Source organism: Acomys minous (assembly GCF_964271855.1).
Source record: "Acomys minous genome assembly, chromosome: 8".
NCBI classification, from domain to species: domain Eukaryota; kingdom Metazoa; phylum Chordata; class Mammalia; order Rodentia; family Muridae; genus Acomys; species Acomys minous.
The window spans coordinates 15,870,914-16,136,361 of record NC_140489.1 but is presented as its reverse complement, the minus strand read 5'-3'; the positions used below and the strand labels follow the sequence as shown (position 1 = coordinate 16,136,361).

The 265,448-nt window shown below is 45.4% G+C and overlaps 6 protein-coding genes, 1 long non-coding RNA gene and 1 pseudogene across 16 annotated transcripts; 3 read left to right on the top strand and 5 right to left on the bottom strand.

Moving 5' to 3' along the window:
* Nucleotides 1-27,272: 27,272 nt before the first annotated feature.
* Nucleotides 27,273-45,027, top strand: OTUB2 (OTU deubiquitinase, ubiquitin aldehyde binding 2). Of its 2 annotated transcripts, XM_084791565.1 has the most exons (7): nt 27,273-27,766; nt 31,721-32,035; nt 38,781-38,876; nt 39,529-39,647; nt 41,280-41,364; nt 41,747-41,941; nt 42,702-45,027. In XM_084791565.1, the coding sequence occupies exons 1-7, from the start codon at nt 27,764-27,766 to the stop codon at nt 42,906-42,908; spliced, it is 1,020 nt and encodes a 339-aa protein (XP_084647691.1). In that variant the 5' UTR covers nt 27,273-27,763; the 3' UTR covers nt 42,909-45,027. The 2 variants fall into 2 exon arrangements, with proteins under 2 accessions (XP_084647691.1, XP_084647692.1); XM_084791566.1 differs by lacking the exon at nt 31,721-32,035 and having other exon boundaries at nt 27,343-27,766.
* Nucleotides 45,028-46,438: 1,411 nt separating this feature from the next.
* Nucleotides 46,439-64,017, bottom strand: DDX24 (DEAD-box helicase 24). Of its 2 annotated transcripts, none has more exons than XM_084791563.1 (9): nt 63,890-64,017; nt 61,710-62,441; nt 57,262-57,762; nt 56,740-56,893; nt 55,931-56,446; nt 55,228-55,303; nt 49,868-50,056; nt 48,667-48,796; nt 46,439-47,148 (listed from the first exon to the last, which is right to left on the bottom strand). In XM_084791563.1, exons 2-9 carry the CDS (start codon nt 62,434-62,436, stop codon nt 46,883-46,885), a joined length of 2,559 nt encoding a protein of 852 aa, XP_084647689.1. In that variant the 5' UTR covers nt 62,437-62,441; nt 63,890-64,017; the 3' UTR covers nt 46,439-46,882. The 2 variants fall into 2 exon arrangements, with proteins under 2 accessions (XP_084647689.1, XP_084647690.1); XM_084791564.1 differs by having other exon boundaries at nt 63,903-64,010.
* Nucleotides 64,018-64,148: 131 nt separating this feature from the next.
* Nucleotides 64,149-75,705, top strand: IFI27L1 (interferon alpha inducible protein 27 like 1). Of its 5 annotated transcripts, none has more exons than XM_084791567.1 (6): nt 64,149-64,334; nt 70,908-71,059; nt 72,018-72,149; nt 74,333-74,362; nt 74,953-75,114; nt 75,466-75,705. In XM_084791567.1, exons 2-6 carry the CDS (start codon nt 70,942-70,944, stop codon nt 75,546-75,548), a joined length of 525 nt encoding a protein of 174 aa, XP_084647693.1. In that variant the 5' UTR covers nt 64,149-64,334; nt 70,908-70,941; the 3' UTR covers nt 75,549-75,705. The 5 variants fall into 5 exon arrangements, with proteins under 5 accessions (XP_084647693.1, XP_084647697.1, XP_084647694.1 ...); XM_084791568.1 differs by lacking the exon at nt 64,149-64,334 and adding an exon at nt 70,320-70,452; XM_084791570.1 differs by lacking the exon at nt 64,149-64,334 and adding an exon at nt 70,427-70,508.
* A 39,704-nt stretch (nt 75,706-115,409) lies between these two features.
* LOC311603974 lies at nt 115,410-130,356 on the bottom strand. The gene is made up of 3 exons (XR_014781350.1): nt 130,014-130,356; nt 118,271-118,384; nt 115,410-117,976 (listed from the first exon to the last, which is right to left on the bottom strand). It is a non-coding gene; the product is annotated as an uncharacterized lncRNA (long non-coding RNA).
* On the top strand, nt 129,749-220,290 carry PPP4R4 (protein phosphatase 4 regulatory subunit 4). Of its 3 annotated transcripts, none has more exons than XM_084793336.1 (25): nt 129,749-130,047; nt 131,391-131,464; nt 160,176-160,278; nt 181,792-181,939; nt 182,355-182,428; nt 184,516-184,622; nt 187,439-187,546; nt 190,860-190,981; nt 192,878-193,000; nt 194,197-194,366; nt 194,728-194,847; nt 198,019-198,096; nt 198,724-198,807; nt 199,719-199,901; nt 203,157-203,262; nt 204,839-204,986; nt 207,498-207,642; nt 208,512-208,553; nt 208,650-208,724; nt 210,267-210,336; nt 211,173-211,259; nt 212,111-212,204; nt 213,844-213,914; nt 216,964-217,111; nt 219,240-220,290. In XM_084793336.1, exons 1-25 carry the CDS (start codon nt 129,925-129,927, stop codon nt 219,262-219,264), a joined length of 2,628 nt encoding a protein of 875 aa, XP_084649462.1. In that variant the 5' UTR covers nt 129,749-129,924; the 3' UTR covers nt 219,265-220,290. The 3 variants fall into 3 exon arrangements, with proteins under 3 accessions (XP_084649462.1, XP_084649461.1, XP_084649463.1); XM_084793335.1 differs by having other exon boundaries at nt 211,161-211,259; XM_084793337.1 differs by lacking the exons at nt 129,749-130,047; nt 160,176-160,278 and having other exon boundaries at nt 131,406-131,464; nt 211,161-211,259.
* Nucleotides 220,291-223,147: 2,857 nt separating this feature from the next.
* SERPINA10 (serpin family A member 10) lies at nt 223,148-231,905 on the bottom strand. The gene is made up of 5 exons (XM_084791545.1): nt 231,827-231,905; nt 228,606-229,361; nt 227,050-227,323; nt 224,700-224,850; nt 223,148-223,519 (listed from the first exon to the last, which is right to left on the bottom strand). The coding sequence occupies exons 2-5, from the start codon at nt 229,327-229,329 to the stop codon at nt 223,328-223,330; spliced, it is 1,341 nt and encodes a 446-aa protein (XP_084647671.1). The 5' UTR covers nt 229,330-229,361; nt 231,827-231,905; the 3' UTR covers nt 223,148-223,327.
* Nucleotides 231,906-235,057: 3,152 nt separating this feature from the next.
* On the bottom strand, nt 235,058-235,510 carry LOC311602777 (large ribosomal subunit protein uL23-like; annotated as a pseudogene). Its single transcript has one exon. The product of its transcript is annotated as a large ribosomal subunit protein uL23-like (transcript).
* An 8,762-nt stretch (nt 235,511-244,272) lies between these two features.
* On the bottom strand, nt 244,273-256,519 carry SERPINA6 (serpin family A member 6). The gene is made up of 5 exons (XM_084792565.1): nt 256,379-256,519; nt 252,484-253,100; nt 250,436-250,706; nt 246,356-246,485; nt 244,273-244,666 (listed from the first exon to the last, which is right to left on the bottom strand). Coding segments are annotated over exons 1-5 (1,209 nt in total). The 5' UTR covers nt 256,381-256,519; the 3' UTR covers nt 244,273-244,477.
* Between the last annotated feature and the right edge of the window lie 8,929 nt (nt 256,520-265,448).

Below are 265,448 nucleotides of genomic sequence, written 5' to 3'. Positions count from 1 at the left end.
AAATTAAGCACCCTGTAGCCCGATGTCCTGGCCTGGGCCCTCACTACCTCGATAGAAATTTATTTTGGTTTTATATAACCGAGATGAAGAAAAACAACAAGAGCCCATGCCGGGCTCTAGAAGCATTTAAGAAGGGAGAGCAGGAAAGAGCAGACTCAGTCCCGGGAGGGAGGAGGGGGCATGGTGAAAGGGTTGAAGGAGGGAGCACTAGGGTCCTCAGACTGTCAAGGAGAGCTCTCCATTGACAGGCTGCCAAAGTAACTGCTCAGGGGTGTACTAGGGGAGCCTTACACAGACAGGACCACCCTGCTGCAGAAAATGTCCACAGCGTTCCCAGTTTCCAACACGGGCCCTGTAGACAGATAACCCCAGCCCACTCTTAGCTTGGGGACCCCTCTGCAGCCTTTGTCTTCTGAGAGTAGAGGGTGAGGTGATCCCCCTTGGTTGTGTGGGGGAGTCAGCAGGAAGGACCTCAGAGCTCAAGTTGCCCCAGGTTCTGAGCAGGCAATGGTCTGAGCACATTGTTTTCTTCCCAGGGCCACCTGCAGAAGAGGCGTTGTCTCCCCACTGCTCAGAGATCAGAGGGCGGAGGCAGTCTGGGAGCTTGGGACTGAGTTACTCCAGGGGCCGCTAGTCCTTTCAGCTGGCCAAGTCACTTGCCCCCCCCCCCCGAGGTTGCTCTCATGATGCCTGAGGTACCCTGGGGAACTCAGGGACAAAATTAAACCCGGTGCAGCCCAAAGGCCTGAGATAGCTGCTGGGAACAGGTTTCCCACAAACACAAATACATTCATTTAGGATCACCAGCTGGAGGGAGGGCGCCCCCCCCCCCAGCAAGAGCAGAATGTGCAGACCCAGCTCCCTCCCTTGGGACTAGCTGGGCTTGTGGGACCCTACTCATCCCACTGGACACAGCAGCTCCTGCCATTTCCGCTTAGCTGTATCAGAGCGTCCTCTGACCCTCCTGTAGAACTCAGCTGGGGGAAGGCAGCAAGGCAGAGAGATCAGGCCACAGTGGAGGCACGCTTGCAGGGAAGCAAGCTCTGGGCATGCAGCTGCCACCCATTCAGCACCTCTGCAGGGACAGTCAGCTTTAGGGCAGCTGCTGCAGGCTTCAGCTTTCATCCTCAGTCTTGCTCCCCAGGGAGCCTAAAGGGCCAGAGATACAGCGCCCACTGATGTGCCAAACAGATATGGCCTTTCCGTGGACAGCCTGGGCTTGCTGGGCTGTGCTTGCTGGGTCACGGTGCTTTGGACATAAGGATGTCTCAAACATGGGTTATATCCTTTTCTTTGCACATGGAAAGGGATAGAAGAGCAAGAAGCTTCCACTTTAGATCCCCTTCCGGTGCTATGAGGGCAATGCTGTCATCTTAACGTCACAGGAGGGAACTCAGGCTCTCTGAGGACCTTCCAGATTCAGGCATGGCGAGCCTCAGGCATGTAGCCTGTTCAGAGGAAGAGAAACTGTAAAATCAGAGGAACAGTCAGCTCTGGTTGCCAGCCTCCGCTGCGGTCCTCTGCAGGGTTCTCGGCTGCGGTCCTCTGTGGGGTGCTCCCTAAAACTCTTAGGTAACCCCACTGAGCTGCAGACTCTGAGACCTGAGTGGGGCAAATGGGCAGGACCCTCACCACAAAGCAAGGCTAAGAGACAAGTTAGACCCCACCACACCTGCGAGGTTGGGAGGTGCCCTCCCGTGTGACCTGGGGTAGAGGTAGGGAGTAGGGTCCAGGTTAAGGATAAAAGTGGGGGCACAAGCCCACAAGAGCCACTTTCAAGTCCAAGCAACCTGAGTGTCGATGTTACTGTGCCTTGTTTACCACACAGACTCCCGTCAGTGGTGGGACCACTCCAGGCACAGAATCGTTCGTAAGGTGATGGTTGTTGGTATCCCCGTGAATCCCAGTGTCTCAGAGCTGCAGGCCTGCAGGTATCTGCCAAATACAGCTTTCTCGCTGTGTGACCTTGAACAACTCACTTGACTTCTCTGAGCCTTGGTTTCCTGATCTACACAAAAGGGGGGGATGATAGTACCCACAGCTTATGGGAAGATTGCAAGGTTTAAAACTTACATATATATCATAATGTCCTAAGCATCCTCTATATAGTTACACATATATAGTCATATGTACACATATCGAGTGTGTACATATATTAAATGCACATGATATTATGTTGCATATTTTATATATGTGTACAATATAGGTGTGTCACACTTACCCCTTGGAATAAAAACAAATATAAGAGCTCGAACTAGCTTAAGCTTTCTCACTGTGATTGGAAGGCATGGCCAGTGATAGAGACTGAGAACACTTTCCCAGAGAGGACATTCGACATTCCTGAAGCCATCTTGGTAGCCACAGGGCGTGGGGGGGGGGGGGGGTAGTAGATGGCACAGGTGTGCCTTCAGTAAGCAGAAGCAGGCATTGCTGCCAAAGCCCCTTCATTGCAGGGCACAGGAGGGGTGTGCTCTGGAAGGAAGCCCAGGGCAGGAGGGGAGGGGCCTCTGCTGGGGCAGGGGGTTGGGTGCTTACACTTTCCAAGTCCTGTGACTGTTACATAACTGGGCGGCTCATAGAAAAGGCTTGTGAACTAGCTCTGAAGGTCACAGTCGCATGAGAGCAACCAGCCAAACAGCAGTGATCATGATAACAGTGTGTGTGTGTTGGGGGAGGGGTGGTTTTCTTGGAACATGAGCAGGATTCAAATAGGTCTCAGTCTTGCTGGGTTCAGACCCCACCAGACACACGCCCTGAGGGCTGAGCAAGCCTGGCTGACATACCTCAAGCACAGACTTTTCATTCTTCAAGAGAAAACAAAAGGACAGCCGGAGCCTCTAGTCCACAGGAGATGGGGTGAAGGCCTGTGAAATAGAAAGCCTCTGGCCAAGTCCCTTGGTTTCTAAAATGATCAGTTTCCCATCTCTCTCCTGGTGCAGGTGTGTGGCGGGGTTGCATGGGTGACCTCCTGCTTGCCGACGTGGGATGTGCAAACTTACTTGGCAACACATTATGTGAGGCACCTGACACATGAGAAAAGGCTGTGGCCTAGCCCAAGTGCCAGGTTTAGGCCTTCAGGAAAGTCCTGTGTGGCTCGCTTCAGACCTTCCCCCACTGGGAGTCCTAAGGGTTGAAAGAAGGTCCACTCTCTGCTGTCCAGAATGCAAACTATGTGGGTTATGGTGGTGCCCGTAAGTAGACAAATGCTTCAGAGAATGAGGCAGGTGGATTGTGAGTTCAAAGCTAGCCTGGGCTATATCTTTCAGGAGTAAACATGTGACTGGGTAGTAGAGTGCTTGCCTACCATATTCAGCCCCCACAGAACAAAACCAGAACCGGTCCTGAACTCAGGGCCTCAGAGAACAGCCAAGCAGCCGCCTGCTGCTATGCCCTGCACTCAAAACAATCAGCATTCTTCTTCTTCTTCTTCTTCTTCTTCTTCTTCTTCTTCTTCTTCTTCTTCTTCTTCTTCTTCTTCTTCTTCCTCTTCTTTTTTAAAGATTTGTTTATTTATTATGTATACAGTGTTCTGCCTGCACGTACACCTGTGAACCAGGAGAGGGGCATCAGATCACATTATAGGTAGTTGTGAGCCACTATGTGGTTGCTGGGAATTGAACTCAGGACCTTTGGAAAAGCAGCAAGTGCACTTAACCTCTGAGCCATCTCTCCAGCCCACAATCAACATTCTAAGTATAAACCAGTAGATATTGGAATCAAGGCTTTCTAACCATTTGGAAACTAGAAACTAAAAGTCACGGTAAGTGTTTTAGAATATGTCATTTGAATGCTGGGGTCACAGGTTGTTGCTCCTCCTTCCATAGCAGCCTGTTGCTGAGCGAGGCTCGGGTTGCCTTGTATGCGCCACATACCTCTTCATTCTCACTCTCCTGCCTACTCTTGCACATGTGGCCTTGCTCATGACCCAGTTAAAGTTCAGGGACCTGTGGTTGGAAAGAGGACTTGTGCTGCTTCCCCTGTGCCCAGGGCAGAGGTGACAAATACACTTCACAACCTAGGCTCAGGTGGTACAGAGGCTCTGCTTCCATGCCTATCCCCAACTCAACCAGCTAACGGCAGGGTCAGGATGCTGCAGATGCCTTTTTTTTTTCTCCTCCTCCGTGCCCTCCTCTCCCTAGCACTTTTCTTGATGCTACAGAAGGCCCGATGTCCCCGCCAAACTGCACTGTCATCTTTCCTGGCCTGGCTCTGCAGAGCGTGTGACTGGGCGCGCAGGTCCTGGCCTGCTGACAGCTGGGGCATATGTACTTAAGAGGATGTCAGTCCTGATATACAAGAGAGCTGTCAGACAGGCTCCAGAGACCAGAGCCGACTCTGGCTTGATGTAGGGCCTGTTCTGGGACCTTCCTGTTTGGCCAGCTGGCTGCTGGTTCTATGCCCTGCCCTCAGGCCCCTGGCCCTATATTTAGTGTCACTCCTGGCCCAGCAGGATCAACTGTCTGTTGTGCCACATGCCCCGGATCATGTCTCATCCACAGTGTCCAGTGGCCTGGTTTCTGACCCAGGCAGGCAGGCTGGGTCAGGCACAGACAAAGGCTGCTCCCAGAAGCAGGTTCCAACTGGTTGCCAGGGCCTTGGAGGCCTCTGGGTCGATGGAATGACTTCCTCTGAGCCTCCACCCTTGCTCCACCCACCTGCCCCTTCTTGCCCATGGCCCCAGTGAGGACATCCAGGTCGATGAGTATTTGAGGCTAGCACCCAATGAATGTAGCTATTATTATTTTTATCCTCAAAGCACCATTCAAATGTCACAAGCCCTACAGGGAGCCAGGAGCAGTGTCAGCTGCTGGGCTATTGCCCCTACACAGCCCTGCATAGAGCAGGGGCAATTGGGAGGAGGTACGGGGGACAAAGAGATGGAGAGGGAGGAGAGGGGTCAATAAGAATGGTGAAGGGGACTGTGGAGGACCAGGCAGAAGGGATGGGGGAGGTGAGGAAGATGGAGAGGGTGGGTATGGAAGGACCAGGGAAAGGCTGAACGGGCTTGGAAAGGAGACTAGGTTTCTCAGAGGATGCCCTATCTTGGCAGGCAGTTCTTGATACGAGTATGCTAGCCCAGGTTGTAGGCTTTTCTCCGTGCTGCCCCATGGAGTCCTTGGGTGTCTCTCAGGGCTGGGTGTAGCCAGAAGGCAAGGAAAAGGGAGGTAAATGTAGACTGTAGAAGTCTGGGCCGTGTGGACACTGCAATGAAGCCTGGGCTTGGGTTGTGTGGTGGGGACAGTCTGCGTGGAGGCAACAGCTGGAGTAGGGGGCTTGAGTAGAAGAAGACGGGCCCTAGGGGATGTTAGGAATTTAGGAGAAACTTTGGGGTCAGCTGATCAGCTTTAGGTGACGGAAGCAAAACCTGGGAGGGACTGGAGGGCCTCTGGCCGCTGGCCACATCGGCATCTGGTAATATCTATGGGCCTTGACTCTGGGCCTCTCGATGGGCAGAAGCATGTGGGGATGTATGTGGCATCTGAGATGGTCCTCGCTCATTTGCTCACTGCATCTGGCCTGGCAGGGTCAGTCCTCTGTAAGTATGAAGGGACAGAACCCAAGAAGGATGAAGCAAGATGGCTTCCTCTTCTAGATTGTGCTGGTCCCTTGGAGTTGCCAGGCCCAGGCTCCGCCTCTCCTAAGACTGCCCATGGCATCCTTAGGCTTCTAGCTCTCTCACCAACAGGTGGCGCTGGTGAGGGTGATGAGGCCAGGTCAGGCTATTTCTCTCCAGTTCCTCTTTGACCTCTGTTAGTGGACCCGTCTATCCTGGCTGCAACTCCAGCTGGGCAGATTGTCAGTAGGATTTCCCCCTCTACCACTCTGGTCCTGGGGTGGTTTCCCTCTCTCTCAGTACCCTTGACCCTGCTCATGCCTGTCTTTCCAGTGTAGCTTCTCTTCTGTTGTTTGTGCCTCCTGAGTCTCAAGGACATATTTCATCCCCCAAAATTCCCTGGGACCATAAAAGTCGGGCCCAGAAGCAGGTCCTGGCTGGTGGCAGTGGTATGGCACACTAGGAACCTAGAGGGGGTGAGTTGGGAAGCCCAGTAGTGCTTTTCTAAATTTAGCTAGGCATTCTGTATGTTCGTTGGGGGTCCTGCAGGAAGACCTGGAGCCTTTCTGTGGGCAGTAAGCTGCCTTTGGAGTCGCCTCCTGGTCATGTGACTCTAGGCCGCCGTTTCTCACCTGTACAGTGCTCAGCCTACTGCTGGCACTCAGAGAGTGAGTGAGTGGTAGAGGCAGATAGAGCCAAAGGCGCAGCTTCTGAACTCATCAAGATTGGCTGCTGGGACAAAGAAGTGGCATGATACATCATGGTGCAAAGCACCACGGAAGGTTTAACTCTTCACACACTGGCTCTCCTTCCATGGGTTCAAATCCCAGGCTGCTCTGGTGGATGCTGTGTAGGTACCCCTCACCTTTAAGATGGAAGAGTCAAGAGTGGAGGGGGCGTTATGGGGTCATTTTCTCGTGGACCCTCACATCACATAGGCCACGTCAGACAGGCTGGGAATGGCTTTCTACTCCTTTCCGAGGAAGAAAGGACAACAGCAGGATGGCAGCCTAGGGCCTCACCCACACTCCTGTGCCATCTCTAGCACTACCCAATGGCACGTGGAGGAGGCCTGAGCAGAAGAGTCCTCCTCAGTCCCCTAAATGAGGCCATGACGGAGAGACATCAGGCAGCATCTTACTGCTCTCCCAGAAACAGACCCTGGGACAAGGGCCCTGTGTGTGGGAAGAGAGGTCTGTATTGCTCTGCTTTCCATTGCTACACTGCTTGGTAAAGAGATTTACTTAACTCACATGGCTGTCAGCTGATTGTCCCAGACTGGGTAGCCCCATAGGCTAGCCTTTAGTGAGGACACTCAGTCGGGTCTCTTCATGGTAGATGGCATCATCGTTGGGGGAGGGGGGAGTGCATGCCAGAGGGAGAGATTATGTGGTGAGATGGACAGTCAGAAAGGGCAGCACATCAAGGGTTAAGTTCATTCTTTTCCAACAGCTCACTTTCAAAAAGAGGGATCAGCATCCCTCTTAAAGGGCACACTACCTCACTATTACTGTTACCACAGGGCTCTGACACATGAGAAGCCATGTCCACACCACAGCAAGATCTCACAAAAGATGAGGCAGGGAAAGTCAACCAAGGGCCTGGCCTTGATATGTCCCCATAGGTCCAGCACCTTAGGTGTGTCATTAAAGAAGGGGCATCTGCCATTGGCGTTGTAGCTTGGGGCTGAGAGCTGAGTCTTGGGCCCATGTCTTCTCTCTGGTATTTGAGGCAGGCAAGGACTATCAGGTGGGATGGCTGGAAGTGTGTACCCAGTGGTCAAGGTGAGGGGACAAGGACAGGGCACCTAATATCTGCTGTGCTCACCAGATGTACAGAAGACACTCAACTCCCTTTTCAGGATTGGTCCATGAGGACACAGAGCAAGGATCAGTTCTCAACCCGTGGCCGGTTTATCACCCGTGTCTTTGAGCTCATGGCTTCTTCGTGTCCATGGGCTTTGATACATGTCTGTAGCTTATCCCAGTTCATAGGGAGTGTGGGGGTGGGCTGAGGGTAAGCCCTGTAAATTGCCTACTGTGTGCAGAGCCCAGCTCCTCCATCCTCTGCCAGCCAGAGCGCTAGCAGCTGCTACTCGGATTCCAGGGAGTCAGATAGAATGTTCTCTGAAGAGCGAGGCCCAGCACCTTGTTCCCAGGTCAGGGATACACACAGGATGCTTCGTACCTGCAGACTGTGAGCTGATGAGCAATGCAAGCAGCCAAAGGTTTCAGTCTCAGGCTCCTAGGGTGAATGCCATTCAAGGAGTGAAGGGCCTAAGCACACAGCCTCCAGGGCCTTGTGTGCTCAGCTAGGCATGTGGGTGGCCCTCCTGTCCCCCACCTCCCCCAAGAAGCCTCAGGATTTTAGCTAGATCTGAGTGTTCTCCTGGCTCTGGGATGTTTGGAATTGAGACAGATTAGGTAGTAGCCCTGAAAACTCACCTTGACCTTGCTTCTTATGCAACAACTGGGCCCCGGGATACCCAAAGTTCTAGCCCTTGAACTCTTAGTGGACCTCATGAGGTTCTTCTTAGGCCAGCTCAAGTGTCCAAAGTCTGGGAGGGCTTGATGCTGTCTGCTTCTCAGGGCCTCGTAAGGCCAAGGTCACGGCTGGACTCCTATTTAGAGGTTCTAGGGAGACAGTGTCCAAAACTCACCAGCATGTTGACAGAGCTCTGGTCCTTTGTCCTCCTGCCCACCGTTGGCAGGGGCCACTCTCAGCTGCTGTGGCTGCAGTAGTCTTTGCCCACCACCGTCTCAGCAGGAGAACCCCATTCTCCACCCTCCCTGGTCCCCCTCAGTCTCTCAGGCAAGCTCTTGGAAGCCAGCCAGGAAAAAAGGGGTTCCGCTGTTGAAGTGTCCAAAGTACGCAGGTAAACCCAGGAAGACTTCCCTGCCTCAGATTGACCACTCTGTGGTGTTCATCACACTTGAGGAATTCCTGGTCCCTCCAGGAGCACCCACTGGTGTCCGCGGCCTCGGGACTTTAGGAGTGATGATAAAAAGTTAGAAACTGATATCCCTTCTTGGCTTTCTCCCTCCTTGGCTCTCAGAATGCCCTGCTCTCCCTCCCTCTTCACCATGGCTCCCACTTGACCTCCTAGCTGTCTCTCCCCACAATTAGGATTTTAGAGGACACTGGGAACCCTAAAAGCGATAATTAAAAAAGAAAAGACACCTAGGCCTGGACCACCCAGGGAGTTGGTAAAAGCCACCCAGGTCATGATGCTCAGCCCAGCTCCACGCAGCACATTTCCCAGGCTTAGGCAGATGCTTCCCAGCTCGGAGGAAGGCTTGGCCGCCCTGGTCCTAGCCTGTGTCTCCGCCAGGGGTCTCGGAAAGCATGCAGGCGCCCTCTTGTGGATTCTTTGGGGTCCGCTGCTAATGGAAGCGGTAAAAGTGGGCAGATGCAGCCAAACAGCCCTGGCTTTTCTTCTCCAGGGTGGCTGGAAAGCTTGTAGGCAGAGTCCAATTTACCACCAGGGAGCCACCGTAGTGGCAGACGTGGGTGTGTGCCCGCATCAGCCGGTCATTTTTAGCATGGATCTCCAGGTTTCCAAAGTGTTTTAATCTTGCTGGGCCGGATAATGGTGACTGATGTCAGGGCTTTGTGTATATGGGCCAGTATAATGTCCATAATAACAGTGAAAGGAAGGTACCCCCACCCTATGGTTTCAGCCAGTCCTGATCATCAATGCCCAAATGTGTTAAATGGGAAACCTTAGAGGTACACAATTCACAGTTTAAGTATACATCCCTGTTCTAGGTCATGTGATTCAAATCCTCCCTTTGTTCAATATGTCTGTGTGGTGTGCATCACCCACCCAGCATGAAGAGGGTGTCGCTCATCAGACTGACTGGGTGGTACTGCACACAGTGCTGTGCTCAGTGATCCTCCTCTTACCTAGGACCCAAGGCAAGAGTAGTGATGTCATCAGTTCTATTGCATTTCATTTTGTTAAACCATAGGGTGGACCTGTGGCACCCTATTTTGGGCTACTCCCCTTAGTTCCCTCTGACTGCTTCTCGAGGGGCCTGCCCTTGACACCCGTGGTCTCTCAGCTGGCTTGTTAGCTCGATGGCTTCTCTGCCTCCCTTTGCCCCTTCCCTTTCATCTCTCTGTTCCTACAGCTGTCTGGTCCTTTTCTGCGGCTGCGGATGCCCCCAGCTCCTGCCCCCAGCTTCTCCAGCTCCACCCCCCCTCCCCACTGACCGAGGCTCTCATGAGCTGTGCAGGCTGTCCCATGCCTCTGAGCCTGTGGCCCAAATGAATGCCCCTCTTACCCCGACTTCTTGCTCGATCCTGTCCTCTGGGAAAACCCTCAGGTCCGGCAGTGCTGGCGCCTCTGCTGCCACTCCACACGGCTCCACACAGGCCAGCACTGACTCACCTCCAGGCGGCCCTAGGCCTTGGCGGCGGGGTCTCTGCTTCCACTGGCCTTCCCTGCGTACAGATCCACAAGGCCGGAACAGCTCTTCCCCCACCATGTCCAGTCCAGGGGCTCTAGAACCACGGAAACGGTTCCTGTTCTCCATACCTGCTTGGGGTCATCTGGGCTGGCAGGGCCAACGAATGGTGTTGAGATAGTGAAGCAAGGGAAATGGGTGTGACCTCAGGAATCAGAGAGAACTCAAGCCCTCAGCCCAGTGCCTCCACCATCAACCACTGGCCAGTTCCCCCATCCTCCCTACCCCCACCCCTAACACCCCCAATCCCTACAACTACCTGAACTCCTGCTTCTACTCCCCTGGCCTGGCCCAAGCTCTTGCCTTCCCTTGGCCTGCCTGCCTTCCCTGAGCCATGGCGTCCTGCAGAGACTGTGATGTTCACACATGGGGGGGGGGGGAGGGGAGGGCTTCCTGGGAGAGCCCAGATCATGCGGCCTCACAGCTTCTGTGGCTTCAACAGCAGCCCAACTGCTGCCCACCCCACCCCCACCCCCCACCTCATCCTGGACTGCACTGCAGCCTGGGGCTAGGTGCTGTTGGGAGATGACCAAGCTGTGGCCACTGAAAGCCCGGTGTGAGGAGTGGTTGAGAGAGCCACTTGGCAAGCCACGGGGATTTGGGGAGTCGCTGCAGGCTGAGTATTAGAGTCACCCTCCCCATGACTGCATGACACCCAGTGCCCAGCCTCCTCCCTCCCTTCTTCCCTTCTCCTGGGAGTTGAAACAAAGGGTGAGCGAGGAAGGCTGGAAGACTGTTGATAATCTCGTTTCCACTGCTGGGTACCCTTCATGGTACCTCCAGTATTATGATGTCACAACCCAGAGTTATCTGGGCCACTCCCTCCTCCTGGCGGAGGAGCTGAGCAGCACACTCTTCACCTTCCCTTTCTGCCACTCTTGTTGCACAGGGTGGCCTAATAGATGGTCAAGACAGCTCACACTGCATAGTGGGGGTGGGGGGCGGCACATCACAGGGCCTGTGGCCAAGACACCATTAACAGGACTGTGCGGGAACTGTCTGGAATGCACTGTCTCCCAGGCTTGCCTGTGAGCTGGCTCTAGGTGGCTTTGTTCTGATCTCTCCCAGGGTTCCCTCTGCCTGAGCTCACAGGGCAGTGGTTGAGCGGGTGGAGGGCCAAGGGCAGAGATAATGGTGCCTGGCTGATCTCTGAACAAGTTTGCTCCCGACTTCAGATTCTTTTCTGAATCTTCTTGGGCGCCAACACCTGTTGGAGGATCTGTGGGTGCCCTGGTGCTACAGCTGGGTTTGATGGGCCCAGTGGGGCAGGGAGAGCAGTAGCGCATCTCAGAGTGGCACTCCCGGCCAGTCCTGAGCTGGGGTGCACCTCAAAGGACCTGGACTTAGATTTAGTGAGGCCTGAATCCAGACTCAGCCCTGCTGTGTGACCTCGGGCTGGTCACTGCCCATCTCTGAGCTTCTGTTCGCCCTTCTGTGAAAGGGAAATGCTAACCCAGGCCTCCCAAGGACAGGACCCATCAAGGAAATGGCCACCATCATTGGTCCATGTACATCTATATGGCTTCTGCTTGGCTTCAGCTCTGCCAAGGGTGGTGAGGCACATGGCTGATGGCCACATACGCAGCCCAGGGAGCTGGCCTCCGTGGTCCTAACGATGAGGAGGTGGACCTATAGGGGCTGTGGCAGGAGCTTAGCTGGCTACAAGCCAGATACGAGCTGCCCTGACCTGCCCCCCTGCCCCTGACCTCCCCTTAGCCTGCCTCTGCCCTGTCCCTGCCCTACCCCTGACCTGACCTGACCTGTCTCTGCCCCTGTCTTGTCTCTGTCCTTGTCCTGCCCTACCCCTGCCCTGTCCCACCCTGCCCTGCCCTAGCCCTGCCCCTTCCCTACCTCTGTCCCTGTCCCTGCCCCTGCCCTACTCCTGCCCTGCCCTTGCCCCTGACTCTGTCCCTGCCCTGCCCTGCCCCTACCCCTGCCCTGCACATGTCTCAACCCTGGCCCTTCTGCCCTGGTTCTGGTCCCGTCTTGTCCTGTTCTGTCCTGTCCTGTCCTGACCAAGCCCTTCCCTAGTGCCACTGACAAGGCAAAGGATGTTAAGGCCAAGGAAGACACCGAGTCCAAAGGTAACTCAAGATGTGGAGGAGTCGAAGGGAGAAACAAGGGCACAGCCCTTCTTCCTCAGCCCTGCTTTGGCCACAGAACTCAGACCAGCTGCAAGCCCTGGGGGCTGAGTACCCCCATCATTGGGCTGTCGGCAAGCCCCACCCTGTGAAATGGGAACACTGGGGCCTCACCCTCCCGAGGTCACAAGTGACAGTCTCCCTATGAACACCGCTTTGCCTGGCCTCCCTCTTTCCCTCCTCTTTCTTTCTTACTGAGACACGATAGCTCAAGCTGGTCCCACCTCACTGTGTAGTTAGCCCAGGCTAGCCTTGAACTCATACTGTTACCCTGCCTCATCCTCTCAAGTGCCAGGATTTAGGTGGGAGCCACCACATCCTAGCTGTGAGCAACTTTCCAAAACAAAGACCCATCCCTGTCACCCGCAGCTCTGAGGGCTTGGGATTCCCAGAGGGGTGGCTTGGGGACCCCACTGTGGGGTTTTCCCTCCTTGGGTTCATGTGAATAAGAAAGCAGAGACCACAGTGGCTCATCTGGGGTGCTTAGGGGGTCCACTCAGCTCCATAGAGATGGTTTGCCAGCTGGCATCCACCTAGCCCACTTGGCTCCGTCTCCACGGGTTGCAGAGATCGGGAGGGATCCCAGGCAGCCCTGATGGACACCATGGTGGAGCACTATGACAAGCTCTTCACAGCCATCCAGGATGCCCAGAAGCACCAGGAGCAATTCTCTCAGATGAAACAGGTCATCCTCCGGAACATGGGGTCCCTGGTAGAGGGTCACGTACCCGTTGTGCCTTGTAAGTGATATGCGAAGCCTGGACCACTTCCCTTGGACCAGAGAACTGGAGACCCTCTTCTCTGTGCCTGGGGGGAATCTGGGTGAGGCTGTCTCCCTAGATCCTTGCAGATTTCAGTACAAGCCTAGTCTCTGAGCCTCTCTGAGCCTCAGTTTCCTTGTGTGTCAAATGGGGGCAACACACACTAGGAATGAGGGATCTTGGGAGACGCCAAACAACAACAGCCTCCAAAGAGTTTTTTTTTTTAATTGCTTCTTGTTGCCCCTATCTAGTTATCTCATAGTAAGGAAAATTGTTGTTAGAGTGAGGAGGGGCCAGGTGGGAGAAGCTACCCGGTCACACTGCCACCAAGAACCAGAAGGAAAGTTGGGAGGTTAGCTGGCTCAAGACCAGGACAGCAGTGCGATATTTGCAGAGCCTCTGCCCCCTAGTGGCAGTGATCTGAAACTGCCACCTGGTAGGTTTTCTTTGGAGAGCATCCTTGTCCACGCTGGGCACTTCCCATAGTACTCAGGGCTGTATTTGTTTGTCTTTACCTAAAACCTGATTGTTTAGCTTCTTATAGCTCCTCCCCACTCCAGACTGGTGAGTTAAGAACATTGCATGAAAGTATGACTTGTTACCATGCTATTCTCATTTGCAAGTTAACATCTGGAAAGAGCCCACTTTGCCTGTCCTGTGATATCCTAATTCACATCCTGGGGTCTGTTTTCCTAGCATAGCCCCATACCTGAGCCTCAGCCAAATGTGAGGCTGTAACTCTGACTCTGTCCTGCATCTCCTGGGGCATTGAATGTGCACCCACTCAGACCACAGTGGATAGAGCTCCTCTGGCCAGGATCAGGCTGGGTGGATGTCCTAGAGTCTGTTGAGACAAGATGACACCTCCCCTCTAACCCCAGAGCCTGAAGATCTGACTGTGACAACTGCAGAAAAGATGTTATGGTGAGAGGTGGCAGAGACAGCTATTGGAGGCCAGTGTCTCTTTCTAGAAGGGAAATCCAGCTTTGATATTTGATACATACCCATATGCTGGAAGCAACGTGAGTCCAGTCAGCTGGCAATGAGCATCATTCCAATATACCATCAGGCAGGTAGGCAGGCAGACAGACATACACACACGCACACACACACACACAGAGAGAGAGAGAGAGAGAGAGAGAGAGAGAGAGAGAGAGAGAGAGAGAGAGAGAGAGAATCTGTACATCCTTTTCACCCCTTCTTGTTGGCCACCTGCTTTCACAGGAATCCTTTGGGATGTCCAGATGTTAGTCTTCAGATGGGTAAACTGAGGCCAGCTCTGCTAATACCTATAGCTGGGACCTGCTTATCCCATCCTAAAGCCTGGTTTTTCATTAGGTCTTCACTCAAACCTATGCAACATTTGTGGTGGGCATGGAAGTTTTGTGCTGTCCCTGTGCTCTACAGGGCCTGGCTGTGCTCAGCTCAGGGATGAAAATCCAGGGCTTGGAATTTTGGCATTGCAAGGCCCCTCCAGGCCTGAGAAATGTACTGTGGCTGCCCCCTGGAGCTGGAGTTCCTCATCCAAGATCCACAGAGCCCGCCCCCTTCCTCGCCCCCCATGACAATCTCTGCCATTCAGCTCCAAAGTCAGCCAGAAGAGTTTGTGGAACCACAGCACAGGGCTCTGTCTACACTAAGATGCAGCCCTTGGGCAAAGGCAGGCCATTTCCAAGCCAAGGCTGGCATTGACCTTGAGGATCTGGGCTTAAAAGACACTAGGGTTGAATTCTAGTCTGGAGGCCTGATTTCCTAACGAGGAAAGAGGAACTAGGCACCAAGAGAGACCCCCTGCCTGGCCTCCCCATTCTGTCTTTTAAGACAGGCTCTTAGTATGTATCCCAGGCTGACCTTGGATTCACAAACCTGCCTTGCTGACTGAGTCCTGGGCTGACAGACATGCACCATTAACAGCTGTACATCCTTCTCTCAAAGCTGAGAGGCAAAGCTGTTGCAGCTGGCCATGACCTTGGAGGGCTGGAGTTCCAGACCCAAGTGTGCCAGGATGAGGTCCATTGACTTTCTCGAACTCATCCAGCCCTGCACCCATCACCACCCAGGGAAAATCTGATGACTCCAGCCAAGACACCTATCTGAGAGGGTTCGCCCAGGCCCTTTTGAGGGGCTGCTTGGGTCATGCAGTGCAGAAGACCTCCCATAAGCTCTCAGAGTGGAGGACTGATGTGGAGATGGTCCCAGGCCCAGGACACTCTGGCCAGAGTGATATGGGTCATGGCGGGGGGTGTGGGAGAATGGTTGAGCCTTGTCTTCCCACAGAACCTGCTGCTTGGCTACACACCGCTGCCCATCAACAACATGGCCCAGTAGTGTTGCTCCTCAGCTGACGGCCTGCATGACAGTGTGGGCCTCTTCTCTATGCTTGATCTAATCAGGCAAGGCTAACAGATGCCCACACAGCACACCTTCCCATGTGGGTACCGGGGCAGCAGAATCTAGGGTCTCTGCTGGCTAGTTTTATGGCACCCTGACATAGGCTGGGGTTATCTGAGAATAGGGGACCCCAAACTGAGAAAATGCCTAAGATTGAGCTGTAGGCAAGCTTGTAGGACATTTTCTTAATTAGTGATTGATGGGGGAGGGCCCAGCCCATTGTGGGTGGAGCCATCCCTGGCCTAGTAGTCCTGGGTTCCATAAGAAAGAAGGTTGGGCAAGCCACGGGGAGCAAGCCAGTAAGCAGCATCCCTCCATGGCCTCTGCATCAGCTCCTGCCTCCAGGTTCCTGCCCTGCTTGAGTTCCTGCCCTTATTGTTTTCGATGATGAACTGTTATATGAAACTGAGCAAAATAAACCGCTTCTTCCCCAACTTACCTCTGGTCATAATGTTTCATCAGAGCAGTAGCAACCCTAACAAAGACAGTCTCTGTTATAATAGTCTCTCAACAAACCCAAGCACCACATAAGTGAAGAGGATTGGAAAAGGGTACAGAGATGTGTTTCTGCCTTTGTTGGTGTTTATATGGAGACCACCCTGGCCGACATCACAACTCTCATGGACATCCCCAATGCATGCGAGGCCCTACACATACCTGCAGATGAGCACACAGCATCACCTTGCACACAGAACACACAGGTGTACACATGTGAATGCACCAGAGTTTGGTAGGCTAGCAACTACAGGAAACTCGACTCCTTCCTCTGGGATTCAACAAAATACTCTGGGCTGCCCCGCCACTGAGATACTGTCACTACAGCAGTGAAAAATGTTGTCAAATTGGCTTCAACCAATGGCAGAGCTTGACTTTATTTTTTTTTTTTAAGATTTTTGAGATATAATTCACATATCTTTAAAATGTAGCCCCCTTAAAGATACCCTTTCTCTTCTTTTCCTATCTCTCTTTTTTTGTTGTTGTTTTGTTTTGTTGTTTTTGTTTTTGTTTTTTTGAGGCAAGGTTTCTCTGTGTAGCCTTGGCTGTCCTGGACTTTGTAGACCAGGATGGCCTTGAACTCACCCTGATCTGCCTGCCTCTGCCTCCCGAGTGCTGGGATTAAAGGCGTGCACCACCACCGCCCGGCCTCCTTAAGGATACCCTTAAGGCTGCCAGTGTAGTCAAAATTGTGTCTGTTAACCCAGTCTTTGGTTGATGTTTCCCTGAGCTGTTTTGACTTTCCTAGCACCAAAGCCACACCGTCTTAACGGCCATAACCCTGCAGTGAATTAGAGGCTGGGCTTGGCTCCTCTCTCAGGACAAGTCTATGTCAAGAGTGAGTCTTTGGTGCAGCGTGACCCAGTGCTCAGCAGCACTCCGATGAACCCTTTTTGTCTACCTTCCTTAGGACAGGCTAACCCAGTTAGTGCATGCCCAATAGCAGCCTTTTAGCCCAGAGTCCCAAGCCATCTTCGCACAGGGGATGGTGCCATCTTGAGTGCCCAGTAGCAACAGCAGCAGTGAGCAAGACTTGCCTGGCATAGAAGGTCTTCACACAGGCTGCTCTGTGGCTCGGCTCAGAGGCACCCGCTCCTGCTGAGGTGGCCCTAGGATTTTACAACTTCACATTATAGCCAAATTGTTGTCATTTCTGAGTAAGACGCACATGTCTCGGTGGCTGCTGTGTGTTCATTTCACCATCCTTCTGGCATAAGGGAAGAAATAGCACGGTGGAGTTACGGAGTCTCGAGCATCTCCCAGAATGCCTCACCAAGCCTGCAGGCCTCCGTCAGTCATGAAACCAATACCAATCCATCAGTCACCCAAATGCACCCAGCGTTGTGCTAGGCGTAGCTGGAGATGGGAGAGATACAAGTGGCCCCTGAGAGAAGGCAGCTCAGCGAGGTCAGGCTTGGCTTTTCAAAGGAAGCAGTAGGAAGAAGAAACAGTCACATTCAGGAGCCCACACGAGAACCCAGATTCCTGCTCATCTCCTTCCGCCACTAGCAGGCTGGGCAACTTCTGATAAAACACTCGCCCCCTCCGAGCCTCTGTCTGCTGCCTTGCCTGGGGTTCTGATGCCCTGGCTATTGCAGATCCACCTTTTGTTGCTGCCGTGGCCCCTGGGATAGGAGTCAGGGCCGAAGCACTGGCCGGTGAGAGATTTATTATCTATCCTTCCCAGGAATTTCTATTGGACAAAATGGAGACCGTGAGAATGAGCCTGCTACCCGTGAAGCCCAAGGATGCTGTCAGGGCACAGCCTCGAAGACCTGGGGTTCCAGCAATAGACCATACCCTTGAGGGCATTCCCAAGGCAACAAGGCGTGAGCTCCCATGTGCGCTGGCCTAGGTCCCAGGCATCATGTTAAGTCCCCTCACTCCGCTCCCTTTTCTCTCCGTTGCTCCTCTGAGGAGAAGAGGAGGGGACGAGGATAAGAATGACATCATATCAAGCTTTTGGGGAGTAGAGCAGGGTCTAGAGCCTGCTGGGTGTGAGACACTGTTACACACACTGGGGGAGGGGGAAATGTTGGGAGTGCCTGAGGTAGGCTGAGAGAGAATCAGTGGCAGTTGGTGGCATCAGCAAGGCCTGTTACCTCTGGGCCTCAGCACTACCTTTTTTTTCTCCTGATGCAACGTGCTTCTGACAGTGTGTCTATTCGGAATATCGGAGTCACGAGGAATGTGAAGGAGCCGCCATGTCAAATTCGTGGGGGCGTGCTTGAGCCACAGCAGCCAGGGAGCTAACAGGGGACTAGATTTGTAGGTGCTCTGATCATAGGTCCCCAGAAGCTGCCCACCCTGAGTGTCCCTCCCACCGCTTGGAATATGTCAGCCCTCAGAGGATCTGGCAGAATGGGGCCCCTCTCTGAACTGGTTTTCCTATCCTAACGTTGGGCGGGAAGATGAGTCACCCACAGACACTCAGAGCCTGAAACTCCTCCTTCAGAGTAGGAGACTTGTGTCTCCAGGAAGCGACAGGGGCAGTGAGTACTTCAGCTGCGCTGCGGTGTTCACTCCACAGGCCTGCTGGTGGGTGAGGGTGGTGAGGAACAGCTGGTGAGCTAGCTGCCAGCCATGGAGAGCCGTGCGCGGTGGTGGGTGGTGAACAGTGGTGGGCAGTCACCCGTGGGTGGCAGGCTCCCACCCACCCCCGGAAGAACAGGAGGGAGTTCTGTGGCAAGTGAGGCTGGGAAGGCAGAGAGAGAGGAAGGCAGTGAGCATCAGCCAGCCAGGAAGGAAACAGCGGAGGGGGCTGAGCTGTTAAGCAAGGAGGTGGCCATCCTCTTGAGTGAATTTCAGAAGGAAGGAGTTGAGGGGAGGAGCGGAAGAACACCAGGGCAGATACTTTGGAGGGAGGGGTGGGGTGGGAGCAGCTAAAGAGCCAAGACAAACATGGCTGCCTGAGGAAGGGGCAAATTGCTATCAAGAACCCTAATTCCAGCCTAAGGGCAAGGTTTAGACTTGGGGCCCAAGGCTGTGGTGAGCTATTAGTTATTTTTCTTGTTTCTTGACAAAATACTAACCAGAGCAGCTTATGGAGATGGGTCTGTGAGGGATCACTGCGGGCTACAGGCCATCAGGGAAGAAGTGTAGGGCAGCCGGTCACGGTGTGTCTGCTGTCAGGCAGCACTGAGAGGTGGGTGCTGGTGCTTGGCTAACGCTCTCCTTTTCATTTTTCTTTCAGTCCAGGACACCAAACTCACAAAAATAGATACAATAAAACTGGCATGGATGGCTCACAGTCAGGCAAATCATAAAAATGATTAAGAATGGCCATAAACATGCCAAACGTTTCAACCATATAATTTTTGCCCATCAAAAAAAATAGAAATGAAACCACTGTGCGAATGCTTCTGAGATGAGCTCTCTGACCCCGTGGCTCTATTTACATAAATTCTCTGGAATGCAGTGTGATATGGGGTCCTGGAGCTATGTAGCTAGTCAGATATCAGCAGACTCCAAGGTCACTGAGTATGGCCCCCTCCCTCAGCAGCTTGGAAAGCCAGGAGTTGAAGTTGTGGGGTCAGGGGAACCAGCAGGACAGCTCAGCAGGTTAAAGGCACTGTGATGGCTAGTCTCACTTGTCAACTGACACAGCTAGGAAATAGGGACCCTCAAATGAAGACCTGCCTCTCTCAGACTGGCCTGTGGGCCTGTGGGGGCATTTTCTTGGTTAACTGATGTAGGGAGAAGTATCATCCTTACGCAGATGGCTCAGGGCTGTATAAGAAAAGCAGCTGGATTTGAGCCTGGGAGAAAGCTGGGGAGCTGTGGTGCTCTGTTAGTCTCTGCTTCAGTTCCTGCGCTGACTTCCCTCAGCAGTGTAAGCCAAAGAAACCATTTCCTCCCCAGGTCGCCTTAGGTCACGGTGCTTATTGTAGCATCAGGAAGCAAACTAGATCAGGTACTTGCTGTTAAGCTTGATGGCCTGAGTTCTCTCACGTGGCCCCACATGGTGGCTGAAGGGAACTGACTCTTGTATGCTGTCCTCTGACCTCACGTGTGTGCCATGGTACACACACATGCTCCCACCTAAACAAAGAGTCATAATAAAAATAAAAATAAAAAGAATGGAGCTTGAGTGGTATCTTTAACTCTGGATGGAGACAGCCTTCTAAGCAGTCTGTAAAAGCCATAAGATTGCTGTCTACCCAGAGAGAGGCGTTCTGATAAAAAGACAGCTGTCCCCTCCCCCTTTCAAAGTTCATCCAAATGGTCCTGTCAATCACCCGGGCATGAAACCTCCTTTCAGGAAGCTGTGTGCTCCACAGAGTTTAGAAACTGGCTTGTGGCACCTGCTTAAACATTCAGGTTGGCACAATGCTCTCCGGCCTTTGCCCCCTCTTACTCTTGAAGGTGCCCGCTTCAGTTTGTAATAAACCCATCTCTCTTCTACCTGTTATCTTGGGCTAAGCGTTTTCCAAAATGTGTCTGCCATCTTTCTTCATTCTATTATGACCTCAGATCGAGCATGCGCAGGAATGAGCTCCTTAGGGGCCCGCCTTCCCCAGGGTCTTCTGTTTGAGAATGGCATTGCTTCAGAAACAACTCCTGCGCTCTGCGAGCCTGCTACAGGCAATGCATCTTTCTGTATGCTGTTAGTTCTTGGCCCACTTTTCACTTTGCCTGCACCCATATGCAAGCCCCTTGTTATAATTAAACCCACCTCACATGATAGATTGAATTATTGGCCCCATGCTGCCATTCTGCTGAGGCCTTATGTAAATCCATGCTTTGGCTAGAGCTCCCTGGTAGACAATCTGTATTTCCAACTCAAAATTTGGGTTGACAATGTGACTTCTTTTGTCCAGTAAGATGTTAGTGGGTTTTGACTCTAGCAGAGCGTTAATACATGATTGCGTAAGCACCCATGAGCATGACCATGGCGAGAATATGCCTCTGGAAGACCCCTGGTCCCAGGAGGATGAGGCACAAAACAACCTAACATTTTCATTCACCTAAACCATTTGGTCCTCAGCCAACCCACATGCCCACACATGCTCAATAAATGGTTAGAGGATAAGCCAATGAGTGTATGTGAGTGTTTATGTGTGGCTGCTTGTTATACAGCAATAGCTGACTGATACACCAAACCAAGAGTCACCTTCATGGGGAGCCAGTCTCCCTGATGCTTATGAATTATGTCTTCAAGGAAATAAAGCATGTTTTAAAATTGGAGCGCAGTTGGGCAGGAGAGATGGATCAGTGGGTCAGAGCACTTACTGCTCTTGCAGGGTACCCTGGTTCAATTCCCAGCACACTCCTAGCAGCTCACAATCATCTGTGACTCCAATTCCAGAGGACCCAATGCCATCTTATGAATTCTGTGGGCTCCTTATGCAAGTGATGCAGATGTGCACAGTGAGATGCAAATACACACACACACACACACACACACACACACACACACACACACACACTTCTATCTCTGAGAGATGGAGAGATGGTGAAGAGTGCTTGCTGCTCAGTCATAAGGACCAGAGTTCTGATCCTAGCGCACACATCAGATGGTTCCTGGAAATCTGTAACCCCAGCTTTTAAGGGGTCTGATACTCTCTCCTGGCCTCCATGGGAATTCACACACACACACACACACACACACACACACACACACACACACACACCACTGTGTGTATATGCTCACTCAGATATATATAAGTATACACATAAATAAAATAAAAATTAAAAGTTGGAGAGGATTATGTCTTACCTTGGAAAAAGATGGTATGACTGATTATTGTTTCATCTTTTGTTCTGTGTACTTTTATTATATCTTGTCCAAAGTGTCTGCAATATGAGCATGTTTGCCTTTTATAATCAGAAAAAGAAAACTCACTTAGAAACTAGAAGCAAATTCTTCTTGATATGTTCTTGATCCTAACTCTTTGTGTCCCCAATAAGGGAAATGCCACACCCTCCAGTGGCATCTGGGAAGCCAGTTCCCAAAATGGAGTGAAGAAATCAAAAGCTTAATTCTGTGGCCGAAAAGCAAGGAAACAAGAGCTCAGCTTGACAATTTCTCAGCCACTGGGCTTTGGTGGGTACCGAGCAGATTGACACAAGAACACAACTCTCACCTCAAAGGGAGGAAGAGAGTGTTAATTTTGGAGTCACAGTTGAGTGAACATGGCCTAGGAACACATATTCAAGGTTACCACCCGAGTACCATGTTCCCATATGGCAATAGGTTCCTGAAGTTGTTATGCTAACAGAACAGAGAAAATCATAAGATAATTTTCAAATACATTGGTAGACACGGCTGGTAGGCAGCCACAGGAACTTTTGCTATAGGCTAAAGATGCTGCCTGGTGCTGATATTGAGCCTTTGGGTTGGTAGAAGCCAGGGCCTGTTTGCAAATTCCAAAAAGATTTACCTAATACTTACAAAGACATTTAGGTGAGACACAGGGTAGGCAATATGGAGGCTAAGGAGAGGCCTGGATAATTTGGCTTCCTGACCTATAACATTCCACCCTCCAGGACACAGAAGTTCCAACCATCCCACCATCAACAGCCTTGGAGAATGCTCAATACAGGTGTGGATTTTCTTTTTCTGGAAAATTCAGTTCACAGGAAGCAGAGATAAAAAGGGGAGAGTCACCAGGCTCCCTGGGAATCTGCATCACTCACTTTCTTTTCTTACATGGTCTTTACTGGTTATGAAGCTGGTGGGTGTGCCATTTAGAGGAAAGTAGATGATAATGATGTCGGAAGTCTGTTGGCAGTCCTCTGGGCAGCCATCTTGGATCCAGTTGCTTTTAGCAATTGCCTCAAGGAACCTCCAGACACTGTCTTTACATATGAACATATCTGGAGGTGTGGGCAAAGCAGGTGGGCAATACAGTATGTGCAAGGTAGCACTGGGCACTAGCTGTACTCCCAGGTCAGGCCAAGTGGCCAGGCCACCCTTAGAGAGGATCCTGCTAGGGGTGTGACTATGGAAAGAGCACTGGGGGAGGGAAGGGTTAAAGGCTAACCAGCCCTCCCTAAGCTCCACCCAGGATATGGTTTTGCTTCCTTCAGAATCTAGGCTCTCAGGCTCCACACAGAGAATGGATGGAGTTGGAGCAGGCAGCTTTCTCCGAGCACAAGTCTCCCATTGGCCTCAGCTTTCTAGAGACTTCAGATGTTCCTCTTGCATAGATGCTGTCCCTGCCCAGCCCAGGAGACCAAGCTAGGTATGACACTACTGGAATTCAAGAAATGCTGCTTTGTAGAAGACTGTTACTTCAGAAATAGCTGTTCTAGCAAGAGATCACATCCAAAGATGATCTAGGTCCATGTGATCTGACTGGAATACAAACATGCCTTTTAGTCCAGGAGGCAGAGGCAAACAGAATCTGAGTTCAAGGCCAGCCTGGTATAGAGTAAGTATCAGGTAAAGAAAAGTTTAGATCCAGGTGTGGTGATACATGCCTTTAATCCCAAACAAAGGTAAAGTTAGTCTGTAGAAGAAGGAAGTCCCCATGTTTGAAAGTGATGTCTAATTGAGTGACAGAAAAGGTGAGGAATCAGAGAAGATTTGACAGACTAGGGTACACCCAACTCCCAAGAGAAGAGAGAGGAAAGGGAAACTAGTTAAGAGGCAGTTTTTCAGAGAGAGGAGGCAGTTTACCAGGACAGTAATAGAGAGATGAGTTGCAGAGAGAGAGAACTCAGGTGACGATGGAACATGCCAGAAAATGAGAAGAAGCCAGAAGATTAGAGCAGACTGCTGAGTTTGAGGCCAAGCAAAGCAATCCCAGGATGAGAGAGAAAGAAGCCAGATTGAATAAGTCAGCTGGGAGAAGAGTCTGAGCCAAAACAGCTGAGTTGAACCAGCCAGCCCAGAGCTCAGTTAAGAACAAGTCAGGATGAGCTTATTAAGCAGTAAGTCTCAGAGGCTGAAAACATTCTAGGTCTAGCTTAGATTGTCCGGAATCTAGAAGCTTCTAGGACTAGGCCTAGGTGCACACTAGGAGGAGTTCATATATTTCTTGTTAGTTTTGCCTCATCCCCCACCCCCACCCCCACCCCATGTTTATTCTGAGAGATGCCAGCAGCCTTATTCAGGCACACCACACAGACCTCTTTGGGGTGTCGCTGCCATGGGTTGATTGCTGTGTCTGGTGGAGGCCAGCATGTGTCAGGCCCCACTGTCTACTATATTCTGTTTATGCACACTGGGATGAGTAAGACTGTGGCCCTGGGGGCTACATGCCAAGCCCACACTTCCGAAATGCTCTCACAACGCAGCCACTTAGAGCCGAGAAACCAGGCCCAGAGAGGTCTGACCTGTTCAGGCATTAATGCCTAGGGAATGGTGTCACGAGTGTGCCTGATGCCACTGCCTACTTGCATAATCACCAACCATGTCCTCCTGCCCCTCCAATCACAGCAGCAGGACATGTCACCATAGGAGAAAGTCAGGTCCCTGACCTGGAAATTCAGAGGACCTTGTTACCCACTATTATAATCCAGGAAGGCTTCGTGGAGCAGCCAGACTGTGCAGGATGGTAGCATTGGATAGTGGAGCCTGTAGGAAAGTGCTTGGGGTGGGCAAGTGAGGTGGGGGGTCCTGGAAGAGCAGCCTTGACTAGCCTAAGAAAGAGCAGGTGGAGACCCACCATCTTGGCAACACAGCCTGGCCTCACAGACTACACCCAGAGGTCCAGGGTCCTCAATGAGGTCTCCCTCTTCTCTCACCCTGTGAGGCCATAGCTGCCCACAGCTGCCATCTCTGGCTTCCCCCATGGAGTCACCTGAAGTCCAAGTGGGTGATGCAGGAAGAGAGGACCATTTACGTAAGCACAGAGGCCGCCCCTAAAGGACTGTCCAAACAGCTTTTGAGCTGAGTGGAGGTTCCCACAGCCTTTTCTTCACTAATCATCTTCCCAGAGCTTAGTTAAGGAGTCTGAGAAATACAGAGGGAAGGCCTCCAATCCCTGCCCCAGTGTGTAGACTATCTGCCCCTCCCCCACAAGCCATTTCTCTGGGAGGAATTGTTTTCAACACACACACACACACACACACACACACACACACACACCTTTTCCTTTTGAGACAGGCCCTCATGATTCCCAGGCTGGCCTTAAACTGAGCCAAGGATAACCTTCAATTCCTGGTCTTTCTTTCACCTCTGCAGTGCTGGGTTTACACTTGTCCTATGTGGTGTCGGGGACCGAACCCAGGACTTCATGAGCTAGGCAAGAACCTCATCGCCTGAGCTAAATCCTCAACCTCGTAAAAGGTTCTCTTAACTGCTCAGATTATCATGCCTCTAACTGGGTGAGGTATGAAGGGACCAGAGAAGACCCAGGAGTTGCCTGAGGGCTCACAGTGGTGAATGTCAGAGCCCAGAGCCCAGAGCCAAGGAGCCAGGGTTCCTTTGGGACTTCAGCCCACTGCTCCTTCCTTAGACCAAGGCTGGCTTTGTTTGCAGTTGCTGAGGTTAGGGGATGGTGTGCAGCCCAGCTCAAGGGTTTCTAGAAGCCTCAGCTGGCTGAGCGCCCTCACCATGCCCCACACCACACCCATGGGACCACACCTGGCTCAGTCATTCTTCCACCAAGAGATGCAAAGCTCGGCCTGGACCAAGCACAGAATGAGTTGGAAAGTCCAGGATGCTGGTTGGGCACGGCGAGGTACACTTGTCACCTCAGCAGTCAATCGGGTACAGCCAGCAGGGGTTAAGAACACTTACTGCTCTTCCTGAGAATTCGAGTTCCATTCCCAGCACCCACGTCAGGCAGCTTCTCAACTGTCTATAACTCAAGCTCCAGGGCATCCGACACATCCTCTGGCCTCCGCAGGTACCTGCACTCACACGCACCTACCCACGCACAGACACACCCACTCACACATATGTTGCTAACATTTCTTCCCAGGGATTAGACGTAAGCAGTGTCTCCCCCTCCTCCTGAGGTGTCGGTGACAAATGAGGGCCCAATTCCACAAAAAGGTTTACTCTGGGGAACCAGTGAGTTTATTGGGCTTCCTTACAGAGCATAGATGAGGGATAATTACAGGAATGTGGGCGCCCCTCCCCCAACTGGCACCTGAAAAGCCCGGTAGTAGTGAAGGCTTCCCTGTAGTCACAAAGATGGAAGGAGAACACACACACACACACACACACACACACACACACACTCACACACACACTCACTCCAGGCTTCCCCAGCCTAAATACACTCTAGTCCCAGGCCATGTGCTGTGTTTAGAGACGGTAGGGGCAGCTAGATACTCAGTTGAGGGTCTCCTGCCCTACTCTACCCCTCTATTTGGGGATGTAAACAATCAACAAATATACTTGGGATAATCTTTTGCAAAAGAGAGACACAGCTGAACTCCTCAAGATGGCGGTTGCTTGGTTTAGAAGCCATTCAACGATGATAGCACAATAATTGGTTTTTGAGACAGGGTTTCTCTGTATAGTCCCAACTGTGCTGGAGCTCACTCTATAGACCAGGCTGGCCTCAAACTCAGAGGTCAGCCTCCCTCTGCCTCCCAAGTGCTAGGATTAAAGGCCTTGTGCTACCATACCCAGCTAATAAAAAATAAACCTTAAAAAAAAATAGTAAGGTGGAAAGAAATAGTGGAAGACACTTAAGTTTACCTCTGGCTTCAACATATACAACACAGACACGCATGCGCGCGCGCGCGCACACACACACACACACACACACACACACACACACACACACACTGCACCACAGCACATTGGGGTTTGTCTATTGTTTCCTTTGGTGGGGGTGTCTGGAGCTGCCACTCAATTTGGCCGTCCACTATTCTGAGGACGTGAGACCCACCTGCCATTAGCTCAGGAAAAGACCAAAACAGTTTTTAATCCAACATTATCACATCTACACCACGATGAAGTAGAACCATGTAAGTACTAGAACCTATTAAAATAGTTCTGTGTCGGGGCTGGAGAGATGGCTCAGCGGTTAAGAGCACTGGCTGCTCTTCCAGAGGTCCTGAGTTCAATTCCCAGCACCCACATGGTGGCTCACAACCATCTGTGATGTGATCTGATGCCCTCTTCTGGCCTGCAGGTGCACATGCAGGCAGAGCGTTGTATACATAATAATAAGTAAATCTTAAAAAAAAAAAAGTTATGTGCCGCGTATAGGAGCCCCCTTCTCCATACAACATCCACAGAGGTCCTCCGGGGGTCAAGGGCTGGCAAACAAACCTTCAAATAATAAGTATTTCTTGTTTTATGTCCAGTAATAATGAGCTTGTACACAGGGTGAGTCATCTCCACCTGGTTCAGTATTGCGTTTTCTACAAAGTCCTAGATCCCCAGAGCCACACTCAACCATCCTGAGCATTCGTTCATTCAAAAAATATTACCTGGATGCTCGTCAAGCCACTGATTCATGAATTAGAAAGAGGTAAAATATTATTTGGTAGCTAGACAGAAGCAGGCATATAACTTAATGTCACCAGACGCGTGCCTCCTAAGCTCCTGTCCTCTGATCTTGAGAGAACTATACTTATGTGAACTCGCTGATTAATTAACGAGGGCCATCTAATCTTCCAGACGACTTCAATGTGCAGTTTTAGTTAAAAGTCCTGTCTTCGCAAACAGGACCGGTTTTTCGGATTGGGCTAACTCCTTTGCTAGTTAAAGGCACTCTGTGTCTTTAAAGGGGGGCAGCCTCCTGTCAAATGGGCCCCAAAGCATAGGCTGAAGGAGCGTGGAGTTCCACCCACTTTCTGTGACGTCCAGCGTCCTGGCTTCTGATTGCCGCCTTCCGACGTCAATCGCCAGGCGTGCGTCTTGCTGGGACACAGTGGAGGTCTCCGCTCTAGTCTGAGGGGCGGTCGGGTGTATTCTGCGCTCGCCCCACACCCGCGAGGCCCGCGCCGCCCGACCCAACGGTGGAGCTGCCCAGCGCCTCCCCTGGCACCCGCTCACTCCTTGCTGGAGCGGGACGTGGCCCGACGGCTCCAGTCACTATGGTCAGTGGTAGCGGGACGGGGAGGGGGCGCCGCCAGGGCGCATGTACGCGCGCGCGGTCGGGCGCGATGCTTAGCCCTTTCCATCCTCGGGATGTTGAGCCGCGGGGTGCTCCTTCAGGGACCTGCAGCCAGGAGATCCAGCTGAGATCCAGCCCTGCTGCCCTGAGTCCACTCTAGATGGCCCCCAGACGCCTCCTCGAAGTCTCGAGGCATGTGCTTAGCCAGGGCGGGATGGGGGACCTCTGGGGTTGTGGTCTCCGCTCTTTGTTAAGTAGCACTTCTTTATAAGGCTTGCAGACGATCCATCGCGGATTTAGCCTGCAGAGACCTACTCTGCCCCCAGCCAACTATCCCTAGGGACAAGCGATCTGGCCACCCAGGCAAGCCTTAGGGCCACTTCGACATAAGCTCAGTCTCCTGATGGCAACAGGTCTGTGGAGTCAGGACACGTGAAGAGGCGGCCCCTAGGTGTGAGGAATGAGTTAGGAGTCCAGGCAGAGATCTAGAAGAACTTCCCAGCTGAGCAGATCAGGCCCAGGAAACCTTGGGCCGGTCAAACCTGGTCAAACCCAGGGCTGGGCAGGTGGGGAAACAGAGGCCAGACAGGGAGAAAACTGGTAGGGATTGTGATCGTATGACAACTAGAACTTGAAACCAAGCCTCTGGTCCAGACTTCTGTGTTGCATCAGCCCACCCTCCAGGTTGCCATGGGGTCAGGCAACAGGGGATGGCGATTGGTGGCTGCCCTATATTTTTCAGTGTCCAGCAAAGGGCGGCAGGGCTTGACCATCGTTAGTACCATTAATCTACGTGTGATTCCTTAGCTCCGGGCTCACCTGCCCTTTCTGTTTTGTTTGCTGATGCTGGATTTTGAACCCTGGTCTTCATGTATGGTGGATAAGGCTCAACTTCTGAACTACTCCTAGTCCCTCACTGGCAGTCAGAGCTGTCTTGGAGGAGACAGGAAGAGAGTCAGAGCGAGGGGGTGGGGTGGGGGTGGGAGAGACAGAGACAGAGAGAGAATACTTAAAAGGACATCTGTCTGGGAGTCATGAGGGCAGAATTAGAGACTGTTTACGTGGCATTTATTAAACACCTTGTTTTAAGTCCTGGGGTCCATGGCTGATTTACTTGACTGGTTTTAAATATTGGTTGAGGCCACACGGCGGTGGATAGAGACTGTCTTGGGAATGACAGTATCTATTTCCATGTCATTGTCACTGGTTTGAGCTTGAAGGTGGAGGGACATGAAGTCCTCAGGAGTCAGGGGCTCGCCCTAACTATGAGTGCTTTTGCTCTTGAGGGTAAGAGCATAGGCAGTCAAAGCACACAGTCCTGCCTGCATTAGATGCGTTAAACAAACCAACGCTGGCATCTTCAGCCTGCGTTGGGGCAGTGGTAAGAAAGATTTGACACCTGCCCTCTCGGAGTTCATGCCTGTGGGCCCAGTCACAGCCACCGAATCACTGACATGGCCTAAGAGTTCAACAGCGGCCTTGGGAGCATGGCACATTCCACAAATGGGAAAAGGCCACGTGCTGCAGGTTGTCCAGGAACATTCAGGAAGAACATCCCAGGTAGTAGGGAGATTGCCTTAGGATGTGGTCAAGAGTGGGCATTCTGGAAGGAGATAGACAGACGATGTAGGCTGGAGGAACCCAGGGTGGTGAATCTGGGAAATTGGGTGTCCTGTGCATGCTGGGCTGTGGCGCTTGGGCAGTCTGCACATGAGGGAACTGTAACATTTTCGATGACCATGAAATGGTTGCTGGCTCTCTCTGATGCTGGGCCGTGAGCGGCCAGCTGGAGAGGCAGGCTTGCTCACTCAGCATGTTTGCCAGAGCTACTGCCTCAAAGCCCTTCCGTGGGATAGATCCATAGGGACTTGTTTTCTGATGACTCTGGAGAGGCTGGAGTCCCAGGTGAAGGTGCAGGGAGGGGCACCCTGCCCCTGAATGTGTTTGGGAATGTTCTGTCCCCAGCTTCCCCAAGCTTCCAGCAGGAGCTTGACTTGTGACATTGGAAGTCATCTGCAGGTGGCTCTGTCCCATTGTGTGTGTCTATACGCCTCTTAACGAGGAAACCAGTCATGGATGGAGTCATGGGCCTGGCTGACCCACCCAGCTCCATTGTGACGTCATCTTACCTAATTATATCAATGATGACCCTATCCCACAATAAAGTTGCATCCTAAGGCCTGGAGCTCAGCCTTCAGCAGTTCAGTTCGGAACACTAGGGATACGTTTTTAGAATACGTTCCAACAGGCCTGGAAGTGTCGGTCCAGCAGTGACAGATGACAAGCCCTACCCTTGTGGCGTTGGCACTTGGTGCCAGAGGGTGACTGCACAAGTCAGCCAGTGAACCCACCTGTCAGATCCTGTCCTGAACAAGCAAGCTAAGGTGGAAGGATGGTGGGGGAAGGGCAGGGTGGCGTCTCTGCTGAGGTGGCATCTCCTAGATCCTGTAAAGAGGCAGAAAAGCATCGAGATAGAAGAAACAGAAGGTGAAAGCCCCTGAAGTAAAGTGTGTTTCCTGTTGGAGAGACAAGGCAACCACTGAGACTGGAGCTCCAGGGTGTACATGGGCCAGGTGAGAGGTGGTTGTCAAAGACTGAGGAAACAAGCAAGCCTATGGAGGGCTGATGAGGATTCCTGCTGCCACAGCAATGTCAGAGACTGGGTGACTTATAATGAGCAGATATTTATTGGCTTCTGGTTCTGCAGGTGCTGGCCTCTGGTGAGGGCCTACATATCTTCTCGCTGAGGCAGGAGGGCAGAGTGGACTAAACCCCTTCCTTTCTTGAGAAGCAAGACCCCAGACCTAGTGACCTCTGAAACACTGTCACATTGGCAGCTAAACTACACGTCAGTTAAGAGGACAGACAGTCACATTTGCTTTCTACTCACACCCCCTACACACACACACACACACACACACCACACACACACACACACACACACCCTCCTGCTGTTTTCACATGAAAGATGCATACCTTCTGTCCCCAGCACTTACCTTATTATAGCCCTAATTCTAATGTCCAAAGGGCAGGACGGTGGCAGAGGTGAGACCCAGGCCAGTCTCCTGACGGACCCTGCCAGCTGAGAGCCTGTGAGTTCCGCAAATTACCTCTCACCCAAATGTGATGGTGGGCATGCCTGAGGCAGACCTTTCTGTCCCCAGAGTGGGAAGCAATAAGAAGTCATCCTCTGAGAGTCCAACACCCAATTCAGCAAACCCTATTCTAGAATAATCTTTCACTCTGTGCTGCCTCTCTACCACACTGCGGGTGGCTATTGCAACTGCCCACCTGGAATTCACTGGGCTCAGCCTAGGCAGCAGCTCACATGGCCCTCTCTGTCTGTGGGCATCATCCTAGTGGAGACTGCCTGGTTACTCTGGGTGCCGCCCCCCCACACACCTACTGTGCATCCCACCCTACAGCTTTGGTCATTTTGTGGGCCTCAGGGCCAGCCCATGTGGACTATCCACCAAGGCCACAGTGCTGGTCACTAGAACAGCAGTCTTTCCGGTGCTCTGTCACAGCTGGTCACCAGGGAGTGTGGGGGCACTTGAGAGGCTCCCTGGAAATGTGCCCTCTTAGGCATAGCCAGCCTCCAAGATCTCTGCCATGTTTGGGAGGTGTGTGTGTGTGTGTGTCTCCCTGAGTGACACCTAGCTCCCTTCTGTGCTGTTATCTTCAGCATATGGCTAGTCACTGAGCCACAACCTTGGTGCGCAGATGCCACTTCATTCTCTCACACAGTCAGTTTGTGAGTTTCCCAAGACTTTCATTCTCTTTGCTTATAAATTCCATCTTTACATCATTTTTCTCCTCTCACATGTTATTGTAGATGAAGTTACAGGAAGCCACCAGAGCCCGAATGACGTCACCTTGGACTTCTGTCTTCCCGTGTCCTTTGTAGTCCATTGTTAAGTTCTGTTTTCCCATTTAGCTCTGGGGCCAGGACTCCCCACAGCCAAGTTCTCTGCCACCTGAGGCCCTTCCCTCCAGAAGTCTCCATTACTTCATTCCTCATTTCCATCTGAGGCTGCATCCTCACGGCCTTTGCTGGGCCTGGTCCCGCCAGCGTTCTCACACAAAATCCCCTGGGAAGACCCGCATCTTACCTTCCGCTCTCCGCTTTGTCTTACCCGCACCAAAATCGCCCGCCAAGGTCTGTTCACAGCTGCGAAGGATTCTCCAGCATTCGCCTGGGCTGTGTCCTAGCTGCACCCCATCCCCCGCCCTGAAACCTCCATGTCTTCAGGTATTTGTTATGGCAACTCCTGCCCCTGGCTCCTGGCTGTGCCTTAGCCTGGTTTTGTTGCTGTAATGGGTGTTCACTGGGTGAGTGCTCTCAGGCCAGACCCAGGAACTAGTGGGGCGGGGCGAGACAGTAGAAGAGGGCTCCTGGATTTGGGGGTACGCTATACTCTGGCTGGTGAAGAGGTATCCTAGGGAGAGGTGAGGCAGGACCTAAGAGCAGGTGGCCACTGAAATGTTACATACATTCAGCTTATCAGAGGGAGACGGAGCCCAGCTGCAGGAGCTCAGAAAACAGCCAGCAGCTAAGATAAGAGCTCGGGGGCCTACAGAGAAGGGTCAGGGTGGAAGCTGAGCACTTGTCAACAGAGACCAGCATCCCCCGTTCTCCAGTAGCTATGGATCTAGTACCAGGACAAGGCTCAGTGTAGGGGCTGCAGTGGGAGATGACCCTTAGTTATCAAGGAAGGTGCAGTGAGGCCCGCCAGGGTCCTTACAAGAGGGAGGAGGTGAAGGAAAGGGCACTATGGAAAGAAAAGCTATACGGTGAGAGAAAGGAGCCATATCCATCGTGGAAGCCGGGCGGCCTTTAACATGTACTTATTGGGGTCGGGAGGTCAGAGGGCAACTTGCAGGAGTCAGTTCTGTCCTTCCACCACATAGATCTGAAGGTTGGAACTCAGGTAGCTCCCCCAGGCAGCCGTGAGGAACTGAGGAAAGCTGTCTGCAGAGCAACGGAGTCCAGAAACCCCCACAAAGCACAGCCTATCCACAGCTTGACTTTAGACGGAGGAGACCAGACGTCTGACCTCCAGTGGCAAAAAAAAAAAAAAAAAAAGTCAAGTGGTGATGTTCTGTGACACCACAGTCATCCGGATTTACATGTTGGAGCAGGAATGGGTCCTTCAGGGAGACAGGTCTCCCTGTACCTGTGGCTTTAGCTGTCTTTGGCTTAACTCATCTCATCAATAATGGACTTTGGACACTCCACATATTTATTCATATATATTTATATTTATATATGTGAATATCCACAATATAAATATATAAATATTTATATATATATACACAAATGCATATATACATATATATACATACATAATGTATACATGTATGTATATTCATATGTATAATGTACACACACATACACACACACACATATATATATATATAACTACCAGCCTGTGCACACCTGAGTGGATGCCAGAGATCAACATCAGGTGCCTTTAGCTATTGCTTTCCTTTTATTTATTTTTTTAACTGTGCATGTGTGTGTAGTGTGCATATGAACCTGCTTCACAAGTGTGTGGGCACACAAGTGTGTGGATTGGCATGCACATGGGTGCTCTCACAAAAGGATGCTGGACATTGACATAGGGTGTTTTCCTCAGTTGCTGTTTATTTGGGCAGGGTCTATCGCTGATCCTGGAGTTGGTCAGTTCCGGCTAGTCTAGCCAGCCAGCTTGCTCCAGGGATGGCATCCCTGCCTACTGAGTGCAGAGATAACAGGTAGCTGCCACGCTGCCCAGATTTTTAGGGGGGAGTGTGCTGGGGACCTGAACTCCAGTCTTCCCTCGTGGGTAACAAGGCCCTTGGTTCACTGAGCCCTCTCCCCAAACTCTGTAGTTTTTTGAGAGAGGGTCTCTTCACTGCTGGCTAGATTGGCCAGTCATCGAGCTCCAGCTGTCTCTGCCTCCCCTCCGGATGCTGAGGTGCATGACTCTTTACCTGGGCGCTGCTTTACAAAACTGTCCTTATGCTTAAGCAGCCAATTCAATTACCATTCAGCCACCGTCCCAGTCCCCAAGTAAACATTTAAAAGAACACTTCTCCTAGTGACTGTGGTTAGGTTAGCAGGTAGGGCCAGGGCCAAGCCCGGGTGGCCTCTGGCAAGGACTTGAACCTTCCTAGAGGGGAGGTTGAAGCCCTGAACCTGCAGCTGCCAGGTGAGGCTGGAGTTTGCAGCTCTCCCGGGTGCCTTGAGGTCAGGCTGTGTGGTGAGTGGTAGCTGTAAGCTCCGGTTGGTAGTGAGTCAACCCTGCCCAACAGAGGAAGATGACCTGGGCTGGGCCTGTTGGGTGCTGCTGAGCCTGGGATGTGGGCATGCTCAGATGCACAGGCAGAGTGGCTGGCAGGCGATTTGTAGGTGAGCTGAGGCCTCACCATCACTGCTAACACTGTTGCCAAGCCCAGCTTAACTACTTAGCATCTATTTGCAAACCAGCAATTAAAGAGCCAGTGTCTTTCCTGTGGCCTGGTTAGGCCTGACAGGACTGTCAGGAGCAACCTGTCTGTTTTCCTTTTCTCTTTAGTCTTGGGGGAGGGGGGAAGGGTTAAAAGCAAACACCAATTAACATCAGCCAAAGTCAAGATTCCTGGAGCTTGAGGCTGGTCTCACCCAGGAATGCCAGTGGGTTTGGGTGGGGACTTGAAGTGCCAGGGTGGAAAACTGCTTGTCACTAGGGTGCTCACGTATACACTTGGTGACACTAGATGCCAACCCAAGGCCTATCTACCTACCTACCTTCCTTCCTTCCTTCCTTCTTTCCTTCTTTCCTTCCTTCCTTCCTTCTTTCCTTCCTTCCTTCCTTCCTTCCTTCTTTCCTTCTTTCCTTCCTTCCTTCCTTCCTTCCTTCCTTCTTTCCTTCTTTCCCTCCCTCCCCCCCTCTTCCCTTGAGACAGTCTTGCAGCTTAGCCTATGCTAGCCCAATTTTACCATCCCCATGCCTCAGTCTCCTGGATGCTAGGATTACAGGCATTTGTTACCATACTCAACCTGGGCTGATTCTTAAATGGCATCCAGTAAAGTGAAAAGGCCTACCGTAATATCTGTACTATAATATATATGTAAATTTAAAATATACAACAACTCCACTTTTAAAAAATTGAAAAATACATCTCGTCTGTAGTCTGATTCATAAAGATAATAGGAAGTACAGGGGTGGTTTCCAAAGTCGGGGAGCGGGGGAAGAATGGGGTAGGTACTTAAGGCGGCAGAGCTGTGTGTATACGGTAGGTACAGTTTACCACCGTACTCTTAAATGACACACACATTTCAAAAGACATGCCAAATAGGCCTTAGTGGGTTGGGGAATGAGTGCAGGGCAGCGGGTTGGGAGGCACGACAGAGATTAGGGCCAAAGAGATAAACTTGGACAAATCTCTGTGACTGACACAGTGCCGCTCAGCCGTGCACAGCTGGTTCTGCGGCTCAGCCTCTTATTAGTGTACCTGCTGCAAATGGCTTGGGTGAATTTGTCAAGGGCAGCAAGTTGACGTAAGATAAAAGGTCCTGGGAAGCCTTCCCTGGTGCCGTGCGTCCCCTCGGGAGTCCTCTTTGTGAGGGTCAGCTGGGTGGTGGCAGCGCACACCTTTAATCCCAGCACTTGGGAGGCAGAGCAGGTGGATCGTTGTGAGTTCAAGGCTGGCCTGGTCTATAAAGCAAGTCCAGGACAGCCAAGGCTATGCAGAGAAACCCTATCTCAAAAAACAAAAACAAAAACCTCTTTGTGAGGATCAATGGCTTTCCTCTTCCTCCACACTGATGCCTTCTTAGAAACTGCCAAGTAAAGAGGGCTGGCTAGGCCTCCTTCTGTGGCCCTGATACCCCATGATGTGGTCACTTCTGGGCTTGGTTTGGAGCCAGAATTTACTGCAAGCTCATTAAACACAGCCAGGGCGCTGTGGTTCAGAAAGCCCCACTCACCGTTTTAAGTCAGCCATCTATAAAAATACTTCTATAAGCAAACAGTCAGGAAGCAGATGGCAGGGCAAGAATGATGCAGGCTGTGCAGGGTGTGGCCACTGGCCAGGCAAGGGGCTGGTGGGTCACCTTGCCATGCACACAGGTGTGGAGGGGGCTGTTCAGAATGATTCCTCCCCATGGGGATCTGCATCTTGAACACAGTGTAAGCAGAATTAACTGTATACCAGGAACTGTGTGTTCTACAAGTGATGTCACTCTTCTGTGATTTAGAACAATATGTAGTTATTAATATATTAAATATATTGTTATATACATAACTATATGTTTTAATATATTTAAATATAAGTATATATCATACATACATACATTCATACATATATACCCACAAAATCAACAAAGCTGGCTCGGCCTAAGGTTCTTTTTTTTTCTTTTTTAAGATTTATTTATTTATTATTATGTACACAGTGCTCTGCCTGCATGTATACATGCAAGCCAGAAGAGGGCATCAGATCACATTATAGATGGTTGTGAGCCACCATGTGGTTGCTGGGAATTGAGCTCAGGACCTCTGGAAGAGCAGCCAGTGCTCTTAAGCTCTGAGCCATCTCTCCAGCCCTGGCCTAAGGTTCTTTAAACCTGCGGATGAAATAGAGCCATTTCAAGCTGCAAGCCAGAGATCTGTGGATCTTTGAAAGGGAGACTGGGAAGTGGGAAGGAAGACCATAATGAAGAAGCTGGTATCTTCTTGGCATGGGTAGAAGGCTCAAAGGAGGTGGAGGAGGGACTGTCTCATTCTGGCAGTGGCCTTTGCTTTCCTGGTTTATTTTCTGTTTCTTTTGCAGAGCTAGGGATGAACTCAGGGCCTCGCACATGCAGGCAAGCGCTCCCACTGTTGAGGCCCATCCTCAGCCCGCTGATACCTTTCAGTGGTTGTGCCTGGGGTCACTTAGGAACTGTCCCCTTGATACCCTGCAGTAAGCATCACACACTGGCCAGGCTCTTGGACGCACTGAACTCCTATCAGGAATGGGGATTGGTGGGTGGGTGAGTGAGGTAGGGGTAGAAGCAGTGTCTCTAGGGGTGCTTCAGTGTGAGAGGTCAGAGCCAACCTCCAGGTAAGGAGGCCCCACAGTGCCCTGGATAGGACAGTCTTCTGTGGTCCGGCAGCTGGGTCCGTTGAGAGCTCTGGAGTCTAGGCTGTGCCTGCCTAGCAGTTTGGTGTGTTTGAACTTTACACTGACCTGCATTAATCACTTCCCAGCTCAAACAACCTGACCTGGGCAGAACCATGGGTATAATAACAGCCACCTCACAAGGGTGTTGTGATAATTGAGATAATGGGGATATATGAGCTTGACACATAGTATGTATCTAGTAATGGCACCTGTCACCACGTCACACATCTTGGGCTTAAGGTAGCAGATGATTATCAAACCATCCTCCCTATATGGGCTTTCAACCTCTGGTCACAGTATGGCTGCTGTAAGGCAGACATTTAAAAAATTTTTTTAATTATATAAAAATTTTTATTATGTATAGTGTTCTGCCTGCATGTATACATGCATGCCAGAAGAGGGTACCAGATCTCATTATAGATGGTTGTGAGCCACCACCATGTGGTTGCTGGGAATTGAACACAGGACCTCTGGAAGAGCAGCCAGTGCTTTTAACCTCTGAGCCATGTCTCCAGCCCTGTAAAGTAGGCATTGCGTCAGCATCTCTGCTCTCTTTATTTCTAACCAAAAGCTTTCCAAGAAGCCCCAGCAGACTTTTTTTTATGGTCTTAGACTATGCCAATTGGAGTAGTCTAGTTTGTCAGCTTGTCCCAAGGATCCCCTGTACCAACCCTCTGAAGGCTGGGATCGCAGGCAGGGCTTTCCCATCCAGCCTGTATGTGGCTCCTGGGGATCTGAACTCTGGTGCTCACACTTAGAAAGCAAGGGCTTTACTGAGTCATGCCTTCAGCAACAGAACACTTATTTTTAGCTAGAAACTGTTCCTTGTGTCAAATAGCACTTTAAGAACAGTTCTAACCTGCACATGCACACAAACACATACACCATTGACATATCAGAGGACAATTAGTAAGAACTAGTTCTCCCCTTTCACCATGTGTGGGCTCCTCAAATCTCAGGTGGTCAGACTTGCCAGCAATCTGAGCTGCCATCTCACCAGCCCAGCAATTTTTTATTTCATTTTGCAGAGAGCACATTCCTGGGTTGCTGGTGTCAAGAGTGCATGACCAGTTGGCTGAGCCCCAACCCCTGAGCACTCTCAACCCATGTCTAGTGAAAGAGCACAGGTGGGGAGGTGGCTGCAGCTCCTTCATCCATGGCATCCTCTGCCCTGTCTCCCACCTGCTTGCTGAGCCCTTCTAAGGCTTGGAGTCCGTGGCTTCCCAGAGGCATATGCTCAGACTTGGTTCTGGCCTTGACTCTCAGAGCTGGGCAACACCAGTAGGCAGTATGGAAAGATGTCCCCCCATGTCCCAGCCCTTGTGTAAAATCTGACCTTTAACCCTTCCCTGGCCCCTAGCTCACACCCTCCAGGTGTCACTTCACAGTTAACCTTTTCCCTTTGGTATTACTGGTTACTGTGTAGGGATGGGAATACCCCTGCATTGCCAGCACATGATGATGCCAAGCTTGACACAGGGTGCATGCTCAGGAACTGGGGCAGAGGGAGGAAGGTGAATGAAAGAATGAGTAAGGGAATGAATGAATGAGGTGGGAGCATACTCCAGCAGAGAGATTTATTAAGTCTGAGTGAAGTATTAAATATTATGAAATGTATCTGTTAACAAGTTATGAGGTCAGTTCTTTTATAACCAGGATATTCCATGGTTATAAAGTCTTGATTATCCCAGCCCTGGGACCAGGACAGTCCAGGCAGGCCCCTACGATGCAGGTCACCTGCTCACACATCCCTTCTGAGGGAAGGGAGTGTGTTCTGGGTTGTGCAGCTGGTTAGTTGGAGGCCAGCAGCTCCATGAGTCTCGTGGGTATCTTTGAAGCCAGCTCAGTGTTTCTTTGTTGTCTTTCAGAGCGAAACATCTTTCAACCTAATATCAGAAAAATGTGACATCCTATCCATTCTTCGGGATCATCCTGAAAACAGGATTTACCAGAGGAAAATCCAGGTGGGGCAGAGGGGAGAGACCAAGAGCCTAGCCAAAGGGGGCTGAGGTCGGGAGTGAGGAAGAGGACAGCTTTTGGAAGGTGTGGAGTTCAGGCCAGGCTCCTGGGCAAACTGAAACACACTTAAGTGCCTTCTGACATTGAGTATTTGCCTCAAAAAGAGATCTTTTCCTTGCAGGAAAACCAGACATAGTAAAGCTAAGTGCCATTTTAAGTGCTGACGTCACTGACTTGAGTGTTCAGGATTCTGTGTGGCATGGCATTCCTCACACAGCTGAAAAACTTTTATAGGGCTGCCGAGGCTCCTTAGTGTTCTGTAGCCTCCCTGCCACATACCCCCACTCAGCTGTCAGCTTTCTCCAGGAAGCCTTCCCTGACTGCTGAAGTCTGATATGGATTCTTGGACCCAGAGCACCCCAGGTCATGTCCTCATACTCTGTCACAATCATCTAACTCTGTGTCACCTTCCCTGACCGAAGGCTGTCTAGTGCCATGGGTAGGCGTCCTCTGTCTGACATCTTAGTGTATTTGTGTGTCTGTGGGATAGATGAGGGTGGGGGCACTGAAGGGAAGGGAGCTGTTGCCAGGCCACTGGCTGATCCACATTAATGCCCTTGCTGCTGCTAAGGCCCAAGTGTCCCCCTCTCCCTTTAGGAACTCAGCAAAAGATTCACTTCGATCCGAAAGACCAAAGGAGATGGGAACTGCTTCTACAGGGCCCTGGGCTATTCCTACCTGGAGTCTTTGCTGGGCAAGAGCAGAGAGATCCTCAAGTGAGTAGGACCTGTGTAGACTCCTCCGCTTCTCTGTACTGGATCTGCCCTGGACCAGGCTTGTAGCAGGGGGCTGAGAGTTGCCTGTTGGAAGCTCTGGCATGCCTGGAAACCTGGCTGCCCACTGTGACGGTGTTGGTGGCAGCCCAGAGGCCGAGGAAGGTGTGGGTAGCCTGTCTGACGCTTCTCTCAGTATTGCCGGAAGGCATGGCTCACCAACAATGGGTGGGCACTTGGAATTTACCACAAAAATGAAAACAGATATGGAGGCACACAGTGAGACATGGAGGCACATAGTGAGACCTTGTTTCAAACACCAATACAAGGAGGAGGAGGAGGAAGAGGAGGAGGAGGAAGAGGAGGAGGAGGAAGAAGAAAAAGAAGAAAAGTAGAAGGAAGAAAGAAGAAAGATGATAAAAGAAGCTTGAAGATGAACAACAGAAGCTTGTTCCTGTTGGCCTTGGTCATGTTCTTGTATGTGTGTGACAGTAAGGGCACACTGTGGTGTGTGCAGAGGCCTTCTCTTTCTTTCCACTGCATGAAGGGCAGCCACTGGACCAAGCCATCAAGCTGGCTCTTGACCCTGACAGTGAGTGAGTGCAGCCAGTGCCAGGCTGGTCCTGGGGTTAATGAAGAGCTGCACTACATGCCCACAAGGGCTCTGTGGCTGGTGACAGAAAGGGCTATGCATTGGAGGGGGAGCACAGGCCACAGAGGGCTATGTGATAGCAGAAGCAGGGAGGCCTGACCTGATAGGTGAGCAAGCTGGTTTCTAGCTACCCACACGTAAGCAACTGGAGCAGAGAGCTGAGGGGCAGAGGTGCACTGGGGTCCATGGCGTTCCCACCTCACCTCTCTTAAGATTTCCTAGCCTCCTAGAAGCATAGTTGAGTAGTAAACAGGAAACTGAGCTTTGAGTATTCTATGTTTAGAATTATATTAATTTGTTTTATCCCATGAGTGTATGCCCTTGTGTGTTCTTAGTGCCCGAAGAGGGCATTAGATGTCCTCTAACTGGAGTTATGGGATGGTTGAGAGCTTGGAATCAAACCTGGAGCCTCTGCAAGAACCCTGAGCCATCTCTCCAGTGCCCTTCTTGGTCTTCAGTTTGCTCTAGTTCCTTGGATCGTTATACCATTTAGGCTTCAGGAAGGGATATTAACTCCTGGCTGCCAAAATTCGTTAACATAAAGGTGGGCAGAAACTGGCCCAAAGAGGGATATCCTGGGGGTCCTCACAGGCACTGCTCAGGTAAACTACAAATGGGGATTGGCTGACAGTGTGACCCTGGCTCCCTGTGAGGAGCACGGTGTGAAGGGCAGAGGCCAGCAATTGTGTCATGGGATGGGTATTGTTGGTCATTCTGGAGGCCCCTGTGAGGAAGGGAGGGGAGAAAAGGGAAAGAGCTGGACAAGACCAGGGCAGATGACATAAATGGGACCACAGGGACAGGAAGGGAGCCTTTGAAAGTGAATTGCCTTTCAGGGGCAGAATTTTGTGATTGCCTCAGTTTCTTCATCTGAGAAATGGAGTCATTTACAGCAAGGAAGGCAGCAGGGGGCAGCAAAGGGTACATGTGCAAGTGGGTTAAAATGTCACAAGGATGTGCTCACAAGGTCTCCTCCTCTCCAGGTTCAAAGAGCGTGTGCTACAGACCCCGAATGACCTTCTAGCTGCCGGCTTTGAGGAACACAAGTTCAGAAACTTCTTTAATGCTGTGAGTCCACCTAAGCCACCCTGGCTGAGGGGCCAAGGCCTTCCATATGGGCAGGGCAGACAGGCTGGAGGTCCACAGCCCACCCACAGCTGTGCAGTTGTGTTCTCAGTCCTCCCGCGAGGGGCTGGGACAGGTCATTTCCTACTTGTGATATGTGGGTACAGGGGACCTCAGTTTGGGGGACTGTCAGTCTCCTCAGTGCCAGGACCATAGATGGGTCTCTGGTCTTCAACACTAATACTCATATGCAATTGCAAAATGAGCCCTGAGGGGAGTCCCTCGGGGTATAGGGGGCGGGTGCTACGGGGTCTGCTCTGAAGAGGTCCCACGGGGTGTGGGGGCAGGTGCCACTTGGGTCTGCTCTGATGGTGGCGGTGTAAAGTTTTACAGTGTGGTAGAGCTTGTGGAGAGGGACAGCTCAGTGTCCAGCCTATTGAAGGTGTTCAACGACCAGAGCTCCTCAGACCGAATCGTGCAGTTCCTGCGCCTGCTCACGTCAGCCTTCATCAGGAACCGAGCTGATTTCTTCCGGCATTTCATTGATGAGGAGATGGACATCAAAGACTTCTGCACTCATGTAGGTCCCTAAGGCTCTCTTTGGGGATGTAGCTCCCAGCCTGGGCTTTGTTGTCTCTTACACACTCCAGGACCTTTGTTTCTACCCAGAGAAATACCCCTGTAATGCCAGCTAACAAGGTTAGCCTGCTGGAGAGACATCTTCCTTGAGTGGCCTGAGCTCTGAGGCTTGAGTTAGCTGCTTCCTTCCCAGGGACTGCTCAGCTGATAAGCTGCACAAGTGACAGTTCCTGTCACATTTGTCCTAAGATGGGCTCTTGCTTCCAATGTATGTATCTGAAGGAGTGGCCCACATGTAAAGAAATGGAAAACGTTCATGTGGCTATCTGGATTTTTTTTTTGTTTTGTTTTAATTAGGATGTACTGGGTCCTAACTTAAATGGCAATTACCACAGGCACAAGAGCAGCTGCCCCCGGTAGGGTGCTCATGCTGATCTGCTTCCATCTCTGTCTCTACTGTCTGCAGCAGCAGGGCTCACCCACAGGCTCTGGCCTCTCTGCAAGCTTATATGTGGAAGCCTTTGATGGCAAGGTCCTTTTAGTCCTAAGCTTTTGATGCCAGCCTGGAAGATTCCTCCCCTTTTGCACATTCCTTCAAGGGGCTGGGATAAAAATGGCTCAAGTTTATTTTCTGCAGCCCCAGTAGTCTCTGGCTGTGTTGCTCCCATGACAGGTGGGTATCATTGCCCACGCACAGCGCAGGTGACCGTGATCCCGAGAGCTGGGGCCACCTTCCTAAGTGTCTCATTTTGGCTTTGCAGGAAGTGGAGCCGATGGCCATGGAGTGTGACCATGTCCAGATCACAGCCCTGTCGCAGGCACTGAACATCGCTCTGCAGGTGGAGTACGTGGACGAGATGGACACCGCTCTGAACCACCACGTGTTCCCTGAGGCTGCCATCCCTTCTGTTTATCTGCTCTATAAAACATCCCACTACAACATCCTTTATGCAGCTGAAAAACACTGATTGATATTAGGCCATGCTGGAGCCTGTCATCTAATGGACTACATTCTGAATGGAACATTCTGCCTTGGCAATTTTTCAAAGTGATTTAGACAACTAGAAAACATATAGCCTTTTGGGTAAAACCACTGAACTGAGACCCTGCCTACTATGGACTGTGATGACTTAATAGGAATTTTAGTATTTATTTTGATAGATGACCTGACCTAATGCCTGCTAACGCTGGACCAGAAAGCCAGGACCCTATCTCTGTACCCGTTTACTGCAAGAACCTTGTTGGACCTACTTATTTATCTGGAAGAGGTTCTTGACAGTGTTGACATGCTGCTTTGTGACAATGGGGCTATCTGGTTTGTCTTCGCAAACGGCGGTGGCCCTCAGAGGGAAGAAAAGCCAGGTCAGCTGTCATAGGCAGACCAGGCCTATGAAGAAGAGTCCAGCCGGCTATGGTGGGTGGGTAATGGAAGACAATTGTCTAAATGTGAGGGGCTTATGTGTAGTTTCATTCATGGTGGCCGTACTTCCCCATCCACTTGAAAGAACAAAGACAGAAAGACTTATATACCAAAGTCCAGAAAAGGACTTTAGCCTTCAGCATGAAGCTCAGGTTGTGAGGTCCCACTACCTCTCAGGACTAGGACTCCTGACTTTGGAGGACAGGCCCTTCAGGGTTCTACTGTCAACCCTACCTGGATATTGCTTGACAAAGACTAGAGCCTGTACCTAAGTCAGTGTGTTCATGTCTAAGACCAAGGGGCTGCAGCTGCCAATCGTCCCCAGTGAATTCTAGAAGTGGGGTCTAGGGAGTCGGCTGGGTAGGGGTGCGTGCAGCATGAAAGCTAGGTGGGCCGAGAGCAGGCTTTGCAAGGCTCTTTGGTTTTCTCCAGCCCAGCTTCGTAGGCAGTTAGAAAAGAATAGACAAGCCATGAAAGTTGCAGCAGGGACATTTCCAGTGCCGGCAGCAGTCTCCTTATCTGCACGTGCCCCTAACAGCCCCTTTGCCTTGCCTTGCTGCCTCAGGAGTCCACTGAGGACACCAGTGGGCAAATCAGCCTCCAGCTGGGCTGAGGCACTTGCTAGCCACGCCCTCCTCTGTAGGACAACCTTGGAACCACTGGTCCTGCCTTTGTTGCAAGGCTCCTGCTCATGTTTCGTTCTGCAGGGATTAGGCTGCTGGGAGGGCCTGCTGACAGCCCACACACAGGACTGGGAACAGGACCTTGAGTCTTACACAATTCAGATTCGTATCTTTTTTCTTTGGCATAAGCCGAAAAGCACTGGGCCTGAGTTTCCCTCACTGCCCTCTGCCAACATTTAGATCCAAAGGCTCCAGCTAAGGGAGTCTATCACTGGCACAGGACTAAAAACCTGTTCTTCTTTTTTTGATGTGTTCAGCGTCCTACACTGATCTAGGTAAGAGTGTGGGGGTCTATGACAAGTACCCCAGAAGAGTGAACACTCATTTCTATGACTATCTTCAGCCAGACAATTCTCCATTTCCAGATTTAATGGTATGAGCACAGGATGCCTGACTAATGGATGGTGGTATGGGCTGCTTCATGGAGTTCGAATGGGTCTAGGGGCTGGGGAATGGGAAGACTCAGGAACATGCTGACACCTGGTCAACCCTAGCAATTTCCTGGCTAGGCTACAACAAGCAGCCATGCCAGCACACCCTCTTTCTGAATGACTCCTGCACTCCCACAGCCACCTCTTTCAGATGACACCCTGGAAACACAGGCTCATCTGTGCAAATGCTTGTGCATTCCTCATTTTCCCAGGGGGAACAAATAGTGGGGACAGGAAGTGTGCCCGCTCTGCCTGTCTTCCTAGAACAGATCAAACTGCTGGGGCCAGCTGCCCAAGTTCAGTCCTCAACTATGTGACCCTGGCCAAGACACTTCACCTCTGAGCTTTGGAAGCAGAGAAGCAAGTCACCTCAGAAGTAAATTGCTTTCCCAAAGTATGAGCCACAGGGGAATAATGGAACAGGTCTAAGAGCTAAGTATACAGCCAGCCTGGGAAAATGGGGCTTGGGGCTCGGTGGGTACCCAAGGCCAAGCCCTACAGCTTCCCTCAAGTGAGAACATCTTCCTAGCATTAAAACAGTTTCTATAAACAACTTTCAGTCTGGTTTCTTAATGTTGGGTACTGGTTACGTAACAAAGAGCACCACCACCTTCCCACAGGCCACTCATGAGTAGGCTACACTAGAAGGGATGCCCCTCGTTCCCTCAGTTAAAAGCAGATACAGGAAACTGTGCACTTGGGCAAAGCCTCACCACACTAGGTGGGCACAGATGAGCTCTGAACACTGACCCCATCTTAGCCCTTGAGCCACTGACATCTCACAGCATCATGTGGAAGGTGGAGGCCACCTGGGTGCTCTCGATGTTTTGTCCTCACAGCCAGGTGAGAGGTAGACACTGGAACATGGGAAGGACTCAGATAGTAGAACTCATGCAGAAGGAAGATGCTCGGAGCTACCCCAACATGTCACCTGGCTGCTGGGTGGCTCTGGCTGAATCTTAACCACCGAATGTCCACTTCCTGACTACAAAAAAAGAGCTACGCCATGACCTCAGAGATAGCCAAATGAGACTAAGTAAAAGTATCTACCAGGACTGCTAGTACAGGCCTATAATCTAGCTTGTGAGGATGCTGAGGCAAGAGGATTCCCAGGTCAAGGCCTGCTTAGACAACCAGACCGTTCAACTAAAAAGCAGAGCAGCAGAGGGCACAAATGGTTTAAACACCTGCTATCCAAGCCTAACAACCTGAGCTAGATGCCCAGAACCATGAAAAAGTAGCAGGAGAGAGCCAGTTATCTCCACGTGGGAGCAGCCCCACCCTCCACCACATACTATATTTAAAATTTTAAATGTGGGCAGGGCCGGGGATACAGATAACCCAGTGGCAGAGTACCTGCCTAGCACATGAGTGAGGCACAGGGACTAGAAAGTATCCAGTCAGCAGTACCACCAGGATCTGAGTACCTTGCTGAGAGTTGAGGGAGACCATGCTTCTTAGATACTTAGGTACTAGGGTTATTTAGGCATGCCTGTGTGTTTAATTCCTCGGGACTCCTCAAACCAAGCATCTGAGTGGTGGTTACTCAGCAGACTGACCCTGAGACGGGCGCAGGAGTCACTGTTCCTGCACTGTACTTACACAAGACACCAGTGCAAGGCTGGAGGCCTCCACCCCTGGAGCTCCACCAGCAAGGCTGTGGCCAGCACTGTGAAGCAGGCAGGTAGCCTTGAGCACTGAGCTTTCCATACAAGAGCACCGTTCACACTCCAGGATGGACTCAGGGCAGTTCACACTGAAAAGTCTGCTTTAAAAAAAAAAGCTAGGACAAAGCACAAGACAGGAAACCTTGGCCAGGAACTTGGGCCAGATCGCATGGTCTCTCTCCCTCTTGACTCTACAGTTTGTGACTGATAGCTTTGTGAGTTGAGGGCAGTCCAAGGACAGCAAGCTCTTCCTATCCACTTTCCAGGGTGGTTACGATAAGGCAGCTGACAACAGTGTGACAGAGCAGAGGAACTGTATTGTACTGCTGCGGAGAAGGACAAGGACATGTGCTGAAGACCTGGCAGTACTGGACAGTACACGGACTCATGGCCAGAGGCCTATGCCACCAGCCATTTCCCTTATCAAGAAAACAGTTGTGTTGGCCCAAGGGAATCTCAAAGTTAAGGATAACTGCAACACCCCCAGGCTGACTCTCTGGCTCCTGCTTGTTTTTAATTGGAAACGGAGGCCTACACAGGAAGCCTGCATACACTGGATACAGACACAGCTGCTGGCTACTACATTTACTGCACGACGCGTGTGTGCATGAGATCTATCCTGCTACATGACAGAAGAGCGGGAGGCGTCCCCAGGTGGGTGGTGTAGTGACAGCAGGGCGGGAAGGCCTTCACAGACAACTGGAGGACATCACTGAACAGGGCCACACTGACCCAGGGCAGTTAGCTTGTGCTTGAACTTGGCTGTGGCGGTGCCTGACGCTCTTTTGGCTTCTTCCTCCGCCTCTTCTGTCTGGAGAGGCAGCTCAGCGCAGACTCGCCATTCCTGGGGGCCACCACAGGCTGAGGTGGCCTGCCAGACTGTGTGGGGTACCTGGTCTTCAGCTTCTCCTGGAAGAGCGGCTGGGAAAGCAGATGGCGCAGCTCCTGCTTCCAAAGCTTCACCTGCTTCTGTCGCCGGCGCTCCTCCTGCTGGTCAGCTTTTCCTCCTTGAGACACAAGTGTGAGATCATGTTTACGTACTTCCTTTAGACTAACACAAGCTGCCGTGGCTTGACAGTTCAGAACCACAGTGGATAACTTCTGTTTAGGGGAATGTGGTGTACCATTGCGCTTCATTGTTTGGGAAACCAGTAAAGACAGAAACTCCTCAATTTCCAGATAAGGCAACTCACACTTCAAGTCAGGTAACTGGCACAGAGCAAACCGTCAGAGATCAGGACTCACATCTGACTGAAGTCTGTTGTTCTACCCCTGTAGCACAAATGGCTCAGGAGACAGTACACAGTTCTCTGCAGCCTGACCTCCAGTACCCCCCCAACCAATGCTGTGACCAAACACAGGGGTGGACACAGCCCAAGTCCCCACCCAAGCCTGACCTAAGGAAGGAAAGGTAGAGGCTCAATCTCTGTTTGAGCCCCAGACCTGAGCTTTAAGGAGGAGCGCACTGTTGGCAGACGGCTGGCTCCCACCCTGAGCAGCAGTCTGCCTCTGAACCTGTTGGTTGGGTATTGAGAAGTCCACGCCTCAGCGGCACTGCACTGTACTGCACTGCACTGCTGGTATGGAAGGAACAGCAGCCATAATTGCTGTCACGGGCCCTAGATGTAGCTCTCCGCTCTCCTGTGCAGGGCTAGACATCCTCATCCCTGGTGCCCTCCTTAGCTTCTGGCGCCCCACACAAGAGGGCTTTAGGCCATGCCTGGTGGTGGAGCTGTTCTGATGTACACATTCTTTCTCTCTGTGAGCACAAACCCTCTCCCGCGCCTTTTGGTTGGTTGGTTGGTTGGTTTTGGTTTTTCAAGATAAGGTTTCTCTGTGTAGCCTTGGCTGTCCTGGACTCACTCTATAGACCAGGCTGGCCTTGAACTCACAGAGATCTGCCTGCCCCTGCCTCCCAGGGTGCTGAGACTAAAGGCGTGCGCCACTACCGCACAGCTCTGTGAGCCTTTATCCCTCATGTAAAAGGATCATAGTTCCACTCAGTCCGTGTCAAGAAACTAGAGAAGTGAGACATGGCTGTGCTGTGCTGCCTTGGAAGGCAGGTATGGCACTAACTACAGTGATGATAATGGCAGTGCTTGTTCATATGCGGCCTGTTTTCAAGCACAGGTGTACTGAGTTTAGCCTCCTTTACTCAAGCTTAAGCAAGGAGGGCCGAAGTTCATTACCAGTCTTATAGGTGAGGAAAAAGGACAGCAGAAAGGCTAATCACAGTCAAGAGAACAGGCTGCAGTAACAAGGACATCCTGCCTGTGATCTACTCCCACACATGGTCTCCAAGGGCTAGCCATACAAGACAGAGCCAGACAGGTAAGAAAGGCCCAAGGCATCTGGCCAAGCAGCCACGAGACAAGAAAAGGGTCCCTTGCTGCCCCTGACAGGATCACGGAAGTAAGGATGGTCCCAACCAGGTGAAAGCTGAAGGGAAAATCAACACTGAATGCATCCCCATTCCCCACCTCCCCCCCCCCCCACGCCCACCCCACCTCCAAGCCCAGGTGCACCTTTGTACATCTCTTCATCTAGCTCTATCTCAAGGGCCGCTGCTGCCTGCTCGATCCAGGAGTTGTGCAGACACGCCTGGAAGTTGCGGTACTCAGCTTTTTCAAGCTGCCGGGCCAGACGGATCCGCTCCTGAGGGGACAGTAACACAAAGTTACTGAGCTGATGATGGGTCAGCAAGTAAAACTTCACCAAAGCTGTTCCTAAACTGCACTGTGATCAGTGACCAGTGAGAGATGACCCAACACTACTGAAACCCTTGCCCAAGTACTTGCTAAAAGCCCAGGTGACCACCACACATAACCACACAAGACTGCTTGTAACTCCTTAGAGGACTGTTCCCAGGCTGCCAACTTATACATGGCCCAGAGTGAACTTGTCTCCCCAGCTGTCACATCTGCCTTCCTCAGTTCTTTCTCACAGGTCGTGAGGTCAGAATGCAACGACATAACACCCCCTCATCCTCACACGGAGAGAGCATGTGCAGTAGAAACCAGGAGCCATGAAAACGGGGTGGCTCCCAGTGTCCTTAACAGAAATTCTCTAAGATCCCAACTTCCACCAGCTCCATCTAAATGCCCACACAGCTAACGATCATGCCAAAGTGGCCACAGGCCCTCAAACTGCCCTTTGCCTCCACTCCCTCAGTGCCTGCAGCTCCATCTCCTCCTCACCTTTCCTCATCTCTGCAGAGGGATGAAGGCTCTGCTCCCCACATCATAACCACAGGCCTGTTAGGCCCAGAGCTCCATGGAAACTCTGTGCAGTAGGCTTGGCCTATACACTGGTGAGCCGCTCCAGAAAATTGCCCCATATTAGCCCCTGGAACACTGTAGCCCAGGGTACACAGCAATCACAGTGAATGCTCCTAAGTGTTATAAATGTAGAAAAAGTCTTACTGTCTCTGCTTCAGGGCTGAACCAAACATTCAGCATCCCCTTGCTGTTCCCAGCTCTCTGACAGATGTCTACATGGCTGTGCTCACTGCACTGCCTAGCTGCAACAGAAGCAGGTGGAGGTTTCTGGACCACATATCAAAGTGAATGAGGAACAAAATACAGGCCTCTGGCCACCACCCTTCCTGCTTTTCTCCCAGGTCTGGCACTTCTTGTCTAGCCATCGGCAGAACCATGTCTCAGTTACCGAAGATAGGGCATCTGGTCTCGGAGTAAGGTGCTCTCGGTGAGGAGCTTAACGTTTTACCTTGACCACATCCATGTACTTTGACTGCACTGGAAACAGTGGGATATCCTCGTCTTTCTTGAGAGTTTTGTAAATCTTCTTGAAGTTGATCACATCCTCTGGCCCAATCAGCATCAAGCTGAGGCCTTCACTGGTAGCACGAGCCGTCCGACCACTTCGGTGGATATAAATCTCTGAGGTGCGGGGCACCTGCCAAGACAGCAAGTAGGATCAGCACACAGACACTGCCCAACACTGCTCTTTCCCCCAGGGCCACACCTCAAACTGGCTCCGCTCTCTGCAGGACAGAAACCTCTTTAGCACAGTGGACCAACTTAGGCCTAACTCCTGACAGACTGTCCCTGAGCTGACGATCCAGCCACAGCACAGGCTCCGCACTGCCTAAGCCTCCATACTGGCGCAGCTCTTTATGATCAATCTACTTGTCTCCAACCCACCTTGTGACCAATGCTTTGAAACTCCAGACTCACCAGGCGGTGGTGGCGCACACCTTTAATCCCAGCACTTGGGAGGCAGAGGCAGGCGGATCTCTGTGAATTCGAGGCCAGCCTGGTCTACAACGTGAATCCAGGACAGCCAGGGCTCTGCTACACAGAAAAACCCTGGCTCAAAACAAACAAACAAAAAACAAACAAACAAAACAAAACAAAAGAAGAAAGAAAGAAAGAAAGAAAGAAAAAAAAAGGAACACCCAGCTCAGCTCTGATGGGTGACTGATCATGACCAACAGTTACCAAGAGACTGCTTTAGGCAAACCAACCATAAAACACTTTGTATGTGGTGGTTCAAAGGAGTGTTCCCTCTATGCCTCAGGCATCTGAACACTTGGAACCCAACTGGCAGCTGTTTTTTGAGGCGTAGGAGATATCACTTTGCTGAAGGAAGTGTGTCACTGGTGGCAGGCTTTGAGGTCTCAAAAGCCGGGTACCATTTCCAGAGCACTCTCTCTGCCTCACATCTGCTGTTTAGCTCTCAGCTGCTGCTCCACCCACTTCCCACCTGTTGGCTCTACTCCCTCATGGACTCTTATCCCTCTGGAACCAAGAACCAAATAAACCCTTTCTTCCACAGGCTGCCTTGGTGATACTGTTTTATCACAGCAATAGAAATGTAATAAAGACATCGCAGTCATATGAAATACTTCATCACTGTCTACACACTATATATAAACTAGGAAACAAAAATACAGAGAGGTCCACATGCTTCCCCTAGGTAACCCAACTAAATGTAGGAGGCAGGACTCAAAGACCATGTTAGCCCCAGGACAGCATGGGCCAGATATGTTTTCCACAAAGAGTGTGGCATGGGTCTTGGCACCCCTGCCTCCCTGAAGTGCAGTGGGCTATGAACCCACTATGAACCATTGACCATGATTCTAGAAATGAGACTTGCCATTCTTCACCTTATAGGATGAACAGTCAGCTGCTCACCAGGGCACTGTAGGCCTTCAGCCACCGGCTCCCAGTGACTGCTGGCCTCCCAACTATTCACCCACGCCACTCCCAACCAAGTCCTCATCTCAGTCCAGGCTAAGTGTCCCTGGCCTAGTTTTTCTCAATTTGATACAAGTTGGCTCAACTGAGAAAATGCTGCCATCAGATTAACTGGCCTGTAGACAAGCCTGTGAGAAGGCCCAGCCCACTGTGATCACTGCCACCCTGGACGGGTGGTCCTGCTTTGCATTAAGCAAGCAAACTGAACACACCATGAAGAGCACACCACCAAGCAGCATTCCTCCATGGCCTCAGCTTCAGTTCCTGCCTCCAGCTTCTTGTTCCGACTTCACTTTACGGTGGACTGTGTGAAACAAACCCTTTCCTCCCCGAGTTGCTGTTGGTCATGTTTACCACAGCAGCAGGTCCCTAAGACATACCCTGACCATGCCTCCTCCTACACAGTCCTTCTCCGCTTCTGCATACCCCAACCTGAAAAGCCAGCATCTTCTGCAGCACTCAGCACCGTCTCACCCTGTACTACATGTGATTATTTTCTGGTATTTCCGCCCTTACGCTATAGCAGTGGTCCCAACTCACTTCTCATCTACGGAACGTAGTACTTCCTAGCGGCTGGGACTATATTGTGTGGTCATGGTATCTTCTACAACAGACCCTCTGTTCCAGAGATGCCCTAACCTGAAATCTGTACCTCAGAAGGATTTTAAAAGCAAAAGAATTAAAGATGAACAGGGCAGTGGTGGCGCATACCTTTAATTCCAGCACTTGGGAGGCAGAGGCAGATGGATCTTTGTGAGTTCGAGGCCAGCCTGGCCCACAAAGTGAGTCCAGGGCAGTCAAGGCTACACAGAGAAACCCTGTCTTGAAAAACAAACAAAAAAAACAAACAAACAAACAAACAAAAATAAAGATGAAAAGTAATAAAAAGCATCTTAATAGATGCCAGGCTTTTCACACTTACACTGTGGCAGGTGTTTCACTATCCACTCAACTCAGCTCTCAAAACAACCCTAAGGGGCAGGTGTGGGTGCTGCTTCCAGCTCACAGATAATGGCACTGGGAAGAATGGTGTCAAAGTACCTGAGTGTGTAGAGAGCCACAAATGGAGCCAGAAGTGTCAGAACCACTTCCCAGGATTGAGGTGACCTGTCTCCCTAACTGCTGCCTTACGTGGCTGCTGGAACACCTATCTTCAGGGTGTGGAGGCAGCTCTGTGTTTTAAATCATATCTGGCTGCCAGCTTCTGATGACAGTCCTAGCATCCTTTATGAATACTTAGGAGGATGCAAAGAAGATGTTAGATTATACTGTAAAGCACACCATAGTTGACATGGCCTCAGTGGGGGAGGACTCTCAGCTGCCCAAAGCTATCAACCCTGAAGCATCAGAGTGGTGTTCAACTCCTGGCAGCAGGATCGAAGCCCACGTCCCAGCTACAACTACATGCTGCTGTTTGTCCCTGCCAATTACTACTGTTACTGCTACTACTGATCTGGAACATGTAGTCAGCGTTTCCAATTTGGCTGCCCAAGCTCTTTACATATATGTCTCACTAGCCCAAAGACACGCTACACTACCTTGTCATTCACAAAATAAGAAAACCGAAGGGACAGAGATTAAGCAATCTGCTGAAGGTTGTACAGGTGGGATTTAGCCAAGGGAGTCTTAACTACACCACCCTTGCACTGCACACCAGACTAACCATTTAATATACTGCTATAAGGAGCCCCAGAGAAATTTCCAAACAACCCAAGCTCTTGCCAAGGCTAATTGCTGCTCTCCACGAACTGATAGTAAAACCCTACTGCTGCAGACCACACCTACGTAACTTGCTGAACATGGAAAAGTGGAGCTGGTGCCTACCTAGAGCCTACCTAGAACTACTAGAGCCCCTATGGACTAGTGTTCATGGTACTAGAAGGTACTGGCATGTTAACAGAAAAGAAGATCAATAGCAACCAGTGACAGACTCTGCCTGTACGATGCCCTGGTGTAAGAGTGGCACAAAAGTCACCAAGCAGTATTTGACTGGAATCAAGACCCACACCATGAGACCTCGGAACCTACGCCTGACACTGCTTGGACTGCTTTCTTGGCCAAGAAACTGAAATTAGATAGGCCACAGGGTAGGGGAAAACCAAACACTACTGCTCAGGAACCAACCCAGCAAGTAAATGGTCCCTAGTGGCATTCTGCTATACACACAGACCAGTGTCTGGCTCAGCCATCATCACAGAAGACCTCTCCTGAAGTAGAGGGAGCAATACAGAGACCCACAACTAGAGACTGTGCAGAGTGCGAGGCCTGGGAACATTCAGTCTTAAATAGATGTCTCCATCAAACTCCTTCCCTCAGGCTCAGGGAACTTTGTGGAAGAAGGAAAGTGGAAAGATTGTACAAGCCAGTGGGGATGGAGGACACCAAGGGAAGGAGGCCTTTAGACACAACAGGACTGACACAGAGACTGAGGCAGCACACAGGGCCTGCACAGATCTAAGCCAGATGGGGCCCCAGTGCTGAGGAAGAGGGCCGAACACAAGCCCCCATCCCTATCCCAGAAGCTACCTCCAATTGACAACCCTTGGTAAGTAAAAATTAGTTTTCTCCAACAGAGTCTCACTAGGTATACAAACTACACTTTAGGGCAGACCCAAGGCCCAGCAAGTAGATGGCCAACACAAAATGAACTCAGTGTTATTTTTGGTGTGGCATTTTCATAATGCTTTGTCCAGGCTTTTTATTTTTCTCCCTTTTATAGGTCTTTGTTTATATATTATGGTTTCTGATTTTGTGTTTTTATGGGATTTCTGTGTGTGGAATCATGTGTGCTTCTGCATCTGTTTGTGTTTCCTATTTGAATTTTTTTATTGTTTATTACAGTTGTATTCTGGTTTGTTTCATTTTGTTTTTTCGTTGCCTATTTTATAATGAGAGAGGGAAAGAAAGAGTACAATGTGTGTGGGTGGGCAGGCAGATGGGGAGGTGGGGAGGATATGGGATGACTTGAGGTAGGGGAACAGTAATCAGAATATAGTGTATGAAAAAAAATCTATTTTCAATAAAAATTAAAAATTTAAAAACAAAAACAAAAAACCACGCTGCTGCTGTGGTCGATCCCCACCAAAACTCACGCTGAAGCTAAATCCTTCTGTGTAACAAATGTTGGGAGGCGCCTAGGGGAGGTGTCTGTGGATGGGATAGAGACAGGAATGGGGTACACTGTTGCTCTCCAGAGGCTGGGGTACCATGACATGTTACACACGAAGGCCTGCCCTTCTACATCAAGGCTCCCACCAGAAGCTGAGCAGATCTTGGTGCCACACCCTTGTACTTTCCAGCCCCAGGATCAACAGCCACACCCTCTTTACAAAGCACTATGTCTTAAGCATTCTGCTATAGTAACAGAAAGCACAGAAAGACCGCACTGTAATCTGCTGATATCAAGTAGCCTGAAGAGAGAGGCTGTGCAATAGGACTCTCAGTAAGTGTTCCCAAAGCGGTAGCAGTGGGTGCTAGGTGCTGATAAAAACATGTTACAGAGCCTGAGGAGCAATACTGCCTCTGCTTCAACCTTCGCTGTAGCACCTCCCCATTCATTGCAGGGGCAGGACTGCGGACAGGGACGAGGATGGGGACATGGACGAGGATGGGGACATGGACGAGGATGGGGACCTGGATGAGGATGGGGACCTGGATGAGGATGGGGATGGGGGGGATGGGGACATGGACGAGGATGGGGACATGGATGAGGATGGGGACATGGACGAGGATGGGGACATGGATGAGGATGGGGACAGGGACGAGGATGGGGACATGGACGAGGATGGGGACATGGATGAGGATGGGGACATGGACGAGGATGGGGATGGGGGGATGGGGGGGTTGCTGTAACGCTAAGAGCTGTACCTGGTAGTGGATGACGTGCTGAACTTTAGGAATATCCAGACCCCGAGCTGCCACATCTGTTGCCAAGAGAACGCAGCTGTGATGGAGACAAAGCACATCCACAATTATAAATAACAGCAATTATTAGCCAGCTTAGCACCTGCTAAGCACTCCATACAAGGTAATACCAGCATCTCCCTTGTATAATTAAGAGCCTGAGGCTGAGAGACTCATCTTCCACGGTGTGCACATGTCTATTCTCTTGTGGAATCAGGATCTGAAGCCTGGGTCTTACCGTCTCAAGCACAGGCTGGATTCTGTAGTGAGGTCAATGAAGCCATATACATCCTGGGCCGCTGGCTGTCTGCCAATACCTCCACGCCCTACTCTGGTTCTAGAGTCTGTGCTATCAGCCACAGCTTCCTGGTTTCTCAAGGCTGTGAGAAGTACCTGGATGCCCAGGGCTTCACTTGTTGCAGGGTTACTGGAAGTCTCAGTAGAACATTAATAGCAAACTAACACAATGAATGAGTGACCCTACCAAATACAGAAATAAGATGAAGGAAAAGAACAGAAGGAAGAAAAAGAAAGCTAGCCTGCCTTGTGCTGCTAAAGCACCTATGATGACAGAGGGGGGGGGGTCCCTAGTTCCCTTCCACCCTGGCCCCCTGAGTACAGTGGCTCATGGCGCAAAGCCAGGCCTCAGGAGACAGACTCCACTTACTCTTCCAGACGAGCAAACTGCTCCAGGTTTCTGAGCCTTTGCTTCTGGTGCATGCAGGCATGCAGAGTCAGCGGCATGATATCCAGGACCTTGAGGAGTCCGGAGAGGCGTTTGATGCAGGAGATGCTGTTGGCAAACACCAGGCTCCGACCCGGGTACTGCATGAGGAAGTAGTAGAGATACAAGTCTTTCTCATCAGTCTCACAGTGGATCTTGGTCTCCGTCAGCGTCTCCACTGTACCCTCATTCCTTGTGAGGTCAATGACTTTTGGCTTGCCCCGCATGCCAATCTTCTGCATGAGAAGGTCAAGTTTGGCCGTTTTATCCATTTTCTTCACATGCTTCTTATGAAGGATTCGAGCTGGAGCTTGGTGTACCAGGGTTAGTGTGGCAGAAAAAACAAGAGTTTGTCGATTTGGGTTGTACTGGGAGTCATTCAGCATCTCTAGCAGCTGGGAGAGCTCAGCAAAATGACCTCTCTCCACCATCCGGTCAGCTTCATCTATCACCAGGCACCTGCAGATCCACACAGCCCCGTCACTGGTTAGTGCAACCGCAGGGAAGACAAGCCTCTACAGAATAGCCCACGCCCACGCCAATCACATACTCTCACGCACGTACGCGCACATACAGCACACACCGTCAGCACTAGAGCATCCACTAGCTTTTCTCATGCATGCCTTGTTTCTGAGCATAGGGCCGGGGTGGCCACAACCCTGTGACAGTGAGAGCACTGCCCACACCATCCAGCCACCTCAGCCTCGATTCAGAAAGGGCTAAGAGAGGAGGTGGGAGGGGCTGTCTCTCACCTGAGCTGCCGAAGGTTGCTCAAATGAGGATGTTTTTCTTTAACTAGCTCCCAAAGCCGACCAGGGGTGGCGATCACAATCTCAGGATGGCGGTTCAGCATCCTTTGCTGTTTCTGTGTGGACATTCCACCAACTAAAATTGCTGTCTTAATCCCTACAGGGCAAAAACAATAGACATTATTCCACCTGGCTGCTAATCCTATGGATTAGCACAGCCTAGTAAATGCCTTGCACTTGAGGAAGAACTCAGCCTGCAATGCAGCTTTTGTTAGGATAAACACCACACTAAAAACCCTTCCCAAAAGGAACAGAAGCTTTTATCTCAAGGCAGGGATCAACAAATTTGTTCTTTAAAGGTCAGGTTACTTGCAAACATTTTAGATATCTGGTCCCATTGAGGGAACTGGAACAACTGTAAACCGATTTGTACAGGACTTAATATAGCAGATGAGAAAGCTCCCCTAAAGGACAGGAGCCACAACCCTCACTTAGAAACATTTACTAAGTGGAACTAAATCTCACCTGTAAACTTGGCCACAGCATCAATGTGTTGTCTGACCTGGACGGCCAGCTCTCGAGTGGGCGTCAGGACCAGTCCCAGCAGCGGGCGCCTTGGGTGTACTTTATAGGCGGCAATTTGGTCACACAACCCCTGTTTTAGCTTCCCAAGCTGCTCTTCATCAAGCTTTTCTTCTCTGTCTTCATTCTGCTTGGGGACAAGCTTTTCCTCCACCAAGGAGGAAGGTCCTTCACCAGCGTCATCGTCACAGAAGAGCAGGTTCTGGGCTGAGGCCGAGGCGGCAGGCTCAGTGGGCTGTGCTTCCTTCTCAATTCTGGCCTCATCGGGCAACACTCCAGAGTCAGTGCCAGCCTTGCAAGGTGACCCAAGGTCGCCTGCAGCTCCCAGCCTGCTCTCCCTGGGTGGCACTCCAGCGCCGCTCGGGATGGGCGGAGCCTTCATCTTATGCCACTGCAGCACGGCATGAATCATCGGGATGGCGAAAGCAAGCGTTTTCCCGCTTCCTTAGAAGTAAAGCACAAACACCAGGAATCCAGGATGCACATGTCACTGTTTGGAGTTCCTGACTTTGCATAGAAATAACGAAACCTGGGAGAACCATGTGCCACCCTGACCAGCCGAAAGCACCAGCACTCTACACAGGTTCCTCCCGCGCACGGCACCTGACAAAGAGCTAACACCCAAGAGATGAAGCTATAAAGGAGTGAAGGGCTAGTCCGTCTGCACAGCCCTTCCCCAAGACCTTCTTCAGTGCAGGAAGGAATAACATAACTATTAAATAAAAGAACTATTTTGTTCTTTTCAGACATTTTAACATGTTTGTCTCTATGCATGGTTTCAATGACCTCTGAAAGCACATGGAGTCAACGCCATTCAAGGGCAAATTAAATAGGGCGTCCCAACCCAAGAATCTGAAGTCTCCTTAACTGACATCTTACTTTCTGCATTTCACTTATTCATGGCCAATTATGGTCCAAAAATATTAAGGTGGTAATTCCATAAATAAGCACTTCATAAGTTTCAAGCCATATATCACTCATTCCAAGTAGTAAGAGGAAGCCTCACACTGTCTGGCTCCATTAGCACAGGACATGATGTCTCCCTTCTGTCCAAAAGCGGACCCCCTGGTACATGCTGACCACCTGTGAGTCACCGGGGATCTCAGTTATTAGACTTGCACCCCTGCTTATGCTCAAGCAGTTCTGACTTTATCCATGGGTCCTGGCGCCTGGCAGTAGTCACCCCAATGATCAGCTCAGACAGGCTAAAGGGAAGCTGTAAGGTGTTTTTTCTCTGACTGAAAAGCTGGAAATTGTCAACTTATGGGGGGAAAAGTCATGAATTTGTTACTAAGATCTATAAGAAGAATGAATATTCTTTCCATGAAATTATAAAGAATAAACTAATGTTACTTTTGTTGTTATATCTCAATATGCAGAGAGTATGACCACAGAACATAACATAAGTGCCCAAGATGTAAATGCATCAATCTATATGAATGCGCAGGAAAAAAAGAAGTGCAAACAGTTGAGCACCATCTAGCTCATCTGTGTTTTGGGGATTTACTAGGGGACTGGAAAGGTATCCTTCCTGGATTCTGGAGTTGACAAGTAAGAATGCCCCAGGCAAAATCAGTACATGGTCTCTGGAAGAAAAAAAAATCCTAATCAGTCCAGCAGGCTGTGGTGCACACCTACAATCCCAGTACTCAGAGGCTGAGGCAGGCAGATCTCTGTGAGTTCAAGGCCAGCATGATCTACAGAGCAAGTCCAGGACAGTCATTCCTACACAGAGAAACTCTGCTCAAAACACAAAAACAAAGCAAAACAGTCCTAATCATAACCTGCAAAGAACTCTGATTGCCTGATGCAATGGTTCAACTGAATAAAGACACTTACCACTAAAGCCTAAGGACCTGAGATCAATCCCAAGATCCACGTGGTGGAGGGCGAACCTACTCCCACAGCTGTCCTCTGGCCTCTAAACACAGGCCTTGGCTTGTACAACCCTACACATAAGTGCACACACCTATATATATAAATGGCTTTAAAAACTTGGAAGAAGGGAGAAAAAAAATCTTATGAATAATTTCCAAAGCAAATGGCCAGTTCTAAATAAAAAATAATACCAAAGAAGCAAAACATTATATGCAAAAGCTTAAAAACAAAACGCAACAATAACAAAACCCAAACACCCCCAAAATTTAAGAAAAACAACAGACGTTTCATTGAAGACAATGAAAGCCGAAAGATATCACAGCAATATCTGTAATTTCACAGTCTCAGAAAAATAAAACTGACAATTCAGAACTACCCAGGGGAAAAAAAAATCCTTTAAAAAACAAAGGCTGCTTTGCTTTAGTTGACTGGCATATACAGAATGCTAACTGGGGCCTTCACTGCAGGGGAAAGGGAGGGGGCTTACACACCTACACAGGGACTGAAGCACATCACAAAGTACAGAAACAAAGACACCATTTTCTTCTTAAAACTCTTTTTAAAAATAACTGCTTACAAAAAAAATTGCTTACAGCAAAACAGTTAAAGCATATTTTGGAGTTTGCAACACAGAAATAAAAACACACAACCAAAAAGTACAAAAGATCAGGTGGAAATAAGCCCTTGAGAGGTTCTAATTCCACACACGAGGCACCGTATCACTTGAAGGTAGACTATGATAAATATATGTGTACATCTTGTGACATGGTCTGTGAACCCGAAAGCCGACACTAAAAGAGACAATAAAGGCCTGCAGCTAGTTACAGGAGAGGAGAGACACAGTGCTGTGACTGTGTACTGGGTCTCACTCCCAGTCCCTAAAATGGAACCCTTGTCAATTCTTAATAGGGAGAATCTTTTGTTACGTTATTTAACTCTTCACCTCCATTCCTGGTCTAAGACATGAGGCTCAAAATCCTCAGGAGTAACAAGGGTTTTCTTGTAAATTAATGAGATGACCATGAGCTAAAGACTAATTGTCTCTAGAAAACTTCAGGATGGGAGCTGGTGGCCACTGGGCAGGAATTTCCTAACCACCAGAGAGAGGGATTTAAGATTGAGTTCAAGCCAGGTGTGGTGGCGCACGCCTTTAATCCCAGCACTGGGGAGGCAGAGGCAGGGGAATCTCTGAGTTCAAGGCCAGCCTGGTCTACAAAGCGAGTTCTGGACAGCCAAGGCTACACAGAGAAACCCTGTCTTGACAAAACAAAAAAAAATTTAAAAGCCAACAAACAAACAAAAGATTGAGTTCAATATCCAGTGACAAAGGCTTTACTCAATCAGGCCCACATAATGGAAGCTCCATAACAACACTACAATTTAAAGAGCTTCCAGGCTGACGACCTCATAGAAGGTGGTACGCCCAGAATGGGCACATGGAAGCCCTTTGCCCTCTTACTACCCTCAAGAAATGCATATTAAATAGAAAGGCAATGTCTGTCCACAGACCATACCAATATCAAAATAAAGCCAAAATGAATAGCTATAGTAATACGATGTTAGAACAAAGAACTCTTGTAGGGACAAAGATGATTATTTACACAATTATGTTTTAACATATAAAATGTTTACAAACCTGATAACAGACTGTCAGCTACGTGAACAAAAGACTGGATGGAATTTTAAGTGGAAAACTATCACTAGGGGAAAAGTGAATAAAAGAAAATAACACTACTATTTTAAATTTTAAATCTGTACTTAAAAACCTTCCTAGAATGGAAACAGCAAGCCCAGATGAATTTGAACAAACATTTAAGGGGGGGGAAACCTGATTATTTAAAACTACTTTAGATAATTCAAAGAGGCATGGTGGCACACGCCTTTAATCCCAGCACTTGGGAGGCAGAGGCAGGGAGTTCGAGGCCAGCCGGGTCTACAAAGTGAGTCCAGAACAGCCAGTACTGTATACAGAGAAACTCTGTCTCAGAAATAAATAAATAAATATTCTAATTTCATAATCACACTTGACCAAATCCAATAATATATATAAAAAAATTGTGATCAAGATCACTGTTTCTCAGAAATATTTAGTTTTTATTTCTGAAAATTTAATGGAATATGCCTTTATCAACAGACTAAAAACAAAAACCTACATACCTAAATACATACAACAAAAAAAAATTTGTAAAATAAATCTAACATTCATTTTTTTTTTTTAAATTCTTCAGTGGAGCTGTAAGAGAACACTCCCAACCTGACAAGGATGAACAATGCAGGTGGTAAAGTAGTATTGCCTCCTCCACCTCACCTGGGGCCTACAGAGAGAATGCAAGGGTCCCGGAGTCAGGTGGGGCAGATTTCTGCCCAGAGCTGGATGGTTTCAGCACCTTCATTCAACAAGGCTTTTGTGGTCACATTCTCAACAACCCCCTTCTGCCGGTTTTCCAGCCTACAAGCAACTAAAGACTGGATCCAGAAGCTCTGCTGCCTGGGACAGACAAAACAGCTCTTACCTGTCTCAGCGGCTCCCAGGATGTCCAGTTTGTCACGGATGGCAGGGGCCAAAGTCAGAGCTTGGATTGGGGTAGGTGCAGAGAAGCCTAGAAAGCTGAGTGCTCGGAGAATGGCCTTGGGCACAAACAGGTCTCTCCAGGCTGACACGTCTGCCTTCTGGTCCTGCACTTCAGGCATCCATGACTTCGCCTTCTTGGGCAACTTAGAGGCAGTGCTCTGTGGGGTGTGTAATTTTTTCTTCCCTTTGCTTTTCTTCTTTTTGGGAACAGCCTGTACCAGGCTTTCCGATGCTGCTCCTCCTACCTTCTGATCAGAGCGGACAGTGGCATCTTCCTGCGTCTCTGGCTCAGAATCTTTGACTTCCGGTTCATCCTGGGCAGTGCTTCCTTCAGCAACCAGCGCCTCTTTGCACTTCTTCAGTTTGATCTTTTTCTTCGGGGAACTGGACTCTCCTTCCTCCTCCTCCTCCTCTTCTTCTGAAACAGCCTGGGCCTTTCTCTTCTTGGGCTCCTCATTTGAGAAGAAACCGGAGGGATTCCTGGCAGGGGAGACTAACCGGTAATCTGTCAGTTCCTCAAAGCACACCAAGTCGTCCATCTGTCCATCTGCAAACAGATTTGGGTCGATCGTCACCTGCTTCCATTTCCCTACGACTTTGATGCCCTTTGTCTGAAATCTGCCACGGCTCGCTGGCTTTGGCCTTGATTTTGTCTCCTTCAACTTCATGGTTGCTGAAAAGAAATGTTCTTCTAGGTTAGCGAGTACAGAGCACAGGTTCCAAATGAACCTAAACCGTACTAGACCCTGCAGACAACCGAGGACGTGAAGATGCTCCCAGACAGAAAATGAAACACACCCACAGAATAGGTAGTTTGGCTTGGACACAGGGAACACAGGCAACACAGTCAAGAGACATGAGCTGATTCTGGTTAGGATCCCAGCTCCACCACTTAATTTGTATGCAACCTTAAACAATCCTGCCTACTGCTTGCGGAATTTAAGTGTTTTAACCCTTTAAAAAGAGAAGTATGGTGTAGCACTCAGGGAGGCAGAGGCAGGCAGATCTCTCTGAGTTCAAGCCCAGCTTGGTCTACAAAGCAAGTCCAGGACAGCTAAGGCTACAGAGAAACCCTGTCTCAAAAAATCGGAAAGAGGTGGGGGTGGGGGTGGGGGAGAATAGTTTGTGATATCTAATTTTATGATGTACACAAATGATGCCTGACCTACATAAGTCATTTTGAACACAGAATAACCCGAGATGTTTTTCCAGCTCTGCGGCTAGAGAACAGAGCGAGTTTATTACAAGTTCTTTATTAGAACAAGGCAAAGGCCGTTTCCATCTCCCTGGCCTTGGCCAGAGAGAGGTTAAAACCCATGCAGCTTTCTAATTACATTTTAAGTAACGTAGAGCTGGAGATGTAGCTCGGTGTTCGCCAAGCATGAATAATTCCTAGTTCCCACCCCGAACACTTGCAGAACCATAGGTAGTGGGTACCCAGCCCTCGGGAATGGAAAGAGCTCGGAAGATCAGGAGCTCAAAGCCAGCCCTGGCTACAAGAAACCCTGCCTTTAAAGTCGGGGGTGGGGCACTTAATGCATGACTTTATTTGAGTGGGAATGGCTCCACACTAACCCTCTGTAAGAAAATATATTGTGGAGAGCATACGGTAAAACTCGATTCCAATCTGGATCCAGCACTTGCCAGCTCTGAGTCTGTGGTGAACGTATCTGTGCCTCAGTTTCCTCATCTGCAATTTGAGGATAGTTAGATACTTATCTCACTGAGTCGTCATTTGAAGACGAAATGGTGACGTATGTCAAAAATCGCTTTTAGCATGGCGCCTGTGAGGTGAGGCACGTTGACTCGCTGTCAAGACTCGCCCCAGCGGTCCCAGGCATCGGATGCCCGACGACCCACCGCACCTCGCTCCCACCTTGACAAGGGGAACGGAACATCACTAGGAATGGGACACGGGGAGTGACCTGTACCGCCTGCAAGTGTCTCTCGGGCACTATGGCCGCACGAATCCTTCAAGGGAGGTTGCTCGGATAATGATGCCCAAAGCAAGAGCTCTCAGGCGAGGGCCACCAGGGCTGTGGGAACACCCGTGAACCACTACGCTATGGGGGACACACCGGGAGCACTTCCGCAGCCGGCTACGACCGGCTCTGCACTCACCAGGAGAACTCACCGCCGCAGTTCCTTCACACGCCACACCGCCTGCACCGCCCCCGACCCGGAACTGCGGTTTCAGACGCTGCTGCTGCTGCTGCAGTTCCGGGGCGGGGCTTTACGCTGCGGAAGGAAGTCCCGCCTCCTTGTGGAAGCGGCTGTCTGATTGGCACTGCCTCTAGGGTCGGAGCGAATTGGGCTGGCTTTGGGTGTACCACTTGGCCGTGGATTCTGCTTCCTGTTTTTGTCTTAGGCGTGGTTTCCGAGCTCCTTCGCAGACGCTAGAGAGCGCAAGTGTCCGCCTAATCTTGATCTAGTTTGTGTGCTGTGGCTGTTGCGCGTCGTTGAATACCTGGAGCCTAATTTACAAACCTACTAAGGCCTGTGTACCAGTTCGGTGGTGCCTCCCTAGTGCACAGGGCTGGTCAGGACAGAGCTGGCAGTGTCAAACGTAAGTAAGTTTTAGACCCGGATAAAATAGGCTTTCACATTAATTAGATATAATTAACAACTTTTCTTAGGAACTATTAGGGTACATAGAAATAAGAAAGCATAGATGCCTGGCAGTGATGGTGCACACCTTTAGTCGCAGCACTGGGGAGTCAGAGGCGGGAGGATCTCTGAGGTTGAAGACAGCCTGGTTTACAGGCCAGGGCACACAGAGAAGCCCTGCCTGGAAGAGAGGAGGGAGGGAGAGAAAATGAGGAGGAGAAGGAGAAATTGGAGAGAGGGAGAAGAAAAAAAAATTTTTTTTTAAAGAAAGACAGAAGGAAAGCAATATGATCTGAGAGCAAAACTAACACTGAACTGCTGACTGCTTTGTAAACCTGCTTGGCCTTCCTGTTTTCCTAAAAAATGCACATCTTTTCATTGAGAAGCAACTGGCACCAATATCCTCTTAGACAGCACATTTATGTTTGCTAAAGAGATAACTGTCTTGACCAAAAAAAAAAAAAAAATCTTCAAATCTCAGCATCTGTAAAACTTGCTTAAGTCCAGAAAACTCTCCCTTTTGGTGGAGATGAAAAGAAGACCTTAAGATGGTCACTAGATTATGACAATGCCTAACCCTCTATATTCCTGGTCTACTCTGGGCCGTCTAACACAATAGCTAGAGGCTACAGCTGCACAATAGTTAAAACGTTCTTTCTTTATCTCTGGGAGCTGAGAATTTCTCTTTGAGGAAGACTAAAGTCCCCAGTCTCAACAACAAAGCAGAGAAACAAGCTACCATGGTAAACATGGTGACCTTCCCCATAAGGCTAGTGAAACTGGAAAAGACGGTATCCTAAAAGCCTGTCTTCCAGCGCATCTTTAACCAACAGGTTATATAGGTGTTAGCTTCAACACAGGACAAGTATCTGAGGTGCCCATTTAACATATCAAAGCAGATCTGGCTACTAGCTTGTCTATGTGTGTGTCCCTCCCTCAGGCGCTTCTGGCTGCAGGGTGTAGCTGGCATACCCTGCCTTCCGCCCTGAACAATCCAAGCCAGGGGCCTGGGCTGCTCTTCCCTGTAGAATCCAGCCATTTTGGTTACTTGGTCTTTTCCTGCTACTCTCTGGTCTAGTCTCTTGGTCCAGGCTGCCCATCTTGGTCAGTTGCTCCTCTCTCCCCTCCCCCTTCTTACATGGCCCAGAGCATCTGGTCCTGTTCACTCTAAACGTCTCTGCCTTTTGTCTACAATAAACCTTCTCCTCCACCATACCTAGGAGCAGTCATTTCCTTTCCTTTATATTTATGTATTTATTTTTCACTCAATAGAGAGGGGAAATAAAGGCAGGATTCAATTCCCAGCACCCAGATCGGGTGGTTCACACAGCCTCCACAGGTACCAGGCACACACACAGCACAAGTACATACATGTAGGTACTCACACACATATAAGATCAAAATAAATATTTTTAAAGAAATAAAATATATAAGGGTTGGGGCTATTGTTCAGTAGAAGACTTAATGTGTATCGTGCCCCTAGGTAAAATCCCCAGTACTCTGCAATATATGTTTGTATGTATTTATGTGTGTGTTTTATGTGCATGTATTTATGTGTGTGTGTGCATAATTAATTTTGACAGAAATAGAGCAGGGCTTTTTTTTTCTTCAGTTGGTACAAACAGTCCAGATCAAGACACCCAGTAAGGCAGAAGCTCTGGTTGCCAGGGGCCTTCACTGCAGCAACTAGAGTGACTATACCTACAAATACATAAATTGTTTTGTGAACAGAGACGTGGGTGTTGGTTGTGGAGCCACTCTCAAGGGCGAATCTGGAACAGTTGAGCTCAGGGAAGTCTCCAGTGAGAACATGATGTAGCTTACCCAGAGGAGACATGTTCGGCTTCCCAGCCTGGCTCCCTGTTAACCTCTGACCCAACACAGAACATTTTCATCAGATAATTTTTCTAGGTGCTGGAGAGATGGCTCAGGGGTTAAGAGCACCAGCTGCTGTTCCAGAGGACCAGGATTCAATCCCCAGCACTCACATGGCAGCTCACAAGTGTCTGTAACAGATCCAGGGAATCCGACACCCTCACACAGACATATGTGAAAGCAAAACACCAATGATAAAATAAAAATAATTAATTTAAAAAGACAATTTTCTGTACTGAGTGCTTAAACAGTACAGCATAGCTACTATCTGCGTAATACTTAAAGCACTGTTATCTAGAGATGATTCAAAATAGGCAGAAGGATGTGCATGGACCGTATGCAAATGCTTTGCCCCTTTATATAAAGTACTTGAACATTTCAATAAAGCATTAGGATTTGAGGTCCTGGGATGGCTTTCTTTGGTTGTTAGTCTTGACATGTACGTTGCACATGGGCAGGTATTTTGATCTGTTTTGTTCCTGGCTCTTGGCCAGTACCATTCTCATCTTGAGCACAATTGGCTGACCAGTGGGAACTTACACTGGGCATCGGGCCATTGCAAGAAGTAAGGTTGTTCTGAAAAAAATTTCCTTTTGTTTTCATTGGAACTAAAAATGTGTGTGTGTGTGTCTGTCTGTCTGTCTGTCTGTCTGTGTGTAATTGGTGTCTGTGTATACTGCATGCATGTGGATGTGCATACACCTCTGACCCTCATTCTTACTGTCAACAGAACCTCTCAGTGAACAGGAAACTTGCCAGTTTGTTTATGCTAGGCAGTGAGCTCTCAGGATCTTCTTGGTTTCGACCCCAATGCTGGCTTACAGACATAGGCAGCCGAGCCTGAAGTGTTTCCATGTGGATGCGTGTTAGAGATTTAAGCTCGAGGCTTCATGCGTGTTGAAGCACTCTCCCTACTGAGCCATCTCCCCAGCCCTGAAAATGTATTAATTTATTTTGTAGCTTAGATCATTTTGTGTGTGAGCTTTATAAAATGCACACCTATCCCTGAGTTAAATGACAGAGTGTTGTCATTGGCAATGGGTTTTCTATAAGACCCCAAAAGGATAGAGGACAAAAACAGAAAGAGGCGAATCAGACTTTATCAAAACAAAATGTTTCTGCACAAAAATGAAAGAAGTCTGAGCTGGAGAGATGACTCAATGGTTATGAGCACTTGCTGATCTTCCAAGGGATCTGAGTTCAGCTCCCCGCACCCACATAGCAACTCACAACCATCCCTAACTCCAGTCCAGAATATCTGATGCCCACTTCTGGCCTCTGTGGGCACTGCAAGCATGTGGTGCCTAGACATACATGCAAGCAGAATATCAATACACATAAAATAAAATAAATAAATATTTTCTTAAAAAGTGAAGGAAATCCTACAAACTAAACACCTGAAAGAGGTTAACAAATAAGGAAATAAATAATTCAGAAACAATATCAAAACAATAAGTTCACAAATGGGCAATAAAACTAAATAAGCATTTCTTTAAAAGTACAAGAAACAATTATCAAAACACCACTAGTCATTAGGATAATGCAAAAATAAAGCCATGGTCAACCTGCTACCGTCTCATATCTTCAGATCTCTGGATAAATGTGACTTAAAAGATTCAAATCCTGTCTCTATTCAGTGGCTTTTGTAATGACAGGTATATGAAACTCTGGCGTTCTGAGTGCAAAATTTCTCTCCTTCTTCCCAATGCTGAGGCTCAACCACAGAGCCCTGTGCATGCAAGGCCAGCAATCTGCCACTAAGCCACATCTCTTCCATTTGGCTTCTGCATATAGAGGCCTGACCTTCAAGCCAGATGGCCCTTGAACTCTGCATCTTCAGGCTACACATTGACAAGTGTTACATCACCATGCCCAACTACTGCTTCTAACCAGGCATAGTGATGCACATCTTTAGTCTCAGCATTCGGGAGGCATAGGTAGGCAGATCTCTTGAGTTGGAGGCCAGCCTGGTCTACAGAGTAAGTTCCAGGATAGCCAGGGCTATGTAGAGAGACCTTGTCTCAAAATAAAAACCAAACAGAAACACAAATATTCTAATGATGAAGAAAATAATTTTACAGAAAACTCATATAGGCTGGGAATGCATCTCGATGGTAGATTGCTTGTCTAGGGTCCACAGAGCCTTGGGTTCTATCCCCAGGATGGAAGAAACCAAGCATGGTGATATATACTTGTAATCCAGCCCTGTCCAAATGGAAGCAGAAGATTCAAGATCATCCTCAGGGGTATACTTATTTGAGGCTAGCCTTGGCTAAAGATGGCATAGCCTATCAATTTTTACAACATTTCTAATTTTTGGCATTCCCTTGTGAGGGCTAAAGCTATGCTTTAAGTTTAAATTACTGTGCTTCAGAGATTCATAAAACAAATGAGCCTCTAATCTGCAAACCATACTTGCCCAAGGACAGATAAACCTACAGGTAAGCCCTGTTTGCCCAAGGACATATAACCTCTTAGAATGGGGGGGGGGGTGTTTATGTAAGATAATAAGCCATGTGTGTTTTCACTTCAGTAAACAAGGTTGATTGCCCCAGTTTCACAGGATATACCTGATCAAACATAGGCAGGAAGAACATAGGAAGCATGTCAGGATCCATGCTTGCCCCTGATTGGACAAAGGTGAGAAGTACGGTAGCCCTTTGTGTGTTTGCATTTTGAGCCCCTGTTTAACGTAATTCAGTACCATTTTCTGGGAATCTCAGGTGTGGATCTGGCCAGTGTCCATTGCCCTGGCGGGTTTTGAATAAAAATTACTTCAAATTGGCTCAAAAACTGTCTAAGTGGTCTTACTCTCACCCAATGGGATTAACACGTTCCCAGAGAAATTTCATGTAAGTAGTGAGTAAAATTCTGAAGTATTGTCCTTTTTAAACTATCCTCTTGTTATAGCAATAATATGCCTTCTCAGTGGGAAATCATTCCACACACTTGAAGATTAGAAAGAGAGAAGAAAAGGTGGGCTGGAGAGCTGACTCAGCTGTTAAGAGTACTTCTTGTTGCCTAGGGCCCACATGGGCACTCAGCATTTCCTCCAGCACCGAGCACAAATGTGCTGCACAGATATGCATGCAGATAAAACACTCATGCACAGAAAATAGTAAAAATAAATCTACAAAAAATTTAAATAACAACAATAGTAAAAAGCCTGGCTAATGTACAAAGAGGAGCTGCCCACAAACAGGAGATTTACTGACTCTCCCTGTAGGCTTAGCATTCCACACACTGGCAGTCCCAGCCCAAGGGTGCATTGTGAACAGTTTATACAGAGACAGGAGACGAAAGTTGGGCAGATGGAAGATTCACACAGCAAATATATTGCCAGGATTACTTTTTAATTACACTAGTCATGTTCTTTTTGGACCTTGGCTGCCCAGGTCTATCTTGCCCACCTACAGAATTACTCCTTTCCTGACAAGAGCTCAGGGTACTTGATGGCAGACCAGGATTTAAAGGTGGTTGTACCCTTGCGATGCCCCCTTAAGTTTTAAGGCGCATTCTTACGTGGGCAGAGAGGCAAGCTTGTCTCGTGCTGTTATGGGAATAGAGCCTAATTGGGGGTGCAAATAGTAGAAACTTTCTCAGCAACACTAATCTTCAGTGATGGTACAAAACGTCTTTTTTTTTTCACAGCGTTTAATAACCTGGCTAAATTCCAGGATGTGTAACTTAATATCTCCTAAGCAAGATTATTAGCTGACAAAGATGCAATGTTTTACAGTACATTGCAAACACGGTATCAATGGAACCCTCGGTCATGTAATAATAAGGCAGTCTTTCCAACCCAGAAGGGACCCGGAGAGATCAGGAAGAACGAAACTTATCTCTCCTGCCCTTAGTTAAGATTTCTGGAAGAAGATGAAGAGATAGGTTTCGTTTTCCTGACCTCCCAAGACCTGAAAAAGCCACTCTGGTTGAAGACACACCCTGTGGTGCAAAGCAGCCAATGAGATCAGTTTCATTTTCCTGCTTTTCCCCAAACTCGGAAATCCATTCTGGTTGAAGACACACCCGTTTTTCTCTGCTCTCATCCAGGGTTTGGGGGAAAAACAGGAAAACGAAACCAATCTCATTGGCTGCTTTGCATCACAGGGTGTGTCTTCAACCAGAGTGGCTTTTTCAGGTCTTGGGAGATCAGGAAAACGAAACCTATCTCTTCATCTTCTTCCAGAAATCTTAACTGAGTAAGGGCAGGAGAGAGACAGATCTCTCCTGAGGCCCACAGCCTTAAGTGGCAAAGGTCCTCAGAGGCTGAGGGGAGGGCAGTGTATAGTCCCTCTCTGACTCTCTTTTACTTCGCATAAAGCTATGTGTTTAGAAGGAAGGGATCTAAGGTCCCACTTGTCCCTGTAGGCTGGGGTAGGTGTTGGGAGGAGCTGGACCTGGATGCTTTAGTGCAGAATGCCTTTGCCATGGAGCCTCCTGCTGTGGCGCAAATCCCTCGCGCTGTCTGAGATGGCTCCCAATTCCCCGGCAGGGGCAGGATCTTGCACCCCAAGGCTGGGGCCAGGCCCACTCTTACCACCAACTGAGCAGCGTCTCTATCCTGCCTGGAGCCCCTCAGGGTTTTCAGGCTGGTTGGTGGAAACCCCTGTCTAGGTCTCCAGTCTCCTCATCACAGCTATGGGTCTTTTTACAGGTTTGCTTCGTGTTTGGAACCTTTACTGGGCACCATGGCATTGTCTGGAGCAGGCGCGCTGATGGCTTCCCTTGTCTCCAAGGTAGCAACTTCAGCAGCCGTGGTCAAAGCAGGAGGGGCAATCTCTAGCACCGTTCTAGCTGGCTCACAGGGTGAGTACCCATGGAAGGGTCAAAGGTGGGGGGCTAGGAGATAGTTATGGGGTGTGCAGCACCCTGACCTTAGAGCTGCCCGCTGTCACACATCCTTCATGGCCTTATCTCTGAGAAAGCCCTGAGGGAGACGAGGCCATGGTATGGTCCTGGGTTCTGAGTCCCTAAAACCTCAGACCTTCCTGGTTCCTAAGGTCCTCCTCTGAGACCTCTGTCCCCCAAGTCTGGAGCTGGGTTCTCGCCTTTGTTCTCACCACCCTTGGATTCCCCCCCAGAGTTCACCTTTTCTATAACTATTTGTCCTGCTGGGTCTACAACCCATGGTATCTAATTAAACAAAGTTCCGTCCTTCCTTCAGCTTGTATAGGGCGCCTCTCTGTTTTCTGCGTTTGTTTATTTATTTATTCTCCTCACAGATATTTTCTCTTTCACCCCCAGTCTTCGGTGTCAGGTGTGTGTGTGCGTGTCCCTGTGTGTGTATGTGCATGTCCTTGTGTGTTTGTGTGTGTGTGCGCGCGCTCGCGCGTGTGTGTGTGTGTATGTGTGTGTATGTGTGTGTGTATGTGTGTATATGTATGTGTGTGTGTGTGCATGTCCCTGTGTGTGTGTGTGCGTGTGTGTGTGCATGCGTGTGTGTGTGTGTGTGTGTGTGTGTGTGTGTGTCTGCAGAGAAATTTTTAGCATTTGCATGACTCTTAGTTCTCAATGGACAACATTGGTTCATCCCATTGCTTTTCTCACACTAAGAAGGAGGGCTCTTAGGAATCCACCAGTGTACCTAGAAGAACCGAACCTAAAGACCCAGACTTCTAAATCTGCTCCCAATTCTGTGAAGCTAGTGTCCTTCCCTTGTGTCCCCCAGAGCAGACACACTCAGGGGTTTCTCTAGCCCCTACCATAGGCATTTCATGGGGGGGGGTTTCTGACCCCTCGCTGACCTAAGACTTTCTCCCATCAGGGCTCACTCTGTTAGCCCAGACTGCCCTGGGCCCTGGAGCATCTGCGCTTGGATCTGTATTGGGAACACTGAAGATTGGCTCCGTTTTATCAGCATGTCCTGCCTCTGTCTTGGCTCTTGCCCCCACTGGAGGTAACTGGCCCTACATATCTAACACGACTCCTTGGGCCCCAGGTCTCCATGAGGAACTATGACAAGCTGTATTTCAGTTCCTTTCTGCTTGTCAGCATTGCAGATGGTTGGGAAATGAGAAGAGCAGATAACATGCAGGCAGTAGAATTGTATTGCGTGCGTTCACATCTTAACTGCTAGCCTATTACATTGGCAGATTCCTTGACTTGTTCTAACGGCCTCAGAGGAAGGTAACACTGTCTCTCTCCCGTGTCGGGATGGAGTTCACGCCCAAGATAATGGGATTATTGGCATGAGCCACCGTGCCTGTCAATGTGACTCCTCTCCAGGAAGGATTATGGAGCTTTTCCGTCTACCAGGGACAGCAAATAGAAAGGGAATTCAGAGCTGTGCAAACAACAGAGATGTGGTAATGACTGTGGGAAGAGGCCCAGGACTGAAGTTCTAAACACCCCCAAAAGCCTAGGCTATCCCTGTGGCCAACAGTGGCCATATGCTGGCAGCCAGACCGCACCCCTTTTGGGTGGAGGATCTTCCTATCTCATGGCCCAGGTACAAGATTCCAGAAAGCCTGGTAACCTACTCTCCTGCTTGCCAGTAGGAGTGAGCAGTGTATGCATTGCAACCGATGCTCTTGGGTCCCTGTGTCCACACTCCCTCCAGATAGCCCCTGTGGCCACTCAGCACCTGGTTCATGCAAGCCTGGCTTTCATTCCCCTGCCTTTTACCTCCAGGCCACTAGAGAGCTGGAGAAATTACCCGGGTTACCTTTAGACTCCTGTCCCTACCAGCTTCAGAGTTTTCAATTCTGGCCCCAAAGCCCACAAGTGATCAGCATCCTGCATGCTGCCTGAGGGCTCACAGTGTTAGGAACAGAGCCCATATGTACCTAACATGGCTCAGTATGGTAGCGCACATCTAGAGTAAGGAGTCCGTTCAGGAGCATCTGGGAAGGCTTCCTGGAGGAGTAAGCAATGATGCTGAGCCTCAGTTCACCTACGCATCCATGTCAGTAGCATTCTGATAACATGTTTGTATCCCAGGTGCTTGACCTGGCTGCAGGTAGACTCTACCATAATGGAGCTCTGGTTTCTTTGTAAACTCATGTTATATAAATATGTTTCTGTTTTAATCTCAAGTGTGGCATTTTAGTTTGGGCTTTAAGTATGTCCACAGCTGATAATTGCCTCTTGCAAAGCGTGGCCTTTGCCAGCTCGAAGGGCCTGCCTCTTGGGGCATGGAGAGGGGAGTGGTCTAGGACTCTGAGGGAGATAAATAGTAGAGCCCAGAGAGATAAAGAGTGGCCTGCAGGGGTGGCCTGTGGCGTGTAGCAAGCAGTTTGGAGAGACCAGAGACAGAAGGTATGGTAGCTTGAGATAGAGAGAAACGTTACAGTGCAGCAGCTCAGAGGAGCCTGCTGCTGCATTTGCTGCTGACGGAGACTAGTATTGTCCCAAAAGAACCCAAGTGACCCTTAACAGCCAGGAGAAGTAAAGGGGCCCGCAACCCTCTCTCTGTTAATCTTCTTTCTCTCTTACCCAGAGTTAAGGAGTTGGTAGAAGGGAGGTAGAGGCTTCAATAAACCAAATAAAATAAAGTTTAAAAGCAAGTTTCAACACTCTACCATGAAGCACCTCACCCTTGAAACCAAGGTTTCAAAAGCATCATGACTATTTGCCTGCTGCCATGCTCGCTACCACAGTGGTGCCTTGTCCCTACACTGGTCAAGCCAAAAGCCCTAAATTATAGTACCAGTACCCTGTGCTCACCGAGAGAGGCTACATACATGGTATCTACCTATACCCACAAGACCAGTGATCTTTTATCTTTTTTTCATGGAAGCCAAGGCAGTCACTGTACTACCAGCTTGTATCCCCACTTTCTGCTTTTTGTTTGTTCTGTTTGAACAGTGCCTGCTTTGGGGGACAGAAAGATGAAAAGTAACTTCAGACTTCCTTCCTCACAGCAGGTGGCAAGCAAGCAGGCAGATAAGGGAAGGACAAAGCAAGATGGATTTGAGATGTTTGCGTTCTCTAGAGGCAGGCGGCCAGTGCTTGCTCAGGCCAAAGATGTGCACTTGGGTCCTGTCTTAGGGAAGGCACCAGTCTTAGGTATGCTGGATAGGGTAGGGGGTCTTGGCAATCCTCACACTCACACAGGCTTTTTTCTCTTTTCCTTTCCAGCCAAGGCTGCTGCGGTTGTGCTTGGTGGAGGTAAGGCTCCCCAGGGTGCGTGCAGTCCACCCCTACCCATCTCTTTAAGCAGGGAGCCATGAAACAGCCCATCTTGTCCATCCCAGGAGGCTTCCCTGGAGGTGGTGGGGCAAAGGCAGAGATAGAATGGAGGAAGTGGCTAGAAAGAAGGGACCAGAAACAAGAAAGGAGTGTAGTGTAGAGGCATGAGCGGCCACACCTTCAGCAGGTGCCTACCACCTCCTTGGAGAGTGGGGTCACTTGGAGAGTGGCCTGGGATATGTATTTGAAATCCTCTGAACCAGCCCAGCTCCATCCTCAATACAAACATCTACTCTCTCCCTGTGGCTGCCTGAATCCTGACTCCTGGCTCTCTAGGTCAGAGGCTGCCTCCTGTCTCACCTTCCACCTTTGCTCTCTAGGCTTCTGCTGAGGAGGAGGAGGAGGAGGAGGAGCTATAGAGAAGGGAAAAAGCTCTGACCCACTCTGCTTTGTTCATTCTCTCCTTCTCCAGACCCCAGGAAGTCCTCTAGGCTTGACCCAGTGTGTTGTGTGTGTGTGGGGGGGGTCCCTTTCCACAAGCCCACCTCACACAGCCCCTCTTCCCACAGCCGTGACCGTAGCTGCTGTGCCCCCCGTGCTGAGTGCTGTGGGCTTCACTGGGACAGGAATCGCAGCCTCCTCTCTGGCCGCTAAGATGATGTCCTTGTCAGCTCTTGCTAATGGGGGCGGAGTGCCAGCTGGCAGCCTGGTGGCTGTTCTACAGTCAGCTGGTAAGTGTCGTGGCGGGAGGATGAAAGGGAGAGCAAGACACAACGCTGGTTCTCAGTTCCTGCTTTACCTCCTTTCTGGGTTTACCAAAGGTAGGGGAGGAGGAAGGGAGGACCACTTTCCAGTTCACATGGGGTTCAAACTTCCACCTCAGGTCCAGCCTTCTTCCCTGCAGAGGGGTCGCTATCTAGCCACATTCTACCCTAGATCCCCGAGACGTTGAGAAACAGGGGGATAGATAGTGTGGCGATCCTGTGCTTAGGCCATCCTGAATGACCCTGGCAACTATGACCTTCTTTGACCCTATGCTTTTCATCTCATGTCGTATTATTCATCCTTTCTTTTCCCCCCAGGAGCTGCTGGACTCTCCCTGACATCTAACGCCCTCATAGGCCTTACAGGGTCTACCTTTGTGGCCAGAGTGATAGGCATCTGAGACGCCCTGCTCTTCTTTCCTCAGAGAAGCAGACACGGAAACAGGTGGCACTGCCCAATGTGTCCACCCCAGAGAGGGACCAGTTAGCCCCAGGGCACAACCTGCCAACACTGAATGTGACTAAGTGGAAGTCAGAAATAAAACCAGGTTGTTGCCAGCCTTACTGTTCCCTTCCTATGTGCTGTGTGCATGGTTAAAGGTTGGGAAGGGACCTGACCTCCCTGCTACCTGGGCTCTCCTACCATCTCGTCACAGATCCACATGGTGGTGTTGGTGTGTACTCAGCTGGAATATGACTCAACATGTGAAAAACAGAAGCTGCCCTTTGCCCTGCTTCCAGAACTCTGAGCAGGATCACCTCCTCCACGGTCTGTCCCCTGAATAAGGAGTTGACCTAACTAACTTCCCAGATCCCAGCCAGCCCGGGGGGGTTGGCGCAGTCTCTCTCTGAGACATTTTAGCATGGCATCCGGCTTTAGGCTTTAAGCCACTCCTCTCAGAGCCAGGGGCTGGTTTCCGTTATACCACCCTCCGCAGTATGTTACCCAGGAATCATTTCTGGCGGCCTGGGTCATGAAGTTTGTCTCAGCCATATCACCCCGAGAAACCCAAAACCTCTGCCTGTTCTCTCAGTCCCACCCCCACTGGAGGAAACTGCTTTTACCCCCTGTGTCCCCAACACAGCCCCTGGCCAGAGAACAGTTTACTGGGCCCGTAGTTACAGGGGAAGAGGTAATCTCTTCCACCCTGGGCCCCTCTTCCCTCCATACTCAAAGGATGGCTGGAGCGCTGGGGGCCCCAGGAGGAATCTCCCTGGGACAGAGACAGTCTTCATCCTCCCTCTGTGGGACCTCCCCCACCTCAACTGCCCAAGATCTGAAGGTTCCCGGTCCCCTTTCATGATTGATTCATGGCTCCTTTTCTTTTTTTAATTATTAATTTTTTACATATACATACACCTATATTATTACACTTACATAAAAAAACTACATACAGCAAGAAGAAACCACAGAATAATCCAGAATAATCAGGAATTATGTTCATGTTACATTCATGGTATTTTGGCTCTTTGTGTTTGGCAACCTTGAAGAAAACATTTTCCTGTCTTGGTGAATCTAAAATTCTGAATGTAACTCAATATCTATCATATCTCATCTCTATCAGCTTAAAACATCTATCTAGACCTAAAGACATCTCAATCCCCAAACAACTAGGCTCAGTTGTGACACTCAACTATTTGGTCTTCAATCCCATGAGAGACTTGAGAAGGAGTAAAATTAATTACCTGAGTAAACAGGAAGTGCAGGTTAGCAGCTTCCTAATTTAATAATAAGAGGGAGAAAAATGACAGTTTGCTGCCTGAGCAGTCACCCATAGCTCTCTAAAATGTTGGAGCATCATCTTCAGCCTTCTCGCCCAGTATATCTGATAGACATTGTGAGGCAGGAACTATTGAGGACTTGCTTACCCTGTCTTGGCAGAGTTTGGCCCTCGACTCTGTCTGCATCCAAGCTTACCCTTTTTTAGGCAGCATTCTGTGGTAGAAATGAGGTCATTTTGCCCAGTGGCTTGTTTTCATGGCTCTTTTTCAAACAACAATGTGTATTATTGGAAAATTCAAAACCCTCGTTAGTCTCCTCAAGACAGGTTTGTTTGGTTTGGTTTGTTTCTAAGACAGAGTTTCTCTGTGTAGCCTTGGCTGCTCTGGACTCACTCTGTAGACCAGGCTGGCTTTGAACTCACAGAGATCCATAGAGAGGTGGATGGCCAATAGCTGGATATCACATTATCAAATGCTTCTCCTGGCCCAGCCCCACATCTAGCTCTGTAAATCTTGAGTCATCAACCCAAGAAGCCTTCTATCAGACAACCCAACAGAGCCTCTCAATTGCCCGGAAGTGAGTGATGCAGTCCAACCCATCAGACCTGACTCCACAGAGGCCTATACACAACGCCCCCCCCTCTCTCTCTCTGTGCCCCCCCCACAGACTTCTGCATGTTGTTCACCATGTCCCATACATTTGTCCCCCCCCCAACCCCTCACCACTTCCAGGAGGTCTTTCCAGATCTTTCCCATGAGATCAGATTCCCTGCCTCTCTTTGTTCCACGAGTGTGCCTGGTACCTGTCTCTGTGGTGATCACTGTCTTGTGTCACAATTGTTTCATAAATGCCAGAGTTCTCCTGCCTCAAAGACTTCAGGGTCTCAGTGTGGACTGTCCAGCACTGCATTACAAATCACATTGGGGGGTATGTGTGTGACAATTGGCCTTGAGTGAGGGTGTGGTCAGTGTCCTGGAATATAAGGCAGAAATTTTAGCTGCTTTTTCAATGTTATAGGCATTATGAACGGTGGTAACCACTTTTGACTCCACCTCCTTCCTGAGGTACTAGGGAATTCTCATAGCCCACTGCATTCCTGGTGGTTTTCTGTCAGCCTCTCAGCAGTCTAGTGGGGTAGCTAGAGGCTGCTAGGCCTGGATACCCAGGACCATTGATGAAAAAGGGGCCAAGAGCTCTGGGGTCAGTGGTTTTGACTTCCTCTCACCTTTACCTCCTGACAGAAACCTCTTTCAGCCCAACCTTGAATAAAGAACACTATGAGCCCCACCCCCACCACCCACCCCCTACCCCACCCACCCCCCCGCCGCAAAAGCCTCCGTGCCAGACAGACCATTTTCACTAAGGTGGGGACCACCTCGAGCCTTCTACCATTTGGCTGTGTGCTGGCCACCTCCCCTCTCTCTCATCTCCAGGCTTAGGCTGGCTGGGGAAACCTGAAGATCTGAAACACTTGGTCCATAACTCCATTCAAAGAGCCACCACAAAGTGAAGACAGGCATGCCAGCCTTTAACCTTTATTTTCATCTTTCTCTGACTCCAGTGAGAGTTTTGGGGTTCATCCTGGTATACTGTCTCCTGGCTAGGCTTTGGCTTCAGCTGGTAGAAGTGTCGTCTCCTAAGTTCAAAACAAGGCCCCTACGATGGCTCCAACGGTGCCCAGGGTGACGCTGGATGCTGTAGAGAGTCCGGCAGCCCCTGGGGAGGAGACAGCACAAAAAACAAGCTGTGACCTGAGGCTTAGAGATGTCCCACCTCTTTTTGTTTGAACCCAGATGGCTCAGCTTTAGACAGACATCTTCAAAGTGGACCAGAAGGAAAAGACAGATGTGGCCAAACAGATACAGGAAGGAGAACTATTGAGAGAGGAATGCCATCTCTACATAGCAGGACAGAGGGGGACACCCAAGGAGGGAAGACTCAGAACCCAGGTAGCACGCATCTCGAACCAGGGCCCCTTCCCACTCCTGCCACCCCAGCACCCCTCACCCTTGCACCACACCCCAACCTCACTGAGAATGAAACAGAAAGTAGAGACAGAACTAGAAGGCACAGGCCATATAAGAAGGTGGGTCTGTAGGAAGGGGGAGGGAGACACCTGGCTTGGCTTTGCCTCCGAGCATCTTGTCCAGCCTGACACTTACCCACTGACTGTAACTCAGGAGGGTAGGGCAGGGAGCCAGGTGAAGGCAAAGAGGTCAGTGGAGGATGTGACAGAGCCATTGCCAGGCTGTGTGGCAGTTGACAAGTCACCATCCTTCAATGGGCCTCAGGTTTGTGAGGGCGAAAATTAACCACGTCCGGGTTTCAGCAGCTGCCGCCTCCCACCTTCAACAAATTCTCCACTTGCTAACCCATCATACAGAAGGCCTGGAGAAGAAGCCAGGCAGGAAACCTTAAGCTCGTGCCTGGAGTGCAGTGAGCACAGCTCTGGCCCCCTGCTCTTTCCCGAGGCAGCTCCAGAATCCTGCAGAAGGCTGGTGCTGGGAAGGGCACCCACCTCAAAGCACAAAGCCCCTGCCCCTGCCCCTGCCGCCGCCGCCGCCGCCGCCGCCACCGCCCCACCGCAGGTACAAGAAACAAACCTGCTCCTATCACTGCGCCAGCTACTTCTCCTAGGGAGAGATAGGGTAGAGACGGTTAGAGTTAGTTGATAAAAATGAGTTCTTGGCAGGTTTGGGTCAGTCAGGCAGTTCCGTTCCCAGTACCACCCAAGGGCTACTTACCCAACATGCTGAGAGCCCTGGTAGCGGTGAGCTTAGGCAGTGGCTTAACCCCTAGAAGAGGAAAGACTCTGGCTCAAGCTTAGCCAGAGACTTAAACCTGGGGTGGGAAGGAGAGGCCCTTGCTAGGGAACCAATAGGGTAAGGGCCTGCCCCCTGCAATGAGTCAGCCTGCTGCTGGGGGATGGAGAAGGAGGACGAGGAGGAGGAGGAACAGCTACTTGCTGTTAAATTTCAACTGAAATGAACAACACACACACACACACACACACACACACACACACACACACACACACACACACACACACACACACACCCCTCAACAAGAATCATGTGGGCACAGAAATCACTACTCTTTCTTGAAAGAGGGTAAGAGGTTATTATGGAGCTACAGCTGGATGACCAGATAAGGTTACCCAAAATGCCATGTTCCCAACACACTAAGCTTTGATGAGCTATTTGTTGCAGCAGAAGAGAGAAATCAGTGAGGACATTAAGTGGGAGGGTTAAAGCCAATGGAGAGCCTCTGCCACAGGCCTCAGGTGCCAACTGATGGGATTCGTCTCCTTTTGGTTGGTGAGAGCCAGGCGTTTTTATATTCCAAAGGATTTGCCTAATGGTCACAAAGATGTTTGGTTGGGTACAGACGAGGACAATAAATGGCTGTTATAAGGGCTAAAGACACCCCAAGAGAATTTGGCTCTGACTTGGAGCACTTGGAATTCTCCACAACCATGGGAGTTCTACACGGTTAATCACCCTCACCAAAGGCTCGGTCAAAAGTACAACTTCTTTCCTGGAACTTTGGTCCACAAAAAAATGTGTCTAGTTTCATCATTGTCCAGCAGAGGGAGCTGTTGGCACAGCTCGTGTAGTAGCATTTCCTCCCATCGCTGTTCCCGTGAAAATATGCAGCCACCTGTCTGTTCTGACTGCACTGGGCACGCCGCTTTGCAAGCAGCTCCTATTACTGAACTGGCTGTTTAGATCTATATGGTTCTGGGCATCAAGGTTACTGAGGCATAATTTGAACAAGGTGTCACACTTTTAGTACAAGCGTCTATAACTTCGGATGAAATTTACTTACTCAAACACAAGTTCAGAGCTTTAAACCTCCATCATGTCTCTTCTCCCCTGAATCGTCTCATTCTTCCCTTCAGGACCTGGTGCCCCAACCCCACTCCCCACCCCCCACCACTGAGTCCACTCAGTCTCCACACACTTGCTCTTCCAGAATGTTCCTGTTTACCATTTTAAATTCTGCCCTGTGGACACATTCTAGCTCACGGCCCCAGCCTCTCCTTTGAGGGTGTGAGTTCTAAGTCTGGCTTTTGTAAGTTACCTAGGCTGAAATGCGGACATCAGCTGCGCCAGCAGTTTCTGCTCACACCTTCCTAAGATGCGCATGAATCTGCATCTTAGTTCTTAATGCCCTTGTTCTCCGGAGCCAGTGGTGGATTTCTGTCACAGTCAGAACTGTAATGACACACCAGGACGAAGAGCAACCTTTTGTTTGTTTTCTTTTGTTTCTACTTCCACATCACAGTTCAGCATCAATAAAAATTACTCAAGCAGGACAGAAGCCTCATGGCAGAAGCTGATGCAGAGGCTATGGAGGAGCATCGCTCACTGGCTGCCTCTGCTTCAGGTGGACCCACAGTAGGATGACCACTAATCTCCACGCAACGGGATCAGTATTTCAGCTATCTTGAAATCTCTGCCAGTTGATATTAGTTCAATTCTTAGGACAAGGGGGAGAAACAGTTATATCTTTTGTCAAAATATCACAAGAATGGTCTCCAACCCAGTTCTTAGTAGCTTGCCTCTAGGAATCTTCTTGAGCTGTGTATGACTCTAGTCCACGTTTCTCTCAACATCATTTTCCAAGTTCCTGCTGGGCTGGCCCATTAACCCAGCTTAAAGCATTTAAGACCTTTCCTAGTCCGACATCTCAAAGTCCTCCACATTCCTCCCAACACAGCATGGTCAGGTCTGTCATAGCAATAAGCCCGCTTCCCGACACCAACTTCTGTATTAGCTACCTTCCTCCTGTTGCTGTGAAGAAACACTGTTACCAAAGAATTTGTAGATGACAGAGTTTATTGGGACTATAGTTTCAGAGGTGAGTTCATGACCATCAAGGCTGGAAGCATGACATCAGGCAAGCAGGCAGGCAGATATGCAGGCAGGCAGGTACGCAGGTAGGCAGGTACGCAGGCAGGCAGTACACAGGCAGGCAGGTACACAGGCAGGCAGGTACGCAGGCAGACAGGTACGCAGGCAGGCAGTACACAGGCAGGCAGGTACACAGGCAGGCAGGTACACAGGCAGACAGGTACGCAGGCAGGCAGTACACAGGCAGGCAGGTACACAGGCAGGCAGGTACGCAGGCAGGCAGTACACAGGCAGGTAGGTACGCAGGCAGGTAGATACGCAGGCAGGTAGATATGCAGGCAGGCAGGTACACAGGCAGGCAGGTACGCAGGCAGGTAGATACGCAGGCAGGTAGATACGCAGGCAGGCAGGTATGCAGGCAGACAGGTACGCAGGCAGGCAGATATGCAGGCAGGCAGGCAGGCAAGCATAGCCCTAGAGTAGCAGCTGAGAGCTTAAGTCAGGTCCACAAGAAGGAGGCAGAGACAGAAAGAGAGCTACCTTGGCTAGCCATGGGCTTTTGAAACCACTGACATACTTCTTCCAACAAGGCCATGCCTCAAAATCCTCCACAAACAGTTCCCCAGTCTGGACAACAAACATTCAAATACACGACCTGTAGGGGCTACTTTCACTCAAACCATCATACTTGCACTCTCCTACAAGCACGTAGGAGGCCTCTCCTCTTATATTCTTTACCATTAATTAGCTGTGTCATCAAATTAAAATGCTATTGGCTGGATGTGTGGCTCAGTCTGAAGAGTACTTGTCTAACCCTGGTAAAGCCCTGGGGTCCATCCCCAGCATAGCAAAACTAAACAAAGAAACAACAAACCCTGTGTAGGGCCATGTTAGTAGAGCACTGTGCTTACAGCTGTGGCTGACAGCTGAGCTGCATTTTTTTCCATGGTTTTCACAAAATCAACAATGCTCCAAACACAGGTATAAGAGCTTGTGGTGTTTTGCTATAAAAGCTGTGCTTGTGCCAATAAAGTTGAGCCTTGATCAGGACGCCTTGTCTTGGCTCCATTCTTCGAGTCTCTGTCTCCTCAATCCCCACTCCCTCTTTCAGGGTCCCTGTTCGACTTGCCCCAATGGGATGGGACAAAACCCAACCTTTAGTAACAGGTTAAAATTGAAATGGTCACTCGAGATACATTTCGCTTTACTTCTAGGAGATTGAACAGTTTTTAAGTTTTTTAGGTTTATTCTGAACTTACTTTGAGTTCTCTTTTCTGATTCTTAAAAAAATGTGTATATATGTGTGTTTTTGTATGTGCCCAAGGAGATGAGAGAGGTTTTGGCTCCATGAAGCTGGAGTTCTGGGCAGTGGTGAGCTGCCTGATGTGGGAGCTGAGAACGGAAGTCTTGTGCAAGAAGGAGGGCCCTAAAATGTGCTTTTAACCACGGAGCCATTTCTCCAGCCCATCTTTTCTTATGCCTGTATCTCTTTTCTATTGAAATGGTTTTCCTCTGGGGCTGGGGAGAAGGTTAGTGTGTAAGAGCACTTGATTCAGAGGCTTCGAGTTGGGCTCCCAGCCCCTGTGGCAGGCAGCTCACAACTGCCCGGAACTGGTTCAGGGGATCTAACGACTACATTTGTCCGCTTCGGGCACTGGCACACATGTGGCACAGATACACATGAACATGGAAGTAAACATTTAAAAATGAGGTATTAATCCTACATTAATGGCCTTAATCCAGTTACATACTTGCTACAGATTTATTTTCCACTTGTCACTGTCTGGTTTTGTCACGGCAGTTGTTTTGTTTTGAGGCAGAGTCTTGCTATGTAGCCCAGGCTAGCCTGGGCCTTGAGATCATCCTATGTCAACTGGGCTGAGATTATAGGTGTGTGCTAAAATGTTCAACCTGGGTTATTTTTGTTGCGATTTTTGTTGTTGTTGTATTAACCCAGAAAGGGTTCTAAGACCTATACTAAATGACCAAGATTGTGCTCTATTGTTTTGGTTTCTAGTTTAAAAACAACTGTCCCTGCTACCTATAAGATACATTTATCCTTTGTGTTTTCTTTAGGTTTTCCAAGGTGGCATTCTTTAATGTTAACTCAGTCATCGGGTATTCAACTTGGTATATATAGACTGTTTCATCCAGCTTTTCATGTCTTAGCCTGTTGTTCCAACACCATTTATTAAGTGGTCTTTATCATTGATCTTATGTTTCATTTTCCTGCTTAAAACTCATGTACTGGTGAGTGTGTGTGTGTGTGTGTGTGTGTGTGTGTGTGTGTGTGTGTGTACCAGGATGGTAGTTTTGAAATTTCCTGTGGTATTCCAAGGACAAGCTTTTTTTTTTTTTAAATGAAGTTAAAAGGTATTTTGTAAGAGGCCACAGGGATGGCTCAGCAGTTAAGAACACTGGCTGCTCTTCCAGAGGGCCTGAGTTCAATTCCCAGCACCCACGTGGCAGCTCATAATCTTCTATGACTTCAGTGCCAGTGGATCTGATGTTCTCTTCTGGCCTCCAGGGTACCAGGCATGTATGTGGTGCACAGACACACCTGTAGGCAAAAATACCGAAACACATTAAAATAAATTTAATTTAAAAATTGAAGGATACAAAATTGAAAGTATGTTTTAATCTAATCCATCATGTGACTTTTCCTGAGGACACATAAAATATGTATCTATTCACCCTGAATAGACTCTGTTCTGACAGCCCAGAGTAGAGCCTGCCAAGATCAGCTTAGTGAAAAGTTCAGTTGAGTGAGATATTTTCAGGAGTATGGGCAATTCACAGAAGGATGTACCAGGGGAAAGACCCACTCCCAAGCAATGGTCTGCCTCCTTTAGTACTGCTAGGATTACACACAGCTGTGGCAGGAGTCGATAGAGCCAGTTGTTGGAATCAAAGGTAAGGAGAAGTCCCCCTCTTCTGAGAGGGACTAGTTAGCAGCCTCATTACCAAAGACAGTTGGTCTCCTTATCTCCTTGAATGACAGCAGGAACCATCTGCTCTGTGGGGCCTCGGGGCCTCCCTGCCTCAGGAGAGCCGTGGGCATGTCAAGCCTGGAGGAAAGCGTTATAGCACATCTCTCTACTTACACCATGTGTTGCTCAAGCTCTAATCCAAAAGACAAAGGAAAGGTCATTGAGAGAGTCGGTATTATAATAATATTTATTATAATAATATTTATATATTTATATTATATATAATATAATATTATAATAAATAACATTTATTATAATACCTATGAACTCAGACGCCGTGAAGACAGGCGACATAATGAATCAGTTCTATGTATTCATGCAAGGTTAGATCTCAGATGATAAATTTATTCAACGAGAAATTCTGAATGCTTTTCAGAAATTGTTTTGAATAAGAGCTTAAGAAATAAACATATGTATGTTTATCCACCTATTGGTATCCGGTCACCACAGACCTGCCAGTTAAAAATACAGACTAAAAAAAGTATCAGAGCTAAGAGGCACTGCGCTTTCAGAAAAGTCAGCAACTCTTGGAAAAGTGCAAGAAAAACTGTGGTACAGTCTTGCCCTCTCTTGAATTTTTTTTTTTTTTTAAGGAAAATTCCATCTACATGCAAATCACACAATGGATGACACCTGTAAAACATGGCGGCTCCTAGGTTTGGCTAAGTGAGTGTTTTGCTTCTGGGAAATGGCCTTCAAAAATGTTGTAACCCCTGAGCTTCTGCACCAAGATGTGAGGCATGGGTGTGCTCTTGGTTGTGAGCCAAAAATAAAGAGCCCATATGCTTTTAATTGGTTTAATCAGCATAGTTTTATCTTTTGCAAGATGGGTTATTTCATATGGAATTGAGGAAGCTGAGAAAAAAAAATCAAGTAGCTGAGATTTAGTTAAATAGAAGGAGGAGACATGGGCAAGGAAGAAAAACAGAAAAAAGGAATAAAAGAGTAAAATATATCGAGTATTAATAGAGTAGTTATGAAGTAACAAACAGGTGAAACAAAATTCACCATCAAGTACAAAATGAGTTGCCACAACATTAAACAGGACGAGAAAGGAAATGCATAAGCAAGTCTATGCTGTGAAATTGATGACACAAATAAAACGGGAAAACCTGTTGAGAAGTTAACAGTCTGACTTAAGAAGGCAGGAAACCGGAAACTAGTGGCAGTCTGCTATCAGAGGCTAAAACCATTCCCTTCCCACATAGTCTGGAGGCAGAAGATACCCGTGTGTCCCAGGTAAATTTAATTCATACTTAAGTTGTGCACGACAAAGGAAATTCCAAGCCCAGAGAGCTGCACATGTGACCTGAATCAGACACTTCCGGAAGAGCCCTTCCCCCTGCTTTATGTGAGCTCTTTCAGAAGACGAGAGAGACGGTTTCTACTTCAAATCATGCCAGTCTCAACCTGGTAACCAGACCTGACACCAGCATTTCAGAAAAAGAAAACTATACTTTAAAATCTCTTACACACACATACACACACACACACACACACACACACACACACACACACACACACACACGCAGCCAAGCAAATACCATGGACAGAATTAGCACACAGAACGTCCAGTACCCAAAAGAGACATGACTTAGAGAGAAAAAGAAGGCCACTCAGAATCTCTAGGAAGGTGAGAGTTGGGGGGGGGGCAGGGATTGAGGGAGTCTCAGAGTTCAGGAGTAGGGAGGGTGGCTATGGGGAGGGTCCGCGTGCTGGCATGTCCCAGGCTTAATTCTCCAAACGTGTACAGTGGCTTTCCATCCTCTGTAACTGCAGTTCTAGGGAATCTGACTGTAGCATTACTCTCCTGGATTTGTCATGAGTGCCGAGGTAGCCGAGGTAACTTATACATGGTTTCCCTTGTGTGCATGCATATCAGGTCCGGGGGGGGGGGGGGGTCAGCCACAGTGGAGAAGTCAACCTCTGCCCTCGCTGTGTTTTTGGCCTCTTTGCTACTTTAAGTCCCTTAGCTTGGCACACATGTTAGCTGTTGTGCCCAGATTGATCCCCCAAAAAAAAGAGCCAGAGAACACATGAAACTGCTGTAAAATATAAGAGGAATCTTTAATTCAGCTCCGAGCTGGGTGGCACTGATCCCCCCAAATGCTAGGTCTCAGGAGTGCCTCACAGCCTTCATCTCTGGCCCTTTTATCCTCTCAATGTCATTTACCCAGAAAAGAGTGCCAAGACCACCCATGGCTTAACTTCTTTTGTTCTCCCCAATGGGAGGGGTCGGTGTTAGGTAGTGCTCTCTCTGGTGGGCAGGGAGGGATGTGGCCATAAAACTGGGTCTTTTATCAACTCTGTCTATGGTGGGACCCTTCGAGTCAGTCACCAGGCAATGTTATCTCTAGTGGGGGCTGCTCTGTGCAGCTGGCCAGATTATCTCCTGTAGGCCTATTTCTTAACCTTTGTCCCAGCTACCCTGAAATCTAAATATTAGTTCTTCTGGTATCTCATAGCTATCTGAGGAATGTCTGCTCAGAATTGTCGGGGTCAGCGGATAGCCTCAAATCTCCCTATTCTTTTCTTTCAGGCTGGCGGGATGGTGAGACGGAGTCAAAGGCACAAGACATTCAGGGGCCTAGAGTATGTGTGCCAGCTGCCAGCTGTCACAAGTGTCCTGTTCCGGACCCAGAAGCAACACCTTGCCACCTTCCAGCTTCTCCTGCTGCTGTGGGGACCTGGGAGTTTGCGAGTTAGGATGGTCTTTTTCTGGTGGCTGTAGCCTGTCATCTTGGTTTGCTGGTTTTCCTAAGAAATCTTTATCCTCACCCCAACAATCAGTCCTTGGGTGCATTTTTCTTTTCTTTTCTTTCTTTCTTCTTCTTCTTTTTTTTTTTTTTTAGGACCATTCCTCTTCACTCCATAGGTCGGGGGAGAGTGCCCCCATGAAGACTGCTGCTTCTGGAAAGATGTCTTGCTTCTGAGTAGGGCATGAGTGACTGTGGGAGGGCCCACTGTGGGTAGCGGAGTATCTACCTAGCATCCAGGAGCAAAGGCAGCAGATAACCCCAGCTTCTTTAAGATCACCCTGCTGTTTTTACAGCCATGTCATTGTCTCTGCCGTGGGTGTCGCCTTACAGTCACACCGTTGCCTAGCGAGGAACCATGGTTCCCATCTTATGCTGTGGTTCTCCTTACCTGCACTTAACACATTTGTTCTGACTCTTCTTCTGGGGCTGTGTTCCAAAGGGGAAGCGATTGCCGAGGTGTTAGGTCGCAAAGCAGGGCCCTTAATATGGAACAGCTGGGCGTACCCTTGAGCGGAGCTGACACAGAAGGCCTCGCCTCACCTCACCTCGCCTCGCCTTGACTCGGGGAAACAGAAACCTAATGGCAGCATTTCTCAGAAACCCTGTGTCCTGAGGTGATGGGGGGGGCGGTTAGGGGGAATGGGGGGGAGGTGAGGAAGGTGGGAGGTGGGGGGGGTGTCTTGTTCTTCCATAAAAGGTCATTGACCACAGGCAAAAGGACTTGTGCTTTGTAAGCTGGCCCGACTGTGACAGGCATGTCTCCCTCAAGGCAGGCATTGCCTAGGGACCCTATTCTAAGACAGGAAAACAAATCTGAGAGGTTGGGATCTGCCCTTTAGCTTTCAGGGTCCCGGTAAACACCCACGGGTCTCCTTGGCTGGGTTGCTGCTCTCTACTCTGCTGAGACAGCCTGGACACTTGTCAAACTGCCTCCCTTCCTAAACTTTTTTTTTCCCAACCTCTGGAATGGTTCTGTTTGGTTTGCCTCCTCACTTACATACAGGAAATTTGGTTTGCCTCCTCACTTACACACAGGAAAGGTAGGGAGAGTCTTTTGAGTTTTCTCCTAGCAACACAATTTTAACATCCTGGGTATTGTAAAACATTGGGAACTGAGAGAGTTAACATAAAAAGTTCAATCCCCCCTGTGGCCTGGTAAGGCAGTCCCTCTAGGGCGAAGGGATCAAAAAGCAGGCCCCAAAGTCCATGTCAGGGACAGCCCCTGCCCCCCTCACTAGAGGACAAGCTCAGTTCTGATGGGACTTGATGAGCTGGGGTGGGTGGGTAGGGGGCACCCCTTTTCTGAGGGATAGGGGATGGAGAAGGGAGTTGCTATGAACAGGATGTAAAATGAATAAATTAATAAAAATCCTATTAAATGATGTTTAATGTATATTTGGGGCAAGAACAGCATAGGAGGCTAAGTCTCTTAGCAACACAAGGTTGACTTTCCCAGCTGCCCACTGGCCTGGGGGCGATGACCCCACTGCTTGCTCCTGCATCCCTTCCCGCAACAAGGACTTCTACAGAAGCGGCTCATTTGAGTTTGAGAAAACTTGAGTCTCTGCCGCAAATTTTTCACCCCCAGAAGGCAGCCAGGTAGTCAGTAACTCCTGTCTGGAGTTGGTCAAAGGGGCCAGGATTCAGCTCGAAGGTTCTGTACTCTGGGCAGTCCCAGAGGATGACTGTCACACTTTACAGATAAAAACCGTGTCTAAGGGGGACCAATAAGATGGACAGACAAAAGGATAATGGAAAGAGCATGGGATTGGGCCGGTGAGGAGGATCTGGGAGGAGGAGGATGTGTGATTAGAAAATACTGTATGAGAAAAATATTTCTATTATATCCAAATTTAAGCAGGAGTGTTGAAAAAGGTACCCAGAAAAAGAGGATGCAGGGAGAAGGCACACCTAAGTGTCTTGCCGGTAGCCACATTTTCGTGGCTCTGAAGTTGTATATGAAAGAGTTGCTAAAACTTCTTATCCTCTCTTTGGCCAATGATATATAGGGTAGCTATCTGTAGAGGTGTTTGGGTGGGATTATAATCTGAAAGTATAAAACGGAGTATTATGAGCCAGGCGTGGTGGCGCACGCCTTTAATCCCAGCACTCGGGAGGCAGAGGCAGGCGGATAGCTGTGAGTTCGAGGCCAGCCTGGTCCACAGGGTTCCAGGACAGGCAGGAATACACAGAGAAATGTTGGCTCTGTTTCTTAACAATTAAACTTTATTATACCACCCAACTAGCATACACAAGAAGGAAAAAAAGGTTAAAGGGACAAAAGAGTGAACCTTCCGGTGTCTGGTCCACGGGACGGGTCCTTAGGTGTCTCTCTAGCCCGCGTGCTGGTCCAGCCTGGTTGCTGCTCTCCACGCGCTCTCTCGCCTGGGCTCAACTTGTTCTCTCCTCCCCACCTCCCTCAGTCACGTGGAAAGGGCGGTCTCCTTCTCCTGTTGAGGGTCAATTAGGGAAACAATAGCCCAGATGGGGTTCCCAGGTCTGCTTCCTGAATTCCAGGCCCAGGATGGCTCCACTAAGTCTATCACAAGGTATTCATGGGGTGCCCCGAGGGTAAAGCCCGCCAAGACTGCTTCCACCTGTGACAAAGCTTAATCTTTACCACAGAGAAACTCTGTCTCAAACAAACCAAACCAACCTCCCCACCCCAGTCTTCCAGTAGGTGCAAGGTTTGGCCCCTGGGTCAGAATGTATCCTTTTACTGTAAATGGGGTTGCTGGTAATCTCTAGAAAACAGATTTACAGCTGGGAAGGGAGAAAGGCCAGAAGTAAATGCTTTTGGAATTCTCGGTCACTCATCCAGAGTCCAGTGTGGCCCTGTCCTGGCCCAGAGCATGCTGCAGGGCCAAGGAGATGTTGGGGGCATCCTCCTAGCCCTGGGTTGTTATGGAGAGAGGTTTCTGTTCCTCCCCGCTGCAATTATAAAATACCTGGGACTAGTTGACTTGTAAAGAGCAGCAAATTCTCATAGCGCTGGAGCAGAATGTTCAAGGCCAAAGTCTGAAGAGAGGCCGCAGTCGTGCTGCACCTGCGTGACCCTCACCCCTGCTCATAAACAGGATGGAGGATGAACTGTGCCCTAAGTCAGAGGCATGCATTTCTGCATACCACCTTAACCATGTTTGCAGTCCTACACAAGCTGAGACTGTTAACACCTAGGATCCAACCTCAGCCTCCAAGGACACATGACTGGACAAGTGAATGTATTTCCTAGAAGATATGATGAGCAAAGGGCACGCCTTGAGCCTTGAGGAGCCGCCACACACTGGGGAAGACAGATCCATTAAGCTGCCATCAGCACAGTAGACAAAGAAGCTGACATGTGTTTCTGTGAGAGAGCGAGCTAGTCAGTACAGGGGACAGACCACAGTGCCACGCAACCTTACCTTGCCTGGAAGAACTCTACCTGCCTAATTTACCCCGGCACGCAGGCACTCAGGCACGCAGGCACAGTAAAATTTGGCTCCATGTAACACCGTCCCATCGTTGTTTGAAGAAGCAAAGAACAGTGGTTGCCCTTGGGGAGGGGAAGAGATGGGGAAATAACAGGAAACAGCCTTTTGGGGCATGGCGCTATGGGTGGACTGGCTTATGAAAATGATTCCAGATGTTTGTACATAATTTGTATGCATTTTTATATGTTTCTGCATGCACAATTAATGTCTGGATTAGAAACTCAAGGAAGAAGCCAGGCATGGTGGGGCACACCTTTAATCCCAGCACTCAGGAGGCAGAAGCAGGCAGATTGCTATGAGTTCAAGGCCAGCCTGGTTTACAAAGTGAGTCAAGGATAGCCAAGGCTACACAGAGAAACCCTGTCTCAAAAAACCAAAACCAAACCAAAACTGTGCCAGGCATGGTGGCACATGCCTTTAATCCCAGCATTTGGGAGGCAGAGGCAGAGGCAGGTGGATCTCTGTGAGTTCGAGGCCAGCCTAGTCTACAAAGCAAGTCCAAGACAGTCAAGGCTACATGGAGAAACCTTGTCTTGAAACAACAACAACAACAACAACAGCAGCAGCAGCAGCAGCAGCAGCAGCAGCAGCAGCAGCAGCAACTCAAGGAGGTTGGAGACAGTTCAGGATTTTAGACCTGAATGTATTGTTTTGTTGAGGACCAAGTTTGGTTCCCAGCATTTATGTCAGCCAGTTTACAACTGCCTGTAGCTACAGCTCCCAGAGGTCTGATCCCCTCTTCTGAGCTTTGCTGGCCCCATGTACATATATATTTACACATAGGGATAATTAGACTCTTTCCTTTCTTGTGTTTGTGTGTCCCTTAAAAAAACATGAATCATTTTGAGGAACTGAGGAACAGGCCACTCAGTTGGTTCTGGACCCATGACAGAAAATGAGAAATTATTTGTCAGAAAACAAAACAAGAGGTTGGAGAGATGGCTCATTGGTTAAGAACTTTTGCTGCTCTTGGAGAGGACCTGAGTTTGGTTCCCAGCACCACATAGTGGCTCATAACCATCCATGGGCACCCAGCAAGTGCACATACATGCAAGCAGGTAAAACATACACACACACACACACACACACACACACACACACACACACACACGTAAATAGTAAAAAATCTAAAAACAAAAACAAAAACCCCTTTGTTCATTAAGTGGTATTCATCAAGAAAATAAGACAGTCAAGTGGAGATAAAAAAGAAATATGGCTTATAAGGCATATGCTTGACAAACACCTCATTTCCAGAAATACGGGAAGTATTAAAAAGACAACCTGGTTTTTGTTTTGGTTTGGTTTTTGGTTTTTAGAGACAGGGTTTCTCTGTGTAGCCTTGTCTGTCCTGGACTCACTTTGTAGACCAGACTGGCCTTGAACTCACATTGATCCACCTGCCTCTGCCTCCTCAGTGCTGGGATTAAAGGCATGTGTCACCACGCCTGGCTGACAGCCTGGTTTTTAATGGGAGAGCCAGGTGTGCCGGTGCAGACCTGCCTGCAAGCCTAGCATGAAGGAGCCAGTAATGGGAAGAGTGCAGCCTAGTCTACAGAGCAGGACCTATCTTCAAACAGGATGAAAAATAAAAAAGTATGTGTGTCTGAGTTTGAGTGTGTATATGTGTGTATGTGTGCGTGTTTGTGTGTGTATACATGTGTGTGTATTTGTGCATGTGCATATCTGTGGGTATGTATGCATGTTTGTGTGTATGTATATATGTGTGTGTGCTTTTGTGTGTGTGCATGTTGTCTCTGAGTGTGTGTGTGTGTGTGTGTGTGTGTGCATGCACACATGCACGGGGTTGAGCAAGCTCTCCACTAAGTGAGATGTGAGGAACTCATAGCACACCACAGGTTCTCAGCACCACGAGACATTTGGGACACAGAGAAGGTTCACCATAGCAAGTGTTAGTGAGAGGCGAGAGCAATAACCCTGGTGGGAATTTAAGTTGGTCCTACTGCTTTGGGCAGCTGTGTGTAACCACATGGACGTAGAAATTCCACTCGGAGATATTTACTCAAGATCAATGAAATAACATCCACACAAAGATGTGTACACCTTGTTCAAAATGGCTTCATTTATAATGACCCCCGACTTGCACAAACCCACAACATATGCCAATAAGGGACTTGCATAGGAGATACATGCTTCTCAGAACATTAGAAGGTATAGCTGTAGAAAGCCAAGGACACAATCCTCCCTGGGCCAGGCATTGTGAGGTCAGGTGCCTCGGCTAATAGCCTCTGCCAGTCCTACTGACCACCTATACCCGAGGCTTTGGAGTCTTGCAAGCTAACTGTGGCTTGGGCTATGGAGTTGGGAGAGTTTGCTTCTTGTATTGAAGTGCCCTCTTGTGTCCATATTTGGAACTGCAAGCACAGCACCCAGGTTGGTTGGTTGGGGGTAAAGGCTGTTCTGAGGGCTGACCAGGTCTGTCCTCAGAAATGGTTGCAGGAATAGCTGTTTCTTTGGAACACCCATTCTACTGAGAAATCAGAGGTAATAGCACTGCAGTTATGCATACCTTCCTGTGAGAAATCTCTCAGCTCCTACGGTATCCCCATCGTTCCTTCCCTATTCTGTGCAGGCTCCTGGAAACCATGTTGTAAGCGTCACCTCACTTCTCAGGCCACACAGATGGGATCTCAGAGAATCCAGTCCAAGCAAGGGCATTGCCCTGGGAATTTGGAGGGAGAGAGATACAGAGGCAGTCACCAGCCAGCCGACTCTGCAGTGACTCACAGGGGTGGTAGAGCGGCACAGTCTCTCTGAGTGAGAGCGAAAGCTGATCCTCTGAGGAGAAACATGACAAGCATTCCCAGAGAAGTCATAGTGGGAGAAACCCTTTTCTGCCTTCTCATTGCTAGGCAGCCCTGAGGTGCGTCTGTGAACAGCTCGCAGGTCCTGAGAGGCTCCTGGGGGTTCCTCTCCACTGTCCGCTTGACTGGGTTTGAGGTCACCTCCGAGACACTATGTGAGTGTGCCTGTGAGGGACTTTTAAAAATGAATATCCAAAGAGGGAGACTTACCCTGAATTTGGTGGCATCATCCTATGGCCTGGGGTCCCACACTGAACAAACAGGGAAACTGAAGAGCCGGGTGTGGTGGCACACGCCTGTAATCGCAGCACTCCAGGAGGCAGAGGCAGGTGGATCTGTGAGTTCGAGGCCAGCCTGGTCTACAAAGTGAGTTCAGGACAGCCAAGGCTACCCAGAGAAACCCTGACTCAAAAACCAAAAACAAACAAACAAGCAAAACCAAAAATCTGGGTGTGGTAGCACATGCCTTTAAGCCCATCACTCAGGAGGCAGAGGCAGGCAGATCTCTGTGGTTTGAGGCCAGCCTGGTCTACAAAGAAAGTTCCAGGACAGCCAAGGCGACACAGGGAAACCCTGTCTCGAAAAAAAAAACAAAATCCAAACCAAACCAAACCAACCAACCAACCAAACAAACAAAACAGGGAAAATCGAGAACGTGAGCTCATTACTGGTGTTTGTCTTTCTGTTTCCTCACTGGATGCCATGAGACCAGCTGCCTCAAGCTTCTGTCGCCATGCCACCCCCCTCCCCTACAACCATGATGGTCTGTGCTCTTAATTTATGAACCAAAATAAATCTTTCCTTTCTTTTATCAGGCATTTTGTCATAGCAATGAGAAAAGTAATACATAGAGCTCCTCCGCCTTATTAACTATGCTGTGTACATCTCAGGCTACCAGAGCCCTAACAAGTCTCTCCTTGGTGGCCACTTCATTCACTTACTCACTCACTCATTTAGTCAGTAATATGAGACTTTCTACATGTAAAATGCTGTTCTAGATGTAGACAAAAGAGCAATAGGGAAGGTGAGGTCTTGGCTGTCATGTCAGGGAGATGGCCATCAAACTGGCAAACAAATACACAGGCGGCTGGGTGGTGCCAGGGCTTTGAAGACAAGCAGAGGAAGAGAGACTATGCCCACTGCAGTGTGGGCTGATGTGTTAGTAGGGTCTGAGTCTGTGCTGCTGTAACAAAACCCCCGAGGCTGCCTAACTCACAAAGCAGAGACACTTATTTCTGCAGCTGGGGAGTCTGGAAGTCTAAGGCGGAGCCCACCAACTTCAGGTTTGCCTGAAGTCTGCGCCTTAGAGAGGAGGAACACTGCCACCCTGTGGTGGCAGGCAGAAATGCAGGGGAGTCCAACTCAATTCCAGAAAGGCCCTGTGCCCCACTCACCATGGAGGAGTTCTAGTGCCCCACCTACATCTCTGGATGCTATCACAGTGGCAGCATCTGGCTCACTCTTGGGGAAGACACATTCAAGCAACAGAAGGTAACATGGCAAGAAGGCCTCTCTCCTAGGGTTAGGCTTGAGTCAGACCCTGAAGGACCTACAGAGGCAGAGGGAGCTGCAGAGCATCTTAGGTAAAACATCCAATGAAGAGAATAGCAGGTGCAAAGGCCCTGAGGAAAATGGGGCAAAGAGCAGGAACAAGTGTGGCCAGGGCATAGAGTGGGGCTGTAAGTAAGACAGAGTGCTCGGGGAAGCCATATCTGGAGTCCTCAAAAGGTTTAAGTCAATGTCACAATCTTACTTGCTTATTTTTAAGAGAATGGCTAAGCCTTGAGTAGCCAGCTCATGTAGGGGTTTCGGGGGACCCATCTGGGACTCAGACTGCAAAAGCTCCCCAAGGGCTCCTGGGGGTCTGTGCTGGAAGATGCAGGCCCAGGGCCTCAGCTTGCTTTGACAGATGCTTTCTGGGAAAATGGAGCCTCAGCCAGAACAGGCTGGTTTGGGTCCCAGCCACTAGTCTCTCTGATTGTCCTTGTACACTCACGTTGACTTGTGAGTTTAGTCTTTTTTCTCCATGAGAGCCAGACATTTGTGCTTAGAGGGAGGGACTCCAGGGGAAGCTGAGGCAGGAGAAAGGCGATGGTGTGGAGGGGCGGGGGAGGGGGTAAGGCCGGCACAGTTGCCTAGGCCTGAGGCTTATATCCAGTCTGTGATCAATCAAGGGACCTGCCTGGTGTCTACAGGTGACACAATAAGAACTGTCCTCTAATTCACCATTCCGAACCCCTCTCTCAATTTACTGAAACTCAGGGTCACCCCAGCATAACTGTCACTATCCCACTTTTGGCGGGGATTTGCATATCGGGGAGTTGTGTTTTCCAAGTCTGGATTTAGGCAGAGGGGGTGGTGAGGACCCCGGTGACCCAAAGAGCTGCCTCTGTCCTGTGTCAAGGAAGGACAGAGGCACGTTCTGCCCCGTGGGCCAGAGTTTCTAAATGTTGAAGAGGAGCAAATCCATGAAGAAGCCTTCTCAGTCTCAGTAGGACCAGGGAGACGGCGCTCTTGGTAAAGTGTTTACATTGTAAGCATGAAGAGCAGACCCCATATAGGAAAGCCAGGTGTGGCGAAACACGCGTGTCATCTCAGAGCGGGAGAGGTGGAGACGGGCAGACCCCTGGCAGCCTAGCTTCTTTGGAAAGTTCCAGGCTAATCAGAGGCAATGTAGAAAACAAAACAAACCAAAGCTGGGCAGCAGCAGTGCTGCGCACTTTTCATCCCAGCACTCAGGAGGGGCAGAGGCAAGTTGATCTTTGAGTTCAAGGCCAGCCTGGTCTACACAGAGTGAGTTCCAGGATGGCCAGGGCTACACAGAGAAAACTGTCTTGAAAAACCAAAACCAACCAAGGAAACCAAACCAAACCAAGCAAACCAGAACGGGTGGATGGCACCTGAGAAACAACACCCAAAGGGTGTCCTCTAGGTCCCCCAACACACACATACACTCACCCCATCCCCCACCCTGACAACAAGTACACCGTGGCCAGCCCAACCTCAGAGAGACACAGCTTACAGGCCACTAGACTGGGTTTCCCTGCTTTGGGAGAAAGGCCTTTCCTGTATGCCTCCTTCCACACACGCCTGTGTTCCCTTGGAATGGGGTACCTTCTTCTCCCGGTTTGTTTGAAGGCTCCTTTTTGGTGCTCCCTCTATCCTTAAGAATCATGTGGTGCTTCGGGCAGGCTAGGGGAGAAACTCAAGACCCCACTGTTGAGTTCGTAGAAGCCACATCTGATCTGAGTTTATTATTTTCTCATTTAGCTACTATTCATGACTAGTGCTCATGCTCAGGATTTCGCGTTAACTGTGAGCAGCTGAGTTGGCTGGCTTCGTGAGCCTTCCCGTGAAGCGTGTGGAACAGCCTCGGCTGGGTACCAGGTGACCCGGAATAGTCAGTGGTGGCCCATTTTCCCACTTTATTAATCTATAAAAGACACCGTCATGGAAAATGAATCCCAAGCCACAAGCCCTCATTTGCACAATAGTGGGACAGTCCCTCACTGCACAGCCACCTACTTGATGCTTCCACTCTTCTGCCCAAATCCTGTCACCTGCTGCCCAGCCCTCGTGAGAGCAAAGTGATACTTGGCTTCCAGAGTAAGGCGGCCGGGGAGGGACACCCTTCACCAAGCGGGGAGGGGACCTGTCCAAGGTGCTTTCTTTGGCTCTCTCTGTCCTGACCTCCTTTCCTCCTTCCATAGCTCTTCTAACTTATGCTGTCACACGGGTCCACAGTGTTTCAGTCTGCCGCAGCCATAAAGGGTCTCCCAGCTGAGCCTGGCTAGGTTATGGTTCCAGTGACCAGGGTTTAGCTGTGGTGGCTGCTGTCGGTCCAACGTGCATAGATATTCTGGGGATGTGCTGAGGTGATGCTGCCCCCTAGAGTCCAGCCAGGTAAGAGTCCGTACAGACACAGGAGAAGCAAACACAGTTTCTTCGCTTTAGCCTCCACCTTCGAGGAGGCTGATTCCAGTATCCATGCCTCTCCAAAATGTCTGCTCCTTTATTCTGGCCCGTGTTGGAGGATGCAGACCCAGAAGTGCTCACAGTCACCATTTTTACTTTTTATTCACATTTTTAAGCTTAAAAATAGTGTGTGTGTGCACATGTGTTTCCATATATGCCAGAGAGAGACAGAGAGAGAGAGAGAGAGAGAGAGAGAGAGAGAGAGAGAGAGAGAGAGAATGTGTGTGTGTGTGTGTGTGTGTGTGTGTGTGTATGTGTGTGTGTCTCTGTGTGTCTCTGTGTGTGTGTGTGTGTGTGTGTGTAGGTGGAGATAGGAGTCAGTTCTCTTATTCGACTGTGTGTATCCTGGGAATCCATCTCAGATCAGTCAGTCAGTCAGTCTGTCTGTCTGTCTCTGACTCTATTTCTCTGTCTTTCTTTGTCTGTCTCTGTCTCCCCCACTCCCTCTCTCTCGTGTGTATGTATATGTGTGTGGTGTGTAAGGAGGTGGAAGGAAAAAAAGGAAATGCTATAATTATATTTTAATTTCAAAAAATAGAAAAGAATTAAATATCACCGTGAGACCCATTACTTTGTATGTTAGTATAAAAACTAATAAAAACTTAACTTTAAAAAAGGAAAAGTGCCTTAAGTAGCCTATCAAAAGATCATCAGAGATAGCATCTTTAACTTGACTTTCTTCAGCTATGGAAAGCACAGAGGGCCAAGCTTCCCTCTGATACTTTGCAAAAATCAGAAGGGATTTTTCCCCCCCTGAGAAGCAGCTGCAGCCAGGAATTAGGCTTGGTTCGACCACTATGGGCTTGAAACAGCCATTAGCAGAGCCACTGAGAGACAGCTGCCAGGCCAAGGGCAAGGCTGGGGAAGGGGCCTTCGGGCCAGAGCAAAGTGTTTGATCCATCTGGACTAGAGTAACAAGCCCGTGCCAAGAGGGCTCACACATTATCTCATGCGATGTGATGCTCACCGCAGCCCCATAAAGCTGGTATTTTTTAAACCTTGAAACGGAGTGAAGCTTTCTATCCCTGCAATTTACAATGACCCCCCCCACCCCCCCATATTGTTAATTACTTGCATTGAAATGGCTTGCGGAGGGCATTTCCCAGCACGGCTGGAGAAGCCGGGGACACAGGTCAAGCAAGTGCCCTTTTCTTCAGGCTACAGCGAGGAGAGTGTGGAGCCAGTATGCTGTTCGTGTCACTAAAGAGCTCTGTACCTAGGAGATGCTGCTGTTCCCTGTCTCCCCCCATCTCTCACTGACCTCAGTCCTGCGTCTCCAGCTACCACCTGGGAGACCCTGTGTGGCCTGGGATGGACAGACAGAAAGGCCCCCAGCCCTGCGTGTGCCCCTCTTGGAGTCTGAGAGCCAGGCACTTGCATCTTCAGTGGAGTCGGGCTAACACCTGGCCTGAGAGTCTGTGCCAAGGAGCTCTGGTGACTGGGACGGGCCAGTGTCGAGGCCAGCATGCTTGGCAGCAGGAAGCCCTGATCCGTTTCTGATCTCCACCGGCTCACTTCCTCTGTATCCATTTCCTGTCTGGCCTCAGCCGGCCCTCCCAGCTCTCGCTTTCCCTTCTCCCAACTGGGAAAGGGCTGTGTTCTACAAGCCCAGTCCAAGGTAATCTTGTCTATTTGTGCCCGAGGAAACTGAGGGTCCAATGGTCACTGAAGCCTATGAAGGTTCTCTATGGCTGAGCTGCATTTAAACGTGAGAGTTCGAGGCTCCCAAATCTCACGTTCTTGGCCATAGCTATGCCTGTTGGTGAACTGTGGTGCTCCTCACATAAGTTGGAGGAAAGTGTGGATTCTGAATCAACAGGTCTGGGAGGGCTCTGGGACTTTGGATCTCTTTTCTTTTCCTACCATTTATTTTTATTCATTATTATTACTATTATTATTATTGGTTTTTTTCAAGACAGGGTTTCTCTCTCTGTGTAGCCTTGGCTGTCTTGGACTCGCTTTGTAGACCAGGCTTGCCTCGAACTCATATCATCTGCCTGCCTCTGCCTCCTGAATGCTGGGATTAGAGGCGTTGGCACCATCACTCCCGGCTCCCTACCGTTTGCTTTTAAAGATTTATTTATTGTTACTTTACTTGTGTATTTTGCCTGCATGTATCTATGAGTACCATGTGTGCTCAGTGCCAGCAGAGGGCAGAAGGTGGTTTTGGATCCCCTGGAATGCCATGTGGATGGTAAGAACCAAACGTGGGTCCTCTGCAAGGACAGCCAAGCGATCGGAACCACTGAGCCATCTTTCCAGCCCTGGATTCTGCATTTCTCATAAGCTCTAAGAACAAGTTTCAGAAGCAAGCATTGCCTAGCAAGCATGTTTCGCTTTATCCATTTATTTTTTAAAATGCATATTAAAAATAATTCCTCCTGATTCACATTGTAACCCAGTGAGACTGGAAGGGTGGACTGAATGTGTTTGTGTCTTGTCTTGCCTTATTTATTTATTTATTTATATTTAGAGACAGGTTCTGTCGTGGTTTGAAAGAAAATAGCTGAATGCTTGGTCCCCAGTTGCCGGAACTGTTTGGGAAGGATTAGGAGGCGTGGCCTTGTTGGAGGAGATGGTGTGCCACTGGAGGTGGACTTTGAGGTTTCAAAAGCCCATACCATTTCCAGTAGCCGCGTGCTCCTCTCTCCGTCCCCGCCCCCCACCTTGTGGTTGTTGTCTCAACATGTGAACTCTCAGCTATGCTCCAGCACCATGCCTGCCTGCTGCCATGCTCCCCGCCATGATGGTCATGGACTCATGGACTCGCCCTCTGAAACTGTAAGCCCCAACAAAGTCTTTCCTTCTGTGAGTTGCCTTGGTCACGCTGCTTGTCACAGCAGTAGAAAAACAACTAAGTCAGGGTCTTGATGTACCTTAGGCTGGCTTTGAACTTGCTATGTAGCTGAGGATGACCTTAAACTTCTAATTTTTCTGCCTCCTCCTCTAGAGTGCTAAGATTACAGGTATAGGCCCCCAGGCCCTGTTTGCCCAGGGTTTTTGTGCATACTGGGCAAGCACTCTACCAACTGAGCCAGATCCCTAGCCTATATTAATATTTTATAGGCTAGCTGGCCAAAGTCCAAAGAGTTGATGTGTCATGGTTGAAGCCCCCCTGGTGAGCAAGCAGCGTTCAGAAAAGGGCACGGGAAAACAACTCAGTTTCTTGGACTTGGCCCATCACACTGCTCCCCCTGCAAAGATGCGTGGGCCCCAGACTGCTAGACGTGATCCTGTAGCTGTTGCAAACCATCTCATGTATTTAATGTCACTTGAAGCCTACCTCTTAGAGGCAGCCTTGAAATTGTGACAATTGTTCTATTGTTCTGAGGTGCCACTGTTCCTGGCATAGTGAGTGAGACACCCCAATTTTTAAAAAAAAAGAACCCTTGGAGAAATTGAAAATGGCTGGAGGTAGAGAACACACACATCCTAGAGGGCAAAGCTCACTGTTTCCCTGTGCCGGATCAAGTGCACTCCAAGGGCTGTCCTTGGCAGGGAAAATGGGCCAGATAAATGATACGTTGAAAGAATAGAAGCTGCTGAGACCTGCCAGGAGGTCTGTGATGGAAGAAACGACGACTCTTTGTCGGAGAACTGTGGGTTGGACCAAGGGCACTGAGTGTAGTCAAAAAAGGGGGCAGGTTGAGGCCATGCGCTCAACTTCTACATTTCCTGTCAGGCAGGAAATGAGTTTGGTTTTTTTGTTTTTGTTTGGTTTTTCGAGACAGGGTCTCTCTGTGTAGCCTTGGCTGTCCTGGACTCACTTTGTAGACCAGGCTGGCCTCGAACTCACAGCGATCCGCCTGCCTCTGCCTCCCGAGTGCTGGGATTAAAGGCATATGCCACCATGCCCGGCTAGGAAATGAGTTTTTTAATCTGCAAAGGCTGGTAGCCTTTGACAAAGGATCATGTACTCAGGGCGTTAGATCTTGGGGAAGAAAAGGAGAAAGAAAAACACTGAGTGACAGCTAAGCCCCCAGGCAGCGGAGACTGTCTAGGTGGCAAGGTTGGAAATATGGCAGACTAGATGGGGGAACAGATGGCCAGCAAGGCTGAGGATTGTAAAAGTAACTTTTACTTTTACTCCTGGCTCAGTTGTTGTCTTGGAGGCTTATGACCTAGTTCTGGAAGCTTCTAACCTCCATACAATCTAATCTAGGCCTAGAATATTTTCAGCCTCTGAGACTTACTGCTTAGTAAGCTCACCTTCGTTTGTTCTTTCTGAGCTCTGGGCTGGCTGCTTCAATTCTGCAGTTCTAGCTCAAAGCCTTCTCTCAGCTGACGTATCCAATCTGCCTTCTCTCTCGGCCTGGAATTGCTCTGCTTGGCCTCAAATGTACTTAGCAGTCTGCTCTAAGCTTCTGGCTTCTTCTCATTTTCTGGCTCCTTCTGTCTTCACCTGAATTTTCTCTCTGAGACCCATCTCTTTATTACTGTCCTGGTAAAACTGCCTCCTCCCTTGACTGCCTCTTAAGTAGCTTCCCTTTCCTCTCTCTTCTTGTGAGAAGAATTCTATTCTGTCGAATCTTCTCTGATTTGTCACCTTTTCTGACACATCAATTAGACATGGGTGCTTTCTTCTACAAGCTAACTTTACCTTTGTACCACCACGCCTGGATCTGAGCTTTTCTTTATCTGATACTTGCTCTATACCAGGCTGGCTCTATTTTCCTCCGTCTCCTGGATTAAAGGTGTTTGTATTCCAGCTGGATCGCACAGACTTAGAAGGTCTTTGGATGTGATCTCTTGCCAGCCAGATCACATAGACCTAGAAGGTCTTTGGATGTGATCTCTTGCCAGAACAGCCATGTTCTGAATTAACATTCCTCTATAACTTCCCCCTCCTGTTTAAGCTAAAAATTGTACACAGTTTAACTTTTACAATGGAAACAATTATCAACTACACAATTTTAACAGTCTCAATGTCCTTATGAAGATCCACTCAGTCACTGATGCGATGAGCCTCCATAATTGCATCTGTCCTTCAGCAACAGTCCATTTCAACATCAAGGTTTTCCTGTCTGCCAGTCTGATGAACTATTTGTCTGTTTCTCCTCAGCTGGTTTGTTAAGCTGTCTCCATGCGGGGGCATCTACTTTCTGCATCATCTGTACTGCTGTCTTTCTGGGTTGTAGAGAGAGAACTCAGGTGAAGATATAACAAGCCAGAAAACTGGAAGAAGCCAGAAGATTAGAGCAGGTTGCTGAGTTAGTTTGAGGCCAAGCAGAGTGATTCTAGGCCAAGAGAGAAGCCAGATTAAATAAATCAGCTGAGAGAGGAGTTAGAACCAGAACAGCTGAGTTGAAGTAGCCAGCTCAGGGAGGGCTCAGAAAGAACAAATAAAAGTGAGCTTATTCAGCAGTAAGCCTCAGAGGCTGAGAATATTCTAGGCCTAGGTTAGAGTGCATGGAGGCCAGAAGCTTCCAGGACTAGGGGTAGGTTAGCAGAAGGAGGCAGTAAGCCTCCAAGGTGACAATTGAAAACTGGTTGGTTCCTTCCTCACTTGGCATTTGGCTATTTAGAAACAACACAAAACAACAGTATTTGTTTTCTTATTTGCTGAGCTCACTTAGTGGCTTGAAGAGTGTTTTCTTTTTTGATTATCTTTGTGGGTAACAGCACCCTATATTTCTCTTGTGAAAAGTACCCCCATGGCTTCTCCGTCAGTATCCTCAGACAGCGGAATCCACAATGTGCTCCTGGCTTACTTAGCCTTGCTCAGCTCTGTCCCTTTATCCCTGGGGATTCCACATCTCTCTGTGGGGCCTGAGTTTTCCCAACATTCCATTCTGGCCGGGAAATTCTGCTCATATGTAAAACTGCAAAGGATGCTGGGAAACAAGGTCTTTCTACTGTGCGGCCATTGTCTTCAGTCTCTCCTGTAAGAAAGGATGGGCAGTAATGATCAGTATCTGCTGCAAGCATAAAGCTGGAGATGTTGCTAGAGGTGCTGGCATAGCGTGTGGGGCCCTGGGTTTAATATCTAGTGCTGCTTTAAAAACCTAGAGTGATGGCACATGACCTTCACATGACTATAACGCCAGCATTTAAGAAGTGAAGGCGAAATGATCAGAAATCCAAAAACATACTTATCTATATAACAAGTTCAAGACCAACCTGGGACCAATAAGACCAAAACAACAAAACAAAAGAGAGAGAGAGAGAGAGAGAGAGAGAGAGAGAGAGAGAGAGAGAGAGAGAGAGAGAGAGAGCTGGAGGTTGGAGAGCTAGCTCTGTGGTCCTTTGTGCTCTTGCAAAGGCCCGGGGGGATCTGTGTGCAAGTCCCAGTACCCAAATGGTAGATCACAGCTGTCTATAATTCCAATTTCACAGGATCCAACACCCTCTTCTGGCCTCAGTAGCCCACAGGCACACAATGTGGTACACAAACACACATACAGGCAAAACACTCAGACACATAAAATAAAATATTTGGATTTTTTTTTTAAAAGAAGCACCTCATTTCTATGTTTAAAATCAAATATAGGGGGCTGGAGAGATGGTTCCGTGGTTACGAGCACCTCTACCAGAGGACCCAGATCCAATTCCCAGCACCCACATGGCAGCTCAAAACTATCTGTAACTCCAATTCCAGGGGTTCTGACACCCTCAGACATGCATGTATACAGAACACTAGTGCATATAAAATAGAAATAAATAAATAATTAAAATCAAATCAAGGACCAGTGAGATGGCTTAGTGGGTAAAGGAGATTGTTGCCAAGCCTGACTTCAGTTTGACCCCTGGGACCCACATGACAGAGGAAGAAAACTAACGTCTGTTTTGTTTTGGAAGACAGGGTTGGCTGTCCTGGTCTTGAACTCAGAGGTCCACCAGCCTCTGCTTCCTGAATGCTGGATTAAAGATGTGCACCACCACCACGACCCAGCGAAAGTTACCTTCTGATCTCGACTTGTTACTGGGATGGCCACTCAGACACCGTCTACAGCCAACTTAAAGTCTTTATTCCAGCCCAGCTGGTAGTACACTCAGGCATTCTGGATCTAAAGGTAGCCCCGAGCACTTGGGACGAGGGGCTTTTAAAGGCAAACCCCACCACATCTTGGTATCTTGTTCGGCAGCTGCATGGGGGAGGTTTGCACAAGCAAACTGTTGCACAGAAGCTGAGAGAAGTTAGCTAGAACATCCTGACCTTTAGTTCCTAGAATAGAGTCGGGTACTTTTCCATGGGATCCTCCATCAAGGAGATCAAATTTTAGGTAACCTTGAATGACCTCAGCAAGAACATATGATGAAGAAGCCTCTGCACTGTCTTGCCCTGTCACAATGTGTGTGTGTATGTGTGTGTGTACATGTGTGTACATACATGTGTTCATGTGTGTACATACATGTGCACACAATAAATACGTGTAACAAAAATTAAAATAAATAAAATGACACCTGGCTGGGAGTTGCCACAGTCAAGGTCTGGGCCTGGCTGACTGTCAGTTGTGTGATAGATTAGACTGCCTCCCACGTATCTGCCTCTGCTGTTCAGAGCAGCTAGACCTTGGGAGTCATACTTTCTCTGCTCAGGGCCTTGAGGAGGACACTGTGGCTTTAAGAGGGGACAGACAACAACAGCTACACAGGGATTACCCTGCTGTGGCAGTCAAACCTTCATATCAGGGCCCCTGCAATCTCCTCTCAGCCGCCCCTCACCCAGGGCCTGGTTTATTTACTTTTGCTTCTGGGCTCTGTGTGGCCAGAGTCCCAGTGTGCCCCCTGGATCCTAGACACCCCAATATATTCTCTGGGAGCCTTGAGGATAAGTATTTAATAATTTCAAATGTTTTACAATTCATACTAACAGCATTGTCTAAAATGATCTTACAAGAAAAGCAAAAACAAAACGGTCCAGAGGGCACTCTGGGAGACTGGGGAGCCAGAGGGACCTGTGACCTTTGTCTACACAAAGCTTTGTTAAGGAGAGTGGGTGTCAGGCAGGGGACTGGTAAGGAAAGCTGACAAGTCATCTTGGAAAATTCCAGGTGAATTTGCTGAAAGGAACATTCATAGAGGTGACATGGGGTGTAGGAAAGGCAGCCTGAGGGGGCTGAGAGAGCTGTTGGGAAGAGTTCTGCGAGGTGGAGTCTCTGACTGAGGCTGCCTCAGCCACAGTCTGTGACAGAGAAGGCCTCGGGGAGACAGTGTCCTGACAACAGTGTCCCCTTCCTCCAGCCTCTTGTCAGGTTTTCTCTTTCATGCTCAGCTGAACCAACTGAATTCAGAGTCCCGGGGAGCAGAGCTGAGCAGGGGTCTGAGGCCTGTTGAAGGAACTGTCTGGAGTGATCGACAGAGGAGCCTAGTAATCAGCTCTTCGGAGCTTGCCCCCCATGGATGAACTCTGAGGCTGCTCACAGGGCACTGAACAAGGCTGAGAACAGTGTGTGCATAGAGTGAGGGATCGAGGACACACAAGGCAGCTTTTCCTGAGAGGACTAGGGAGGGCTTGGGGTGGGGGTAGGGTGGGGGCGGCGAAGGGGGAAGGTGGCTTGTGGTTGGGTCCTGTGGACATGGCCAGCAGAGGATGCACGTACAAGAAATGCTCAGATGGGGCTCAGGAGAGGAGCAAACGGCACTCTGGAACAAAAGGAGCAACGACTCTCAGGACCCAATAGTAGCCAGTGGCATTGTGGGTATACTGGATGGAGGCTGGGGGTGGGGGTTGGCAGGGGTTTGTATGTTCAGACAGGACTGAGCAGAGGACAAAGGAGCAGCTAGTTGGCTTCACTGTCTTTGAGAGGGCCAGAAAAGGACACTCAGAGGTTACAAGCACCCACAGTGGCCACCATCCCTGAGCAACTCATGTGCATGCCAGGGGCATCTGTGCCTATTTCCTTCACTAATCACCACATTCCGGCAAAGTAGGCCTCATTGCCTCTTCATTGATGAGGAAACTGAGGCCCAGAGGGACTAAAGAACTTACGTCACACACTTGGGAGGTGGCAAAGTCAAGACTCAGTTCCAAACACAACGAACTTCCTGTTGCTCTGCTGTCCACGTTGTAAACAAAGACCTAAAATGGAGGATTACAGAGGAAAGGCGGCAGACCATACAGAATGCCAGGAGAGACGCTGAGGGTGGGAGACACTGAGGAGAACAGGTGCATTGCACTTTGAGGGAGGGCGCAGTTCTAGTGGCCATTGGCGGACAGGGGTAGAAACTTTTTAGTGGAGAGGCTACACAGAGCAATGACAGACACAGAAGCAGTGTGGTCACGAGCGCCCAGGCCCAGCAGAGGACATCCCCGTTAGGGCCAGAGTCTAAGCCTGGGAGCGACTTTGCCACACAAGGCATGAGGCTCGTCTTTGGATTAGCTTCTGCTAGACTTAGGTATCAGCTCAGCTTCTTAAACAGAAAAATGACGACAGCGATGAAGGAAGATTAAAATCCAAGGTACCCAGTGTACCGCCCACACTGGGCTCTGAGAACAACAGAGTGAAGCGAGCTCCTCATGACAAGTGGCTCGTGAACACTGATGTTGTTTTAAGTTTTCCCTGTAGCTTCGGACACAGGTGAAAAGAGGGCCGACCTTGAAACCACAACTAACACACAAGCTGGGGTTCTGTGTTTGCATCCTTCAATGACTTACTAAGTTTAATGGACACTGCTATTACTTACCTGGGAAATATATGCTCACTACAGCCCCCAGCCCCGTGTATGATTGTGTGATATGTGTGTGTGATTTTTTTTTGTGTGTGTGTGTGTATGTGTGTGTGTGTGCGCGCAAGCGTGTGTGTGTGTGTGTGTGTGCGCGCATGCGTGTGTGTGTGTGTGTGTGTGTGTGTGTGTATGTCCTGTTTGTTTCACACAGTTTAGACCCAAAACAGCAGACGATTCACTCCCCTGAGACAAGGTGAGAGCCTGGAAGACATTTTGCTGTGGTGGTTGTTTGCTCTTTCTTAGCAACATTGTTGAATTAAATCTACCCGTTTACTGAGGAGATGGAGAACTGGTGAATGAGGAGGTAGGAGGAAGATGACAGGAATTGCTGAGCTGATGAACAGGGAGTTAAGGGGCTGGGCAGGTGACAAGAAAAAGCCAGTGGTTATTATTAGTGCCTGTAAGTGGTTATTATTAATATGTGTCTAACCTGCAGGGGGCGCCACATTTGCTACAGAGAGGAAGCAAAGGCCACTGATGATAAGTCTGTGCGGCAAAGGGGAGAAATCACAATTCCTGAATCTGGGACATCATCTTTCAGCTCACCCTGTGACACCTCTACCTTCCTCAAGGATAGTAACAGACCTGGGTGTTGACACTGATCAACATTGCTGAGGTCAAGGTGTAGAAAACAAACTCTCTATTAAGACAAGGCGTTATGGTTTTGAACATAAACGTTCCCCACAGCCTCATGCGTTTGAACACCCGATTGCCAGGTGGTGGTGCTGTTTTGGAAGGCTGTAGAACCTCCAGGAGGTGGAGCCTCATTGGAGGAAGCGGGCCTTGAAGTGTTACAGGCTGGCACCGCATCCGTGCCTACTCTCTGCTTCCTGGCTGTAGATGCACAGTGGCCTGCTGCCTCACGCTCCTGCTGCAGTGCCTCCCCTGTTATGATGGGGAGTATTGTGCTTCTTAAAGCACAATAAGACCTCTCTTCCTTAAATTACTTCCATTGCGGGTTCCGTAACAGCAATGAGAAGAGTGGCTAACCCACAGGGCAGATGGCTCTGATGTAGAAGTGGGACCTGGAAAAGTCAAAGCCACAGAACGGAGAGAAAGGGCAGTTAGTAGGGCTGTGGTAAGTGGGGAGATGTTCCTCCAAGGGTACAAGACACAGGAGTATTTGCAGTTCTGAGATGACTGGGCTTTGGAGAGTGCAAGGTGACCATACTTAATAATGCATTCCTTACACCATTGCTATGTGCTAAGGGAGTAGGTGTGAGGTCTTATCACACACACATAGCTAGGAGAGGTAAGGGATGTGTTAAATAGATTGGGTGTGCTAAAAATGTAGAACAAAACCATGATGTATACTTTAACTTTGTGGAAGTGTGCATATGTGTGCTCATGTGTGTGGGTTGAGGCGTACATGCGTGGATTCAGTGTACACATGCATGACACATGTGTGGATGTCAGGGGGATGACCTTAGGTGGTAGTCCTTGGACACTTTCTACCTTTTGTTTGAGACAGGGTCTTTAATTGATCTGCGATGTCACCAAGTAGGCCAGGATGTTCAGCCCACAAGCTTCTTTTCCTTGTCTCTGCCTCCCATTTTGCCATCATTGGAGTTATGGGCATGCACCTTCATGCCCAGCTTTTCACATGGGTTCTGGCGGGGGCGGGGGGGGGGGGAGCGCGGGCGGCGGGGGGAGGAGCCCTGAACTCAGAACCTTGTACTGCGATGCCAGAGCTTTCCCAGCTGAGCCATATCCTAGCCTGCACACAACCTTCCTTCCTCAGCCATACCCCTAGAGAGCTGGGTGGTAGTGGATAACTACCACAGTCTCTAGGGACTATTTGATTTCCTAGGGTAAGTAATAGGTTCCGGAATGACGGGGAATTCTGGGAAACTTCAGTCATCAACAGTCTCACCCCAGTTTCAGGGACATTGCCAGTGTGAGTGATAGGGCTACTAAGAGAAAATTCCAGTTACATTTTCTCTCTTGCTCTTGAAAGAGAAAATTGCTACTGTATTGCCAGTGGCCTTGGTGATCCTTGGGACTGAGACAAGGACTGAGGTGACCGTTATCCCCTTACTCCTCTGGTCTATATGCTTCATGGTTTCAGGTTTTAGGCTGACCTGTAGGTGAATGGTGTTTGAAGGGGAAAGGGAACAGAAGGTGGCGGGGTGCTGGCTGGCTCATGTGGTCACCAGGAGGCCTCCATGAGTTGCTGTGTGAAGATCATACTTCCTCTTTCCTCCCTCCCTGCTTTTGTCTTTTTCCAGAAAATGCTCTTCAGGCTCATGGACAATAATAGACAATGTAAGTGATGAAAAGCCCTCCCCTCCCCCACTCCATTCTCCAGTGTTAAGGTCGTGTGATTAACTTGGTGCAATAAGTCGAAATAAGAAAAAACAAAACAAAACAAAACAGTAGCCAGACACTCATACCAGGCTGAGTGGTTACTTAGCAACAATCAGGAAGCTGTGTAAAGCAGGCGTGTTTGCGTCCAGGTTGTGTGTGCGAAGAGCCAGAAACTCTGCTGGAGGTAGAAGGACGCTTGATTCAGCCCGGAGCTGTTTCTCCAGAACTCACTGCAGTTGAACTGCCCAGAAGAGTTGGAGAGACTGTAGTATTCCTGCAACTGCCTTGTAGGTTGGAGCTAATTTTATAAGCAACATGTTTATCATTTAGAGTGTGCTGGGCTCAGAACAATCCTCCTGTAGTAGCTCAGAAGAGTTTAAAGTCAGCCTTAGCTTCTAAATTTATCAGTATCTCCTGATTTCTGTTCCTTGAGTGGCATTTTATTTTCATTTTACGCCCCAAAGTAGAAGTAGGCAAAGGAGAAGGCAGATGCCAAGGTCATAAGTGGGCAGCCCTGTATTGATCTGATGGACAGCTACCTAGTTCAAGTGTGGTCACTGCAGCCCCCTCCCCTCAAGGTTATCATGTTAAAAAACACACTTAGAGATGAAAAAAGAGCAATTGGTAAAAGTGCTTGCGTTGCAAGCGTGGGGACCTGGCTTTGCATTCTAGAAGTCGTATTTAAAATAGGCAGGTGTGGGGCTGGAGGGATGGCTTGATGGCTAAGAGGCCATACTGCTTCTACTGAGCACAGACCCTACACTGGGTAACACACAGCCAGCTCCAACTCTAGCTCCAGGGGCACCTGAAACATTTACATGCACATACCATGTATCTATGTATATACATTTAAAGCCAGATGTGGTGACACAGGTTTATAATCCTAGCAGAGAGCAGATGGAGACAGGTGAATCCATGGGGTTTCTTGGCTGGCCAGCTCTGCTGAATTGGTGAACTCCAGGCCAGTGCCAAAGAGAGACCATGTTTCATAGAGGTGAATGGAGTTCTTTGGTTTGTGTGTGTGAATGGAGTTCTTTGTTTGTGTGTGTGTGTGTGTGTGTGTGTGTGTGTGTGTGTGTGTGTGTGTGTGTGTGCTTTTTTTGAGACAGGATTTCTCTGTGTAGCCTTGGCTGTCCTAGATTCAATTTGTAGACCAGGCTGGCCTTGAACTCACAGTGATCTGCCTGTGTCTGCCTCCCTGAGTGCTGGGATTAGAGCCCCTGAGCCAGACTGTGAATGAAATTCATAAGGACAGCACCTGAGGTTGACCTCTGCCTTCCATTTACACCCAAACACATACACACAGGCACCTGCACACACACATGCATAACATATGCATTACAGAAAGCATATTTTCACATTATTAACACATTAAAGAAAGCCTATTTCCCTCTCCATATGATTTCAATTCTTCCTCTACCCCAAATCTACCCACTCTGTCCCAGGCGTGGGTCTGTATGCGGTTGCTGGTTTGAGGCTTGAACTATGACACCTCAAAGATGGTGTTCCTGGACGTGTGTGATGTATGCCTCCACCATCTCAAAGCCCAGCATGGGATGGTTACTGTCCCAGCCGGCCCTCCTTCCGGGTGAAGCTGTGCACTGCCTGTCACATCCCTGGGGCTCTAATAGTGTGTGCTGAATGAGGGAGCGAGGGAGTGTGGGAAAGGCTCCAGTGCCATTCCCAGCTACCTCATGCGCTTGCCACACAAACCAAGGCGGAAGGAACACCATGGTTTCCGTTACCTGATACTCAGGAGATTGTTTTTCTGTAAATGACACTACTTTTGCCTGTTGCTAGAGAATTATAAGTTCTCATTGTTCAAACTATTGTTCTCTGTAATTATTGTGGTGACACGGGGAGAGCGTGGCGCTGTGCTCTCTTATGAAACAGTGAGTCGGTGTGAGTCAGGCATGAGCCTCCCTGAGTGTTGTTAGCGCGTGCTGCAGTGAAACAGGTGGCGATGGACTGTCTCTGGTACCTTGGGCCATGACAGATGTCATGACGGCACCGGCCCTCAGGAGCCGCTCAGGGGCATTGACATCCTGGCTCAGTCCATCCCGTATTAAATGGGAGCCTAGCACACATGGGCTTGCTTCTGAGGTGTTCTGAGGCACGCGTTCAGAAGATGTTCATTGGGTGCTTTCATCTGCTGAACTCTCTAGCTTATAGGATGGCTCAGCCAATAAAATGCTTGTTTCCTAATTGTGAGAATTGGAGTTTGGATCCCCAGAGGCCATGTGAATGCAGTGTGGGCATGGCAGCCTGTTGGGGGAGGTGGACACAGGGGATCCTTAGCAAGTGGGACCAGTGAGCTCTGGGCTCAAGTCAGAAAGCCTGCCTCCACATGTAAAGTGGAGCGAGGTTTAGGAACACACTATGTATTAACCTCTGACCTCCACATGCACACACAATAAACACACACACACACACACACACACACACACACACACACACACACACTGAATAAATAGAAAGCCAAAACAGGTTAGCCTACTTTAGAGGGTGGATTCTAACCGCCAGGTGGTCTCGTGGTATTTGGACTAACTCTCCCCAGCCTCAGGTGGCCCTGAGGTGTCTGTCTGGCATACACACAGGGCTCTACCTCCTCTGTTTACACTAATGCTCTGAGTCTGAATGGGCCCATTTACAAAACACATGCTCAGAGTTGAGATTATTAAGGCCAGCGGGACCCTCACAGCAGAAAGCCAAACTCAGAACATTTCATAGGTCAAATATGTCCATAGATTCAGGCCCTGCCTGGTTAACGAACCAATGAGCAACCCTCCTCCTCTTCCTCTTCCTCCTCCTTCTCCTCCTCCTTCTCCTCCTCTTCCTCCTCCTCCTCCTTCTCCTTCTCCTCCTCCTCCTCCTCCTTCTCCTCCCCTCTCCTGCTCCTCTGCTGCTGCTGCTGCTGTTATGGAAACACAGTCTTTCTATAGTCCTGGTTGGCCTGGAACTTGACAGGTCCAAAGGAAACGCCAGTAGGAAGGTTTCTGGTGCTTACGAAGGCCAGCATTCCTCAGGAGCTTGCAAAGCTGGCTCCTGCCTAGCAAAGGGAGTCATTTTCCCTCACCTCTGACAGAAGGGATGCATGGCTGCCTGTGGGGCCCGTGCTGCTCTCCAGGCTCCTTCAGTATCACACGCCTATTCCACATTTCAAAGTCTATGCTAGAATCCTAGCTCTTCTCAAGTCTTCTACCCTAGACTCCCTCCAGCTCACGGGCTTCTCTCCCACAGCCCAAAGCCCTCCGCATAGCCCGGGCGTTCTCTAGGCTTCTCTCACTATGAATGTCCTCGCTTAGCTCACTACGGTCTCTCTATTCTCCATGCCCTGCTATTTTCTCCTCTCTTGCAGATAACCCTGGCCATGTCCAGTTTACCTTCTCTCTCTCTGCTCTGGACTCTTCCAGATGCTTCTGGTCGCCATCTCTTTCACTTCTATGATAAAAATCTTACCCTTAACCGTACCACAGAGCAGCCTTGTCATCAGTTTATGCAGAGCTCACTATGTAGACCGGGCTGGTATTGAACTCGAACTCATACTTGCCTCTGTGTCCTCCCCATGAAGTGCTAAGAACAAAGGTGTATATACTGCATCCGGCTCAAAATGCTGCTTCTCAACAGAGGCCTTATGAACGAATACTCAAGAATAAACATAACGGCTCTTCAAATAACTCTTTGAAACAGTCTGCCAGGGGTCTTAGTAATTTTTTCTTATGTAAGGTAGGTTGATCAGTTGTAGTGCTGAGCAGATTTGAGTTTTAGCAATTCCATTATTTTCTAGGGGGTGGGAAAGGAAAGGGATGGAGACTGAGGAAGTGTGATAAGTTCACGGTTGGTGGGAGAAAGTCCTCGCAAGGGAAATAGTAATTCTTTCATTACGTTGACTTTGCCGTATTAATAACCATTCTGCTCCACAGGGGCTCACTTGAACAGATTTATGGAGGCAAAACTACTTTAAAAGTTTGGGGCTTGGCTGGTAGGCTGTGTCTGCATGGACGTTCCTAGGTGGTGGGGGAGGGGCACAGTACTAATGCTTGGGGGACTAACTGGTATATAAAGGAGCCAAAATATCATCTGTTCAATGGAAATGGGTGGGGAAGAAAGCCAGGGGAAAAATCCCTACAAACAGTATGAGGTTTTTTAGTGCTGAAATGCCCGGGAAAAACAGTGAAAGGAAGGAAGTGTTGATCTGGGAACTTAGCCTCAGAGACTTCTGAAACCGTGGGTGGCTAGTTCTGTTACTTTGGTCCTGAGGCTGAGGCTAGGTGTCATGGCAACAGGGCACAGCTGAGCAAAGGTGCTCATTGAATGGCAGCCAGGAAGCAGAGAAGGTGGAGGAGGAACTGGGAAGAAAGTCGACTACTGTTCAAGAGCATGCCTCCAACGACCTACCTCTAACTGGGCTCCCTTCCTTGTCTCTACTACCTCTCAATAATGCTATCAGACCCTGAGCTCATCCATGTCCTCACGGTCCCAATCACTTCCTCAGAGCAGCATCTCTGATCATTTTACCGGGGACCAAGCCTTCAACATGTGATCCTTTTGAGGGAGGGGCACTTCTCATTGCAAATCATAACAGAGCCCTAATTCTATTCTTTCTTTCTCTTAAATAAAACTCATTCTTGATTAAGAGGTTCAGGAGAGGCAGATCTGCATTTGATTGGTCCACTTAGCCAATATTTACTGGGTGCCTGTTGTATGCCAGGCACTGTGTCCAACCCTGGGCTTTACAGAGTGATGCAGCCAAGGCCTTGTCTTCACTGTATTCTGAATGATGGCTGGGATGGTTGGTGGAATGTGGGTGGGTAGGGAGCGCTCCACTTCTTTCTGTTCTGTAAAATGACTTTTCTAGCCCTCTGATGGTAGAGGAAGGTTACCTCCCCAACCCCCCCAACCCCCCCTCCCCCCAACACAGAGGTTGTTGTGGCTATGCTCACCATGGTAACAGCTTACAGAGAGCTGGAGCTCTGGTGTGGAGCCCAGCTGTTAGAGCTGTCTGCTAAGCTGTCGTCTGCCTGCCAGAGTGGTGATGACTCTGCTCACTGCTAAGAGCACATCATTTTTTCCCAGGGATCTGAGATTTGGCTGGAAGACAGCAAGCAGATGGGACGGGGAGAGAGATAGTAGAGCCCCTGTAGGTTCAGTGTCAGGCACCGTGCTAGGCTGTGGTGGCTTCCTCTTATCAGGTCCTCTGGGTGATTGGCCATCCTAGACGGTAACAGGCTCACGTGGACTACAGGGCACCTGTCCTAATGGATCCTAAAGTCGTAGCCCTCTGCTCTCTTGGACTGGCTCAGAAATACAGGTACAGTGTGTCTGAGGGGGTGCAGCGGGCAGAAAGGCTGAGATGCAGATTCCCAGCTTTGGGCTTCTGACTGAGTCACTGTCTGGAGGTGGGGCCCGGGAATTGAACCTGAATGGAGGCTGGAGGCCACTTCATCCTAGCGTGGCTTAGAGAAGGGATGTGACCTGTCCCTTGTCGTAGGGCTAACTAGCTCAGCAGACTCAGAAGCAGCAGATAAAAGAGTAGAGTTTTCACAGAGAAGCACAAGGCATTGGGGTTGGGGTCCAAATGCAGAAGGTCGTTTTCCATTCACAATGGCGAGGTTCCCTCCAAATGATGTTCCAATCATAAAAAGAAAAGAAAGAGGAGGGAAAACAAAACAAAAGCTCTAGCTGAAGTGTATTATATTTTCTTCTCAGCATTTGTGCCTACAAAGCCAGCCCACTTCCCAGCCCAGTCACCAGGGCAACCATCACCCCCACCTTGACAGCTAAGCGTCATCGGCAGCTTTTTGCACCCACAGCCAGGGCCAAGAGGGACCCAGCCCTATAATCAGCCTCCTGCTGCCTCTGCAGGCAGCCAGCAGCAAGTCTCACCCCATCACAGCTCTACAGATGCCCCTTTCTCACGCTAACCTGTGGTGATCTGCCTGCCAGAACACATTAGGCAGTTAACTTTGCTGTTGTCTCTTCCCCTCTGGAGGGAGGGCTCTGTCCTGAAGAGGAAGGGGAACCCAAGGCAGCAGCCTACACAGGAGCAAAACACGCCCTCCTCTGACTGAGGAGACAACTTTGGGGGCGGTGGGGAGTTGAGGAAGGAGTGTGCAAAGTGATGAGTTGGTGGGAGGCTGGGCAGCAGAGGGGTGGGGGTTGGGGGGGCAAGGCTCTGGGCTCTGACTGCTTCATTGCTATGGAATTGGCCCCCAGCTGGGTCTTCAGCCTGACCACAGACTGGGGTCTGACCTATCACCTACTGCCCAGCACAGGGACTGTCAGTCAGGTCAAAGGTCACTTTTCTAAGCACCTCCTTTGGCTCTGATGATCATCCATCTGGCAGGTAGGTTTTTACTGGGCTACTAAGCCCACTCTTCCACAATTGGAGCCCACCAGGACTTATGCCCAGCCCTATCGCTCACTACCTCTGTTCTCCACCATCCAGCAGCTTCTCTCACTTATCTCGTCTTGGACACCTTCTTGGCCGGCTCACCTGGCGGGCATCTTTTAACAGTCCTTAACTCATTGCAGGGCCAACCTTTGCAGGCTCCTCTGCCTGCCCATGCCTGAACTGGCATGAAGCTTTCTGCCAGAGGGCTGAGGGTCTGGTCCCCTTCTAGGCTGCTTAAAGCATCAGCTGAGCCAATTCAGTTGCTATGGCATTAACTCTCCTAGCTAGAAGCCTCTTCCAGCTGGTGGGAGGCACAAGGCATGAAGGAGCCTTCAATGCCCTCTTGCTTTAGGTAGCTCTCAGGTCTGTGGGGTTTTTTGGTTTGGTTTGGTTTTTCAAGACAGGGTTTTTCTGTGTATCCTTGTCTTTCCTGGACTCAATAGGTAGACCAGGTTGGCCTCGGATTCACAGAGATCTACAGGTCTCTGCCTCTCTGAGTGCTGGGATTACTTGTGGACACCACCATGCCTGGCTTTTTAGGCCTGTGTGGTTTTGTGTGTGTGTGTGTGTGTGTGTGTGTGTGTGTGTGTGTGTGTGTGTGTGTGTGTGGCCTGTCTGTAGATGTTCTGTATGGCCTGACTTTGAGTGGAGTGGGGACAGTTTGTCAGCACAGTATTCTGGCTTCATCTCTCAGCCCACCTTCCCTCACTTCCTTCTCCCACACCTTGCTGCTCTGGAATTGCGCCTCCCTTAGAAGCAGTTGAAAGGAAACTTTCCCCTCACACTGTTTTCTTGAGAACCTAGGAGAGCTTAGTACTTATATGCTAATAGACCTGAGTTCTTGTTCTGTGTTGTCTTAGCCTGACTCCCTCATCTGAGGGAGGGAGCCGAGGAACACAGAAGTAAAGTGGTTTTTCCCAAGGGTGCAGCTGCTGTGTGGAGAAAGCAGTTCTTGCTCCTGTCTGTAATAATTATAATAAGTGTCTGCCATGTGCCCATAGGCACTGCGAATGTAGCAGAGAATAAAACTGACGAAATCCCTGGCTTTATGGAACGTGACATTCTGGTGGAGAACTGAAAGAGAAAAAAAATTCAGATAAAAAAGTAAAATATTTAGACTGTGGACTTGGTCATTCAAGCTCTCAGAGAGCCTTTAAATTCTAGGTGGCTAGGTTAAATAGTTAGTGTCCTCAACAGAAGAGGACAGACAGATAGGATTGCTTATACACCCAACAAGGTGATAGGGCTATCACTGATGAGAGCCTCAGAGAAACCAGGCTTGTAGAGCCTTGACTTTGGACTCCTAACTTCCAGAATTGTGGGAAAATCCATTCCTTGCTTTAACTCACTCAGCCTGTGATACTGTATCCTGTCTGTCCTAGAAAAGAGATGCACTGAGGTTTTAATTTCCTAGAAGGCGCCTTGAGTTGGCTTCACCATGAGGGCTAACATTTAATCAAAATGTCAATGTTGCTGATGGAGGAGCTCTTTGAAAATCTTAGGGTGAAGCATCCTGGGCAGGCTCCTTCGGCTCAGACTGGGATCCCAGCTCATGAGCTGGAGGGCTGGATGCAAGGTCAGCCTTCAGGAAGGAAGCTGAGTGGGTGAGAGAGTAGAGGCGAGGACACCAGAGAGGATAGGGCACTCAGATGAACCATCTCTCCGCAAGAGGGGAGACGGGCAGGGACGACGCTTGCAGTGAGGAGTATTTGCTTGCTGACTGCCTCACTTTCACAGCTGTGGTGGCAGTGAGGAGTGTGACGATGGCTGTGGCGGGAAGAGGTGGTGGATGCTGTACCCAGGGCTGTGGTTCTCTCCCCTCATCTACAATGCATGGTGTAGGTGCGCAGGTTGAGAAACCCTGGACAAACACATATTCATATAATTTAAAAAATTAAAATTGGGTCTGGAGAGATGACTCAGCTGTTAAGAGTCTGCTCTTCCAGTGGATCCGAGTTTGATTCCCTTCACCCACATGGTAGCTCACAACTATCTGTAACTCCAGTTTCAGGGCATCTGATGCCCTCCTCTGGCTTTGGAAGTCACAGACATGCAAGTAGTGCACAAACACATATGCAGGCAAATACTTATACACATAAAATAAAAATATCTAAAATATGAGCTCATGCATAAATTACGTGAATCAAATACATACTTTTTGCTTCTCCAAGACAAGGTTTCTCTGTGTAGTCTTGACTGTTCTGGAACTCACTCTGTAATCAGGCTGGCTTAGAACTCAAGAGTTCCTCTTCCCTCTGTCTCCTAAGCACTGGAATTAAAGGTGTACACCACCAATTTTTAATATAATATACACATTTTAAATAAATACAAAACAAAAACTTAGGTTACTACTTAAAAAAAAAAGTACAACCGAATGCCCTCTGTGGGTCCCACTCTTATTACAATTCATTTCTAAAACTAAAGAACAGATTGCATTTTGTGTTATCATCTCACCATTTGGGGGGGTATTTTTACCACATGTATATATTACCTATATTATTGTTCTAGAACACTATGGAATAGTGTCATGGCATAGATAATCTTTGGCAGTTTTCACCCGTGGTTCAATGTGTTCATAAGATTTACCTTTGTAAATGATAGAGCCATTCATTTTCACTCCCAGTTTTCCATTTTCTTGGCCTAAACTTGTTAATTTACCCATTTGTCTGTTGATTGATATGGGGGTTATTTCCAGGTTTACACTATAATCTTCACTGCTATAAGCTTTCTTGTGCATGTCTCTGTGTGAAAGTGAGCAGGAGTTTCCCCCAGAGCATATGCTCTGAAAAATGTTCGCACCTTGAAGAGGTGGTATAGCCTATTTTACAAACAAGTGACAAATTCTTTTCCAAAGTAGTTGTACCAGTTTGCACTTCAATCAGAATATGTAGTCGTTCCCCTAGCTTGTCATCTGTGTGATTTTTGCCTATCTGGTGGGTATATAAAATGTGTCTATTCCACTTTGTTAATGAGTATTGAGCTTAGTTATTAAGGTATTATTAATTTATTTTGTATGTGATATAATGCATGTACATGTTCATGTGTGTGGCACATATGTGTGCAGGTTTACATGCATTGGTGTGTGTAGACTGGAAGTCAATGGTGCATATTTTCTTGCACCTTTCTCTTACTGAGCCTGAAACTTCTCAATTTGGATATATTGGCTGGCCAGAGAGCACCGTGAACCTGCCATCTCCAGCCCTCTTGGTGCTGGGATTACAGATGTATGCCACAGAGCCAGACTTTTACATGGTGCTGGAGATCCAAACTCACGCCTTCATGCTTGCACAGGAAGCATTTTCCCAACAGAGCCATCTCCCGGCTCTTGTTATTGAGGAAGAATTGACGTTGGGCTCTTTTTTTATGGGTTTACAGGCAACTCTTCTGTAAATGGTTTGTTGGTCCTAGAAATGCAAGTAGAAAGACCGTTGGCTCAAATCATGGGCAAATTAATTAAAGCAAGCTTTTAAAATTCCTGTACATGGTTGGTCTGTCTCTCCCTAAAGGCAAGGTTCAAGAGATCAGTGGTGGCGCACGCCTTCAATCCCAGCACTCAGGAGGCAGAGGCAGGTGGATCGCTGTGAGTTCGAGGCCAGCCTGGTCTACAAAGTGAGTCCAGGACGGCCAAGGGCACACAGAGAAACCCTGTCTCCAAAAACCAAGAGAGAGAGAGAGAAAGAGAGAGAGAGAGAGAGAGAGAGAGAGAGAGAGAGAGAGAGAGAGAGAGATATCAGTGTTGGATGTGGGGAAATAAGTTTCTCCCCCACCTCCAGAGTAGAGGATTTCCAAATAGGGGATTTGGCATGCAAATAGGTGGGGCCACAGAAGCAGAACATAACCATAACAAGTTGGTCATAACAACCTCCTGAAACAAAGACATGGTTGCAAGGTGGTCATAACAATGTAGCATCAAGGTAGTCATAACAAGATGGCCAGAAGAAAGGCATGATTGCAAGGTGTTCATAACAACCTCCTGAAACAAAGGCATGATTGACATTTCCTGGAACAGGCAGTACAGAACCATTTGTAGTTAAGGATACAGGTGGGGCGTAGCACGATCCTCCAGAGACAGATTTAATCATAAAGAGGGATGAACATAGTTCATCTTTACTATAACATTGGCTTTCAAGGCCAAGATGAAAGCAGGCTGGGTTTTTCAGGTTTTGTACATATTTTGCTCACTTTTATGTTTACTTATATTTTAAAAGTTCTTGGTTCTGGACAGTAATCCTTTCAGGATTAATTTGTTGATGGTTTTCCCAGTCTGTGATACACCTTGTCATAGTCTTTGATAAATACAAGTACACAGTTTTGAAGTAGGTTATACTTTTTCTGTAAAGAAAACACTTTTCTTATTTAGATGTTACAAAATAGTGTCTTATATTTTCTTTCAAAAGTGTAATAGATTTGTCTTCCCCTTTCAGTTTTTTTTTAATTCACCTGAAATTGTTTCCTGTGGTCTGGTCCAGGTAGAAATCAGATTCTAGTTTTTGTTTTGTTTTGCTTTGTTTTTATGTAGATCATCGAGTTCTTCCTGTTGTTGTTGTAACAAGTTACCACCACCAAACCCCATAGCAGAAACAACAGCTTTGTTCTCTCTCGGTTTGGAAGGTGAAATCCAAGTGTCAATGAGGTCAGGTTGTCATATGGAGACCTAGGGGAGATCCTTTAAGGTTTGGGGGACTTGCCTCCCCTTTCAGGCGTCTACAGGCCACCATCTCTCAGTCCCTTTGTTTTTTAATGTGTCCAGTGGCTAGCCTAGTCCTCCTCATGTGGAGTCACTCTGCCAAAGTCTGTCCCTCTTTCACATAAAAGGTCCTCTATGACTTGGCTAGGGCCTACTCTGCCAAACGATCGAGAATACTCAGTGGAAGATCACCTTACAACATAAAGGAGTCACCTCCAAGTCTTTTCCATGCCACGGATCGTTCACAGGCCCAGGGAATAAGGCTCAGGGAATCTGGTCAGAAACATCTTTGAGTTTCAACGAGATCATTACAATTTATTGACTCTTTTCTGAATCTGAATTCAAATGGTCGCTAGTCTGCTGGCAAAAGTAATAATAGCAGCCACTTATGCTGAGAAGTTGGCTTGTTTGTTTGTTTGTTGTTGTTTGAGACAAGGTTTCTATATATAACCCTACCTGTCCTGGAACTCCCGCTGTAGACCAGGCTGGCCTTGAACTCACAAAGATCGGCCTGCCTCTGCCTCTTGAATGCTGGAATGAAAGGTGTGCGCCACTCCCTCTGGGATTTGGGATGTTTTAAGAGCACTGAACGCACATCATTTTATATAATTCTTTCAACAGCATTTGGTACTGAATAGTATTATTATTTAAGATTGTGTGTGTGTGTGTGTGTGTGTGTGTGTGTGTGTGTGTACATGCACATGTGAATGCAGGTGTCCAGGAAGTCCAGAGGAGGTGACAGATCCCCAGAGGCTAGAGTTACAGGCTGTTGTGAACTTTCTGACACAGGTGGCTAGAACTGTACTTAGATCTTCTGCTAGAGCAGTATTGCGCTCTTATCTGCTGAGCCGTGCCTCTAGCTCCTATTGTTATTATCACTTGTGTGTGCATGTGTGCGTTTGGTTGTATGTACACGCGTGTGGGTTGCTCACCCATCACATGCAGTTATGGATGAAGGCCAATGGTGGGAAAGCTTTCTTTACTGTTCTGAACCTTATTGTTAGAGATAGTCTCTTGCTGAACCTGGGGTTTCCTGGAGTGTATAGACTGGCTGGTCACTGCACCCCACTTGTGCATTGATGTGGGGATCCAAAGTCAGATCCTCATTGTGCGCATCAAGCTTTTTGTTACCCGCTGAGCCACCTCCCCAGTTCCCTAAACACTATTATTAGTTCCAGCTTAGTGACAGTAAAGGGCAGAGTGACACTAAGTAGGGCTGTGGGAAGTGGCTGAGCTCTGACTAAAGTCTAGGCAGCTGAGCTTCAAAGTCCTTGGTGCTCAGCCTCACGTTGCTATTAAATGAGCAAATGAAGCGGAGATGTCTAGCTTTCCATTGCTGTGTGTTCTTGCCTAAATCACACAACTTCTCTGAGCCTCAATTTCATGACTGGTCAAACAGTAACAGAGCAGTCTCTTTTCTGCACTCCACAGGCTTGCTGTAACCAAGGCGGAGAAGAAAGGCAGCACTCAGAGAACTTGTTCTTCCCTGTGTCACCGGCAGAGACAGGACTGAGACTCGGGGTTCCTGGCACCCATGCTGCTTCCGTCCCAGGATGATGGCCATTAGAGCACTTACAGATTCTGGCCGTCAAATTGAGCATTTCTCGTCACCAACCACCTGCCTTGTTACAGCCACCACCAAAGCTATGTCTGTGCATTCAAGCAGTTGTGCAGTGAAGAGTGCCACCAAATCTTAGATGGCACCGTGATAGAACCCAGAGAGGCAACACTTCTCGCTGGAGGAGGTGAGGCTCCCAAGTAACGCTTAGATTCAGAAATGGAGCGAGGAGAGAGGGGGCAGAGTTTCAGAAGTGAACAGCAAGGGAAGCCACGGGGCTTTGCTCCCCGTGCCTTTGCCCCTTGTCCATCCTTCTCCATCACATTTCGGCCTCTTCCGTTGCCCCTTGACTCTTCTTTGTAGAGTAGAAAACACAGAGCCAAGATTCTAGCTGCGGGCTCACCACTGCTCAGTTTTGTTTTGAATTTCAAAGGAAACATGGGGGAAAAAAGCAATAGTAAAGAATGGGGAGACACAGTCTATCAGATGTTAAGACAGACATTAGTCCCCATTTCTATTCTTAGTGGATCCATTTCAAGATGCCTAGCAGGTGCTCGAAACCTAAAGTAAGCATCCAACTCCGAATATTCTTTTTTTTCCCTATAAGTACATACTCATGACAGTTTAATTTGTACATTAGACACTGTAAGAGAGTTACAATAGGAACTAACAATAACATGGAAGTACAATAAGTAGTAAAAGTAAATGTAACCTAAAACAAATACTTTGACATTATGACAGTGTGCCTGATAACCAAAATGGATTCCAAGTGGCTAATAGGTGAGTGATGTATACCATATGGATATTCTGGGAAAAGTGATGATTCGTGTTTTGTCTCCATGAGGCTGGAACAGGATGACGTGAGAGAATCTCTGATTCAAACGGAGAATGATTTAAAGTCTTGAAATTGTTTATTTAGGGGATTTTTTCTGACCACAGATGCTGGGCAGTAACTGAAGCCATGAAAAATGACATGGGGGAGGGGTACTGTATACCTAAGGCATAGGAATATAATCACAAGCCGGGAGAGTCACTAAGTTAGCCAAGCACTTGCCTGTGCATGAAGCCCTAGGTTTAATCCTCAGCACCACACCAGGAATGGTAGTAAACATGCACAATCCCAGAACTGGAGATGCAGAGGCAGGAGCATGAGAAGCCGAACTCATTGTTGGCTACATAATGAGTTTGAAGCCAGCCTTGGCTACATAGACCCTATCTAAAAAAAAAAGAAAGAAAGAAAGAAAGAAAGAAAAGGAATCGAATTAACATAGCACTGGCTTAAAAACACCTAGACCAGGCCGGGCGTGGTGGCACATGCCTTTAATCCCAGCACTCGGGAGGCAGAGGCAGGCGGATCGCTGTGAGTTCGAGGCCAGCCTGGTCTACAAAGGGAGTCCAGGACAGCCAGGGCTACACAGAGAAACCCTGTCTCAAAACACCAAAAAACAAAAACAAAAACAAAAACAAACAAACAAAAAAACAAAACAAAAAAAACACCTAGACCAACAGAACAACAGTAAGAACTAGACACAGATGTGTGTGTCTTTGGGTACCTGTCATAGCACAGGGATATAAGCATGCATGGGTAGAGGAAAGATGAATTTGTAGGTAGGTGCTGCTGGAAAGTGACTTATTAATAGAGGCAACACTGCTACATTCCTGTTAATATTATACACTGAAGTGACCTAATTGTGATAGGTGGAGAAGTGAAACTAGATAGAACAACAGGGAAGTGAATAATGTACTTGATTTTAGGTTAGAAAGGATTCTTCTGTTTTGTTTGTTTGATTTTTTAAAAAAAAACTATTTACTTATTAATTATACAGTGTTTTGCCTGCACACCAGAAGAGGGCACCAGATCTCATTGTAGATGGTTGTGAGCCACCATGTGGTTGCTGGGAATTGAACTCAGGACCTTTGGAACAGCAGGCAGTGCTCTTAACTGCTGAGCCATCTCTCCAACCCCCGCCTTTTTTTTTGACAGAGAGAGAGAGAGAGAGAGAGAGAGAGAGAGAGGGAGAGAGAGAGAGAGAGAGAATCTCACTATGTAGCCATATGCTACCCCTGGCTGCCCTGAAATTGGTTAGATAGACCAGGCTGGTCGCAAACTCACAGCTACCTGCCTTGTGAGTGATGGGGTTAAAGACATATGCCACCACACATAGCTACACTTCTTAAATAGGTTCCCCCAAATATATTCCCTCTACTAGTCAGAGTCCTTTAGGGTAGCCGGATGTAATAGAATGAATCTTTCTATATACATAGAAATGGAATTTATTAAATGACTTACAGGCTGTGGTCCAGCTAATCCAACAATGGCCGCCTATGAATGAAAAGTTCAAAAAACCTGTAATTGTTCAGACCATGAGGCTGGATGTCTCAGCTGGTCTACAGTGTACACTGGAATGCCAAGCTTCCCTTCTCATGTCCTTATACAGGCTACCAGCACAAGTTGTGGCCTGGATTAGAGGTTGGTGTTCCAAGCTCAAAAGACCTGGCTTAAAGGTGTGTCTTCCTACCTCAGAGATCCGGATTAGAAATAGGTCTTCCCACCTCCAATTAAGCAAAAACCTCTCTCAGATGTGTGTAGGTGTACTTTTGAAATCTACTTTAATTTTGTTTTGTTTTTGGTTTGGTTTGGTTTTTGGTTTTTTGAGACAGGGTTTCTCTGTGTAGCTTTGGCTGTCCTAGACTCGCTTTTGTAGATGAGGCTGGCCTTGAACTCACAGCAATTCGCCTGCCTCTGCCTCTTGAGTGCTGGGATTAAAGGCGTGCGCCACCACACCGGCCTGCTTTTTTTTTTTTTTTTTTAAATATCTCTTTTTCCCTTCTCCATCCAATCCCTTCCAACACCTCAACACCAGGTAAAAGAGAAAGAAGGTTACTGGGGAGAAGGGGCGTAGTTTTCCTAAGCTGCTTCCTGCTGTTGAGGGTCATTGGTTTCCTTGGGGCAAGTCCAATCCTCGTTTCAAGATATCTTCAACTTCTCCTCAAACTGTATGAACAGCAACAGGGCAGCAGGGGGAAAGCACCAGTGGCCTTCTTCTTTCTTGGAGCCCCCAGTCTCTCTCTCTCTAGGTCTGACATTTATTCCCACTGGCAAAGACCACACCCCCAATGAGGCAATTCCCAACTTATAAAGATCAATGTGCCCTCTCATGAGGCAGATATCAGCTGTGGACAAACTGGAGCAGCCCCCATATCCCACACCTGGGATTAAACAAAAACATGTTTACATATAAACCAAAGCTGCCACAACAGATGTGTCTCTCTGTTTTTGAGTTTTAGTTCAATCCAGATGTGGTCAAGTTGGACAACGAACAACAGCCACCACAATCCCCATGTCTACATTTTGGTATGTTTGTTTGTTTTTGTTTGTTTGTTTGTTTGGTTGGTTTTTTTTTTGGTTTTTCGAGACAAGGTTTCTCTATGTAGCCTTGGCTGTCCTGGACTCGCTTTGTAGACCAGGTTGGCCTCGAACTCACAGCTATCCGCCTGCCTCTGCCTCCCGAGTGCTGGGATTAAAGGCGAGCGCCACCACGCCCGGCTCCAATTTGGTATGTTTGGCTACTGCAAAAGGGAGTAGTTCTCATTCATTGTAGGGTAGCAGAGACAAACGAGCAAGGAACTGAAAGACTGGGAGAGCTATTTGTAATGTTCCAAACTAATGAGTCATTATTTAGACTATATATGATAAATCCCTCCAGGTTACTTAGAAAGATAATAGGAAAGCAGAAAAACAGGCAAAAGATATAACTAGGCATATCTGAGAAGGGGAAAAAAAAAGTCTCAGGTGTTAAATATGGAGAAAATGGTCACCATATCAGATCATCAAAACCCATAAACCAATACTACAGTGACACCCATCGGGTGATAGCACGCGTCAGCATGTGCAACAGGGAAAGAGGCATGCATCCTCCCTTCATTTATGCATCACTGGTTGTACTTTAGGTGGATAAAGCCATCCCGGAGGGCAGCATGATACTGAGGCTAAGCTCTGGAGGCTCTAGGACCCAACAATTTCATTTCTCCCTGAAGGTTTGCCAGGGGCAGGTCTAATGTCCACTTCAGCACTGTTTGGGTTCATTTTTGAGGACTTGATGATAGTGTTGGACATACAAGTTGTGGTGGTTTGAGTAGGTCTGCCCCCCCACCCCCACCCCCTTAGACTCATGCTTGGCCATAGGGAGTGGCACTATTAGGGGGTGTGTCCTTGCTTTAGTAGGTGTGGCCTTGTTAGAGGAAGTGCATCATTGTTGAAGGAGGCCGACTTTGAGGTCTTATTTGCTTAAGCTGTGCCCAGGGTGATACACAGTCTCCTTCTGCTGCCTGTGGATTAAGTTGTAGAACTCTTAGCTCCTTCTCCAGCACCACGTCTGTCTGGATGCCGCCGTGCTTCCCGCCATGATGATAATGGGCTAAACCTCTGAAACTGTAAGCCAGCCCCAATGAAATGCTTTCCTTTATAAGAGCTGCTTTAGTCATGGTGTCTGTTCACAGCAATAAAACCCTAATGAAGACACAAGTAGAGTTGTCTCGGGGACAGGATTAATAACCCCCCCCACCTCCTACTGTGTACAGAACCACATGGCTAGCATAAGGCTTATGAGTCATAGCTTAAATCTCCTGCAAAGGCCATGTTTTAAAGTCTTGGTTAGCAGTCAGGGTGCTTTCTGAGATGTTGGAAACAAGTTAGGTCACAGAGGGATGTCCTCAGGACCTCTAGCAACCCACCCTTTCTGTGGTCATGAGGTAAACAATGTTCTGTCACAAGTTCCAGTCAGGATGTCCTGCCACAGGCTCACAACAATTGGGCCAAATGACTATAGACATAAATCTTAGGAATCATGACCCAAATGAGTGTTGCTTTACGTTCATTCTGTCAAGTATTTTGTCACAGTGATGGGAAACCAATTCAACTTCTGAGATGTCAAACTGAGGAAAAATTAAGAAACAGAATGAGTTTTTTTTTTTTTACCACAGTACCATTCATTTCTTTCTTTCTTTTTTTTTTTAAACTAGACACATGAACCAAATGCATTAATTTATTTTGAGATTTGTACATACAGTGGGACACATTTTAAACATGAGAGGGTGCCTGTGTGTACGTATGTGGGATTAGGGCATGGAGGAAGAGCCAGGCCCTTGCTAATTGGCACTAGGTAAAGAGCATGGATGGTATAACTATTCCATTCCCCTTCTGTCCCTATATGTATATCCCTGCATGCGCATGCGCGCGCGCGCGCGCGTGTGTGTGTGTGTGTGTGTTGTATACACAGGTGTGTGATTTAAAAAAAAAAGGAAGTAAAATGAAAGGATATGACGCTCCTAGGTGTGGCGGAGGAGAAAGTTTATTATAGATATGTGGGAGCGCATAGTCAGGGGCAGGCCTCTCTGGTAGAGTCCAGAGTAGGCATGACCAGACTGAGCTGAGCCCAGAGCTGTGTGAGGAGAAGAGGGGGGGATAGGAGAGGGGAGAGAGGAAGGAAAGGGAGAGAGAGGGGGGAGAGAGGGGAGAGGGAGAGGGGGGAGAGAGAGGGGAAAGAGGGTAATCAGGTGCAGCAGCCAGGAAGTCAAAGGTCCAAAAAGGGCAAGAAACCAAAATGTGTGTATGATATAGGGAAGATCCTCTGGGAGAAGGGGAGCCCAGCCCCTGGGCTGGAGGGTTCAGGGCTGGAGGGTGGAGTATGGCCGCCATACACTGTAACAGGCCTGAGGCTGAAGAGTGCGGGGAGAATCTGGAGGCCAGGCTCACTTTGAAATGTTAAATAGGAACCTCAGCCATTCGCCCTGGCTTGGAAAGCTGGCTGTGTTCCAGGAGGAAGCCAGAGGAAGCTATCCAGTGTCACGCGCTGCTTCTCTCCTTTGAGATAAGGTCTCTCTCTCTCTCTCTCTCTCTCTCTCTCTCTCTCTCTCTCTCTCTCTCTCTCTCAGAAGCCGAAGGCCGATGGCAAGTTCCAGGCATCTTTCTGTTTTCAGCCCCACAGTGCTGAGGTTACAGGCTCATGCTGGTTTTGTTTGTTTCTTCTGTGGGTGCTGGGATCTGAATTCATTTCTTTCTTTTTTTTTTTTTTTCGAGACAGGGTTTCTCTATGTAGCCTTGGCTGTCCTGGACTCGCTTTGTAGACCAGGTTGGCCTCGAACTCACAGCTATCCGCCTGCCTCTGCCTCCCGAGTGCTGGGATTAAAGGCGTGCGCCACCACGCCCGGCTCATTTCTTTAAGACCGCGCAGGAAGTGCTCTTACTCAGTGAGGCATCTCTTCAGCCTCACTTACCCGACCGCCACGAGTGTAGAATTCATAGGACAACTTGTGGGGGTCACTTCTTTCCTTTCACTAAGTATGTCCCGCGGATGGAACTCATTGTCCAGTATGGCGGGAGGCTCCTTTACCTGCTGAGCCATCTGGACCCCACACACCCTTCTTTAAAAAAAAATGGTGTTTTGCCTACATATATGGACAGTGTGCCGTGTGTGTGTGTGTGTGTGTGTGTGTGTGTGTGTGTGTGTGTGTGTGTGTGTGTGTGTGTTGTCCAGGAGGACAAAAGAAGGCATCAGATCTGGAGTTTCAGATGGTTACTGCTGGTAATTGAACCTGTGTCCTCTGGAAGAGCAGCCAGGATTCTTAACAACTGAGCCATCTCTTCTACTCTTCCCTGCCTTATTCTTACTAGAACCAAGTGTAAGCCAGTCAAGCAGCAAGGTACTGCTCCATCAAGGTCTCGGTCTACTCACTGTGCAAAGTACTAATTTCCAGTACCCTAAGAAGAGCTGTACTTGAAACAACTTGAACAGGTCCAAGTTTCATCCTCAAGGGCTGGCTCTAGCTTTTCTTAGTGAAGCCTTATTGCTTTCTCAGAATTCAGTTTAGGTCTACTCTTCTAGGAGGCCTTTTGGGACATTTCCCTTCCCCCAGCATCAGCGCTGTATTGCCATATGCTTGTCTCCTATCCTCAGGCACACACTATGTACTAGTAGAGCCATTTGGCCACTCTCGGGTCCCCTAGGAGCTATCAAGGGCTTCTTTGCATCTGCAGGACAGAGCAGCCACTAAAGTTACTCTCACAGGTGCAGGAGAACCCAGCCCACCTCCCTCTTCCCCCGCTTCACTCTCATTGGCTCAGCCTGCCTGTGCCCATTCCCCGCCCCCAGCCCGCCTCCTGGCCGCCTGGGAATGCGCAAAGTTCTGCGCACGCGGTGAGGGCGGGGCTCGCACCGTAGGGGCGGGGCGAGTGCCCAGGGAGCCGGGCGGGGGCGTGTCGTTGCGCGGCGGTTGCGTCCTACGGCGCGCGCAGCCCCCGGGCGGGGGCGGGGCCGAGGCGGCTCCCTTCCCTAAACCCCGCCCCCCTCCGCGCGCCCCGCCCCCTCCACCCACCCCGCCCCCTCGGTTCGCTGCGCTCGGGCTCCCGCCGCGCTCGAGCTCTAGCCGCCTGCGGCCTCTTGCTCTGCTTCCCGGCGGCGGAGAGCGGGACCCGAGAGTCCTTCTGGTGGGCGGCGCGGGGCTACGCGCGTCCGGCATCCCAGGGCCGCTCGGGCCGGTCGGCGAGGGAGCCCCTCGGCGGTCCATGCATCCGCCACCGCCCGCCGCCGGCGTCGGGATGGATTTCGGGCAGAACAGCCTGTTCGGCTACATGGAGGACCTGCAGGAACTCACCATCATCGAGAGGCCGGTCCGCCGGAGCCTCAAGGTGCGCAGGACCGAGAGACGCTCCCCTCAGGGCTGCCCGCCCGACCCGGCGCTAGTCGCGATGTCACAGCAGCCGCTTCGGAGCTTCATCCCCCGCCGCAGCCGAGGGTCGGCCTGTCCCTGTCCCCTGACTGAAGCTAGCCCCTTACCCTGACTGGAGTTAGCCCTGTCCCCTCACTGAGGCTGATCCCTTCCTCTGACTGGAACCAGCTGCGCCCCTTTACTGCGGCCAGCTCTTTCTGCGAAATGAAACCAGCCCCGTCTCCGGACTAGAATCAACCCTGTCCCCTAATTTGGTCCCCCCACTGCGGCTAGCCCTGCTCCCCACCCCGCTCCGGCCTCCCCCGCGAACGGCCAAGCCGCTGTTCTTGGGGCCAGCCTCCGTGTGCCTCCTCAGTCGCAGCCGGCTACCCAGTCCGTCGTGCCGTCCCAGGTTCTGGTCACACTGGCCCACCCTTGCTTTCAGAGCCCTAGTTCCATCTCTCGCCCGGCTATCCCAGATCCCATCCTTTCATGATCTTTTCCAACCTCTGCATAAGATCGAGCTTGAGTCTCCGTGTGCAGCATGGCCTCCCTTCACGTACCGAGGAGAGGCACCCTTCCCAGAGTCGTCCTAGTTCAGGGTTTCAAAGCCTTTCCAACCCTTTGCTCCCATTCTGAGTCACCCACTTTTCCTTTTCCTCGCAGCCCCTCCAGGACTGTCGGGTCCCGGAGGTGGGACCCTGCTCTCTAGCCCCTTTGAGGGAGGGAGTCAATCTCCTGTTTGTCCTCCCACTTCTGCTCGCTCCCCCAACCCAGCAGAGTCATCTTCCCAGACTTCAGAGACTCCAACCCTGTCCCTCACAGATGGCGAACCTAGTTTAAGTACCCCTTCCCCACCCTTCTGGACAAGTACCTCATCATCTCTCTGGAACCTTTGGTTTCCTTTCAGTCTGAGTTCCTTCGGTTCCCAACAGGAGCTCCAAAGCCTCTCCTTTTCGCTCCCATTCAACTCCCTTTTAAAGCATTTCCTGGTGTAGAAAATGCTGCATCGTCTTGGGGTATTCCGTTGGAGATACAAATGTGTTAAAAATATGTGAATATATGTGTACATGCTCACGGGTGGCATGTGTGCATATGAAGCTGATTCCCCTGAGGTCCTGCAGTCTGCAAGTTAGATGAGTAAAGACCGTTCCCCTCCCAGCACCCAACTGGAGAGCTTTGTGTTTGATATCATGTAGAAGAACCATCAGATTCTGGCTTAGTTGTCATCGCTATAATTGTGAAACCGTTTCACCAGTAGGGTCTTTGGGAGGCAAGAGTGACCAATGCTTGTATGCCTGATTTGCATTTTATACTTGACAGACAGCAGAAGAAATAGAAAGACTGACTGTTGATGAAGACCTCAGTGATATTGACAGGGCTGTTTATCTGCTCAGGTACGTCTCAGTCTTTCTGTCAAATTGTTGCCCTTTGCCTGTGGGGCAAACACGAACCACTTGGGAAATGTCATGTTTCAATTGTTGATGGTGTTCAGATTTCCTCTCCTGCTTCGATAGGGTGCTTTACATGCATCACAATTAGGTTATGAACTATGTTAGGTTTGGGCTTATGAATTTGAGAACTGAAATCAAATAACATCTAATTTAAATCAAATAAATCTAACTTAAAGAACATTGCCTGGAGGAGGAAAAGCAGAAAAACTAATGGCTTGAATTGAATCACATCCTTTTGAAATTACTTTCCAACTTTGTTCATGCATGAGTCAGTTAGGCTAGATCAGATCAGATTTAAGGGTATCCAGTGACTTTTAATTATTGTAGAGCATGGATATTGCATGTTATTTATTATATAGAAAAACCTCTTTAAATATGGGTTTGTGTTCAGGATATAGTGTTTATATTAGTTTTGCAAGTAAGCTTTATTTTGCCTGAGAGTTAAATTGAGTCTACTCTCTTAAGTTTCAAACTATCTCAAAGGCTCTACAGAATAGCTTAAAACAAATGGTTATGTTGTTGCTATATATGCGTCTGATGATTCAACATTGTGGCAAGCACAAAGGTCTCCAGTTGGGAGCTGGGGGCAGGCATGACTAGCTTTACTCTCCTAACTTATAGACTGCAGTACCTCCCTGGAATCAACTATATGTGTATATGAACATAGTAATATACATGTTTTGAGTCATTTAAAAAGGTAAATGTATTGATGAAAAGTAATCAGAAATAGAAAACTACCTAGGCAATTTGCATATATTTAAGAATTATTTTCACCTATGTATAAATATATATATATATATATATATATATATATATATATATACACACAGACATATATATATACATACATACTTTTTTTTTTGGTAAATTAGTCTTCACTTTCACTGTTTGGAATCAGATTTTGAAAACTTCTGTTACCTCCTTTGATGCCCTTTTTTTTTTTTTGCTTATGTCTATGTTACTAGCTTCAGGTATAGCTTCTTACTCTGCTCTTGATTATAAATTATAGATCATATTTCCCACCCCATGATATTCATTGAATTGTTATATTAAAAAATTCCTTCTTTAAGATACATTCTATTCTTCCAGTTCAGGGCCTTGCTCATGGTAAGCAAACTGCACTGTCTCCTCAGCTTCTCTCCGGGACTTTTCTTAATGATTCTTTATCTTTCTGGTGGCACTTCAAGCTCTGGTTCTTACTTTGTATCAATATACTTTCCATTTGGATCCTGTTGATCATGGTCTTCAATAATTATACCAAGCAGGCAAGCAAGCAAAGTGAAGGTGGGCTTGGTGACCACACCTGTAGTCCCAAGGCTGGCGCAGGAGAATTGCTGAGGGTCCAAAGACTTGGACTACATAAAGGATACCAGGGCAGCCGACTTTCTCCATGATTCTTCTGCCAATGAACAGACAGTCGAAGAATAGAGGATAAACTTCCCTTGACATGTAGAAGTTAATGCTTGAAAATAAGGCCTGCTTATTCCTGAGGCACACTTCCTTTTCTTCTAGTGCAAACCCTGGCTTATGTTCAGGAAACAGAGAGTCTTGCTCTATTTACTGCTGACAGCAGACACCTCATTCTGATGTCATTTGATAACCCCCCCCCCTTTCTTTTTGGAAAGTTTGTTTTTTAACTTAGCTTTTATTGTTGGCTAGAGAACTAAGTCGTCTTTCTTTTATCCAGATATAGAACATACGTTTTCCTTAGTTCTGGAATTTTACAAAGGATTTATGAGATAGATGCCCCTGTGCCTCCAACCCCCTTTTCAGAGAAGAGAGTTTAAAAAGAGATCACATGTCTCCTTTAGTTTCTTATGGCTTACCTACCTGTAAGAAGGCTTGTGAGGTGCCTGGAAAGGGGAACACTAGTTTGCTTGTGTGGGGGTTATCCTCCTGCCAAGTTCTTCTTTTGTATTGCTACCCTCTTACCACCTCGGTTCTCTTTCAGGCCCGCCTCTCTGGAGGGGTTATGGCAGGAGTGCCTGAAGGGTTCTTTCTTCTCTGGGATTCAGGGGAGGGGACGGGGCTAGCTCATAGATGTATTCAAGCTGCCTTGTTAGAGCTTCCCTTCATATCTGCCCCCTTGGGATGAGCCTTTGTTTTAAATAATTTACTCCTTTAAAAATTGTTCTTTTCAATAGTCTAGAACCCAATAGGGACTTCTGTCTTTTTCCTCTGTGGATGGTTTTCAGGGTTAGTTTTGAGTGCTTCAAAACTAGTATTGGATATGTGTATTTACTGCTTTTGTGTGGTAGATTTGCTTCTGTCGTTCTCTTACTGTATGTCTTAAGACTCTTGGAATCCTTTAAAAATATTATTTTGTGTATATGGGTGTTCTGCCTGCATGTACGTCTGTATACCATATGCAGTCAGTGCCTGAAGAAAGCACTAGATCCCTTGGAACTGCTGGAGCCTCAATCCTTTGGAAGAACAACCAATAGTCTTAACCAGTGAGCCATTTCTTCATCCTCCAATTCTTGGAATATTAATACTATTCCAAGCATCAGTAGGCAAAGCTTTACGTTAATGGAAGTTCTCATAGCATTTAAATCGAATCCAACATCCAGTAACAAGTAAATGCACCGTTTATTACTTTAGTCTGAAAGTATGACAGGTCAGTTATCATTACATTACCACTTTATCAGAAAGTCTAGAACATTGCAGTTCTTGAAGATTTAACACAGCTGATTTTGTGGTTTTGCATAAATATGATGCTAATAGACCCATCTGTGGCATTTAGCACCAAAGCAAAAGCAATAGTCACAGCTTGTGTCTTAGTCAAAATCAGATCGCAACATTTTCTCCTGGTCTCTCTCTTCTGTGTGGTTTTGGCATGTATGTTAGGAATGAACTCAAAATATGTGAATAATTTTATTAGGGAAGAGTCTAAGTGTGCATACTGTATTTTCACTAAGTACATTTTCACTCATAAATCGCTAGTTGTTTCCTAGATAATCCTAGGCCCCTAAGGCACTTACAGTGCTTGGTAAGTGTGACTCTCTTGGCTGTGATTGTGACACCCTGCTTGTTCCTCACTTTTTAAAATGGCTTTACTGAGCCAGGTCTCACATTCCATATGGCTTTCCTTTAAAGTGAACAGTTAGTGTTTTTTCATGTGTTCACTCACAGAACTGGGAACCTAGCACCACTATCAATTTTAGAACATTTGCATCCTTCCAGCTGCTGCGAGCTCCTTCCTAATCTGCTGTCTGTCCCTGCAGACCTGTTAATTCCTACATTGTTATAAATGGAAAGGTACATGATGTGGCCTTGGTATATGACTTAGCAAATGTTGCCAGGTGACAGTAGATCATCATTACTCCTTTCATTGGTAAATGGTGTCCCATCGTACAGGCATACTGTAATTCCCTGCTATCCACAGCATATATGCTCAGGATCCCCTACTGGATTCTGAGCTGCAGAGTCCTGGTAGCACATTTTCCGTTGTTACTAAGCGTATTCCATATACTATGGTCATAGCTCTTGTAGTTTGAGACTAGACAGAAAAATAAGCGCACATGTCTTTTTCTGTCTTTACTGTTTTACAGAATTTTTTTTCTACCATGTGTTTTAACAACTTTAGTATGTGGGTTTCTTTCTTTTTTTCCTTTTCTGACTGAGAAGATCACTTCTCACTTAAAGGAAGCACTTCCTGGCCTCTCTCTGGCATATCCAGATTGCAAGCACTACTAGCCCTGTGTTTTGACCATTACTTACACACACACACACACACACACACAGAGAGAGAGAGAGAGAGAGAGAGAGAGAGAGAGAGAGAGAGAGAGAGAGAGAGAGAGAGAGAGAGAGAGAGCACTGTATTGGAGGGCATTGCAAGAAGAGAAATCTTATCATTCTTGCAGAAATGGCATGCCATTTAAGATTTATGAATGTTTTATTTCTGTAATTTTCTATTTAATGTCTTCTGGTAGTAGAAAGAAAAGCCTTGGGCAAGGAGGGACTGTGTACCACATCTTTGTTGATCTGTTCATCAGCGGATGGATGTTTGAGCTGTTTCTACTTAGATCTGCACCTGGCAGAGCCATGTGGTCACCGTTCCCTCTGCCTTTCCGCTTCTCAGAGTACCCCTTTGCCAGAGCTGCCTAACACTTACCATCCCAGGATCCAGCTGCAGTCTTGCACCTACTTTGAGGCCTTAGCAAATGCTGAAGCTTCTCTCATCTCCCCTATTGCTTTAGTACCTGCATTCCTCAAGAGACAAGTATTCTTTTATGCTCCATAACTTGTGTGCATTTTCTTTAACAGATCTCACACTTTTGAAGGACAAGCCGTATTGTTTTTAATTCTTTCTTGTTCATGCTGTGAGATGGATATATACTTCTTAACACCATGAAGTATATGTAAGATGGCTAAAACCCTGGGAGAATCAAGAAACTTGAGGTGTGTGTGTGTGTGTGTGTGTGTGCGCGCGCGCACGTGCATGTATATGCATGTGTATGCATGTATGTATGTCATGGGCAGTAGAATTAGGCTATATCATATTCCACATTCATTACTTTAGTGATTATAGGAAAGTTACTAAGGTTTTGGAGCTCTGATTGTTTTTGTTTGCAAAGTGGAAATATGCCTGTTTCCCAGAAACGTTGAGCATGGGGAACACCTAGCACGCAGTGGATGCCCAGTTATTTCCAACCTTCCCTGCTTCCCTGCCACCCAGAGCTCAGCATACATCATACGTCTCAAAGTCTTTTCTTTTCCTTCCTTTCTTTTTTTTTTTTTTTTTTTTTTTTTGAGACAGGGTTTCTCTATGTAGCCTTGCTTGTCCTGGACTCACTTTGTAGACCAGGCTGACCTGGAACTCACAGCAATCCACCTGCCTCTGCCTCCCAAGTGCTGGGATTGAAGGTGTATGCCACCAGGCCTGGCACATCTAAAGTCTTAAAGAAGATAGTGATATTGTCGTTTTTTTCTTTCTTTCCAATAATTTAATGGAGTATAAGTAAAGTTATCAACTGCAGTTTGTGATAAATATCTGCTATCTTCTTTTGTTGAAAGTACTTAATCAGAAACCAGACCCCACAAAAGCATTTTTCTACTGAGTGACGGTAAGACTGACTTGCAAATTTAGAGATATATTACAAATGATGCCTGGTTGTGGCAGTGTGCTGTTGATATTGAATTGTTCATTGGATAGAGAACCCAACCCATCTTTTTATGTTGCTTAGTTTTAAAGTCTCTTGAAAGTGTCTTCCACTTTGTGCTTGAACCTCGGAGGTGTGAGGGCCATGAACATAGAGCATGTGGTCCCCACTAGGAGCTCCACCTCACTCTGCTAAAGACCCCAATGAGGTCGTAGGCAGAGGCAGCACCGATGCAGATTTCTGTCATCTGGTTTTTGATATTTATCTTACAGAATACAATACCTATTCTTGCTATATGAAAGTAAAAATTTGTGTGGGGAACTCCACTGTATGGTTTAGAGCTTTGGTTTCCTCACATAACTTTGGTTCTCACTATTGCTGTGATTTCTAGTTGTGAGAACTTCTGCTTCTTTAGTACTGTTTAAGTGACTCATGGCCCCGTGCTGAGGGCCTAAAGTGTGGTCTGTTCTTTCTACCTTTTAAAAGTTGGTTTAAAATTAATGAATTTGGGATCTCACTTAAAGAGGGCCGTGTGTGTGTGTGTGTGTGTGTGTGTGTGTGTGTGTGTGTGTGTATGTGTGTGTGTGCATGAGCGCATGCACGAGTGTGTGCACATGTTCCTTTAAAGCAGTCTTTAAATATACAGAGAAATGTTCACAGGTCATAAGTATATAGTTTGTTGAACTTTCATAAATGAGCACAGCTAAGGAATCGAACACTAGCCATTGGGTTAGCCCAGTGGCCTCCCACAGACTCACTTCATTCCCTTCAGCTTCTTGCAGAGCGTGGTTGTTCCCATGGCATTGCCGATGAGTTTGTCTGATTTTGAATTTTATTTAATAGGAACCACAGTCGTGTGTGTGTGTGTGTGTGTGTGTATCTAGTCTCCTTTGTACAAATTAAAGAGAAGTTTGTATTGTTGCAAGGAGCAATAGATAGCTTGCTTTTATTGCTGTTGGTATTCCTGTAGGACTGGATCACCACTTACGATGTCAGTGGCAGATGCTTACCTGGCATCTGGTTTAGGGCTTTTATGCAGAATGCTGCTGTAGGCATGCTATACTAGTCTGTTAGTAAATAGATGTATTTCACTTAGTTATCTTCTCTAGAAATAGAATAATTGGTTGTAGCCTACACCTCTGTCCAGCTTGGAAGAACTGTCTAAGGGTTCTGAAGTGCTTTTTATCAGTTTCTGTTTCTGTCAGCAGTGCATAATTGGTCCCACTTGATGTATTTTTAGGAAACAAAAATGACAAACTTCCTAGCATAGCAGCAGTGACCTTCCTGGTGAACAGACTTTGGATGTTTCTGTCCTTTGTCCTGGCTTCCTCATGTTAGTTAACTTTTCTGTTTAACTGGTGTCTGTTCTGCCTAGGCTGTGCTTAGAAGACGCTTTGTTATAGGCCATGAGACATTTGGTGTACTTTTGTCAGAAAAAAAAGCAAAGTGGATGTTGGAGCTCTTTGCTTTTTTCCCCCCCTTCTAAAATGCCACCTCCCTGTGCTTTTAATGAATATAAGAGGTCCCCCCCTTTTTTTAAATGCTGAGGTGACATCCCTTGTGAAATTAATCTCCAGCTTATTTACCCCTTTACCTAGAAGTTTCAGGACTCGTCATAGTCACTGTTTGGATAGGGCCATCACTTCCTGTGTTAAGAAGGAGTTATAGATGGAGCTCAGCTGCTTGTCTTTCACCATTGCTAAGGGCAAATGACTTTAGTTCTTGGCAAACTGTGAATTCCCTGTTTTGGAAAAGCTCTAGGTCTCTGAATATAAGAGACGTGAAGACGATTTTCCATCTCTTTTTCTTTGTCTTCTGTTCTGAGGACAACCACAGGAGGTATCTGCTTTCTTTTCTCCTATATCCCGAAGCTTCAGGAGGCTCTCTCTGTAAATCAAAAAACAGAACAGTCTCATGGGATCTGCAGGAAAAGCTTAAAAATAAAAAGTGAACTATTTTCATCATTGTAAAAGTGACCCATATAATGTCATTGGAAAGGCCTGGAGTTTAATACCATAATGCTGCCGGGAGATTGCTGGGCAAGTTTTCATCTAGTAAGTATAAATATTTGATTACTTATTTAAAAATTTAGAAATTTCTATAATAACACATCAAATAATTATTTAAAATAAATTATTATATACATTTGAATACAGTATAGGCCAAGGCATGTAACTATAATAGACATATGTTAAGTGTTACGTAGATGTATATAATCCCGCAAATAACTAATCCATACATACTTTTAGGATGTTGGTAAGGACTGAATTTTATCCTAAAGAATACCTAATGGGGGTTGAGGATTTAGCTCAGTGGTAGAACATTTACTTAGCAAGCACAAGGCTCTTTGGGTTCCATCCTCAGCTCTGGAAACAAACAAACCAACCAACAAACAAACAAACAAAAAACAAAAAAAAAAAAACAAAAGAAAGAAAGAAAAGAAGAAAAAAAAGAAAGAAAAAAGAAAAAAGAATACCTAATGGATTCCTAAGTAAACATTTGGAATTGCATTCCTTAGCTTGAAGTCCTAAAATGAAATTAGCAGTGGTTTCTTAGTGTTCACATCAAGAGTTCCTATTTACTATACAAATGATAAAATCATACCTGTCTTCAAATTAGGACTAAATGAAGGCAGTGAAATGGTTGAGCAGGCTCTAGGAATCTTCTAAATCTGTACATCTTTTGACACGGACGTTTAAATTAGTGTAGTATCCTTCATGGGCCATGTTGGCTATTGAAATAGGAGACAGGGAAAAAATGCTGAGGCATAGTTTCTCATGGTCTCTATTTCTGCCATATCCTCACAAGATTCTGGCATATAATAATCACATTAGAATTGTTTACTGTCTTATGCTCTTCTTGATCATGTGCTTCATGATGTTATCTTCCCTCTAATCAGAGGTATTAATAAGGGAAGAAATTTGTAGTGCAGTTAGTAGTTACTTTATAATGAAATCTTACTAATTTAAATAGAAGCACACCAAATATTTATTAAGCATTTACTGCCAGGCTTCTCCTAAGAAATGAATGGGGGTGTCCTAACAGATACCTGTATTCAAGGAAGTCATTGTGTAGGAAGCAAATGAATTTTACAGATTTCTAATGGCACAGAAAGCATCTCTCATTCACAAGTATTTTTATCATTGGGAGTCAGTCATATGTGGAGACCAAGGCTGACTCACTCACTTTGATGGAACCTGAGTAAATTGTATCCCAGGTCCAACCTAATTCTTAGATTAGAATATATCTAACCTAACTAGGAATATTAACACCTACGTTGTATGATAGAAGAAAGGATTAGAGGAAGTGTGTGTAGATGGATGGGCTTAGTACAGAGTAGTGTGTTCAGCAAAGGGTGATTTTTTTTTATTGTTGTTTTAAATCACCTGTCTTCAGGGCACAGCTCATTTCACCTTTGATCTAGAGGAAAATTTCCATGCAGAAACTTTATGTAGTGAGAGTTTCCAGACTTCCAAGTAACAATATCTAACCCCTCCTCCAATTTTATGAAAATAGCTTTATTGAGGTATAGTGCAAAAAAATTTAGCCCACAGTTAGATGATTTTGGAAAATAGATCCCTTGAATGCTCAGCGTTTCAGTCAACACAGAGAACATTTGCAGTGGTGTCCTTTTCCAGCGAATCCTTCCTCAGGCCCTAGGCAACCACTCCTGGTTTTTCATCACTGTTGATCAGCCTCACTTGTTTTAGAATGTAGATGTGTTTTCGTCTCTCTTGGATAAGTACTTTAGAATGAAATGCAATGAGTCATCCAGCGAGATTATTTTTTCATTTTTATAGCTTTATTGGGATATAATTGACACCCAGTAAGCTGTACATATTTAAACAGTGAAATCTGGTAAGTAGTTACTTTTATACTTATCTATGAAACTGTTATGATCAGGTAATAGGCTTATTAGTCATTCACAAAAGTTACTTTGTATTCTTTTGCCAACATTTTTTTCTGTCTTCCAGCTCCTCCTCCACTCAGGACAAGTGTTGATCTTTTTCTGCTGCTGGAGATTAGTGTTCAATCTCAGCAACTCTATGGACATGAGTAGTGAAGTTTATATACTCTCTTGTCCAGCTTTCTTCATTCAGTATAATTATGCTGAAGTTCATAATTCTTCCTGCCCGATTACCTCATTTTATGTGTGTGAGACATTTTGCTAATGGATTTATCAGTTGGTGAATATTTTGGTAATTTTGGGTAGTTTGGGAAATTTGTGTAGTTTTTGAGTATTAAAAAACAAGTGAATATAAACACTAATTTACATATCTTTGTGTGAACTGATTGATCATGGTAGTACATGCTCTGATTCTACAATATAAGAGGTAAAACCAGGAGGATCAGGAGTTCAAGGACAGCCTCAGCTACATTGTGAATTTGAGGTTAGCCTGAGATACATGAGACCCTGCTTCAAATTGTGTGTGTATGTGTGTGTGTGTTGTGTGCTTTCCTTGTTCACTGCTAAACATCTAAAAGTGGCCAGGTGTGGTGGTGCACGCCTTTAATCCCAGCACTCAGGAGGTAGAGGCAGGTAGATCTCTGTGAGTTCGAGGCCAGCCTGGTCTACAAAGTGACTCCTAGAAGTGGAGTGATGGGTTTGTATGCAGGGTCTATGTTTATACTTTTATGAAATAGCTAAACTGCTCTGGAGTGATGGACCATGCTGTGCCAGTCTATATGAACAGTTTCTTTAATGTTAAGCCATGCTAGTGTGTTTGTTATGATGTTTCATAATAGTTATAATTCTGATTTCCCAATGGTCAGTGGAGGTTATATGTGTTTATTAAGCAGTCACAAGCAGTCTGTCTTTGTCTTGGTGGTGTGTTTGTTTGAATCTTTGCTCATTGTTGGATATCCTTTCCAAGTGTTTTCTTCTAGCTGATGACTTGCCTCTTGATTTTCTTAAGTGTATCTTTGGAAAAGTAAAGCCTTTTAATTTTGTTGAGGAATAGTTTATGATGTTTTTCTATGTCTTATTTAGGAGATCTTCGTCTAGCAGGTCACTGAGATATTTTCTTTTTCCTTTTTTTTTTTTTTGTCTAAAAAAGGACAAGTTTTAAGAGTTTGGCTTTTGCATTTTAGATGTATGCTCCATTTTCAATTAAAGTTTGTAAGTGGTACAAGTAAGGATTGGAGTTAATGTTTCTTCAATATGGTTTTAGTAAGGGCCAGTTTGATTTTGTAAAATCTGGTATTTGGCTTCTGCTTCTGTCATCTAAGCTTTTTAATGGCTGTGTCTCCTGGTTCTCCTGCTGCTGTTCAAGTGAGGGGCTGAACCTGAGGGAGCCTATCCTTTGATTCTAAGCTAAGGAGATTGGACAGCAGTTCTGCATTTCAACCACTAGGTGGTGCTAATAGAGATGATTGTTGGGTGAAACTCCAAGATGGACCACTTCAGTGCCAAAGTGCCACAGTGGGCAGTGTGAGGCCTCAACCCTACACAAAGAACTTAAGGCAACTGAGGAAAGCAGGGGTGGGGGGGTGGGGGGGATGGGGAGTGGTTCTCCCCAGGGAAGAGCTAAACACTGGCTTGTCCAGTGCCAAACTGTCAGCCCTGAAAACACACACAAATAACATGGTATGGACTGAACAGGTTATATTTAGGAATACATATACAATGTATGGAACAAAAATTAGTGAAAAGAGAGGCCATGGATTTTAAGGAGAATGGGAAGGGGCATTTGGGAAGATTTGGAGGGAGGAAAAGGGAGAGATGTTGTTATTATAATTACAAAAATAAAACAAAAAAAGGGTTGCGTTTAAGGCAGTCATTCATAATTCAGATGGTGGCTATACTTCATTGTGGATAGGATTACATAATATAATCAAACCATAAATATCTCATCTTATTAAACTGGAAAAATTGGATTTGAATTTTTAAAATTTAAATTCTTTTTAAAGAGTTTTTTTTTTTTACAAATTATAGATATGTTTTAGCAATGTTTGTGGCAGAATGAGTTCTAAGTAACATATAGATGTTTATATATTTAAGTATAAAAAATGAGACCAAGGAGTTAAAAACCATCATGTATTGAAAGCTCTTAACCTTTTTGAGATTTTTATTTTATGTGCATGGGTGTTTTGCCTGCATGTATGTCTGTGTACCATGTGCATGCTAGTACCCCCAGAGGTCAGAAGAGGGCATTTGATGCCTTGGAACTGGAGTTACAGATGGTTGTGAGCTGTTGTGTGGCTGCTGGGAATTGAAGCTGGGTCATCTGAAGGAACAGTCAATATTTGTAATCTCCTGGCTAGCTCTCTAGCACATAGCCGAGGTTATTCTGCAACATGTTATAAACTGGATTTGCTTGAATGTAAGATTGTGAGATCTTTAATTAATATTTATAAGCTATGTTTGCTTATTACAGCTGTCTATTGCTGTGATTAAAACACCATGACCAAGCAACTTGGAGAGGAAAGGATTTATTTCACTCACAGTTTCATACAACAGTTCACTATTTAAAAACAGTGATGGCAGGAACTCAAGCATAGCAAATTATTTTTGTTGCTACTTCATAACTGTAATTTTGATACTGCTATGAATCATGATGTAAATATCTGTGTTTTCTGATGGTTGTAGGCGACCCCTGTGAATGGGTGAATAGGTTGACTAGAGTAGTGAGAGCCACTGCTCTAGCTAGTGTCAAGTTGACATAAAATTAGCTAGCACAACAGTTATAAAATATATTTGCTTGAAAATTGGGGAGTCTCATAGAGAAAGGATTCACCAAAGGGCAGCTCGGACATGTTTGTGGGGAAGGACCCTGCTTGTTACGACTATGAGGACGGGTGGGAGATGACATTTGATATGGGCGCACAGCAGATCCTACTTGTATCGTGATGAATTGCATTCTTAGACATCTCCAGACTTTAATTGCTAATGCTTTTTTGCGGACTTTTTTTTTTTTTTTTGCCACTTTCTATCTACATGTATGTGTGTATGTGCATGTATGTGTGTATGCATGTGGAGGCTAGAAGTTGATGGTCCCTTTCTTAATTGTTCTCCATTTTAGTTGTGAGGTAGAGTCTCTCACTAAACCTTGAGCTTATAGATTTGTCTGGGCTGGCTGGCCAGAGAGCCCCAGACTCTCCTGTACCCACTTCCCCAGACATGTGCTGCCACACAGCTTTTACTTGGGCTGGGGGTCAGGCAAGCACTATCCCACTGACCATCTCCCTAGCTCCTAGGACTTTCCATCCATATTAACGAGAGGCATGGTCTGTAGTTTTCCTTTCTTGTGATGTCTTTGCCTACTTCTTGTCTTGCTGTAAAATTCACAAAGTATAGTGAGAAGGGGCTTCTTACTTCTGGATGCCATTATTGACTTCTACTTCTTACTGTTTCTTTCCTTTTTGCTTTGCATTTAGTTTAGTTTAGTTTTTGTTTTTGCTCTTCTTCTGTCCCTTGAACAAACTAAGGTGGCTGCAGCAATAGGCCATGTGATCCTCCTGGACCACTGTCATATGTGTGGTCCATTGGTGGCACAAAGGTCTTTATGCAGCACTGCTGCATCCTTGCTAGAGAATATATATGAGGCAATTAACTTTATTCTGGTAACCACTCCATAATATGTAAATATCTCAAAGCATCCTGATGGCACCCTCTCTCCCTCCCTCTCTCTCTGTCTCTCTGTCTCTGTCTGTCTCTGTCTGTGTCTCTCTCTGTGTGTCTCTGTCTGTCTCTGTCTCTCTGTCTCTCTGTCTCCGTCTGTCTCTGTCTGTCTCTGTCTCTGTCTCTCTCTCTCTCTGTGTGATTGTAAGCTGACAATTTATATTATAAGAGGTAAGACCTCACTCACTGTATTGTATATCTTGAATATACACAAATTTTGTTAGTTATGCCTCAGTGAAGCCTAAAATCCCCCTTTTACAGGCTACTTCTAATATTGGTACTTTATAAATTATTAAAAGAAATATAGACTTTCCTAAAATAGTTATTATACTATGAGGAATATCAAGAAGAAAATTAACTTTCTTTTAAGGAAAACATGCAGGTGTGAAGTGAAGAGTTATTTAGGAAATCATGAAAGACATTAGAGGACCAATAAATAACTCTTTTAATCAGATTCTTGCTTTGTGGAAATTATGCTTTCTTTACTGTATTTCTAAATCCTGGTTTAACTCCCACATCCTATTATGCCCTACTATATCTTGTCCTTTATGTTACAGATGGCTGGCTGAAGGTCTCTGTTCTTGTGGGTAATGATCATGAGCAGATGAAAGGAGCAGCTCCCATAATGTTATTCCTGAACTCTTGAGTGTCAGAGGCTCATAGCCCAGGCTTTCAAACCTAGAACCCATAGCTCCACAGCCTTGAGAAGTAGGGACTCGTGGCTCTAAGCTTTCCAGGCCAAGACTTACTTGTAGCTTGGCACACAGATCAGTGGTTTACTGCTGTGAGTGTTGAGTGCTTGTGGCTCTTTGCACCCCACCAGCAGTTCGTTTAGCAGCTCTTGAGCTTAGGGTGTTGTGCCCTTGCTTCCTTAGCATTGGCAGCCCTTTGGCCTCCTTTCAGCAGCTCTGGCTGCACTCTCCACTCTGTGGTCTCCTCATTCTGCAATCCTTTATTGTTCTATTGACTGTCCTTTGCCTTACAGACACTTTTTAGTTTCATGAGGTCCTGTTTATTAATTTTTAATCTTTTAGCCTGAGCTGTTGGTGTTCTGTTCAGGAAGTTGTCTCCTGTGCCAATGAGTTCAAGGCTCTTCCTCACTTTTTCTTCTAACAGATTTAGTGCATCTGGTTTAACATTGAGGTCTTTGATCCACATGGACTTGAGTTTAGTGCAGGGTGATGAATATAAGTCTGTTTGCATTGTCTACATGTAGACATCCAGTTAGACCAGCACCATTTGTTGAAGAGGCTGTATTTTTTCCATTGTATGGTTTTGGCTCCTTTGTCAAAAATCAAGTGTCTTATGTGTGTGGGTTTATTTCTGGGTCTCAAGCCCAGATCCATTGATCAACCTGTCTGTTTTCATGCCAGCACCATACAGTTTTTTACTACTGTTGCTCTGTAGTATAGCTTGAAGTCAGGGGTGGAAATACCTCCAGAGTTCTTTTATTGTATAATATTGTTTTAGCTATTGTTTTTTTTTTAAATATAAAGTTTAGAATTGTTATTTCAAGGTTTGTAAAGAATTGTGTTGGTATTTTGATGGGGGAGTACATTGAATCTGTAGATTGCCTTTGGTAAAATGGCCATTTTTACTATGTTAATCCTACTGATCCATGAGCATGGGAGATTATTCCATCTTCTGATATCTTTTTCACTTTCTTTCTTAAGCGACTTGAAGTTCTTATCATATAGGTCTGCAACTTGTTTGGTTAGAGTTATACCAAGATACTTTATATTATTTGTGGCTATTGTGAAGGGTGTGGTTTCTCTAATTTCTTTCTCAGCTCATTTGTCATTTGTATACAAAAGCACTACTGATTTTTAAAAATTAGTTTTGTATCCAGATATTTTGCTGAAGGTGTTTATCATTGTAGGAGTTCTCTGGTGGGATTTTTGGGGTCATATATATACCCTATCCTATCTACCAAGAGCGATACTTTGACTTCTTCCGTTTCAATTTGTATTCCTTTGATTTCCTTTACTTGTCTTATTGCTCTGGTGAGATTTCAAGTACTATATTGAAGAGATATGGAGAGATTAGACAGCCTTGTCTTGTCCCTGGTTTTAGTGTAATTGGTTTAAATTTCTGTACATTTAATTTGATGTTGGCTATAGGCTTGCTGTATATAGCCTTTATTGCGTTTAGGTATGTGCCTTGTATCTCTAATCTTTCCAAGACTTTTAACATGAAGGGATGTTGGATTTTGTCAAATGATTTTATGGCATCTAAGGAGATGATCGTGTGTTTTTTTTTCTTTCAGTTTGTTTATATGGTGGATTATGTTGATGGGTTTTCATATATTGAACCACCCTGGCATGCCTGGGATGAATCTTACTTGGTCATGGTGGGTGATATTGTTGATGTGTTCTTGGATTCAGTTTGTGAGTATCTTATTGAGTTTTTTTTTTCCTTATTGTTCATAAAGGAAATTGGTCTGAAATTCTCTTTCTTTGTTGGGTCATTGTGTGGTTTAGATATCATGGTGACTGTAGCCTCATAGAATGAGTTTGGCAATGTTCCTTCTGTTTCTATTTTGTGGAATAGTTTGAGGAGTATTGGTATTAGCTCTTTTTGATAGTCTGGTAGTATTCTGCGCTGAAACCATCTGGCCCTGGGCTTTTTTTGGATGGGAGACTTTTAATGACTGCTTCTATTTCCTTGGGACTTATAGGACTATTTAACCTGTTTTCCTGATCTTGATTTAACTTTAGTAATCTATTAGGAAAAATTCTCATTTCATTTACATTTTCAAAATTTGTAGAGTACAGGCTTTTGAAGTAAGACCTAGTGATTCTTTGGGTTTCCTCAGTGCCTGTTGTTATGTCCCCCTTTTCATTTCTGATTTTGTTGATTTGGATACTGTCTTTCTGCCTTTAAGTTAGTTTGTCTACGGGCTTGTCTATCTTGTTGATTTTCTCAAATAACCAGCTCTTGGATTTGTTGATTCTTTGTTTCTAATTTATTGATTTCAGTCCTAAGTTTGATTATTTCTTGCTATGTACCTTCTCTTAGGTGTGTTTGTTTCATATTTTTTCTAAAACTTTCAGGTGATCTGTTAAGTTGCAAGTATGGGACCACCCCAGTTTTGTTATAAAGTCACTTAGTACTGTGAATTTTCCTCTGGGTACTGCTTTTATGTGTCCTATAAGATTGGGTATGTTGTGCCTTTATTTTCATTGAATTTTAGGAAGTCTTTTATTTCTTTCCTGACCCAGTAGTCATTGAGGAGAGAGTTGTTCAGATTCTATGAGTGTGTAGACTTTTGTTATTTCTGTTGTTGTTGAAGTCAAGATTTAATCCATATTGCCCTTGTTTTCTTGATTGTGTTCTTATGCTGTCCTTTAGCCATCTGGTTGTTCCTGGCTTGCTCACCCAGCAGACACTGCATTCCTGGCACCCAGACTGTGCCAGAAGCTGCTATCTTGAAACAGGGATCCTCTATGCTCCTACTGTCCAGCTGGTCTCCAAAGTAGGGACCAATAGAACCATGGACCAGAGGCTGGGACCTTGTTCCTGCTATCGCAGAGCTGTCCTGCGGAGGCTGTCTGGGGTCTGGGTCTGGATGCAGGAGCCATGCATTTCTGGAACTTGGGAGTCATGTTCAAGGAGGTGGAAGGCACCTGGCTCTTAGGATGTCTCCTCTTGTCCAGGAAGCACAGACACTGGTGTTTTGGAGTCAGCAGCCAGTTCACTCCCTTTGTCCACAATCTCTGATCTTCTGCTACTCAGATACAGTACACACTGGGCGCCACCATTTTGGAAAGTCCTCTCTGGTACTTTTAAGACACCTCTCACTGCTGAATGAGTAGGGTGGCCTGGTGTCTTTTGGTTGTGAGCCTAGCCTTTAATGGCTGAGCCATCTCTCCAGCCCCTGGTGTCATTCTGTAGTAAGTTCTAGTTACTGCTGCGTGGTGCTTGGGGGTGAAAGCCTAGATTTTGTCCACTTTTGGTATTACTAGCTCATACTGCTCTACTTGTAGTAAAAACATCAAATAGGCACTAGAAGTCCATTTGGGAGAAACCTTTATTGGAATCTAGTGTTGCATTGCAGGGACCAGTGCACCATAGAGAAGCCAGTGAGATGAGTCTGCAAAGAGTAAAAACCAGCATGTTTATATAGCCATAGGGGCCTGGCATGCCTGTGAACAGCCTTTCACCAATCAGTCTTACTTCGCAGTGCCTAGCTCCTAGTCCCTATTGCATGCTTCACATACACACCAAGCACAAGCCTCCTATAAGCACGAACCACAGGCCTTTCGATGAGTCAGCGAGGAGGTGCTCCCTTCCCCATCCTAAGTCAGTGGAAGGGTGGATGAAGTCACCTAGGCTTATTGTCACTGCGTGTTGTCTGGAGTGGTTGTTCCTGAGCAAAGCCTCCTGAAACAGAAGGGAGGACTTCAGTAGTAGCGGAGGTGTTCCTTACAGTTGGAGTGGAGTCTCCTCAGAACAGTCATAGAGTGTTCAAAGCAACCAGCTGCCATGATGACAGGTCAGTTGATTGCCAAAGGAAGGTCTTCTTTTAAAAAATTACATTTACATTCATATGTGTGCTTGTACACATATCACAGCATACATGTGTCAGTCAGAGGACAGCTTCTGAGAATGGGTCTCTCCTTCTCTTGTTGTGGATCTCGGGGCTTGAACTTAGGCTTTCAGGTTTGGCAAGAAGTACCTTAGCCTGCAGAGCCATATAAATGGTCCAGAAGAAACTTCTTGATTGACAGATTTAGGCACAGGGTTTTGTAAGCTGTCAATCAAGTGGCTGTCTAATCCACCTCTGATAGGTTTTGACCACTTAAAAAACAATCAAAGAGCTGGAGAGATTGCTAAGTGATTAAAAGCGCTTACTGCATTGGCTGAGGACCATGGTTTGATACCCAGTACACACATGGTGGCTCACAGATGTCTGTAACTCCAGTTTCAGGGTATCCAATACTCTCCTTTAGCATGATACACATGTGATACACATGTATATGTTAAGGGAAAATTAATATGTATAAAATAAAAATAAATAAAAAAATCTTTAAAAAATAACCACCAAAAGATGCTTACAATAGTGACTGCATGAAACTGACATTCTTTTAAAAAGGTAGCCTATGTTGATTGTACCAGGTAAGGGGTTTACTATACATGGATAGAATGTAGTTTGATATTTCCCTATTACCTTTTCTTATCCCATCCCCTTCTTCTTTGTCAATGAATATACCCAGTAGTTTCATATTTGTTTTCAAGTTTCCCTTCTCCTAGATTCCACACGTACGAGAAAATATGCAGTACCTGTCTTTTGGAACTGTTTTATTTCACTAACATGATAATTTCTAGTTTTTCCACTTTCCTGCAAGTGACATAATTTCATCTTTCATTATGGATTTATCTACACACACACACACACTGACACACACACACACACAGTGTCATTTTCTTTATCCATCCATTCAGTGATGGGCACCTAAGCTGAGTCTGCAACTTGAGCATTGTTAATGGTGCCTCCTTAAGTATGGGTTTGCTGGTATCCACAGTAGCTGACTTCAGTTCTTTTGGGTATATGTTCAGTAAATGGAATTCACATTTCTCACAGTACCCAACAACCCAACCTGGGTGAGGGCTTGGGTCCCTCTGCTGTGTCTCATTAGCATTGGGGAGAAGGATTCCTTGTTCCACACAGCCTTTACAGACTGACTTAGTTGACTCAAGATCTCTTTAAGTGTAAGAACTGATTTGTCTTATATTTCTTCCAACTCAGTGTCTTATTTACCAGCATACCAGCATGAGCAGGCAGGAACTATTTTGTGTTATTAGGTTCTCTGTGTGGGTCATTATTCACTCTGGATTTTAATCATCATCTCCATGGTAATCATTTCCAAATCTGGACTGTAGGTAGCTGTCCCTGACTTTTTTCTGAAGTTCAGGCCAAGATACTTTACTGTCATTCTCGTGTTATCCTTGCACAAGGTGTCTCTTCTAGAACATCTTGTGGCCTTCCAAATGTGAAATTGAATTCATCGCTTTTTAATCTAAGTGGGTTGACTTGTTGTTGAAGCCTAACTACCCTTTTAAATCCTCTCAATTGTATGTTCTTCCTTTTCCATCAGGACTCTTAAATTCCCAGCCACTAACTGCTGTCTGACAAAGTCTATGCGAGGCATAAAGCATTACTAGATGGTGCTGGAGCACTGAGACCAGTGCCTGGTACCCAGCACTTCTGAATAAGTACTTCCTGCAAGATTGGACCCCATCAGTCCACTTGTTTTCTGAGGGCTTAGCAATTGGGTCTTTCCTTCTTCTTTCAGGAAGCTGTCTTACAGATGCCAGGCTTCAGGTCTCTGTCTGCCGAGTGTTGCTTGCCATTTTATTTTCCCTTCTGAGCTTCTCTCTTAAATCATCTTGCTTAATCTGTCCCTCCTGCCATGCCACAACACATCAGGAATATATTTTAGGAACATTTAAAAAGGATTTTCTTTCCAATATGTGTTAATGTGTAAATCATAAGGATGTTTACAAGACCAACCAGGGAAAGAGCTTCCAGAAGCCTTCATAGTTTGCATACCTTACAGCACTACCTCTAGCTTAGGAATGGAAGCTGACTTTCATAACTTCCCATTTACTTTGCAAAACAAACAGAACTACGATCTTCATTATTATATTTTTCTGCCTGTATCCTTACCAATAAGCATGCATTTAAAATGGTGATTGGCTATACACAAGTGCATGTTTGTGTGTATGCATGTATTTATAACAAAGATTTTATAGTGATTATTTTATTTCTATGTCTAATAAAACATCAAAGCTAATACCAAATATAATCTTACTATGGAATTACAAAATTGGAAAAATTCAAAGTAAATTACATAAAAATAAGATTTTAATGATACCTCAGATGTATTTGTATTTTATATGTTGGTTATCTTCCAGGGCAAGTGGAGATTTCATCCTGCTATAGAGTGTTGTGAGGTTTGCTGTGAGATGTGAGGAGAGGGAAGGTTTAGATTCTTCTAAGATGTATGTTTGAGAGTCAGAGAGCTGTTTTGTGCCTTTGGCAAAAAGAAGAAGATGGAAAACCAGCTCAGCTTTAGGTAGTTAGAGGCTGTTCCACAGCCAGAGTCTCTTTACACACACCTCATGATGTGTGTTTAATAGAGCTTAGGACTGTGGCCCTTTACAACAAACACAAACCCCTGCAAACATAGCTGTTGTTTTTAAACCAAAGCTCAAATGTTTGATTTTACCAATAAAGACTCAGGAGTCAGATGCTAGGGTAAAAGCCTACTAGCTCAGAGAGGCAGACAAAGTGCCCGGCTGACCTTCCTACTTAGCCAATATTCCAGAAGGAAAAAAGCCCCTTCTCTATGCTGTCTTCAAAAACCTTTCAAGCTGAAGTCCTTCCTTTCTGTTTCCTGTGCATCCCTCTATCCTCTCACCTCTCACCTTCATATTTTTTTCTGTGTTCACTCCCTGTCAGCTAGTTGCTTGCCCCATCTCTTGACCTGTGGTTGACTTTATTTAGTCCTGTTTTTAAAAACATATACATCTATATTCTTACACATATATACAATAAAATACCTACAGCAAGAATAACCATGAAACAATCAGGAATTATATAAATTTTACATTCTTAGTGTTTTGGCTATTTTATTTAGTCCTGTTTTCAGAAAGCACTTGGATTAAAGGTGTGTGCTAGGGCAGAGCCACACCACAACTAGAAACAGGTTTTTCCAGTACACAGTCTCGGGATTCATAGTGTGACCAAATATACTGCAACACATAACATTCTGATAGCAAAATATCCCATAGTTTTTACTAGCATTGATATTACCAAATAAACCATCTACCAGCTCTTATGGCAGTGTCGACTTAGAGATTCTGTTTTTGGTGGGGAATCAAATCCAGGGCCTTGTGTGTGCTGGGCAAGTCCTCACCTATTGAGCTGCATCCCCAGCTCAGAGAATTTTAATTTTTCTTTTTTTAGTGTTGACCATTAATCTGCTTCTTGTGATGGGACTATGATCTGAGGGGATGCACAGCCAAAAATTATTGACTTAGAAATTGTAGGTTGAAATTTTGCTGTGGTTTTTACTAGTTGATAGCTTTCAGGAAGTCACTTTCCCCTTCATGGGTCTCAGTTTACTCAATTTTAAACTATAGAGATATATTTTTCTATAATGTAAAGATTAATGAAATGTGGTTAGTGCTTTGCCTCATGTGGTAAGCAGGGCCTTTAATGTTACTTTTTATTTTACTCTTGCTTTAGGTAGGTTAACAGATATGATTTTTTTTTTTGTGGTTCTAAGCATGGTGATTATAATTAGGTTTAATGATTCTCTGGCTTTAAGTCATTCAAAACAAGGCAATGTTTTGAAATTTTAGTGTTGATTTTGATGAATAAAGAAATAATCAAATAACTATATGAAGTTTATTTTGTTATGATCTGAAAGCAAGGCCTCTTTGGAACCTACTTCATAAAACCAAACACTTTGTCAGTAATTTCTGTGTTGTGTTGGATATTGAGTGAGAGCCACTAGGAAGGGTTCCTTGATGCTGTCAGAGCACAGGTCATTTAAACCCTTTACTTAGTACTAAGCAGGGTTCTCATGTACAGCAGCGAGTATGTCATCCCATCTTTTGGGGGTAGCATCTACTTCACTTCTCTCTTTATTGACTGGTTTAGGATTAAGTAAACTATGTATATTTTTCAGGCCAGGAAAAGAGAAGGCTTTCTTTATTCCATATAGTTAATATTCTTATCACGGGAATCTGTGCTTATGAAATTTAAGCTTTTAGATGGTTGGAGGAAGGTGTTAGGCTAGTGACAATGTTTTAGGGATATAGATTGATAGACTGGAGATTTATTATAATTGCTGGGATCAAACCCGGGGTTCCTTGTATGCTTGGCAGATGTTACACCATTGAGCTACATCCCTATCCTTATTTTGGCCTATTGTAACTTTGTGGGATTGAACAGGGGGTTCATAAACTAGAGCATGTAGCCTTATTTTAAGAGACTAGAAATAATGCCCTCCTTCTCTCCCTCTCTCCCTCCTCTCTCTCTTTCTTTCTTTCTTTCTTTCTCTTTCTTTCTAGAGTCTCACTATAGCCCAGGCTAGCCCTGAACTTTTCTGTCTTCCTCATTATAGGTAGATGCTACCATGCTCTGCTCTTCCACCTCAGACACACACACACACACACACACACACACACACACACACACACACACACACATCAACCTTCCTTTCTTGATTGTCTCAACTTGATTATCACTTTGTGTGTCCTTCCATAGTAGGGGGTTGCATAGCTTAGCTTAGCTTAGGAGCAAGAGCGGAATGAATGAAGTAGAAGGATGGGTTTGATGTTGCTTATCCATCTACTGTGTATTAGTTACTTGTGGCTGTGACAGAACACCTCATAGAAGTGACTCAATGAGGGAAATTTCATTTTGACTAGTGGTTCAAAGGCGACTTGTGGCATGCTGTACCATGGTAGCAGATGTGAGCAGAGGTAGGTAGATCAGAACCCTAGATGGGCTGTAACCATCAAAGACTAGCCCCTAGTGTTCCATATCTGCACCTAGGCACCATCTCCTGAATGTTCTGAGACCTCATAAAATAGCACTCCATCTGGGGACCAAGGGTCCCAACATGAACTTGTACACATCTACACATCCAACTGTAGCAGAGGCTGCGTAGTATAGTGATTGGCAGTGTAGGTTTTGAGTTGTGCAGGATGGATAGCTTAAGAACTTTTATCTTCCTAAGGAGAAAATACAGTGTAGCCCATGATAGTATCTATCCACTTGCTAAGATTATTGTGAGAATTAGCCCCTGTGACAGTAAGCCAGGTGTTTATTAGCACTGGCCTGGCATGTGGTATAACACACACATTTTCATCTTGTTATTAGGAGGAGAAGCAAAGACATAATGCTCTTGGTGTGATTGACATAGTAGTGAGGCACAGAAGAAAGAAAACCGGGGAGGAATGTCAGTGTTATAAACCGGAGAATCTAGAGCTGAGGGGTTAGAATTGTGATGAGAGTGAAGCTGGTCTTACCCATGGGCAAATGCAGTGTCAGAGGTTCTGGCCGGCAAGGGAGCTCACAGAGTTTAAGGTTATAGACATGGGGATAAGATCCAGCCTTTGACAACAGGAGTGGAATGCTGATGTGAAGTAGAGGTAGATAAATATTTATCACATGTCTCTATGCCAGACATGGGAGAGCATAAGATCTGGGCAAAACACCCTTGACTAGAGGAGGTTGGAAACTGCCAGTTGGTCGTGTAAGTCATCCGGATGGTGTTTACTATCATAGTAGAGGAAGTGGCAGCAGTGACAACCAACTTTATCATAGTAACGAATGCTTGAGTTTTCATTGGCTTGCTGTATCACCAAAGAGGCATTTTAAAATAGGTGTATCTCCCAAGGGAAAGCTAATAATTAGTAACACTAATTTAGAATTTGAAAGACTGTCCTATATCCATTTATTTAGGCTTATAATTTTTCTCTTCCCTTTTTAACCTCTAGTGTGCAGGTTAGATGATTAACCCAGTTCTTTTCAGTGGTTGAGAAATGGCTTGCTGAGTGGCTTTAGAGTGAATTATTTGCCTTCTTTTTTGTTTCCTAATGATTATCCTAAAAAAGGAGCATGCCTTGCAGATTAGGGCAGGAGGGAGCTGGGGCAGCCCATGAATGTTCTTTGTGCTTGGCTTTCAATGGAAAGTTAGAGGTTTTGAGGTCTTGGAAATGTAATTTGTTTAAAAAACAAGGTTAAGATTAATTAGATAATTATTTAAAGATTGTATATGCTGCACTAAGTAAAACTTTTTTTTACATAGAATATTGTTTTGGGTTCCTTCTACTTAGCGGTGATAGTGAAGATACGTATTAACCACACCTGCTTGTTATGTTTGTCCTGACTGTCAGAAAAGGGTAATTGCAGCTCACAGCCTTGAAAATTTCCAGTTTAGCAATCCACTTCTCAGCCACGTCTACTGTTCTCCATGTCTCTTTTGTCCAGTTGGCAGCCACTCTACAGATTGTTCCTCACTGTTTCCTCTAAAGTGCATTTAAGCAGACTGTCTTAGTTGGGGTTATTAGTGCTGTGATAAAACACCATAGCTAAAGCAACCTGGGGTTGGAAAGAGTTTATTCAGCTTACATCTCCACATCACAGTTCATCATCAAAGGAAGTCAGGACAGGAACTCAAGCAGGGCAGGAACCTGGAGGCAGGAGCTGATGCAGAAGCCATGAGGGGTGCTGCTTACTGGCTTGCTTCCCATGGCTTGCTCAGCCTGCTTTCTTATGGATCCTAGGACTACCAGCTCAGGGATAGCCCTCCCACAATGGGCTGGGCCTCCCCCATCAATTACTGATTAAGAAAATACCCTACAGGCTTGCCTACAGCAGGATCTTATGGAGGCTTCTTCTCAGTCGAGGCTCCCTCTTCTCAGATAACTCTAGATTGTGTGTCAAGTTGACATAAGACTAGCCAGCACAGACTATACGTCATCCCACCTCGATGCTGTTGGTTGTGTTCCTTGTTATTACATCATTACTGTGACGACCGATGATGAGGGGAGCACATGTGTTGGATTCTGTATTTCATTTGGGTGAACTGCTGCTGTGACTGTGGCTCACTCTACTCCATCTACAAGTTGTGGTGACTGCAGGCATCTCGCTCTTCCTATCTGTCCTAGTTTGCTTTCTGATGCTGTGATAAATATCAATGCCAAAAGTAACTTGGAGAGTTTCATTTTACAGCTTATAGTCCATTTTGAAGGGAAGTCAAGGCAGGAACATGAAGGCAGAGGCTGAAGCAGAGGCCATGGAGGAATGCTGCTTACTGTCTTGCTCCTCGTGGCTTCCTCAGTCTGCCCAGGTGGGGCACCTTTCCAGTGAGTTGGTCCCTCTCATATCTCAACTACTAATTATGAAAATATCCCATAGACTTGCCTACAGGTAAGCTGATGGAATTATTTTCTCATTTGAGGATCCTTTTTCCAGACAATTCTAGTTTGCATCAAGTTGATAAAACTAACCAATATACTTTCTAAAATTATTTTTTATTTTAAAAAATCTATCATGGTGGCTCCCAATGCATGGTCCAGACCACAGCCTTAGAACCACTGAGTACCTGTGGGAAATCAAGTCCTGAGCCTCAACAAGATCTATGAAACCAGATTCTGGAGGTTGGGCTCAGTTTTACCAAGTCCCCTAAGGTGATTCTCAAACATGCTAAGTTTGAGAGTCACTTCTCTAGCTTGTTGGGCTTACCAATCTGCGTATATTTCTTGATGTCAGGACTAGTGTATTTCTACTAAGCTGAGCATGTAGCTGAAGATAGTAAATGACCTTTGTAGTTAAGCAATTATCTAGCACTGCTATTCACATCACTCAGCTATTAGTTGCTTTCCCTAAACCAGAGTTTCTTGGGTAATCTTTTTTGCTGTTGAGACATGGATGTTCTTCATTGTGGGGAGTTGCATACTGTAGGATGTTTAGCAGCATCCTGGGTTCTACCTGCTGGGTAGCAGTATGTTGTGATGTGAGAGATGTCTTAATACACTGTCATCTGGACCCAAAAGATCTCTGGCTATCCTAGCTCCCTATTAACTCTGGTGTCCACTATGTTATCCATGATACCAAGATTTTTTTTCTTCTTAGTGAGAGAAGAGTCAGATATATTAATTGATTATAGAAATTCAGTTTTTGTTAGCAATTATGAGAATTATGGTTTAGGTTTAGCTTTTTTCCTATTTATTTCCTATGTATCATAAGCAGTGTCAGCCTCTTAAATATTGCTGTTTTGTTAATATTGTATTTTTATCAAAATCAGTGACAGCATGTTTTATGTTAAGTAGCTTGTGTATTTTACTTGAATATCCAAATAATTTTACTTCAACAGTTTATCTAAGAGGTGGTTGTACTGTATTAATTTCTTAGGAATATAGTATGCTCTTTCAGTTGTTTTAAATTTTAGAAAAAATATTTTAAAACTTATATGCATGGATGTTTTACTTGTATGTATGTCTGTGCACCACATGTATGCTTGGTACCTGTGAAGGGAAGAGGAGAGCATCAGATTTTTTGGAACTGGAGTTGCAGAGAGCTATGAGTCACCATGTGTGTGCTGGTTATCTTAACCGTGTCCTCTTCAAGAGCAGCCAGTGCTGCTAACCTATGGGCCATGCCATCTCTCCAGCCATAATTAAAATTTTAAAATATTTACTTTTTTTTTTTTTTTTTACCATGGCATAGATGTGGAGTTAGTTTTTTCCTTTCACCTGTTTTTTGTTTGTTTTTGTTTTTCCTTGTTCCAGGAGTTGAACTCAGGTTGTCAGGCTTAGAGCCATTTTGCCAGCTTTTTTTTTTTTTTAAATTTTCTTTGACTATTTCATACATGTGTACAGTGTACTTTGATTACTCACCCTCTCCTGCTACACTCCCTTCTTCATTCAAATATCTTCCATATTCCTGACTTCTTGTTTAGTTTATGTCCCACTGAGTTGAACCTGGAAGGTCTGTGTGACAATGGGTTTCAACTATCACCAGAGCATTCTGGGTTCCAATGTGGGCACAAAACTGCATACTGTGTCTCCCTTCTCTCAGAGTGTTAGTTGCCAGTAGTTCAGTAGTTAGTGGTGGGTGGGGCCCTGTGAGCCCCTTCTCATGCATAGCTCTCTGCTGGTGGGACCAGTCTTATCTAGGCTCAGGGTCAATGTCTTAGTATTTCATTACTGTGAAGAGACACCACGACCAAGGCAACTCTTATAAAAGAAAACATTTAATTGGGGGCTTGCTTACAGCTTCAGAGAGTTAAGTCCATTGTCATCATGCCAGAGACTATAGTGGGGTGGGATGTGGGGAGAGAGAGAGGGAGAGAGAGAGAGAGAGAGAGAGAGAGAGAGAGAGAGAGAGAGAGAGAGAGAGAGAGAGAGAGAGAGAGAGAGAGCGCCTGGCATGGTCTATTGAAACCACCAAGCTCACCTCTAGTGACACACTTCCTCTAAGTAGATGACACATCCTCATTCTTCTAATCTTTTCAAATAGTACCACTTTCTGTTGACTAAGCACTCAAATATTTGACCCTGTGGGATGTTTTGTCTTTTGAGGTCCAATTGCTAAAGCACGTGCACCTATACTCACATTTAAATCACAACAGTAGTGTATTTGTTTATGTGGCAGATATAATGCATTACCATAAACTGGGTAATCTGAATCAACAAGATATGTTGTTTTATAGTTCCATAGACCAGAAGCTTAAAACCATGAAATCAGTGGAACTCTGATTTCTTAGTGCCTAGTGAGTGTCAGCATACCCTTGCTTGAGGCTGCATCACTCCCATCTCCATTCTGTGGTCAAAATGCCTGTCCTGTCCTGTCCTGTGTTTTCCTCTGGGAAATTCTTTTATATACTCATGTTACTGGACATAGATAATCTAGGATGATCTCTTCATCTCAGGATCCTTCTCAAAATTAAGAATACCCCCAAACATTCCAGGTTTAGGGTGTAGACATATTTTTAGCGTCTGCCTTTCAGCCTATGACAAGTTATTTTTGTGGGCTCTCGTTTCCACCTTCTGGCCATCTTCCTAAGATTGGCATAGTTCCTGTCTCTTTTGCTGGTCTCTTTTCTATCTTCACTTTGTCTTTAACTTATTTATAAAGGTAAGAACAGTGAAATGATTGTGGTACCCTGTATTCCATAGTCTGCCATACCGCAACAGGCCAAGACTTGCTACACGGCAGGACAGCCTCATTCACAACTAGAGCATGCTTCTTATGAGTGCAAAAGGATTATCTAAAAAACATGTATTTAAAGCTCACATACATTTCATAAAGCCACTAGTAATTCTTGTAGTAACTTTTCTGTTGCTGTGGTAAAACACTGTAAAAGAGAGAGTTTACTTGGGGCTTACAGTTCCAGAGGATTAGAGTCCATGAGCAGCCTGGGAACAGGCAGGCAGACGTGGTGCTGGGGCAGTAGCTGAAGGCTTACATCTTGAAACAGAGGCAGAGAGAGGGAGCCCCCTCACAGCCCGCCTCCAGTGACACACTGTCCCGAACGGCTTCACCAACTAGAAACAAGTCCTCAAATACATAAACCCGTGGGGCCGTTCTCCTTCAGATGACCACAGTTCTGTTTGGAGAGAAGTAAAAATAATTGTAAGTTATTAAAAGTATGTAAACAGGTAAATGTTACACTATTGGTATTTAATGCATTTGGCACTTGTTCAGAACAGGTGGGATTTCCCTACTTGATATGCTGGCAGAACTTGTGTTGCTCAGGCTATACACTGAAGAAGGGTTTGTAGTTCATGGAAATTTTTTTTCAAAAGAAATTTAATTCTTTCCCAAAGAATTTAGGCCTCTAGATTATCACGAAGATTATTTTGGGAACATAGCCTTAATGCATGTTAGACCAAAATGTTATTATGTAAAATGTGCTAGTGGCCTGTAAGAGGTTTGAGAGTCTCTTTCAGAGGATTCTTACAGTTTATAGAGCCAGTCTATACAAGGCATTTCAGTGTATTCAAAATTGTGTTTTTTACCTCTGTCATTTTAGTCATTGCTATGATTATTATTTTGCTATTTTACCAAAACACATTTTTATCATGTATATATTTTTACAAAGTATATCAAACTGTCAGATTACAGAGAAAAATGTGGAAGAGTTGTAAAGTATTAATAAGATTGTTAACACGTAATGACATGTATATAAACAGGAAATCTAATTTTAGTTTAATTGTAATGTCTACATGTATTTGTTATAAGGTTTATTTAACAAAATTTTCTCTCTGATTTTAATTTTATATCTCAGTGGTGTGTTTAATACATTGTAGGAACTTATTAAAGCAGACATTTTTCAAATTGACCCACTAAATTAAAAATTCAGCTTTTAACTTCAAATTTAAAAATTTGCGTTTTCCTTGTAAGTGCTGGTCAAGATGTCCAGGCAGCAAGTGTGATGGCAAATCTTCCATTTTTGATGCGACAGAATCCTACTGAGACACTTCGGAGAGTCTTACCCAAAGTCAGAGTAAGTTGGTATAAAATAAGATTTCAATTTCTTGTTTTTTTCCTAGTAACATGTTGTCAATATTGAAAAAACATTTCAGAGCTTTGATGGCTGATCTTTTACACCTACTAATGGAGTAGAAAAAGCATTACTGTGTTTATATTGAATCATGATAAAATATTTAGGAAAATTAGTTGTAACGAGTTCCTTGGTATTTTCAGTAAAGAGATTTTAAAAATAGCTTAAAATGTATTTTATTAATCTTTGTAATCTTTATAGAATTATAGGTATATCATTTGGTATTGTTTTCATATTTTTCAAAAATTCCAAATTACAGTCATTTTATGTACATGCTACTGATAACAATTTAACTAAGATCCTGTATGAGGGGCCTTGTGAAGAATCATCAAATGAAGTTTAATATGGTGATCACAATTTTAGTTTATATTTTGTTCTTTCATAAATTTTTTCAGAATTAGTTTCTTGTTGTGAACCTAAATATTTTCCCTATTATCACATTTCTTCTCCAAGTATGTAACTCCCATTGGTTATTAATATATCATGGTAGATATTTAATAATTGATATTTGTTATTTATTTGCACCTGTATGCACATAACATTAAAAAAAAATAAGTATTGTATAAGCCGACAGCAGTCTTGTGTTGTACTCTGGCATCTTAATCACTAATGGGGTCAGAGGTTGCCTGCTACTGGAGATAATATTTGCTAAAAAGAGTTTTATTTGCTTGCCCTCAGTTTTCCATTTGGTTATAACTGTTTACAACTTAAATTACACATATTTAAAAACTACAATCATTAGCATATGCTTGAATTTTGGGTTTTGGTATTATATATAACATGGTTCCAACCACTGCCATTTTTATAAGAAGTCTACATCTCTATAAGACAATATGAATTCTTAATGGCTACCATGGTGATTCATGAATGCATTAAGTCTTTTTATGTCTCTTTCCCAGACTCATACCCAATTCTGAAGTAAGCTGATATAGGTCAAGCCTACTTGTACATTCTGTGTTGGTAGTGTTAACTGACCCTACATTGTTATCATGACACCCAGAAGTACCAGGTAGAAAGGATAGATCCTTCTGGCTGGGGAATTAATGTAAGCAAGAACATTAAGTTTAGAGTAAAAAATGTCAAACATTCTACATACTGGAGTTATAAATTAGTTTTAAGCTGCCATATGGGTGCTGGAATTGAATCCAGGCCTCTAGAAGAGCAGACAGTACTTTTAGCCACTGAGAGGGACATGCCAGGGTTTCAGCACTGGGCCCCCAGGAGTCAATAGCAGGCTGGACTAATGATGAACGAAAGCAGTACAGTGGTATGCATGGGTGTCCCACAGACATTTTAGGATGAACAGAATTCCATAATGGATTGGAATAAATGAATCCCAATTGGGTTGGAGTTGGGAGCAGCATCCAGATGGTTAGTGTGAGCATCTGGTGCTTTTCAGTGTGTTAGTAGATGGTCTGTTGAGCACACAGGCAATAATAATCTGAGTACTTGCTCATATTGATCTTTCACGATTCTCTTTGAGAAAATTTAAAAATATGAGCAGTAAGTATTTCATGCAGGAATTAATGATTCCCAAGGTCATTACCACATTTGTGACTCCAGATTCAACAGATTTCAGCGCTCAACCCTTCCCTTGCTTCTGTTGCTGCTAGTTTAAAGGTATGGCCTAATAAAGGTTTATTGTTAGGCTTATAGTTGTTATGGTAGTAATATCTCACCTGCTATTGTAATAAAAAAGGCACAAACACCTGTTGTATTTTAGAATAAGCCTTATTTTACCTGGGGCTGGGCAGCTATTACCCCCTAAACCTATCTTTCAGTTTCTCTCAATCTCCGTCCCATTCCATCTTCTTTTAATAACTTCTGTTTGGGCTACCTCCTATCCATAATCTCCAAATACCAAATAAGGTTGTTCATCTGGGCCATAGCTTTCATGTGGAGCTTCAGAGCTCCTCCTCTGTGCCCACGTGGCTCTTTCCTGTGCCGTGCTGATTCTCCTTCTGCCTCCTCTGGTATCTGGCTACTTCTTCCCAAGAACCTCTCTGTCCCAAGAGCCCGTGAGCCTTCACGACACTTACCTTCCTCTCCCTGGCCAGGTATGGGCTTACTTTATTAGTCAAACGGGGCGGGGAGGGGGGGGAAGGTTACACAGCAATTCTTGGGGTACATGACAGTCTGCAGTAAGAATCTTGAGGCGCAAGCAATTAACAAATACAAAGCACCAGACCATACTCCCAACACATTTCAATTAAAAGAACATAGGATTTGACTTTTTATTCTTTTGAAACAAGGTCCTGGCCATCCTGGGATTTTCTGTGTAGACCAGGCTGGCCTCAGACTCACAATGATCCTTCTGCCTCTGCCTCCCACATGCTGGGATTAAAGGTGTGAGCCACCACACCTGGCTGAGATGAGGAAACGTTCATTTTTAAAGCAGCAGGGAATGGAGAGATGGTTCAGCAGTTAGGAATGCATGCTGCTCTTTCAGAGAATCTGAGTTTGATTTCCCCTTTAACTCTAGATGCAGGGAATCTGATGCCCTCTTCTGGCCTCTGTGGGCACTGAATTTTCGCATGTGTTTATGTGCACATGCAATTAGAACTACAATCTAAAATAAATAAATATAAAAATGCCAGCAACAAAACTAGGATTACAATTGAACTCATTTCATTATATTTCCAAAATTTCTTTTCTAAACTATATCCAAAGTGGATTGGTGAAGCGTTGTGTACTTCTTTTTTTTTTTGGTTTTTCGAGACAGGGTTTCTCTATGTAGCCTTGGCCATCCTGGACTCACTTTGTAGACCAGGCTGGCCTCGAACTCACAGATCCACCTGCCTCTGCCTCCCGAGTGCTGGGATTAAAGGCATGCGCCACCACGCCCGGCTTGTTGTGTACTTCTCAAGGTGAGATTTAAGTAAGAATCAAGACAGAAAATATTTTTTGACTTTTACTTTAAGTTCTATAAAAGTGATAACACTTTAAGATATAGTTATTTTATTCATATTATGTAATCCTATGGTCATTATTTGATTTAGTGTTTTTATACAACTTAAATAGATATTATAATGGACTCCATTATAATGTAGCACCAAGCAGTTCTTCCTGTTGAACTTTTGAATTTATTTCATTGCTTATTTACTTACATTTTGTCCAAAAATATGTCATAATATACATACGTCAAAATGTGCAGTGCTAGGCACAGAGATTAATTTAGTGAGCATTTTCCTCAGGCCCTATGGGTGTCAGCCATTGGACTGTTGGGTATTTTCTGTTTTAATCTTTGCGCCCCAGCAATGGCTCCATGACGCCAGCAACTTGCCTACAGCAGCCTGTCCACCTCACGATTGCAGATCTCTACTGTGTGATTCACCTCTCAGGCCTCGCCACCTCGTGTGCTTTCCACAGCAGCTGCTCCCGGGCTGATTGCTTCTGCTTTGCCACCTAGAAGCCACCCACCCAGAGAGGGCTTTAAGGAGTAGCAGCCAATCATGGTTTACACTCATGCATGTAAAACTTATTACTTCAGTGGTGAAGAGAAGTGACACAATACTCTCTACTTCCTTCTCTTTTCTGCCCCTCCCTCTATCCCCAAGAACCAAACCCTTATCCTGGGAAACAGTAAATGTTACCTTATTCCAGAACAAGGTAATTTCAGAACTTGGCTAAATTATGGATCTGGAGATAGAGAGACTGTCTTGGATTGTTTGGATGGGGACAAATGCCATCATGTGTCCCTCACAAGAAGAAAGCAAAAGCTGAAGGAGTGGGAAAGACGACAGCGAAGATGGAAAGACAGGAAAGCCAAGAAGTGACAGCACAGTAGCTAGAGGCCTGTGGAGGGGGGGTGGCACAGCACATCTTGGTCTGAGTAACACTGCTTTAGCACATCTGGCTTCTAGAACCATGAAAGAGCAAATTTTTGTTGAGTAACATACTCAGCTTCTGTTAATTTGTAATAGCAGCTACAAGAAGACTAAAACAGAATACAACTCCAGATAGAATACAACTTCCTACTTGTCCTTTTGACCTTCGTACCTATCAGTCTTTCCCTCTTTTCTATAAAGGCAGAAATCTTTGTCACTTTGGTTTGTCAGTTTAACCCCAAAGCCTGGAATGGTGCTTGGAAATAACAGGCACTCCAGCCAGCTTTAGAATGTTGGCTGAACTTAATGTTATGAGAGAATTAGTGTCTAGCTGGGAGACCCATGATGACGCAGTGTTTGACACGCTGGCCTGACTCACGGAAGCCTTGTTGAGTGACTCAGCTCTGGGAGCATGATGTAACACTGGCATTTTCTCTCAGAGCCGCTTTACAGGAGTGGGAGGAGGAGGTGATACATAAAAGAAGACAAAAGAGACTTAGTCTAGTAAACCAATATGAAATTTGATGATTTAAAGTTGGCCAATATGATGTAGCAATATTTTGATTTGACAAAGATCTACCACTTCTACTTTTAGTATTGTTTGTGACTTTATTTTCATGAGTTGATATCATAAGAAAATACCTGAATACAGATTCTTAAATGATCTTGTTTTGAAAATTGAATAGAAAGCATTTGTTTCGCAAATAAAGATATTTGTGAATGAAAAGCTGCATGCATTTAAAAAAGTGCTGGAAGTAGCACAGGTGAATGGACAAACAATAATGGTGTGTGGAACACAGTGTGGGGCAGGCGCTGTGCTTCAAGCCTTAGGTGAACCCTTTAAACAGTTGTCAATGCTACATGATGAATTATAGTCATTTAAAGCTGACAAATGTGCACTCAAATCTCAATGTTTGACTGTGATGTTTTTCAGAAGGTTTCTAAGAAGTATGAAAGAATATAATTTGTTTTGATAGTTCTCTGCAAAGAAGCAGTCCTAACTAAGGAACGAATGAGTACGGATAGCAGCACAAACTGCTTTCTTATTTGGTTTGCATTTGAGAAAATGTTCTTCTCTTCCTTACCGTAGTTGGCACATTCTGAGATAAAAGTTTAAATTCTGAGAAAAGCTAAAGTGTTTTATGAAAGCAACACAATTATAATCTGAGGCAGAACATGATGTTCTAGGACCCCTGCAGGTCACACTTAGCATCCATTGGCTGACACTCCGAGTGCAGGCAGGGACAGAGGAGGGCAAGCATTCCCACAGTGCTGTGAGGTTAATGGAGGTTTCTAGCATCAGGGTAAGAGTCAGCCCTGCAGGAAGCTTTCTGGACCAGAGGTCTAGAGTTACAGAGCAGTCTCCCAGTTCACAGAGAAAGAAGTGGACACAGCTGCACCTGAGGAATTGGAGCAGGAGCAGACAGTGGGGACTGCTCTTTTGTGCTTTATGGTGCAAAATAAAATTAGGTTGATCATAGTCTTTTAAGGACAATATTTGTGTTATGTTTTTTTCATTTTATCTTTATTTATGTTTAAGGAAAAAAAGATTGACATTAGTAACTATAATAATAAAGTTCTATGGAAACATTTACAAGTATGTAGATTGGGCATAAAGGAAAAATCATATAAGCAAGACAATTTTTTCTTGTGCGACCAGGCCTGTGAGTCTCAGATTGTCTATGCACTGAAGGACGGCCTTGGACCTCTGATCCTACTAGCCTAATGTACAGCCATAAACAACAGTGCTTTCCTAACAGGGGAGATAAAGTATAAAGAGAGACTCCTGACTGCGAGTGCTGTTGACTCATGGAGGAAAAACCCTTGGCATTTCAGGCTGCATGCTAAACACAAAGTAACAGTGGTCCACTGTTGAGGAATCTAAAACCAGTGCTGCCATAGAGGTTGCCATAGCAACAATAAAACTTAAACCCAGGTGAGATACCAAGTAGATTTATTCCCCCCACCCCCATAACCTTGCAGAGGAGGCATACTCATTTCAGAGATGTTACCTCTGTCTTCAGTGACTATCTAGTATTGAATAAAAAATTGTTAACCTCCAAAATAATGGGGGGAGGCAGAAATGACCACATATCAGTGCTGACCCAAGAAATATGAGATAGGTAAATTAAACAACTATGATTAACTTGCTAGAAAATCTGGTGGAAAATGATATGCATGAATATATAGGATTTCAACAGAGAGGTGGCACTGGGGCAGTGGTGGCGCACGGTTTTAGTCCCAGCACTCGGGAGGCAGAGGCAGGTGGATCTCTGAGTTTGAGGCCAGCCTGGTCTACAGAGTGAGTTCCAGGACAGCCAAGGCTACACAGAGAAACCCTGTCTTGAAAAACAAACAAACAAACAAGCAAACAAGCAAACAAACAAGAGCTAGAAGTAAGGAATAATGCCAGGCATGAAGCATGTTTTTATTGGCAATTTGAACACAACTGGGGAATCGGCGAACGTGAAGATAGACGTTATCCAAGCCAGCTTCAAAGACAACAAAAAGAGTGCAGAGGTGGCAGAGAACCTCACTGGTTTTGAGACTGAGATAAAGTGATCTAGGATACAGGTTGAGTCTCAGAAAGAGAAAACGGAAAGGTAATGGCTAAGACTTTTCTGAAATTAGTGAAAGACAAGAAGCCACAGGCCCATAGCCATAAGAACACCAAACAGGATAAGCACACACAAATGCACATCTTCATGAACAAGACACACTCTCTCTCTCTCTCTCTCTCTCTCTCTCTCTCTCTCTCTCTCTCTCTCTCTCTCTCTCTCCCAGGGACATGGTGATGCAGCTGCTGAAAATAAGGGAAAATAGGACAGCCTTGAGAGCAGCCAGAAAGAAAGGAGAAAGAATTAATACGTAGAGGAACACAGGCAGAAATTGAACTTTGGGTTAGAAATGCACTGCTGGTGGGACTGTGAAGTGACAGACCACATGGGAAGACTGAGCTTCTCAGAAATTCAAAGATATACTTACTATATTACTCAGCCTTTTCCCTTGTATGGATTGAGACTGACACATAGGGATGTGGCCATGAAGGCATCAATGTTCATGGTTAGTTCTTTGCAGCTGATGCTGGAAACAACTGACAATCCCACCCACAGGGGATGGATAATAGGCTGCAGCAGCAGAGCTTTTATGGGATAGGGTGTGTCTGTGTATTCTAGGCTGGCCTTGAACTTGGAGTTCTGTATTTGAGGTTCCCTGGTGCTGGTATCATAGGTGAGCACCACCATACCTGGCCTACAGGCTCATTCTAAACATGTTTCATTTGGTACAGGATTCTAGAGTGCTTACTAGCAGGTTTTTTTTTTTCTTTTGGGCACACATATGACTTCTCTAATTTGTGGCTTATATTTTGTGTTGCCAGTGTTGGAAAATTCTGAGCTATCATTTTTCCAAATGCACTTCTACTTCATCCCTTCCAGATTTCCCATTTCTCATGCGATTAGACTTTTCCTTAGGTTTTGTTTGTTTGTTTGTTTGTTTGTTTGCCTTTTACCTTTTCTGTCATTTTTTCTCTTTGTGATTTATGTTGAGTTTTTAGTCTTGACCCATTGTCCAGGTCACTGGTATGTGTCTAACCTAATTTTAATTTTGGTTACTGAATTTTTCTGGTCTGGAAATTCTACTTAACTTTCGTAAATCTTTTACAATCCATTTAAATATTATTAGAAATCTGTTGTAATTCTTTTTTCTTCTCTCATACATCTCAACCACAGTTTTCCCTGTCTCCATTCCTCCCAATTCTACCCACTACCCAATAGGGCATAACAAGATACAGTAAGATTAGGCACTTACTTTTGTGACAAAACTATTCCTGGGGTAGGTGCAGTACAAATTTCTACTCATCTCAGACAGGGAGGCCATGGCAGAACAAAGTAGGGCACCACCAAACTCCAACTTGATGAACCAGTGAGTTTTATTGGGGTTCCTTACAAGAGCAGAAATGACTCAAAGACAGCTGCTGCATTTCCAAAGCTGGGAGACCTGGAACACACTTGACAGCTTGCAGGCAGTTCAGCAGGCTGGAGAATGACCTTTCCCTGTAACTCTGCTCTAAACTTCTCCAGGCATCTTGGCTAGTTTCTGCTTCTCTCAGGAGGCTTGTTTAGCCCCAGAGTTTCTTTGTGGTTTCACTTGCCTGAGAGTCTTGCAGCTTAATTGTTCACTCAGGGAGGGAGGGCCTAGTGTTTCTGGTCAGTCTCAGGAACTTCCTGAAGCTATTTTGAGTTATTTCCCTTCCTGCTTAAGGAGCATCCCAGCAGGATAGAATGTTTCAGTCTCTGAGGGAACTTAGACACTAACTCCCTCTACTCTCCTTTCTGTCACTCACAAGTAAGCAGCGTTGAGCTGACCCCCTTTTTCAGCTACTCCACCAGCTCTGCCCTAATGTTCTGCACCATCACAGGTAATGGAGGCAGCCCCCTGAAGCTCTGAGCCAGAACATCTGGAGTTCTTCTCCAATTGCAGGAGCTCCCAGGGCCTCAAAGCCTGCCTGAGCAGCCTCAGTCTCTTAAGCTGCCTGCCGCCTCTCGCGAGCCCCATCTAGAATCAGCCACCATGGAAGAGGAGAAGCACATTGAAAATTACCTGCTTGCTTTTCTGTATTTGCTTGGTTTCTTGGGGTCCAGTGGCTAACTTTTCACTACCTTAGTAATTTCTATGTGTTTTCACGGAGACAGTTTTTATATCTTTTATTGATGAGAATTACCCCATATACCCTTACCAAAAGAGGAAGTTCTCTTTATTTCTCCTTGCTTTATTGTCAGAATGTCAACACTGAGGTTTATTTATGTTTGTATGTAGGTAGGTATGTGCATGTGTGTGTAGGTGCGTGAGGAGACCCAAGGGGTTAGAGCCCCTGGAAATGAACTTACAGGTAGCTTCCTGATATGAGAGCTGGGAACCAGATGTGTTCTCTGCAAGATCAGTATGCACACTTAACTGTGGGGCCATCACAGTCTGTTCACTTTAAAGGTTTTGTTTATGCAGTTGCATAGGTTTTAGGCATGCATCTCTCCCTCTTTCTACTATTCCTGTAATTCCCCTTGTACTCACACAGGCCATTTAATTATTTTCTAATGATATGTTATGAACACTCCAGAGCCTATAATGAATATTCTGACAAAGATTTGTGACAGATCTCCTCATGTAAACATTGGCTTTATTTACTTTTTTAGATTTACTTATTTATGTGTATGATTGTCATGCCAGCAAGTATGTATACCAGGTGCTTGGTGCTCTCAGAGGTCAGAGAAGGGTATCAGATTCTCCCTGGAAATGAAGTTACAGGTGGTTCTCAGCCACCATGTGGGTGCTGGGAATTGAACCTGGGTCCTTTGAAAGAACACCTAGGGATTTTAACCATTGAGTTATCTCTCCATCTCAACACTGTGTTCCTAAACTCCTTTTTTTTTTTTTTTTTTAGGTGAAATTGTGTTTATAGTGGCAGTTACCCACTCTTTTCTTTTTAGGGAATCTCATAAATCTGTGCCTTTAAATATCTGTATGAATTCACTTACTGTCCCACTTTGGTTTTCTATTGCTGTGATAAAATGCCATGACCAAAAGCACCCTGGGAGGAAAGGATTTATTTGTCTTTTGTATGTTGGGTCACAGTTCATTGAGGGAAGCCTAGGCAGGAACTTGGAGGTAGGAACTAAAGCAGAAACCATGGAGGAGCACTGCTTACTAGCTTGCTTCCTATGGCTTGCTCAGCCTGTTTTGTTATACCAGCTAGGGGGGCCACTTGCCCAGAGGTGGTGTCACCTCCCATGAGTTGATCCCTCCCATATCAATCATTAATCAGGAATACGCCTACAGGTTTGCCTACAGGTAATTTGATGAAGGCATTTTGTCAACCAAAGGTCCTTTTCCCAGATAGTTCCAGCTTGTATCAAATGGATAAAAAACTAACTAGGACACTTAAAAAGATGAAATTTATATAGAGAGAGTATTGTTTGGGATATCTGTTTATGTCTCAAAGGCATTTCAAAGTCTGCAGACGGAAAACTTAGCGCATGATGTTTCTTTTTGTTGTTTGACATTTATTTATTTATTTTTATTATGTGTGTGTGTTTAGATGTATTTCATGGTTTGAGTGTGAGAAGGAGAAAGGGAGGAGGGGGACAAACTGGCAAGAGTTGCCTCTCTCCTTCTGCCATGTGGGTATTGGGGAATAAACACAAATCATCAGGCTTGGCTGCAAGCACCTTAACCCTCTGCGGCATCTTGCCGCCCGCTCATGGCATTTCTCCCAACACCTGGGCTTCCTTCACTGTCCTCTATCCTAAGGTGTTTCAGCATTCTCCTGGCTTAAGAATTATCCAGATACCTTTGGTTCTTGCACGACTTCCTCCTGGTGTAGTCTTGTTTATTTTATTCCATAAATACTTTGAGCAGCCACACTGCACCCAGAGGTTTTGATGGTTTGCTCTGGTAAGCACAGTGGCTTTTCAAGGTTGCCCTAGTCCACGCTCCCCTCTTGTGGTGATGCTGCTTCTCACTTCAGATTCCAGTTCAACTCTCACTAGGCAGGACCTTCCGAAGCGTTTAGAACTGTGTATCTGTGTGTTCAAAGCTCTGAGGCGTTGCCTTATGGAGCTGCCTGTTCACTGCTGAAGCAAGCCAGCCCCTGTGCTCCAGGCATACACGTTGCTTTGTCAGGCTTCCTATTCAGCAAGTTTCTCCACACTCCCCGGTGCTGGAGGCAGGGACTGCTATTTTCCTAAGCTTCTTGCATTCCTGCCTCCTGCCCCAAACTCTGAGTAGGGTTTCTTTTCTTTTTGTACATGTTACTTCTCAGGGAAACTTTTTCTGACTCTTCAGATATCACCTTCAGGGCTCCCATGGTGTCTTGAACTTCTCATCCTTAGCTCTTAGCACAATTTTAATAACAGAATTAGCAGTGTTATCAGAATGTAAGGTACCCTGCTGGCCTTGCTTGATTGCTGAGTCTCAAGCACTCAGCATAAACCTTGAATGTGATTAGCTATTTCTTGAGTATTCAAATGTCTTTGAACAGCAGGAGACCTTTGAAGGTAGAGATCCAGATCCTTGATTTTGCCCAACTACCCAGAGTCCTCACCCTGAGCTAGAGTGAAGATGGAGGTGCCTCAGCATTTCCCACCCTGCTGTATCCTGGCTCATCAGCAGAACAGGCACAGCAGGGAGCAGTACCTCAAGATGGAGCCCTACCCTGACCTGGAGGCCTGTAAGGTCCTGGCCTTCAGACTCAACCTGAAGGAGCAAGTAGAGACTTGGTTCCATTAGCACAGACATTTGCAGAAACGCACATCTGCTAGCACGTGTCCTGACCTACCTGACGCAGCCTGCTGTTCTACTCTTCCAAGGTTTTTTACTGCCCCTGCCTGTGTGGTGGGTCTGGGGTCATTCAAAGGTTCACCAGGCTAATGCAAGTTTTGCCTTTTGCAAATTACAGTATTTTTACTAAAAAGAGACTGACTGGCCAGGACCAAACGAGAGAGGGTTTTCTAGGCAAGGCCTGGCTACTATTAGCCAAAGCATTATAAAGGCAAACCCATAGTTTTAATTTTGGGGAGCCATATTAACTCATATCCAGTCTGAGGGCAGGCAAGACTTGATTTTTTTGTTTTGTTTTGTTTTGTTTGTTTTTTGAGACAGGTTTTCTCTGTGTAGCCTTGACTGTTCTGGAATTCACTTTGTAGACCAGGCTGGCCTTGAACTCACAGCGATCTGCCTGTCTCTGCCTCCCAAGTGCTGGGATTAAAGGCATGCTCCACCACTGCCCAGCAAGACTTGATTTTGTAACAGATGTCCAGCAGGTGCCTTGGCCATCCAAGAAAGCAAGTGTTTCATGCAAAATTGGAACTTAGCAGTTAGCCTGTTTAATTTTGTGGCCCATTACCATGTAAGAATAGCTGAGGCAGTGAGATATTTTGAATAATCATTAATTTGTAAAAGAATAGTCAAATTGCACCAGAAAGTGGTTCATCTTGAGCCAGCTGACAAAGTGTGTTCAAAGTAGGAGCAACTTCTTCATGGCTTATATAAACAATTTTGTTTTTTACAAGCTTAGCACACTAAATTTATCCTGTAGGCATAAGGTTATTGTGTAGTTTAAATGCTGATTTCTGTGTCCCCCATGTCTGGTTGTAAGCTTTGTTCTGAGAATTTAAGGTCTAACTATTGTGTAAACTCTGCTCCCCAATTGTCCCCCCATATGTCAATAAAGTACCTTACAGCCAATCAGTGATCAGGGGAGAGAATAGGGCTGGACTTCCTGCCATCCAGGGGAGAAGGAGTTAGAAGAGGAAGTTGGAGATTGAGCAGGGGATTCAGCCACAGGTAGAGTGGAAGGAAGATCAGGGGAAGGAGCTGGAGCTGAGGAAAGCTACTTTTATATATAAAAATAAGATAAAGGCACCAGATATTATGTTATATGAGGTTTATTAAATGAGTGTGAGGGAAGAGGAAAGGGAGAGAGAGAGAGAGAGAGAGAGAGAGAGAGAGAGAGAGAGAGAGAGAGAGAGAGAGAGAGGTGGGGGGAGAGAGGGAGAAGGAGGGAGAGGAAGAGAGAGAGGGGTAAAAGAGGAGCCCCGTGGATGGTTGTATATGGCCCTGCGCAGGGCCACACCCCTGTGGCAGGTAAGCAATGGCATTGCAGGTAGGCGGACTGAGGCAGAATCCTGACAGCTACAGTGTGCAAGGACTGCTGGGAGTAAGACAAGATCGCATAGAAGGTTAAGAACAGAAACTACTCAGATTGTGTTGTGAAGCCTTGTAGTATAGCAGAGTCTCAATTATTTGTGTGATAGCTGAGTTAAGAAATAAGCTAAGAGAAACAACACTGTTTTATAAAAATAACATCATCATATGGTGCCAAGACACAGGGCTTGGACTAATGGAAAATCTGGGTTCTAATGCTGTAGAGAAGAAAGCAGGTATGGAGAAATGAATATACTGTTTTAGGATATGAGCAAAAGGTTCCCTGCAGCTCTTGCCGCTGGGTTCTCTCCTGCTTTACACCCAGAGAGGATTCTCTGGTTTTGCTTTATTTTCTTCTTGCATTCTGTTTTTAAAAAGGTTGGGAGAGTGATTGAACAATTGAAAAAGTTGTGAGTGAGTGGATGAAATAGGAAAACCAGAAGTGTCACTAAATTCCTTTTGGAAAGGACTGCAGAGTTAGCTGTACACCTAGAGAGTTTTGCTGGTAGAGGTTGAAGCGCCTGGAAAAAAAAAACACTATTAGTAAAGGGAGAACACCTGGTAACTGATAGCCAGAGTTTCCCTCAGTTGCCACCCTGCCTTGCTCCTTGTACTTTCAGTGTTAAGCTCCCACAGCCCCTGGGCAGGCTAGGAAGCCAGGAGGAGCAGAAGGCCTTACAGGGCGAAAGGGTTAAAGAGAGAGAGTCCATTTCAAGAAAAAAGATTAACCTTGAACAGACCGAGCTGCCAGAGGAACAGCCTAGGGTTACGAAATTACCACCACTAACTCTCCCAGTAGCCACTGAAAGCCTCAGATATCAAAATGCTTGGTGTCGCAATTGCGGTAAATTCGATAATTTGAAAAACTGATCAAACTGCTAAAAGCCTCAGAGCTCAAAATGGCCAGTGCGTTAAATCTGAGAAATATAGTATGTTCCACAAGAGATGCGAAAAAACCATTTCTGGCAATACTGGGTTATTGGCAAGAATGTTTAAGTTTCCCAGAGTTTGTGAACGCTATGATAAAAGGGATTATTGACTAGTGAATGTATGTCCAAGAGGGACATATGAGGTAACCTCTTGCCATTAGAAAGCACCTTTGGAGTCCTCGTTCAAGGCTCAACAGCAAAAAGTGCAAACTATTCCAGCCAGGAGCAGCCCAGAGTTATCAAGTTATAAAAAACAGCAGCAAGCTCATTCATATTAAATGAAAATCAGAAAGGGGAAAACGTGCAAGTTTTGGTTTCTAGGTAAACATTTTTGTTTTAATCCCAGGTGTGGGATGTGGGGGCTGCTCCAGTTTGTCCACAGCTGGTAATTGACTCCTGAGAGGGCATGTGATCTTTGTCAGCTGTGAACTACCTCCTGTGGGGGCGTGGTTTTTGTCAATGGGGACAAAAGCCAGACCCAGAGAGAGACTGGGGGCTCCCAGAAAGAAGAAGGCTGCTGGTGTTCCCCTCTGCTGCTCCTGGTTGCTGTTGATGCAGTGTGACAAGAAGTTGGAAATATCTTGAAACAAGGATTGGACTTGCCTCAAGGAACCTGACAACTCTAAACAGCAGGAAGTAGCCAAGGAAAACTACACCCTCTCTCCCCACTAACCTTTCTCTCCTAACTGGTGCTGGGGTATTGGAAGGGATTGGGGAGGAGTAGGGAGAAAGATTTAAGGAATCCAAAATAAAAATAGTTTAAAAATATGCCAACATTATCCTCTAAACATGGTCACCGTCACACCTGCATCCAGAGAGGCATCCTCCTGGCTTCTCATATTTACTGCGGCTGGGAACGCAGGGCCTGGCAGAAGTCCTCCAAGACACTGGGGCACCCCCTCCCTGCAGCCCTGCAAGCCCTGAGGAGGCTCTAGGTCTCTACCTGGGTTCTAGGTACCAAGGTGGAGATGGCACGGAACACAATGAACCAGACTCCAGAGGATTCGTGAATACTTAGGGAGGGCTTCCTGCAGACCCCACAGTGTTAGGATTCTGTGTCAGTCTGCCTACTGCCTACCTGTGATGCCATTGCCTACCTGCCATGGGGGCGCGGCCCTGCCCAGGGCTAATATAAAAAGCCAGTCCTACCTCACCCCTCCCTCTGACTCCTCCTCTCTCTTCCCCTCTCATCCTCTGTCTCTGTCTCTGTCCCTCTGTCTGTCTGTCTGTCTGTCTGTCTGTCTGTCTGTCTGTCTCTCTCTCTCTCTCTCTCTCTCTCTCTCTCTTTCTCTGGGGTACCCCTTTCTCTTTCCTTTTCCTAACACTCATTTAATAAACTTCATAATATCCTAATATCTGACGTCTTATCATTTTCATATTTGTAAACATAAGAAACAGGGCCACATCTGACTCTCCAATCTGCAAATGCTTGCTTTCAACTTTCTTATTTTTTGAGGGGGCTATGTGCCCCTGGCTGGCCTTCACTTGGTATAGCTGGAGATGACCTCCAACCCCTCTGCCTCCACCAAGATCAGCTGTTTTATTTTTTAAAGATTTATTTATTTTTTATTCTGTATACAGTGCTCTGTCTGCATGTACACCTACCTGCAGGCCAGAAGAGGACATTAGATCACATTTGTAGATGGTTGTGAGCCACCATGTGGTTGCTGGGAATTGAACTCAGGTCCTCTGGAAGCACAGTCAGTGTTCTTAACTGCTGAGCCATCTCTCCAGCCCAAAATCAGCTGTTTTTGTTTGTTTTGTGGTGGTTTTATTTGTGGTCTGGGTTTTGGAGCCTCTACCTCCCAGATGCTAGGCTGCCCAACCAGCATTATGAGACTTTTAGTTAATTTTTCTTATGTGAGATGCTTTTTGAATGTATGAGTGTGTGTCCGTCCCATTTTGAGTTTAGGTTAGGAAAAATAATGACTGTTAGGAAAACGCTATTTCCATTTGCTTATAGAAACCACTAGATTTTCCGTTACTACTGTTTGCTAAAGAAAAGTTTATTGTTTTTCCCACAAAATATTTAACTAACTACATACTATATGGATTATTTAAAATGGTTCCAAATCTACTTAGTACATATTTCTTTCATGAATACGTTCTTTGCAAAGTGTTAAATTGCTACTGTATATTTAAATTGAAACTATAAAAGTTATGATTCTAATGTTATTAAAAAGACTTACAAAAATGTTGAAAGTGCAGTTTTAAAACCTTGCTTTTCCTCCTCTTTGTCCTTTTTTTAGTGACCTTGGGTTTTTGCGTAGCTGGATTTTTTTCACCCATTTCCATTAGTGTAATAGTGACCATTTGCTATTCCTGTCACAGAAAGGTTCTTAAGATGTTGTTTGTGTACATCCTAATCAGCCTCCCACTTAGTAACTGAAGCGGCCTGCGTCTCTGTTATCCTGGCGTAGTGTCTGCAGTGTGTTTCCTCTCTGCACCCCGCCCCTCCATGCTGGGCTTAGCCAGCTCTCCTTCCTGTTCTCTCCTTTGGTATGCGATGAGGAAGACAATGAGGGATGGGAGCCAGGTGTTACAGGCATCCTAGAGTTGGCACCTCCAACTGTTTACCTGCAGCTCACACTTAGTCTTGTAAATGTTACAATTATGTAATAAAAAAGCTGCCACCCGCTGTTAATTACTGAAAACTTCCATGTTAATTTCCCTTAATTCCCCCCAATACTTAAGTTCCTGTTATCTAAGTTAAAAACAGTCAGTGATTAATGTACCTTTCAGTTTTACTTAGTAATGTTAGAACTTCGGAATCTGGGATATTTGCTCATTAGGGATAAGCCAGTAGTTACAAGATGCCTTTCTCTGTTGCACTTCGTGTGATTTTCTGACGGGTGTAATGCAGGCTCAGTGGAGCCTACTTTCTCCCTCTCTACAAGAGAGGCAGCACACTGTTGTATGAAATACTAACTAGACTAACTAGAGTGGACTTCAGATGGGCCGAGCACTCTTTCCTTCCCTCAATAGAATTAATTTTTTGTTTGTTTTTCTATCCCCTTTCCCACAACATATTTTTTGTTTTGTTTGTTTTTGTTTTTCGAGACAGGATCTTTCCGTGTAGCCTTGGCTGTCCTGGACTCACTTTGTAGACGAGGCTGGCCTCGAACTGACAGCAGTCGGCCTGCCTCTGCCTCCTGCTGAAAGATCCCCAAAGGGAGACCCTCACTCAAGCCTCGGGATGGCGCGCACCCAAAGACACACAAACGACCGTCTTGCTGTAAACACATGAGGCAGTTTATTTGCGGAGCTCCGGGTCGACACGCAGGAGACAGAGAGGTCGACCCAGAAGCCCAGGGGTTAGGGGTTTATATGGGCAAGGGTCGGGGGGAGTGGGAAGTTTTGGCGAGGCCACACACGATTGGTTGTTTTAAAACATTTGAACATCAGCAAATTGCATAGGCAGATCTGGGGTAAGCTCAGACTTAATCACATGGGTACAGTCCTTGGTTCCTGTCTTTCTTGGAACCCGAGGGTAGATGTTTATCTGAGCTAATGACACATCTGGTTAAACTCAAACCTGGAACATTGTGTGCGGGCCTCAAGGCGGGGATTAAGCAGACACCATAAGATCGGATGAGGGGTCTTGGCTCATTACTCACTTGACCATGTCCGGTACCTGTTTCTCTCAGGAATTTGTCTTTGTGTATCCTCCCTATCTTTTACGGCCAGCCGGTCCCTGGAACATTTAATAGGCCTTTGTCTCCTATCTCCGCATTCTTTGTGACTTATCATCTGGGACCTTGGGCTAGCATACCTGTCGACCTGCACTTATGAGTTAGAGAGCTCTGCTGTTCTGGTTGCTTTAATGCTAATTAAAAATTTTCCCTTTCACTGCGTGCTGGGATTAAAGGCATGCGCAATCACACCCGGCTAATAGAATTAATCTTAAACACTTTGGAGTGTCCCACGATCTTCTTGATGCAGTATCTCATTTCGTTTTTGAAGAGTGTAGGCTGGGCTGCCTGCCAATGGTAGTACATACTAAGAACGGTAACTGGCCTTCAGGCACACACTTAAGCAAATGGAGGAATTTGCTTTTCAGTGTCTTCCAAGGTCCACGAGGATGCACACTTATTTATACTAAGAGTATGGAGTTCATATGTGCTTCTCCAGAGGGTATGACTCTATGGAAGAAAACACTTATTGGTAAGTATGAAATTTACTATATTATGTTTCTGAAAAAATATGTTTAAAATTTAATTGTTTTTTTTTTTAAAGCAGTGATGAAATCACTTAGTCTGTGCTGATTTCTTAACAGTGGTGAGTGCCAGATGTTGAAGTCAGCATAACAAGAGAAAAACCTAAATCCTGATCAGACTTGAGGATTCTTAAAAAATTAAATGCAAATAGTTGGGGCAAATTGATGCTGTGGAGTCAAGACTAAGCCATACAGTAAGAAGACAAAGCCAGAAGCTCTTCTTGTTCTTCTTTATATGAAGTTTGCCTTTGTGCAGACCTAGGATTTAGTGGCTTTAGGGGCCAAAAAACAGTCTTGGAACTTAAAACAACAGACCCATGTGAACTGGAGCGTACATCTCACAATTTATTTGAGTATATATATATTTGTAAAGTTCTTTCTGTTCTAAATAAAAGCTGTGCTTTGAAACCTGTAAGTTTGTATATTGGTCACATCAGTTTGTTTTTTAAAATGTATTCTCCAGATCCTAAATTTGGTTTCAGAGACTAATTATATCTTCTGCCTTATCATGCCTTTTCTTTTTCTCTCAGCAAAAGACTCTTAAGCTACACAATTGATGGTTAGATGGAAAAAAAAGTACATAATCACATTTGTATGTGTGTATATATATTATATATATGTATGCAATATATATATGTATATATTGCAAAGTTTTTAACAAAGCAAAACCAGCTACACAAGTAAGCAGGGTCTTATGGGAATTAACCATATTGCATAAACATTTGCCACAGCAAAGTCTACTGTGAGATTTCCCACACTGGCCCATGAGCTTAGAGTTATTGTGTGAGATGTGTCTCCAATGGTGCATAGACATGCAGGATCTGTGAGGAAGAAGTCAGTACACTGAAGTGCTGTGGTCCATAGCAGGCCATGGGCTGTAGGGCGCTAGCTCAGTGGCCGGCACCGAAGCCCTTCAGGGCTCTGCTGTTCCTTCTGCGAGAGTGTTAGGTATGCTGCTTTGATGGCCTGCAACTGTGTGACTGCACCAAAGGAAGCAAGTAGTGTGGACACAGTATCTAAACCGTGGTGCCAGGTGCTGGCTTAGAGCATAGCAGGAACAGCTTTGTGAGGACACAACTGAAGGAGAATTGAGAACGTGCAACTATGTTTGGCCTTGCCTTGCGTCTGATTCTGCCAATCCCTGATCTTTAGGACCGCCCCCAAAATTTCTTGACACCACCTTTTAGGAGCTGTTGAAAGTACATAAGAAAGAGAACACTAAGAGCAGAAAGTTCTATCCTGAATGTTTGCTGCGTGCTCAGAGTTAAAATGGACGAAGAGACAAAAGTTCTCAATGTCCTAAAAAACAGAATACTCTATTTGAATGAGATAGACCATAAGGCTCTGCTGCATGTTGGGTGATGGCTTAAGCCTCTCCAGGGGCTGGTGAACTCGTGTGTGTGTGTGTGTGTGTGTGTGTGTGTGTGTGTGTGTGTGTGCGCGCGCGTGCGCGTCAGAGAACATGACATTTGCATATCCATAAGTGTGTTCTTTTGAGGAGTAGAGTGCATAACATTTATTTATTTATTTATTTGTTTTGCTTTTTCAAGACAGAATCTCTCTGTGTAGCCTTGACTGTCCTGGATTCGCTTAGTAGACCAGGCTGGCCTTGAACTCACAGTGATCTGTCTGCCTCTGTCTCCCGAGTGCTGGGATTAAAGGTGTGCACCACCATGCCCGGCAACATTTATTTTTGAAGTAGTTTAAAGTATGACTGTCAGGAAAGATTTATTTTAAAAATGGTATCAGAGTCCGGGCTTAAGAGAGGTCAGGGAAGCCGGGCTTGGTGGCACACACTTGTAATCCCAGCACTTAGGGAGACGGAGGCAGGCAGATCGCTGTTGAGTTCAAGGCCAGCCTGGTCTACAAAGTGAGTCCAGGACAGCTAAGGCTACAAAGAGATACACTGTCTCCGAAAAACCAAAACCCAAAAACCAGCAGGAGGGAGGGTGGGAGAGAGAGGGGTGGAGCTGGGATGGGGGCAGGGAGATAGATCAGGGAGCCACCATGTGGATATCTGGGCAAAGGAGGATTGTGAGCAGATCCTGGAAGTCACCAAAACAGTGGCATGCTGACATTCTAGAGCAGTGCTTCTCAACCTTCTTGACGCGGCAACCCTTAAATACATTTCTTCATGTTGTGGAGACCCCAACCATAACATTATTTTTCTTGCTGCTTCATAGCTATAATTTTGCTACTGATGTAAACACCTGATATTTCCAATGGCCTTAGGTGACTCCTGTGAAAGGGTCCTTTGACCCTCGAAGGGGTTGGGACCCTAGGTTGAGAACTTCTGTTTTAGGAAGAGACCAGTGATGATGTGGGCAACGTGCTGTTCCTTCTACGAACTCAAGGGTAATGTAGAGAAAGATACTGGAACTAGAGTGGTCATCATTTAAATGGTCATTTTCACAGTAAGTTGGTAAATTGTACAAATAAAAGCTGTTTAAATGTTTAAATTTATATGATGATCGGATTGTAATTGACTTTTATTATATAAGGAAGTAGTGCCAGAAATGCTAGTTTTCTGAAGATCACAAAAATGAAACTTTATGACAGTAATCATGATGTTCTGATAACTTTGCTCTGCCAGTCACAAAACTGACATGTAAAGGAAATTCTCACTATTTCTGTAATTGAGCAAACAAGTTCTGCTCTGCTTTCACATAGTACATACATCCCTAAAACTGATAGGCTTCTAGAGAACTACAGTTATCTTGATATTTGAAGAAGCTTGTTTAGGTTATTTTTTGAGCTTTTGATGTATTTAAGGTTTGTATTCCAGTGTAGGCTTTAAATTAGATTATGCATGTTCAAATTCTTTAAATGATACGAGTGTAGTTTATTGTTTAGAAACATTCCTATATTTAAGAAACTGCTTTACATTGTTTACTTCAAGGTAATTTGTTCTCTCTTCAAAAAGAAAAAAAAAAAGAGAGAATTCCACCCTCCTCCTTTTTTTTTGAGACAGAGTCTCACTGTGTTGCTCTGGCTGGCCTGAACTCCCTATGTAGACCAGGCTGGCCTGGAACTCACAGAGATCCCCCTGCCTCTGCCTCCAAAGTGTTGGGATTAAAGGTGTGCACCACCACACCTGGTCATTTGCATAACTTAAGTGTTTCCCTTTTTATATTGGAATGTATAATGTTTATTCATTTATTTTAGTTTTTTTCTATTTTTAATTATGTGTTGCTGTGTGTCTATCTGTACATATGCAAAGGCAAGAGGGGGTCACTGGATTCATGGAGCTGCAGTCACAGGCAGTTGAGGGCTGACTAACCTGGGTGCTGGGTATTGAACTCGGGTCCTCTGCCAAAGCAGTCCAAGCTCTTAACCAGGGAGTCATCTCTCCAGCCCTTATGGTACTTATTTTTGAAACAGAAACACAGGAAATGAAAATACATGTGATTGAGCTCTGATATTATTCTGCTCAGTAGGATGACATCTGTATATTACCATTAGCAATGTAAAAGTTCAAACCCATCAAAACACCTACTCCGTTCTTTAAAGGTTTACACATGATTTATCATTTTCATCCAGTAAAGCATGAAAATGTTGTTTATTGTATAAACTCTTAAAACATTTAATATTTCGTAAGAAACATCATATAATGAGTTAAATAATAGGAATAGATTAATATGGTTCTCTTAAAGTAATAAGAGGTGTATATCATTAAAGGTTGTATTTAGTGATTTGTGGAGTATGACCGTTTGCTTTCTATAACTTTGACATTACACGTCTGACTCTCATCTCTGTAAACAGCAAATTCTTTCTGATCACACAGGAAGTCCTGCATGTTGCAAGCGTGGAAATGCAGCTAACGGCTGCAGTGTCATTTCTGACCATTCTGCAGGAAGAGTCAATGTCAGTCCACACCTTTGCACACTCCTTCCTGCAAGTCATTCTCCTGCACCTGGAGCACAGGGACACAGGTCAGGGCCCAGCGTGCTTAGACAGCCTTGTTTATATCCTACCTGCCAAGGGGTTGTGGTTCACCTGACATCTGTGGGTCTGACGAAAAGAGCTGGTGTCCCTCTAAGGAAGACCTCTGGGGTGAGAACCCAGCAGTGCATCCAGGGTTTTCCTTTTCTTAGATGCCTTCCTTTACATTTATGCTCATGGGACCATCATACAGTGAGGATAGCACATATTGGGTTAAAGTTATCTCTCTCAACTTATTTTTCAGTGTTTAAATTTTCTAAAGTTAGTCAAGATAAAAACTGTAGAAAATGCCTTAGAATATAGTAATAACATTCTTACTCTTTAACAACATGTGTTGATGGATGAGTTGAGGGTGCATTTGTACCTGGGATGTTTAACCGAGCATGTTGCATTTATGTCCATTAGGTGTCAGCAATGCATGGTTGGAAACACTTCTCTCTGCAATAGAATTATTGCCAAAAGAAACCCTGCGGCATGAGGTAATACTGTTTTGTTTTGTTTTGTAAATAGTAAGACACTTTATGATTAAAAAAAAAAGATTGTTTTCCATTGTAAAAGCAACACATGCTGATTGCAGAAAGTTTAAATAATTCAGAAAATATAGGAAGAAAACTAATTTGTAGTTGGCTGCTTTTGAGTTTCTGAGGTATACCCTTCAGATTTGCCTCTGCGTGTTTTTTCATGTCACATCAATAATCATATTGAATCTGGACATGGCCACTTTCCACTCAGTATTCTTTTCCTGTGTATAGTTGCAAAGTCTTCTACTTGTTAAATGCTGGTAGCTGTTTTCAGCCTTCTATCTTACTACCAAAGTGAGGCATCTCTGTAGAGCTTCTCTTGCTTTTCAGGTAGTGCTTTATCTGTAGCATCTCACCTGGTAGGGGACAGTATATATTCTTAAGCTCTTCACTAAACATGTGAAATACAGTTGCCTTGAGTTTTTCCTAAAGTAGGAAAACTCACTAGTGATGTGGCTTAGTTGGTAGAGCGCTTGCCCAGAATGCACTAGGTTTGCTCTTCAAGCCTTTGTTAGCCAGGCACAGGGCCATATGCCTATAATGCTGGTACTCAGAAGGTGGAGGACGGAAGATGAGGAGCTCAAGACCCTCCTTGGCTACATCGTGAATTCCAGTTCATCCTGGGTTATGTAAGACCCTGCCTCACCATCAACAACAAAAATGTTGTTCCAGTTTAATTTGATAGGCTAAAGGCACGATTGCATTTAATTAGAAATTTCAAATTATACTCTTGACTATTTTTTTATATATCTGATCAGTTGTATTTCTTCATTAGGAATTATATGACCCTGTTATTTAAGCACCATTGATAAATAGCATCTCTTTGCCATCCTTGTTTCATTTGTACATATTTGTATAAGAATTAGTCGCAGTAGCTGGACATAGTGGTGCATGACTTTAATCCCAGGACTTAGAGACACATAGGCTGGTGGGTGGATCTCTGTGAGTTCGAGGCCAGCCTGGTCTACAAAGCAAGTCCAAGACAACCAAGGCTACATAGAGAAACCCTGTCTCAGGAAAAAAAAAAAAGAGAGAGAATTAGTTGAGTTAGTTATTTGACTTTCAATTTCCAATATGGTTCATTTTTTCCCTCCTGAAAGGCTTTATTATAAATTAAAATAACAGACTAGAAAAACATAGCAAATCTGTCCTCTAATGAACTAATGTTGCCATCTTTGAACTTTATTCTTGTACATATCTCTTTGCAAGCATGCCATGGTAAAAGTTACTCATTGAAATACCTTCCACTGATTTCACTGCGCCTTTGTCCTCGTGGTAGATTGTCACTCTCTCAGAACAACAGAGTATTATCCAGTTATAACAATGTGTACCTGATGACAAGTATCTAGACATCACACACATTGAACTGCTGAGCACAATGCAGAGATGTGCTCTTTCTGTTTTGAGCAGCTGTGTAAACATGAATGAGGCAATTGCTACTAAGTGCTTGGCGTTTTTAGCATGTGACCTTTGATAGAATCCTTGGGATGAGAAATGGCAAGGTTAAAAATTAAAGGGATGGTACTAGAATAACAGACCACTATTCATAGTTCTTTCCAGCGTGCCATGCTGTTGAGTTTTGAGAGCCTAGTCTATGCATGATATAGCACTAGACTTTGGTTGTTATGTTAATATTATAGAATTTCCCGAAGAGATTTTTTTCTACATTTTTGAAATAAATACAAAGCTTGATGTAAAGTTCAGAGCATCTGGTAACCAATTTGCCTTTTTCCATTAAAAAAATGTATTTTTCTTTCTTTTTTTTTTTAATGTCTTTTTCAAAAGTACTCTTCATATGCATTCTGGTCAGTGCAGCAGACTGTAGCCATTAGCTTTACTTCCCGTCTCTTCCTAAGTGGCTTTAATTACATAATTTGTCATACGTATCTTAGCCAAGAAACAGTGATCCAAGAGTGACCATGAACCTCAATTAAAATTCATGTTTCTTAAGTTTTTATAATGTGAACAATTCTTTGAAGGAGTTGGTGTTATGTCAAGAATGTATGCTATTTCATACATTTATTCTCTAAGTTGTTTCTTTTTAGATTCTGAATCCACTTGTTTCCAAGGCACAACTTTCCCAAACTGTCCAGTCGCGTTTAGTTAGCTGTAAAATTTTAGGAAAACTAACCAACAAATTTGATGCCCATAGGTGAGTATTGTGTGTAATTTTGTTTTTTATCAAATTATGTTGATTTACAATATGTAATGCTGTATAACAATGCTTACTTTTGTAATTATTTCACACTATGTACAAACTTAACCACTTCTCAGACAATAATGTACTTGGTGAAGCATTTCTTCTCATGGGTTTTCAAGGCCGAGTTAAATTATTTTGTACCTCCCATCTTATCTTCCCACCCCATCCCATGTTTCCTTGTGAGGATAAAATAGCATTATCTTAGGACTTCCAAAATTGGTAAACATGACATAAAGATAGGATTTGTGCTTTCTTACGTCACAGTTATGAGTCCTTTGTTTTGAATAATCTCATAATAGAGCATGCCTACAATGCCCATGCTGCTCGTGCCCTAGATGACACGTGACACGTGCTCACACTTACATGTTGCAAATTATAGCATGAGAGAAATTATCAAAGCAGAAGCACACTTTGCCTGACAGTTGCCAGAATCAGACATTGCATTACTATAACCTTTCAAATTAGCTATGAACATTTAACTGCTGGTACAAAGTTAACCATTTTTAACAGATCACTGCCATACATATAAGTTACAAGTAACTGTTAATAACATCCAAATTTAATAACACACGTAAAACTGCAATATAAACCATGAAACCTTACGTTAAAGATTAATAAGGTAAGTCATGGCTTTAAACAATATTTTAATATTATTAACAATTTCATATATGTGTATGTACACATTTCATATATGTGTATGTAAGCACACACATATATAATGCATCTTGATATACTTATCCCAAATAAGTGCCTCTTTGCTCCCACTAAGCCCCTCCAGATGCTTCCCTGTCTTGCTTTTATGCCCTCCTCCTTTTCTTCTTCTTAAAAATAACTACCATGTCCAATTAGTGCTCCCTAAATGCACATGGGACCTAGCTCCCCCACCCCCCAGTCATTGGTTACCAGTAGCAAGTCAGCTAGGGCTCACGTGTCCCTCCTTTATCATGCTGGAATGTTGTCTGGCTTGCTCCTATTCCAGTAACCACAGCTGCTGTAAGTTCATGAGTACAGCAGCCATGTACAGTATGCCTCTCCATAGTCTGTCCTGTACAGTTTTTCTGCTCTCCCTTTTACAGAGCCCTTGTTGGGGCTGTTCAATTTAGGCTTGAATACTCAGCGGGCACTTACTCCAGCACTTTGACCAGATGTGAATCTCTTGCATGGACTTTTCCTACTGCCAAAAGAAGCATCTTTCTTAGTTAAGAGCAACACCACTGTATAGGAATAAACATAAATACCTAGAAGGCAGTTTGACATGTCCATCTAGCACAATAACTGTAGTAAGTTCCTCCCTAAGGCCTATAGTCTCCCAGCTATGAGCCTTTGACCAGATTTACAGTAACAGACACGATTCCCTTCTATGGAACAGAGCTAAAACCCAATCAGAAAGCAGCTCATTACTACTACAACAGTCATGCTGCTTTTGCACAGTAGTCAAATCATGCCTCACAGGTCTGTATTGTGGCATGCAAGATCAACCACTGGGTAATTCTGTTGATGACTTCTCTCCACTAGTCACCCACACTGCACCTTCTGGCACCATGAAAGCTAGCCAGCAGGATAGAAGTTCTTATGTCAGTTCTGGCTTGATGTCTCTATATCTTACAACCAAAGTATGCTGTGTCTTTAAAAAAAAAGATTTGTTTATTTATTTATTTTTGTATATGAGTGGTCTGTCTTCATGAATGTCAGAAGAGGATATCAAATCCCTTTATAGATGGCTGTAAGCATCGTATGATTGCTGGGAATTGAACTCAGGACCTCTGAAAGAGCAGCTAGTGTTCTTAACCACTGAGCCATCTTCTCCAGCCCATGTTGTGTCTTAAGTAATAGGGTCTTACTATACAGTTAAATGGCCGCCAAGAACAATATCACTAACAGGAGGATATCCCATATATGGCACCAAGATTTTCATTTGATTATCCATATCTTCTATGGAGAGAAGTGTTGCGTATCCATGTAGGGTACTGACATCCAAACTCCTTTATAAAAAATTGTGTCTTAAAAAATTAATCTGATGAAGCAGTGGTTCCCCTTAAAACTTTTCTGTATACCCTTAAGTCTTGGTTAACCAACTGTCTTGGTGAGTGTTCTATTGCTGTAAAGAGATGCCATGACATCTCTATGACTCTCATAAATTAAAAAAAAAAAAAAGCATTTCATTGGGGCTGGCTTACAGTTTCAGAAGTTGAGTCCATTATCATCTTGGTGGGAAGCATGGCAGCATGCAGGCAGACATGGTGCTGGAGACGTAGCTGGACGACTGCATGTCCAGGCAGCAGGACAAGACAGACAGACACTGGGCCTGGTTTAGGATTTTGAAACCACCAAGCGCCCTCCTAGTGACACACTTCTTCCAACAAGGTCACATCTTTTAATCCTTCTCAAGTAGTGTCATTCCCTGATGACTAAGCATTTAAATCTCTGAACCTATGAGGGTCATTCTTATTCAAACCACCATACCCGCCTTCCACCACGTTTATCCCTCCATTCCCCTGCTCTGATCCCTGCTTAACCCTTTAATCCTCAGTGTCTGCCCTCTCCTACTAGAAATCATATGTCCTGACCCTTCCTCATCTCATGCGCTCTTCCTAGCTTCCTGATTTCTACAGATACTCCATATTAAACATACAAATCTAAAAGAAATTTTAAATGTTCTTTCTCATATGTGGTCATTTGAGATTTGGGGAATTATTTGAAAATATTAGTCTAAAATGTCTGTCCATTTACATCCTTTTTTTTTTCTTTAAAAACCCTGTCTTCCTCAGCATTAAAAGAGAAATACTTCCCTTGGTTAAATCACTCTGTCAAGATGTGGAATATGAAGTTCGATCTTGTATGTGTCGGCAGTTAGAAAATATAGCTCAGGGCATTGGGTAAGTGTGTTTCCAAGTCCTTATGCCACATAGTCTTATTTCCAGATTGTGACACAATCATATCCTGCACATGTATTTCATGAAGTATGCTATTCTTTTTTTTTTTTAAATATGCTTTTTCCAAATGATCCTAGCAGGCCTCTCCTAATGTGTCTATAGTAGAGGAGATAAAAGGGGATGTCTTTAGCATGGCAGTGGATATTCAGTTAATATCAGTTTCTTTTTCTCATCCTTGTTTTTCAGTTATAGTTCTAAGCAACCAGATCTAAGAAGGGACCATGTCCCAGCAGAAACCATAACTGGATGACCATATTTTGGCTATATTTTTAGGTGTTTTAAGTGAATTTGCTGTCATTGAAGCCATGTTGTGACTCTGTGCTCCTGGATTTGTGACTCCTCTTGTCCTTTGGGGGGGCGTACAGTTCAGGAAGTAGAAGCATAGGACAGGCATCCTACCTCCTGCTTGAAAGCAGATCCCAGGCCAGGGTGCAAGTAGAATAGTAAAGGAGTCTCTAAAAACCGTCTAGAGGGAAATGATTTTTGTTGTAAGGATTCTAAAGTAGGTGGAGAGACATTGGTGTGTCTTATTTTTAGTAGACACTGCATTGATTGCCATGTCTGTCACAGTTTTTCACAGTTAGGGACAGTGGGCCTATGGTGATGGTGGCTTTGAAAGCTTTAGGATGTCACTAACAGACACAGGGCATAGCCATGTACCTTGTGCTGTGTCTGCTAACCACTTCTTGGGTTTTGGCATCAAAACTATCTTCCTGATAGGTCTTCTGAAGCGTTGTGACTTTTGTTGGATTACTGTGGGCTATAATTAACCCAGTGTCACCTAACCCTGTGCTTATGAGTCAGAATCAGAACTGGATTGGACAGTGTACTAATTCACTTTCTAAAGATGTGGAGTAACTATTTATTTACTTTTTTTCAACCACCTGACTTTTTTTTCTGCTAAAAAAAATGGGAAGGCCAAGTATCCTAACTACTATTTATTGCTGTGCAGTGACACCATGACCAAGGCAACTTATAAAGGAGGCATTTGATTGGGGGCTGCCTTACAGTTTCAGAGGGTTAGTTCTTAGTCACCATGGTGGTAAGCAGATAAACATGGCTCTGGAGCAGTAGGTGAGAGCTTTATATACCAATCAGCAGGAAGAGAGGGAAGGAAGGAGAGAGACACAGAGAGGCAGAGACAGAGAAAGATTGGGCCTCGTATGACCCTTTTAACAGTCAAAGCCAACCTCTAGGGACACACCTTCTCAAACAAAGCCACACCTGTTACAACAAGGCCGTACATCCTAAGCAGTTCCAACTGGGACCAAGCATTAAAATGTATTCAGACTACCACAGGAATTAGTCTTCCCTAAGTTAATTTAAGATTTTTTTCTTAAGGATTAATTTATGAAACTAAAATTACGGAGAATATACTCAACCTCAGTAGGTTAGAATCCACGTAAACCAATTTGCTTGACCATATATAGGTACATTTATTTAGTGTTGAGTTTTTTTCTATTACAAATATAAATATAGGACTTTTCATGGTGTAGTAACTGAAAAGTAATGATACCGTATTGCTAGTTGTGTCAGCTTTCCATTATTATTTTGGGTCATTGTTTGGATGTTTTAATTTGTAGTAAGGCTGTTCTCTTACTTTGGGCCTCTAGGGGGCAGCACGCATGGTGCAGAGTGTGGTATAGCTAAGGCATCCATTCTTGCCAGGAAACAAAAATGAGCAAGAAGAGGCTGCCTGCTTCTAGGGTGTGTCTCCAGTGTCTGGAAAACTCCCAGTGTGCCTAGGTCTTCAAGTTCCCATCCCTGCTTATAATAATCAATTAAAACACGGTTTTGGGCTCTAATGAAAATAGAAAATTAATTATATACTTGACATTTAAAATTATTTAAGTTCTCACTAATACAGTGTGGTTGAGGAACTAATGAAGAGGTATTCTTGAGACAAAAAGCTGTAAGAATAAAAGTTTAAATAAAGTTAAGATTAAGAAATATTTTAAAAATTAAATGAGATAGAAAATTTCCAATGACTAGTGAATAGTTTTTCACAATCCTTCTTTTGAGTTCAAAGAGAAAGATAAATGTATGGATTATTTAGAGATAAGCTATTAGATGTGTGGTAGGCAGAGAGCTATCTGCTGCCTGTCCAGCTAAGGTTTATGAGATGCCCCTGTCATACAACAAATTCAGTAATTACAGACAGCATAGAAGAAGACTACATTCAAGAACCTCATTCAAATGAGGAAACTGAGGGAACAATCTTCTGCTGAAGATTTGTTTAATTAATTAATTAATTTATTTATTTATTTATTTTACAGAGTCTCACTATGTAGACTGTGTTGGCCTGGAATTTGCTATGTAGATCAGGCTGGCCTCAAACTCACAGATTCACCTGCCTCTGCCTCGCCAGTGTTAAGATTAAAGGTGTGTGCTATCCCTCCCAATGCGCTGTCTCTCTCTCTCTTTTGATATTCATTCGTTAATTAATTAATTTGTTTTGTTTTGTTTTTTTAGACAGGGTGTCACTGTGCAACCCTAGCTAGCATGGAATTTACTTTATTGACCAGACTGGCTTTGAATTCACAGAATATCCATCTGCTCGGCTATTTAGTTTTTTGTTTTTTGATTTTAATTCTGTCAATATAGTATGCTGGGTATAATTTATGCTCTCTTTTGTATTGTGTGTCAGAAAGCTGGTGAAGAGTGCTTATGACTAAGTTCAATAAAAGTGTTTGGCATAGTTTATTATTTTAAATTGAATATCCAGTGCTGTCTACCATCCTTCTGTGTGGAAACTAATTATTGTAATGTCATGCTTCAGATAATTAGAGAAATAACATACCCAAAATCTAGATCAAATGATTTTGATTGAATTTCTTCAAATACTGATGATAAATTTTTTCTTAGTTAGCTGGATCATTTCCTAACATTTCCTTAAAATATAAAATGATATAATTTATAAAGTTTGCTATAACATTCTAGTCATTAATGTTTTTGTAGTTAGTAGTAGTTTACAGGAGAAATTAGAATTGACCTAATTGTTATGAAATTATCAGTAGTATTTCTTTACATAAATATTTTACATTCTTTGAGAATTTCATACGATGTATTTTTATCCACAGTCCCTGCTAACCCCCCATAACTCCTCCTGTGTCCGCCTGTATTTCTTATCCTCCTTTCCAGGTGACACGCAAGGGGACCAGAGCTGGCCCAGGACCAGCTGGATGGGTCAGGTGCCGTTAGACTCTTGTGCGGGTTTGCTGATCTGACTCACTTTGTTCTGCTGCTTCTTGTGCAGGATAGAACTGACCAAGAGTGTGGTGCTCCCCGAACTAATAGAACTCTCCAGGGATGAGAGTGGCAGTGTGCGCCTTGCTGCCTTTGAAACCTTGGTTAACATGCTTGACATGTTTGATACAGGTAAATCTGTGCATGAAGCATCTTTAGTTTTACGTTACTAATAAGGAACAAAGGCTGGTTCAGGATTTGCTGTCAAGCTTATGGTTCTTTCTCTTTGACATTTCCTGGGCTTCTGCTCTAACCCTTCTGGAATCCCATGCTGCTGTGTGTTTCCCATTTCTCATTTCTCTCTTCAGAACTTAATCGAGAGATGTAGAAGTTGTAGAATTTGACGTAGGAAATAGCCCTTAACTTCCTCAGCTAACTGATGTTAAATCCCAACTAACATGTCTAAATGGTTTTAGCATGATTATAACATGCCTAAATAAGCTTTCTTTCTTTCTTTCTTTCTTTCTTTCTTTCTTTCTTTCTTTCTTTCTTTCTTTCTTTCTAAATTCAGATTACATCTCAGTTGTTATCCTCTCACTTGTATCTTCCCATTCCCCCCTCCCTCCCTCTTTCGCCCTATTCCCCTCCCCTAGGTCTGTGACAGAAGGAGACTTCCTCCCCGACCATATGATCACAGCCTATCAGGTCTCATCCTTGTAGCCTGTTTCCCCTTCCTCTGAGTGCTACCAGGCCTCCCCACCAAGGGGAAGTGGTCAGATAGGGGGCACCAAAGTTCATGTCAGTCAGTCCCCGCTCTCTACACAACTGTGGAGAATGTGCTGTCCATTGGCTAGATCTGAATAGGGGTTCTAGGTTTATGAGTTCTTTCTCACTAATATTTTAATGCCAGAGATCTGGAATTAAAATGCCATTGGAGGAGAAATTTGGAGTAGATAATTCAATGGGGATGCGTAAGAACGTATTTGTTGTTCTTATGCCACCAAGGCACAGAGCAGCTGGCTGCTCTACTAAGCATGCACTAGACCTAGATTGGTGCTGGTGCCTGGCTCTGGACAAGCAGTTCACCCATGGCTATTAGCCCAGGACAAGGTAGCACAGGGAGGCCTAAATGTCAGGACTGAGGTGTGGAAGCCTGCTGTGGAATTGGAGGCTTGAGTTCACTAGGACATCAACATGTGGTCTGAAATAGAGGGTGCCTCTGAAAGATTGTTGTGGTATAGATAATAATTTTGTATAAATATTTCAGAATGATCATTGAGGTAATATGACAAACCACAGGCTTATTTGCTGGTTTGTTCTTCAATTTCTAAGGCCATTTTTATTCTTCATATAGTGAACTTTCTCCCGCTCCATATAATGCTTGTTTCATTAAGCAGTCATTATTGTATGGATTTCATTTAAAACGATGGAAGATAAGGCCCTGAATCGTGCTGCTAATAGCAGTCATAATAGTGACAACAGTCATGCTGCTGTTGTAACTTTTTACCCCAAAGTACTGATGCACATCTCTCTGATAGCTTATTCAAACTGTGAGAGTTTTCAAGAGTATCTGGAAGTGAGACTTATATGTTGCTAACATATCAGAGGCATATGACCTAAGTAGATGTACTTAAAGAATTGGTCAACCTTTAAAGAGCCATCTAAGGAGTAAAAACAGTGAAATTAAGTAGAAATTAGGTTATGTTTCAAGTTGACTTTGGAAAAAAAATAAAGTTAGAGCATGGGAGGAGTGTAAGAGAGAATTAGAGGTTTCTGGGTCTGCCATCCATCTACTTAAATTGAAAATGTTAGAACTCTTCTGGTTCCTTAGACTCGAGACCCCAGTCATCTCATTGTCTCAATTGTGATGCCCTCTATTCACTCTGTGGCTCCTGTATAAGCCAAACTTACAGTTTCTGATGCTTTTACCCCTTGTGACCAGTCCCCTCTGTCACTGTTGTCAGGTGTTCCATCACTGTTAGTCTAACATAGACACTTCTCTTCTGGAGGGTGTATGTGCCTCAGTTTCCATGTGGGAATGTGAGCAACTGGCTCTAAACTATATATTGTTTTGTTTTTGTTTTCCAGATGACAGAAGTCAAACTATACTCCCCTTAGTGAAATCATTCTGTGAAAAATCTTTCAAAGCAGACGAATCAATTCTTATTTCTTTATCTTTTCATTTAGGAAAGCTATGCCATGGACTCTACGGTACGTTGCACAGGACGTGCAAGCCTAGCTGCTTTCCTCCTTTGCCCCTGATCATTTCAATCATCTCTTTATGCATAGCCCTTGTTCTCAAGGGTGTAAGTCTTAGGGAAACTTAGAACGTTGGTAACGTAACTTAGAAATGACGTTTTCATGGTTGGGACCTTATTTGAAAGAGTCAAACAAGCAGAGCCCTTGGGATTTCTGGGCATTTTATATATGTAAGCTGGAGTGTGCTGATAGAAGGCCAGGCATGCTAACTGTATGTGGTGAGAATAACTCTGAAAGCCATTTTTCAAATAATGAATATTGCATGTGAGTAGTTCAGCTTGGGATGTAGATCAGTGCCCAGGAGTCATGCTACTTGAGTGATTTTTTTTATCTTACTGTAATCATGGAAGAATTAAGCTCTTACCTAGAACAATAATATACTTGACATGGATTGCAGACATCAAGAAATGTTTTACAGTATCCACCAAATCCCTGGCTCTGAGAGAGTTGATGAATGCAGACCATTCTGTTGGTGAATAGCATTTCTGATCATGCTGACAGCTTCCAGGTTGGGGTCTTTAGCGCCTTCTCTATAGACACACGCATTTTTTCCCTGCATAGACTTTAAAATATGTACCATAAATAAGCATCAATATTATAAGAATTTATGATGCTGGTATCTTAGTTTTCCAAGGCTGTGGAACTAATATAGACATAATTCTTGCTTATATTAGTTCATATTTTTAAAATTAAAATGAAAATGTTATCTTATTTTTATTTTCTAAACTTTTATTCTTCTCTCATACATCATATCCCGACCACCATTTCCCCTTCCTCCACTCCTCCTTGTCCCTTTCCGCCACCTCCCCTGTCCCACAGATCAACTTTGCTTCTGTTCACCTTAAAAAAAAAAAAAAAAAAAAAAAGAGCTGGCCTCCCAGGGATATCCACCAACCACGGCCTAAAATGATAATGCAGTAAGACACACTCTCATAACTTATTGAAGTAAGCACAAGGTGAAGCAGTGTGGCCTGCTAGCTTTCTTCAGAGCAGCTCTCTGCTCAGTGCTGCATCATGGACCCTCTGTAACCATTCTGCTTTTACATTTGGCTCTAGATATGTTGTTATGCACTTCGAGTATTCATTCATTCATTCATTCATTTATTTTGCAATTGAAGTGTTGGACATGGGCTTTACATTTGTTTTAGGAATTTTTACTCCAGATCAGCACTTGAGATTTTTGGAGTTTTATAAGAAACTTTGTACACTGGGTTTGCAACAAGAAAATGGCCACAATGAAAACCAGATTCCATCACAAATCGTAGAGCAGGAGAAAAAATATACGTCAGTGCGAAAGAACTGTGCTTACAACTTTCCGGTAATAAAATACTTATGTTTATTGGTTGTTTTGATTATGATGTGGAAATACTTGTTTATGCTCGTTGATTGTTTTGATTATGATGTTGATATATGAGTGGAATGCATTAAGATATGGACATCTCTGACACTTGCTGTTTAGCACTGTATCTAAATGTAAAGGAAGCAGTAAACAAATATTGGTGCAATTTAAATTTCTCTCTGTATATAAATCAGAATTGCATGCATTTGGGTTTTGTAAACATCATTTTTTTATTAAGTATGCTTAATGGAATATGCTTTCAGTTTTAGTGAGATGACTATATTAGGTATTGATGCATGTTTTTCTCTCCTTCCCATTCATCTCCTTCCACCTCCACTAGGCCATGATTGTTTTTGTTGATCCTAAAAACTTCCACATGGAACTCTATTCTACATTCTTCTGCCTTTGTCATGACCCTGAAGTACCAGTCAGATACACTATTGCTATTTGCTTTTATGAAGTAAGTCTAAGAATGAATTCCATGGTGCACATGTTGATTTCTGTCTGTGTATATTAGATGCTGCTTTAATATTCTGTATACTGTGTCTACAGACTTGTTATAGGTTAGAGATTCCATCTCTTTCATGTTATAGTTTTAAGTCTTATGTTTGAATGCCCATAATTCTCTTTTTAGTGTGATTACAAAATCCATTTACATAAATACATTATATTCATTTAATCATTAACCTATTTTTTCAGCATATGTAAACTAGATACTTATGTTAAGCCAGATATAATGATAGCTGTAGTTTTATATGCTTTGTCTTATTTATACTTTGCTCTTATGTTTAAGTGGCTTTAGGGTAAATGGAAAATTGAATAACAAATTATTTATATTTATTTCTTTTACTGCAAGTGAAACTTAATGACCACAGATTTTAGCTTCAGCTGTATAACTTTCCACAAATTATGTACAAAAGTAAACTTAAACTTTTATGGAGAAACTAATTATCATTTCCTCCTTGAGGTTGAAATTAGGGGCTTGCTTCTCATAAAATGGCAGTACAAAACACCTGTTTATAACTGTTCATTACTTGTCTCATTGCTGTGATGAAATACCGGACAAAGGTAACTTAAGAAGGAAGTTTTTACTTCAGCCGTCAGTTCTGGAGCACAGTGTACCGTGGTGGGGAAGACGCACTGGGCAGGAGCAGAAGGCGGCTGGCCGCTTTGAGTCCACAGTCAGGAAGCAGAGAACTGGATGCTGCTACTCAGCTCACATTTTTGTTTAGTCAGGATCCCAGGTCATGGAACAGTGCTGTCCTAGTCTGATTTTCTATTGCTCTAATAAGTACCATAACTAGAAGCAGCTCGTGCGAGAGAGGGTTTAATAAAGGCTTACACGTCCAGACCATAGCCTGTCATTGAGGGAAGTCAGGGCAGGAACTCAAGGAGGCGTTTGCGCAGAAGCTGGAGGGATGCTGCGCTGCATGCCTGCTCTGTGGCTCTCAGCTAGCTGTCCTATGCAGTTCAGGCCTGCCTGCCTGGGCCCTTCCTTATCAATTGTCAATCATGTCAAGGCTCCACAGACATAGCTACAGGCCCATCTGATCTGGCAGTTCCTCAGCTGAGGTTCCTCTTCCCAGGTGACTCTATGTTGAGGAAGTTTACAACTGAAGCGAAGACAGGGTGGGTCTTCCTATCTGAGTTACTCCAATCTAAAAATTCCCTCACAGATAATATTTTGAAGCTTGTTTGCTAGATCCTGTCACATTAACCTTCACAATATAAAAGTCAATTCAAAGTAGTCACACAACAGCCTCTTTATAATTGATGTGATAAAATATTTTCTTTCCATATAACTTGTAAATTCTTACTGCCAGCAGGAATATTTCATCATCTTGCTTGCACTGTACCCCATGTGAAAGCACTATAGATTAGCTGAGAGAATGCAGGATATTAAAGCATCATGATAAATGCTACTTGAGACTCTTTTGGCTGTTGAATTTGGCTGTGCTGCTTTTTAAAAAGCGCCTTTCTGGTTGTAGGGAGGTGGCTCAGTTGGTAAAGTGCTTGCCTGAGTGTGAGGATTAGAGTTCATATGCCATGTAAATCTTGGTGGGCATGGCAACCTGCCTGCAAACCACGAGAAGCAGAGATAAGGCATCCTCAGAGCTAGCTAGCTAAACTAGCTCAATTGGGAGCCCTAGGTGTAAGTGAGAGACCTTTGATATATGAAGTGGAAAGAGATCAAGTAAGGTACCCATCATCAACTTCATGGGCCCACATATATGTGAATATGCATACACACATGCATATTCCTGAACACATGTAAACATGAATAGCAATGAAATTAAAATGTAGAGAATAATATTTTCTGACATGGATGAACTATAGTACAAAGTCTAGGAAATAGTTCCCTTAAATGGCACAGTTATTTAAAGGGATCCCGATGCTACACAGTTGCTTCATCTCTGTAGACTGACCCACAAAAGCTTACTTTTGGAGGAGGAAAGGGTGAAGGTCCTTCCCAGTGGAGCCTGCGGGTTATTCATCCATTTAGGTTGGTTCCTGTGCAATCTTCAGAGAAGACGGCACAGGAGTGGAGTCTGAGAATGCAGTATCTGTGCAAGCATTAGTTTCTTTTCTCTCCTTTGTTTAGTCTTTGATTTTAGTTATATTTTGTAGCAGACAAAATAGTGTCTGTGTGCACACACTGTCCCCCCTCTTCCCCAGCATTTCTGTAAGAGGAGTCACTTGGAGATGGCTGTTCTGTGTATTTAATGGATGTCTCGTTTTCATATTCTCACAGTCATACCTAATCTGTGTAGGCTAAGAGTAGTGCTCAGCTCCCTAAAACAAAGGGCTTATTTTTACTTTACTCTTTAAATAATGAAAATTCACCATTGCATTTACAGGTTTTCTAATCTAGTGTTAATACAAGTTTTGAAAATTACTATATTGTAACTATATTATTTTTTGAAAATACCATTTTGAAAATGTTTTCAACAACTTAAAAACAATTCAAAGCAAAAGATTTTAAAGTGCTTTCTTTCTTTAGGCATCTTCTGACCCCCAACCCCTATAAACAAAACTTAACACAAGCCCAAGATAATATATCTTCTTTTCCTGCCCCTTTACAAGTTAAAATACAACCTGGTGAGCTCATCTCTGTGGGCTCTGAGTTTGTTTAGAGGAACGAAACCAAAAGCATTGATCTAGACTGGCTCAGACCCTGTCAGTTTTTCTCAGACTCGGGGGAGGAAAACTGTCTTGCCTTGCGGGGAGTTAGTACTACACCCCAGCATCACTAGAGGCCTTCAGTTCTGTTCTGTCTTTGAGACGCTTGAGTGGGAATAGATGCTTACATGCCTTGGGGATTCCTTAAGACCCCTTTCATAGGTGTAAGACTTTAGAGGCATCTGTGGGTTGTTATGGGCCGATGCAGAAACCCCAGCCCTGGTCATCCCATCCTTTGCACTTTCCCTCCCCACTTAAGCAAGCTCATCCTGTGGCCACACATAGCAGCCTATTAGGAAACAGATCTATGCAACTAAATTTAATAGACATTATTTACATATTTATGTCGTAACTTATTTTTATTTTAGGAATATTTAATAAGAATGTAGTTTAAATATGTATCTTAACATTATGTAGTCTCAAATCTGAGAGATTTTATTGTGTGTTTTAGGTATCTAAACTTCTGAATTCTGGAGTATATTTAATACACAAAGAACTGATAACATTATTACAAGATGAATCAATGGAGGTAATATAAGTTCCCACTCTGATATTTACTTCTCTCATATTAAGCCAAACTATATCAGTGCCTGTTGCACTGTCATTGGGAAAATCTTAGAAGTTAGGACTTCTGGTACACTTCGTTTTAAGATGGAAGTATATATTGTTTATTAAAGAGAATTAGGAAGTGCCAACAAGTAGACAAAAGAAATGCTTCAATTAAATCACAGTTGGTATTTTATTACATTTTTGGTTTTCTAGTCAGTGTTGCATTTTTTTAATTAGAGCTTTATTCACAATAGTAATCGGATCACATTTTGGATTTTTGCTCAGCATTTTTTTGAGATTATATTTTACCTTGTATATAGACTCGTGAAGATATTAAAATTCTTCCATCTGATCCTGTATTTGGCACATCCTATTCACTAAAATGATTATTAGGTTGGGAGACTTAGGTCATCACATGGTACCTGAGGGTGTCACCTGATGTAGACTCCTTTTCAAAGTTGGAAGGCAGTTTTGAGTATGTTTGGCTTTCTCCAATTTAGACCAGTGGAAGCTACACCAAAAGTGTTGTATAAATTGAATTGTGGAGTTAACTAATTTAGAAGACAGATAATAACTGTTATAAACAGAATCATTATCTCTTTAAAAGGTACTAGATGCTCTTATAAATCACCTCCCAGAAATCTTGGAACTTATGTCTACTGGTGGAGAAAGCAGTGTTCAAGAAAATAAGGTAAATCCCATCCTTCAGGCAGGTTGGAAGCTTGTCACCGTATTCTGCAAGGTGGTTGTGAGGAAACAGTGGAAGGATGTCTGAGAAACATTACAATAGTGCTGGCCAGTGGCCAGTGTCCCACCCTCTGTGCATTTGTCAGGACCCAGGATGGCAGGCAGTACATCCCCAGCTGACTTTAAATTTTACATGAGGGGTCCAGAGAGATGGCTTAGCAGCTAAGAGCTCTACTCATCTTATAAGGACCTGGGTTTCTCTCTGAGACCTTGCACAGTCACTAGTAACTTGTCTCCAAAGGAACCTAATGTCCTCTTATGGCGCTCCGTTGACACTGCACTCCAGTGCACCACCACATCATCACGCACACGCACACAAACAGTAAAAATAAATGTATATGAACCTGAGTTAGTTATGCTATAACAAGGAAGGGAGGGTTGCTTCCTAGCGCTCAGCCATATTTGGCAGCATTACCATGGGATAACTGACAGTTAATTGGAAACATCTTAAGCTCTCATTTTCTGTCCTATTATTAGAGAAAGGATTCATATTTCCAGTATTAATGACTAGTATAAGTTAACAAATAAGACAAAGGGTAGGAATTTAGGAGGTCAAGCTTGTCCAGAGTGAAATGTAAGGAATTTTGTGCTAGTTAGAATAGTTACCCTGGTAAACAACCTGATAACCGACTTGACAGAAAGAATAGTAAGCCCAGACCTAAAAGATTTTATTTTCTGGTACCATAAATCTTACTCCAGCTTTGTTTTAAACGTCTGATTCTGCCTGACAATTACCTCCCAGTTTCAACTGAGATGCCTTCTAAACCCCAAAGTCTTTCCCTGGTGTATGTTTATAGTACAGATTGTCGTTGAGGACTGAGTCCCCACCAGCTCTTTCCTTGTGTCTCTTTCCAGGTGTCCTCACTGCCAGACTTGATCCCTGCGCTTACGGCTGCTGAGCAGCGAGCTGCGGCCTCTCTGAAGTGGCGGACCCACGAGAAGCTGCTGCAGAAATACGCCTGTCTGCCGCACATCATATCGAGCGACCAGATTTATTACCGCTTCTTACAAAGAATGCTCACCATCACGATGACAAATGTGAGCCCGGAATTTCCCCTGATCGTTTTGAAATGGTGGATAATTTTGTCATTACTGAATTCTCTACCTTTTCAAGGCACAAGAATATCAGCTCCTGTCAGCGTGGAAGGGTAGCATTTCCTCAGGTCCCCCAGGAGGGGAGTCAGGTCTCCTCTGCTTCTCTGATTTGCCCTTCGGTCTTACACCAGTCAGCTGTAGGGAGGTGGTAGCAGGAGTTATTTTATGACTATTCTTTGCCCACGGCCAGAGGGCTGTGGATAGCTCGCATCAGACTACTGTGGTGTTTTAAGAAGCAGTGTATGGATAGTCCAGTCGGCCGTCAGATTATTATTACTGTGCTGAAGATGACATTGAACCTTGGCCCTCCTGCCTCTATCTTCCCAGTGCTGGAATTGTAGGTGTGTGGCAACACACTTAGTTTATGTGGTGCTGGGGATTGAACTTATGGTTGCATCCATGCTAGGCAAATACTCAACCTACTGAGCTACATCTCCCACGCCTTTCCTTGGACTTGTTACAATTCTTATGGAGAGAAAGGTTGACAGGACTCAGTAGTGTCAACTGCAAAAGAGCTTCTCTTCTGTTTCTCTGATGTACCCATAGGTCAGCATCTCCCCAGAGGTCCCTCTTAGTCTGGGTACTGTGTCTTTTACAGTGTCTTTGAACAGTTGCACTGAAAGTATGGAAGCCTTAGTGTAGATAGCCCTTGGCTCAAGGATGAGGAGTAACAACCTGCTCTCCATACAGCTATATTAGAACCTCATGAAGTTGTTCACCTTTTGTGAAAACTTGCAGAGAGGACTGTTTTGACTATCATCCACTGTACATACATGATGGCATCCTATTCAAGTTTTTTGTTTGTTTGTTTTTTTAAGCTGCAGCTACTGCGGATGTAGCTTAGCGATAAGGTACTTGAAGAGCATAAAAAGGTCATAGGTTCAATATCCTGTAGCAAGGGGAAACAAACAAATAAACATAAAACTTTGATTTGTTTCTATTTTTAATTGGAATAAAGCATCTTTTTGTTATATTATTTTCTTTTTAATTTTTTTCTTTTTTTATTATATTCTTTATTACATATGCATTTATATTATTACATATAAATAAGATAAACTACATACAGCAAGAAGAACTATGAAACAATCAGGGATTATATAAATGTTATATTCATAGTGCTCTGGTCTCTTGTATTTGGCAAACTTGAGGTAAACATCTTTCCTATCTTGTTTGGGTCTAAATTTCTGAATGAAAATTAATATCTATCATATTTCATCTCTATCAACTTATAACATCTATCTAGACCTAAAAACATCTTAACTCCTAAAAAACTAAGCTTAATTATAAGACTAAACTATGTGGTCTTCAACCCATCAGAGACTTGAGAAGGAATAAAATTAATTACCTGATATACATGGAGAGCAGGTTAGTAGCTTCCCAAATGATAAAATGACAGAGACAGTTTGCTGCATGAGCAGTCACCCAAAGCTCTCTATAATACTGGAGCATTGTCTTCAGCCTTCCTGCCCAGTATATCTGACAGATATTATTTGTGAGGCAGGAACTACTGAGGACTTGCTTCTCCTATCTTGGCAGAGTGTGGCCGTTGACTCTGCCTGCATCCAAGCTTGGTCATTTTTAGGAAGAATTCTGTCTGTGACAGAAATGAGGACATTTTGCTCAGTGGCTGGTTTGCCACATTTGAAGCCATCTCTATGAAGAGGTTCTTTCATGAACAGAAGTATCTTAACTTTTCATAAAAGGGGACTGAGGGATCCAAGAGTCATCTCTAAAATTCCAAATAAGTTTTAGCTTCAAAGATTTAGAAAGGGGGAAATATATTATTGGTATTATTCAGCTTAAAAAAATGAGAAGTGCACTATATTACTCACCATCCAACAAGCTCATCACACATAGCAATAGAAATCTGAGGAATCGAAGATTATGCTGTAGATATAGTAATCTTAAAAAGTGATTTGACAATAATAACTCCTTGTCACTTTTATATTTATTTATTTAATTTATATGTAAGTATGTGTATGTATGAGGGCATTTGGGTACAACAACACATGTGTAATTGTCAGAGGACAACTCAAGGATGATGTTCTGAGGCCCTTACCATTGATCTCTGTCTCAAATAAATATTTGCTTTGCATTATAAAATATATTACATGAGGCATAAACTAAGCATATTTTCATACATCTTGTATATATGCATTTGAAACTCTGTCATACGATACCAAATTAAAGAAGAGAGGGATGGGCTTTCTTTAGTTCACTCTCTGAAATTCATTTAAGGTCTATTGTATTTCTGATTATGCGCAGCTCTTAAATTTTCAGTTCTGAACCTTCCTTTTGTATCTAACAGTTAACAATATCATATCATAGTGCCCAGTAGAATGGATGAAGTCAGCCAGCACCACTGTCTCGACACTACACAGCTGTAGAGATTATGGTAGTCTGGATTTTAGGGGATGGGATATCATAATGTTGAAAAGTAAGACACCATGACATGGTGTACATGACATACATGAACATGACATGCAATGGACAGTACACTTGGCTTAGAGGTTTTCCTTTAAGGTGTTACAGGGAGGACAGAGGGTTTGGAATATTGGTAATGCTGCCCTTCTGCTCTGCCTTATGCCACTCTCTAATATAAACACCCTCGTGTGGCATTCTGGGACCTTTACCTCTGCATTGACAACTATGACAGCTTTTGTGTAGGCATAGGAAATGGAGATTCCTCAGCCCTGGACAGTGAATAGCACTGCACCTCCCGGGCACAGATATTTTATCTCCAGGTCCAGCCCCTAAATTCTTCAGCAGTATATCTGAACATGGGTATCTACACTTCTGTTTTATAAGTAGCACAGTTTTGGTGATGTAACTGACGTGCAGCATGCTTCTGGAAATGTTTGTTGACTATGTAGAAGTAATTAATATTCTGCCAGTTAAAAGGATGGGTGCCTGAGGAACATGCCATTTAAATTGAGTGACGGAGATTACAGTCAAACATGGATGATTTAGATGTGACTATGAAATTGAACTAGATTGTGATAAGATATGTTCTTCACTGGAGTGACATTAACTTTGGAGTGACATTAACTTTGGGTAATAGAGATCCCTGAGGAAGGGCTTGAAAGAGAGTGAACTCTTCTCCTTTGACCAAAAGCTTGGTTTTGATTTGATGGGGGCTGATTGTTGGGTCCATATCTTAGGGCAGTGTGATTGTCTTTTCTGTTTTATTTCTTTAAGAATGTCTTACCTGTCCAAAGAGCAGCTGCACGAACTCTATGCATTTTTCTACGATACAATCGTAAACAAGAGCAGAGGCATGAAGTCATTCAGAAATTAATTGAACGTAAGTAATAATTTTAGGGAAAAGAGTTGACCTTAATTACATCTTCAAAGCATTGTATGTCAGTTTTTGGAGATAAATTAGGCTGATGGTGCTAAATATCTTGTGTGCACTTTTATTTGAATTTTGTAAATTTCATAGATGAAAATAGTATTTAACTGGAACTTTATTTTGTGAATTATAACACTTGAGAAATTAAAATATTTAAACATGTGGAAAGAGTTAATTCCTACCTTGATTAAATAGCATTTGGAACTAAAGCATAAATAGAATATTTTAAGATATAGTAATATATATTACTGTTCACAGTATTAATTGAGTGAACAAAATGTGGGCTTATAGTTTTTTTCTTGAATGGTATTGACATGACATATTAATGTGAATCTAGTGACCCATAATGATTTAGGAAGTAGGTTAACACATGCAAATTTATTGTTATTTGTTAGGAGATAAAAATCATAGTAAAATCTTTAAAGTGTTAATTCTGGTAGCAAATATATACATTTGTTTAGTGAGTTAATTAGTTAATTACTTGGCTTTGATTGACTACAATTATGCTTTTAACAAGACTATTACCTAGCATAGACAAAGAAGAGGACTTTCTGACTATTTAAATTTACCATTTTAACCACAAACCACCACTTTTCAAGGAAAAAGTACCTTTGTGAAATTTTATTTAAGAAAAATTATGCTCAGTATATTTTGATTTTTTTATTTCATGGGTTTTTTTTTTTTGGTTCTTTTTTCATTTTGCATTAGTAGAGACTTACATTTAGAGGAAGTTCCATTTTAAAAGATTCTGTTTGGTTTTAAGTATTAAGAACTTTGCCTTCTTGGGGGCTGGAGAGATGACTCAGAGGTTAAGAGCACTGACTGCTCTTCCAAAGGTCATGAGTTCAAGTCCCAGCAACCACATGGTGGCTCACAACCATCTATAACAAGATCTGGTGCTCTCTTCTGGTGTGCAGTCAGAATGGTGTATACACAATAAATAAATAAATCTTGAAAAATAAAGACAGGATAGGTGAAGTTGATGCACTTTAAAAAAAAAAGAACTTTGCCTTCTCATTTATGTAAAAATGAGAAAATTATGCTTTAAATACTGATTTAAAGTACTATCAGTAATTGTGTTTACACATGACTTTACCCACACCAGATACTTAAGGGAATAAAAAGAGAATAGTAAGTTAGTTTTGGACTTAGAGTGTTTGTAGACTGCATTTGAGTTGGTTTAAGTGTGTGCGTACCATCTTATTGTTTTCAGGTTTAAAAAGCTTCTGTGTACAGAGTCCTCAGCATGTAGGCAGTGGTCAAACACAGAGGTCCTAGTCATTCAGCCATCACAGTCCATCCATTGGTGCTTACTGAAGTTTATGCAGCATTAATAAACCTTTTTCTAGTTTTTGACATGTAAATATTATAGTCTATAAATCTAGAGTATAAAATGGCTATTTTTCTCTTGCCTATTTGTTAAATAAATTGCAGATAGAGTGAAACTTTGTAACTTTTTGGTGTTTAGCTTTGGAATCTATAACTTCATGTAGGAAATACGAGGTTGTGGTATTTTTGTTGTTTGTAGAGTTGGGCCAAGGAAAAAGCTATTGGAATAGACTTCGTTTCTTGGATACCTGTGAATTTATCATAGAGATCTTTTCCAGATCATTTTTCTGCAAATATTTCTTTCTACCTGTTATTGAACTAACCCATGACCCAGTAGCAAATGTGAGGTATGTATCACTCTGCAAGGTTTGAAAACATTGCATTTCTCGTATGTCCACTGTGGTAAATGTTTGCAGACCCTGTTTCTTAGTTAACTAAGCCAAGCAAGGAATTGATGCTTACTCTCAGAGTCTTGGTAGTTACTTCTGGAGGTTGTCAGTCACACATTTAGGGGATATAGCACGATAATTTAATAATATGGATATTACATATATCAATTAAATCAGGGTAGTTAGTGTTTTCATTTCTTCAAACATTTGTTATTTCTATATGTCCAGAGCCTTCAGACTGGTCTTCTAGGTATTTATAAAATATATAATGAGCTGCTATGAACTGTTGTCACCCACTGTGTTGCAAAAACTACAAGATATTCTTCCTACATCAACTGAATTTTGGTACCTTTTGCCTCCCTTCTTCCAGCCACCCTTCTACTTGCTAATGACCACCATTCCACTATCCACTGTTTTAGCTTCCACGTCTAAGTAGGAACATGCAATGATTATCTTTTGTGCCTGGCTTATTTCACTTTATGTAATGCTTTCCTGGTTGATCTGTGTTGTGGCAGGGTTCTATTCTTTGTTAGAACTGAATAACATTTCAGCATGTGTATATATACCTTATTTCCTTACTCAGTTGTCTGTTGATGGGCATCTCAGTTGGCTTCATAGCCTGGTTAGTAAATAGTCATGGGATAAAATCTCAGCAAGCACAAGTCAAAGCCAGCCTACCAGGCTGACTGAGTAAATATTATAATATGATAAGAGCCTTAACAAGTATTGCTTATTAAAAGCTGTAGTTCCTAATTTCAGGAAATTCATAATCTGTGGGCCCATGAGTCTCTGTTTTCTAGATATGCTTTGGATAATAAAGAGTGATTTATGCTTTATGTGCTTTTCAAGTGAGTGTTTTAACATTTGATTTACTGACTTTAGGCACCATCAAGCCTGGGAAAATCCTATTGGTATTCAGAGGAGCCTTTTCTCTAGAGGGGGCTGGAGGGTTCTTAGCTAGTGTCCCTAGCATCCTTGCTGAGCAGTGAATGAGATGGGGGCCGTTGGTGCAGCATTGAGAGTCTCAGAGAAGAGCTTCTTCACCTCTTCAGATGCACAGAATCCAGGGCTGCCATGTAGGAAAAGCTCTCGGTGAAGGTCTGCAGAGACATCGTCCCGGCGACCCTTGCCACGGGACTTGGCTGTCTCAAGGTTTGCCAAAGAATTGCAGAGCATTAACCTGGAGAGCACATGGTGAGCGGATGACTCCAGCAGCTGTGAGACAGACAACTGCCTAGCATCCTTCTCAGAACCAGCCTAAAGAGAGGCAGAGCATCTCACTGGCAGCCTTCCTTCCCTGGAAGCTGTTCTTTACTCTTGGGTCTCTGCTCACCTCCCTGGCATTCTGTAGCCTCCTTGTTTCTTCTTTGCCCAGCTGCTCTGGACAGTGGTAATGCCTTATGCTTCCCATTTCTCCTCTCCTCTTACTGCCCTTATTACACAAGTGATCGCTGTATTCCCATGCCTAAACTATCATCTTCATGTATTCCTGACTTAATCTCTTACAGGAACATTTACATGGACAGCAGGCTTACAGAGCCAGCTGCAGATTTATAATTCCCATTGAATATCCAATGGGCATCCCAGACTTGATCTGTCTAGCATTCATGCTGAGTTGGCTTTGTCTGCATCTTTTCCTTCTGCAGTTGTCTGCATCTTTACACTGCCCAGGCCAGAACCTAACCCATCTGCAGTCCCTGAGGCCACTCTGCTGCTCACAAAAGACATGCGAAGTGCAGACATCTTTCTGGGAACCTCTGTTGCTTCCTCTGCCCTAAAGTGCCATAGGCTCTTGCTTGGGGTTTCTCTACTGCTTCTCTTCCCTCCTTAACCACTTATGGTCTAATCTCAAAGCATCATATGATATTAGGAAGGTTAAGTTGATTACTTTAGTCCTCTGTTCATACCTTCCATTGCTTTCATTGCGTTTGAAATAGAAGCCAGGCTCCATATAATGGCCCATAGGGCCCTCCATGGGCTGGGTCCTTGTCACCACCGAGGTCTCTTACTAAGCTCATGTTTGGTATATTTTACCTCAAGGCTAGTTTGCTAATTCAGAGTATCACTAGGCAAGTCCTCCGTGTTGGCCACAATGCTTTTTCAAACACTTGAATGGCCTGCTCCCTAATTTTCTTTGTCTTTCCTTAAATATCATCCATTCAGTGAAAACATTGCTGACTTCCCTAGCACCACCTTCCAGACCAACTCACCACTTCCTGGGAGACATTTTCTCTATCCATGCATTCTGTCTTTCATGCCCATACAATACTGCAAACCCCCGAGAAACAGAGGATTTTCTTGGTTTGATTCAATATTGTGTCATTCCAAAATAATGAATGCTGTATAAAAAGCAGGCACTCTACACATACTTGTTGCATGGGCAGATGAACTCTGAGGTTCTATAAAGCGTGTCCTTTTTCAGTTGCACACTCTTATTACTCTTAGTTATTAAACTTGCTCTGACTACAGAATGAAGCTTTGCTACCTGCTGCCCAAAGTGAAATCAGCTCTGAAGATTCCTGCAGACATGCATCTCCTCCAGCAGTTGGAAATGTGTGTGAGAAAACTCCTGTGTCAAGAAAAGGATAAAGATGTCCTGGCTATTGTGAAAAAAGTAAGTGTCTCTCCTGCTGAGACAATGTGTCTCACCGCATGGCAGTGTTAACCTCAGCTTCCCCACCTCAGCTTGATAGGGTAACAGCCTTTCCAAGTGTGGTAAGAATGAATAAATGGCTGGCTGTGTTTGCTACTGCTGGGCAACCAGGTCCTTCAAAGGGCATTTCTAAAGGGTAGTCAGTTTTTGTTACCTGTGATATGAATTCCCTGTGGGAGGGCTGAGCACCTGAGAGGTATTTGTAAACCTAGCGCAAATGATAGCCAATGCCTGATTCCCTAGGCTTCATTTGTAAGTGATCACAGTCCAGTAAAACTGACAGTGAAGTTTGAGAAGTCATGTTTTCAAGAAGGGTGTGGGAAGCCCGCTCAGAGTGAATGCAGTCATCTGTTTGACTTTGAAAAGGGACTAGAGCTGGAAACACTGGCTCCGTGAGGACATGCTAATAGGCAGCGGAGCCCCCACCGTGGAGAGCTGGCATCACCCCACGCACATCTCTTTCCAAATAGCCCGACTTCGTGCTGTAAGATTTTGCTCTAACATGAGGGCCTGTTATGTGGGTTATTTGGAAATGTTGGAAGGCTAAGATAATAAAAAAAAAATTGGGTTTGTGAGATCAAACCTTAAAATGCTTCAGTTTTCAAAAGCTACACTTAATATATAACTGATGCTGTTATAATCTCAATAAAAAGATATCAGTGGTATAATTTTGAATACATTTTGAATACTTATTGGTAGTGAAAGACTAGTTTATTAATATTTATGATGTAAACCCTTCTCTTTGAACACCATTTTTTTTGACAAATAATTGGTTGGTTGTATTTCATGATTGTTGAATCAGCTATAATTTCTAAACACTTTCCTTGTAGACAGTATTAGAGTTGGACAGGATGGAAATGTCTATGGATATGGTGAGTACACTCTTTCTCTGCTTTATGGTAAAAAGATATTTATAGTCAGCTGAAGTTTTCACTAATGCTGACAGTGTCATTTTAAATTTTAAACAGTTTCAGAAAAAAAATTATGAGAAAGATTTGTTGGATCAAGAGAAAGAAAGAGAAGAACTGCTGTTTTTGGAAATGGTATGTTGTTTTCCACGCATACACTCCTTTCTAACCAGCATTAGCTAAACTTCGTTAGTAAACCTAAAACTAATTTATTGCAATTTTCCATTGTTGTTCCCTATTTCCTAAAAGACTGAAGAAAAGTCTTGATTTTCTGAAGTTTTATCTTTTATCAATTGGAAGAAAAAATTAAGTGAGAGCATTTAAGCAAAGTGAGTTTCTTTTTTCTTTTATGTATATTTTTTTTGGTTTTTTGAGACCGGGTTTCTCTGTGTCACCCTGGCTATCCTGCCTCGAACTCACAGAGATCCACCTGCCTCTGCCACCCAAGTGCTAGGATTAAAGGCATGCACCGTCACTGCCCAGCCAAAGTGAGTTTCTTAAGTGAAACTACCTTATAAGTACCCACATATATTCTGTCCTAATTGAACCATTCCCACCTGTCCCTCAGAATCCATACCCAGCATCCATCCTGAGCATCCGTCCCTAGCATCCATCCTCAGCATCCATTCCCAACATCCATCTCTAGCATCCATCCCCAACATATATCCTCAGTATCCACCCCCAACATCCATCCTCAGTATCCATCACCAACGTATATCCTGAGTATCCATCCCCAACATCCATCCTCAGTATCCATCCCCAACGTATATCCACCATATCCATCCCCAATATATATCCTCAGTATCCATCCCGACATCCATCCTCAGCATCCATCCCCAACATCCATCCTCAGCATCCATCCCAACATCCATCCTCAGAATTCCTCCTCAGTATCTTTCCTCAGCACCCACTGAGTTAGCTTCTTGCCATTAGAGTGATCATATTTTCTAGAATTTATGTGGCTTTAAATTACATATCCATGATGCCAGCAATACTAAGCAGCTTTTTATTTGTTTATTGGCCATAATATCTCATTTTTATTTTATTTTTTTATTTTTATTTTTTTAATATCTCATTTTTATAAAGTCCATTTTGAGATTTTAAAGTAGGTTGTTCACATTATTATTAAGAGGTCTTTTGTCACATGCTTGAATTATGAATATTTTCTTGAAATCTGCCTTCTCTTGATTTTTAGCAGTCTTTAGAAAAAGTTTTAATTTTGATGTTCATTTTATTTTTTAAGATTTACTTTAGTGTGTGTGTGTGTGTGTGTGTGTGTGTATGCAAGTGTGATTTTCCTTGGAGGCCAGAAGAAGGCTTGGGTCCCCTGGAGCTAGAGTTGTAGGTAGTGTCACAACCACTGTGGGTGTTGGGAACCAAGCTCAGAGTTTCTGCAAAGGTCAAGTATTTTAGTCACTGAGTCATTTATCCAGTCCCAAAGCCCTCTTTGTTTGTTTTGGTTTTGGTTTGGCTTTAGTTTTTTAAGACAGGGCAATATTCTGTGATGTAAAAAGGCTACAGAAACAAAACAAAACTCCAAATTCTTAAAACCTGAATACCAAAGGGAAAACCTACTTTTTAAAAAGGCATTTTTTTGGTAAGGTGTATTTGTATCTCTAAAGTGAGATCATTTAAGCTCCCAAGCTGCACCTTTAACACAACACTGTGTCCCAACAGGAACAGCTTGAGAAGGAGAAGCATCAGAACGACGGGAGGGCTCCCAGTGACAAAAGCTTTGAGAAGAAGCGTGAGTGGTTCCATGTGTCCCCACGTGCTTACAGAGTGGGCAGTGGACAGCTGGGAGTCGGGACCCGTCTTGGGCAGCCTAGTCTTTTTAATACAGTAGTTTAAGAGTACACACAAAAGGAGGCTAAGACTAGCTACTGGTGCTTAAAAGAAAAACCTGGGGCAAGCCAGCTGTTAATCTAGGTAGCTGCCTTGAGGAGGAACATGGAGAAGAACTAGAAAAAGCCATGCCTTTTGAGTTAAGCTGGAATGGAAGGTCAACCGTCAGGTGTACAGGAGGCCATATGGCGGGAAGCGGGGCTTTAGAGGAAGAGTGAAGCCCAAAGCATTAGGGAGGCACGCTGAGAAAGGCATCAGAAGTCAGGAAGCTGGGAAGGAAAAGTGTATCATTAAAGGGATAATCCTCCCATCTCTTTATCAAGGCAAATCTGCCTTCCTGAAGTATGAGGTAGATTCCATTCTTTTGACCTTTGGGCTACCAATGCCACAGTAACATTTGTATCTTTGTATCCTGAAAGATAATGCTGAGCTTTAATTTGGTAGGGAAAATTACTTTACTTTCTTACAATAAAAAAGTTCTGTTTGAAAGTTGGCTGGCTAATGTGGTATAGATATTAGGAATGTATAAAAAATAATAAAAGGAGACAGGCTCAGAGCCTCTGGGAGGGGAGCTTAATTTGCATGTCAGTGGTTGTGAAGTTGATCTGCAATAGTGGAGACTGAAGTGTGGAAATATATAAAGTAAGCGTAGTTGGGAAATAGTGCTGTGTTAATAGGGATAGTGAATTTTACACGAGTCAGATGACATTATACAACTTAAAACAGAGTTTATTTTAGGCAGAGACTCCAGGATACCAACGCAGAGCTTACCCAAGAACATCCCCATTTCTGTCCCCGGGACCTCTTCTAGCACTTCCTCAACAAGTAAGAAACGGTTCTGTTTTACGGTTCGTAAAATGCACCCCGCCCCCCGACTTTCTCTGTGTAGCCTTGGTTGTTCTGGAACTTGCCCTGTAGACCAGGCTAACCTCAAACTCACAGAATGAGCCTGCCTCTGCCTTCTGAGTGCTGGGATAGAGACGGGTGCCCCCACTGTCCAGCTCATAAAATGTTTTATTTTTAAAGACAAATTAGGCATATGTTTTTAGAGCATCTATTCATTTACTTTTTCAATAGTAAAAACAAAACAAAACAAAAAACCATAGAGATTTATTCATTGTGGCTACATTGGGAAGATGAGCAGAGATCCAGTGACACCCCCTTCCTTTACTGCTAAGTCCTTTTTCAGGGCCCTATTATAAGGTTAAGATTTATTTATAGGGTCATAATTATGCATATCTGAGTAGTCAAGGTCAAGGTGTAGTCCTGTCCATCACTGACTCATTGTCTCCTCTAGAGATTGTAAATCTCTAAGAGAAAATTCCTCCTCTGCTTCCCAGAATTTAGCCTCTTTCTTCTCCCTGCATGAAATTCGTATGGGCATTCTAGTTTGGGGAAGCCCATTGTTTCAATATTTGATGGTCCAAGGGTAGGAAGGAAATGTCTGTGTAGAGCATCTTTATTTCTGCCAGGCCAGCCACGCTTTCCTACTGTCAGCTTTCAGTTGTTTTAACCGGTAGTTAGAAGGAGAGCTGCTCCAATCAGCTTACATTGAGGAGTGAAGACTTGATACAGCTGGCTTTTTGTGAAAATGGTGGGGTCTGAGGAGGAATTTGGGGTTGGAATAGCTAAGGGATACTGAAAATTGCATTGTCTTTCTTTCTGTTTTACTCTAGGCAAAGAAATCAAGAAATCTAAATTGTTTCGAAGCCAGTCTTTTAACAATCAAGCTTTTCATGCAAAATATGGCAACTTAGACAAGTGTGTTAGGTATGTGCTGTCAGCTGTTTGTTTTTAATTAAAGTTTTAATTTTGTGGACATATTTATTTGCATAACATATTTACATCACTATAATTGGAATTAATTTTGAATTTTTTTCGAGACAGGGTTTCTCTGTGTAGCCTTGGCTATCCTGGACTCACTTTGTAGACCAGGATAGCCTCAAATTCATTGTGATTCACTTGTGCCTGCCTCCCCGAGTGCTGGGATTATAGGCGTGCACCATCACATCTAGCCTAATTTTGAATTTTTTGTGGACCAACAATTTGTCACTTTCTTCTGTAAAGATTATCACACTAAAAAAGAAGGTGTTTGCTATTTGTATAAAAAGTACTATCTTTGCACTATTATCATGACATCATACGAGATATAATTGATTCTTCCTATCAGTTATGAGAAAGGTGGAATATGCTGTATATATCTCTCAGCTTCCAAATGGTTGTGAGCACAGCATTTATGTGCGCTGTATTGTTTCTACGTGTAGAGAAGCCACAGGCATGTCATCCCGTGAGGTGGTCACGACAGAGTTCTGATAGGAGATACATATTTGCTTTCCATTTGTAGGCCAAGAGAAGACGCATCATTAGACTGCCGTTATTTGTTATGTGTTCCATGCACATAGCATTTAAGAGCTGTAGGTCATTGGAAAAGCAAAGTAGTTTTAAGAAAAGATGAGGTTGCCTACACAAGACCTATATGCAAGATTACGAGTCCCTGCCGCTGTCTGAGGAGCTCCTGACAGCTGGTGGCTTCTGGGGAGCACACCTCTTCTCTCTGAGGCTGTGGCCCCTGGTGGGTCAGCTCTGCTCTGGTGGATGGCCCCAAGCCTCTGAGTATATGCACTGCACAAATTGTACTTGGTAGGTTATTTTTACAAAGGAAGGAGGACATGAAGTTGGGAGAGGGTGGGCAGATAGGTAGAGGTGGGTCTAGGAAGAGTTATAGGGAGGAGTGCAGAGGGAAATATGGCCAGAATACATTGTATAATCTGGGTGGTGGTCACCTATGCCTTTAATCCAGAATTTAGAGGCAAAGGCAGGTAGATCTCTGAGTTCGAGGCCAGCCTGGACTACAGAGTTCCAGGATAGCCAGGGCCACACTAGAAATGTGGTCTCAAAAAACCAAAACAACAAACCAAAACCAGTCCAAACCAAAACAATAAAACATTATATGAAATTCTCAATTAATAAAAATATTATGTTAAAAGGAAAACACAAATGCCTTTAAAATATTGTTTCTTAAGATAAAGAATGTGTTGAAGAAAAATGTTTTTTTCTGCTGTTAATTATACTAATCCCAGACTTTCGGCTCCAGCTTTTGACATCATCTGTAGATCCATGCATTGTCCATGCTCTCAGGGTGTGAAAAAAGGATGGTAACTAAAGACAAGCTAGGCCCAGGAAAGCTTTAACGAGAATCAGGAAAATCTGCTATTCTGATGAAGCAAAGGAAATGTTTTTAAATTGTAGAAAAAGTATGTATTTTGAAGCATGGACTGTAAACACAATAGGCATGTTTCGTAAGAAGTAGAAAAAAGCATTTACAAACAAGAGTTAAAAGCCCAAGTATTAGGTAACTAAGATTGAAAACTGTGATTTTCGGTTCTAACTAGGTCACATTCTTTTCTAGTAAATCCTCTACCTTAGCACACACGACTCCCGTCTCAGGGCTGGTGAGGACTGCTGCACTCTCACTACCTGGTAAGCAGCAACATGAGCATAATAAAATGGCTACTTTAATGCAGTATTGCTTTCTTTAAACAACGTATGCTTCCAATTTTAGATATGATGTTTTTCTCTTTTTAAAAATTAATTTTTTTCCATGTGCATTGGTGTTTTGCTTGTGTGTGCGTGTGCACGCGCCCGTCTGTGTGTGTGTGTGTGATCTCCTGTAACAGGAGTTACAGTTGTGGGCTGCCATGTGGGTGCTGGGAATTGAACTCAGGTCCTCTGGAAGAGCAGCAGCCGGTGCTCTAAATCACTGAGCCATCTTTCCAGCCCCTAATATGATGTTTTTCTTAAATATGTGTCTTCATCGAAGTCTTTAAGCAATTAAACTTTTCCTGTCACTGGGGAAACTGAAGTTCCTTTTTGGATTCTTAGATTACTTAATAAAAGACTGTATAAACAGACTTGAAAGTTGAGGCCAAAAAGCAACAGGACGGGCAAGCTGTAAATCTTAGCAGCAGTTAGGAGAAGAGAAATAAATATAGAAGGCAAAAGAGAAGGCTACGCAGTCTGCATTAAGCCAGGATGGCAGACAAGCGAGAAGGAGTAAGGAAGTTCAAAGTACCGGAGAAAGCACATTTGGGCTCTGGCTGGCATCTGAAAGGGACAAGAGAAATCAAAGAAAAGTTATACCTTTCTCAGCCAGGACTCAGGACTGAACAGATCCAGCAGAACCTCAGAGGGGCTTGTAGGGATTGCCCTAAGGGGAGGAATTCTGGGAAGAAAACCACATTATCTCTTGTAAGGCTAATTATTCCTCATGACTCTTTAAGCATGGCTTCCTGACTTGCGGTCGAGCAGACAGTGGTATGCTTCCATCCTAGGTTGATTCCATTTGGCTAAAAAGCAACTGTTTTCTCTTAATGGGACTTTAGTACTACTGTAACCCAGCAACTGGGGAAATACCTGACCATATACTATTTTTAAAAACTATATCAAGTCTCAGAACATAACACTTGTAAGGAGAGGAGGACTAATGGTAGGACAGGGCTGGCTGAAGTGTAGACAGACATTTCCCAGGAATTTGTAAGAAAGTTGAGCAAGATCAATTTACCATTTTATGTACCTAGAAGTTTGTTCCAAGGGCCAGAAGATTCATTTAATGACCAGGTTGTAAATGTTCTGGCCACTGCGGGCTAGTTACAGCCAGTCAGCTCTGCTGTTGCAGTGTGACAGCAGCCATAGGCATTGCGTGCTGGCTGAGCGTGACTGTGTCCCACAGCATCTTAAGGGCCCAGGCAGATATTTGTTTCAAAATCTATAGTTTGCTGACTTTTGGATTTTACAGAAGATGACAGAATTATTCATAGAAAAATTAGAATATGTTAGTAAAAATTACTTGTGGCTGTATGTATCTTTATAATTTTGCATATTGGAAATGTTGGTTGAGAGCCATAATAATGATTGATAAAAATTTAAAATAAGTAATAGTCACCTTTAATTTCAGAGGGCCTGAAATCTTAAGAATTTAGTTATATTTTATTTTTAAGTTTTATTTTGGGTATTCTGCTTTCCTTTTTACTATGTTCATTTTATTCTTATGTGTATATACACCAGATAGTTTGCAAACAGTGTTTTCATTTCCAGAGAAGAAACTTTCTATAATTAAAGCATTGATATCCACATACAGAAATCAACATGGTAGACCACAATTATCACTAGAAATCAGAAGTGCTTTGGTCATGAGAATTGTTTAATAATGTCATTACCATATCTGGTGGTACATTCAAAAATGGCACTAGATCAATTGGGTACTTATATTAAGAAAACACAAACTTCAACCTCAATTCATACCTCACCTTACATAGAGACAGTTAACTCAAAATGTATATGTAAGCACAAAAGGTAAAATTAAAAATTTTTGAAGAAGATAAGGAAGGAAGTCTGTAATTCTGGAGCAGATAGATATTTATAGTAACCATAGCAGAAAAGTAGTGACACACTAGACTGTGCCAGAATTTAAAACTCTGGGCTTTGAAATATGTTCACAGAATAGGCGTGATGTTCCTTATTGGAAAAGGACTTATGTCAAGAATGTTCAGAGATGTCTAAGGTGAGGCAGCTAGGCTTAAAAGGACAAAAGACTTGAACGTGAACTTTTAATGAAGGTAAAGATGTAGTGTATGAAAAGATGCTTAGTATCACCAGTGATTAGGTAATCATAGTTTAAAACTGTGAGAAAGTGGAACAAAGCAGTGTATGCCTGCAAGCCTAGCACTTGGGAGTGGGAGGCAGGGGGACCAGGAGTTCAAGCTCATCCTTGGCTAGGAGACCCTGTATCAAAAGAAAATAAAGCAGTGGCAGTAAGAAAAGATGCTGTACATGCTCACCAGCATGTCTGAAATTCAAATGTTTATAATACTGAGTTCAAGGATAAAGAGCACTTGTCAGACTTCCATACACAGAGCGGGGAGCTTTGGCAATTTCATCTGAAGTTAAACACATTTAAAAACCCCGTTTCTAAGCATTTACTGAGAGATATTAAAACATAGCCACATACAGATTTATACACAAATGTTCATTGTGGTCTTATTTATCATAGCCAATAACTGGAGTTATCTAAATGCCTGTCAGTAAACATTTAGGACCAATGTTAGCCCATTCATACAACACCAGTTACAAAGCACTAATATTTCTATGTAGATGAATTTGAATTATACTGATCATGTGGAAAAAAGTAAGACAGCATGTTCTGTATGAGTCTTTTTTATGTAAGATCCTAAAAGATTCAAGCTATTCTTTAGCGAGTGGAGAGTCAGTGGTTTGTAGAGGGCGCAGGTGGAGGAGGAGAGATTAAGATGGGCCCAGGGGGACATTCAGTGATCGCATCTTCTCACATCTTGACTGTGGTAATGGCAGTGGATTATACACATGCCACATCTTAATGCAGGACCCTTTACTGTATATGAATTATACCTTTATAACACTGACTTGAGGAGAGAAGAAAAGCCCAGTCTGGAGTCTTCTCTCCTTGAGCATCTCCGAGTGTATCAACACCTCTGCCTCTCCACGTTACTTCCAGATGACTCGTTCCGGACTCGCAGTACCAGTAGTGTTCCGGCTTCCTTTTCTCCTAGTCCTATCTTGCCCAGTACTTCCCGTGGGGCAGGTAACACAGCCGATCCAAAGTGTAGTGGAAGTAAAGATGCTCAGCCTCGGAAGGCTACCTTGTGAGTACCAAGTGATCCACTGCTGAGTGTGCTGTTTGGCTCAGGGCACCTCCCTTCCCACCTCCACACTTCACAGAACCGAACATGTCTCCAGTGAGGTAATGTTAAGAGATGGAGGTAGTAACAGTAAGAGCCGTCACTGTGTTAGTGTGTATAAGATGCTTTATAGTAACATATGGCAAAGGCATTGTCTGCTAGGTGTCTAAATACCTAACTGGCGTATCGGACCCCTGGTATACAGACAGGTGGATACAGCTGATGCCACAGCAGCAGGGAACCCAGAAGCATAGGCTCAGTGAGCTGAAAATATCTGTAGACTTGAACTTAAAGATATGAAAGGCCCGTTTTCTTCCCTATGGCTCCTCTCTGTGTGCTATTTGCATCTTTGTTTGAACATTTAAAAGAATGATACCCTACAGTTCATCACAGTAACAGTCCAAGGATGGCCAGAGCACAGTGCAGCTTCATAGCTCTCTCTTTACATACAGAGCACCCGTTCAAATCACAGTGAAACTGCAGGCTTCCGGTTTCTTCTCGAGCATACGTCACTAAATTCATGAGCGTTTCCCTTCTCTCTCTCTTTTCTTTTCTCCTTCCCTCCCTGCCCCCTTTCCCCTTCCTTCCTTTCTGTTTTTGGGGCTCATCATGTACCCCACTCTGGCCTAGAACTTGAGATCCTCTTGCCGCAGCCTCCCAAATGCTGAGATTACAAGTGTACCTCGCTATGCCTAGTTCATGTTTTTGAATAAAGTTTTTCACCTGCATCTTTCTATAGAAACTCTTCTTTGTATGGATGGATCCCTTTTAGGAGCTGGTTGTATTAGAATTCATTTTAACTTCTGAGTGGCCACTGAATATACACAAATAGAAATATATGTACCCCATTTCACTCAGAATTCAATAATAAAGGTATTGAATGGAGCTCAGAACACTGTGGGACTAAATGCTCGAAAAATAATCATAGGAGCAGGTGATTCAGATATTGCAGAATAGTGACGCCAACTTGAGCAGTATTCTTTTTGCCAAAAGACTTAATGCTGTTTAGGAGCCGTGGGAGCAGAGGTGGCATGGGTTGGTGGTCTGCAGCACTCTGAGCTGGAGCCATGTACCCAAATCCAGTATGAGCGAGGTCACTGTGTATTGGTGAGCCTGGCCCTTGGGCCTCTGCACAACTGTCAATCAGCAGGTCTGGCCCACAGATCATTTAAGGGGCCTCTCAGTTCCATATCCTGAGATCTTTATCACCCTCTTCTTCTATTGCCCCTAACATGGTAGCATCATCAAACTAGGTTCATTTTTTAAAGTAAAGACTGCTGAGCCATTTTTTTTAGGGCAGCTTTCCTTTATTTCAGTTACTTCATCTGTTCTTTCATTGCTGCGCACATTTTTCCTTTTTGCAGGCTGAATTTCCTCTTTTCTTGTATAACTGACAGTTCCTGAATGTCTCTAGACTCTAGAATGACTCTAGAATAAAGACAAATGGTAACTCACAACAGTTTGCACCTTTTTTTGAGTGATCTGATGGAAGGCTTGCTAGCAGCATTCACAGGTGCTCCTTTATGCCGCGCCTGGCTATCTATACATGGATCTAACATGCCCATTGGTTGGATGGGTGGTGGGTATCTACACTAGTCTTTTTACAAAATTGGAAAGAAAAAAGTCCTTTTTATGTAAAATAAGCCTATGAAGTAATTGCAGAAAGTGTGCAGTGCATTCACCTGCTTTCCCAAATGCTACCTGGGGTATTGACAAGCAGTGGGTCATACAGGAAGTACAGGAGTGCAATACAGCTTTTGTCCTCTAGGGCTGCACAGTTGATATGCCTGTGTGTTTCCTTTATGGTTATACAAAATCCAAAATGTAAGAAAAGTTGTGTGATTTAAAGTGGATGCCGTTAAATGTGCCTAGGATGTCTTTGATAGCTACAAGTAACTCTGAACAATCTTTAATGTGTAATTATTTCCTCTATCAGAGTTCTCATGTTGTAGGTTTACTCAGAGTAGCATATTTATATTTATTTGCTTTATATGGATAATTGCTTTCTGTTTTCTTTTTGGTCTCTTTTGACTTTTCTTTCTTCCCTTCTCTCTTTTCTCTTCATTCCCTCCCCCCTCTTTTTTTAAACCAGAAAATCCAGAAAGTCCAATCCCTAAGTCAACTGCACGGCGAAGGAGGCAAGCAGTCAGTGAAGACTGTGATGGTGGGAAAAGCTACAGTGATGGCCAGGCTTGTTAAAATGCGGAAGGGAAAAGGGACCCATCCTGCAGCTGATGTGAAACTTACCATATTTGGAATTAGATTCCCCAGGAGGTGTGGCATGTGTTTTACAGTGGGCTCTGAATCCCAGTGTTCCAATGCAATATAATGAGCTCTGACCTGAGGTGTGCACTCAGACTTCCGGACCTTGAGAGAGACCCGAGAGACGTGCCCTTCTCCATGTGAGAGACTGGCTTCAGTTATGCTAAGTTGTAGCATTTAGAAAGTCCATAGCAGTCTAAGTGAGCCCTCTGCTTGAGTTAACTACTTGGGCAAGGACACAGGAGGTAAGGAAGGCACTGTATTTCCTCAGAGCTCTCTAAGCCGAGCAGAAAAGTCAAACTGAACAGCTGTCTGTGGTCCTGTGGGTCCTGGGATTCTGTGACGGTATCAGCACCTGGACATCCCCAGCCTAGATTCGGCAATGAAAATCTGCAAAAATTCATGAAAACTTTAGCTACAAATACCTTAAAAATGATAGGTTGATGATTTCCTTGATTCCTAGAATTTCTTTTATAAGTGCTTTGTTTACATTTTAGATTGTATCTGTCCTTAATTTCAAATGATGACTCTAGTTTGAATCAGCTGTTATTCCAAGCTATCATGCTTCTGCCGTGTCAACAACACCCATTTATACTAATGCTAATACTTCCATCAAAGTTTGCCTGTGGAACATATATTGTCCTTAACTTTGAAATGTCAGTTCCTGAGATAGAATGTATGAAGCTATTGTCAGCTTCTCTATTTCAGATGCAATCAGCATAGACCTATATTGATATCAGAAAATACTTGTTTTTTAAAAAGATATATTGATGTATGATAAAGATGATCTAATTTGTGAATGCATACGTGTGCGTGGTTACTTTTTATAATGTGAAATGGATAATGAGCTTGCTTAAAATAAAGCAGAGGATAATGAGATACCTGCACTTGTGAGAAAAGTTTGAAGTACTTTCCCTGCAGTTCTTACTCTATAAAGAAAAGGCAGTTAGTTCATCTTTAAACAATGAGTAAGCAGATCATATTGTATCCTGCAAATAACAATTGCTTATTGCTTCTTCATTCTTTGCCATCCCTTTCCTTCCCCATGGCCTCTTTGGGGCACTGTTCAGGGACTCAGCACCCTTCATCAGGGACAGTCAGGTCAGAAGTGAAAGTTCAGGAGCCATGGGAAACTTGACTGCCCTGCATAAGGAAATTCAGTTTAACTAGTTTATGTTTTCTATTAGCATTAGTGATGTGGAATTGGACCTGCTGTGGTCTAGAGAACTCATTGTTCGTAAGGGGACATCAAGGCTGCACCAGTTTTTCCCGTACTCTGCTTCAACACATCAGCTTGACTACTTATGTTAGATACAATGGAGGGCTTCAGTCTGACTGTTAAATAATACACTTAGTTGTAAGCGTTTCATATTCCTGTTGTATATGTGGAATAAAGTAAAGTGATCTGACAGAAACTAGTCACTACTGCTTATAGAGTTGGAAGTCAATGCTTAAGCATTAAATTCTCAAAACAGTTATTCAAAGTTATTTTTGGAAGTATTTCTTCATAAGCATTAAAACCTCCTAAATTTTGGATCTTTGTTATAATTATACCCAGAGACAGATATGCAGGAAGATTAAAATCAAACGAGTGGCAAGTAGTACCTTGGACCTACTCATCTCTCCAGCTTATCAGAAGACTTAACCTTCCTCTAACTAGGTGTGTTGACAGAGAGAGCTCTGCTCCAGCTGCGGCAGTGCTGGCCTACCTGTCACTGTATTTGGCTGTGTTTATTTTAGTATGGGATAGCCATAGGCTTCTTTTTCTAGATTGCATCTCTCAAAAATGAGAAAAGCGCTAGAACTCCCTTTTAAAATTCCTCTTTCTGGTCCTAAGTCCAACTTCCAGTATCCACATGGTGGCTCACAACCATCTGTAATTATGGTCCTATGGGATCCGATACCCTTTTCTGGTGTGCAGATGAACATGCAAACAAAACAGCCATATACATAAAATAAATCTTTTTAAAAAATGAAATTTCTCTCTCTACTGTTTTCCCATAAACACACCTGAATAACTGAGCACAAGTACCCAAGAATGCCAGGAAGAGCCGCCTTCTTTCTATCTGTCTCTCTTTCTAGGCCCCAGGGTGATCTGTTCCTAAATGGGCATCTGTTCATGTTGTGGAGTGGCTACAAGAGAGAATTAATGTCAAGGTTGAGGTGAGGAAGTCTGGTTTAGACTGACTGTTGATACTAACTCCTACTCATGCTACTCTGGATTTGTCACCAAGTAACTGATCAATAAGTTAACTTTAAGTGTGATTATATATTAGCTGGCTGATACAGATGTAGGTATCTAGTCAGCACAGCTGATACGTCTAGACTAGCTGGTCTCATTTAAGAATTGCTTTCAAGCCACACTACAACGTCATAGGCAGACACACTGAATGATGGCATAGGAGTGAGGACCCAGGGACAAGCCCATACTCCTGCAAGGACATGACTCTTCACAGAGATGTCAGAAATTCACAGTGGAGAAATAACAGCATCGTCAACAAATGCTGCTGGTCAAACTAAATACCTATGTGCAAAAAACATTAGATCTTTCTCACCCTACCCAAAGCTCAATTCCAAATGGGTCAAGAACCTCAACACAAATCTGGCCTTGACACTTGAATTAAATGGAGTAGGAAAAAAAAAAGACTCTCTGATTTACTCCTAAAGTACTGTCTTATTTCTATAAGATAGAAAGTGACTGTCGAAATACACTTCAGAGCTATCTTCGCTTTCCTTTCATATTGGGATAAAGCCTATGCTTACTTCTGTTTAGCCACAGTGGGCGACTGAGGCAAAGGACAGTTTAGTAGTCTCTGATAGATGCTTTAGAAAGAGAATGTAGAGTAACAAGGCAGGACTGGCTTTTTCCATGGTCACTCTGAGTGACTTTGGCCAAATGGTTTCCCACTGAGGTATAAGGTTTGGAATATTCATCATGTATAGTGGACACTATAGTCAAGGTCCTCCACACTATAATGGCCTACAAAGATATCTCTTTAATAAGCAATGAGCAAGGCATAACTATTTGTTGGCAAAAGATGAATATAATTGAGATTGTAAAAGGTCATTGTTGGTGTGTGTATTTATGTGTTCACATATAAACCCTTTGAAGAAAGAAGTACACAGAGGAAAAAGTGCCTGTCACTCATGGCTCCTGTTTGTCTTCCTTGTAAAATAAAACCACTGAGCTGGATGATCTGTGGTTCCTGGGATGGAACCTTGTGACAGGTGATCACAGAGCTGAGTGGGTGTCAGTAACCAGACGTTGTGATAGGACTAACTATCGTGATTTTATGCTAATTTTAATTAAAAAAGAAAGACTTCCTGTGATTAAAATATACCCCAGCACACAGAAAAAGCTGAACATGGCATTGCACACCTTTAATTCTAGCACTCAGGAGGCAGGGGCAGCCTGGACTAATAGGATTCCAGGCTAGCCAGAGCTAGTTGTGGGCCCCTGCCAGTGTTGGGATGGGAGTTGGAAGGAGAGAGATGGTAGAGAGGGGAAGGAGAGACACAGAGAAAGGAGTGAGAAATTCTGGCATGAACTAAAATAAAACACTTATTTTGCACGAGAGAACAGTAGAGAGGGAGAAACACGCCTGTAGGAGACCGTCCACGTCAGAGGCCCTGACCTACACCCACTGCTCTCTCTGAGCAGCATAGAAAGGGATAGCCCTTCCCCTTCGGTCAGTCAGCAAAAGCTCTCAGGAGCAAGTTCAAAATGCTGGACAGATTGCACGGACGCCTCCTTAAGGCACGAGTCATTTTAATTTCTGTGCTTATCAGAGAACAGCCATAACAAACTGGATGGGCACAGGGGACACATCCTTTACCACCCACCCCCAGTGTCCTGTGGTTCAGACACCTCTGGCTCTGCACCGGCAGTGACGGAGCCCTTACATGCACACACCTGAGTCACGGGACAGTCGGGTTCACTACCCTGCCCAGAAACAGGAGCATCCTGGACATCTCCTCGTAGATCATGAAGTGGAAAGGCCGGTCCACTTTGATGACAGGAGGCATGGTGTAAGCGACAATCTCTGACAGTGTCGCTGTCACTGCTTCAGTTCCCCTCTCATCCACCTCAAGCACTGACTGTTGTAACACCTAGAAAAAAAAAGGACTTGGAAGACCATTTGTGTGGCAGTGAGAAGAGGGAACTGACAGGAACTTTCCACAGTAGTTCTGTCCAGCCAGCCATGGTCCTGGGGTTCAGTGTTCCTGCAGCCCATCTGTGCTAAGAGGTGCGTGAGACTGCACCAGAGACTAACTCAGAAATCGAAGCCAACACCAGGAGGCTATGGGAAGTGGTGTGGGCTGTGTGCGATGCATCCTGGGCTTGGAGCCAGGGAAGCCGGCTGGCAAATCTCTACATGAGGGCATCGAGTAAGTATTTATTGAACATGCACTTTAAGACGATTCCTGAAGCTGAACTGTTGGCTCTCAAAGGCACTTTGAAAGAAAATTAAAACAAACAAACAAACAACAACAAAACCCCAAAAAAAACAAAGGCGCTTTGAGCTGTCTGATATTGCTCTGAGGCATTTCCCGGGGGCAAGCCTGAGAGTTTGTGGTGTCTTCCTGAACCCTGGTTGCCTGTACTCAGGCTTTAGGTTACCCTCCTGGATCCTAGTCATGTGAATACCATTTGAAATCTCTTAGAACTAACAAGAGCATGGGAAAAAATGCAAATCAAACCTCGGGATTGTAATGGTGGAGGAGAGAGCCACAGTGAACCCAGGCCAGGAATGCTAACTAGTTCACTGCAGTGCACAGGGCTGCTGCAAGAACCGGGAAGGGATGAGGTCCTTGTCTGAAGCATGGGAAGGAGAGGGAGGGATGGGGAGAGGAGGTGCCAGAGGGTCCTCCGAGGCTAATTACAGAGGAGATGGAGTGTCCATGACGACGCAGGATGGGAGGCCGGGCCAGGTGATGACTAGGGATTTCCTTCATACTAAAGGTTAGTTTCATGAGCCTTTTTGATATTCAACCCAGGTACTGACGGGTTGTACGCCAGTCTGTATGAGGGGCAGATGTTTCCCTAAGCCTTGGGAGAGAAGAGGAATGGAAATCTCCCAATGAGAACATAGTTAAAAAGGTGTTTGAGTAACATGGCTTGAGGTCCTTGAAATTCCTGGCTTGGGTGCTACTTGGAGTTGCTAGAACTTGAGTCACATTCTCTGCTGCAGCCAGGCATTTGATCACAACAGCATGGTTTGCAAAGCACCTTTTAGCTTCAATGGCCTCGCATGCTGAGGACTGGGCCTCAGCGTGGTCGCTGACTTGCCTTGGACACCTGAAGATTTCTTGCCATGGCTGAGAGTTCGCTGAGGTCAGCCGAGGTGGAGAAGATTCTCCTGATCCCCATCTGCTGGAGCAGCTTGTGCATCTCATACCTCTGGTTTAGCTTGAACTTGGGAAAGAAGACCTCCATTTTCCTGCGGCACAAGGACAGGACAAATGATGGTGAAATGGCTGGCAGCTGCTGGCAAGGGCACGCTGCCTTTTCCTCCTTCCTCCGAGAGTATTGCCTTTGCTTGACTGTATATGGCTCATGTGATCCCTTAGTAGTGTTCTATCTCAGAGAAAATACTTCTGGTCTAGGAAGCATCATTGCACCAACCCCAGTGAGCTAATTTCTCAGCTCACTGCCCAAAAATCCCTGTTAGCAAAGAATGCCGGATTCCATGCCCATTTTTCTATGGATACAAAATGACCCCAACCAACCCCCTAGCTGCTTCCTGTACCCCAGCAGGCTGCTGAGGGCTGTTGATGATCCTAGTCCATCACCCTGCACCTTGGTATTCCAGAGAACTTGGGGATTGGGCAGACAAGGAGAGCAAAGGGGGCTTTCAGCTAACCCTGCTGTCTCAGCCGGGAGGCTCCGAGATGATTTATTTTTTCCTATCGTGAGTTATCTGGCAATGTGAGATTCGAAAAGGTGAGCTTTGTGGTTCCGAAATTAAAACAAACAAACAACTGTGAAAGCTACTAATTACATCAAATTAATTTCAACTTTCAGTTTTCTTGCTCTGTAAAGAGTAGTCAAAAATACATATACCAATGTCAGAGTGGTTGTAAGGAATGATTGACACACGCACAGTGTCCAGAGCCAGGCCTGGCGTGCAACAGCTGTTTCACAAGCACGCCCTTCCCCCATTTCTCTCCCTGTGGCATAGCTGGGCTGGGCATCAGGCTGGACAAAACTGAGCATGCGACATGTCCTAAGTTTTAATTCATAAATGTAATAATCACTCAGCAAACATTTGTCAGGGTTTATGCTTCAGTCCTTTGCTAATGCTTAAAGACTTACACACACACACACACACACACACACACACAGAGAGAGAGAGAGAGAGAGAGAGAGAGAGAGCAATTGAGCTCATCTCTCTGTACCCATCTGGAAAGGCAAAACTTAGAAGACACAGCCATGGGACCCTTACTGGAGCTGTCTGCCTTGCGCTCCAGCAGGTGAACTGACTTTCCACAAACAACGGAGTTCCTTCCTACCCTGCCCTTCCGTTTCTTCTCCCTGCAGAGTTTCCCCTCCATGTTCCGTCTTATCCTCTCTCATGGCACTAACCCCTAGCCATGTGCCTATCACTCCTAGAGTCAGACTCTGCCATAGCCCTGGTCTGGCCTCCTTCACGTCGAGCTCAGGGAGACATTTCTTTCTAATCCAGATGTTAGGACTGAGGTCTGAACTCACTACCAGACCTGTTCCTTTCACATTCTTGGAGAGTGGTATACCCATCCTTGAGATGCTGAGGCCAAAAGCTAAAAATGACTGATAAGTCTTTTCATTTATTTTTTATTTTCTCTTTCTTTTTCTCCACACCCCATTTCATATGTAGTCATGAGATTCATCAGTTCTTGCTTCCTGATGGATCTAGAGTCTTGTCTATCTCTTGTCACCTCACCTGCTACCACCAAAGGCCAAGTGGCAGCATCTTGAAGTTATTCAGCACCCTTCTGACTGGCTTCCTCATGGTCGTCCTCATGCTTAGTGCCTGCTCTCAGCATAGGAGCTGTGTGATCCTTTAATCAGCTTTCCTTGAGCCTTTTTTCCAGAACCCTCTGTGGCTCCCCATGTCCTGCAGGCAAAGCCTATGACTTTTCTGAGTGTGTAAGGTAAGATCGTGGCGTGGCTGTCCCTGAACCCTCTCACATCCTCTTCAATGGCTGCAGCCATGCTGGCCCACTTTGCTGTTGCTCAGGGCCACCAGGCATGCTCCATCCCTGAACTGCCTCTTAACACTCTTCTCCTCAGACACACATGAAATTCACCTCACAGCACCAGATAAGAACATCCCTCACTTGGCCTGCACCTGCTGCTGTCCCCTGTCCCCTTATGGTATGGTTTCTCTCCCTTTGACTATTTAATGATGCAGCCATGGCACCAAGAGGTATCTCAACAGGCAAACTTGTATTTGTTGAGTTAAATGAACAATAAGGCTGGACCTACACTGGGTTGGTGCTGAGGATAAAGTGGATGACAAAACAGATTCTGCTGTGCTTGCAGGACCTTGTGCTCTCTGGGGAGCATAGGCAGTAAGTCATGAGGTATTGGGTAAAACTACTGGGAGTGTCCACAAGGAAGGCAGACCAAGTCTGTGAGACAGGGGAAAGCAGCATACCTGGTTTTCATATTCTGGAGCCATGTCTCCACGAGGTCTATGGTCAGATAGTCCTCCAGGGCCAAGTGGTCACCTGTTCTCTCCATGAGGACCACGAGCATCGTGGCATTTCCTTGGTAGGGCAGTTTGAGGATGTGACAACGGAACTTGTTATCAAAGGTGGAGGCAAAGTTACCTTCCCGGTACATCATGGGCACTTTAACTGCCTTGTATTTGTCCAGGTGGAAAGTGTCATCCTCAGTGAAGATGGGGTCAAATGGAGTCAGCCACTTCCCTAAACAAGTTAAAAGAGAGCCTCTATAGAAACAAGCCTCCACAGAACACACTGATCTTGCTCGAGTGGTAGAGGAGAGAGTGCCCCCTTTATTCCCAACCTGGAGTGCCATTGCTTTTTCAGGGTTGCATGGACCATAGCTCAGGCATCAAATTCCTCAAAGACCAAACTTCAGCTCTACCCATGACCCATGATAGAACCCAAACTCCCTCGTCTCCTGGTGGATGGATTTCCAATGCCTGATGAATGAGGGACGCCTAGCTACCACGTGGCCCCAGCATGACCGTATGCAAACTATACTTTACAGGTAGTGCCCGTGTTTCCAGCTCAGCATTGCTTCATGTGGTCCCGGGAGCAGGAGAGGCCACTGCATGTCTGCAAGTGGCCTTTCTACCCGGGCCTTTGTGAGTCTCCCAGTACAGCTTTAAGCTCGAGGTTCATCCACACCATACCCTGCGCCTGTTAGAGCTAGAAGAAACTGGGGTTGTGAAGCCACAGGATCTGACTTTGCAGTTCGTCTCTGCCACTCATCATGTGATCCTGACCAACCTAGCATCCCCTGAAGAAAGGAAACAGTGGCCCTACTCCACTTGCCTCATTGACTGCAGGAAGAACAAATATGCTACCTGCTCCCTCTGTGGTAGGTAATAAGTGCCAAACACAGTGTGCAGCACCTTGCACACGTCACCTCTTGTAGCTTTATAACTATAGCAAGTGACATATATATATATCCAAGACCAGGGGACTAGAGAGGTGGCCCCATGTTGGATGGCTCACAACTGCCTGTACCTCCAGCTCCATGACGATCCAATACCTCTGACCTCCAGGTGTGCCTGCACTCACACACACACACACACACACACACACACACACACACGCTACACACATGCATGCACATACACAACATAATAATGACAACAATAAATCCAAGGGCAAAGATTTTTCCCCCAGATAACAAAACCAGAGAATAGAGGGCAGAGAGGCACCCCAAGTCTCACTGATTGTAAGCTTCTCATTCAATAGCCCTGTGCAACCTCTTCCAAACATTAGAAGAAAAGCAGGCAGGGCAGCTGTGAAACTGAGGACCACAAGCCTGCAGGTGATGAGAGTGGGGGCCTCAAAGGAAACATCAGTTGCTCCTCAGTGTACACAGAACGTGCAAAGCAGAAACCATGTTTGCAGAGCATCCTTTAGCACTAACTGCACATTGACCAGAAGAAGAAAAGGGAGAAATAGGGTCAGGTTCTTGTGGCTTTGGGGCAACAGAAGACTACCAAAATACCTTTGAATAAGATGTAGTCCACCAGAATTAATTTTGTTTCAGGATGAATCTCATCAAAGAGTTTGGGAATTTTCCCCCGAGTCTCTTTGTTAATGTAGTGGTTCATGAGCCCTCTGGCCTGTGAGGAATTTTGAAAATTGGTAGGCACACACTCTGTATCAAAATACTTCTTGGATAGATTGAGGAAGGTCTCTTTAACATCGAAGTCCTTGTGGACAAAAGCAAAGCTGCCCTGGGTGAGGTCCAGCTCCTGGTTGCGAGAGAAGGTCTGTCTGAGCCTCTTGAAGAGGGCTGGGAGGAGCAGGGGTCCTGCATGGCTCAGGGCCTGTAGGTTGAGTCCATTCTCCACCTGGACTTTGGTCTCTCCTTTGGCCCCCAGCATCAAGTTGACCATAGCCACAGACAGGCCAAATGGTGAGAAGATCACATTGCCATCATGCCTCATGGAGATCTTTCGGAGCATGCTGAAGCCAAAGTTTGAAGTCTCATTGGAGAGCTGCTGCTGGCTGGTCCTCAGCCAATGCTCCTCCTCCTCCTCCACATCATCATCATCATCATCACCATCACTGAGCACAGTCCTTGTGTCCTCCCAAGTCTGATTCTGACGATCCTGAGACTCCAACTCTGCTTGGGACTCTGGGAAAGGGGAGCTGAGATTAAAACTTGTCACCAGCCACACCTCTGCCAGAAGGACAGGAAGTAAGAGGCTAGAAACCACCTTCATGTGGTCAGCTGTGGAGGCCAGGGGCCACTTCCCTGAGAGAAAGAGAGAGAGAGAGAGAGAGAGAGAGAGAGAGAGAGAGAGAGAGAGAGAGAGAGAGTGTTAAGTGTGGGCTCCCCTGGATGCTTGCAGCTTAGTTCTATCCTAGACGGACCTGGAGCAGATAGGTGACATATTTTTCCACTTGGTTGGGAGTGGGGGCGGGGCAAGGGGGGGTGTATTACAAGATTTCCTCCAAGTCCCATCCTCTGCCAGGTTCTTGAGCAGCTTGTAGTCCCTCCCCCAGTTTCTGTTCATCTGCTTTCCTGTGCCAGTGGACCTCAGGACACAGTCAGGTGGAGTTGGGGCCTTTTAGTGATCTGCTACAAGCTTTCCCTTTATCATTTGGCCATCAGGCATATCAAACAGCCCCTCCATGCTGAGTCACAGGACCTTGATGTGTGACACCTTTGTGCGTGGGGTCCGGGGCGGGGAGAGTGTGAGGGTTTGGGGGAGGCTTCCCATACAGACTTTTCTGATTTAAGCCCCACCTCTCCTGTACTTCCTGTACTCAGTTCCTGGTAAGTCCCCTTCCTTCCTTTACCCACAGCTCCTAGATGGCTGCAAGGAAACACAGCTGATTCTTTTTCACACAAGACCTGGGCATGCCCCAGTCCCACAGCATGCTGAAGTCCAGCCCTGCCTTGGCAATGGCTTTCTAGCCTCACACTCCTCCTCTGACTATCTGTATCTTGTCTTTGAAATTCCTCTGCACACTCAGACCCAAAACCTGGCTCTGGGGCTATGCCATTCCATTGTGCTCACAGCTATATTGCCAGTGTCCTAGAGGCTGGCTGGGTGTGCCGCTAAGATGTCCCCAGTAGCTCACTCTCCACTGGACAACAAAAAGGCTTAGATAGAAAGATACTCAGGCCATAGGTGTTGGTAATGCTTGATAGTTTCGATCAGCAGAGCCCTTCACTCTTGACTGTGGGACCCTGAGTGAAAGTATGACAAGAGGCTCCTCAGCTGCCCCAAGTCCCTCTTCTGTACCTGTCGCAAGCCACATCCAGCCCCAGGACACAGGCTCTTGCCCTTGCTTTGCTAAGGGGCCCCCAAGAGTCCAGGGTCCCTACCTTCTAGCCTGAATGACCCTGCTTGGCGTCCCAAAGGTTGCCATTTAGGAATTGCTTCCCAGTCGTGATGACAAGGTCACTTAGTAGGTCACCGTACTGCTGCAATCGTTGGGGTATTACCTCCTTCCAGGTACAAAACGTCCCCAGGATCATGCTGTCATCTTTGAGATGGATGACCTACCTTTGTTCCTCTACAACTCAAAACTGAGGTCCTACCCTCCAAGGTGAGGGTGTGGCAAGGTGAGGCCTTGAGGTGTCATTAGATAGGTCTGAAGTGGAAGGGAGTTGGTGAGCAATTTAGTGCCCTTATATGAAGAGGAGGAGAAACCAGAACCGTCCTCTTTCTGCTAAACACACACTAAGAAGATCACCACCTGCAAACCAGAGAGTGGGCCCTCTCCACACCCCAACCGTGCTGCCCCTCACCATGGGCCTCTAGGACTGTGACAGCACATTGGTTAAGCCTGCAGAATTTGGCATTTTGTTCCAATAGCCTGAGCTTCCTAGGAGAATTCTAACACTGTACTTAGCTCTGCTTTGTAAATTAAGCCTTAAGACGAGTTCTGATTTTAGTAGTTACTTCTCATTGTCTCAGCCATCAGGAAAATTACCCGGCACACCAGCTTGATGTTACCCTTTCCTAGGACTTAGTCTTAACACTCTTTCTGAATAGCCCTGGAACACCTGGCTGTCGCTACACCTGCTTACTGAGCAGTGTAACTTGTCCTTTTCAGCACTTTGTTCATCACGGGAACTATCTACAATACACACAGAGTGCTGCCGGGACCTGGGCACCATCAGGTGCGTTGAGGGCACACAGAGCTTGAGTGGCAGGCAATGGTCTGTCTGTCTACCTGACACTCATGCTGAGCAGTATGAGTGGAGCAATGTCTCCCTTGCCTCTCCTCAGCCCTGGTGGGACCAGGCTCCTTTGCCTGGGCAGTGAGCTGTGTGGCAGGCAAATACCTCGGAGCCCTTTCCCTGGTCAACTCCTATCAATGGCTGATGTGACTACTATGCCCCTCACCCCCAAACCCAACTTTGATTTATAGTCCTTTGGAGTCTAAACTGAAAGACAGCATGCCTTCCCTCTAGACCTCCCCTTGAAGCCCATGGTGAGGGGAGGGGGAAGAGTAAGAACAGCTCTTCTAGGCAGATGGCGGTGGCCCACACCTTTAATCCCAGCACCTGGGAGGCAGAGGCAGGCAGATTTTTGTGAGTTCGAGGCCAGCCTAGCCTACAAAGTGAGCCTAGGACAGCCAGGGCTATTACAAAACCAAACCAAACCAAACCAAACCAAAAACCAAACCAAAAAACCCCAACTCTTCTCCCCACCCATCCCTGTTAGGCACTCTGGAGGGCCCCTGGCACCCACCACCTCTTACCAGTTCCAGACCTCTGGTGGTGAGAAGATCATTCAGAGCAAAGAGGCAAGCATAAGCTATGCAGCCCAAAGCCTTCAGCAAATATTTGTTATTCCAAAGTGTCTACGCTTTGGGGTTGTTACTGATTAACACCCTGCTGGGATATGGTTGAATTTCCAGAAAGCCAGAGACCTAGCAGGAAGCTTCTGATATTCCCTAGGCTCGTCCTGTGGCCCCAACTATGACCAGAACTCACAAAGAGGCTCATCTTCCCCAGAGTAGGGATGAAGATTCTAGAAAGAAGGTTGTGGTGGGCCTCATGGATGCTTCTTGGAACTATAAAGGGTGTTGGGTGGAATTTAAGACACACTCTTCTTGTCCCCAAGGAACTATCAGTCCGGTGGTGGAGCCTGGGTTCCTAATGGGCCACGTCTTAGAACACAACCCCTGTTACAAGGTCAATGTACTACCTTCTGTGTAGAGTCTGACCCTCTTGAGGACTCAAAGTCAGAGCTAGAAGATACCCTTTAAGACACAACTTCTCACACCTACCAGGTTGTCATATGTAAGTTTTCTTATGTGTCCCTTCCTGTCCTTGAAGTGAGACAAAGTTAATACAATCTACCTACAGAATAGAAAAAAAACCCTTTAGTAATAGGGGCTGGGATTGTAGCTTAGTTGGGTGTGTTGTCTCAGGGTTTGGTCCCTAGTATTACATACAGCTGGGCAGAGTGGGGCACACCTGTAATCCCAGCACTAGGGAAGTACGTGCAGGAGGGTCAGAAGTTCAAGGCCATTCTTGGCCACATAGCAAGTTTGTGACCAGCCTGGCTACATGAGAACCTATCTGGAAACAAAACAGAATAAAAGCATTTCTCAACAAAACAAAACAAAAGTGAGAAGAAACAATAAGAATGCTCCAACTATCCCATGAAGGCAGAAGAACATAGCATGCCTTTAAATACAATGGTATTCTAGAATATCTGCTCTGGCAGATGTGGCCATCTGCTCATCTCAGGATGGAGGCCAATCATTGGACAGGAAAGTGGCCATTGAGGAAGAACTCCATTAAGCAATGGACTGGCTGACTGGAAGTTGGTGGGTGGCCTGTCATCCTGAGAGACATCTTGCCAAGAAAGCAGCCCAAGGAATGGTTTTTTATTACAGCAGGCATGTGATCAATGGCTGGCAGGCTCCTCCTCACAGGTAGAGGTGGCTAGCTGACACATCTCATCTGAACCAAGGACTCCCAAAGTGTTTTCAGTTCTTCACATCTCAACAATGACATTGATTAGTCTATTTTATTAAATATCACCACTGCCTTGTTACTGGGGAGGCAGCTATCGAGAGACATGGACATTGTAGGGCCGGGTCTAGAGCTCTGTTATTGAGTGGTCCCCACCCATTCTTATCTAACTCATTTTGAAAGAACAAACTTTATCTACAGGACAAATAAGAGCCCAATCTCCACAGTCCAATTTAAAGACATTTCCATAAAGCAAACAGTAAATTCAGTCGAGTTTGTTACCATGTCAAACTCAAGTGCTGGCCATGGCTTGTGGAATAGCAAACTCCTAAACCTTACCTTTGGGGCATGGAGGCATTCCCATTGGGTCTCACTTCACTCTTACCTACGTCATCCTCTGACAAATATGTATCACAGAAATCTGGAGAACCACAAAAATCAAATACTAATTTTACTGAGATATTTGGGGGCCTTTCTCTGTGTGTGGGGAACCCCTGTCTTAACCACAGAGCTTCTCTATTTCTTAGAAGATAGATGAAAGCAACTGAAGGACAATAAGGTTAGGAATAGGAAAAATTGTTCTGGCACAACCTGGACCTGATGTGGCGAGATAAATCCAAGTTCAAGAAGTATGATCTTTTTGAACTTCCTGATAGAAGCATGACACTGGTTGGTATCAAGTCCAACTAGATCCCATCAATAGGATTAAACGAAGGCCTCCTTGGTTGCCTAGGATGAGTGATTTCACTGTGCTGGAATGGTGTCTTAGATTAAGATCTAAGTCAGGTCCATTTCTGGTACTAGGATCCTTTTGCAGCTCTCCACGCACCATGCAAATGGTCGGTCTGTTTATAGGCAGCAGAGAAACTACATAGAGAAACTAACCAGGATCGTGCTGGGACAGTCGTGGGGGTTGCTGTTCAGGAAGGATGTAGGCACATCCAGCTGAGTTCATAGACTGTAGATTGGTTGCCTCATCTTTGCAGGGTGCACAGTCACTTACTTCATCCCCCTCCATACCCTTTCTACGTTGAGTATGTCCCATGTAACTCCATCCATTTTTGATATGTGTAAAATAAGTATATTTATATTTGTTAGCACTACTAAAGGAGATTCATGGATTCTCAATACACTTAATGCATCTCAACTCACAGCTGTTTTTTTATTATGTCTACATGTGTATGTCTCTCTAAGCCAGGCATTTATGCCTCCAATTCATATCTAGCCCTATAGGACCATTTCTCATTCCCTTTCTCTCTCTCCCTCCTCTTCTCTCTCCTTCCTTAGGTTATCCTTCCCTTCCCTCCTCTCCTTTCTTTTCTTCCCCGTCACTCTGTCTCCCTTTCTCTCTTTGCTTGTCTCTCTCCTCTGTCACTGTCTCAGTGTCTTTGTCTCCTCTGTCTTTCTCTGTCCCCTTCCGCTTCTCTCTTGCTGGGGAGTGGATGTAGGTCCTCACACATCCTAGCAAGCACTCTCCCACTGAGCTGTCTACACAGCATTCTTCCTGGTTTTCCCGGTCCATATTTGCATTTCCCTTCTTTGCTCAGTCCCCCAAGATAAATAATATCATAATGTCATATGCTTTTACCCTACTATGAAAGGCAAATCTGCAAAGAGAGCTTGGAGATTTGCTGGCAGTGTTTTCTCCTTTAAAGTGGGAGCATATGGCGCAAACACCATGTTCATAAGATCTTTGGCTCAATTCTTTCTCTCCCCTTCTGTGTGGTTATCTGAAATGTGTTTGTACTCACTTTTGTTTTTTTTTTGCTTTTTCCATTTGGCTTTGAGACTTTTATCATCCTAATTGTATTATTGAGTATTTAAGATGTTACTTATTCCCAAAGCCATATAAAAAGGTGCAAGAATAGACCCTCCATCCCCCGCCACCTCTCTATTCTCCTTTAATTCTTCCCAGGTCTCTTTTTCATCATTTAACCACTTTCTTTCTTCTTTCTTTCTTTCTGGTGAAAAAAGTGTGTATCTAGAGTTAACCAGCTGGACTCAGTCTAGATGATCCCAATCTTGTTGGCAACATCCAGAGCGTTGTAGTCAGGAGGCAGCCGAACATTCGCCTTCTTTTCTCCATCCGGCCTTATCAGAGTACCGACTTTGGCCACATCAATGTCATAGTTTCTTCATGGCCTCTGTGACCTGGTGCTTGTTGACCTGGACGTCCACAATGAACACTAGTGTGCTGTTATCATCTATCTTCTTCATGGCTGACTCGGTGGTCAGGGGAAATTTGATGATGGCGTAGTAGTCCTGGGTGTGCTCTTTCGAGGGTATTTGGGCTGCCTTCTGGGCCACAGGGTCTTGGGCTGCCCAAATGTGGGTAACTTGGGGATCTTCTTCTTGTGCCTGTGGAAGCCTTTCAGCACTGCCTTCTTCACTTTCAAGGGCTTTGCTTTGGCTTCGGCTTTGGGAGGGGCAGGAGTTTCCTTCTTCCCTTTTGGCGCCATCTTGGTGAAAAGCTCTTTCTAGTTACTTCTTGTTGTAATTCTTTATGGAAGAACAAATGTGTGTTTGTGCTTCCTCATTTCTTCCTTATGAAATCATGATGCCTGCAGAGATTGTCACTTCTTTATATGACTTCACAGTACTCTAGTGTTTACTAAACCAATTTCCTATGTTTGGGATTTTAAGCAATTTCTAATGTTTTACAATTACAAAATACTTTAGGGAGATTATTTTAAAATTGCCATATGTGTGTTATTAGCTTAAATTCCTCAAAGCAGGGCTTCTGAATCAAGTGTAAATGCTTAAAATCATAAGGGCTTTTTTTGTTTTAGAATAAAGTTGGAGTTGGCTAAAAAGATGTTTTAATGTAGATTTAAACATGAACATTAGATAGGAGAGAGTAATAAGAGAAAGACAGCACATGCCTTGGGGTTGGTGGGCACATGAAAACACACACAGACACACAGACACACACACACACAGACACACACAGACACACACAGACACACACAGAAACACACACACAGACACACACACACAGATACAGACACACACACGCACAGACACACACACACACACACAGACACACACACACACAGACACACACACACAGATACAGACACACACACACATACACACAGACACACACACACAGACACACACACACAGATACAGACACACACACACACACAGACACACACAGACACACACACACAGACACACAGACACACACACAGACACACACAGAAACACACACACACACACACACACACACACACACACACACACACACTTATACTCACACATGCATGCATGCTTGCGAGCACTGGCTGCTCTAGAGCACCTAGATTTGGTTCCCAGCATCCACATGGTGGCTCAGAGCCATCTGTGAACTCTAGTTCCAGGAAATCTAACACCGTCTTCTGACCTCCATGGGCTGCAGGTGTGGATGCGGCACACATACATACAGTCAACACTCATACACATAAAACAAATAAATCTTTTTAAAAAAAAACTTTGCATGAGGCCTGTGATAGGGATGTCCCAAAATATATTCAGAGAAGTAAGTCTCAGAGCATGTGAATGTGACAGCCTTTGATTAAATATTCTTTGTAGGTGTACTCAATTGAAGAGGGCCCTGGCTTGGATGGAGAATGTTCTCATGGGAGCAAGGCAGAGGGCGACTTGAGGCGAACAAAGACCACATGATGAAGGGTGCAGCAATTAGAGCTCTGACCACAGCCAAGGAACGCAGAGGGTTGCTGACACCCACCAAGCTAGGAGGCAGACGCAGCACGGGCAAACCCAGGTCTTGGACTTTGCCCTCCGAAACTGCGTGACTTAATTTCTCTTGTTTGAAGCTACTTGGTCTATGGAAATTGGTTACATCAGTCTTAGAAAGCAAACAATGCGGCTATTGCTAAATCCCCTCTGTAGGGGAAGTCTGGCACCTCCTAAAGTGTGTGAGAAGGGACCGCTTCACACTCAGGTTGCACCACCAGACACTCACACTTCTGCCAACCCAGTGGTTAGCAAATGAGGGCTCATTGTAGTTCTCGTTGGTGGTTTTTAAGTAAAACTGAGCATACATCCAAGTGTTTAGTCACTATGTCTGTATTTTTTTGTGTGTGTGTTTGTGTCTTTCTGCTCATTTTGTGTAAAATTTTACATTTTTATTAAATTATAAAGTCATTGTCATATTTATTAGTAGCTGAAGCTATCTATGGAAGTAAGGTTTTTTTTTTTGTTGTTTTTTGTTTTTTGTTTTTTTCTATTTATTGCAGCAGGGAGGATACAGTAGAGTTCTTGCTTGGTGCTAGAAGCTTGTGTTAGAGACCCCCCCCCCAATATCTCGGTGGATCAAGAAGTCAAGAACAGAACTAGAAACAGGGTCAGCTATAGTCCTTAAAGGTCTGCTCCTAAGTGCCCTACATGAGCTAGGTTCCATGTTCCTAGGGGACCATAACCTCCCTCAACAGTGCCGTCAGCTGGGTACTTATGTGTTTAAACATGAGTCTCTGGGGGTACATTTTACACCCAAACCAACGCTGTTCAAAGTCCCTTCTGAGACTCAAAGCAAACCTTTAGCACTGATCCCCTAGACAGCCGAACCACAAGCTACAGACTTAAAGTGAACACCAACACAGAGTGAACGTCCCATTCCAAAAGAGATGGACAGGAGAACAACAAGGAAAGCTCGTGCCACAGTGAGAACCCCACACCCGCTGTGACAAGTGGTGACACTGTGGTTGACTTACTCCAAAGGGTTTGGTCAGTCCCATGGTACATGGGGCCTCCCTCAGGGGACTGTGTGTGTGTGTGTGTGTGTGTGTGTGTGTGTGTGTGTGTGTGTGTGTGTGTGTGTGTGAGACAATCTCCATTGCATCTTAGTCTTTATGTAAGCACATCTCTGCATGCATGTTGTCTGCTTGCTGGTTTTTCTCCTGAACCTTGATGCAGATCTCCGTGACCTCATAACCCTGGAAATCTTCATGCTTGCTGACAGGTGAATGACATCAAGTTCTGTGCTGGCCTTGAGGGATAACCTGGCCCCCTTGTACCATGTGGCAGCACCCTCTGAGTGCCTGTGTGGCTGAGCTTGAAGGATACCCACCTTAGTGGCTCTGTTGGAGCCCTGTGCCCTAGAGGCTCAATCCTCTTAAGCACTCAGTTTTTAAAAAGAAAGTGTTTCTAATGACTGCACTTTTCACACCCTGGATCATAGGCCAGGGACAGCATCCCTGGCAGGGCACATTTCTTTTTGTTGTTGAGTAATGTGCATGACTGCTTCTCGATTGTGACTATCACTTTAACAATTGCACTCAATTTGTCTGTAGCAATTAAACCACCTCTTCAATTGCTTTTTTTTTTTTTTTTACAACTTTCTGCCTCACTTTTCACTCTAGATTATCATTATAAATGGGGCCTAAAGCAGAAACTATCATAACAGTCTGAATGTCACACTGCCTTGAAACTTCTGCCAAAAAAATCTGTGCATTATTTTAAGCCCCTTGTCTCCAATTTTCCAGACACAGGCGGAACACAGCCAGGATCTTTGTTCAAATGCACCATGAGTGGCTTAGAGTTCCCACCGGGTCCCCTGCTCCCTCCTGGGAGCCATGGACACAGTTTCTGCTGTCCACACGGCATCAGCATTGCAGCATTCTGAATCCCCACAACGGCCCCGTACACTGTACGTACAGAACTCTAGCGCCCCTTTCTCCCACAGCATCAAACTCTTTCTCACTTCTGTCACACACCTGCTCCGAAGGCTGCGGGCACGTGGTCTGGTTCACCACAGCAATGGCCCCACATCTTGGCACCAGTTTTCCGCTCTGGTTGCTTTCTTTCATCATATTGACAAAACGCTGGACAGAAACAATGTACAGAAGAAAAGGTTTACTGTGGCCCCAGGTTTCAGAACAGCATAGCGAAGAAGGCATGGCAGGCCAGTGTTTAGGGCAGTGGGGAGCCATGGCACAGGCGCCCCACATCTTAGAAAACCAGGAAACAGAGATCAGGAACAGAAGTGAGGCCGGGCTATAAGCTTCAAAGGCATATCCTATCTCTCAATAGTCCACACCCGGGAGCTCAGATCCATACTCCAGTGAAGGTTTGCTAATCTCCCCACTCACTACCAGCTTGGGATCGTGTTGCGGCAAATGAGTGCATGCCCGTGTAGCTTCAATTCCTTTTACACTTAGATCTCGGATCCTTTTTATTCTTGTATACAATGTCTCATGCGTTAAACCTCTCAAATTCTATTCCCCCTCACCCCCCCCCCCCCATTCAAATGGCTATCCAATTGTCCCAACATCATTTACTTAAAAGTCATTCATTGTCAAATATTATTGTCATTCGTGCTTGGGCTGTTTTCAGACTTTCTTTTTTTACCCTTTAATTATCAATCATCTTTAATTATGCATTATTTTAATCACACTAAATCAGTGAGCTAGGTATTATTATGCAAATTTTTAACTTTGCAGGTTTCCATTGTTTGTTTGATTTTTCTGCCCATAATCGTTTTGGTTGACTGTCCCCATCCCATCCCTAAACTTCTTGTCCTACATGATCAGTCTGCCTCTGTGTCCATGGGCCAACATTTTAACTAAGGAGCCTCCATGCTCTGTCTGTCACAGCAGCCCTCCCCTTCATCCTGAGCCTGTAGCTTTTCTGTATTATTATTTTCCTGGAATCCTTGAGCATATTCTAAATGTATTTTGAAGTCATATTGTCTATCTATGAGAAAGATTGTTGGTATCTTTACTGGAATCCCAATAAATTAATATGTTATTTAGAGAAAACAGTGTGTAGATAGTTTTGAACAATCTGGTTCAGAAAGGAATAGCTTTCCATTTGTTCACATCTAATTTTGCACTTTTAAAGAGCATTTTATTTCACTCGGTGTAGGTTTGGGAGTTATTACATTTATTCCCATGTGTTGTATCTTTGAATGTTTTGGGTGGTGGTTAATTGTGCATATTGTAAGTGTCATTTTTATGCTAATTGTAGTCTGACATCTGGCTGAAGTTGTTTACTGAGTTTGCATGATCATTGGTCTTCGTGTATATTATTTACAGAGACTTTGGTATCCTTTTGTCTATTTGGCAAGGCAGGCATATCATGGAAATTGAGACAGCTTTATTGTTTTTCTCCCCCTACTTCTACTCCTTTTCTTTAATTAATCACACCATCTGATAAATGTGCAATGTGAAATGACAGTGGTTATAATGAGTGTTTTTAAAATTTTTTTCTTTAGTAAGAATCAATTTAATGTTTTATTAGATACGAAAGATTCTGGCTTTATAAAAAGCAGGTATGTATGTGTCTCTACCTGGGCCTTCGAGAGGTGTAGTTAAGAAAGTATCTTTCAACTATCATTTTTTAGGGTATATATGTCCATCTTCTGTATGCTTCTATTTAGTCATGGATCCTTTTTTTCTGACTATATTCTATGCCTCCATCCGATATCCACCACCCACCCATCTGTCTGTCTGTCTGTAGCTAATTAGCATCCCGTCTCACTTGTTTGGTCTGAACAAGCAAAGTGAAGCCGCTTCATTCCACAGTGTCTCTCTGGCACCCTCTGCTGACAGAATCCAGCATTGCGCCCAATGTGGGAAGCAGAGACTTGAAAAACAGAGCGAGGACTTAGCCCTGATGAGCAGTGTGTTGATAATTTGCGTACCAGTTGTGTTGCTACTGTTTACGTCACAATAATTTATAGTTCAAAGGTATCTATGAAATGTTTGCCCACATATTCATCTTTCTGATACTTTTCATTCTTTCATATAGATTCATATTCCCGTCTGGGATCATCTTTCTGCTTAGATAACTACTTGAAAAGCATACTAATATAGATAGTTGTGAGCCACCATGTGGTTTCTGGGAATTGAACTCAGGACCTGTGGAAGAGCAGCCAGGGCTCTTAACCTCTGAGCCACCTCTCCAGCCCATGCATAGTATATATTCACTTGTAAGTGGATATTAGCCATGTAATACAGAATAACCACACTACAACATACAGACCTAAAGAAGCTAAATAACAAGGTAGAATGCTTAATTTTCATTCATAAGGGCAAATAGAATAGATACCCAAAGCAGCTGGTGCTGGGAGCCAAATCGGGGTCCCCTGGAAGAGCAGCAAGTGCTTCTACTGCTGACTTATCTCACCAGGCTCCTTGTATTCATTTTCGAAGTGTGTTATTCTTTTCTTCTTTCTGAAAAAATGTAATCATCTCCCTCTTTCACTCCCAGAACTTTAAAGACATCTTTTTTTTTATGTTATAGTTCTTCACAAGTTCTAGTTATAGCTTTCTACTCATAAGCATCCTTGAATTTACCAAACTTTGCAAAAATAATAATGTGTCTATACAGACTCTCATTCAACTACTGTACATAACCGCCATATAATGCTCACAACCAGGTAATTATATAGTGCTGATTTTTTCTCTTGCCCTCCTCTTCAGGTTTAGAGTCCACTCTCAGAGCTCCCAACGCAGTTGGTTTTCATGTCCCTTTGCTGTCCTCCAACCTAAGCAGTAAGTATCCCAAACAAACTTGAGTTTCTTTCTTTTCCCTCCAGGCCTGCTAGAAGGATTCTTCCTAGATAGTGTGTACATTTTTCACTTTAGGCTTGCCTGAAGTGCCTTCCTGTCAACTTCAGGTTGTGTGATGTGGGTGGGAAAGCCCAAGAAATACTGTGTACTTCTCAATTCAGTACATTGGCTGACTGGCACAGCTTCTGATGGGAAGTCCAGCCTCATCTTTACCTTTGTCTTCAGGATGTAGTGTGTAGCTTGTCTTTGCTACTTTGTGGGTTCTTCTTTTTCCCAACCTTTAGTCCCCTGTTTCACCTCCTATCTCTAGATAGGAGAGAAAGAAGGATAGAAGAGAAAGAGAGAGAGAGAGAGAGAGAGAGAGAGAGAGAGAGAGAGAGAGAGAGAGACAGAGAGAGAGAGACAGAGAGACAGAGAGACAGAGACAGAGACAGAGACAGAGAGACAGAGACAGAGAGAGGCAGACAGATAGACAGACAGACAGAGGCAGAGAAGAGAGAGAACCCTGAATCTAATTTCTTGCTTCTTGTTTCTTCTTTGAGCACAACACTAACAAACCACAAATAAGCCCCCTGGACAACCATCAACTATCAACCCCTCATATTGAGGTCCTAGCATTTATATACCCTCTGAAAAGTTCCTAGAATTCCAAAGGTCACACAGTCACAAAATCTGCAGCTGACAGAAACATGCCTCTGCTAGAGCACAAGGCAAATCATAGTCAGCTGCTGTGGACAATCCAAAGCAGCCCCGTACCTGCTCACACACACACCCTGGGATTAAAACTAAACATATTTGTATAACATTTCTGTATTTTTAAAGAAATCACCATTTCAGAATGCTAACTACATTAGTGTGTCTCCAACCAAACCCAAACTCCTCCAAGTTTTTAAAAATAATAAGTGGCATGGTGGAGAAATTAATTTTCATATTTTTATTCCCTTCTTATTTGTCTCTTAAATCCAGTTAACTTCATTTATGAAGCTCAGTGAAACAGCCTTTTCTTTAGTGATTCTGGGTTTTAAATATACTTCCTCCTTTTGAGGTTGTTTTAAAAAAATATATGCTTCATGATTTAATGATTTCAATCCTTGTCCTTAAATCTTTGATTCATCTCAAATTGGTTCAAGGATGAGAAGATTTATACCTTTCCTTTGGTGCCCAATGACTCCCAGACACACATAGCTTAATAAAATATTCTCCCCAATTGATTTCAAATAGTGCTTTTGATTTATGCTAAATTTCCATTAATAAAAGAATGCATAATCTGAAACTATATTAACAGGCAACACACACATGTAGTGTATTTAAGAATGGGTGGAAGTAAGAGAAAGGAAATTTATGAGCTTGATTATTCTTTGACTTGCAAAAAAATGAAAACAAAACTAAAACCACAGCCACAGGGGAAGAGAGATACTCTTCCACTCACATTGACACAGAAGCACTCTGGGTAGGGAACTGTCTTATTTGTATCAGTGTGTGTAAGTACAGAGAATTAGCAAGTGTTAGAACTGGCTCCCCACATCTGCTGCTTTCTCCTCTAATAACTGCCACTTGCCCCTGACAGGCCATTCCACGGAATGTTAGAAGTTGCCAGCCCCTCACCCATAAAACTCCTAGAGAAAACCACATTGCTCTAGTTTCATCTTGGATCTTGGGACTATAATGGAAATAAAGGAACCGTCCCCTCCCCATCCTTAAGGACCTCCATTAAGGCCAAAGTCTATAAATCTCCTCTGCTGCAGACTACTTTAACACTTCCCTTCTCTGCCAGTAAAACAATTCTGAGAGGAGCCACCACTGATAACTGGCCCTAGCCAAGTGCCAGGGAAGAGTGTCCCAAGAGTTAAAGCAATACACTGTTTAGACTAACAACACAGCCAGCTCGCCTCGAAAAAGTCCAAACATACTCTCTCCTAGTCAAGCTGGCCAACAAATGATTTAGCACATAACAACATCAAATTAAGGGAAGCTAGGCCAAAGTTCCTAATGTCCCCTGTGACTGCTTCAGCCAATCTTTCCCATAGGTTAACTTGCCTCTTCATCCATTACCCAACCATGAAATGCCAAGGTTTGTAACGCTCTGCTTGCAGCTTTTCTGCCCAAATGCCAACCAATCACACACTGTAAAACTCATTTCTTTGTCTAAAACCTATAAAAGTCCATGCTTCTGTTCTTCAAGGTCTCCAGTTCGAAAGAGCTTGACAGACCCTGTCACACCGGCTTAATAAATTCCAGTGTGTTTACATCAACAACAGACTCCGACTCTCATTGGGGGACTCCAGGAATAGATTGAAGATGTCTCAGGAGATCTCAGTCCTGCAAATACTCTGACCTGGCCGGACTCTGACTCAGGTCATTCTCCCTCTGAAGCCACACACCTCCCTGTACACACTGCACCCTGCACCTGCAACTGATCCAAGATGCACCATGTTCTTGTTCCTGTTAGAAAGAGAGGTGGTCTGTTGGCTGGAGTCACCCTTCTTGTCCATGTTATGGATGGAATGTCTCACAGATTCATTTTCAGAACCTGGTGTTAGAGGGCCTGAGGCTTGGGAACAGGATTAGTGCCCTCATGAAAGACCCTAGAGCGTTCTCTCTGTTCGTCCCTCCACGTGAGGACAGTGATACGGCACTACCTCTGCGTTAATCAAGAGGGGAGCCCTCATCAGAATGCAACAGCTCGGACACCCCAGAGTCTGCAAAAAAAAAAAAAAATCCTTTAATAACGGTTGCTACTTTCTCAGTGCTCCCTTCTCAATGACTTGTCTTGAGAGTACAAACAATATTCATTACAAGATAGCTAATATTAGGAAGGTCTGGTTGGGCTGGGGAAAACCGGGGGAAGATTAGTGAATAGCTTCTCTGCCCTCGAAGCTTGGCGGTGCCGTGGCTTCTCTGGACATGCTCTTAGGTCGGATTCACGATTCTGCTCATCACCATGCTGTTCCACGTGCAGTCGTCAAACATCACGACAATGAAGGGCCTGTTGAACATGATGGTGACTGGTGGCTCAGATGTCGTGGGTAGGGGAACCCCCTCGGTAGCAGCAGGCAGTGCACTGCTCTCATCCACGTGCAGCGTGGTCTTGTGGACCACCTGTGAGAAACACACCAAAGGCAGGAAATAAGCCCTTGTCGGGAGGCAGGAATTGTCTGCATCTCATCGCACGGACAGTGCAACCCTCTGTTCCACGGAAGGTAAAAGAGCCAAGGTGCCCCAAACGTCACGTATTTGTTCCTTGTCTAAGCGGCAGCTCCAAGCCCCAGACTGCACCTAACTACTCTCTTGGGAACGGCATGCTGCGCCTACCACACAGAGTTCAGAGAAACTGGATCTCGTGGTTCGCTTTGGGCTCTCCTAGCCCTCACTCTGGCCAGCCTGCCGTGGAGTCAGCAGAGTTGAACTCATATGAAGTTACTTGTGCTTACTCAGCCTAGGAGAGCCGAGGCTGACGCAGAAAAGCAAGTCTGTGGTTGTTGGTGTGTTCCCTTTCATGATTAAAATTAGACAGGCTTCTGAAAACAGCTAAGTGGTTGACAGCTGGCTTAGGAAACCTAGGAAGGATCCCAAAATGGCAACTAAACAATAGTTGACAGTCAATGTAATCCCTGTAGATTACATTGTGATTACATTGTAGGTTACATTGTACATTGTAGATTACATTGTAGATTACATTGTGATTACATTGTACATTGTGATTACATTGTACATTGTAGATTACATTGTAGATTACATTGTGATTACATTGTAGATTACATTGTGAGAGAGTGGGGCACTCTCTCACCAGCTCCACTGCAACTTTGAAGGGCTCTGGTGGGGGTGTGTGTGTCCCTGTTATAGCTCCTGTAGCCAGGCAGAAACTGATCTGTGATTGGGATCTCTGCAGTGGGTCTTGAGTATTTGAGACTTTGGGTCAACAGACCCAAGGTCAAATGTTCAACTGGTTTTGCTGCTGTCACTGTTTCTGCTAACTCTGTGGCCACATGGAGCTCTCTGCCATTGCTGAACTAAGGATCCCTCTGGGTGGTTGGGCTAATGTCCACTGCCCCGTATAAATTTGAAGCTCCGCTCAGTGGTCAGTGTCCTAATCCTTCTGCACTTCTAGTACAGCTGTACTGAAAAAAAAAATCTCTTTTCTATTTTCTCAAATATAAATAAATAAATAAATAAATGATTTTTTTAAAGGAGGCTTTTGTGTGGCTGAGCTTCCTCAGTGCCTTTACCTATCTACACAGCACATTTATTGAACTTGACTGTCACTAAGAAAGGCTTCCATGAATCCAAAGCCATTGTGTTTTGAGGACAGCGTCCACACCTGAGTCATGGAAACATATCCAGATCCCAGCTCAGGCTTGGGCTCATAGTAGGTATTCAAGCAAAACACCCCGAATGAAATTGTGAATTGGGAACACCAAGCTGAAGGCTGAAGCATGGAATTGAGTAGAAGCCTCGGTGAGATGTTAAGAAAACTTTCACTACATCCTCCATTTCTTTTTGCCAGGGGCTGCTCTTGCTTCGGCCATGACAATCTTGTTGTCCAGTGTCCCCTCTCTGTGAGGCTTTGTGGGTGGGTAGCTGTCTGGGCTATGTCCCTTGTCATGAGCTTTCTGTGTGGCCTTTTTTCTTGCTGAGCTTCTGCTTACTGAACTGTGGTTGAAGGGGCTTGACCTGGAGGTTCCAGCTTTGGACCTATGGGACCAGTCACAAATGGGCTGTGCTGCTTACTGTTAAGATTATTAGTGTCGATTTTGGAGAAAAGGCTCCAAGTGTCTTGGGGACACTTACCGTTGATGTCCCGGAGATGCCTGAATTGGATTGGTTGGTGAACAAGGCTTCAATGCCTTTGCCTGCCAGCACATCTTTAAGGTCATAGTTACTAGACATGGAGAATTTCGGGACGTACAGGGTCACCTGCCTGCTCAGGGTGAAGCAGAAGAAGTTAGCGGGTCTGTGGCTAGGCCTGGGTAGTAGATAGTTGCACATCCTTTCCCAGACAGATGCTCATTTCTTTGTCTTATCCCATCAGCATTTGTACCACCAGCCTGACTCACTCTGCAGGCATGAAGGGCAGGGCAAAAGCAGGAACTGTCTCTTCCTCATATGCCAAGCTTTTTCTCTGGGTCCTTGAATTACCAAATCCATCTTTCCTGGATTATTTCTTTAATCTGATTATATCTGTGATGTAGCTGGAACACTGATCAGTCCTTATGGTCTCTGAAGAACTTTCTGGTAGCAGAGTAGTGGAGAGAACTCCTGCACAGGGGCGGTTGTCTTGGCCCAGCTACACAGATGAGTCTATGTCCCCAAAACCAAGTCCTGCCCCTTCTGCTAATATCCTTATCACATATGGCTTAGCCAATGTACTGTTAAGGCCGCTGACACACTTAAAGACATACATATGAAAACATTTTTAGAGATGTTTTAAAAAGGAGGGAGGGCCCTCCTAAATAACCTGAGTTCTGATATTATGAGATGTGGAAAAGAGACATAAGAGGGAAAAGCTTTTGTATTTTCCTCCTTGTTTTCATGTCTAGCTGGCATGCTCATCTGACCTTTCACCTACTTGGCAGCTGCAACCACTAGCTGCTTCTGCTATTTTTTTTTTTTTTTTTTTTTTTTTTTTGCTGCCATCAGAATCCAGCACTTTGACTTCTAGTGTAGAACGAAGATCAATTATTTTCCAGGAATATTCTAGGTCTTCAGCACCAGATTTGGACTGCTAAGCCACCCAGACTCATGGATTGAGAAACTTCTGGTTGTTTCTCAGCCAGGGAGAGACTTCCATTATTGGACCACCTAGACTATAGTGTGTAAGCCAATCTAATAAATACTCTTTTAACATATAAAAAATAGGGGAATAAGGAGTAGAAAGCCTAATGACCACAGCATTTATTCTTATGTTTCCTCAAGTGTGGATACAATATAACCAGCTATATCACAGCCTTGCCATCACCTTTCCATCATGATAGACTGACTATGTCTCCTTTTAGCCAAGGACCCTAAAATAAAACCACCTTACATTAGGCGTCTGTTAAATATTTGTTATAGCAATGAGAAGACTAACAAATATAGAAAATTAGTACCAGAAGTGGGGTTGTTGCTGTGACTACCTGTTTTTAGACCCTTGGAAATGGTTTTGTGGATGAATTTAGCATAATTTGGACCTGCGGTCTAGATAAACCCTAGAGTTTGATAAGAAAATCTGGTAAGAGTGTGCAAGCCAGATTGCTACTAGAAATGCTGACAGTGAAGTCCTGAATCACATAGTTTCATCTGGAAAGGAAGACTACTGGGAATTAGACAACAGGCCATTGAGTTTACATTATGGTAGAGAGAATGCCTGCATTCGGCTTTAATACAGATGAGCCCATAAGCAGTGGGCTAAGTTGTTTTGCGGAGGAAATTTCAAGAGAACACCATCCAAGTTGTGGTATTGCTATTACTTACTGAGTGTAACCAGATTTATGGGGAAAGACATCAGAAAATCAGAGCAGAAAGGTGTGGTAAATGTGTACTTTGGTGACAGAAGGAACTTAATCTTGTTTAAAGTTGAGGGGAGGATGGGTTTAGATAAAGTGAACATATTTTTGTTAAATAATTTGTTAATGAGAAATCAGAGACTTGGCATTGGGATAATAAGAAAAGAGCCATGAGGGCAAGTTCCCACTCACAATAAATACTTATTTGAAAGGATAGCACTTGAAGTAGTAGGGTCTTCAAAATGCCTGTAAGAAATTGCTGCCTAGGAATGTATCATCTGAGCCTCAGATATAAAGGCATACAGAGGCTAGTGCATCTGTGATTCAAGGGGTAGCATGTCAAACTGGCATCAGAACTTGGCCTCATCCACATTGGAAAGTTCAGTAGACATGAAAAGATGAGGAGTCTTAGAAGCTGGCACCAAGTTTCCAGCAAGTCTCTGAGGCCAAGCAATGTCTAGTATAGATTTCCTATGCAGAGGTCCTGAAAAGGCTATGTAAAGATTTGATGGAGACCCCAGAATGTTGAACATGACAGGACTTTGGGATGACTGCCAAGGAAAACTTCAAGCACAGGGAGGAATTATCTCAGTAGACAGACTACATCACCTATAGGCATAAAGGGGAGAAATGGGACTACCCAAAGCTGTTGGAGCCTGGGTGAGGCCACCAAGGGGCTTAGATGCTAGACATGAAATTTCAGGATATTGTTTTTGCCCTTCTGATCATCAGTTTTGCTTTGGTCTATTTCTCTCTTTCCAATCCACCCTTTTGTAATTGGAAATTTTACCCTATGATGTTGTATACTGGAAGTATGTAAATTGGCTTATTTATTTTTACAAGGACTTAAGAGATGTTTGGGGAAGGGCCTTTCCAGGAGTGAAGAAGTCTAGGAAGCAGCCTGGGGTTTTCAAGTCTATACCTGCTGGGGGGCTGGGGTGTCTTTCTGGCCAGGGGACTAGCCAGTCAGATGTATATGTCTATGGACTCTGAGGAGAGGAGTCAGTGATCAGGATGACTCAGTGGACAGGACAGAGTCTCAAGCCAAAAATAGCTCGGGCTGAGAGCAGCCACCAGCATCACCGTGATGACAAGGTGACATGGCCCTTAGCAGTAGATGTTCTGCTGTGCCATGAAGAAGCTATACACATCTATGCTGTCTCCAAGCCCTGAAGCCTGCAAAGTCATGCTCTCTACTGTGTACTGCTGGGAGCTTGGAAGCTTGGGCCAGAGAGGGTAGCTGAGGTACCAGGAGTAAAAGACTCAGCACCCTAACACTGATGAGTCAACCCTCCTCCCCGCCAGCCGGTATAGCGGTCAGTAGTCCAGAAAGGTGCATGGCTAACTTGGACAACAGAGAGAACTTGGTGAGCATCAAGAGGTTGGGAGTCTATGGTCTAGGCCACCAGTCCAGGATATGAACTAAGTGTAGGATGTGTGATGGGGAAAAAGGTTGAGGCTAAAAGTATAAAGATAGGATTTTAGGATCACCTAGGAGACACACTTTTGGGTGTATATGTGATGGTGTTTCCAAAGAGGTTTAATTGCAGATGGAGGACCCATCCTAAATGAGGGTTGGGTTTCTTCACTGAAAAGGAGCAAAAAGGAGCCAGTGTTCTGCTTCCCCACAGATGGGCCCAGAAGCAACGAGGCCAACTAAGGATTGGAGCTTCTTAAACTATAGACCAAAATGTATCTTTCTGTCTTTTTAAATGTTTCTCTCAGGTATTCGTGACAATGATGAAGAATGAACTAATACAACAAACTGGTACCAGGAGTGGGGTGATTTCTGTGAGCATCTGACAGTGTGGTTCAGAAGCCTTGCTTACTGGCTTGAGGAATTTGGAAATTCTTGGAGATATGGGCTAGAGAAGTTCTAGACTTCTTTTAAAAGGAGCCGAATGTGTGGACAGAGTGGAGACTCAGACGATCACAATGCTGATGGTTCTATATAGACAGGAAAGACCGTTCATGAAATTTTCACCATGGCCGGTTTCCCACATTGCAAAGGCCATTGCACTGTACTTTACAGTGGCTGCAAGTATCTACAGCAAGGCCTGCTTTGTAGTAAGCCAGCTAAGGAAATAGAAATGTGGGGAGCTTGGTGTTTGGTAGGCTCCCTCCAAAGAATTGGCATAAAATTATAATGTAGAGGATGGCTATGGCTATAAAATACACAAGAAAGGGGGACTAGACTTGGGCTATGTCCCAAACTATTTCTGTGATATAGGGACTATAAGTATAACCTCCAGGTCAGAGAACCTCACAGTCTATGGGGAAAGGTCAGGCCTTGGGTGGTGTGTCTTGGAGAAAGTAGTCTACCTGCCTCATTTTCCAGAAACATATGCCTTATAGAAACCTACATGCAGGCAGGAGGGCTTATTACCTTGTGGTCAGAAGCCTGTCCCATCTGTCAATTGTGTCCCGATGAAGTGCAGCGGTGACAGTGTTCATCTGTCCCTTGTTTGGAAGGATGAGGAAGGTAGTTCCATTTCCCACGGATTTCATCTTTACCACCTCGCAGGGGATCTCTGAGTCATCAAGATAACCGATATTGCTCGACTGGACCATCATGGGTACTGTCGCTGTGCGCTTCTCGAGCACATAGAAATCCTTCAGTTTGGTATTTTTTGGGTTGAAGGGAAGTTCCCACATGCCTGGAAAGATGTGAAGGTGGGGAAGAGATGGGTATGGATCATTAGTTTTGTAGAAAAATAAAGCCTGGACACCCTCTCCTGAGGCAGCAGAGCATTAACTGTTCCTGCAGAAACTAGCTATGCAGCTACCTGCTGCATGCCAGGACTATCCCCGACTTGAGTTGCCCCAGGCTTCCTGGGAGATGTGACGATTCCCCTGGGGTTTACAGCCTGTTCTGCAAGTAACAGAGTGGCACAACAGCAGCCGAAGCAGCATGTGATGCTGTGAAGCTGTCATCCTGTCCCCCATCTCTCTGGTGGCTGAAGCTTAGCTCTTCTGGCGATTGGTGCTCAAACAGAGTGAGGGAAGAGTAAAGGGGCTCTGGCCCTTGGACTTAGGGCAGACCCCACTTAATCTAGACTTCTGTCTGTTCCTCTAGGCTTGAAGTAGGCTTTGGGGGAAATGAGCCATCTAGACAGTCTGGCCAGCTCCTGGAGGAGGCTCGTATCTCTGTCACTTGGAATGAGGGCATTCCAGACCATTAGGCTTTCTATGTATAGAGTCAGGATACAGGATGCCTTCTGGCTCAGAGTGGCCCCTCATCCTCAGAAAGAATGTTGCTTCTTAGACTGAGTCAAAGCTCCTCTGATTGCAGCACCAATCCCCCTCAGTTGCTTCCTTCAGGAGCTAGCCCCGAACAGTGTGACTAATTGGCTTCTGAGTTCCACAGTCCTCAGACATCAAATGCATACAGCTACCCATCCATGGTGACTTGTCACAGCGCTATTAGGAGGTTCACTCAGCTTCTGTGGAGGCAAGCTTGCTCAAGGACAGAAGAGGAATTTGCTATAGTCATCTCTCTCTCTCTCTCTCTATATATATTTTTTGTATGTATGTATATGTGTATGTGTTTGTATATTTGTGAATGTGTGTGTTTGTATGTATGTTTTTGTAAGAGTGTGCTGTTTGCTTCTTTGTGTATGTGTGCAATGTGTGTGTCTGTATTTGTGCATGCTATGTATGTGTGTGTATATATGTTCTGTGTTGAGATCTTAGAGAAGGAAAAGTGCTGAGACACAAGGCTAGATAAGGCAGAAAACATGGGGAGTTCTAGACCAAGTCTTTCAACCTTGACAGTTGGGCTATTTAGGGCTGATGACACCATGGGGGCTGTGGCTGTGTGTGTGTTCTGGGTCTATGTTTATTTGTGTGTGTGTGTGTGTGTGTGTGTGTGTGTGTGTGTGTTCTGTGTGTTTGTGTGTTGTGTACATTATGAGTAGGATTGTGAGTCACATGTCCAGCAGCCTTCCTGGCTTCTGCTTATAGGGTACCAACATCTCATCCTATCACATCCTTAGTTGTGACATAAAGGATTGTTTCCCAAGGAAGATGGGAGCTTCACCTTCACCTGAGAATACGTGCTTTACAAGAAGATTCTCAGGGGTGAGGTGTCTCCAAACCAACTGATCATAAAAGTGACGTTAGGTTGGTGGAGGCACACATAATGACACACCCTGGGATTTCCTGTAGAGGTTTTGTTTCAGGTCCGTCATAAGTTCTGGAATCTCTAATTTTTAACACATCCTTTAGGGATTTCCCAAGACCACTGCTGTGGATATTTTAGTTCCAACCTGGTAGCGACTAGCCTTTTTTTTTTTTTTTTTTTTTTAGGAGCAGGACTTGGTCGGAGATGGCTGTGATCTCTAGGCCACTGGATGTGGGATGGCTTTGTGGGCTCTGAGGAGATCTGTGGCAGGATGGAACTTCATTAGGATGGGAAGGAGAGGTGATCAGTACCTTTAAGGACATTCTCGTTGAGCAGGATGAGGGTAGCGGGACTATCCAGGTTGGATGACATCTGTGCACGTCTCCCCTGCGTCTCATTCTTAGCAGGCTGCGCATCTTTAATCCACTTCTTGAAAGGGATGTTCGAGAACTCTGATGTATAATTGTATTTAATATTTTCTTTGAATGACTCATGCAGCTCTATTTTCTGGTCAAAGAATATGGTGTTGTGCATTTTCATCCCTAAGCCAGTGTCGGAATGCTTGAGAAGGTGAAAGAGGTGCTGGAAGTCCTGGTGGACCTCAGCTTCAGGTGTCTCTGTGAGGTTGAAGCCCATGCCCTGGAGAAGCTGAGGCTGGGTGTGGCCCCAAGGGCCTAGGGATAGCATGGCCAAGGCTATGGAGATGCCCACTGGGGATAGTAAGACGTTCTCGTCAGGATTCAGAGCCGCTAGTTGCTGATACAAGTTGAAGGCAAAGTCAACATTAGTGGCTGCCAGTCTTCGGTAATGGCTCCTTGAACAATCAGCAGTGTAGGTGGTGTTTTGCTGATCCTGACAGAGGCCACTGGTGGAGAGCCAGAGGAGACAGATGTACAGAACAAGTGGCATTGTTTTAGTTGACCAGGCCCTGCCAAATCAAGAGCGCTTGTTAGATTGTATGGCAGCCGCAGAGTCAGGGGTACATAGTGCTATTTGAGGCAGACCAAGACCCCACTTTCTCCTCATTCTTTCCTTCACATTGGCTGTTGACCCAGACAACCACACCAGAGCCATGGGCTTCAGGATTTCATTTGAAGATGTGTTCTACTCTGTGCCCTTGTTAAATGTCCAGCACATCCTCGAGCATTTTGCAGATATTTTCATGCAAGTCTTGTCAAACAAAACAAACAAAACAAACAAAAAAAAATCCCCTCAAAATAAACTTTAGTAATTCAACTGTAGGCAGCCAAAAACTTAGACAGCTTAAGTACCATGCTACTGATATTTGAGTAAAAAATATCAAGAAAATGAGCAAGCGAGCAAACAAACAAGTAAAAACAGTCAACTGAGGATCTATATCCGGCCAAGCTCTCCTTCAGAACTGAAGGCTTGCCAAACCATGCTCAAGTTTGCACAGTACTAGACTCTGCAAAATGGGCTTCCTTTTGATTCCACATCAGCATAAAAAAAATCACTGGGCATGAAATAGGGGTGGATGGAGTGACATGAATACCCTCTAGAAGGCAGTGCGCAGACACTTGTCAAGCTAGGTGTCCTTGGGCTTTAATTTTGTAAATTTGCCTTTTTATAGTCTGTGCCAGTTTTTAAAGTCTTGATGTCGGCTTGGCCACCTCTGTGTTAACCTCTGTCTACTGCAAAAAAAAAAAAAAAAAAAAAAAAAAGAAAAAAGAAAAAAAAAAAAAAGAAATATTCTCTGCTAAGGCAGGCTTGAGAAAAGACTAGAGGAGGCAGTGTGTTACTGTTCTGTAGCAGAGCAACAGTAGTAGGTCTCCATTGATGGCGTCCAGGAAAAGGAGGATCAGGTCTCCTCAGGAACACTGATCTTGAGAGAGACTAGTTATGCTTCAGTAAATGGCCCTACACCCACGCATATATGGGCAACACTAAGTGGACTCATGATTTAAAACACACACACACACATACACATAAACACACGCTCGCGAGTGCACACACACACACACACTTTGGGGAGGATATTGTAGGAAGTAGGGGAGGCTCTTAGAAGGAAGTAATGGGGGAGTGGATTTGATCAGAACATATATCCGTGTGCAAAATTCTCCAACAATAACAACAAAACAAGTTATGGTTCAAAACCCTAAGACAATGTTTTGGAGGTAACCCAATCCAGAAAAGTAGCAGCGGTGACTGGCATGTAGCAGCGGTCCTGGCATGTAGGACATAACTGTGCAGAAGCTAAGTTTTCCAGGGATCCCCAGTGGTTCCCCAGAAGGTCACCCCCACAGATGTAGGCTCAGGGTGCTCATGGCCCCCAGTCCTTCAGTCTTAAGTTGTACTGCTTGCTGTTTGTCTGCAGCACTCTGGGTGTCGTAGGTTCCTCCTGGTAGACGCCAGATTGTTACTTTGCTATAGGTCAGGTCAGAGGTTAGGGCAGGACAGGGCAGGGCTGGCAAGGCAGGTCAGGTCCCTACAGTTACTCAGTATTTGCTCAACTCTGTCCTGGCCTGAGACCTGGAGATAAAGATGGCCTTATCTTGACTCCTCCCCATATGACTCCTCTCTGTAAGTCCCTTCCTTTTCTCACCTGTCTCATTCCCTCTTGACCCTTGACACTCGGGTGCTTGGTCACTGCCTCCAGGAAGCCTTTCTTCTTCCCTTCGCTCTGGCCCTGTCTTTGTGTTCTACACAGGGACACCTTGGTTTTTCTGCACTGGGCCATACCTGTCTATGAATCCCCCTTGGGGGAAAGGTCCCCGGTCAAGAGTAAGCTGCACTTCTTCCCTCTTTGTGCTGTTTCTGGGTTTAACTGTGTGCCTCACTCTTGTGCCAAACCTGAGGATGGGAGGCTAAATCCCCTTGCCTCAAAAGACTGTTGTGAATGCCTGCTGTGGCCGTCATCAATGAATGACTTATACAAACTTACTTTATGAGTCATACTGCAACTCGCTGTAGAGCTAGGAAAGCTGAGCTGGGCAAAGCAGAGGAGCTTCCATGTAGGACTGGGTGTACATCTTAAGAGCCACCTCGCCTATCTCCCCTAAAAACCACATGGCCAACAAGGTGGCTATTTCAGGCCAGCCTACAGAAAGGCGAAGGGCCGTGTGTTTCTTTCTGGTAATATCTTCCTTGCCATTCATCTTTAAAGTGACTTGAAACAAGTAGGGCTTTAGGCATGACAGCTCTTGGTATAATGCAGATAGTTAATGCAGGCTCTTCTTCTAGCTGTACCATCTCCACCCCAGGTTGCCAAGTGAGGAGTTATGACAGGAAGGATGTATGGGGACCCTTTAGAGTATCCCTGTGTGTACCAGCTGTGCACCCCACCCCTACCCCATAGTGTTGCCTGGCACTTGTCTAGTGGGGGATGCTCTAATGTATTTTGATGCTAATTACTCCTTGCTGTCTCTGTGATTCCCCCTTTTGATGAATAAAAAGCCATCCCACCTGGGCAGGGCAAAGGAGATAGGTGGGGTTTGGAGAGAGGAATCCTGGGAAGAAGAAGAAAGACCACCACAGGGAAGAAAAAGAAAGACCTCCAGGAGACGAAGAGGGTCCCGAGAGGAGAGGAGAGGAAGGCCGCCATGGATTAGATGGAAGAGAAGCACATGGCCAGCATGGATGGAGATTCAGCCCAGATGAAGAACATTAGCAAGTATTTGGGATTACGGATGGGAGGTAGCTTGATAGAAATTATTAGAAGCAGATGGCATGGGATTGGGGCAGGGATCCCATATCTGCCTCACTATGGGAAGTAGTTTAGAGGATTAATGTCTGCCCTGCCCGAGGTTAACTAAGGCTATTTTAAAATATAACAAGTGTCAGTGTCTTCATTGATCACTAGCCAGGCCTACTAATAATACAGATAATTTAAAACAATACTTATCCATTTTAGCTCTGAGATTCCCTCTCATTCCTGGATGCCAAAGCTGCTTCGTCAGGCAACAGGTGGTAATAAAACATGGCTACAGTTCTCAGTGGCAGCCTCTCTCAAAGCAGGAACCAGGGGAAACCAACACCCCCCGCGGGTGACCCACAGACTCTGGCATCTGGAAAATCCCCTGCTGGTTGCCTCATGTCACAGCTGGCTGTTGTCAAGTTCATCTATTAAAAATCTCAAACAGGCCACCGGCAGGCATGGCTGTGTTCTGGAGAAGATGCAGAAGTGGGGGGCGGGGGGCTGGCAGATGCAGCAGGAGGCACAGTGTGCTCTGGGGGGGGGTGACTTACATCTGCAGTGGGCTCAGGCTGTTCCCGCTGGCTCTGCGTTGCTGCCTGGGATCCTAGCACGTGCACAGTACAGTACAGTAAGGCTTGGGGGAGACTGCCCATTAAATCTTGTTTGCCTAGAGTCTCTGCTGGTTAATGGTTAGAGAAGGGAGGAGCAGTAGCCTTCACCATTTGGTGGTCCCCACGCCCCAAACCTCTACCAATGGGAGGCTTTATAGAAAGAGAGGGTAAACAAAACAATGCGGCAAAGAAACTTTCCACTGCATTCTGCCCTCTGAGGTTTTACTTTTAATATCAAAATGTGGCTGGAGTTGCGTCAGTGTTTGTGGTTGCCCCATGCCAGGTGGCGGGGCACTCACTGATGTCATTAATAAGCACCTTGGCATGAACTCTGTGAAGAGCCAGTTACTTGGCACCAGGAGGAGAAGAATCAGGCAAGGGTGGGAGAAATAAACATGCATGAATGAATGTATGACCAGCCAAGAGCTTCCTGTGGGCTATCTCAGGGCTTCCCAATGATTAGTTGAACAGTCTGCTACTATCTCTCTCTTCTTTATGAGGCTGACTTGACTTAGTTTCGTTTTTCATTACTTTCTTTATTTGTTCATTTTACATTCCAATCGCAACCTCACTCCATCCCCTCCTACCAGTCCCGTCCTGCCACCCACTTCCCCCCATACCTCCACCCCCACCACAGGTACCAACCCACCCTGGCACATCAAGTCACATCAGGGCTAACTGCCTCCTCTTTCACTGAGGCAGGACAAGGCAGCCCTGCTAGGAAAATGGGATCCCGAGGGAGGCAACAGAGTCCAAGTCAGACACAGCCTCTGCTCTAATTGTTAGGAGACCCACTTGAGGACCAAGCAGCCCCATCAGCTTCCTATATGTAGGAGACCAGTCCATGTATTCAGGCTCTGTGAGCTCTCATGGATCCAGGTTAGTTGGCTTGTAGGTCTTCTCGTGGGGTATTCATGACCCTCCAGTTCCTTTAATCCTTCCCCTAACTCTTCCACGAGACTCCTGCATCTGTTTCCACTATCCGCTGGATGAAACCTCTCAGATATCCTGTTGGGTTGGGTCTCAAGTTGGGTCAGTCATTGGTTGGCCATTCCTCCAGTCTCTGTTTTATCTTTTATCCTTGTACATCTTGTAGGTAGGCAGGCCAAATTTTGGGTTGAGGGTTTTGTGGGTGGGTTAGTGTGCCCCTCCCCCTGTTGGAAGGGTACTGGCCATTTCAGTCTCAGTCTCCCCAATGCTAGGAGTCTCAGCTAGGGTGACCCTCATATCATCCCTCCTATTCCAGCTCATCCCAGAGATGCTCCAATGCCAATTTCCCTTCTCTGTTCTAGCCCTCTCAGCCCCCATCCCTGCTCTCCTGGAACCTGACTCCCCACTTCCCTCATTCCCTACCCCACCCCTCTCTTATCCAGTTCCCTTTCTCTCTCCACTTCCGATGTCTATTTTATTTTCCCTGATTAATGAGATTCAAGTTTGATTTTTCTGTAGTTACGGGGAATTGAACCTAAGACCTTATGCATGCTGGTCAAGGGCTCTACCACTGAGCTACATACCTCAGCGGCATCTCTTCTTTAAAAAAGGAAACTTGAAAGGTGTTGGAGACAAAGTGAACTTCCCTGAGACCATTTCCGTTCTGAAGTCTAGCACTTTCACTCCTACTCATGTGTTTATTCCCCATAGCTTTGTTGTTGTTGCAGGAGGCACACGTCAAAGTGTATTACAAAGCAAAAAGAAATATAATTTTTTGCTTGTTTTGTTTGACGAATGGAACTTCCAAAGAATGGAAAGGGTTCAGGGTCTCCAGTAAGTCACTAGATCTTTTCCTTGCTGTCTTGTTCTGTAGTACTTCCATTATCATTCAGTTATAGAGGGAAGGAGTCTTTCTTCTTAAGCCCCAGGTGATGCAGCTCTGACTAATAGTGAAGGAAGACATACTTTTGTTTTTTGCCTTGGTATTTCTTTCAGTCTTTCAGAGGACTGTGGACGGGACTATCCATCTTTCCGTGTACTGACCACTATGTCCAAAGGGATGTGCCTCTGTGCACACCCGCCCTGAGCCTTGAGCCTCGAGTCCCAAGCCCCGAGCCTCGAGTCCCGAGCCCCGAGCCTCGAGTCCCGAGCCCCGAGCTCCGAGCTCCGAGCCTCAAGCCTTGAGTCCAGAGCCCTCCCGAGCCCCGAGCCCCGAGCCTCAAGCCCCGAGTCCAGAGCCGTCCCGAGTCCCGAGCATCTCCGAGTCCAGAGTCCCGAGCCCCGAGCCCCAGCCCCGAGTCCCGAGCACTGAGCCTCAAGCCCCGAGTTCCGAGTCCTAAGCTCTGAGTCCCGAACTCCGAGCCCCAAGCCCCGAGTTCCGAGTCCTAAGCTCTGAGTCCCGAGCTCCGAGCCCCAAGCCCCGAGTCCGAGCCCCGAGCCCTTAGCTTGGTTGACTGCAGCATTACTTCCATCCAAAGATGAGGGAAGCTGTTCCCGTGGGAAAGAATGAAAGTTAGAAGTCATGCCTGTAAGTTTGGGATATTTCAGTTTTGTTAATAATTGTTCTTTTTCAACTTTTTTTTTCATAAGCCAATTTTGGACTTTATAGTCAAAGATTTATCTCATCTAGCTTTGTATATTAGATGTTAGGCACAATTAGCTGGAGGAACTGGTGCACTCTAATCCTAGCATTAGGGAGGCAGAGGCAGGTGGATCTCTTTGAGTTCCAGGCCAAGCCGGTCTCCATTGTGAGTTCCAAGATAGGTAGTACTACAGAGAGACACCCGGTACTAAGAAAAAACACAAGTTATTCACAAAACCCTTCATTAATGTTTTAAAATATATATTGTTTAATATATGTTCTGTATTTGTTTATTTATATGTATTTCTCCTCTTTCTCTTCTTGCTATGTTCTCTCTCTTCCTCCCTCCCTCCCTCCCTCTGTGTGTGTGTGTGTGTGTGTGTGTGTGTGTGTGTGTGTGTTGCACATACACATGTCTGGATGTACATGCAGATGCCAAATACAACTTTAAGTAATATCCCCTAGACTCCATCCACCCATTTTTGAGGCAGGACTTTTCACTGGCTTGCAACTCTCCAAGAAGACTGGCTGCCAGAAAGCTTAGAGACCAGCCTATTTCTGCTTCCTCAGCCCTACCATTGCAAGTAAATTTCATAATACCTAGTTTTTTTTTGTTTTTTGTTTTTTTTTAAACATTGGCCTCTGGGGATCAAACTCAGTTCCTCAGGCTTGCAAGGCAAACACTTGAGTGAACTATCTCCTAGCCCTTTGGTAAGTCTTACTAAATCTGCCTAACTAATCTTAAAAGGACTCAACTTTTAGTTTTATTATTTTCTTAAAGAGGAGTTGGAGCAGAAGGACAGAGGGTGGGGTGATCAAAATGCATTGTACTCATGTGTGAAATTTAAAAAAAAAGAATAATTGACTTTTATTTTTAGAAATAATTTTGTGAGTCTCTAGGTGTTATTAACTTTTTGCTTTTCTCTATTTTCTTGAGATAAAGTCTCAGCTTCCAGAATCATGACATAAGCATCTTAAAGGAGAAAAAGGATTAACCTGGGCTCCTGATTTCAGGTCCTTCAGTCCACTGTGGTGGTAGAGTCTGGTAGAAGACCTCCGCCTACATGGCGACAGGCTAGGAGGCAGAGCAAGAGCTTGGGGACTCTGCTGGGTCACAGCCCATGTGTCAGTGTCACTGACATTCAGGGTGGGTCGCCCTTCCTCAGTAAATACCCTTTGGGAACATTCTCACAGACACTAGGGGTATGCCTAGTTCTCCTACTTAAGTTGGCAATGAAGGTGAAGACACACAGGCCTGCTTTTTGTCAGCTTGAAGACCTAACATGTGCACTGCATAACACAAAACCCACTGGACCATGCTGAGGAGCTGTGCATCCTTACTAAGTCCCAGCATTGCTCAAAAGTCTACACGTAAGTTTTCCGCTGATACTCGGAGGATCTTGGCTGTGGCTCCAATACGTATTTCAACAATTCAGTGGTACATGGCAGATGATCCCATTCCAAAAGGAAAGACTGCTAAGCCACAAGGAAGGATGAAAGAAAAGGAAGACTTGTACAAAGCCACAAAACAAAACAGAACAAAACACAAAAGGGCAGGAGTTAAACCCCATGTCTCTGTATTTGGTGTCTAGGGTCTATCTATGATGTGTGCCTGGGCAACCCTGTTTCTGCAGTCTTGCTGTTTGCAGACCACAGAATCTATCTCCTGGGCTGGTTTCACTCACTTCCTGTGCCTTTCCTTGGCAGATATTACCCATTCCGGCACCTTCAACATACGTGGGTATCCACTGATGCCCAAATGTCACATCACAGTTTAAAACATTATTACCCATCACAGGAGTTCTCTTGGGGGAATGTGATCCCACTACATGCAGTCTAACTCCCTGGCCTTCTGTAAAAATGTGTGTAGATGCCTCAGTGAACCTGCAACATTTGTATTCTCCTTATCCGTAAAGCCAGGACCGTGTGGATGATATCGAGGCTAGCCACCTGGAGCGAATCATGTAAGACTCAGAAAGTAAACAGAGAACTTACAAGGCACAGGAAGCTCCTGAAAGGTACAAGATTCACAAGACCCTTCCTCTTGGTTATATAAGCTGTAACAATTAGTGGGGAGAGTAGACTTTTCCTCAGGCTGAGTACCCTGCAAGTCATGCCAGGACCTCCAGGGATTTTCTTTTTCCTGACTTACCACGCATGCTACAGTGAGCTCTTTGTTGATACAGGTGCTTTGAGTCATCCATGGTCCTGTGAGTAGGCCCAGTAAGCTCACTGGTTCACTAAGTGAGTCTTAGGAGGAATCCTTTCTTGGGTCTGTCACAGTGCCCTTCATGTCTCCTCAGGAAAGTCATACAACAACAGTGTTCTTTGGAATCTCATGCCCAGGAAAAATGGACCCAGGCCTTGCCTGGCGTGGGCAAGATAATGTCAAGCCAAAGGCTACAGGGATCAGAATTTTCAGAGCAGCCATTTGGCTGGCCTTCTCCAACCTGGCTATTTACTCAAGGAGTCATGAACTGTGTTGGAAAACACAGATGTCAACCAGTGCCCTTGGGCAGTGTGTGGGTGACATAGGTAGACTAGATGCTCGTCAGAGGACTTCTAATGTTTCTATTAAATACTGAAATGAGAATAGTGAACCTGGGAAGGGTATCACTGACACTAGGACCTGCCTTTTGGGACACAAAACCAACCAATGTCCTTTCGTGTTGGTTATAGCTACTGGGGCCATCTGTCCTTACTATTGGTTTCAGTCTTCTGGGAGACAGCCAGGCACTCCACAAGTCCCCCATCAGCCCTCATTTTCGTGGGTGAACCATTTGTTGTGCTTTAGTTTCCACAGCTTTCCTAATGAGGGGCCTTTTTATACCAAGTTACCTGCTCTGTCTCCCTCCCTACCTCGAGTTTGTTTTTACTCTTTATCCAGCAGCATAGAGCTCACCGAGTTGAATGCAACGCCTGGTCACCCTCCCAAGCTCATAGTTCTGTTGTTGGATGTGTGCTGACTGACTTATCCTTTCAAGAACCCCATGGAGTAGATGTACTGTCACCCAGGGTAAGGTGACAATGGTAAGAGCTTGGGTTCAAATCCAGATCTCTTGCTTCGGTCATTCCTAGGGTCACTTCAGTCCCCAGAGTCTCTCTGGGATGTCATGAAAGTTAGACAAGGTGGGACATTGAAAGAGTCTGGGATAGTGGTGATGTACTGTAACTTTACTTACCACGGATGCCAGTGCATGCTGCTGCTTCCACTGGACATTTGGGAATATGGGTCAGATGAATTTATTGAGACACTTGTGCCAGGCAAATGAACAATGAAATGAATTTGAAGCCATGTACCATAGCCAAAACCCATGCGCCTCCCACTAAACTCCGTCCTGTTTTTGTTCAGCTCTCTATTGCTGTACCTCACATTTGGGCAGAGGTCACGGCATTTCACATTTGAACTGGTGGAACTTTATGGACCATATCTGGTTTCAGAATCTAAAACAGGATTTTGAGTTGGGGTAGAGTGGCCATGTGACTGCCTGCTATTGGTCCACATGTGTCCCATTGATTCACAAGTTAGCAGTAGAGTGAGAAAGTTACAGAAACAGAGGTAAGGGAGGGAGATTCTGCTGTGGCCATCATCTATCTCTCTTGAGGGAAACTGGAAAAAAAAATCTGAGTTCTGCCTAGAACTCTGTCATGATCTAGCTTCATGACCTTGAACAAGCTGCATGAATTCTCCGAGGCTCACTGTATTTGTTTGTTTTTCATTGCCATGATGAAATACAAGCAGCTAGTAAATGTTAAAAAAAAAAAGTTCATTCACCTCACAGTTGTGGAGGCTCTAGGGCACTAGGTTTCAATCTTCCTAATGTTGCCACCCGTGAAGGTATCTTTAATCCGCCTGTTTCAGCTGTTGTCTGGGAGGCTCACTGCCTCCTTCTGCTAACCTAGGCCTAGTCTCGGAAGCTTCTAGCCTCCATACAATCCAACCTAGGCCTAGAATGTTCTCAGCCTCTGAAACTTGCTGCTGAATAAGCTCACCCTTACTTGTTCTTTCTGAGATCTGGGCTGGCTGGTTCAACTCGGCTGTTCTTGCTCAAACTCTTCTCCTAGCTGACTGATTCAGTCTGGCTTCTCTCTTGGCCCAGGATGGTTCTGCTTAGCCTCAGACTAACTCAGCAATCTGCTCTAGTCTTCTGGCTTCTTCTCATTTTTCTGGCCTATTTCATCTTCACCTGAGTTCTCTCTCTCTGCAACCCATCTCTCTATTACTGTCCTGGTAAAACCACCTCCTCTCTCTGTAAAACTGCCTCTTAAGTAGCTTCCCTTTCCTCTCCTCTTGAGAGTTGGGCATATCCTATTCTGTCAAATCTTCTCTGATTCATCACCTTTCCTGCCACTCAATCAGACATCACTTTCAAACATAGATGTGCCCTTCTACAAACCAACTTTACCTTTGTTTGGGATTAAAGGCATGCGTCACTATGCCTGGATCGAAGCTTTACTTTACCGATTACTTGCTCTATATTAGGCTGGCCTTGAACTCAGATCTGTTTGCCTCTGTCTCCTGGATTAAAGGTGTGTTTGTACACCTGCCAGATTACACAGATCTAGAAGTTCCTTGAATGTAATCTCTTGTCAGAACAGCCATGTTCTTCTGAATTAACATCCTTCATGTTATAGTGACCCCCAACCATAAAAATATTTCATTACTACTTCATAACTGTAGTTTTGCTACTGTTATGAATCGTAATGTAAACATTTTTAGAATTAGAGGATGGTCAAATGGGTTGTGACTCACAGGTCGAGAACCACTGTTCCAGGGAATTTCTTTCTCCCCCCCCCCCCCATTAATTAATTTATTTTACTTACAGCCTGGTCGCAGTCCCTTCCCTCCTCTCCTCCCAGTCCTACCCTCACGCCCTCTCTCATTCTGGCTATTCATAGAGGCGACGAGGAAGCACAGGCTGGAAGAACCTGGTCCTCACCAAGGCCCACCCTACCACAGGCCAAATGAGAATTAGAATCTTGCATATGCTCCACACCAGAAAGCACTCTCTCTTCTCTGCCATGCCTTCTCTGGACACTGCTGGGAAGCCATAACCAGTTCTCAGGATGGCCAATGGCATAAACACCTGAGAGCGACTGAACGTTGATTCTGATCTCTACACACGGACACCCACGTGCTGCTGACTTTCACCTGCTCTTATTTATTGAACTAACAAGCCTTCGAGCCAGTTTACCCAACCTCGCCTGCCTTATCTCAATGTTCTTTCAGGCTGGTGGCCCCAGGGCTTGAGCACCTGCTGCAGACCTGGAGCTTTACGTGTAGCACCACGTTCAAAAGCCTCCCCCTGAAACCCTAGAAGGAGCTTTGAGTCCCCACGCCTTTGTGAACCACAAAGAGGAGTTCAAGTGTATTAGCCAACAAGACACAGCTCATGAATGAACCCCAACCCAGGACACTTATTCTTGAATGTCCTTATTTGGGAAATGCCACTGGGTGCCCAAAGTCAGCAATGGTAAAACTGCAGCTTATTGATCGCCTCAGTTCTGGATAACTCAAGTTGTCAGGCTTGGTTGCAAATATCTTTACCTGTTGTGGGACAGGAAGTCCCCACAGATCATTTTTCATTCTCCTTGATCTCAAGTTCCCTCCTACCCAACCCAGGCTTCTACCAGCTCCCTTCATTTACTCTATTTGGTGCATATATGTACAGATATGTCTAAATCATCAACCTGTGCCTCTGTGGGGAGTACCTAATACCTTAGTAAATCCTGCCAGTGACATGACTTCACACATTTGTAACACAGGTGATCTTGTCCCATGTTGCTTTCCACCCTCAGATTCCACAGTTGGCCAAATGATTCATTTTCAAAGTCCCCGCATTTTAAGGTTCGCACTTGGCTCTGTAAATTAGTTTAGTGCGTTTTGATAAATACACACTGTCGTGTGTCCACTGTTACCCATCGAATACATGCTTAGACACATCTTATCACCCCTTGAGCTCCACTTCTTCATCGTTCTCTCTTCGCAGAACACCTGCACCTGTTGATCTTACTGCTGCTCCAGGCTCCTCCTTTCCAGAACGTTAGGTGGTTGGAACCCCACAGCTTGAAGACACTCAGTTGAGTTTCTGTATCAGTTCACTTTGACTTGGAGTGTACATGTAAAGCCATTGCATTCTCTCATGATTTCACAAGTCAGTTCTTCTCATTGCTTTATCTCAATATCACTTAGTCATATTTTGCTATTTGAGTGCTTATCCATCTTCCTGAGGGACATAGTGGCTGCTTCCATTTTTTGGTGACTTTGAACAAAACAAATAGACCTTTGAATAAAATATTTTTTGTGTATGTCTGTGCAGAATATTTTCAGATAGATTTGCTAAATATCTAAGATGATGGTTACTGGGTATAGTAAGATTACCTATTAATTGGTAAGAAGCCTATGGATTATCTTTTAAATTTCTTAGTAATATATTTTGGGGTCCAATTTTTGTTGAAGCTCTGTTTTTCATAGTTTGATCTTTTATTACTCTTATT

Excerpts from the sequence above, each read along its gene's own strand:
- OTUB2 (XM_084791565.1), top strand. Across the intron at positions 41,365-41,746 it reads TCAGAAACTTCTTTAATGCT|TTTTACAGTGTGGTAGAGCT; the intron begins GTGAGTCCACCT and ends GGCGGTGTAAAG. Across the intron at positions 41,942-42,701 it reads TCAAAGACTTCTGCACTCAT|GAAGTGGAGCCGATGGCCAT; the intron begins GTAGGTCCCTAA and ends TTGGCTTTGCAG.
- DDX24 (XM_084791563.1), bottom strand. The coding sequence starts at position 62,436 with ATGAAGTTGAAGGAGACAAAATCAAGGCCAAAGCCAGCGAGCCGTGGC. Across the intron at positions 57,763-61,709 it reads CCTGGGAGCCGCTGAGACAG|GAAGCGGGAAAACGCTTGCT; the intron begins GTAAGAGCTGTT and ends TTTACTTCTAAG. Across the intron at positions 56,447-56,739 it reads AGCAACCTTCGGCAGCTCAG|GTGCCTGGTGATAGATGAAG; the intron begins GTGAGAGACAGC and ends GTGGATCTGCAG.
- IFI27L1 (XM_084791567.1), top strand. The coding sequence starts at position 70,942 with ATGGCATTGTCTGGAGCAGGCGCGCTGATGGCTTCCCTTGTCTCCAAG. Across the intron at positions 71,060-72,017 it reads CGTTCTAGCTGGCTCACAGG|GGCTCACTCTGTTAGCCCAG; the intron begins GTGAGTACCCAT and ends TTCTCCCATCAG. Across the intron at positions 74,363-74,952 it reads TGCGGTTGTGCTTGGTGGAG|CCGTGACCGTAGCTGCTGTG; the intron begins GTAAGGCTCCCC and ends CTCTTCCCACAG.
- PPP4R4 (XM_084793335.1), top strand. The coding sequence starts at position 129,925 with ATGCATCCGCCACCGCCCGCCGCCGGCGTCGGGATGGATTTCGGGCAG. Across the intron at positions 184,623-187,438 it reads AACAAATTTGATGCCCATAG|CATTAAAAGAGAAATACTTC; the intron begins GTGAGTATTGTG and ends TGTCTTCCTCAG. Across the intron at positions 199,902-203,156 it reads TCACCATCACGATGACAAAT|AATGTCTTACCTGTCCAAAG; the intron begins GTGAGCCCGGAA and ends TATTTCTTTAAG.
- SERPINA10 (XM_084791545.1), bottom strand. The coding sequence starts at position 229,329 with ATGAAGGTGGTTTCTAGCCTCTTACTTCCTGTCCTTCTGGCAGAGGTG. Across the intron at positions 227,324-228,605 it reads GGACTACATCTTATTCAAAG|GGAAGTGGCTGACTCCATTT; the intron begins GTATTTTGGTAG and ends TAACTTGTTTAG. Across the intron at positions 223,520-224,699 it reads GAAATCTTCAGGTGTCCAAG|GTGTTACAACAGTCAGTGCT; the intron begins GCAAGTCAGCGA and ends TTTTTTTTCTAG.
- SERPINA6 (XM_084792565.1), bottom strand. Across the intron at positions 250,707-252,483 it reads CAACGAGAATGTCCTTAAAG|GCATGTGGGAACTTCCCTTC; the intron begins GTACTGATCACC and ends ACATCTTTCCAG. Across the intron at positions 244,667-246,355 it reads GCATCTCCGGGACATCAACG|GTGGTCCACAAGACCACGCT; the intron begins GTAAGTGTCCCC and ends TGTTTCTCACAG.